Source organism: Sarcophilus harrisii, chromosome 3 (assembly GCF_902635505.1).
Source record: "Sarcophilus harrisii chromosome 3, mSarHar1.11, whole genome shotgun sequence".
NCBI lineage: Eukaryota > Metazoa > Chordata > Mammalia > Dasyuromorphia > Dasyuridae > Sarcophilus > Sarcophilus harrisii.
Genome location: NC_045428.1, coordinates 409,042,818 through 409,331,175, shown reverse-complemented (window position 1 = coordinate 409,331,175; position 288,358 = coordinate 409,042,818). Strand labels below are relative to the sequence as shown.

General features: G+C 33.6%; 1 protein-coding gene and 1 pseudogene across 2 annotated transcripts; one reads left to right on the top strand and one right to left on the bottom strand.

Moving 5' to 3' along the window:
- Positions 1-65,468: 65,468 nt before the first annotated feature.
- LOC100917062 lies at positions 65,469-65,798 on the top strand (annotated as a pseudogene).
- Positions 65,799-137,901: 72,103 nt separating this feature from the next.
- Positions 137,902-272,110, bottom strand: SCN3A (sodium voltage-gated channel alpha subunit 3). Of its 2 annotated transcripts, XM_031960554.1 has the most exons (27): positions 271,874-272,110; positions 231,319-231,635; positions 228,002-228,120; positions 223,902-223,991; positions 215,356-215,484; positions 214,763-214,854; positions 213,491-213,763; positions 213,168-213,231; positions 211,257-211,398; positions 209,001-209,207; positions 204,611-204,895; positions 199,385-199,735; positions 198,079-198,211; positions 194,079-194,317; positions 186,516-186,689; positions 185,075-185,431; positions 182,579-183,055; positions 170,279-170,399; positions 167,940-168,094; positions 166,959-167,132; positions 154,194-154,316; positions 150,982-151,254; positions 147,898-147,951; positions 147,279-147,416; positions 145,669-145,773; positions 144,165-144,435; positions 137,902-141,154 (listed from the first exon to the last, which is right to left on the bottom strand). In XM_031960554.1, the coding sequence occupies exons 2-27, from the start codon at positions 231,583-231,585 to the stop codon at positions 139,959-139,961; spliced, it is 6,009 nt and encodes a 2,002-aa protein (XP_031816414.1). In that variant the 5' UTR covers positions 231,586-231,635; positions 271,874-272,110; the 3' UTR covers positions 137,902-139,958. The 2 variants fall into 2 exon arrangements, with proteins under 2 accessions (XP_031816414.1, XP_031816415.1); XM_031960555.1 differs by lacking the exons at positions 204,611-204,895; positions 209,001-209,207; positions 211,257-211,398; ... (6 more) ...; positions 231,319-231,635; positions 271,874-272,110 and having other exon boundaries at positions 199,522-199,635.
- Positions 272,111-288,358: the final 16,248 nt, after the last annotated feature.

Genomic DNA, 288,358 nt, shown 5'->3' with positions numbered 1-288,358 from the left:
CTCATCACTAGTTCCTTCCCTTTAAAAGTGCCTTTCCACTGCTTATAACTTATCTTAGTTATTTGTATTTGTGTCCCTCATTAGAATGTGAGCTCATAGAGGGTAGAAAATATGTTTCTGACATTTTTGTGTGTGTTCCTGGGGTGTAGTGCAGTGCCTCATATACAATAAATACTTAATAAATATTTTCTTAACTAAGAAAAGAAAGTAAAATTTATTACAATATATTGTTGATACATTTAAGTTGCATATAAGTAGTGAATTGGTGAGAATGGGTTCATCTTAAGACTAATATTTTAGAAATCATTCAAGATCAAACAGCTATTCAAAAGCAAATGAGAGCTTCCAATTTTTACCATGGAAGCCCAGGTCATAAGATGCCTGAAGCAAGACCTTATTGATTTAAGGAAATACAAAAGGAGAACATTATCATGTGGTTCTCTGTGTCTAGAACAGCAAATTTCTGGATGCATAATTGATTTGACAGTTTTGATATAAATGCCTTATGAAAAAACCAAGAAGTGAGATTCTCTGTAACATAAAAGCAACCTCATTTAGGCCTTTTGGCACATTTTAATCATCATCTATTTCTAACACAGAGTCTGCATGACACTGACAACACATGTTAATATGATATGGTTTTCCTTTTCTAAAGAATCTGTTTTGTGTATGCTATTTTCCTCTGGCTTGTCCAACAAACATTTATTATAGGTTTATAATTATAATTTACAATGTGGAATAGCCTCTCAAAATCACCAGATAGAATATCTGATAATCAGCTTAATTTGTAGCCAATGTTCTTAATTTCCCTCAGATTATTTATTTTGGTACTTTAATCACAGCTTTTAACAACTCCCTGCAAATTCAGTGATAAAAACAAGTGTCTAATTTTGGCATCATAAGTCAAAGAATACTGTATTAGATGGAGTTGTATGTAGTCTAGGAGTAAAGACTAAGCTAATTTTCCCATGGATCTTTTACCATAAGAAAATTAATATGGCATCATCTGCTTCTATTGTATTTCTATGTTCACTTATCAACTTGGGAAATCCTTATAGATTAATAATTTTTCATGCATGCCTTACAAAAAGCCACAGATACCACAAATTTTGGTTAAAATGTTATATTAAAATGTTTCATTTCTTTATGCTTGCTGAATTTAATACAATCTACCAAACAATTAAGTAGACAGTACATTGCATACTATGTCTGGGGAATAAAAATATTTTTAAAAATTGTCCTTGCCCTCAAGCCTCTTCTTACATTTAATATTTATCTAGTTTTGAATTTTACTATTTTTCTTTAATTTAAAATGTTTCATTCATGCAGCAAGGCAAAATTTTGCTAATTCTGAGACCACTTATTTCTTCACAGAACTAAGAGGCAATTGTTAAATTATGTATTCATAATATATAAAGTAACTTTAAAATATATAACTTCTAATCATAATAATTTGTTTTCCTGTGCCTTAAATATTTAATTTAGAATGATTTGAAGTTTACAGTGTTGCACCCAAAATATTGAAACACAACTTATTACAAGAGAATGAGAGTGATTTTATGAGGATACTAATGATTAATTAACTCTTCTTCAGAAATATATAATGTATGTGTGTGTGTACTATTTCTATTTCTTACAAGGACTTATAAAGGGAAATCACTTAGTTTAATTCTGTCCTTTAAGTCAATACTTTCTGTAAGGTGCATAAGAAATTGTCTAAGGAAGATTAATAAAGCAACCTATAAACTATCAGCAAACATATTTAAGTTTTTCTCACTAACAGATTTAAGAGCTACATGGCATCTTGCACTTTCTTCTGAAGTGCCAAATGGGGTTTGCAGAAACTTTTTAATCCTCTGTATGGGTGATAGACCTGAACAGTTTTCTTATCTCAGTTTTACAAGTAAAAAAATTCAAAGAATTTGAATGGTTTGTCCCAAATTGGTCATTTCATAATGACTAGGTTTGGAACAAAGCCTAGATTGTTTCTGCTTTATTCACATGTCATCCACTCCATTAATAACTATCAAATTCATTTGGGCTAAGGCTATGTGACTGTTTATCTTCATTTGAAGGAGAATTGGAACGGACATCTTTCAAAATCCTTCTCCAGTTCCCTCCCCAAAGCTAACATACTGCTTTTCCTTTCCCAAATGCTTATAGCTAATGACACAGAACAATAGGACAACTTTTTTGTCCTTTTACTGAAAAAAATGCAGAAATAATAGACAACGTTTATACAAAATAAGCTAATTATTTACATTCTAAAAAGATTCATGACAAATTTACTTCAAACTTAATGTATTTCAACCTTTCCTTTTAATGTGTAAGATACTGTACCTTAATGTATTTCAACCTTTCATTTTAATGTGTAAGATACTGTACCTTTTATATGTGAACCGTGTTGCTGAGACAGAAGAATAATTTTTATGAAAACAAAATGATTTAAAAAAATAACTTGTGAAGAAACACATATCTCTCAAATAAAATTTCACAGAGAGTCAGAATGTTTTGAGACATTCACCTGACTCTCATATGAATGTATGGGAAAGACTTATTTAAACAATGACTAAGATAACAATGGCTACAAGATATTGTGGTCCATTAGTTCATTTAGATGTAACCTTTTTTTAGAGTTTTGAAAATTTTTAAAGATACTAAAGATACTTTTTAATTTTAAAGATGTTTTTAAACAAATGAAATTGTTTTGCGGACTATAGGGAGATTATTTGAGGACTGCTGGGTTCACAAGATACAGGAATATTTCTTTAATTTTGCACTTTGAGGTAAAGATTAGTTGTTGATCATCAGGAGGTTATGGTTTAAGACATCAGAAGAGCTTGGAGATCTTTGAGAAGCTGTAGGATAAATAAGAAGAAACAGGAGAATTTACAAAAGGAACAGAGAATTTACAAAAAGTTGGGAACCAAAGAACTAAATGGCTCAGAGCTGAGTCAACTAACTCTTCAGAGAAAGAGTTTGTTGAGTTTCCTGAGAACTTGTTAACTTAAAAGAAACATTACTTTTCTGACTGAAGAAAGACTGGAGCAGCTAATGGGTCATTGGAAGAGAACTGAAATGAGAAATTATCTACTTACTGCTCTCTAGTGCCATCTGCCAGCTGATAGAAGGGAAACCTTTAAAAGAGTAATCTGATTTGAGAGAAGAAAGGTAAGATTTGCCATTTGCTTTGCTGTTAGAAGAGACTTAGTACTGACTTGACAAAGCCCTTTGCATATCTGAAGAGCTTGGCAGTTCTCTGACTTAAGGGAACTTTTTGTAATTATAGTATACTATTTTCTCAGTATTCTGTTAAAGGTTATAGTGAGTTAAAAGTGAATGTCACTGTTTCATTGGCTCAAAAGCAGAAGAGCAGCTTTGATCAGCAAGACAGAGGTGAGGACCAGAAAGAGGAACAGCCAACAGAGGAAAGTATGGCCGAGGACAACGAGTCCTGCAACCCAGAGGTGTGAGTTGCCCAGACATAAGAGTTTTTCCTACCCATATGCTCTCCACTACGTTTCTATGAGTCTCCACTCTCCCCCATGGAGACATTGTTCATTGGTAGAAAAGAGTGACCTTGATTTACAAATAGATTATTATAATATGATTATTCCTGGTCTTACTTTCTATTGGGTAAATGCTATAATTGTCATTGCTTTTATCTTAGGTTTCCTCAATGTTTTATGTTTAAGAGTCAAAGGAACTTTGGCAACTGGTTTTGTGTAAATGTGAAGCACAAGAGTGATAGCTCAGGAGCCACAGGGTCGGTAGTAGAATGCCTCCACTCCCCACCCTGACAAACTCCACTCCTACCTCTCCCAAATGCATATACTAAAGTTACCCATAAGACCTTGAGAGAGTTTTCATTGTGGCAGCATTGTGTATTCTGGGAATAAAAGACCTGCCAGTGAGAGCAGAGATTGGTTGAGTAAGGTAACCAAGAGAATGAAAGCTGGAGCATAAATCCTCTCCCAGCAAGTGGACCTTGCCTGGGTTATATAAATAAAGTTGGGAAGTAGTGAGGTATAGTGGAATAACAAGGAACTTGGAATAATAACCCCTGGATTTAAGTCACATATCTGACATTAGCTTTGAGACTAGAGCAAATCATTAAATTTCTCTTAATTTCAGTTCATATATATGTGTGTGCATAGGCATGTATGTATCTATATGTATGCACATATATACATGTTTATATATTATATGTGTATATATCTAAATGTATATATATATATATATGTATACAAATATACATACTAATTTTCTTAATATAGAGAATTCCCAATGAGGACATTCCTTCTACCAATGTAGACTAGTACCTGCTTTGTACGATAATAGCTTAGGGTATTAAAGAGGGGAAAGAAAGGCTAAGTATATTGTTCAAAGTTACAAAGGCAAGCATTTAGCAAAATATGGGATTTTCTGTTTTGCTTTTCTGATTCTGAAGCCAATTAATTTTCCTTATACCACAAAAGAACTTCTGGAATAATAAAACCAACAAAAAGATAGGGCCAAACAATCTTTTAGCCCAAGAAACTTGGAAGGTAAGCAGGAAAATAAAAGGGGAGCATAGTGTAGAACAGAAATAATCCTAGTAACCAGCAGAAAGCCCCACTTCAGCAAATTAGTGGGAGATCCTGAGCCCCAATGTGGTAGAACAAGCAAACCAATACCAGAACTCCCTACGTGTCTTAGCACAGCCAAGGTAATGAGTAGACTCCCACACTGAGAAGGGAAGGCTCCAGTGCTTAAATTGATAAATGTCTCAGTGTAGCCCCTGGAAAACATATGGCTTCCAGTGGCAGACCCAGGGAAATGCAGAAACACATCACTGTCTTCAACACACCAGCCAGCTAGGACCCCAGTTCAGCACCTAGTAAGTTGCCAGCCCCCTATGGCCAGTGACAGTACTAGTCACTCTGACTCCCACCAGACTCCTTCAGTGCAGCAGCACACATAAGAAATGATGAGCAGGTTGATTTCAGAAAAGGCTGGAAAGATTAACATGAACTGTTGCTAAGTGAAGTGAGCAGAACCAGAACCAAGAGAATATTGTACACAGTAAGAATAAGATTATATGATGATCAACTGTGATGAACTTGGCTCTTTTCAACAATGAGGTGATTCAAGCCAGTTCCAATAGACTTATGATGGAAAGAGCCATCCACTTCCAGAGGGAGAACTTTGGAGACTGAATGTGGATCAAAGCATAATATTTTCACCTTTTGTTGATGCTTTTTTGCTTGTTTTTTTCCTTTCCCCTGGTTTTTCCCTTTTAATCTGATTGTTCTTGCACAACATGACAAAAATGAAAATATGTTTCAAAGAATTGCACACATTTAACCTATATCATATTGCTTGCTGTCTTGGGGAGAGGGGAAGGAAGAAGAGAGGGAGAAAAATTTGGAGCACAAGGTTTTAAAAAGATGAATGTTGAAAAATATCTTTGTATGTATTTGGAAAAATAAATACTATAATTAAAAATATTTTACACAAAAAAACTATAATTGGGCAAATGGAAGCTAATGCACTATCAAGAATCAAACAAATTCAAAAGAATGAAAAAAGTAGAAGACAATATAAAATACCTCAATGGAAAATAGATCCAGGAAAAACAAGTCAGAATCACTGGAATATTTGAAAAGCATAATCAAAAGGAGAACTTGGACAGTATATTTCAAGAAAGTATCCTGGAAAACTACCTTGATATCCTGGAACCAGATGACAAAGTAGACATTGGCAGAATCCATCAGTCCCCTCAGGAAGAGATCCCAAAATAAAAATTCCAAGGAATATGATAGCCAAATTACAGAACTATTAGGTTAAGGAAAAAATACTGCACAAAAGAAACATCAAATATTGGGGAGCCACAAGCTGGATTACACAAAATTTAGTTGCTGCAACATTAAAAGACCAGAAGTAATGGGACATGTTATTCTAGAAGGCAAAGGAGTTACTACTATAACTAAGAATTACCTACAGAGTGAAATTAAGCATATTATTTCAAGGGGAAAAATGGTCACTCAACACAATAGAAGGATTTCTAGATTTTCATAAGAAAACCAGAATTGAATGAAAAATTTGATGTCCAATATCAAGACCCAAGAAATTTCTAAAAAGAGAAAAAAGGGAAAAGAAAACAAGGGAGTCAATGGAGCTGAATGGTTTACAACCCCAAATGGGAAAATGATACTTATAATTCTTAAAATATGTACCACTAATAGAACAGCTAAAATGACTATATATAGAGGTTGTGAATATAAGGTGAATTTGAAGAAATGATAAAAAATAAGAGATGAGAAAAAGGAGTACACTGGGTGAAGACAGAAGGGAGAGATAGACTAGGGTAAATTATTTTATATGACAAGACATGGAAAACCTATTACAATTGAGGAAAAGGGAAGGATGGGTGATGGGCATCACTTGATACTTACTCTCATCAGTATTGGTTCAAAGAAGGAATAATATATACAGTCACTTAAATATAGAATATGTCTTACCTGACAGGAAAGTTGGAGAGCAGGAGATTGGGTGAAGCATGGGGGAGGGGGAGGAGGAGAGAACTGAAAGAAGAGAGGGCAGACTGGGGATAGTGGTAGTCAGAAGTAAAATACTGTCAAGGAAGCAGGTGAAAGGAGAGAGAGGAAAAAACAGAAAGGAGAAGAAAAATACATATTTATTATCTCAACTGTATTGAACTTTCCCATAAAATGGAAGCAGATTGCAGAGTAGATCAAAATCCCAAATCTTACAATACATTGTCTACAAGAAGCACACGTGAAGCAGAGAAACACACAGAATAAAGGTAAGGGGCTGAAGCAGAATCTATTATGCTTCAGCTGAAGTAAAATAAAAAGTAGGGGTAGCAATCCTGATCTCAGACAAAGCAAAAACAGATCTAATTAAAAGAGAGAAGGAAGGAAATTACATTATGCTATAAGATATTATAGACAATGAAGTGACATCAATACTAAATATGTGCAATACTAAAAATTGCATCAAGTGTCATAGCATAGAGTTACAGGTTTATGACCAAACAAGAGATAGAGAACATTACCAAATGTTAAATAGATAATTTTGATTATATTAAATTGAGGCGTTTGCAAAAACAAAATAAATGCAACTAAGATTAGAAGGAAAGCAGAAAGATGGAAAGCAGAAATGTGGAAAGTGTCTTTCATAAAAGCTTTATCAAATACATAAGAGAATTGAGTGAAGTTTATAAGAATTCAAGCCATTTCTCAATTGACAAATGATCAAAGGATATAAGGCAGTTTTCAGATGAAGCAATCAAAACTATCTAAAGGCATATAAAAAAGTATTCTAAATCACTTTTGATTAGATGAATTAAAATTATCATATTGGCCAATATGACAGAAAAGGAAAATGATAAATGTTGGAGAGGTTACAGGAAAATGGTGACACTAATATATTGTAATGTGGTGTTGTGAACTGATTGCACTGCAGAGCAATCTGAAACTAATCCCAAAGGGCAATCAAATTCTGCATACTCTTTGATACAGGAATACCATTACTTGATATGTATACCAAAGATGTCATAAAGGGGAAAAGACCTATCTGTGGAAAAACATTTTTCTGTTAATGACAAAATATTGGGAACTAAGGATTGCTCAACAACCTGTGTGAATGTAATGGAATACTATTGTTCAGTAAGAAATGATGAACAGTTTTCAGAAAAACCTGGAAGACTTATACAAATTGATGCAAAGTGAAATAAGCAAAACCAGGAAAACACTATACACAGTATCAACAACATTGTATATTGATCAACTATGAATGACTCAACTCTTCTCAGCAATACAATTATCTAAGACAAGTACAAAGGACACATGAAAGAAAATCTTGTCCACATCCAGATAAAGAAATGATGGCTTCTGAATGCAGATAGAAATAAACTATATCAAATTGACTAACAGTTTTGGAAGAGGGGAGGGGAAAAGGGGAAAAATTAGGAACTCAAAATCTTGTAAAAATGAATGTTAAAAATTGTCAACATGTAATAGGAAAAATATTAAAAACAAAAAAGATAATGAATAAAAAAGAATAGGTAAAAAACACTAACTGAATTTTAAAATGCACATAATTATGTATATCTAATTGCTTACCTTCTCAAGGAGGGGGGGTAGAATAAAAGTAGAACAAGGGCAAAGGAGAAACAAAATTATTGGTGGCTAATTGTGGTTTAAGCTGGGACATTTCAATACAGGAAGATGATGCAGAACTTTATCATTATTAGGGAAGTTAGAAGAAATGTATATATATAGAAAATATGAATATGAGTTGATTATGTTTCAATGATCTAAAAAATGGAGGAATGAGAAAAGGGGATGTAGAGGAAGGAGGAGGAAGGGAAAGGAAGAATGGGGAAAATTATCTCACATAAAAAAAAAAAGAGACATAAGAAAGAGTTTTATGAAGGGGAAAATTGGGCAACACTTGAAGATCACTGTCATCTGAACTGGTTCAAAGAGGAAAGAGTATATATTCACAGTCAATTGGTTATAGAAATTAATCTTATCCAACAGGGAAATGGGAGGAAAAGGGGACAAGAAAAGGGTAAGTATAAAAGAAGGAAAGCAGATTAAAAGAGGTAGAGGGATGGACAGACAGACAGAGAGAGAGAATATACAGAAGAAAATAGGATGAGAGAAAATACCTTGATAGTAATTATAGCTGTGAATATGAATGGGATGAACTCATTAACAAAACAGAAATGATTAGTAAAATAGTTTAGAAACCAAAATTCAACAATAAGAAACACTTCTGAAAAATACACACACAGAGAGTTAAAATAAGGAACTGGAGCAAAATTTATATTTCAGCTGAAAAAGGCAGGGGCAAGATATTAGGCAAAACAAAAGCAAAAATGGACCTAATTAAAAGATATATTCAAGGAAATTATATTTTTCTAAAAGATATAAAAACTTGAAGTAATATAAATATGAAACATATATGCACCAAAAGGAATAGCCCCTAAATTTTTAAAAGAGGAATTAAATGAGTTACAAGAAAAAATGGACAAAACTGTGCTAGTGGAGGACTTCAACTTTCTCCCCTCAGAACTCGATAAATCTAATCATAAAATAAATAAGAAAGTAGTTAAGGAGATGAATAAAATCTTAGAAAAGTTAGATATTCAACTTCTGGAGAAAACTGATTGGGAATGGAAAGGAGTATACCTCAAAAAAATTGACCCTGTATTAAGGCATGAAAAATTACAAACTAATGAAGAAAAGCAGAAACATCAACTCACTCCTTTAAAACCATAACTCAATTAAAATTATAACAAAGGACTTTGGAAGCATAGCTAAAAAAATAATTAGAAACTAAATAATCTAATCCTAAAAGATGAGTGGGTTAAAGAAGCCATAAATGAGCCCATTAAGAAAAGATTTCCAGGATCGTATTCTATCAAACATTAAAAGAACAATTAATTGCAATATTAGATACATTATTGGAAAAAATAAAGGTGTTTTACTAAGTTTCTTCTATTATAGAAGTATGACTTTGATACCTAAACCAGGGGAATAAAAAAACAGAGAAATAAAGTTAGAGACCGGTTTCCCCAGAACATTAATGTAAAACAATGTAAAATGTAAAAATTTTAAATAAAATTCTAGTATGAAGATTACAGCAATATATTATAAACATCATTTACTATTACTAGGTGGAATCTATATAAGAATGGTTCAATATTAGGAAAACTATAGGCATAATTGACTATTTCAGTGACAAAACAAAAAAAATCACAGGATTATATTCAAAAATAGAGAAAAACCTTTTGACAAAATACACTCATTCTTAAAAACATTAGAAAGCATTGGAGCTTTTCTCAAAATAAATAAATAGAACCTATCAAAAATTATGAGCAAGCATTATCTGAAATGAGGATAAACTAAAAATCTTTCCAATGAAATCACAGATGAAACAAAGCTGTTCATTATCACCACTATTATTTAATATTATACTAGAAATCCTAGCTTTAGCAATAAAACAAGAAAAAAGAAGCTAAAAGAATAAGAATAGGCAGTAAGAAAACAAAATTAATACTCTTTGCAGATGAAATGATGAAATATTTAGAGAACCTTAGAGAATCAACTGAAAAACTAGCTGAAACAATTAACTTCAGCAGTTTTAGGATGTAAAATAAACCCACAGAAATCATCAGTATTTCTGCATATTAATAATAAAATCCAGTAGGACAATTTAGAAAGAGAAATTACACTTAAAAAACAATCAACAATATAAAATATTTTGGAGTCTACTTGCCAAGACAAACCAAAAAACTATATGAACACAATAACAAAACCCTTTTCACACAAATAAATACAGATCTAAATAAATGGAGGAATATTAATTACTCAACTAGTACAAATCAATATAATAAAAATTACAATTCAATCTGTTAATTTACTTATCCAGTATCATACAATCAAAAACTGACAAATAATAACAAAATTCACCTGGAAAAACACAAAATCAAGAATATTAAGGGAATAGATGGGAAAAAAAAGTGAATATGGCCTGACAATACTGGATTCCAGACAATGCAGTAATCATCAAAATAATCTGGTACTGATGAAGAAATAGAATGGTGCATCAGAGGAATAGTTTAGGTATATAGTACAAAGTAGTAAATGATCATAATAATCTTGTATTGAATAAATACAAAGATCCAAGTTTGAGGTTCATGAAATTACCATTTGACAAAAATTGCTGAGGAAACTGGAGAGCAATTTGATAAGAATTAGGCATAAATCAACATTTCAAAGTGTATAGAAAAATAAGGTCAAAATTAGTACATAATTTAGACATAAAGGGTAACTTTTTTAATTAAAGCTTTTTATTTTCAAAACATAAGCATCAATAACTTTTCAACATTAATCCTTGCAAAATCTTGTGTTTCAAATTCCTCCCCTTCTCCCACTCCCTCCTCTAGATGGCAAGTAATATATATTAAACATGTTAAAATCTATGTTAAATCCAATATATGTATACATGTTTATGCAATTATTATGCTGTACAAGAAAAAGCATATCAAAAAGGGAAAAAAATGAGAAAACAAAATGCAGGCAAACAACAAAAAGAGTGAAAATGCTATGTTGTGATCCACATTCAGTTCCCATAGTTCTCTTTCTGGGTGTAGATGGCTCTTTTCTTCACAAGATCCCTGGAACTGGCCTCAATCATCTCATTGTTGAAGAGCCAAGTCCATCAGAATTGATCTTTGTATAATCTTGTTTCATGTACAATGACCTCCTGGCTCTACTCACTTCACTTAGCATCAGTTCATGTAAGTCTCTCCAGGCCTCTTTGAAATCATCCTGCTGATAGTTTCTTATAAAACAATAATATTCCATAACAATCATATGCCATAATTTATTCAAAAGGATAAGAAATTAGAGAAGTATAGAAAATTTTGCCTGCAAGATCCATAAATAAGGGAAGACTTTATTACTAAACAGGAGATGGATAAGATCATAGGAAGTAAAAATGAATAATTTTTCATTATAGGAAATTTAAAAAGTTTTAGCCACATAATACCAGTGAAACCAAAATTAGAAGGAAAGCAAAAAAATGGTGTTGGGAGCAAGGGAGAAGGAAAGGGGAAATATGAATAGTCACATGACTAAATGTTCTAAATCACTATTGATTAGAGAATATTTAAAGAAGCCTGAGGTAATATTTTAAACCTATCAAAATGGCTAACATGACAGAATAGAAAAATGATAAATGCTGGAGGATATGTGGAAACATAGGTATATTAATGGACCATTGGTGGAGTTGTGAACTGGCCCAACCATTCTGGAGAACAATTCAGAACCTTGCCCAAGAGGATATAAAACTGTGGATACCCCTTGACTCAGCAGCAATATTGCTAATAGATTTGTATCCCAAAAAGATCAAAGGAAAAGGAACTATATGTACAAATTATTTATAGAAACTCCTTTTTGGTGGCAAAGAATTGGAAACTGAAGCAGTGCCTATCAATTGGGAAATAGTTGAACAAGTTGTGGTATAGTATATATGCTATATACTATATGATGAAATATTATCGTGCTGCAAGAAATGATGAACCTAATAGTTTCTTTTCTTTTTTTTTTTTATTTAATAGCCTTTTATTTACATGATATATACATGGGTAACTTTACAGCATTAACAATTGCCAAACCTCTTGTTCCAATTTTTCACCTCTTACCCCCCCCCCCACCCCCTCCCCTAGATGGCAGGATGACCAGTAGATGTTAAATATATTAAAATATAAATTAGATACACAATAAGTATACCTGACCAAAACGTTATTTTGCTGTAGAAAAAGATTCAGACTCTGAAATATTGTACAATTAGCTTGTGAAGGAAATCAAAAATGCAGGTGTGCATAAATATAGGGATTGGGAATTCAATGTAATGGTTTTTAGTCATCTCCCAGAGTTCTTTTTCTGGGTATAGCTAGTTCAGTTCATTACTGCTCCATTAGAAATGATTTGGTTGATCTCGTTGCTGAGGATGGCCTGATCCATCAGAACTGGTCATCATATAGTATTGTTGTTGAAGTATATAATGATCTCCTGGTCCTGCTCATTTCACTCAGCATCAGTTCATGTAAGTCTCTCCAGGCCTTTCTGAAATTATCCTGTTGTGAACCTAATAGTTTCATGAAAACCTGGAAGACATATGAATCAATGCAAAGTAAACTGAGAAGAACCAAAAAAACATATAGCAATATTGTAATGATGGTCAACTATTCCTAGTGGATTAGCTACTCTGATCAAGACAGTGATGCAAGGCAATTTTAAAGGAGCCATGATGAAAATACTATCTACCTCCAAAGAACTGAATTATTTGAGTACAGATGGAAGTATATTTTTAAGTTTTCTTTATTTATGTTGCCTTTTAAAGTAACTGGATAATTTAGAAATGTCCACTGTACCACCTCGCTTCTCTGCTTGAGGACTTCTCTTTAGCATAAATTCTCTTTTCTTTCTCTTCTTTCCCATAACATTTCTTAGACCCATGTCTCTCCCTCTCCCCTAAACCCCTGGATTTGTTTTCCCTAAAAAACTACAAAGCTATCCCTTGTCTTAATTGGTTCTTGCCTCCTTGGTGATCTCTGGCTGTATTGACAAGGCCTCCTGGTAACTTAACCTCTTAACAATTCCTACCCATATAGAGTCAGGGCCCTCTGACATGATAACAGCATCTCCTTTACAAGATTGTTGTAAGGAACAAATGAGATTATATTAATAAAGAATGTCTCATTTTATTCCAACTTTAGCCTTAAATTTAGAAATATTGAGCCTTCTCCTAACAGAGAATCTACCCAAAGTACTTCAATTTTTCTTCCATTTCTAAAATTATTTATTCATCCATATTATGTTTATTGTCCTGCCAAAGATCTCTCAACAGAAATATATTAGTATTACAAACAGAATCTCAAGGCATTTACATGCTTAATATTTCCTTAGCTCCCAGGCAGGAAAGTTGAAGGAAAGGACTATAATCCCAGAATCTACAGAAATCAACTTTTCCCTTGGACTCCATATATAAATTTTCAATATATCACTATATCTATCCCTCAGCATATTTTTCCAGAACATTTTAAATCTTATCTCAGAACTTTATTACAAGTGTTTGGCCTACATCTTTCTTGAAAAATTAAAAAAGTCATTTATCCTCATTCATCCTCATAGTGCAGGACAATAAATATTGCCTAATTCTGGAATGCTTGCATTCCAAGAAGTCTCTAGACAAAGATCTCTCTGGTTATTCCTGAGTTCAAGTAAATAACTTCAAAAAGGTGTATCTTTTTCTGGTCCTAGGAATGCTTTTTTGTTCTGTTTTTATTACTCTTAATTGAAATGTTAATTCTTTTCCTTTTGAAATCCAAAGCAGAAGCTTTTCTACAATAGTGCAGAATTTAGTTTTATCAATCTTTCAATCAACAAATATTAAGCAAAGTTTTATTGATTTTTATATTATCCAAATCTTCCTCTATATACCTACCCTTGACCCTTCCTAGAGAACCATTCCTTATATATTCTTTATTTTTATTTTATTCTGATTTGCTTCTTCTATTATCTCTTTTCCACTGAGCAAATTTTTAAAAAGGAAAAAGAAAGTTTTCAGGACAAAGATCTAGAAGGACGGGAAGGAAAAATACAAGCATTTATTGTGTCTACTATTAAGCCAACTATTGTACTAAAGCTTTTCCCCCCCACCCCTTAATGCTTTTTCTTTAATATCATCACATCAAAGTCCATTCACAACTATACCTTTCATCCATGTTATGCCCTCCTCTGTTTTCCCCAGTGACAGATGTAGTTCTCAAGAGTTACAGATATCGATTTCCCATCTAGAGATATAAGCAGTTTAACTGTTAAATCATATATATATATATTTCCCTGTTTAGCTTTCTATGCTTCTCTTGAAGTTTATTTGTAGATTAATCTGTGTTTGTAGATAAAATTTTTTGTTTAGTTCTAGGGTTTTTTTCTTTTTTTGGTACAAATGATTGAAAGTCTTTTACTTCATTGAAGATCCATTGTCTCCCCTGAAAAATGATGCTGACTTTTGCTGGGTAATTAATTCTTGATTCTAACCCTAGATCCTTTACCTTCTGGAATTCCAAGCCCTCTGATCTTTTATTGTAGAAGCTGTCAGTATCAGCTCCTTGATAATTGTTTTTGTCTGGCAGTTTGTAGTATTTTTTTAACTTGAGACTAGTTCTGGAGTTTTGAAACAATGTTCTTGGAATTTTCCTTGAGGTCTCTTTCTGAAGGTGATTGACAGATTCTTTTAATGAGTATTTCCCCCTCTGTTTATAGAATATCAGGGCAGTTTTCCTTAATGATCTCTTGAAGAATGCTATCCAGGGTTTTTTTTTTTTTTTTTTTTTTTTTTTTTTTTTTTTTTTTTTTTTTTGGCCATGGCCTTCAGGTAGGTCCCTAATTTTTAAATTGTCTCTTCTAGATTTATTTTCCAGGTCAGCTGTTTTTCCAAGGAGGTATTTCACATTTTCTTCCATTTTTTCATTCTTTTTAGTTTGTTTGACTGATTCTTGCTTTTTTCACAAAATCATTAGATTCCATTTGTCCTGTTTTAGCTCTTAATGTGTGATTTTCTTCAGTTAGCTTTTGTATCTCTTTACCCATTTGGTTAAATCTACTTTTGAAGGTGTTGTTTTCTTCCATGGATTTTTTTTTGCATTTGACCAATTGTATTTTTTAAGGAGTTGTTTTCTTCAGTAAATTTTTTCCTTCCTTTTCCAAGCTGTTGACTCTATTTTGCATTCCCTTATTTCTTTTCTCATTTTTTCTCCTACTTCTCTTATTTGCCTTTTAAAGTCTTTTATGAGCACTTCCAAGAAATCTCTTTGGGCTTGAGACCAACTCAAATACTCTTTGAGATTTCTTTGTGGACATTTTGTCCTAGTCTGAGTTGGTATGTTTTTCTTCCCTATCACCATAGTAGCTTTCTATGGTCAATGTTCTTTTCTATTTCTTGCTCATTTTCTTTCCTTTTCTTTTGGTATTTCCTCTTTTATTTTCTTTTTACTTTTTTGGTTGAGCTCTGCTCCTATGGTAAAAGGGGGCACTGCCCAAGCCTCCTTTGGAGCTCTGAGCCTTGACTTTGAGCACATGGGCCCCTTGTGTTTGCCGGGGGTAATTTTGCCTGTTTTTTTTTTTTTTTCAGCAAACAGCCTGGTTTCCCAGGGTTTGACTTCTGAGCTGGGACTGAAGGTTTCCCTCCTTACTTGCTCCTCTACTGAGCCAGGACAAAGGGTTTTAGCTGCTGATTTGCTGTGATTAAGACACCAGCTTTGACAGAGTCTAACTGAGCTGAGCTGAACACAAGACTTTTCACCCCCACGAGACTGACCTTCCTTGAAGTTTTCCAATCTTGAGATGGAGAGGGTTTCATTCTGTCAGACTCTGTTCAGAGACTTGGTTTCATGTGGTTTTCCAGGAAAACAGAGAACTCAAGCAGCATACTGGCTTTACTCTGCCATCTTGGCTTCAGCCCCTGTACTAAAGTTTTATAAATATTTCATTTATTCTTCACAACTACCTTGTGAGATACATGCTATCATTATCTACATTTTACAGTTGAAGAAGGTGAGGCAAACAGGTTAAATGACTTGCCCCAATCACCCAGCAAGTGTCTGAAGCCAAATTTGAACTCAGATTTTCCTGAGTCCAGGATCAGAATTTTATTAACTGATTGTCTAGCTTTTGCCCACGTTCCAGAAACTCTAGAAAATCTTTGAAATAAAGTTTAGGTCTAGCTTTTATAAGTAAAAAAAATCTGCATTTCTACCTAAATAATTAATATTAGGACAACTTTTATGAATACAGCCTTAGTATACCACAGGTCTCATGGACACAGTATGGAACATGAAGAAACATTTATTCTTCAAAATGATGAAGGGAAGCTTCACTTGTCCTAATTAGATGGAATGCCATGAAATAAGTGAATTTAGGTACAGACTGATGTTTGGCAAAAGGTAGGGGCTGCATGGAACAAGGGTATTTACTTGTAGCCTTTCTGATGTCTGACCTGATTTTTTCTGATTTTTCTTTAGCAAACAGCAGTTGCATGTAGAGACTGAAGATTTCAAACTGATTTTTCTACGGGGCTCCTAAAGCACTACAGACAGCATTACTCATTCCTCCCTCCCTCCTTCTCTCTCCCCCCCCAGCTGCCCAGCTGCCCACCATACTATTTAAAAGCTTCTTTCTCAATATATTTTTTGCAACAGTTCTTTTCTGGCTCCATCATCAAGGCTTTGTGGGAAACACTCCAGGCAACGCCTCCCACACACCAACCACATAAATATTTATTAGCTTTTTTTGTTTGTATCCATTCTCTTCGGTTCAATCTGTGCTATTTTTCATCCAGGACACTCTGACTTTTTGATTGTTTTATTTAAATGGAAGGAGATAAGGTTAGAGTCATATACTATTTTTCCTCTTCTCTCCACCCCCCCAAATGGGAGGTCAAAAACCACAGCCCTGGAAAGATCTTTTAGAGTTATTCTTATCCTTGAGTAAGCCTTCAGTGCAGTAGAGAGAGTACTGGACTTGGAATCCCCATGACCGTGGCCAAATTCTGTCTGAGACACATACCTTATATAACTCTGGAAAAGTAGATGATCCTTTCTGAGCCTTGGTTTCCTTATCTGTATAATTTTGTTGTTAGTTACGTTTGACTCTTCATGACCCTATTTGGTGTTTTCTGGGAAGCAATCCTAGAGTGGTTTGCATTTTCTTTTCCAGCTTATTTTATAGATGAGCAAATTGAGACAACAGGCTTAAATGAGTTGCCCATGTCACATAGCTGCAGGATTGGAACTCAGATCTTCCTAATTCCAGACCCAGCACTCTATGCATTGTGTCACTTAGCTGTGTTGGTAAAATGTTGCACAATCATCGCACCTACTCACAGGACTACTGTGAAGATCAAATGAGAAAATATAAAGAATGTTGTAAAGGTAAAAGTCCTTTATAAAGCCCCAGGGAGAAGGTATGAATCAATAGGGAGCTCTCTGCCTGGAATTAGGAAGACCTGAGTTCAAACTCCATCTCAGATACTTATTAGCTGTGTGATCCTGACTGAGTAAGTCAACCTCTTTTTGTCTCAGAATCCTCATCTGTTAAATGAGGATAAAAATAACACCTACTTCTTAGGGTGATTGTAAAGATTAAAGACATGAAAATTGTAAAGTACTTGTTACAGTGCTTTGTGCAGAGATGGTGAAGGATACTATATAAATGTTAGCCAGTAGTAGTACTATGAAAAGTGGGGACTATGGGATCCTTAGGCAGTCAGGCAAAGTCTATGGTCCACTCATACTAACGTTTTTAAATGCATAAAATGAGATATGTAGAATTACAAAGAAAACTAATTATAATATTAAACAAATTATTTTAAAAAACAAATTCATGTGCACAGGCTAAGAACTCTCTGTAATAGACTATTACAGATAAATGAGCATCTGAAAGCATCTATCTTGCCCCTTCCATGAAGAAAGAATGAGCAACAAATAGTCCAAAACTCTTAGCATTATAGAAGTGACACTGGGAAGGACTAAAAAAGGTTATATAGTCTGGCCCCCATCATTTTATCGATGAGGTAATGGAAGTACAGAGAGACAGAGGCAGTAGGTAGCAAAACTGGGATACAAATTTAGGTTCTCTGCCTCTTGATTCAGTGTTCATTCGATTATATCATTTTTTTAAACCTGGCTTTGATAATATCTTCAGCAACTGTCAGTAAATTTTGTGCAACTTATATCCTTTCTCATATGGAATGTCTCTTCATTCTTTTTTTTTTTAATCCTCCAGGAAGACTGAAAACAGCTTTATAAAAAAAGGAATGGATGATGAGACTTGTGTATTTTATTGGAAAAAGCCCCAGAAAGAAAGACTGGTTCTAGTGATGCCTGTTATTCACCAACCCTGTATCCTTTGGGCAAGTCACTTAAAACTATTTGGGTCTCAGCTTCCTCATCCATAAAATGAGAGCACTGGACTAGATAAGCTGGAAGGTCCCTTCCAGTTCAATGACTCTGAGTTTCTAACATAGAGTTAATCTTTCATGCGTAATAATACAATAGGAACAGGAAGGCTCCCTAGCCCAAATAACTGAGGAATAGTAAACTACATAGCCTGATGTTAATGGATATTCCTCCTCAGTTTGACTTGTATTTGATTTGTGGATATGCTGTAGCTTTCTCCCAGTTCTCCAATAAAATGAAAGTTCTTTGAAGGCAGGGACTATTTTTCTTTCTATCTTTTTTTAAAATAGCTTTTTATTTTTCAAAATACATATAAGTATACAAAAACACATGCAAAGATAGTTTTCAACATTCACCCTTGCAAGACTTTGTGTTCCAAATTCTCCCTCCCTCCCTCCTACCCTCTTCCCTAAATAGCAAGTAATCCAACATAGGTTAAACATGTGCAATTCTTCTAAACATATATCCACATTTATCATGCTGCACAAGAAAAATCAGATCAAAAGGGAAAAAATGAGAAAGAAAATAAACAAGCAAGAAAACAACAGCAACAACAAAAAAGGTGAAATATGTTGTGAAACACATTCAGTCACCATAGTCCTTTGTCTGGATGGTAATAGCTCTCACCATCACAAGACTAACAGAATTACCCTGAATCACCTCATTGTTGAAAAGAGCCAAGTTCATCACAGTTGATCATCACATAATCTTGTTGTTGCTGTGTTTTTTCTATCACAACTCAGCATAATACTTTGAAAATACTATGTATTTAATATTTTTTTGTCAAAATTGAAGCTTAAGGGTAAAACTAAAAAAAAATCAACTTTACTTGTATAAGCTGAGGACAGTAGTTTGTCTAAAAAAGATGTGTGGATTTTAGTAAATTGTAAGTTGAATATAATTTTAAAATGAGATATGGCAGTAAATCAAAAAAGTTAATTTTACATTGGGCTACATTAAAAAAAGATCACAGGACCATTGGTAGAAAACCAAAAGGAATCCCACCTGGGGTCTAGGACTAATACAATTAGTACTAGTACAATACCCTGACTTTACAGATAAGTCCAGAGAGTGACTTTCTCAAGATCCCACAGGTAGTAAGTATCAGAGACAGGATTCGAAAGCATGACCTCTGATTTCATAGTTGGCATTTATTTCACTGTATCATCCTGCCTTAGTGTGCAGGAATCTGGAGGTTAAAATTTGTCAGACCATATCTGGAGTATTTTGTTCTGTTCTGGATGACACTGTTTAAAAAAGATATTGAGAAACTAGAAAGCATCTAGAGAAGAGTGATCAAGATGATAAAGGGCCTTGAAGTCATGCCATATAAGAAAATTTAGCTTACAAAAGATTCAGAGAACGCATAATCTTAGCTGACTTCAAACAGTGGAATAGGGGGAGAATTATTGTTTGGCCCTGGAGGACAGAACCAGAATCAATGGGTGGTCAAAATTATTCTTGATGTAAGGAAAAACCTCTTAACAATTAGATCTATCTCAAATGGATTGGGCTTCTTCAGGAAGTGATTAGTTCTCTTTTGTTAAAGGTATTCAAGAGAATGGAAGACCATAGTCCTGTTACAATGAGGGAAAAAAAAACCCTTTATTTTTTTAAAACAGATCAGTAATTTCTTCGGCATAAGAAAATCCCAGGTAGGTTCTTTCTCCATCAGTGTAGATTAACACCATCTCTACAATTTACAATTCTAGAGAACTTTTTGGAGACACTGACTTTCCTAGGGTCATAGCCAGCAAGATTTAGATCTTGGACTTGAATCTAGGTTGATCTGACAAGATTGACTTTTTCTTTATTACACCATTTTGTAACTTACATTTAAATAATGCTTCATAGGATATAAAGTGTATTCCTCACAACATGTTTTGAAATAGGCAGTGTAATAGTTTCATTTTACAGATGAGAAAATTGAGACAAATAATCATTAAGTGATTTGCCCATAGTCAGCCATAAAGTGGCGGAACCAGGGGCTAATTTTAAGTATAGTGTGTTTTTGGCCCTACTACACTATCATGATTTCAGATTATACTTGCTTTAAAACCTTAAAAAGTCATGTGCTCAAAAGTCATGTGCCCTATCAAAAGTTTCTTGATGTTCCTGGGGAAGGAAGTCACCTGATGCTTTCTGTATCTACAGGCCATCTGGCAGCACTAATAACTGGTTAGTAAATGATTAGTGACAGCAATAGCTTTTTAAGGTTCATGTTCAAATTTATTTAATCTCTATCTGCCTCAGTTCCTTCAACTGCAAAACTGGTATCATATTAGCAATCTATTCTCCATGATGAAAATCAAATGGGATATTTGTAAGGCCCTTAACACAATGTCTGGCACATGGTAGATGCTGTATAAATACTACTTGTTATTACTGCCTTCATCATTTACCACGGGGCAGTTACTTATCTCTTCTATAGGTCAGTTTGCTTATCTATTAAATGAGATGTCCTTATTTAAACATGGAAATTCTATGCATTTGGTTTTAGATGTGGTGAACATGATATGATAATAGCATATCAAAGCATCATCTAGCAAATAGATGTAAATAATGGCATGGAATTCAGAAGACAACTCACATGAGGGCTAGAAAGAATCATTAAAATCCTCTAGTCTAACTCTTTCATTTTATATTTGAAAAAGCATTAGAGTTGTTGATTTGAGAGATACTTAAATTAAATATCACCTAATAGACATGATAGTTGAAATTGTGAGAGTGGATGAGGTTTCAGAAAGAAAGAGTATAGCAGGCAAAGAGCAGTGATTTGATGGATTCTTCTTTTGTTTATATTAAAGGAGAGGGGAAAAGAGAAGTCAAGAGGAATAAAGGCATAATTAGGTAAGAGGAGATAAAGAGGAAATCAATAGAAGTCAAGGGATTCTACTTTTCAAAAGACAGTATGATCAACCTTGTTAAATGCTAAAGAAAAGTCAAATGGAAAAAAGAATATTAGACTTGGCCATTAGTTAGGTGGCTCTTAGGTGCCCTTTTAGGGTAGTTTTAATTAAGTGATGGGGGTGAAAAACAAGTTGCAAGGAGTTGATGAAAAAATAGTTGGTTCTAAAACAGAAGAGTAGGAATAGGCCAACTGGAGAATCAGAGGATCTCATAGCGGGAAGGGGTGTCATGGTCATTTAGTCCAATCTCTATCACTTACAGGAATTTCACTAAAAAATAAGTTTTACAGGTGGTTAGCCATCTTTTATACCAATACAATTGACAGAGAGCTTATTTGTGAGGCAACCTATTCCAATTCTTGATAGTTCTACTTATTAGAAACATTTTTTCCCCTTGAGCTAAAAGTTGATTTCCATGCATTCACACAGATGTTGCCTTCAGGGGCTCTACAAAATATGTTTTAATCTCTCTTTCACAAGACAGCCCTTTAAACATTTAAAAACAACTATTTTATCTTCCTTAATTTTTTTCCTTTCTGGCTAAACATTACTCTTTCCTTTAGCAATTCCTCATGTAACATGTTTTCAGTGTCCCAAACCATTCTAGTTGCCATTGTCTGAGTGAGTTTTGGATGATCAGTTTTCCATTTAAATTGTGAAAGATTATACGCCAGATGTGATCTAACCAGACCACATTAGTTTTGCTTTTGTTTATTGTTTCTGGACACAGTACTTCTATTAATTATCCAGAAGATTATATGACTTGTGAGGGCAAGCACTTTGCTTTATCTAAACTTTATGTCTCCTTTAGCATCTATCTCAGTGCTTTGTACCACTATGTGTTTAATGAATATTTTCTTAATTAAATTAAATTAAAATAAAGTCTGTAGTTCCTTTTTTTGGAGGGAGCATCAAGATTCCAGAGTTGACTCATATAGTCCAATTCTTCTCATTTTACAGATAACTGAAGCCCAGAGAGATTAAATTATTTTCAATCAACCAAAAATCCATAATTTTTTTGTATGATTACCATTTAGAAATGTTTCTTCCATCCTTTACTTATGAAGTTAATATTATTAAAATTGGCTTGGTTATTAAATCCCTATTAATTTCCCAGTGTTGCATTTGGCCCACTGTTTCTGGCTCAAATCTTTTGTAAACCTTAGTTCTGTCATCTAAATATATTAGTTGTTGGTTAGTTAATGTGTCACTGAGTTTTTTATCAACCTATCTGGGATTTTTAAAATCACAAATAATACATAACCCTCCAGGCAACAACCATCCTCTGAGCAGCAGATATCTCTGTTTTCCTGGAAATTTTTTTAAGTGACAAAAAGATATAAAAGGGTTAGGTCTATCCTCAAGGATACCTATTAGAGGCTAAGTTGTTTAGTTCTGGCTGGATTTCAAAAAAGACACATGTAACACTCTTCTGGTGATTCTGTGGTTCTGTATTAAAGAGTTTTCTCTCTCTCACTGACTCTCAGGACTCTCTGGTGACAATGAAAGAAGAAAACATCTGATTAAGTGAGAAGCCTAGAGAGATCACACACCTGCTAGAATACTAAATAATCTCTACTTGGGACACTGAGTTTGATAGCTGGTTAGGATTTTTTTTCTATTTCAATAGTATTTTATTTTTCCAATTCTATGTAAAGATAGTTTTCAATATTCATTTTTGTAGATTTTGAATTTCAAAATTTTACTTTCCTCCTCAAAACAGCAAGTATTCTGATATAGTTTATACATGTATAAGCATTTTAAACATATTTCCATATCGGTAATGTTGTGAAAAAAAATCAGAACAAAGAATTGTACAGGATTTATCAACAGGCACAATAAAAGACTGCAGGTCCTGGAATCATACTGATAATCAAAAGAACTGGGCCTATGGCCAAAGATAACATTTCCAACAAATTTTGCCATAATATTGAATGAAAAAAATGGCATTCAATGTAACTTGCAGATTTTTCAGAACTTTTTTTCAACCAAACCCAAACTCAATAGAAAAATTAACATATAAGACCCAATACCAAAGATCAATTTAAGGAACTTAACCTGAACAAATTCTTTATTTTTTCTCATAGAAATGTATAGCATATGTTTAAGATTGATATCAGTAGTTGCTTAGGTTGAAAGATTTGGACAGAGTTAAAGTAAAAATAGTAATGATGTTATACAAATGAAGTACAGAGAAGAATAGACACAGAGGTATTAGAGGAGGGAAGAGGGGCTCATTTTTTACTCACATTTACTCACATTGGGAATGGGTTAAATAAGCAACATAATATATATACCATGAAGGGTATAGCAGCCTCCAAAATCTATAAAGAAATAAGGGGAGAGGGATAGTAGAGAGGAAAACAAAGAATGGTGGAAGAAGACAAGAGAGGGATCTATGTATGGGAAGAAGTTAAGTCAGCAAGACAAGTTAAAAAGCAGAATTAAAGAAAAGAGTTAGCAGGGATAGGAAAGATATGGGGGAGGACAGATGTATGTATGTATGTGTATATGTATATATCTACATATGTATACATAAATATATCCTTACTTAACTATAGCCTTCTAGAGGGGACATGAGGGGTGAAAGAGAGAAAAAAGAATAAAATAAAAAAAGTGCACACCAGAGAACAAAAGGACAACCTAGGAAGAAGTGAAGAAAAGATGGTTACTCATGAATATAATTTCTTCTACTCATACAGATCCTTTCTTGAATTGATAATTATATATTTTGAATCCCCCCTGATGTTCTTCTGAGCACATGATAAAGTTCTGTTTTGTCTTGTTTTATTTTGTTTTCCTTTTCTGTTTTTCTTTTTTTGTTATTTTATTAAAATAAATTTTTAAAAAGCAGAGCAAAAAGGAAAAACCATGAAAAACAAAGAAAAGGATGCTTTGATCTGCATTCACTCTCAATTATTCTCTCTGTGGATGTGGATGGCATTTTCTATCCCAACTCTATTGGAATTGTCTTGGAACATTGCTAATCGTCACATAATCTTGCTGTTACTGTGTACAATGTTCTCCTGGTTCTGTTCAGTTTACTTAGTATCAGTTCATATACGTCTTTCCAGGTTTTTCTAAAATCAGCCTGCTCATTATTTTTTATAGAACAATAATATTCCATTCCATTCACATACCATGACTTTTTCAGTCATTCCCCAAATTGATGGGCACCCACTCAAATTTTAATTCCTTGCCACCACAAAAAGAGCTGCTATAAATATTTTTGCACATGTGGATCCTTTCCCCTCTTTTATAATCTCTGGTATGCAAAGCCAATAGTAAAGGGGGATGAACAGTTTTATACTAGCTAGGAATTGAATGTAGTTTCTTGGAGAGCTAACTGGAGCAGGGAAGACAACTTTAATGATAACTAGTGTTTTTAATATGATAGATACTTAAAATTTCTTCCTTGCAATGAAAGTGATATTTATGCACTAGTCAAAAGTCTTTGAGAATGTCTATGAGAGTGAATAGGAACTACTAGAAAATCTGGAAGTGAATTAACATTGATATTTTTCAGGAACAAGTATGCTCATTTAGTTTGGAGTTTACTAATACTTTTCAATTTCATTTCTATTGTACTGTATCATGTAGCTTATGTGCTATCATTCAGAATTCATTGGATCCAGAACAAACTAAAAAATTCTGAGTTTTTAATAGAATATTCATTTCCCTCAGGCTATTTTTCCATTTTATTTTGTTCTTTAATTCTGATTTTACAAACACCAAATAAAATAAACATATCCAAATACATTATGGAACAGTAGAAAGAAGTACACATGAAACTTCTAATCTTTCTTATCCAAAGTTCCATTTTATTTTATTTATTTTTTGCTGAGGCAATTGGTTAAGTGACTTGCCTGAAGTCACACAGCTAGGAAGAGTTAAGTGTCTGAGGCCAGATTTGAAATCAGGTCTTCCTGACTTCTGGGCTGGTTCTTTATCCATTGCACCATCTAGCTACCCCTACATTTTATTTTTAAATGTATTTAAATCTGTAATTTTCAAAGCTATCCTGCTTGTCTATAAACAGACCCTATGAGCTAGTGCTTTGGACTCAGGGTAGGGTATGTATAATTGCCACTCTAACAATACTGAAGTGATTCTTTTTCTAAATGGTGAAGAGGAAAGAGAATCAGCTACCTATATATCAAATAAGGTTTTTGAAATATATCTGAATTTCTCAGAGGGGAAAGTCTGTAAAAAAAGCAATAAAGGGATAATAAGTATAGAACTATACTTATATGTATGTATGTATGTATGAACATTTGCTGGAAAAAAAACACAGAGAACTTCAATTTGTTTTAAATTAGGATTACCAAAAAGGTTGCAGATAAAGGTATCCTGGATTTTTTACATAGAAATCTCATTTACAAACAATTGCAGCTACCTTTGCCAAGGTAGCTAGTTTTTGAGCAAGATAGGTTTTATTAATCTTCAGTTCTTTTATGTGTCACTAGAGGGCAATATTTCACTTCTTTTAATGTTTAATGGAATGATTTTTAAAAGACTGAAAATAGGAAACTGGGAATTAACATTCTGTGAGAGACAGAAAGGGAACGGCTTGTGAAATCTACCCATCTTTAACTGGGTTTTCCCGAACCAATTGAAGGATTCCGAATTTCTTTTGCCAGTTAATATTTGACAGCAATACGGCAAGATCCTAAACAGCAATTGTCAACATAGCTTTCATTGGTTGGGTCATCCTCTCACCAGAGATAGAATTGTCTTGGTTGTCTATGGGCTCAGGTGCAAAATCTTTGTGTTTTGTGTTTTATCCAAGGTGAAATAAAGGTTATCCTACATTTATGTTGTTAGCTCAAGTACTTCCTTTTATATTTTTTTGGTAAAGACCTAGACATGAGCTGTATTCATGAGCTGTACTCTAAAGGAGAACTGAGTAGGGACAAAAGGAGGCAAGAGAGGGATTTGAAAGATGATGCAAGATTGAATCTAGTCTGTATAAACTCAGATCTGAGGAGTCTAGGAATTCTTCACTTGGAAAGGAAGCATACAAAAATATACATTCTAAGTTTATTATAAAAGTTCCCAAAACACGAGTTAATGTTGTTTGTTTTAGATTTAAAATGTGGTAGATGGGGGCCATATTTGATTGCTGTTGAGAAGCATTCTCTATAAAATGCTCATGAAGCCTTGTCTATCTATTCCAATTGATACCACTCCTTGATTTGTAAAATGTAATGCAAATCTTAAGATGATAATATAAATGCCCATCATCAGCATCATTAGCATTGTCATTGAGAATATGTCATCTCTTTGCACCTGCAGTAAAAATTCAGGCTTTGTAAATCTTTTATTTACCTGTTGCTCTAAAGTACAGTTGGAAGGGATTTATTAGAGACTATATGATCCAACTTTTCAATACTCCTTGTACAAGAAGTTGAGTATTTGTCGTTAAATAATTTTGTACAAGATCTACTTAGTAAGTAGCAGTGCTGGGATTTGAATTCAGATCTTTTAACTCCTGAGACAATGCTTTTTCTCTATATACACCATGCTGCCACCTTAACCCATTATTTATCTTAAGCATCTTAGCAGGTTTTCTCCTATTTAAACATGTTCTTTCTGAATCTCACTCCTCCAAGTCTCATAATATAAACCAATTACTGTGATGAACTAATCTGTCACTAATATGCTAATAAGGACACATGGGTATTTTGCTCTTGTCATCTGGAAAGAAAATTTATTCTCTAAGTCCCTCTTTGCTGTCTTATTATGAAAGATTCTTATGTTGGAAATTACAGGCCAAATCAAGGTATTATAGGCTAAATATAAGAGGATCTGTATTATTAGTAAGCATATATATCAGGAAAATGATGGTGGGAGGGGTTGTCTAGCTAGGGGGCTTCCCCTAGTATTTCACTCTCTCTACCATTCATTTCAGCTGTAAATTATAATTGAAGTACAAATACTCTCATTTTATCATCATTCTTCCACCATTCAATTTGTATGGTATTTGAGCAGTTCATATTTAAATTCAAGATCTAGGAACATGAAACCATTAAAATAGAGTAGTACATTGAAAGAATCACTGTTTAAACATTGTTTCATTTATAAATATTATTTCTCCAAAATATATAATTTCTCCAAAAAAAGACTAAGCTCCCTGAGGTTAGGATTATATCTTTTTTTTATCTTGTGTTTCCCACAATGTCTAGCATAGAGCTGAGCTCATTGTACTCCCCTGCTCAAAAAAACATGTATAATTCCCTGTTGCTTATTGAATAAAGTGAAAATTTTATAGCGAGGCATGGAAGTTCTACTAATATGACACCAATAAGCCTTTTCTGCTTTGTTGCTGTAATTCCTGTCTTTTATGCATATCAAATTACTCAGTGGTCCCCAAAATGATCTAAACTTTTCTAATCTCTGTGCCTTTGCTCATACCATCCATCTCTGCTTACTAAAATTCTTTCCAAAGGATTTATATGTACAAGAATATCTGTAGCAGCTCTCTTCTCAGAGCAAAGTATTGGAAATTGAGGGGACACCCATCAATTGGGGAATGGCTAAATAAATTGTGTGTATGGTTGTCTGGAATATTGTTGTTTTATGGGATGCTCTTGGGAAAAAATCTGGAAAGTTCTCCATTAACTCAAGCAAAGGGAGATGTACTGTATACAATGTAATAGTAATGTTTTGGGATGGCCAGCTGTAAATAACTTTGCTATTCTTGGCAGTACAATGATTCCATGACTACTCTGAAGAACTTCTTAGGATGAAAAATCCTATCCATACTCAGAGAAGAAACTAAAGATGTTTGAATAGAGATTGAATCATACTCTCAAAAATAAAATAAAATCCTTTCCATCCTTCATGATCTTGCTGTGTTGTTACCTTCCTATTAGAAATAATTTCTTTCTTCTCATACCATTTTCCCTTATACACACTTAATTATGTGTTTTTCTCCCAGTCTACCAGTCTGTAAACCCCTTATAGATAGGATTTTAGCCTTATTCATTTTTCTAGCTTCTATAGTGCAAAGTACATATATTTTAACAGGAATTGTTTCATTAGTTTAGTGAATTTCCCATGGAAAAATTACCTCTTCCAATGCACATGTGGAGATATTTTGCAATCTGTGGTCTCATAGAACTGTCTGGATCAGGAAGAGTTTAAATTATTTGCCCAAGATCACATAGCCAGTTTTATGTCAGAGACAGAACTTCAAGTATCCCTGATCCTGAAATTAGTTCTCTATTCCCTACTCCTTCACATGATTGCATACCTGGCATGTATACAGCAAGCACCTTATTAATGTTCACTGAACTTGAATTTGAAATCCAGATATTCAAATATCATGAAAATTTAAAATAAGTGACCACAAAGACAATGATGAGAACAACATCTACTTCTGCTGGGATCTGTAATCTCATCATTGTGGATGCTTTGTCAAGACAGTGGATTCCCATCCATTCCAAGCAATTCTAGCCACATCTTTCTTGAAATGCTCCATAGGGAGTCCTTCCAACTCATGGAATAACCCAATATATCATAAGATCATAGGATCTTACATCTAAAGGTGAATCTAGAGATGGCCTCAAGACTATCTAATCCAACTCCTTTATTTGACACATGAAAATGCTGAGGTTCAGAGAAGTCATGTGATTTGGCCAGATCATACAGGCAGTATCTTGGGAACTGAACCCAATTTAGGTCCTCTTATTCCAGAGATAGTATTTTGTATCATCTCTCTTCTGTCTCTGTACAAGTATTTAATTTTCTATTATTAAAAACTTTTAGAAAATTTATTCAAATTCAATGATTCAAAAATCAATATCGCAAATATTTATTTTAGCATGTGGCAAGTGTATAAATTCACTTTTAAAAATAACATTATTGCTTAGCTTGTTTTTTTTCAATAAAAGATATAGTCTTATATACACTTCTTTTTTAAAAAAAGATCATAACAGCTTGTAGTATCCAAAGATAGTTATCACCTTGTAGATTCAGAAAAAAGTACATTTCTGTGTTTGATTTATTCCTCTTAGGAAGCTTAAAAACAGTCAGCTCTATCCTTTCCTTTTTTCCTCAGTCAACTATGAAAGAAAATGAGTATCCTTTTGTACCACCTCTGCTAGCATTCTTTGATTTAACCTGGAATTAGGTTGGGTGATCTTCCTACTCTTTTTTTCATTTTTTATAATAGTCCATCCTCCATTTTATTTCCCACTTCTACATCCATTCCCCCAGCGGTTCTAAAGTTCTGTCTTATGTTAACAGTTATAAATTCCTTTTCACTTTTACCTCATGTAAGGGTCAGAGGAAGAGTCATGTACTGTGCAAACAGGAAGTAAAAGGGGCTTTGAAGTTTGGGACCCCCACAAGTAGTTTTCTGGGAATAAACAGGGACCGCCTCATGGGTGGGAACTCTGGTCACACTGAGATCCATATCGTTAATGGGAGGCATCTCCTTCTCTGATTGGCTGTACGTGTGACCTCATAGACCCTATTTAAGCTGTGGGGTCGAGGAAGTAGCTTTCTTTGACCAGAAGTTCATCAGGAGTGTGACTAGGAGTCAGCAGGAGGTCCGCTAGGGGCAGGATGTGAACATGTGAATAAAAAATCTTCAGCTTGCACATGGCTGTTCTCAGGTGCTCTATTGTGCATTTAAACCATCATTCTATGAAATGATGACCAGAAAAATGAGTGGATGCCCATCAGTTGGAGAATGGCTGAATAAATTGTGGTATATGAATATTATGGAATATTATTGTTCTGTAAGAAATGACCAACAGGATGATTTCAGAAAGGCCTGGAGAGACTTACACAAACTGATGCTGAGTGAAATGAGCAGGACCAGGAGATCATTATATACTTCAACAACAATACTATATGATGACCAATTCTGATGGACCTGGCCATCCTCAGCAATGAGATCAACCAAATCATTTCCAATGGAGCAGTAATGAACTGAACCAGCTACGCCCAGAGAAAGAACTCTGGGAGATGACTAAAAACCATTACATTGAATTCCCAATCCCTATATTTATGCCCACCTGCATTTTTGATTTCCTTCACAAGCTAATTGTACAATATTTCAGAGTCTGATTCTTTTTGTACAGCAAAATAACGGTTTGGTCATGTATACTTATTGTGTATCTAATTTATATTTTAATATATTTAACATCTACTGGTCATCTTGCCATCTGGGGGAGGGGGTGGGGGAAAGAGGGGAAAAACTAGAACAAGAGGTTTGGCAATTGTCAATGCTGTAAAGTTACCCATACATATAACCTGTAAATAAAAGGCTATTAAATAAAAAAAAATAAATAAAATAAATAAAATTAAAAAAAAAAAAAAAGAAATGATGACCAGAGATCTCTGAGGACCTCAGACAGAGGCAAGCTTGGTAAAACTGACTTAAACACTGCAAAAGACAGTGACCAGAGATTTCTCCGAGGGCCTGGGAATTAGGAGAGACTGGCAATAATGAATGCAGAGTGGGTGTTAACAAGGGCATTCACAAGAGGAGTGAATTCCATAGTGGGCATTCACAACTCATACCATTTTTAGTTTCTCTCTAGAATAAGCTCAAAAATTAAATCTTTTATAAAGGTTTCTCTCAATCCTTCTTCCCCCTTCAGCTTCTAGTGCTTCCCTCTTTCAACCAAATATTTTTGTCTCTAATTTGTATAAATTTATATTTATGGTTGGACTTGGGAGGGAGATTATAAGCTCCTCATGGTCAGGAATTGTTTCACTCTTGTTTTAGTATCACCACCTCCTAGCAGAGTATCTGGCATATATGGATAGGAATTTTCAAATGCTTAATGATTAATTAGTCTAGATATGAAAGCACACATGATAGATTATGGTGAATTAATTATATGAAACAATAGCTCACATTTTTATAGTACTTTAATGTTTGCGAAGTGCTTTCTTAATAATACCTTATGAACTAGGAAGACCAAATATCATCATCTCCATTTTATGGATGAAGAAACTGAGCCTTGGGTTTAAATTAAGTTTAAGGGGTTAAGTGGCTTGTCCAGAGTCCCATAATTTACTAAGCATCAGAGCCAAGACTTGATTTGCAATATCACAGAGGTTACCATTATAATGTAAATTTTTAAAAATTAAATGAAATTATAATGAAAAAGGGAAGCCACTTTATCCATCTGAAGGAAAAAATGTCAGTTATTGTGTAGTGGATATGATTTCAGTAGCTGGGAAAACAATTATTTATGTCAGGGCTTCTTAAACTTTTCCCACTTATGATTGCTTTTTGCTTGAGAAATTTTTAAGTGACCCTGTATATATAAGTATATAAAATAGGTAAACAAATCAAATATTTACTGATAATAAATCATAATTTCATAACTTCCTCATTCAGTTATGAGACCCCATACAAGGTCATGAAACTCAGTTTAAGAAGCTGAGATTTAGATAAGAACAATTGACATTGGGGCTATATAATTGTAATTTTTCTCATCTTTCTAGCAGACTTTCAGGAAAGTGTTATTAATTTTTATCCTTAGTTTTGAATACCACAGTTTGCATGTATTTACTTTAAGAAGTGATAAAAAAAACTCAAGGCATAATTTATATGAATGTGCTCTTTAAATAAAACAACAGATGCACTGTATACCTTTTAACCCTTTGAAAGGAAAGGGAAGTTGGGCAATTTGTTAGGATGGTACTATTTTTTTTTTATGGGGAATTATTAGTATAAATCATTAAGCACATGTTTACTCAAGATTTAGGGCCAGATATATTTTTAAAATTTTTGTTTCATGGTATTTGGAAAGATCACTGTACTTAGATTCCTGTTACTATTCACATGAGGGTCATTTAATTTCTCTATTCCTTACTTTCCTCATCTAATAAAAGGATGTTTAGATGAAATGATTATTAAGATTTCTCCTCATTTTTGACATTCTATGATTCTATTTTTTTCTGCCACATTCAAATATCACTGCTATGATGCCCAGATTTTGATGGCAGTGATAATAATAATAATAATAATAACTGCTGACATTTATATAGTTCTTTGTATACATTATCACAATCTCAGAATGCAGAAATATATCACGTTAGCTAGAACTGATGCTCCATCAAATGGCTTTTTTTCCAGTCTGACAGAACACATGATACATTCAAATAGGGGCATGTTTATGTCCCCAGTGTAAAACCGCTGAGTCTCTAAGCAACCAAAACAACTGCTGCAGAGCCCTGGTACAGAAATAATCATTAAGGGTCAAGTTAAGAGCCAAGATGAACAGTCCACTACCCTGATTTTTCCACTACAAGATCTTTAAAGAGCAAAAACAAGGAAATTGAAGGAGGTTAGGATTTTTGTTTGGTTTTGCTTTTTGCTTGCTACTGGGGGAGATTTGAGGAGAAGAATATATATTCAACATAAATATAGGGGAATAAAAGAGTAATGCTCATTTGGAAAAATTTATAAAAAATAGCAGGGGAAAGTGATTCCTATTCAGAAGTATTCCATAGAGAAGAAAAGCATTTGCCTTTTATCCATCTATATCATGACTCATAATTATCCACTCAAAAATGAGTCTATAACTAAAAAGTATAAAACACAGATACTAAAAACAATATCTATACCTATATTCAATAATTTACTTCCCTCAGAATTTTTAATGAAAAATCATCTTCAGTTTTTTGTTTAATTGAAAATTGATGACTCTTCAGGTAAATCCCATGATTATTTTCTAGGAAACTGAAACTCATTCTTTTTTTGCTTTTCTCTTGCCTTGACCAATTAAAACTCCCCAAATCCACTGAGATTTCCTTTTGATGAAATTAATTATTCTAGACAGTCTGGAAACGAGGTGTATTCCAGTAACAACTGTTTAACTGCAATCTCAAAAACATTTTAGGAACAGCTCTTTTTCTGTAGGAGGACTGCTGTTCTGATGACAAGAACTAGAATAAATACAATCCACCTCTTGAACACTGTACAGCAAAGAGAGAATTATGACTCAGAGGGTATTGGCAAGGGCCAGGAAAACAATTTGCAGCCTATATATCACAAGTTAAGAGGAAATGAGATACCATATAAGGATAAATGGAAAGATTTGAGCATTTTGAAATGTATTTATATGTTCTTTGTGTTTAAGATGCCATTAGCAGAATCACTTCCTGAAGAACATATGTATGTATACATGTTATGTTCCTTTGAGACCACTGTATAGTCAAGAGGATGAGGAAATGCTTTGCATGCATCAGACTCACCAAGAAAGAAAAGGCTGTGTGTCCCAATAGGATTGGAATATGGTAAAGGAAAAAAAAATCTGGAAATTTTAAGAAAGTAATAATGTCTAGCATAGTGTCTTATTTATCACACACATATGTATGTGTATTAAGTATGAAAAACTTGAGACCATTTGTCACAAGTTCTCTCTTCTTCCCATCTTGATGCCTCAAATCACTTGTATGTTATCATAAAAAATTTAATACCTAATATGAGCCAGGCACTTTTCTAGTTTGTGGCAATAAAACTATATAATCAGGAGAAGGTCAAATTGTTTGTCTACAGCATATCCCATGGAACATATAACCTTTACCTTGGCTACTTCCTTGAAAATTTGTGGCTTAATGATGTAAGGCCCAGGTACTTTGTTAAACCAAATTAAACTCTAGGTCTCTTAGTATCTCCTTGTGCCACAACAGAAGCAGAGGAATGGGATGATATATCAGTTGAAAGGGGAATGAGTGACAGCTTCTAACTTCTTCTCTTCTTTAGCCCCTCTTATGTAGCAAATAGGTCTCCTTCTCTCTGTACTTCCCATGAGAGATTGGGAAATGGGATGCACTTTCCTCCATCTCAAAAAAAAACCCTAAATATGGGCCTCTGTGAACACATAGCAGCTAAAGAAAGGGCTTGACTAGGTACACTGAGTTCCAGTAGATCCCTCAGTCAGAAGTGATTGGAGGCAAAATAAGTCTCTGAAGCAGAAATGATCACCAGTAGTAGGACAAGCCCAACTTCTGGTTCAGTATGTTAGAAGACACAGATCTGGAGCAGAGGTGCACTGGAGCCAACTTGTATCATTTCATGAGAGCCTATTGTTCAATATTCAGTGTAAATATTTATATCTCAGAAACTGGCAAATGCTACAAATTGGAGCTTCATTTATTGTCTAGCTTAAAGAAAGTAATAGAGAAAATGCTAAGAATTCAGATTAAACTTAAAATTGTGAGTCTTCAGAGAGAATATTGAAAAACATATTTTTGACCAGAAGAAATTGTTTAGACATTGTAGGGACATGATAAATTGTAAAAAGTCACTTCAGTATTCCTATAAACTACTTCATATTCTGCAGTTTCCACCTCCCAGGACACCGTAATAATATTCATGTTACTACTCTGCTTAAGTCTTGTGTGTCTTGTGTGTGTTTATCATTTTCTTTATTTAGAAGAAGTAATAATTGTTTTATATTTGATCTATAATGTGCCTTTCTACTTATTCTTTCTGGGAGATCTAAACAGGAGACAAAACTAAATTTAAGTAATTTTTTTCTGGAGTTCTGGGGTGAAGCATAAAGAGAGAATTTAAAAAAGACCCGAACTTCTCTCTTTAAGGGACAGATTTTCTTAGAAGTGAATCTGGTTTACTTGTGTGCATAGGTCCATATATGAGACTTGATCCTTCATAGAGATAGAAAGGAAGAGTATCCCAATTCCGTAGAGCTCAGCAGCAGTCTCTATTGTTATCTCATATTCAAAATTCCCTTATTCTATTCTCAGAGAAGAAGAGATCCTTCTTATAAATTTCAACCCTTCTATCTGTGTACTTTTCTCCTTTATATCTATTTTGCATTCCTTTTGTATCCTTTGGAAACATGCACTTAGATCAATCCCTCTTCCCAATTTTCAATCTCTTATTATCTATTGTTTCTTTCCCTACTACTTGTACACATGCCCAGGTATCTCTAATCCTTAAAAACAAAATCAAAAACAAACTAACAATGACAACAACAAAACAAACAAATAAATATCCCCCCGAAGGACACCCTCCCAAATTACCTTCTCTTGATTGAGACATATCTCTCAAAAATATTGCTGCCCTAGGGTACCACCCATCAACTCCTTTCCATATCTTCTTTTCAGTTTTCCTTTAGGAATGTGTCTTCTGCCATTAGAATATAAGCTCTTTGAGGGTAGGAATTCTCTTTTGGTTTTTATTGATAGCCCTTCTACTTAATCCTTAGTTTCTAGCACTTAAAAGTGTTAATAAATGCTTTATTTATTTGTCTACTATTCTCTCAAGCATTCATCCTATATTTTAGTCCTTTCATGGCTAAACTCTTAGGAAAAAATTCTTGCCTCCACTTTATTACTTCCCATTTATGCTTCAGTTTCTTATAATTGGGTTTTCAATCTTATGGTTCAACAAAACCTCCTGTCTCAAAGACTATTACTAATGTGTTATCAATAACTCATCCTCATACTTCTTGATCACTTTACAGAATTTGATATTGTTGACAACCTTCTTCACCCTGATTTTTTTGTGGCATGGATCTCTATTTTCCTTCAACCTGATGAACAACTCTTTCTGTTAACCTTTCAATCATCGTCTATATTTAGTCCCTGTATTCTAGCTCCCCTTCTTTCTCAACACTTTCTCAGTGACCTCATCAGTTTCCATAGACTTAACTAATATTTCTCTGCAGACAACTTCCTAAGCTATATATCCAGCTCCAAGAGAAAATCTCTTGGACTCCAATCTCATATCACTAACTGCTTATTGCAGTCTGCATTTGCATGTACTATAAGGATTTTCAACTCAACATGTCCACAACTTATGCTATTCCTCCATCAAACCCTTTCCTCTTTCTAAATTTCCCATTTCTATTGAGGCTTCCACCATTCTTCTCATACATAGATTTGCAACTTTGGAATAATCCTGTACTTTTTATTCACCATATTATCCAACAGTTGTTGAGTCTTATCAATTTTAATGTTAAAGTTTTAAGAGGTCATGAGGGCCAAAGAAAATGTCTAGTCCTCCATCTTATTGCCTAAACTCAAAAAGATTTTTTGTTGATCAGGAAAGATTGATTTATTTATAAATCTGGTTTTTTTTTTTATGAATTGTGAATTAGGATTTGTAGATTGGAAAGGTTAAATTTAGTTATAAATTTGTTTTTGTTTTTTCAGAAGATATGACAACATATATTATTAAACAACAAAATTTATATATAATACATAGTGTGTATATGTGTCTATATGTATATGTATACATTTACATCTATGTACACATACATACATATACGTACACACAAATTAGCAAACATTTGTTAACTATCCACCATGTGTCTGGCGTGAGCTTGACATTGAGGGGAAAAAAGCTAAAAATGACAGTTCCTGCCCTTAAGAAATTTACTTTCTATTTAGGAAATATAACATTTTCACAGATAAATAAATGCAGGATATTATAAACCTATTGTTCTAAAATTCAAGTATTAAAGGTATAGGGTTAGGACATTCAAATGGTATTTTTCACATTTTTTTTTGGTTCAGACTGAATATTTATAAAACCAAAGATCTGTTTGGTAAGAGATTATATGTGCCATCTTTTTTTCATTGTTAAGCAATGAGTCTAGTTTCTTTTTGAATACTGTTTTGATAAGGCTGAGGAGGTGATTCTGTAAGGAAAAAAGACTATAAATCCAAGAAAGGTTAAGGCTTGTTAACATAGAGCACAGCTCTTGTTGCTAAAAAAAGAAAACTGTAGGAAGAGCCTATAATTTTCACTACTATCTTTGGACTTGGAGAAATGCCCAGGTTAGTGACAAATCAACGTCAAGGGGAAGACTGTGAATCCACTGCTTTGGCTGTAAGGGACAGCTACATCAAATGAGAGGGATAACTGCATAAAAACAAAAGCCATGAGGAATCTTTAATAGCCAAAAAGTAACTACAGGATTTCTTTCTATTTTCAAGTTGAGATATAATTATAGTAGAATATTTTAAGATACCAAAAATAGATAACAAAAACAACTACAAGCTACTAACTAGAGTAATACATTTCTACCAGGGTGTCTTGTGTTTGCTACAGTGGGAAGAACACTGGCTCTGGAATCAAAAAACTGGGTTCATATCTTACTACTGAAACCTAATTGTTTTTGTGACTTTGGGCACATCATTTAATCTTCCCAAGTTGAACTTATTTTCTTTCTAAGTAAAAGGGGACAGTTGGACTAAATGATCTCTGAGGCGTCTTTAAGCTCCATATCTGTGATTCTATGCCAAAAAACCATCTAGCTTCTCCTTTTGAAGTCCCTGTTTCTGTTATTGACAGCAGTTTCCTTCCATATCATAGATTTTAAATCTTGGAGAACTCTTTGACTTCTCTCTTTCACCCAATCCACAAAAGAGTTCTATTATTCAAGGACTCCTTGATATTCTTTTCTTTCCATTTCTTGTGCTGTAACTCTGCTTCAAGTCTTAATTAAATTCACATTGGGACTTAATGCTACTTGTTTGTCCATATTTTGCCCCTTCCAAGCTATGAATCTTTTTAAACACTGAATTTTAAAAATCATCATTCATTATTTCAAAATCCTTCAGTGAGTCCCTATTGCCTATCCAAAAAAGTTGACCCTCTTTATCCTTCAGTGAATCTACCTTTCTAAATTTATCTTCCATCACACCTTTATACCAACAGTCTTATATCTACCTTACATTCCCAGCCAAACTGGTTTACTCATTATTCTCCAGCTTCCCTTAGGCAGTTGATGAAGGAATGAATGGAACATGGGACCTGGAGTCAGGAAGACCTGAGTACCTATTCAATCTCAAATCCTTACTAGTTGTGTGATTCTAAGCAAGTTAATTAATTTCTGTCTGCCTCAATTTCCTTATCTGTAAAACAGCTAATAACAGCACCTTTCTCTACAGGAAGAGAGATAAAAAGAGAGATTGCTAAATTTTCAGGTATTTCTACCTCAGAAACTAAAAAAGAATATAGATCAATCAGTTAATGGACATTTATTAACCACCTATTAAGTGTTGGGCTTGATTTATTATTTTGTTGATTATTTAAATTTAAGGAAATGATGAAGAAAATATTACTAATATAAATTAAAAATTTTAAATGTCATGCATATATTGTTTTTTAAGAGGAGGGCAAAGCTGGTTGTTAAACATTTTCCAGTACAACCTTGTGGTGATTTGAGGATCAAATGAAATAAAATTTGTAAAGTGCTTTTCAAACCTTAAAATACTCTATAAATGCCAGCACTTAATATTAGTATTTTATTCAAATTATTTCCTTCTCCTGAAGTGCCAACATTTTCTTCTGGAAGTGCTATGCATTTTTTAAACCATCACATAGATTTATAAAGTCATAGAGTTAAAGCAGAAAAGTGATAAGGCAATCAGGAGGCCCTGCAGGAACAAAGTAAAGGGCCTGCAATGGGGATCTATCAGAGAACAGGATGTTGCCAATAAAACCACAGAAAAGGCTTTCCCCAAAATGATATATGCCGCTTAGGAAATTGTACACACATTGGATACTTCGTTATTTTCCCCAATTGTGAGTTGATGCTTTTTTTTTTTAATTTAATCAGACAATCCTAGGTATTCTTCTTCTATAAAAGAACCACTCTATCCTGGTTGTGCTGCTCCCTCTAAGGAGAGTCTGCTGAGTGAGTAAACCTCATTAAATTCTTTTACTTTACTTTGAAGTATTCTGAGCCTAAATTCATTCAGAAGCAACTTTGAAACCTTCATCCACCTCCAACAAAAGGACCTTACAAAAGGACTAAAATGATGAGTTAGTCTAATCTCCTCTTTGCACAAATGATGAAACTGAGGCTCAGAGAAATGGAAGGATTTATCCAAGGCCCTTAAAACTCCTTCTGATCACACTAGTGTGAGGTAATGGATCTTTGCTCTTATGTCTAACAGAATTTTATTTTAACCATTTGTGGCACTTAAATTAGACTACTTTAATAGTGCAGTTATTCATATATATGCTTTATTCCTTCCAAATAATCACTTGTGGAACTTAAGTGAGACTACCTTAACAATATAAATATATATATTTTCCTCCTGGAAAGCTAGGTAGGTAAGTGGATAGACTGCTATGCCTTGAATTAGATAAGAGTCTTCCCGAGTTCAAATCTGGCCTCAGACATTTGTTGTGTGACCATGGACAAGGTACTAAACCCTGTTTGCTTCAGTTCCCTCATTTGTAAAATGAGTTAAAGAAGGAAATGACAAACCATTCCATTATCTTTGCCAAGAAAACCCCCAAAGGGTTCACCAACAGTGACACTACTGACATACAACCAAACAACAATGTATTTTCCTCACTAGATCATAAATTCTTTGAAGACAAAAACAAAAAAACTTTAAGAAAGAAGAGGATGTCTTTCTTAAATAACCCTGGTTATTAATATCCAGTTGTGTTGCCAATCTATCAGTGATATGGAAAACAAAATAGGAGGCCATTCTCTTTGCCAAAGGGTAGATTTATTTCAAAGAAGTTACAGATGAAATAAGAAGTAAAATAGACACATGGAGTGGCAAATATGAAATAGGGTTACCAAACAAAAGAGTTTGGGAAAATCCATTAAAGGAATATGCGCCATTCACTGATAGATTAATTCCATATAAAAGTTAAGCCGATAAGCAGAGTTAAGCTATATAGTAAGGCAAAAGATACTTTTACTATATAAGGGGGAGAGAGAGAGAGAGAGAGAGAGAGAGAGAGAGAGAAAGAAAGAGAGAGAGAGAGAGAGAGAGAGAGAGAGAGAGAACCTCATAGTGGCCTTATTCTTTTTTTTTTTTTTATTAAGTAACTTTTTATTAAGACCCTATGGGTAATTTTTACAAATTATCCTTGCACTCACTTCTGTTCCATTTTTCCTCCTCCCTCCGCCTTTCCCCAAAAGGAAGCAGTCCTAATGTTAAATATTAAGTAAACTTTGAAAATTATGGAGAACCGAAAGTTCTCTTGTTAAGGGAGAATTGGATTTAGAAGGTATAAAAAACCAAGAAGAACAAAATGCCAAAGTTTACATTCATTTCCTATGTTCTTTTTTGGGTGTAGCTTTTCCACTAAATCAATTGAAACTAAGTTAGATCTTCTCTTTGTTGAAGAAATAGTGGCCTTATTCTTGAAAAAAAATCTAGCAAAGATCTTCATCATGAGCAAATATTTTGTTGGAGAAATACAGGCTTGGGAATTTTTCAGGACCAGGAAAGAATTTCGTGGCTCAGACAGAGGGGGTCAAGGAGGAGCCATATGGAATTCCTGGCAGATCAGGTCCCAGACCATCTAAAATATAATTAAAGGTTTTTTGATGTCCAGAGGTTATAGAAAGTTAGAATTTAAAATTTTAAATATTGAATTGATAAAAAAATTATCTAATTTATTTGGTCGTATGATTGATTGATTAAAGGAGATTTTGGGCTAGAAATTGAAAAAGGTTGGGAATTGATAGAAAAATGTTTGTGTTCCACTTTGAGAGTTTATATAAAGAAGTTTTAGGCTAAAGGGTATTTTTGGGAAGCATAGAGGTACTTGGGATAGAAAGATACTTGGGATAGACAGAGACTTGGGACAGAATAGAGATTTTGACAGACATAGGGATTTTAGAAGATAGATATTTAGGGAAGACAAGATTACTAGGGACAGACAAGAGGTACTTGGGGAAAGAGATTTGGGAAGAAAGGAATTTGGGAAACAGAGGTTTGGTAGAAACTTTGGGATAGACATAGAGACTTGGGAAGAAAATTAGATAGACAAGGTTTTAGGAAGAAAGAGGTACTTTGGGATAACAAGAGTGTTTGGGACAGACAAGAGGATTGTAGAGAGACAAGAGTATTGGGACAACAAGAGGTACTTGGGAAGAAAGAGTTTTGGGAAGACAAGAGGTCTTTTGGGACAAGAGGTATTAGAGCATAGAGATTTGGGAGCAGATAATTTTGGGAAGAAAGTTTTGGGAAAATAGAGTCTTGGGATAGAAAGAGTCTTTGGGCAGAACAGAGGTATTTGGGAAAGAGACCTTTTAAGAAAGGATTTAAATAAACTTGGGAAGAAAGAGGTACTTTGGGAAGACAAGAGGTTTTGGGAAAAATACAGAGGGGGTACTTTGGGATACAGAGACTTTGGGAAGAGTAGAGGTTTGGGATAGAAGAGATTGGGACAGACATAGAGGATTTGGTGATAAGAGTTTTGGACAGACAAGGTACTTTGGGATAATAGATACTTTGGGAAGAAAGAGGTTTAAATTAAGAGGTTTGGGAAAAGAGTCTTGGGACAGACAAGAGGTCTTGGGAATAGACAGGGATTGTAAGAGAGGACAGGAGACTTGGGAAGAATAGAGGTTTTGAAGACATAGAGTTTTAGACAAAAAGAGGATTTGGGAAGGGAAAGAGGTTTTGGGACAGACAAGAGTATTTGGGAAGACAGAGTACTTGGGATAGAACAAGAGGTACTTTTAGGAGTAGATATAGAGGTACTTGGGAAGACAAGAGGTATTTTAGAGTAGAAAGAGTCTTTGGGAAGACAAGAGGTACTTGAGATAGATAATATTTTGGGATAGATAAGAGGTATTTAGAGTTGGGTAGACAGAGGTACTTGGATAGACATAGAGGTACTTTAGAGCAGATACAGAGTTTAGGGAATAACATAAGAGGTACTTTGGGATAAATAGAGGTTGGGAACAGAAAGAGGCTTTGGGAAGACATGAGGTTTGGGAGAACAGAGGTACTTAGGAGAGACATAGAGCAACTTGATAGAACAGAGTATTTAGAGAGACATAGAGTACTTTAGATAGACATAGAGGGTACTTTGGGATAGACATAGAGTGTTTGGGAAGACACAGAGGTACTTTAGAGTAGACATAGAGTACTTTGGGACAGACATACAGAGACTTGGGATAGATATAGAGTATTTGGAGAGACATAGAGGTACTTGGAAGACACAGAGTACTTGGGATAGACATAGAGTACTTGGGACAGATAGAGGCATTTGAGAGCATAGAGTGTTTAGGGACAGAATACAGAGGTGCTTTGGATAGACATGAGTGTTTGGGACAGACATAGAGGGTACTTTAGAGTAGACATAGAGTATTCTTGGGACAGACACAGAGTACTTTGGGAAGACATAGAGGTACTTGGGAGAGACATAGAGTGACAGTTTGGGACAGACATAGAGGTACTTAGAGTAGACATAGAGATTTGGAAGATATAGAGTACTTTGGGATAGACATATAGAGGTATCTTGAGATAGACAAGAGTACTTTGGGAAGACATAGAGGTACTTGGGATAGAACAGAGTGCTTTGGGACAGACAAGAGGTATTTAGAGTAGACACAGAGTACTTGGAAGACATAGAGACTTGGATAGAAGAGTACTTTGGGATAGAACTAGAGTACTTTGAGGAAGCTGGACATAGAGTACTTTGGGACAGACATAGAGTACTTTGGAATAGACACAGAGTACTTTGGGACAAGCTGGTAGACATAGAGTACTTTGGGATAGACATAGAGGTATTTAGGTAGACATAGAGTATTTGGGATAGACATAGAGCTTTGGGACAGAAAGAGTACTTTGGGACAGACATAGAGGTACTTTAGAGAGACATAGAGTCTTCTAGAAAATACATAGAGTACTTGGGATAGACATAGAGTACTTTGGGATAGAACTAGAGTACTTGGGAAGACATAGAGGTATCTTTGATAGATATAGAGTCTTTGGACAGACATAGAGGTACTTGAGTAGACATAGAGTGCTTGGACAGACATAGAGGTACTTGGGATAGACAGAGTGCTTGGGACAGACAAGAGGTATTGGAGAGAGAACAGAGTACTTTGGGACAGACATAGAGGTACTTTAGAGGCAGACACAGATGTTTAGGGAAAATACAGAGGTACTTTGGACAGACACAGAGTATAGAGTACAGAGCTTTGGGACAGACACAGAGGTACTTAGAGACAGACAGAGTGCTTCTAGGAGCAGACATAGAGGTACTTGGGATAGACACAGAGTGCTTGGGAACATAGAGGTACTTAGAGTAGACACAGAGGCATTGGGACAGACTAGAGGTACTTTGGATGGCATAGAGTACTTTGGGAAGACAGAGCACTTGGGATCAGACACAGTAGTATTTGGGAAGACATAGAGTCTTGGACAGACACAGAGGCACTCTAGAGCAGACACAGAGCGCTCTGGGACAGACACAGAGCACTCTGGGACAGACACAGAGGCACTCTAGAGCAGACACAGAGCACTCTGGGACAGACACAGAGGCACTCTAGAGCAGACACAGAGCACTCTGGGACAGACACAGAGGCACTCTAGAGCAGACACAGAGCACTCTGGGACAGACACAGAGGCACTCTAGAGCAGACACAGAGCACTCTGGGAGATTGAGAGCCAGAAGCCCTCTCTCAGAGGCATGTCAGATTCATTCCAACTTTCCCCTTGGTGCTGGCTGGAGACATTCAGAGTTGAGCTAGAGACAAAAGACTAGGCATGAGAGCTCTTGGAACCAAGGAAAGCTGAGGCCTCTAAGAAAGGTACCTGGGCCCAAGGAAGGAGAAAATAAACATTTTAACTTTTATCAGCTGGCTGCATTTAGAGTGATTATTACTCTGAACTGAAACTAAGGCTGCCTCCAGGAAACCTCCTCAAGAAACCTGCTCCCACAGAGAGAATCATCACATTATATTTTAAAGAAGAGAACACCACATTTTGGCATCCAAACGTGGGGCAAAATCCTGATTCCAGTGGAAAAGTCTCCTCAACCCAGAAATTAGGGTGAGTACAACAAAGAAATATTCTTAAAAGAGTTAAAGTAGAATTTCAGCTAAGATGGGACAGATGTTTAGAAAACAGCCTTCTGTTTCTGTTCAAGGAAAATGTTTAGAGAGCATTGTCAAAGTTATAAAAAGCCAAGGTTTGATTATAATTTTGCAGCAGATCACTGAACTTTTAGAAACAGTAAAGCACATATGTCCTTGTTTCTCTATGGAAAAATAATTGGATCCAGACGAGTGGAAATTAGTAGGAGAGGATCTTTGTCAATTCGCGCTGTTATTTCAGTGAACCTAAACTACCTTCTGCTGCAGTGGGACCAGTATTTCTAGTTATGTGTTTCTCCTAATTTCGGGTGCTACAATGAAATATCTATACATATTCATATTTATTTTAGGGCTGCACTTGATTTAGGCTAAATGCACTGTAAATTTCATTAAAGTTATTTCTATGGAAAAGTATTTTGAACTAGTATGTGTGTATGCACACCACACACACACACACATGCACACACACTTAATATAGAGAAGGAATTCTTAAACTGGGATCCAAGAACTTAAAAAAAATAACATGTTTGATAACAATATTTCAACATAATTAGTTTTCTTTGTACTCCTCTATATTTTATTTTAGGCATTTTAAAACATTGTTCTGAAAAGGGTTACATAGACTTATTGTCTATGTAGATTGTCAGAGGTCTATGACACAAAAATAGTTAAGAATTCCTCCTTTAGATAATTCTTAATACAATCCACTCTAATGCTCCAGTTAAAAACTGTGTGGGACAGGTGCTAGACCCCCTTTCCAAAATTAACTAATCAGAGACATCTGCAGGTACAATGAGAAAGCATTTATTTAGTCCCATCAAGAAGAGGCCCAGACACACTTGGGAAGCGTTGTAGCTCCCAACATGTGCTCATCGACCTGATAAGCCAGAAGGAGAACACTGGTTAAATAGCAAAAGACCTAAGCCTTTTCATTGGTTAGTCTAACTTTAGAAACCTCTAGTCCTTGAGATCATGTAACTTCCTGCAACCTGGAGCCCAAAGCCTCATCTTCTGGCTCTGCAGACCTCTGGGAATTGGGATTATGTGATTTAGGCCTAGTCTCAGACTCTTTGAGAAAACTTCACCCAATATGTCCCATTTAAATCTATAAAGGGATTTGCTATTAAGCTCTTATGTTTTTTTCAAAAGTTGCTTATTTTTGGAAAGCTGGGTTATTGAGATTCTACCTGAGTAACATTCTGACGTTCCTTGGAGGCAGCTGTAACACCTGCTCTTTGACTGACCCAGTACACACTCGCTGAGGTGCAGGCTAAGTTAGTGCAGGGTGGCTATGCTTCCCCTGCTGCTCTATATCCTTGATTACAACTCCTAAACTAACCCTGGAGTTCTCAAAGCTGAGAGGATATGTATCTGAAGAAATAGGAAGGCTTTTAGTAAGTTGCCAGTGTTTGGAGTTTCCTCTAGATGGGTTTGAAATAGATGGAAACAGGAGAGATACTGTGTCTGTTTCTGCCTTAAAATACATTCTCGTTAGGCCACCCTGACAACAGATCTGTTTGGGAATAGGTGATACATATATCTTAGTTAAATAGAATGCGGAATATTCTGTTGCTAAGGATCCAAGCACATTCGTCATACTTCATTTTAGGAGTGCACAAGAATGAATAATAAACCTATGACTAATTATTAATGATAGAGAAATAACACAATTGGGTGACAGAAGGTAGACAATTTTAATAGCAGCAGTATTGTTAATTTTTCAAGCAGAGGGAAAGATTCTTTGAAACTATATTATATATATTTACACACATAAAATTTAACATTGCTTGCCATCTAGGGGAGGGAGTGGAGAAAAGAGGAGAAAATCTGAAACACAAGGCTATGCAAGGGTCAATGCTGAAAAATTATCCATGCATGTGTTTTGAAAATAAAAAGCTTTTTTTTTTTTTAAAAAGAAACTATATTGTAGATGTAGACGTATGTCCTGTTTTGAAACAGTTATGAATTAAATTATCTACTAAAGTCTTACTCCATTTTCTTATCACATCATGGCAGAGGGATAAGCCAGAGGTTCTGAAAACTTATGAGAGTGGAACCTAGCCACTATTAGAACTCCGAAATTTGAAATACTTTAAGTATGGTCTGGGCGATACTCTGCCTGGTTGTCATCTTAAGACCAGTCCAATAAAGTTCAGAGAAGTACATCACCAGAGGATTAGCCATAGCAATTCATAAAGAATCCAATAAGTCACTGAGTTACAATCTGCTTTGGTAGAGATAATATTTTTATTGATGAAGACAATTCCTTGAAATAGTGTAGTAAGGAAGGAAAGTTCATAGTGCATCTTTTTTTTTTTTTTTAACTAAATAGATCTTGGCAAAGGAAGCTTTAAAATGTATTTTATTTGCTTTTTCTTGTTTATTATGCATTTACTTGAATATTTGTCTAGAACTTTAAAGGCTTTTTAAACCACTGAATTTGGGGAGAACTTTTCCAATGTGGTCCTTGGTTTCTAATAAACAGATGAACACAGAAGTCCTTTGTTGTTGTCTTTCCTGTCTCACTTTGAGGCCCAACTTAAGTAATTATCAAGCAAGAGGAAAGATAAAATATACTTTGCAGAGCTTTGAGTTTCCTTTGTCTCATTATCAAGAAAAATATCAAAGAAAGACAATACATTTTGTTGTTGATGATATTCTAGTTTCTATTAACAATGTTAATATTTATGTGGAAATTTTATTTTCAAAGTTTTGCATTTTTTCATTTTTAGCTGATTAATTATATTGTAGAAAGGGATAGATAGTTTCACCCCCATTTTCTAGAAAGGGAAACAGGAGTATAAGAGGTCAAATAATTGTCCAAAGTCACAAACCATGAGATAATCAAGAACTGAAATCTTGTTAATTCCCTCTCACTAAGACTAGTTTATGTAGAGAGGACAAAGGTCCCACATTTTCAAGTACTAAGTTATATGGATGTTGCAGTATCTAAAATTTAACGCCTCTTAGTTTTAGTGGTTTTAGGCAAGAGAGTTAAAAAATGTTCTAAGAAGACAGGGAGAGGGGAGGACTCCTTTTTTGCTAGAGTATCATGTTTCAATATATATTTAAGCCATGAGATGCTAATGAATATGTCTTTAAAAAACTTCTTTTAAACATTTGATATTGGTCTTAATAGCCAAAATATTTATTCAAAATATATGGTTTTTTCACAGTCCTAATTGATTGAAATGATTATGAAAACATTATATATGTCTTTATGCTTCTTTATTTTTTCCCTTGTAAATCACAGACTCAAAGGAACTGATAGCTGCTAGGGATCTTATAGAGTTTAGTATAACTAAAGGAATCCTGATTCTAACATAAATGAAAAATTGTACCTAAGATGATATCTGTCTGAATATCTCCAAGGAGAAAAGACTTAACAGTATTAAAGGTAACCTGTTCCACTTTGTGAAGGATCTAATTGTTAAGAAGTTTTTTTCCAGATATCAAGACAAAATTTGTCTCTGCAACTTCTAACAAAAAACAAAACAAAACAAAACAAAAAAAACAAAAAGGAAAAAAAAAAGTTTCCAGGTAACTAGATGGCACAGTGGATAGAATTCTGGGCTTGAACTCAGGAAGATCAGAGTTCAAATCTTGTTTAGGATTAGAACTTGCTTAATTCTGTGACCCTTATCACTTAATTTATCTCTTTCCTCATCTGTAAAATAATAGGACCTACCTTACAGGAATGTTATGAAGATTAAAAGGTAGCAAATATAACAAACTATGTACACCTTCAATTGCTACATAAATGCTAGTTCTTGTTATTATTTAATTATTCTACCTCTTGCTTCTAGTTTTGCCTTCTTGCTGAACTAAACAAAATTAATCCTTATGAAAACTTTCAAATATTTGAAGATAACTGTAATGTATCCCTTGAGTCTTCTATTTCTTTAGGATAAACATCCTCAATTACTCCAACCAGTCCTAATATATCATAGACTTAAAACCCTTCACCACCCTGATTACCTTCCATTTTATTACTATCTGTCATAAACCATAGAGCCCAGAAATGAGAACAATATTTTAGTTGAGATCAGAAAAGCTTTGGGAAGTTCTATGACTTCTTTATTCCTGGAAGCTATGCTTGTCTTAATACTGCCCAACATATCATTCATTGATTTTTTGTTTTGTTTTTTTGCCTGTACATCATACTGCCAACATATTGTAAGCTTAAAGTCCACTCTCCCCCAGATGTTTGCTGATGAATTTTTCCAGATGAATTGATGAGTATAGAGCACTTATTATAGAAACAGGAAGACAAGTTCAAATATTTTCTAGAAAACTCTGTATGTGAACAAACAGTTGTATGAGCTGGGTAAATTACTTAACTTTTTTCTCTTTTTTTATTATTATTTAATAGCCTTTTATTTACAGGATATATGCATGGGTAACTTTACAGCATTAACAATTGCCAAACCTCTTGTTCCAATTTTTCACCTCTTACCCCCCCACCCCTCCCCTAGATGGCAGGATGACCAGTAGATGTTAAATACATTAAAATATAAATTAGATACACAATAAGTATACATGACCAAAATGTTATTTTGCTGTACAAAAAGAATCAGACTCTGAAATATTGTACAATTAGCTTGTGAAGGAAATCAAAAATGCAGGTGGGCATAAATATAGGGATTGGGAATTCAATGTAATGGTTTTTAGTCATCTCCCAGAGTTCTTTTTCTGGGCATAGCTGGTTCAGTTCATTACTGCTCCATTGGAAATGATTTGACTTAACTTTTTCTTAACGTAAGTTTCCTCATATTTGAAATGAAATAAACATCTGTAAAAAAGGATTTAATAATTTCTAAGGTTCCTTTTAGTTCTTAATCTATAATCCTATGATCTCCAATGCTATAAAACCATGCTTTCCCTGTTCTATATTTTTGAAAACTGTTTTATGAAGTTGATTTTTTAAACTTAAAGATACTCTTAAGGTTTATCCCTGCTGAATTTTATTTTGTGATTAGCCTAATACTCTATCTTATCAATATCCTTTTGGAGAAGAGGAAAGGAATAAATATTCATATTGTACCCACTATGTTCCTCCAGACACAGTGCTGAATGTTTTGCATATTTTATCTCATTTGATTTTGACAACTCTTAGAGATAGGTGCAACATTTTATAGTTGAGGAAACAGAATGACTTATTTAGTTAGGGGCACACAGTGTCTGAGGCCACCTTTGAACTCGTCTTCCTGACTCTAGGCTTGGTGCTGTATTCACTATGTAATATGTGTCCCTGAATGTGTCCTTCTTCCATGAAAGCATAAAGAATTAAACTTTTAACTGAAGCTATTTTAAGTAGATTTTTGATTTATTGTAAAGGCTTATTTTAGTAGATTGTGTATAGTGGCTATTTACTCTTCCATACTCATGAATCCACAAAACTACCATTGCTATAGCTTGATTACGATATAGAAGGCATGACACAGAGATAGAATGAGAACATCTCTCATAACCAGCTTCTTTTTCCAAATAGTTCCAAGGAAAGGGTTCTGAATTTATAAGCTCAGTGCCTTATGACAGAAATTTCCAAGCAATCAAATGCTAAGACAACTCTCATTATTCTAGGGATTATTTTGGGCACCGTTCACTGACCAGCCTCTATATGATGAAATGCTGGAGGATGATTTGAAATTTCAATTTCTAGAAAGTGTTATAGAATCTTAATTCTTTTTTTCTCCTATGGGTTTCATGTCTTTATTCATCAATTTTTACTAAAGAATTAACTCTAATGCCTTATAGTTTTGATGACTTGCACAAATTAGATTAATTCCTTGCTGTTTTCTAACTTTCTAATAAGCCAATCTACTTATTTACTGTGTATCTATGTGATGTGTTCTATGAAGACCTGACCATTGGGGAGACCTCTATGGGATAGGGGCAGCCACAGGGCTCCTTTGTCTGCTCTTCCTTTCTATCAGTGGATTCATGGTGCCAAACTTGCCTAAGGTAGGTGTGGCTGATAACAAATTAAGTCCAGCTTAAGTGCCCTGTTTATGACTAAGAAAAAGAACCATTCGGGGGTTCGTTATTGGTCCAGGATGAAAAAAAGCTTGATTCTTTGGATACCCACAAGGAAAGATCACAGCATCAAGTGAGGAGTAATGCATCAGTCACAGAGATTGGCACAGAGAGTGGCAACTAGCACCGGGTCAGGAAGAAAGACAGCTCAGCAAAGAAATTGGGAAGACAAAAGGACATATAGAATTATTTCCAGAATGTAGGATAGGAATTGGGAACATCTGAGCAGAATGGACTCATAGCATAGGTAGAGAAGGGCTCAAGCGAAGAATTTTGGGTTCCACTCATAAGGCTCTGAAAAGAAGCCCTACCTCTTATCCATATACCAATTGGGTTTAGGCTATCAGTAAATCAATATTGTTTCAAAATTATCTATTGTTATCTGATATTGACTACTAATATACTTACTATACTAACTGGTGGATTGAAGAGGGGACAATAATAACATATAATTCAACAAACTGTACTGAGTGTTTTGAGAAATATAAATATATCTTCACTGCCACTATGAAGTTAGTCTAGTTTGGGAAATGATTTACACTCTCAAAAAATTGAATAACAATATAAGACAGTGTGTGATAAGTGCCAAGTAAGTGTTACATATAATAAGGTCATAAAAGGTTTTAAGATTGTAGATTTAGAGCTGCAAGGAAACTTAGTGACCATATAGTCTAAACCCCTCATTTTTTAAATATAGAAATTTAGTCCAAGAGAGGCTAACTTATTTGTTCTACACCACAAAGGTCATAAGGAGTGAAAATAGGATTTGGATGCAGAATCTAACTTGAAATTCGGTGGGTTTTTTTCCCCCACATTGTCTCCCTCAGAGACTGGAAAGATTATTGTGATTTAAAATAGCCAAGGGAAGCTTCACAGAAGAAGAAGGCTTTGATCTTGATGGTTGGTGTCATACTGAAACTTTGGTGGAGATAAACTATGATGACAAGCAAGAGGAGAGCAATGTCTGAACAGTTCATTTAGATAGTTGGGGTTCTGGAAGAGTTGCAGAAAAGGATGACTATCAATTAAGTACTTAATAAGCACCTATTAGGTGTTTTGCATTTTATTAAGTGCCTGCTGGGGAAAAAAGGATAAAGAATGAAACAATCCCAACTCACAAAAAGCTTATGTTCTAGAGAGGGAGAAAATAAAAATATATAAAAATAGATATTGCAGAAATATAAAGGACAGCAATCGCAAGGTAGATGGCACCTTGGAAAAAATGCTAGCTAGACCTAGATCAGGAAGACTTGAATTCAAATCCTGTCTCAGGCACTAATTAGCTGTTTGATCCTGGGCAAGTCACTTATCTATTTCTGCTTCTTCATTTGTAATATGAGGATAATAATATCTCTTAAGATTTCGTAAGGATAATATATTGATTTGTAAAACACTTGGCAAAATGAAAAATGCTATGTAAATGCTATTATAATGAATACAGAAATAGTTAAATACAAGATAGTTGTGGGCAAGGCACTAGAAATTGGAGCTAATCAAGAAAGCTTTTGTGCATGAAATGTGTCTTAAAGGAAGGAAAGGACTCTATGAGGTGGAGGTAAGTTTCTTCAACTGTAAAATAAAGATAATAATAGCCCTGATCTTACAGAGTTGTTGTGAGGATCAAATGAGATATTTGTAAAAATAAATAAATAAATAAATAAATAATTGTTTAGGCAAAGCCTGACACATAGTAAGGGCTATATCTAGATGCTTATCCCTTTTCCCTTCCTTAGAAATGTGGATATAGTTAGTTTTCTCCCAGCAGAATTTATAAAGGGAAGGGATAAAAATGACAACTCATAGACCTCAATTTAAAGAGATGAGACCATTTAAATCTAGAAACCTAAGAAGAAGAAAAAATTGTGCCATAGAAGTATATAGAGAAATAGCTATATCTACAATGAATTTCAAAATCAGAAGGAAAAAATCAATAAGAATTTTAAAAGACCATAACACTGAAAAAATAGTATGTTTAAGGGACATAAACCAAAATTCTATATTGAAAAGTGATCAAAAGACAAATTCTACAAAAGGCTCTTAGAGTGTGAAGCAACAAGAATTCCAGGGCATTAAAAAACACTTTTAAAATTGGATATTATAAATAGAAGCTACATTGTAAATTAAAGTTTTCAAAGAATAAATAAAATAAATGATGAGTAGGCAAGTTATAGGTCATGATAGAAATTTCATCCATGCAATAGTGACTTTAAAAGAGAATGGATAGATTTGGAATCCAAAAATATTGAAATAGAAGAAAATTTGTCAGAGGAAAAGCAAAAGACAACTGTGGAAGACCTTGAAATCTATATATGCCAAGGTAACTGACTCTGAAAAGATGAATTACAAAGATTATTTGAAATCATAAATCTCCCTGAAAATATGATAAATTAGAAATTGATTAATTTATTTTAAGAAATAACACTAAAGAAATTTAAACTTTATGCTTTTTTTTTTATCTTCTCCCACCCCTCCCAATCTCCCTATCCCATTAACCCAAAATACTACTGGATCCAGTGACACTGGTCTTCCTACTCCCTACCTTTCTCAAACAGTAATAAAGAAAAGTAAAATCTAGCCATCTAGAATGACTCCATAGCAAAGAGAAATTAAAGAATAATTTGGATTATGACATTTCAAAAAACAAAGGTTCTCATGATATAGCCCCAAATAATCTATTTTCTAAAAATCAAAACATAAGAGCTTTCAACAAAAGCAAAGCATTTGAATCAATCCTTTAAAATTAATCAAAGGTGAGAATATTCAAAGTAGAGAGCCAGAACTCTGGACAAATATACTTGAAATAAGGTGTTAACTCAGTGGAATTGATGACATGATTGTTCTCTAGTTCACATATGTACTTAATACTTAGCATGGTGATGTAATGGTTCTTTAGTTCACACATACTCAGTATACTGTAATGATGTAATTATAACAGGGGACAAAGTTATATGGGGGAGGGGGCTTGAAGGGGGAAAGAGACTGGTTGAGACTATCAAACTGTCAGACTACTGGATGAAACTGGGTCATACTATGAAAGAAAGCTAGCCCAAACATTACAATTCAACTTGCAAACATGTCAAAGAAGTGAAACATAAGGCTATAATTACAAATATCAAGAAAAAACTAAGCAACAAAATCAATTTGCCTATGTCTCTAGGGCAAGAAACAAATCCAATTAAGGGTTAAATTACTCATCAAGATCCAAAAAGATATGAAGGGCTAACAGTTTTGAGGAAAGTATAGCTAAATTAATCTTATATATATTAAACATTTGCTCAACTACATATAAATAATTTTTTGTGACACTGTGGAAAGTAACTCAATTGGGGAAAGGAAAGGTAAGATAAATAGGGAAACTGGAGGTACACGTGAAGAGAAAAGAACAAGGTGAAAGGCTGATCTCTGTAGAAGTGGGGAAAAAATACAATGGAAACATTCTCATGGAAGTAGAAAAGACTGGAATCAAAATGGTTTTCACAAGGAGAGAATGGTCACTTTGAGAAACCACTTTCTCTCAACATGTTTGAATTTTACAAGACAGCATTCCACCCTAGGAAGAGTATATGGTTCTCCTGAGGTGTCAAGAATCCAGATAGAGAAGAGGTCATAGTTCCAGAAGTTGTGTAAAATGACCTTAGGAGTTACAAGATGCTCGTAGTATGGGAGAGAGGCATTGAATCATGCACAATGATTTGGAATTACAGGATGACTTCTCCCTCACTGTCTCCTTCACTAAATTGATATTTCTAAGAAGGGGGCACAACAAAAGACCCTCATGAAAACAAATAAACACTGAAAACAAATAGACAGAGACAATGAAGGGAAAGGAAGATGAGGGTAAAATCTATAAACACATAGGTAGAGGAATAGAAAAGAGAAAAGGGACCAACTTTTATATTTGTGAAGTCCTATCTTTCATAAAGGATAGAAAATAAAAAAGAGACTTTAAGCTAAGTAGCCCATGAATGAAAGAGTAGAAATTAGAATAGTCTAGATGAGAATAGGGCAACAAAAGGACAAACTAAAAGAGGCATGAAATAAATAAAAAGATAAATTGACAATTTTAATATATTCAAAGAATTTTGAGGTATGAAAGTGGGGCAGGGGGAAAATGTGGGAACAAATTAAGATCAAATAAAGTTTAAACAAAATTAATCATAGGGATAAAAGTACTGACTTGAAAGAGGAAGGAGGTCAAAAAAATTTTTTTCATAAAAAAAGAAAGAAAAAGAAAACAAATCAAAACTTACCAAAAGGCAAAATCTATCTTCTCAGAGACCCACACTTGGACAAATTGCTGGGAATCCCAATTCTCAAATTACTTGGGGATACATACCCCCAAATCCACCAAATATATACCCTCTCCCTGTGCTAATATGTCAGCATGCTAATAATCACTTAGTATCATCAACTCAGACTTTCAAATTATAACTCCTAACTATATATACAACATTTAGAGTTATAGTTCTCCTTACCAATCTGTATTCTGCATTCTCTCCACTCACCCAATTTCTGCTTCAGACTCTTGTCACAGACTTCCAAGGAGTAGTTTGCTAAACACATCTATGTTAGAGATTACCAGCACCAAGAGAATGTCCTAAATTTTTTTTATTGCCTGGAGTGTCATCAAACTCTTTTTTATTTGCATGCACAGCTGTTGATTCTCTATTGTTTATTACCTAAACTCAAAGGCTCTAAGGACTTTAGAGTGCTTTGTAAAGCTTGTTAGAAACTGAACCTAAACCTTGTATCTACTCAACGGCAAAGAAAACTACAGGGGAGATTCAAAACCAGAGCAAACTCAGTAGAGATCCTGGAATTAGGGATGGACCTGGGCTGCACATATACATATATGGGCAGATTCCATTCACTCTCCATTTGGGGTACTAAAGTTGATAGAAATAGATTTTGCCTGGGTATACATTTATGTGGGCAGCCAGGTGGCACAATGGATAAAGTTCTAGGCTCAGAGAAAGGAACATTCATTGTCCTGAATTCAAATCTGACTTCAGATACTTATAAGCTATGTGACCAGTGGTCTCAGTTCCTCATTTGTAAAATGGGCTGGAGAGGAGAATGGCAGGCAACTTTAGTATTTTTACCAAGAAAATCTGCAAAGGGGTCAAGAGGTCAATGAAGAATTGGACAGGACTGTAGGATAACAACAACAAATCCTCTGTGTGTGTGTGTGTCCTAATGTGACAACAAACTGGTCTTAAGAATATAAGTAGTTAACAAGTTGATTAGTGGCTGGGAAATAAGTTTGTAATGAATTTGATGACATTTTTTCCAGTATTTTCCTGGTTATTAAAGTAAAGTTATTAAAGGCAAATGTTTCAAAGAACATTGGGATAGGTTGAGGAAATTATTTGTCTTCTGGTGTCTATCTGATTTTAATGAATAGACTCAGCTTCCTGATTTTTTGCATCTTTTTTAAGTAATACACTCTTGCGGTGGAATATCATCTTCTTTCTTAAAGAACTAGAAGAGATTCTCATGAAAAGGAATGTGATTTTTGTAAATTGGACAATATGCAAACAGAACTTTGGGCTCAAATCTTTAGGCAGATAGATTCTTGACTTATCCCTTATGTAGTTAGCAATCAGATACTAGCTTCTTTTCTGAAAAGTACTTTCAAAAGTATTTTGAGAAATGGAAGCATCATTGGAGTTAAGTGAATAAGTGATTCACTTTTCTTTTCATCTTACTGATTTATTTTTATCTTCCCACCCATATGCCTTTCTGAATTGGTTTAAATGGAATGCAGCAGTGCATTGTTTTTGTAATAGTATTTCCCTAGACTATTAAATTAATTTCCATTTTAAAAATTAGTTTGGTTCTGCTGTCTCTAAAAAAGCTATCATCTAGCCCATTGTGGGTGCTTAGTACATATTACATAACAAAAAGTTATAGGAGGTAAATACATATTTTTAAAGGACAAGTTCCAAAGATATTAGTAATTATAATTTTAAACTGAAATGTACCTGGGTCATTATTGTTTATAGCATGTCTGAAAAAACCTAGAGATGGCTTAGTATATTTAATTTAAAAACTATTGCAGAGTAATATTAAACCATTTACAATTTGCATAATTATATAAATAACAAACTCCACAAGTCTTTTTTTTTGTTTCATTTCCTTTTTAATATTCTATTATCAACTTCTTTCTGAATTGAAACAGAAATCTCTCAACTCAAATGGGGTCAGGGATTAATGTCAGAATACACCATTATCTTCTGGAGCCTGATAAACTAGTTTTTGGAATGTCTTGCCTATGCCATCCATAACCAGGTCATCTTGAATAGTATGATTTTAACTCTACTATCTTTTATCTGATAAAACATGTATATCTGACTTGGGAGACTGAGGGTTAGTTACAGTATAGTATACTGTAACTATAGTCAAGCTACAAAAAGACCTGTGACTACACTGAGGAAAGCCTTTGCAGTTAGGTGGAATTCAGCACCAACTAATTCCTAAAAAAAAGAGGGAAATGGTTGCAACGAAGACACTATTTATCCTGTCCAATCCTCTTTCTTCTGTCATTGTTACACACAGGGCCTAGTCTCCAACTCTTGCTTCCTATGAGTCATAACAAATTTACTTCCCCACAATGTATATCTAATGACAGATGATGAACATTCCTAAGGTCAGTTTGGTGTCACATTGGGACTACCTCTCGCCCACCCCCCAAGAATAAGATTGTTAGGCAAAATCTATTTCTGTCTATCATCTTTGGCACCCAGAGAGGGAAAGATGAATAGGAAAGGCCTGTCTCTATGAGACATTGTATCCAAAGTCCATAATGCCAGAAAGATAAAGAGATATGTGAGATCGGTTCCCAGTTTAAAAAATTCAAGCCTTTTATGATGTTTCCTCTAATATAATTCAGTTGTATTTGATCTTCTTCATAGCAAAAGTGCGTTAAGTATTGTTTTAGATTGTCCCACAAGACACTTAGATAAATCCACAACTCTTCTTGATTAACACAAATATGATGACCAAATAACTTGAATTATATCCTAAGAATTAAGTTAAGGGAGATTCATGACCATTGAGGTGGACATTTGGGAATGAAAGGGCATGGTAATCTATTAAAAAATGCAAAATGGTGCTCAATAATATATAGCCTTCTTTTGCAATGATGGTGGCAATCTGACAGGAAAGGGGACAGATCAGTTCTAAATATTAACAACTATTAGTTAAGAGATTCTAAGATCCTTGGCTATAGACCAAATATATATATGCTACTGAAGAAATTGAATTCTACCAATTTTAACAGTCTTGCTAGGAATGATAGTTGAAATGAAATCAAAAGAAAAAAGGAAACTGCAATTAGATGACAGTTAATAAACATATAGTTTCTTTTCAGAAAGAAGAGTTGCTTTTTTCATACCTCCAAAGGCAATAGGAAATAACATTTCCTAAGATGCTTGGTCATTTCTTCCTGCATTGTCCAAAATAATTACTTGCAGAAAAGATCACCATAAAAGTAAAAGTAGCCTATTTGCCAGTTAGGTTATCTGATAATGTTTTTGTAGAGGATGAAGAGACAGAGATATTCTTCCAAATTAAATTAGGATCTTCCAAATTAAATATATACTTAATATATACTTAAATACTTGGTGACTTAAATGCAAAAGGAAGAAATAAAGAAGAGTGAAAAAAGAGTTGGAAAACATGATTCAAGAGTAGTAAATGAGAATGACCAAAGAATTATAGATTATTCAAAAACCTCCTATGTGCATGTTACAAAGATTATGAGCAGTAGCATTTTAAGCAAAACAGGGAGAAATAGCATAAGGAAAAACAAGTATATATAAAGTTTGTAAGAGACTAAACAAATCTGAGATTATCTAACTATGGTGCTGATAAAAGCACAACGGATGAGAAATGGGGAAGATATTTAAAGATGTCTATAACAAACAGATTTATCCATCAGTGACAATGGAATTACCACATTTGGAATCAACATCAAAGCGTCTAATATATGATATGAAAAAGTAGAAATGGTACTCAAAGAAAACAAAACTGGAAAGAACACCTTGACCAAACTACGCATGCACAAAAGAACTTAGTGCTAAATGTGACAAATTTAAGGGCACTGAGTAAGTTATTCTTACTATGCTATATTTTAAAAGAGAAAGATATTAAATCCTTAAAAATCACAGGAATATTATTCTTAAAGTGATTGAAAAAATAACAGTAGCAACTGATCTATAGAAACTTTCTCATCTCTAAAATATAATAATGAGTATAATTAATACTCACAGGGCATCTTTGGATTCACTGAAGACATTCTAAGAGAAATGCTATAAAAATCAATCTAAAAATGATCATAGACTTCTTGATCAAGACAAATATTTTTAACATTGTGTAGATTCTTCTTAATTTCTTCCAATGCCATCTTTGAAGAAGGTAGCATGGGAGAATAGAGAAACCACTAGTTTTTGAGCAAGAAAAGCCAGTTTTGAGGGCTGTGCTCATTATTGCCTATATGTATCTTCAGGTAAATTACTTCTTCCTTATAGCTTTTCATTTCTCCACCTGTAAAATGAGGATGCTGAATTAGTGAAGGGTTCTTAATCTGAATTGTGTAAAGTTAAAAAAATATTGAGAACCGCATTTTAGTATAATCAGATTGTTGTTTTGTTTTGTTTTCCTTGTAAGCCACTGGTTCAGCAGTGTACTAGAATAGCAAGGGGACCTGAAGCCAGTCAGGAAGGTGCAGGGTTGTGCTGAAAGATGAATGGTACAGTAACAGCAAGACTATGTAATGATCAACTGTAATGTACTTGGCTCTCCTCAGCATTGTGGTGATTCACAGCAATTCCAATAGACTTAGGATGGAAAATATCATCTATATCCAGAGAGAGAACTATGGAGACTGATTGTGGATCACAGCATAGTATTTTCACCTTTTTTGTTTGTTTGCTTTTTCTTTCTCACATTTTTTTCCCCTTTTGGTCTGATTTTTCTTTCATTACTTAACAAATATGGAAATGTGTTTGATAGGATTGCCTTTGTTTAACCTATATTAAATTGCTTGATGTCTTTTGGAGAGGAGAGGCAAGGAAGAGAGGGGAAAAAATGTAACACAAATTCTTACAAAAATGAATGTTGAAACTATTTTCACATGTATTTGGAAAATAAAAATAAAATATTATTGAGGAAAAAAAAGCTGACAGTGGTATCAAACAGACCTAGATAGAAAGAAACCATCATAAAGGCAGTGGACACAGGACCAAGGCTATTTCCAAAGAAAATTAGTAGCAGGTGGTAATATGTTACCTATAGTAGCAATATACAGAGGAGGTATTTGATTGATTGCTGCCACAAGTTTTGTGAGGCCTACATTACTGAACCCTTGGATAAGAGGAAAGAGGCATTCACTGGAAAGTGGTCTTTAACTATGATCTTGCTATCTAAGATAGGATACTAGTTCCTTGTCTCAGCTAGTTAATTAGCCTTTATTAAGCATCTGAGATGTGCCATACTAAACATCTATACAAAGATAGTCCCTGTTCTCAAGGAACTCACAATCAACATACAAATCATTGTCCTGTGAATTATTTTTTATTAATCTGCAAACTGTTAAGAGCTATTAAGAGATCCCCTGATCTAGTCTTTTTGAGTAGCCATATTTTCCAAAACCACTAGACCCAGAGTATGCAGGAGGCCCTAAGTATATCAAGCATGAAGCTCTTCCTGAGCTGACAAAATTTGTTGTTGCCCCCCAAGCTGGATTGCCAGTGTGTCCTTAGGAGGCAAGACAGGAGCCAATCACTCTGTTAGGCTGGGATATTTCTTGTGTAGCTGGGATCCTTTGCAGATAAATAGACCCTTCTATCTTTATACTCTAGCAATACTGAAAGGAAAGGAATAAGATTTTTGTCATCACCTTGCTCCTCCCTATGAAGCAAGTCTTTTTCACCAACTTTGCTGCACCATCCCTCTCCTTCCTTCTGAGGCTATCTTCCTGGTATCCCCTCCTTCCTTTGTCCTGCTATTATAAAAAATGTAAACTTCTGTAAAGACCCTTTGGGTTCCACATGATTTTTCATTTTTCTTGTAATAAATTTGATTTTTATATGTCTCATGATGTTGTAATTGCTTGTAGAAGTATCACAAATTCCAGGAACATGGAATTTAGAGCTTGATGGGACCTTATAGAACATCTAGTTCTATATGAAACCAAATATTTTCAAATAATTACTAAAAAATTTTTTAAAAAAGACAAATTTATAGAATGCAGTTTAAGACCTTCTGAATTCTAGTCCAATTGTATAGTTTTACAGTTGAAGAAAGAGAGACCCAGAATTAGGGAGAGTGACTTTCTCAGAATCAAAAAGGTAGGTAGTTAGCAGTAGAACTAGAAACCTCTCATGCCAAATCCATTATTCTCTCTACCACACTATGCTATCTTTATTAATTTGATGTTGACAGAAGAACTGAATTCTCTTAGGGGAGAAATAAAAATGAATCAAATTCAGATGTTCCCAAGCAGACTCCTGAGTAGGGACCAAAGATAGATAGTTATAAATGAGAAATTTTCAAATTGAACATGGTTTCTATGAGCTCATCATGACTTCAGTTCTGTATTTGGGTTATATTAAAAATGATTCCTGAAAGATTCTAGAATTTTTAAATTTCATTTTCAAGTGGTACTTTATGCCTTCCATACCCAATGTGAATTTTTAAAATTATTAAAAATTAAATGTAGCAATATACTGTAATAGCAATATACAGAGTAATACATTTTCCTCATGGTTTTAACTTTCGAAGGCTTGTTTTTCAATGGCTGCTTCCTTCTGTAAGATTTCATAAAGTTTATGATTTTTTTTCTGTGATTATTCTGTGACTCTATGGACACAATGAGCTAGAATTCACAGATCACCATCTGCAGCCTTAAACACTAAATGAAACACTTTTGAGAGTCCTACATGAAATTTGTCCCTGAACAAGCAGGAGTTTTTGAGTATTAAAGCCTTAGGTGAGTCATGTAAACACTGAATTAGGAATAAGAGGGAATTCTACTAATGAAACAGGGCAGCTCTGTGGCAAAATGGATAGAGTACCTGGCTTGTAATTAGAAAGGTTCATCTTCATGAGTTAAATCTGGCCTCTGACATAATACTATTACTTACAAGTTGTGTGACCTTGGGAAAATTACTTAACTCCATTTACCTCAATTTCCTCATCTGAAAATGAGAAGAAAATGGCAAATTGATCCAGTATCTTTGCCAAGAAAATCCTAAATGTGGTAAGGAAACAGTGACTCAAAAAAAAAAAAAACTAACAAAAAAAGAAAACCCTGGTTGTCGAGTCAAAAGATCTGCACTTTAATTAATTCTTACTTCTTCTTTTTCCCTTTCAGATCTAGGATAAGTCATTTGAGCCCAACTTCTTAGGGTTCAGGATTCCTAGCTATAGAATGAGGAGTTTTTACTGGACGATCACTCAAGTTTTTTTTAGATTTATTATCCTATGATATTTTGGAAAAAATCTACTGGTACTTCTAATAATATTGATATTGACCAGAGTAAGTATAGAAACTATTGGAAAGTAATTTTACCAACATTAGTAAATTTGATACCAAATATCAAAAATACCAAACCAGGATGACCAAAGTAAAATTTTTGAATCTGTTCTACTGGATGTGATATGACATTTCCATCCATTCAGAATGAATGCAACATTTGCATTAACAGCACTCTTAATGATGTATTAAAAGAAAATTCAATTTGCAGGACAATTATAACATGAAGAGTTTAATGATTAATTATATAATTTCTCCACTATTGTTTCTAATCCATTTCAAATCTTCCACCATAATCACGTCTCCTTTAGCTATAACCAAATCACTAAAAATATTGAAAATCATCATGTGATTATGAGGAAGGTAGCTAAATTTCAAGTGTGTGTGTATGTGTGTGTGTGTGTGTGTGTGTATGAGAGACAGAGTAACAGAGACAGAGACAAAAATAGAGACAGAAACAGAGAGAGACAGAGAAGGATAAAGACAGAGACAGAGACAAACAGACAAGACAGAGATAAAGAAAGACAAAGATAGATACTCATCATGCAACAAAGTAAGATTAAAAAAACCCTACAACAACATTGGCTTAGTAGTATTCAAGTAATCTCATTCCAGTTCTAGCTCTGTCACTCACAAACAATAGTACCTTCATTTCTCTTGGCCACAATTCGCTAACCTGAAAGACAAAAGGTTGGGATTAAATGGCCTTTTAGATCCTTTCCAGCTTTATACAGGATATGATGAAATTGTAGTATTAAAACTGCAAGTTTCCTGAGAAATAATTAACTGATAAGCTCAAAATATATAAACATTGACCCAAACATATGAATATTTAAAAATTACCTGCTGGCAGTAGCTTTACCAGTAGCATTATATAACCGGTACAAAAATTTTATATTTACTATTAAAGAGAACTGACATGTTTCCTATGATTTCTTAAAGAAATAACAGATCCACAGATGGAATAAATACATTTTAATCAATGTAGTCAATGCAAATGCCCAAGTTTCAGTTCAAAGACATATTCCATTAGGGCATTCCTTTGACTGTATCTCTATTTGATATATGGTATGTCTATTTGTCAATGTTATATAATCTAGAAATCTGAAAAAAATATTAAAAAAAATTAAAAGTAGAACTGAAACCACCACAGGTAGTCAATTAAGGCACAAGATGCAATTAAGAAATACAGAAAAAAAAAGCTTATGCAGAAGACTGTATAACAACATTTCTCATACCTTTTTATCATAATGATGGTTACAAAAATAGATTCATAGAACCATGGCTTGGGAAGAAATTTGAGGCTACAGAGTCCAATCTCCTCATTTTGTAGGTTAGGAAATTTAGGAAGAGAGAGACTGAATAACTTGTCCTGGGTCATACAGCTAGTAAATCCTAAGACAGAGGTTGAAATCATATCTTAATTGAAATTAACTACTCTACCCATTTTTCCATCCTGTCTCTTTTATCTGGGTGGTAGATCTGAAATTTGATTAAATGTGCTATTTTAATATTCTTTAGTCAACTACTGTTTTTCTGTACATGAATTCTGTGCTTCAAGATCATACTAAATCCAGTGTTTATAATAGGCTTCCTTCAACTGCATCCAGTATGTGTTTTCATTACCTATCTAACTGTCCAGACAGTGGGTACTTAAGCAATGAAAATTAATTCTGATACTTGCCTAGGCAAAATGCCATTAGGAAAATAGATAATAGTCAAAAATTGTTAACCTGAGATTCATGGACCTCAGAAAATCCATGAACTTGGGAATTTTAATGTTTTATTATCTACATTTCAGGGGTTTTGGGGGCTTAGAACTTTTAATATTTTGATAATTATTTCAATGTAATTGACTTCCTTTATGAACTTATATATTTTATTTTGTGCATTTAAAAACATTATTCTCAGAAGACACAAAAAGTATCAAGAGCCTCTATGACAGATTTAAAGCTAGAAATGATCCTAGGAAGCAACTAATGTAATTTTTTCATTAAATGTAGAGAGATTAAATGACTTTCCTAAAGTAACAAAAGTTTCAAAAAAAGGAACCTAAAGTAAAATTCAGTTTCAAAGGATAATAGTTAACTGAAAAAACCACAGAGGATATCTCATCTATACCTCGCTCTCCAAAGTGAAGGAACTGCAAACTAAGGAGATTCATGACCTGTAGTCATATAACTAATACATAACACAAGTTAGAATCTGAATGCAAATACTCTAGACTCTAGAACTAAAAATCTTCCATAGTACCAACATGTCTTCCATGGGATAACTGTTACCAAAAATTTTAGAAGTGATACTTAGGTCAAATATAAAATATTTTTAAAAAATGTTATTTGTTGTAGTCATATGAAACCCACCTTCTCATACTCTTGCCCCATTCCCCAACTGAGAACAAAACAACAATAAAAAAAACTCATTACAAATATATATAATGAAAGCAAATTTCCACATTGGCCATGTCCAAAAAAATTTTGTTTCATTCTATACTCTGAATTCTTAACCTCTTTATCACTACCGTTATGAGAGGGTGGATAACATGATTCATTATTAATATTCTAAAATCCTGGTTGGCATTTATATTAATATGAGTCAGTACAATTATATACATTTATATATCATCACTTTTTCATCCATTCCCAAATTTATGGGCATCTTCTGAGATTCCTATTCTTTGTCAGTTTAAAAAAAGCTATAAATATTTTTGTACATTCTTAGAGTTTGCATTGCTTAGGATTAGTCTCTCCTTTAATGTCTTTTTTCTAATTCTTCCTGTTTGTCTCCTTTTCCTGCTATTTCCTTGTTGAGTGAAGTATATTTCTGTACCTAATTCTATGTATATATATTATTTCTTTTTTTGACCACTTCTGGAGTGAGGTCCAAATGTCAGCTCCACCCACTGTCTTCCCAATCCAATCCTCCTTTTTTGTGTAGATGTTTACTTTTGTACCTTCATTTTGTGAGATAATTTCCCTCAATTCTTTTCCTTCTCTTTCTCTTACTCTACACTATATCCTTCTTCCCCTTTCTTTCCCTTCTTTTCTTAAGATCAGCAAGACATAACAAAACCACAGCTAGACTTTGTCTAATTGGATTCCTTTTAAACGCCTTGATGATAATAGAATTCATAGCTAATATGTATTGTTTCCCTACATTTGAAGGTGTTTGCAATTACTATCAAAAGTCATGAACATAGAAGACATGGGTATATAAGACATTTATTACAAGAGAAAGGCAAGTATATGTGGGAACTCCATATACCAAAAAGCATGCCATGTAAAAAATGGCTTGGATATTAATAAGGTACAGGAAAAAGGGGAATTATGAAGCAATTTCCTCCCAATGGGAGTGACATGGAAAGAGCGCAATAGGGGAGGGGAGTAAGAAAGAGCAGGAGACAGCAGAAGAGGGGGACCCTGACAGTAGAGAGTCATCCCCCTGTTCCTTTCTTTTTTTCCTCTGCCTCTTGGTCTTCTCCCTTTGCTTCTTCTCCCCTCTCCTTTCCCCCTCCTCCTTCCTTCCCCTCTGTCCTTCCTTGTCTCTCTCCCTCTCCTCTTCCATATCCATCCTTCCCTCCATCCTCTTTCATTCCTCCCTTTGCTGGCCTAGATGATGCAGTGGTGGAGATGGCAGGCCATGGAGCCCAAGTGGACATCAGGGGTTGCACCAGGATGTGTTCTCCAAGATGGGTCACATACCTAACTAGTGGGGCTGTTAGCCCTACTAGTGAAGATTATAAATTCCTGGAAAATATGAACAAACTGAGTAGATTGAAGTATTTAGAAATGAATGATATTGCAGTAAACATAAGTAGAAACCTAAAGGACTTAAACCAGAAATATGCAGCACTCGAGTCTTATCTGAATCAGATCACTTTAAGTGAGAAGCAAGCAGAAGTTCTTGAGCAGATAGCCTTCAAGTTGAATACATGTTCAAAGAAATTAGAAGCAAAGTAAAAAGTTACAGAGGCAATGAAAGACTTCTTTAGCACAAAGAAAATGTTTTATAAGATCTGAAATGAGGAAAATGGAACTTAATTCCTAAGCTTCAGTTCCATAACAGGCAGTGATATTGCTGAATTGCAGTCCTACCTTTAGTTGGATGTGTAACTTTGAGCATCACTTAATGTCTTCCTAAAACTATATCCCCTGGATTGTTTGCTTATCATGTGCTTCATTTTGGATCAAGACTCAGAAATCAGGACCAATCCCCTCTAGAGCAGACACAGATGATTATTTTGGAGGGAAAATCTGAACTAGTCTTGTTGCTGCTTTCTTAGGAGATTGCATATTATATTATCCCAGGGTCTAAGGGATAGCCTCAGGATTTTCAAAGCTCCCAAAAGAGACTGAACTAGGGCAAAATCTGATTGCTGCCCCATTGTCTGAGTTCCCCAAGTTCCAGCCTTTGGATCTTTTCAATAATAGGCTATTGCTAGACTCCATTTGAATTAACCAGCTGGAAAGCTCTATTTATTAAAACTGGCAGAATTGTAAGCCCCCTTTTGATCTGGATTTCCTGGCTTGGTTATTCCTCTATAAATTGGGATAGATACTGTAAATGAGATCTGATCTGAGCTTGGAGGCTGAGCCATACACTACTGCTGCCTTCTCAACTTCCTATTTTCTGTGTACATTACTCAAGTCTTTCTGCTTTGGGAAAGGCAACTCTGCTGTCAGAGCCAGTTGACACTTGTCCCAATTGCTATGTCTTTGTATGCGTTTAGGAGTCTCCAGGATGGGTTTGAAGAGCTCTTTTTTATTGACGCACAATGTTTCTTTGGGCTCTGACACTATTTGCTCCTGTCTCAATCCTATCCTAGTGTTTGCAGACTTCCCTATGTCCCTAGTCTATCTGACCCAGACAAAAGATTCATTGTGACTTTGGCCAGATTTCTCTGTCAGGATTTGGTCTGGTGCATTTTTTACATTTGTTTGGAGGAATTATAGATAGAAATGACTGTCTCCACATATGAGATATTTTTAGAAATTGTCTTCTACTTGGAATTATTTATACTTTCTATCCCTCAATATAGGTTTAGTTTTATTATATCATAATAGATCATCCCATAATATAGGGCCACCTCTTCTTTTTGTGCTCCTTTTCCTTCTCCTTTTTCTTCTTTTTCCCTCATCTTTAACTTCTTTGCCTTCTACCTTCTTCTGCCTAATTAATTTTTAAGCCTGGGTATTTTTATAAAAATATACTATCACATATTTCGTTCTTAATACAAACATGTTGAGTTTTTTAACTGAATCAACATTCATTAAATATATATATATATATAACAAAAAACTAATAAGTGCATTTTTTGACGTTGTTTCTGAACTTATTATTACTTTTATATTGATACCATACATGTAATTCCTTTTCTCCAGAATGTAAAATTGAAAACTTTCCTATTTCAGATTCATGGAGAATCAAGTATAAATAAGATTTTAAAAAGTGAATTTCTTTCTTTTCAAAAAAGAAGTAGTGTTGTGTGGGAATCCTTAAAGGATTTAGGACAAAACAAAGTCTCATATTCTGGTCTAATTTTCAGATTCTATATCTCTCAAGAAGATTTTAGTTCTTAAGAAGAGAAAGAAGATTCTACTCCTAGAACTCACTGATCACTTCATGTTTTTAGGCTCCTGTTGAGTGCTAGATACTGGTCTTCAGGAAAACTCTTTGGTGAGGAAAAGTACAGTGTGCATGGCCTAAACCATATGATGACCTCACTTCAATGTAAACTATAATATATTTGAAAGGGAAGAAAAATGTGAAATTTGTCAAGGAGTATATTTCTAAATTTCAACTGCTTCTCAACTTGGAAATTTTACATATGCAAATATTTAAGACCAAAAGAACTCTGAAAGTTACTTAGTTAATGACACTTGGCCTTATCAAATGGAAAGATAAGACTGCCCAGAGTTCATTTCCCCTTGAAAAGAATGATAAAAAAAAAAAAAAAAAATTGTGATCAGTATAATCTCTCAAAGTAGCAAAAATCATTGAAAGGAAAACCTATTTACAGAAAGTTTGATATGAACTCAACAAAGTCAGATGATTTCAAGTGCATTTACAGATGAAACAAAGAAAGATAACAGAAAAATGATCAAGTCTGTCAGCATTTCTAAAACATTTTTCATTATTGATGAGGATAGAGCCACTTTCTCCTATCTTTAAAACCTCATCTTCTGATGTCCTACATTAAGAAGTGAAAATGGCTCTAAAGATGACAAAGAGGGAAAAACAGCAATTGGACCAAAGTACATATAGAAGAAATCAATGCCAGTAAGACAGAATTCTGAAAGTCTTGAGGGATTTTGTGTTCAAAGGATGTTGGAATCTTTACAAACTGTTAAGTCATTGTCATTAGAGTTAATAGAGACAATAATTATCTAATTTAGCATGGTTCAGTATGACCAATCAGATCCTAGGAGGAGATGTTATGGGCCAGAACTTGAAACAAGGTACTAAGTACAACTGATTGACAATAATGCTTGTGTTCACACCTTTAGAGAGCTCTTATAAGCAAGAAATATTTAAGTATTCATTGGACTTCACACGTTTGGGAGATTTCAGGGTTTAGTATGAGATATCTGAATTCACACCTCCCTTGAAGCTCTTAGGGCCAGAGAGCACACTGGGAGATATCCCACAATCCCACTCTTGGAGAAGCAGCATAAAGACAGCTCCTGTGAGCCACTCGAGAGTTTTTACTTGGGAACATTCCCAGGGGTCAGAGAGAAGCACTCTGGGAGGAAGCCCACAAGCCCTCTCTCGGAGGCAAGAGAGATTCATTGCATCTTCTATCTTGGTGTTGGCTGGAGGCTGAAGAAAGCAGAGGCAGAAGCCAAGGACAAAGCTGCAAGAGCTCTTAGAACCAAGGAGAGAGAGACCTCTAAGAAAACTAACGGGGCTATATTGGAGACAATAAAAGATCTGAACTTTTAACACCTGGTTGTGTTTGGGCAATTATTACTTTCAACTGAAACTAAGGCTGCCTCCAGAAAACCTCCCTGAGAAACCCTCTCCCCCAGAGAGAACTTATATTTTAAAGAAGAAAAACACCAACAAAAGTATATGAGTGAAAGATATTAAATTTTTTTGGGAGGAAATCACAGATTAATTTGTTATTTTAAAAATCTAGCAATTAAAAGAGTAACTGATAGACTAATTTCTTTCTCTACAAAACCTTTATGAAAATTGATTGGGGGGATAGTTAAATTTTTAATAAAAGAATGGAATGGAATTTTTTTTACACTGTAACAAATGACAATACAAAAATTCAGAAAAACAATGATCAGATCTCTATGCATGGATGCAGAATGAAGTAAACAGAATTAAGAAAACAATATACATAAGTACTATAACAGTATAATTAAAAAGAAAACTAAAAAAAAAAAAGAAACTGAATTATGTAGATTTAATGACTAATTTTGACCTTGAAAAAGACATGAGGAAATATACTTCTTTCCTTATGTTGGACATGTAGAGGACTACAGGTATGGAAAATTTTATATGCTGTCAAATATAGTTGATATAATAACAATAAGAACTTCCATTTATATATTAAGATTTATAAAATTCTTTATAAGCAGTATTTCATTTTATCTTTACAACAATTCTGCAAGATAGGTGCAATTATTATCCTCATTTTACATTTCAGAAAATCAAGGTAGAAATTAAGCTACTTGCCCAGAATAACACAGCTAGTAAGGTTTGACGCTATTCAGTATCATCACTGAATTATCTCTTCTTTTTTTTTTCTTCCTCTTCATTTTTCTATTTTTGCTTTTCTTCTTCCTCTTCCCTTCCCCTCCCCTTATTGCTTTTTCTCTTCCTCCTCCTTTTGATCCTTCTCCTTGTGGTGGAAAGGAAGGGAAACATTCAGAGATGGCTATGTTGTCAAAACTTAAGGCATCAATAAAACTTAAAACATAAACTGAGCAACAGAGGATGATGCTAGTCCACATCTTCTGAGAAATTAAAATCATAGGATCATAATCTCCAAGTTGGAAGGGATCTTAGAGGTTGTCTAGTCTGGTCCCTTTAATGAGGAAACTGAGGCTTAATGTCTTTCCTAAATTCTTCTATTTCTATAGAGAGAATAAATTGTAGATTCATTTAGATCGAAGTCCTCTGACTTTAAATCCAATGTTCTGTCTACTGTACCATACTGTCTTTCAAAAGTAATAATTTCCCCAAAGAAGCAGCATAATTTCAGATAGAGTGACATGGGGATATGGAGTAGGTGCTTCAACAGAAGGCATGAAATAAGGAACTATATGGGGAAAGCTTCTGGAAGCTTTGTCTATTGTATGTTGTACATGGCTAGGTGATATCAGTCACCAAAGAAAAGTTTATTGACCAGCCTACATTAACTCTGTGTGTTATTAGATGAATTTTGTTTATTTCCAATGATCTGCAAATAAATGTGTTTACTTTTTGAGCCTTGTGAGCCAAGGGAGTTGATGACACTTTTTGTAGTTGTGTTAGATGAAATAGTACCAGATAATCTATGGGGGACAATGAGCAGAGAAGTATGAAGTTCCTCATTATGTAGGTGAGTCCTTCAAAAAGTGTTACATGAGAATTCTACACCTAAGATCTTCCCATTCAACCAAATCTGTGGTTCATCAGTGTTCTGGGTATATTTTGGGTTCTTCTCAAGAATCAAAGTCAAGTGGTCAAAGAAATTCTACCTTTTCTCAGAAAGCCAATTCTTTAGTTCATTCACATTCTTAAATAATACCCTTTTGAGATTTCTTTTTTGGCCTGCTCCCCCTTCCCCTTTCTTAGCCTCAAGGTTTGAGTGGTGTCCTGAACCACTAGAACAAAACAAAAGGTTAACTGGTTCACTTCAGTGTCACCATATCGATTCAAAAAGCAAGGAAATTGACTTAATTAGCAAGGTTTGTTTCTATTTTTCAACATACTTTATCTTGTGACACTTTAAAACACAGTTTCTTGATAACTCAGTTAGAACATTAATCATCATTTTATGTGAAGGTTAATAAATCCTATTGGTTGACTTAAAATAAATTTGTTTTTGAAGATATGGCATTTTATGCAAAAAAGGATAATTAGTCGTTCTGACTTGAAACACATTTTTAATATATTACCTCCATGATTAAAAAAAATAATTTTGTGGTATTTTTCAAATGATTAAAATAAATCAGTCATGCCTTGTCTAAATTCTGAATTATTTAAATCACATGAGAGTAATAAAGGTTGGGTCCAATGATTTTTTTCTTTTAAAGTAAATTTTCAAAAGTACACATAAAAATGATGGTTTTCCAAATATAGCTATTTTGTTAAAAGGAAAAATGTGAATCAAATATAATAGTTAGCTATTATACTTCTCAGATACACAATTTTGTCCATTTGGGTACTTTCTCTGCTAGTACATATTATAATTGTTACACATTTTATAGATTGTTTAATGAGTATGAACAATAGTACAATAGTTTAATGATGTGTCATTCTGGACTTACTAAGCTGGTTCTCAAGTGACAGATATGTGTGTGTGTGTATGTATGTATCTCAAGTGACAGACATTATATATATATATATATCCCATAACCACAATTATGTTCAATGCCTCTCTAAAGTTTTCTCTATAATGTTACTGACAAATAATTTCTACTCATTGTTTGTTCTCCACCTCTTGCTATTCATTTTTTCTCCTTCCCACTCAGATCATTCTTCTAATAGAAGCAAAACAGTTGATTCTACCTTTTCTTCTTCCAATATCTTCATATGTTCCTTCTCAATTATAGTGAGACTGGATCCTTTCTTTGTTCTTCCTCTTGTCCCAGCAAATGACTAAAAAAAACAAACTATCTCTTTATAGTTTCTCAAATTCTTCAGTAACCTTGAGTCATTCTGAGCTTCATTATTCTTAGATCATGTTACTTTTTTATATTGATTCTCCATTACCTTCCTTTGCCATCTTCCAAAGATATCTTTCATTTTTCTTAGTTTTTTCCTTTATCTCTTTTAAAAATCTTAATTGCTGAGTTCCTTATGTATCTAGATATCCTTTTCTTCCCCATGCTATTTATCTTAAGAATTTTGTTCCCAAGAGTTTCATAATCTCCTTGGGGCAGTTATCTCTATAGAATATTAGATCATTTAATCTTGTCCTATCTTATCTCTGAATCTTTGAAATCCACTTACCTAAAAAGTCATAATGAATATTAGAAAGTATTTGGCTTTCTTCTCTATCATGAACTCCAAGATTGAATGAGCATTTCTCATGTCTTCTATTATTTTCACCTAGCAACCTCTTTATAGTATAGCCAAGTCCAGAATAGCAAGTTTTCTTGGTTGTTCCCTCTCCTTTTTTTTCCTTCTCCTTTTTTAAAGAAAGAAATTATCATAGTAAATGAAAAAAAAATCACTTGTTGCTCTTATTCTGACAGAGCTCTAACAATGTTAGTCAATCAGTTAATCAGCATTTATTAAATGTCTACTGTACTAGGCACTGTGCTAAGAATACAATTGTCTTTGAATTTCCTCATTACTGTTATGTCCCCTCAAATGGTTTCTCCTTTTGTCCAGATGTCTTCTATTAGAGATAGGGACTGGACCTGTGATTTCACTGCTATAGGAAACTGCCAAATGAGACAGTTTTTCTATTAATGCAGGTTGGCAACCTCTCTGCATTTTATGATCTTTGACAACTGTTCATAGCATTGAGATATTGCATTTTGCTCAAATTGAGTGAGGGGTAGGACCTGAAACCAGCTCTTCCTGGTTTCTAAGATGGCACTTAGCCTAAGGTAGCAGCTAAGTAGCATAGTGGATAGAATACTGGTATTGAAGTCAGGAAAATCTGAGTTCAAATAGAGCCTTAGACACTTAATACTTATTAGCTGTGTGACCCTGAAGAAGTTACTTAACCCCAATTGCCTTGCAAAAATATATATAAAAAGCAAAACAACAAAAAACAACAACTTGAGTTCAAATCTGGTCCCAGATACTTCCTTGCTGTATGTGTTTGGGCAAGTCTACCTTCTGTTTATTTCAGTTTCTTCAACTGTAAAATGGGTATGATAATAGCACCTAGCTCACAGGATTGTTGTGAGCATCAAATGAGAATATATTTGTCAAGTGCTTACACAGAGTGCCTAGTACATAATAGATATTATATAAATGCTTAATCCCTCTCAATTTGTAGCAACAGTAGTACTAATAAAAAGTCTAGACTTAGTCATCAATGCAAGTATGCAAGGGAATAGTTGAAACTGTGAGATATATCTCTGCAGGTTGTAAAATTTTGGTATCTTTAGAATAGCTAGCAGAAAAGACAACCTGATGATAAACAACAATCTCACACAAACCTTGAGAATTCAGTAGATAAACTATCATATTAAATTATATATTACATCCCCTCTTGGGATGTGTGTATGAAGATATTTCCATTCCATTGATTGTTGAGTACCCGTTCTTAATACAGAATGTCATTCCATCTTCCATTTTGAATTAGATATACCTTTCCAAAAACCACATTCAAACCATGAATATACTATCATACCAAGTCTCAATGACCCATCTGAAGTCTAATTTGGTTGTAAGGATTATAGTTCACTTTCATTATTATCCACATTTTGTGCACTTGTATATGGAAATCTAGAGGCCACTGAATTCTGTAGTTCAGAGATTCTACAGTGAGAAGGGTTCCTCCATCATCACCCCAAAGGGTGACATATCCTTTCTCCTTTTCTCACTGATGTATCATATATACTATAATTTGCTCTTCCTTTTCAGTATTCTTTCCTATGTTGCACCATCTACAAGTTCCTAGGGAGAAACAGTTCCTGAGTAGAGGGTGGTTTATATAACTATAAAAAAGCTCTATTGGGGGGGGGGGGCGGGAAATCTGCATGTGCCAAAAAATGTTTGTAGTAGTTTTTTCTTGTGGTGACAAAGAATTGGAAAATGAGTAGATGTCCATCAATTGGAGAATGGCTGGATAAGTTATAGTACATGAAAGTAATGGAATATCATTCTTTTATTTAAAAAATGATGAGCAAGCTGATTTTAGAAAGGCCACGAACTGATGCTGGGTGAAACAAGCAGAACTAGAAATACATTGTATACAGTAATAGAAAGATTGTGGTATGAATAACTATGAAAGATTTGGTTCTTCTCAGCAATTCAGGGCAATCCCAATAAACTTTTTTCCCCTTTGAAACAATTGGGATTATGTGACTATCCCAGGGTCACATAGCCAGGAAATGTTAAGTGGCTGAGGCCAAATTTGAACTCAGGTCCTCCTGACTTCATGGATAGTGCTCTGTCCACTACACCCACTAGCTGCCCTCCCAATAAACTTTGAATAGAAATTCCATTCATGTAAATTCACACATGCTATGTTCACATTTCTTTCTTTTTGTTTTTTTTTCCCTTTTGTTCTGATTTTTCTCTCTCCACATGATCTCAATTTATTTAAAAAAATTAATCTACATGTATAACCAGTAAAAATTGTTTTACATGTAACTAGGAAGCAATAAATATTAAATAAAAAATTTCCTTTAGAGAAACTCTAAGAATAGCTTTTTTGGAGAGAACCCTAAAATGGCTCCTTTAGAACTACCCCTAAAATGACATCTTTATGGGGAACCACAGAATAATTCCTTGGAGGCGGAGCCACTTCATTGGGCTTTCTCAAAAATTTGGGCAGGTTAGGACTGAGCTCTGATGGTTGTAGGAAGTCGGAACACTGGAAGATGAGGGTGGCCAGGAGACAGCATGGCTGGCCACGGATGTGGAGTCTAAGAAACAGGACTGAAACTATTGAATGGAGTGGAAAACAACTAGGATCCCCCTAAGGCCTACCATCATGTTCACTTATAGGAGGAGTATAAGAGTCAAGGGATCTGGCATCATGCTCGGAATATTCTTGTCCGGTCCCCACCTAGTCCCCTTCCCCTTCATTCAGAAACCGCTAGTTTAGGCCTCAACCCCTCTGGGCATGTGTCATCATCCTTCAGTCTTTTCCAATTCAGCTCTCTAGTTGGAAACAGCCCCATCCCCACCTCAGCCCCTTGAAGCCCGGCCCATTGAGCAGGCACAGTAATATTTTCAAATTTGGGAGGAGGGCAAGGGAGGGCAGGGGAGGGAAGGGGAGGGCAAGGGGAGGGCAGAGGAAGAGCCTTCCCTGAAACTCTTGGTTTGAAAGCACTGTGGAGAACAGCTAGGCACTATTAGAGGTAAGCACTATCTGAACTTTCACTATTACCTTAGTAATAATAATTAATGTATAAATATATATATACATATATATAAAGTTACATTGTATATATGCACCTTTAAGATTTCCTTTATATATATTTCCAAATATATGTGTGTGTTATATGCACCTTTAAGGTGCATATATAAAATGTAACTATCTACCTTGAAGCTATATTTTATATAAATGTATATTATATATAATGTGAAACTTTTGATATATATTTTATTTTGTGATTTGTAAATAATGCATTTCATATTTTATATATGTAATGTTGTTTTACTATATATTCCATAGATGGAAAGATGTAGCTTTATGGTTTCCTTTATGTATATTTTCACCTATATGGAGTATATGCATATATATAAACATATACATATGCATACAGCAGCTTTAAAGTTTCCTTTATATATGTTATTTCACTTGATCCTCAAAACAACCCTGTGAGGTAGGTACTAATAGTATCTCTGTTATTCCCATTTTGCATATGAGGAAATTGAGGTTAAATGTTTCTTGAACTAGTGGCCTAATAAGGTATCTCAGGTTGTATTTAAACTCAGATCCTAAGTTCAGCAGTCTTTCCAATATGCTACCTAGCTGGCTCGATAGATTTTCAGATGTAGAACTCAAATGGTGGAGTTGTCTAATTTAAGACCATCAACAGATATCTTGTGGAAAAAAATTATTTACTTTGGGATATAGGAATATTTTCAAATGAAATTGAGATCTTGACATGAACAATATTTAACTCTGTTAAAAGTCAGTTCTTTGTGATTATAGTTATGATTTCAGTTATGAAATTAACACATCACTTATACCCAGTATTGAGAATATCTTGGATTAGTAAATCCCCACCCCATCCTCAAAGGAAATTCTGAAGAATATACCCAAGGGAAAAAAAATACAAATCTGATCAAAGAAGATGCTTCTGGCTTCTGGATCATTCAGTACAAATCCTGTAAACTTTTAAAATTTAGTTCTTCCAAGAAAAGCAGTTGTTTGTAGAAACAGAGATCTGAGAACCTGGCAATGATCACCAAACCAAACATCCCCCAAAATTCTACAGGTTGGATGATACTGAGATATGTCACTGACTTTGGGTTGCTTTCTTGTGGAACTAGATCAGCATGTTTTGGAGGAGAATTCTGTGTTCATGAAAGTTGATCTGGTAATCGCCCCTTTCACTGTATAGTGCGGAAGGTTGTAAAATTGTGAGCAGTAATTTTGATAACCATTTTAATTTTATTGGAAGATGGAGCATACTTTCTGATATGCCTACTAGAATTATATGTAGAGCTGAGAGGCCGAATTTTTTATATGTACAGAGCTCAAGAGCAAAAAGAGGGTGGTATAATAGAGTACTGAATTTGAAATTAGAGGACCTGGGTTAACATGTTTCTATATCAACAAAAATACAATGTAAAGAACTTCTTGAGACAGCTAGATAGTTGCCAGCTAGACACCAAGTAAATGCTTATTTCCTTCTTTTCTGCAACTGCTTAGAGTAATGTAACAGATTTAGGGATCTACTTTTATTTTATTTTATTTTTTTACTAGGGATGTGGAGAAGCTAGAATGGTTTTAGAGAATAACAGAAGTATTCAAAAGTTAAGAAAACTGAATCTGTGTGAAAAGTCTTCAGAAAAGAAGCCAAAGGAAGGACTAATTTGTCTTTAGGTATAACGATAAGCAAAGCACTGTACTCCCTAGCCTGTCATTAAATATTACTAATCTTCAAGCTTCTATGATCTAGGTATACTGACCCATTTATCATTATTCCCAAATTACACCCTCTCATCTTTGCACTGCTCACTTTCTTCAGGAGATATTTCCTGGTCTACACTATCTTTTTTCATCACTGTGAGTTCCCCCTTCCCCCTCCCATCATCTTCTGTTTATACAATATATACCTTTTATATTGTATATGAATACTGTATCTTGTTTCTCCTATCAGAATATAAGTCCTTAAGGGCAAGGCATGATTTTGCCATTCTTTGTATTCTTAGCACTTGGCATAGCTCCTGACACATAAGATGTATTTAATAAATGTTTGTTGATTGAAAATTTTAGTCAACCACTCTTGCAACTTAATTGATCATTTATTTGGCTATCATTATGACAGGAAAAATGGAGTTAATAAGTAGGACTTAGTAAACAAGTGCCTACCATTTAGACTTGTAGCTAGAAGAGACACAAGAACAAGGAAAGGAAAATAGTATCTCCACTACAAAAGGACACTATCTCCATTTGACTTTCTGTATAAGAGGAAATCAATGAAAAGGAGATACAAACACTAATTGAAGAAAATAATTTCTTAAAAATTAGAACTGGGCATGTAGAAGCTAATCACTATGAGACATCTAGAATTAGTCAAAAGAATGAAAAAATTGAAGAAAATGTAAAATGCCTTAGTGTAAAGAAAATTAAACTGGAAAATAGATTCAGGAGGGATAATTTAAGAATTACTGGACTATCTGATCAAAAACTGCTATAAAAAATGAGGTTGTACAGCATCTTTCAAGAAATTTTCAAGGAAAATTGCTCTGAATATTCTAGATCCAGTGGGTAAAATAGTCATTGAAAGAATTCACTGATTGCCTCCTGAAAGAGATAGCAAAATGAAAAGTCTAAGGAATGTTGTAGCTAAATTCCAGAATTGTCAGGTCAAGGAAAAAATACTGAAAGCAGCCAGAAAGAAACAATTCAAATATCAAGGAGCCACAGTCAGGATTACACAAGATTTAGCAGTTGGGATATAATATTTTGGAAAACAAAGAAGTTTGTATTAATCCAAGAATCAATTAGCCAGCAGCAAAACTGAAAAATAATCTTTTAGGGAAGAAGTTGGATATTCACTGGAATATGTGCCTTTCAGTAAAGGTAAAGAAGGCAGATGGAGAGCATTGTTTGAACCTTACTTTCATCAGATTTGGCTTGAAGTGAGAATAACACATAATTTGGTGAAGAAATTTATCTTACTATATAGGGAAGTAGGAAGGGAAAGGGGGAAAAAGGGAAGGGTGATAGATTGAAGGATGCAGTGATCAGAAGCAAAACACTGGTAAGAAGGGGGAAAGTGAAAGGAGAGAGAATAAAGTGTAGATGGGAAAAGTACCATGGGGGTGAAATATACAGTTAGTAATCATAATTGGGAATGGGAATGGGGTGAACTCTACCATAAAACAGAAGGTACATCACTATGTATTAAAAATGGGAATCCTGTAATCTGTTGTTTACAAGAAACACATGTGAAGCAAAGACACACAGAGTAAAATAAAAGATGGAAGAAGAATCTATTATTGCTTCAGCTGAAGTAACAAAAAGGAGGATCTTAGACATAGCAAAAGAAAAAATCTGACAATCTTTGTAAAAAGGATGAATATTTACAAATGTTTGTGTGTATGTGTATGCAGTTATACCCAGATTAACAAAAGAGGAAATAAAATACTTAACTTCATTTTAGAAAAAGAAATTGAACAAGCCATCAATGGACTCCCCAAAAGAAAACTGGGACAGATAGATTTACAAGTGAATTCTACCAAATATTTAAAGAAATACTTATGTAAATATTTGGAAAATAGGTGAAGTCCTCCCAAATTTCTTTTATGACACAAATATAGTGCTCATACCTAAATCAGGAAGAGCCAAAACAGAGAAAGAAAATTATAGACCAATTTCCCCAATGAATACCAATACAATTTAAAAAAATAAAATATTGTCAAAGTGATTACAGCAATTTATCACCAGGGTACTACACTATGACCTAGTTGACCATAAAAATAACAAAGTCAATAAAAATCATATGATTATTGCAATAGATGAAGAAAAAAACTTTTTTTTTTTTTTTGCTGAGGCGGTTGGGGTTAAGTGACTTGCCTAGGGTCACACATTTAGGAAGTGTTAAGTGTCTGAGGCCAGTTTGAACTCAGGTCCTCCTGACTTCAGGGCTGGTGCTCTATCCACTGTGCCCTACCTGCCCAGAAAAAAAAAAAAAAAACTTTTGACAAAATACAGCACCCATTTCTGTTAAAAACTAGAGATCCTAGAAATAAATGGAGCATCTTTAAAAATGATAAATAATATCTATTTAAAACTTTCAGCAACCATTATATATAATGGGGGTAGTCATCCGAGTAAGATTGGGGTTGAAACAAGGAAACCCATTAACACCACTATTATTCAAAATTGGGCTAAAAATGTTAACTTTAGTAATAAGAAGTAGGGAAAGAAATTGAAAGAATTACAATAGGCAGTGAGGGGGAAAAAACTATCACTTTTTGCAGATGATAAAGTGGTATACTTAAATAATCCTAGAGAATCAACTAAAAAAACTACTTGAAGTGATTAACAACTTTAGCAAAGTAATAGGATATAAAATAAAACCACATAAATTATCAGCATTTCTGTATATTACTAACAAAGCCAGAAATTGAGAAATCAATTTTTAAAAATATAGATAACATAAAATATTTGAGAATTACCAAAATTTGGTACTAAATTACCAAAACATTATTTTATATAACAAGAAAAAAATTCATCTGGAAGAATAAAAGGTCAAGAATATCAAAAGAATTAATGGCTTGCTTATTCGAGATCTAAAAGTGTGTTTTAAAGGAGCAATCATCAAAACTAATACTATCTAAAAAATAGTGTGGTGGATCAGTGGAATAGATTAGGTACACAAAGACACAGTAGGAAATGATTATAGCAATCTACCATTTTGATGCAGGTTCTATTCGTAGAGAATTGGGGTGTGAGAATCCCCTCTGTTTGACACAGGTCCAATGTGAAAGAATTCATAAATCTGAAATCTGAATGTGGCAAGAAAAGGAATTTTTATTGGCACTGAGAAACCAGCTTTGCTAAGGAAATAGACTTCTCAGTGGCAAGAGATCCTTTTAGGGAAATAAAGGTTATCACTGCAAAGAGGGTATGTTCACAGTGGGCAAGAGTCCTCAGACAACTGTGCCAAGAAGAGAGGTCCCTTGGCAAAGCATAATTTTACTTTGGACTTCTGCCGAGATTTGGAGTTCAAAATTGTCTTTTTATTGGAGGTCTTAGGCTTGGTTCCAGTTGAAAAGAGTCAGTACCCCCAGGCCTGGATATTTATCTTAGAGTTTCAAGTCACTCAATAGGAATAATAGGCCCAGATCTCCAACTGAATAAAATAATTTGAAGACTTTTTCCCAGAGCCTGGAATTTCCTGAAGAGCATCAGCACCTCCAGAGATCACTGGAGGGTGATTTGACCAAGATCTCCAATTGAATGACACTGCTTAACTTGGAAAAGGCTTGTCTGGGGAAGTATGCTTTTTCCCAGACTTTTTAGAGTCTGAGACCCTTCTTTTTACAGATCTCCCTTCTTTTACAGCGTAAAAGGGACACAGTTTCAGAGTTAATCCCCATCAATTTGATAAATCAAAGACTTTTTTTTTGGCGTAAGATCTCATTATTTGACAAAAACTGTTACGTAAACTAAAAAATAGTATGGCAGAAGTTAGGCATAGATCAACATCTCACACCATATATACCATTATAAGGTCAAAATGGGCACATGATTTGGACATAAAGAGTGACACCATAAGCAAATTAGGGCAAATAATAGTTTACCTGTCAGATCTATGGATAAGGGAAGAATTTACAACCAAACAAGAGATAGAGAATATTGTGAAATTCAAAATGGGTAATTTTGATTACATTAAATTAAAAGGGTTTTGCAGAAACAAACCCTGTGCAACCAATACTAGAAAGAAAGCAGAAAAATAGAAAATAATCTTTAAAACAAATGTCTCTGATAAAGGCCTCATTTCTAAAATAGAGAACTGAGTCAAAATTTTAAGAATACAAATTGTTCTCCATTTGATAAATGGTGAAAGGAATGGCTAAAAAAGTTATGGCATATTCAGTGTAATGGAAAACTATTATAATATAAGAAATGATGATCAAAATGGTCAGAAAAATTTAGAAAAACTTACATGAACTGATGCTGAGTGAAGTGGGCAGAACCAAGGGAAAATTATACAGGGTAGCAGCAATGTTGTGCAAAAATCAACTATGAAAGACTGTTGTGCCACAGTTCTCTTTTATCATGCTGACTCAGTTTCCCTAATTATCCTGCCTTAGTTTCCCTGAATTATTCTACCTCAATTGTTCTGCTCAATCCTGCAAAACCATCCATTCCTTATAATCATCAGAATATTTGATAAGGATAAAAGACCTTATATTTTAGAATATCAGAATGCCTTTCTCCATCCCAGTCTGTCAGAATATCAGATACCGTCTTATCAAGATGCCTCCCCCATCCTGTCAGAACCAGATTGATAGTCCCTTCCCACTCTTAGTGCTCTGACTCCGCTCCTGCCTCAGTCTACCCCCTGTATCTGAGCCACGTGTGTATATGTTATTGAGAACTCACATTGTTTGCTGAATTCTTAGAGATGATAGCTTCATTCTTCCCTGGGACCAAACCATGGCAGTAAATCTCTCCCTTTCAAATAAAATATTAAATACTTTCTAATCTCTCTCTTGTTTCATTTTCTCTGGCATTACAAGACTTGGCTCTTCTCAGCAATACAATGATCCAAGACAGTTCCAAAAGATTCATGATGGAAAATTTTACTCATATCCAGAGCTGGATCCTATGGAATCTAAATGCATATCAAAATATACTCTTTCTACTTTTTGGAAGTTGTTTTTCATAGTTTTCCCCTTTTTTTCTATTTCTTCTTTTTACAAGATTGCTAATGTGTAAATATGTTTATATGATTTCTCATGCATAACCTATGTCATATTCTTGACATCTTGTGGATGGTGCATGGGAGAATGGAGGAAAAATTTAGAGCTTAAAATTTTATAAAAGATGAATGTTGAAAACTGTCTTAATGTGTAATTGGGAAAAATACTATTAAAAAGAATAGGGTAGAAAAATAATCATCCTTGTATCAAGTCTTACAAGCATATTATTTAAACAGTGATCTGGCTCATATTATAATCAGCTTCTTTTCTAATCCTAATTATCTTTATTATGTAATATTCCAGAAGAAAGATGACCTAGCACCATAGCATAGACATAGTGGTATAGGCTACTAGAAACAAATATGCCCAAGGCACATATTTCTATGGCTAATTTATCAATTAAGCATTTTCCCTAAGCTCTTGTTCCTGGGATTTTCATTCATTATTTTTGCATCTGGAAATACAATTGCTGTGATGGCCCTAGGTGTTCTATAGAGTAGCTGGGGTCAGTCCCAGAGAATCTGAAAAGATAGTGGAACACTGGTTGTCAGCAGCCTCCCAAATGCTAAAGAATCAGATCCTGCAGTTTTATGTTAAACAGTATTTATATTCAGTTCTGCACATGTCTCTTTAGTGTTTTGAAATTTCCTATTGCTTCCCTTGATACATAATATCTGACTTGACTATTGATAAAAGTAAAAAACAGAATTATAGAATTCTACTTCATAAATTATAGAATAATTTAACATTTGGTTATTTTAAACAGCAATAACTGGTAAATATAAGAAAAAATACATATTGTTCTTTTGGAAAAAAATGGAGAAAAAGTAAAAGGAAATTTCAATACTCTTTGAATTTTTAATCAGTTTTTGGAGGGGGAAGCAAGTTTGAAGCTAAGATTTATAGAGCTAGTAAGTAGATCATCTTCTTTATGCATAAAATCTATTTCTTGGACTAAAGAATGTTATAATATAGAAAATTGTTAGGATTGTGTTCCTACATTTTTGTAAATTAGCCACAAAAATTCTCAGAATTGTTATTTTTGTAGATTATTGCTTATTTCTGTGCTTATTTTGTTTCAAATAACAACATCCTTTTCCAAATATCCAATTGCATAGGTTCATTAAGGAAAAAAAAATATAGCCCCTGGAGTCATAAGGTTCAAAAATGAACATATTTGTGTTAGATGAAATATTCTATTACCTTCCATTTATTATCTTGCTGAGGGCTGCACATTTTATCAACCAGAAGGAACTTGATTCAATATTATTTTTTCCCCCAAATACATGTTGGACATAAGGAAAACAATGGGGAAAATATCCTTTAATTAATTCTTTGTTTTTTTTAATTCATGAGACAGTGACTGGACATAGTCTATCATGTACTATTCACATAACTTTGCATTTTTAAACATTTCTTGGCTGTGGAGGATTTCAGTAGGCAGCAGAATAAGAAATAGTGGACTAAAGATATCTGCGATTCTTTAAAAAAAAATTCCAAAAACCTATTATTGGAGAAGAAAGAACTAATCCACTTACTTTTTTCAGCAACTGAACTTTGTCATGTCATTAAAATTTAAACAAAACTGGTTTGAAGGTTTGGATTCATAACCTTATCTCAACCCTATTATATCTGATCTTCATTTAAGTTGCTTTACTTTTCAAATTCTAGAAATTAATCTAAAATTATACAAGGAAAGATTTTTTTAAATTATTTTTTGTAATTTCTTGATTTGGCCTAATCAAAAATCACAAGGACAGTTTTTTTTTTAATTTTTTAATTTTTTTTTTTGCAGTTCTTGAACTTGGTGGCTAATTCAGTTAGATTTAAGGAGGAAAGAGGCGATTAGAATCCCTTTTTGTGCTAGGCTAGAATTGAGATGCCTTTAGCAGTTTATGTTTAAAATGATACATATCTTGGCATTTGTTTGAGAGAGCTTGTTTTGTTGCTAGACAACTAGAGAAATAGGTCAAGAGGAAGGATACAGTGACTGGTTTTTCACATAAGAACAAAAAGCATTTGTTATGATGGTAGCAGAACCAACACAAGGAATTCTATTCCTTATTTAATTTTCCTTACCTGAGAAGAACTGGTTGTTGCTATGGAACCTTGAAGGTAAGTTGAAATAGTACCTTGAAGAAAAGTGATCAATCCTTTCTGGAGTTTGTAACAGAAGCAATCTTTCCATAATCTTATATGAACCCTAGATTTTGGCAAAATTCATTTCAAAAAGTTCAGAGAAAAGATAGGCCATATCTGTTGACTAGGATTCTAAAGTAGTTAGCCCAAGGTTTTTAAGAAGACAAAAGGAAACCAATTCAAATTCAGGGGAGAATTAGTACTTAAAGAACAAAATTGAATCCCTTGGGAATTCACCAACTAAACAGATTTTTTTTTTAAAAGATATATTAAAACATAAGGAAAACAACTTAATTGATCATATTGAAAACAAAATATCTCTAACACACATAATTATAGCAACTGATGCAGAAAACCACTGACAAAAACATTCATTTATGCTAAAAATCCCTACAAATAATAAGCATGTGACCATTCCTTTTTTTTTTTTTTTTTTTGATAAGGCAATTGGGGTTAAGTGATTTGCCCAATGTCACACTGCTAGTAAGTGTCAAGCATCTGAGGTCAGATTTGAATTCAGATACTCCTGATTTCAGGGCCAATGCTCTAGTCACTATGCTATTTAGCAGCCTTCAAAATATATGGAGTTTTAATGTTCTTGAAAATTTAATATGAATTAGCAATGTTTAATAACTGCCAAAATAATGTGATCTTGTGCTTCTTTAAAAAGAGTTATAACTATTTTTTGCATAACTTCACATGTGACCTCTTAAAGGGGAGAGGGAGTATAGAGGATGTAATGCCAAAAGAAACTGAGCAAGACAGAGATTAGAGACCAATTCAATAGTTTATTAAATGGAGAGAAATACTGGGACCAATGGATCCCAGGGCTAGACGAGACTATCATCTCAAAGAGTCTAGCCCTGAGTATTGGGACAGCAAGCCTTTTATGGAATAACAAGAACAATGACATAATGCAGAGACCTAGGTGGGGATAGAGGGAGGTTACTGATATTCTAATGACATTAAGGAATGTCACCTTTATCTCAACCATTAAGAGGGGACGGTCATAACCTTAAGGCAGAATTACAAAATAGGACAAATGGAGGAACTGGTTACCCCATTAAAAGTGACTTTTGGCATTACATTCCCTCCTTTTTCTCTTGGAACTATTCAAATCATTGAATTGCCTTCCTCTAGAAGGCCTTAGCACTATAATTTGAACAACCCTATGTGAAGTAAATCAAAATAAAGCTAGACCAATGCAAGGGCAAGTCTCTCGCTGATAACCCCAGAATTAATCAGCAATACACAAAGTTCCTTATTTCAGTTATTTCTGACAATCAATTGTCATATCCTCTGCAGTTGGGGAGCATATGGACAGCTGGGGTCATTTGTGCATGACTCAGCCTCTGCTTATGGAGAGCAGCAGGCTCAAGGCAGTTGTGTTACCCTTTCAGAGGGCCGGCTCCAGGAGAGAAGGGCGAGGCTTGGAGTAGCCCCACCTGTCCCACCCAGAGGAACAAACAGGGCTGCCACTAGAATACAGATTTCTGAGCAGATTATGCAGTTAGACCAAGGCAGGCAACCCCAAACTTTTTAGAGACCTCAATATCAACAAGATCCTTTTAAGTATGCTGAAATACTAATTAAGGACCTGGAGTAACAGGAGTGGAGAAACAGCTCAGAGAAACTGCCATTTCCAAGACAGGTATCCAATTTCTGGTTGTTTCTAAAAAATAATCCCCCAAAACTGAGTCTGCCAGGGCAATTCAACAGAATAAGGGATTTCCAAGTTAAAGCACAACCAGCAAATCGTAGTCTAGTAAATTTAAGCAAGGAGTAAAGGACTTCCAATTAAATCTAAACTAGTAAGATACCAGTTTTCCCAATTTCTTATTTCTTCTCCTCCCTTTTTTTCTTTTAGAAAGGAATTATCAAATGACCATCCCACATATAAATCATACACGTATGCATATACATAACAGACTAAAAGTCCCTCAAACATAACAGCAATAGTTACACAAGTTTAACAAATTCCATTCCAAGTCTTAAACACAGCACAGTAATACAGTGAAAATTCTAACAAGTCGACCACTTTCCTACTCTCCCCCATCAGTCCAAATTACATCAGGAAAAGTGGGCGATGGCTGTCATTTGCTTCTTCAAGCTGAACAGGGATGATGCTAGGGATGATGCTCAGTCCATGAGGGGGATGGGTCTGTAGTGTGGCTAGCTGACAAACAAAGGTTTGATCTAGGTCCCAGAAGCAAGTCAATATATCTGCAATTTGACCAAATCTAGAAATAAAAATAAATCTAACAAAGAAAAGTTAGAATAGTCTGAGATAGAAAGTCCACAAGACTTTGGCCTCTCATTAGTTAAAAACATTAAAAAAAAAACTTGAATATCCAGAAACAATATCTGGTAACTAATAGATGACCAGACTGAATACTTATTTGCTCAAGTATTTAGGATATAATGATTACCGATGACCAAACTGGAAGGGTCCCCTTTCCAGACCCTCACTGGAAGGGTGGGGAGCAAGTCGAACTAAATTTCACTCCAGGCTAACTAAATGGCTCCTATAGCTGAAGCAGCAGCAGTGGCGGGGAGTGAGGAGAGGGCAAGTTTAAATCTTTACAAAGATCCCTACCCACCCAACATTTAAAATAGCAGAAATCAGTGGGTGGGTGGGGCAATCCTGTAAAACCTACATGTCCAACAGAGCTGGATTTAAAGCATACAATCCATTTCTATCTCATTTCAAATAATAAAACCTCTCTTAGAAATGCAAAGAATGGGCCTTTGTCTCTGGAAAAGAGTTGGACGGAAAGAGTTCAAGCAAAGCATCTGCTCCAGGAAAAGAGTTTTTAGGTGGCAGAGTGTCTAGATCACACTCCAGTAGTGACCTCCCATGTCCAGTAGGCCACTCATCAACCAAGCAAATGGCACCCCCTAAAAGGGCACCCCAAGTGACCCTGCGTCCAGTTATTCACTAATCAACCAAATCAACTGGTACCCCAAAGGCATCCCAAAAGTGACAACCGTACAACCGTGCAACCCCGGTGAATCCAGTTATTCATCAACCAAACCAAACAAACAAAACAAGTCTTAAGACATAACCACATGGTATCCCAAAAGGTACCCAGACACACTTACTCTCCTGTGGCCGAAATGGGGTTGTCTACCATCAGGATATTGTGGTTAGGAAACTGCTCTCTTTCCCAGAGGCTCTGGAAAGAAATCCAGGAGGGCCCTACCTCTCCAAGCCAAGAATTCAGATTCGCAGCCACCCCGCCCAAGGCAGAGACCCGAAAGTCTCATCTCTAATCCTGCTCATTTTCTAATCATCTCTCTGGGGGGCCTCCAAATGTAATGCTAAAAGAAACTGAGCAAGACTGAGATTAGAGACCAATTCAATAGTTTATTAAATGGAGAGAAATACTGGGACCAATGGATCCCAGGGCTAGACGAGACTATCATCTCAAAGAGTCTAGCCCTGAATATGGGGACAGCAAGCCTTTTATGGAATAACAAGAACAATGACATAATGCAGAGACCTAGGTGGGGATAGAGGGAGGTTACTGATATTCTAATGACATTAAGGAATGTCTATAACACCTTTATCTCAACCATTAAGAGGGGATGGTCATAACCTTAAGGCAGAATTACAAAATAGGACAAATGGAGGAACTGTCACCCCATTAAAAGTGACCTTTGGCATTACAAAGAAGAGAAACTGGAGCTCAAAGTTTTAAAAATAAATGTAAAAATTGTTTTACATATTACTAGGAAAAATAAAAATATTAAATATGAAAAATAAAAAAAAAGAATTATAGCTTTTAAAATAGCCCTTCTATATTCTACCCTCATTGGACTAAATTTGGAGTTTTATTTTCAGTTCTGGGAAACTCAGTTTGATGTGGGAAAGATTCCTATCTTTGATTCCCAACCCCTTCCACCTCACCCCCCAGTTAATGTAATTACCCTTTAACTCACAAATGCTGGTCTCTTTGAATTCCATAGAAGATCTGTACCTGTCCCGCCCCACCCGGATCTGAGCCAATTTTGGGGCTACACCCAAAAGCCCCTTGAGCTAAATCTCCCATTATAAAAGGGCATTGCTGGGACCCTCTCTTTGCAGAGATCCCAAACATGCTAGCCATGTGAGGACCCTCTGTCCACTGGACCCTCTGTCCAGTGCCCTCCTAATCTCTACCTTCACCTATCTCCTTACTTCCAAACTCAATAATAAACCTCTTTTATCAATCTAGCTCTTAGGCTAATAAATGCCTTTATTGGGTATCACACCACTACTAGACCTCATTTACTACAGTATCCTTGCGCTGAATCCAGGGGGATTGCAGGGGAGCTCCATTTGACTCCCTGTACCCCATACCTGCCACTAGACCTCAACTAAACCCTAATTTCATTTAGGTACCCCAAATCTAGACCTCAACAAGTTTACATAAAGAAGGACACTAATATATTTGAAACAATCCAAAAGAAGGAAACCAGGATAGATAAGAGTTGAGTTTATGTCACAAGGGAATTGATGAAAAGAATTGGAGATATGTTTTACCTGGAAAAGAGAAGACTTAATGGGAGCTTGATTAGTGTGTTCACTTATTAGAAGGGATATCATGTGGAAGAAGGATTAGACTTTTTCTATTTGGCCCTAATAGTAGTATCTGGGGAAAATGAGTGGAAGTTTCAAATAAGCAGATTTAAGTTTGAAAGGAAAACTTTCTAATATTTAAAGATATACAAAAATAGAAGGGATTGCTTTAGATCGTAATGGGTTTTCTGTCATTGAAAGATAAGAAGGAAACAAGCATTTTTTATGTGCCTAGTATGTGTCAGACACTTTACTAAATGCTTTACAAATATTATTTGGTATTCATTTGAGTGCCAAACAGCTTGCTTTATGAAGTAGATACTATTATTTCTATTTTACAGATGAGGAAACCAAGACAAATAAAGGTCAAGTGACTTGCTCTGGCTCACATAGCTAAATGTCTGAGGTCAGATTTGAAGTCAGGTCTTCCTAATGCCAACATCTACACTCTAGTATGTAACTTCTAGCTTGTGGCACAAAAAGATATTGCTTTTAACATGATTATCCATGTATGTTCTTATTTTTTTTTCCTAAGGGATAGAGCCAAGATGGCAGAGAAAGAACAGGGACTCACCTTAGCTCTCCCAAATTTCCCTTCAAATAACTTTAAATAACATTTCAAAACAAATTCTAGAATAACAACCCACAAAAAGGATGGGAAGAAAGAATTTTCCAGCCAAAATTATTTAAAAGGGGAAAAGAAACTCCCAATGGGGTAAAAGTAGAATGCACCCTAATTTAGGCTACACCAATTCCGGACTCATCCCAGCAAACCAGGAACAGGTGGTGAGGGGAACTGAATCAGAGGAGAAAGCAGCTATTGGAACTCTCAGCCCAAAGGCAGGAAGGGATCTGACAGTGATCAGGAGGAGATTAGAGGGATCCCTTTGCTAGCCTTGATTGCATTGCCTATACTCAGGTCCAGGTTGAAGTCCTGGTTTGCAGTTGCAGATGAAGAAGAGCACTAACACATCAAAGCATATGGTTATAGGAAAGCAGTAATGCTGGTCACATTTCCAAGGCTGGAAATAGACTAGAGCATGGGCCAAGAGAGTAGTAAAGGCACTTTTTTAGATCATAACAGCTTGAAATAACTCAAAACATATTACCTCCAGTAAAAGCTCTGAAAACAGTTGCACAAAAAACATGTAGCTTAGCACTGTGCCCCTTCCACTTTGGGAGCAGAGTCCAACTTTTAACATAAATCTAAAAGTCAAGAAATATATAGCAGAAATGAGCAAATAACAAAAAAGATCCCGACCATAGAAAGGTGCTTTGGTAACAAGGAAGGTCAAAACCAAAACTCTAAAGAATCAAAACCCAAACTCAAAAGACAATAAAATCAAAATAGATCCATAGCCATAGAGAAAAATGTACATTGGTTTCCTGTCTAAAAGGATTCCTGGAAGAGCTCAGAAAAGTTTTTAAAAATCAAATAGGAGAGGCAGAGGAAAAATTGGAGGGAAAATAAAAACAATGAAAGAAAATAATGAAAAAAGTTAATTGCTTGGTGAAGTAGGCACAAAAAAATACTAAAGAAAATAACACTTTAAAAATAGAATAGGCTATATGGTAAAAAAAAAAAAAGGTGGGGGGAGAGGGGGACAAAAATCTTTTTTTTTAATTATGGCTTTTTATTGACAAAACATGCATGGGTAATTTTTCAACATTGACACTTGCCAAAAGATCTGTTCCAACTTTCCCCCTTCTTCCCTCCACCCTCTCCCCTAGATGACAGGTAGTCCCATACATGTTAAATATGTTAAAGTATATGTTAAATACAATATACACATACATATTTACACAGTTATCTTGCTGCACGAGAAAGAGAAAAATCGGATTTAGAAAGAAGGTAAAAATACTTTAAGGTTATTTTTACCTGGGAAGAAAAAAAAATGCAAGCAAACAATAACAGAAAGAGTGTAAATGCTATGTTGTATTTCTCATTTCCCAGTGTAGTAAAGGGATCTTTTGCTGGGTGTAGCTGGTTCTGTTCAGTACTGATCAATTGGAACTGATTTTGGGTCCTCTTTTTGTTGAAGAGAGTCACTTCCATCAGAATTGATCTTCGTATAGTATTGTTGTTGAAGTGTATAAATGATCTCCTGGTTCTGTTTATTTTACTTAACATCAGTTCATGTAAGTCTCTCCAATCCTCTCTGTATTCATCCTGCTGATCATTTCTTACAAACAATAATATTCCATAACATTCATATACCACAATTTATTCAGCCATTCTCCAATTGATGGTCATTCATTCAATTTCCAGTTTCTAACTACTATGAAAAGGGCTGCCACAAACATTTTTGCACATACAAGGACAAAAATCTAATGAAGAGAAGAATGCCTTAGTAATGCAAAATTGGCCAAATGAAGGCAATTCAGCTTAAGTGACTTGCCTAGGGTTACACAGCTAATAAAAGGCTGAGGCAGGTTTTGAATTTCAGGTCCTCCTGGCTCCAGGGCTGGTGATCTATACACTATACTCTCTCATTGCTTTTAAACATCATTTTTCAAAATATTGTCAAAGAAAACTTCCCTGGTATTTTAGAACCAGAGAACAAAGCAGAAATTGAAAGAATCTGATAATTACCTCTTGAAAGAGATTCCCACAATGAAAACTCCCAGAAATATTATAGCCAAATTCCAAAGCTCCTACCTAGGTCAAAGAGAAAATATTGTAAACAGCCAGAAATAATTCATTGTGAGAATAACACAAGATTTAGCTTGACATATGATATTCTTGAAGGCAAAGGAGCTGGGATCACAACAAAAATGGATATTTAATGGAATAGAATGTTGTGGAATACTTTCAAGTATTTCTGATTACAAGCATTCTGAAGACCAGAGCTTTTAAAAAATGTGATTTTTCAGGTACAAGACTCAAGAGGCATAAAAAGATAAACATGACAAAGAAATAATAAAGAATTTAATAAGGTCAAACTGTTTCCATTCCTATATTGCAAGATACTTGTAACTCTTAAGGACTTTCTCATTATATTCTTGCAGTTAGAAGGGTTATACATAGACAGTGGAACTGGATGTTGAATTGAACATGATGGGATGATCTCAAAAAAACAAAATTAAGGGGTAAGAAAGAGGAATTCACTGGAAGAAAAGAGAAAGCAGAAATAGACTGGGAAATTTATCTCACATAAAAGAGGCATGAAAGAAGTTTTACAGTGGAGGGAGAGATGGGGAAGGTGGTCAGGAACCCTTGAACCTTACTCTTATCTGAATTGCCTTAAAAAAGCAATAACTTACACACTCATATGGGTATAGAAATTTGTTTTATCCTGGACTAAAGTAGAAGAAAAAGATAAGAATAGGGTGGGGAGCTGATAAAATGGAGGGCAGATTGGAGGGAAATAATAGAATAGTGACAAGGGACAGGGTGAAAGGAAAGAGAGTAGTATAAACAGGGAGAAGATAGGATGGAGGAAAATAACATTAATATTCATAACTGTGAAAAAATTTAAAGCAAATATATCTCTGATGGAGCTTCATTTCTCAGATATGTAGATAGTTGAGTCAAATTTATAAAAATAAGAGCTATTCCTTAATTGATAAGTGGTCAAAAAATATAAACCAACAGTTTTCAGAAAAAGTAATTAAGGCAATCTATAGTCATATGGAAAAATTGCTCTAAATCACTATTGACTAGAGAAATGTAAATTAAGTATCTAATTAGGCATCTGGGGTACCTAATCTTCATCTATCAAAATGACTAATATGACAGAAAAAGAAAATGACAAATGTTGATGGGAAGTTGTGAATGGATTCAACCATTTTGGAACAAGATCCAAAGGACTATAAAATCATGCATTCCCTTTAATCCAACAATACTACTACTTGGCCTCTATCCACAAAAAATAAAAAACTAAAAAGGAAAATGATTTATATGTACAAAAATATTTATAGCAGTTCCCTTGGTGGTGGCAAAGAATTGGAAATTGAGGGAAAGTCCATCAACTGGAGAATGAATGACCAAATTGTAGTTAGTCTATGCTTGTGACAGAATACTATTGTGCTGTTATAAGAAACGATGAGCAGGATGCTTTCAGAAAGACCTGGAAAGACTTGGATGAACAGATGTAAAGAGAAGTGAGCAGAACCTGGAGAACATGTGAACAATAATAGCAATATTGTACAATTATCAGCTGTGAATGACTTGGCTGGTCTGCAATATAATTTTGAAGGATTTACGGTGAAAAAAGTTATCCATTTCCAGAGAAAGAATTGATGAAGTCTGAATGCATTGAAGCATACTTTTTTCTTTTTTTTTTTACTTTCTTCTTCTTCTTTTGTTGTTTTGGTCTGTGTTTTCTTTCACAACATGACTAACATAGAAATATGTTTTGCTTGATTGCACATATATAATATCAAACTGCTTGCCTTCTTAATGAGGGGGAAGGAGAAGAAAGGAAAAGGAAATGAAGGAGAAATTTTTAAAAAGATTGTTAAATAATTGAGGGAAATGGAATATTGAATTTTTAAAAAATCAACAAATTCTATTTTTTAAAAAGTTAAGAGATAAGCATGTAGCATCACCCCAACATCATTGACTCACTTCTTGTTATGAACTGAAGTTCTTTCATTATCTATTTGTTTTCTCCCATGCAGGATAATGTTTTTTAAATCCCTGAGCAAATTAACTTCTATTTGCACTAAACTAATTCTTTAGTAGATATGAGAGAAATCTACCCTTTTTGTTTCTATTGGTCCTGGTGCTAGGTTTCATAGTGAGTTGCTACTTCCTTGGTTCATCTGAGGCCCACACTTGTTTGTTTTTAAAATTCCCAATTGCCTACATGTAATTTCCAGAGTGGGTGCATGGGACTCTCTAGATCTATTTATACTTCACCTCTTTAGAACACTACATATGAATTTCCTAATTGTGTTTTGTATCAGTTATATAATGTGGCTAATTTATTCACAAGGATAGCATGAAACCATAAGGTTGAGTTCCTCTTGAATTTCACAAGCTTACAATTACTTTGTATGAACCAAATTCTTTTTTACTTTTTCCCCTGATACATTTCTATCTCCCTCAGATCAATCAATATGTTTTTAGAAAATCTTTCTCTAGTAATTATATTCACCCTTCCCCAAACCTATAACTCTGGGTCCAATTATACTTACTTACTTCTTAAACTGGCCCTCTAAAATGAACTCAGAGAGACTGACTAAGATTGATCAGGAGATCCTAGCATCTAAAGTTTACAAGTTATGTAGTCCAACTCCTCAATTTCTAATGAAATTTCTAATGAAATTGAGAGGTTAAGTGGATTGCCCACAGTCACACAGCTTATAGTTGTCAATCAGGATGCAAAATACTTTGGATTCCATTAACAACTACTTCACCAACTAGCATATATTTCTGTTTTATTTTATTTTAAAGTCTAGGCAGCACTTTTTCACAATGAAAACATTAAGGATTTTTTTTTTTTTTAAGATAAAAGATAATGGAGGTAATCTAGACATTGGCCTAACTCTTTGGGTTTCCTTAAGATTAAGTATCCAGAGTGGAAATGACATCTATAGTAGTTTAAACTCATAAGATTTCAAACTGAATGGTACCCTTAAAGATGATCAAGACTATGCCCAAAGGGCTGTATATCTCCCAAAGAGATCATAAAAAGGGGGAAATAACCCTCTTGTGCAAAAATGTTTGTAGCAACCCTTTTTGTAGCGGCAAAAAACTGAAATCTGAGTGGATGCCCATCAGTTGGGGAATGGCTGAATAAGTTATGGTATACCAATGTAATGGAATATTATTATTCTATAAGAAATGATCAGCAGGCTGATTTCAGAAAGACCTGCAGGGACTTATATGAACTGATGCTAAATGAAATGAGAAGAACCAAGAGAATATTATACACAGCAATTGCAAGATCATGTGATGATCAACTGTGATGGACTTGGTTCTTTTCAACAATGAGGTGATTCAGGGTAATTCCAATAAACTTGTGATGGAGAGAGCCATCCACATCCAGAGAGAGGACTGTGAGGACTGAATGTGGATCACAACATGGTATTTTCACTCTTCTTGTTGGAAAGAACAGCTATGTGCCAGTTTGCTTGTTTTTTTTTCTTCTAAATTTTTTTCCTTTTTGATCTGATTTTTCTTATGCAGAATGATAAATGTGGAAATAAGTTTAGAAAAATCGCACGTGTTTAATCTATATTGAATTATTTGCTATTTAGAGGAGGGGGTCAGGGAAAGGGAGGGAGAAAAATTTGGAACACAAAGTTTTCCAATGATAAATGTTAAAAACTATCTTTGTATGTATTTTAAAAAATAAAAACTTGCTTTTATTTTTTAAAAAAGATGAGCCAATCAGTGTGGAAGGCACCAGACCCTTTTATCTTAACATGAAAACCAGCATAACCAAGACAAGACATTGGGGGGAAACAGTATCATTCCCTTTGCAAATAAGGTTGTGAGGATTCTTTTTATTTAAAATTTTTGTTTAAACTAGTTTCATAGGATTCCTAGATTTAGAGTTAGAGAGGGCTTTTAACTCCCTTATTTTACAACTAAAACTCAGTTGATTTGCCCAAAATCTTATAGATAATAACATTTACAGGCATAATTTGAACCTATATCCTTTTATTTCAGTTGCTACAATATAGGTACACACACACACACACACACATGCACACACACAGAAAATGATCATCCCTAAGCAGCTTTTTAATGAATTCCTGCATTGTAACTCCAGAATTCTGGAGAAATGTATTTGAAACGAAGATTCTTACAACAAGGTGTTAACTCAGTGGAATTGATAAGACAATGGTTAACTAGATTAGCATGTGAGTTCTCTAGTTCAGTATGATTGATTTAATCTTACATCAACTAATGGTTCCCTAGTGATATAATGATTGATTACAATATACTCAGTATATTGTAATGGTGTAATTGTAATAGAGTATATAAAATGGGGCAAACTCAGCCAGTGACAGACTTCAAGATAGAAACCATCCTGATGGCTCTTCTGCCTCCTGCTCTGAAACCAGACCCATTCCTGAGAGTCTCCAGAAAGCTAGCCTGGGCACCAGGTGAAGGAGACAGACTGTGAAGGAGATAATAAAGACTTTGGACTTTATCCTTGACTATTCTGGTGGTGATTATTCTGCTGAAAGAAAGGCTGGTCCCAAGACCTCCAGAAAGCTAACCAGGACATTATACTGCATGAGTATATATACATACATACACATACTTTAAATGTTAATTCCCATCCTTTGATTCACACAGAAATAGATACTGAACCTTTGATTCAGCAGTGCCACTACTTGGTATATATTCCAAGGAAATCGTAAAAGAGGGAAAAGGACCCATGTGCAAAAATGTCTGTAGCAGCTCTTTTGGTGATAGCAAAGAATTGGAAAATGAGTAGATGCCTATCAATTGGCGAATGGCTGAAAAAGCTGTGGTACATGAACGTAATAGAATATTATTGTTCTATAAAAATGAACAAGATGATTTTTAAAAGGACTGGAAAGATTTACAAATGATGCTGAGTGAAACAGATAGAACTAGGAATACAGCAAGAATGTGTGATGATCAACTATGAAAGACTTGATTCTCCTCAGGGGTTCAGTGATCCAAGGAAAGCCTGATAGACTTTGGATAGAAAATACTATCTGCATCCAGAAAAAGAACTATGGAGACTTAATGTAAATCAACACATGTTATGTTCACTTCTTTTTTCTGTTTTTTTCCCCTCTCCCATGATTTTTCCCCTTTTGTTCTGATTTTTCTCTCCCAGCATGATTCATAAAGCAGTGTGTATTAAAAATAAATACATACATAATGAAAGAAAGAAGGAAAGAAACATAAAAAGAACTAGATACTGTACCTTTCTGCCATGGCAACTATATCTTGGTGAAATGCAAGCTTTCTTATCCAAATGAGTCATGCATTTGGCAGTGACAGTATGACTGAACCAAACACTGCAGCAACTATATTCTTGTGTAAAGAAAGGAGGGACCTGCTACAAGATTGTGTGGGTTGTAAACAGAACAAAGGGGTTATCTGTAATTCAGGCTAAAAATAAGTTGCCAAGTTGGCAACAACATTTTGACCATGGCCACTCTCTAGGAAAGCTTCCAGGGAAAAATAGTGTTTCTGTTTTTCTTTAAAAAGTAATAAAATTAAAAAAAGCTTTAAAAAAATCGGATCCTGAACATTTTACTATCTTATTTCCTCTATTTCTACACCTTATTTTAAGGATCCTATTTCTTGTGATCAAAGTATGCTCAATCATGTAATGATAAGTTTGCCTGGGTCTCAAAAATACTGTTGGGAGGCGGGGGAGGAGGGCTAATCATTTTGGAACACAGGCAACAAAAAATCACCTGGCAAACTGTTAATTCTGAAAAAACATCTCTGACTGTCATATTTCCTGCTCTCTTTTCTCAAGGATACAATATAAAATCTTTAGTCTTGCACTGAAGTGTCATTTCATATTACTACTTTTCACACTCTCTGATCTAGTAAGACTGGATTCTACTTACTGTTTCTTCCTCATGACATTCTATCCTATATCTGTCCCTTCACTCAGGCTGTTCTTCAGGCCTGGCATTTATTTCTCCTTCCTCATTTTTTTCTCCCGGAACCCTTCTCTTTCCTCAAGCCATAACACCTAAATGTAGGAAGCCTTTTCTGATTCTTCCTTTGCCTTACCCTATATCTAATTGTTAGCACTTGTTCCCTCTTTAAAAAAATTATTTTTGGCATTTTGCATTTTACTTCTCCATGTATATGTTTTCCTGTTAAATGTAAATTCCTCAAGAATAAGGAATACTTGATTTTCATCTTTGTATTCTAAGTACCCAGCACTGTGTCTGGCACATAGCTGGCATTTAATTAATGTTGGTTGAATTTTGTCAAATTCATCATCCAACTCAGAGACTAACTATGATGCCTGACAGCAGGTGTAATGGGCTGAGGTTTGAGCTGATGCACTGAGGTCCCAAGTACGTGAGGCTAAATAGTAATTGGGCTATACTCTATTAATATACATGATTGGATAAAGAATGGTTCCTGCCCACTCTCTGTGCAAGTCCTGATGTGTTGTATAGGAAATGACGATTTTGGTGGGTGGAGGCAGAGAGAGAGAGAGGAAGAGAAGCTGAGATAGATTGGGCCTGGGTTCGAGACTCCGAGCTGCTGGTTGTGTGGCTGCTGGTCGAGCTAGCTTCTTGACTCAGCTGCACATATTGCTATCGCCAATTCTCTTCCACCTCTGATCCTTCTTCACTAAGAATAAAGACTGACGATTTTCCCCTAACCTGAATTCCTGTCTCCTGTCGATTTAAAAATACACAATCTTCACATCTGGCGCCCAACGGTGGGAACCAAGGACTGAAGAAGTCTCCGGTGACCAGGAACTTGGGTGAGTATTGTTAATAGACAAATAAGGAACTTATTTTCTTAAAAACTAAACCAGTAATTTTTTTTGGCTAAAATGGGACAAATGCTAGCTAAAGACTCTCCATCCCCGCCCCAACCCCACCCAAGAGTGGTGCTATGAAAGCATGATTAAGCTGATAGAAATACATGGAGTTACATAACTTGGGAACAGATAGCGAGATTTGTGGGTATATTAAACTGCATCTCCCTTGGTTCTAGAGGAGGACAGATCTCTCGAGATAACTGGTCCCAGGTTGGACAAGAGATGTCCATGCATTTCAGAGAATGTGGTCCTCATTCAATTTCCATCGAGGCATTTTATTTATACAATGTATTTCAGTTAGCACTAAGAAACCCTATCCCTAGAAGAAAGAAAAAACCCGTGGCTCCAGCTCCCAGTAGCCAAGTAAGGAGGCCTGAGATAAAGGAGGAAGACAATGAAGAGATTAATGACCATATCCCCACAGGGCATGGAGACTTAAGTGAGCAAGGGTGTGGTGACCTTCCCCCTCAGGAGGCAGCTTCAGCCCCACCCCAGGAGCAAGTGATTGACTCTCCTCCACCAACTCCACCCTCCCGGATGGAGGGAGGAGGGGCAGTGGGGGGGGGGCAGTGACAGGACCAATCTTGAGTAGGCTTCAAGAGGGCTTAATGAAGGCCAAAGAAAAGGGTGTGGACATCCAGGAGCTCCAGCCACTTATGTTTCCTGTAATTTCCCAGTCTAATGCCTCAGGTCAACAAAGTCGAAGATATGCCCCTTTTAACGTAGAAATCATTAAAGATCTTAAAAAGGCCTGCACTATTTATGGGGCTACATCAGCTTAGGTTAAGATGCTGTTACAGAATTTGGCTTTTGAAATCTTGACTCCTGATGACTGGAAATCTATAGCAAGGGTATGCCTAGAACCTGGACAAAATTATATGTGGCTTTCTGAATATAGTGAGTTCTGTAGGATACAAGCCCAACAAAATAGTCAAAATGCTGTTCATGCTGCGATCACCTATGACCTACTACAAGGTATAGGTCCCTATGCAGACGTCACAGCACAGATTAATTATTCAGTAGCAGCATATGACAAGTTGTGCTAATGCTATCAAAGCGTGGCTTCGATTCACAATAAAAATGACAAAGGTGAGAGCCTTCACAAAAAATAATGCAAGGCCAGATGAGCCCTTGCTGACTTTGTGGGACGTTTGCAGGGAAAATCCAACAAATGTTTTAATAAGGCAACTTGCTAAGGAAAATGCTAATGAGGTGTGCAGAAGGATTATACTAGGACTACCCAAGAATGCTCCTTTAGAGGAGTTCATAAGACGTTGTGCCACAGTGGGCACAAATGCCTTTTATAGCCACACTATGATGCAGACTTCCCAAGATCCCAACATGGGTAGACAGGGTCCCTTCCAGCAAGGGACTTCTAGAGAGACACGTCAATGCTTTCAGTGTGGTAAAGTAGGGCATCTGAAAGCTCAATGCTTGTATAGAGGCAGAGTGAGAAAACAGGGTGGGAGAACAAGACCCAGTATCCCATGTCCAAAATGCAACAGAGGCTTCCATTGGGCCTCAGAATGTAGACAGTTCAGGAAATGGGATGAGGCCCAGGCAAAAACACTTGGGCTGATGCAGCACAATGGTGCACCAGAGAGTGCCTAGACAGCCAATACCCCAATATGACCAATCAGCCAGGAAGCCATATGATGGCAGAAAGGATTACACAATCAATCAGCCAGAAGCAACCTGATGGAAGAAAGGATTACAATTAGGGAGAATGAGATTGTATGCAGCTGAGACAACTGAGGATACCCCCTGGAGAGTGAAATCTGTTTCCTCTCCAGCCTATGGATCCCTGCCTCCAGTCACAGTAGAGCTTGACCATTTTACCTCCTGAGAGTACATACAAAACAGTGTCCATCCACATCCTGATGTGAGGAAACTGGGGATTGTAGATAATATCCCAGTCACCAATACAGGCAGAACAATGTGTACTTATCACCCAGGAGAAATAGTAGCATCAGGTTTACTCATACAGAATCCTAATAAGCAGCCTGGTGATAGTCACCCAGATTCTGATTCCAGATCACAAAATCCAGCAATTTACTGGACAGCAGCTGTAACAACTGACCGACCTATGCTCACAATCTATATAAATGGCCTTCCATTGGAAGGATTGTAGACACTGGTGCAGATCGGACAGTCATTAGAAGGTGCCAGCTAGCCCAGTCACTGGCCAAAGATTAAAGCAGACACCTACATGTCTGGTGTAGGAGGATCAATAGCAGCTGAAGTTAGTGCTGCCCCTATGAGATGGACTTTTGAAGGCAAAACAGGAGTTTTACTCCTTTTATAGTTGAAAAAATCCCCATCAATCTGTGGGGAAGAGAGCATTTACAGCAATTAGAGTTAAAATAGTACCTGGTTTTTAAGCAGGCTGCTGTTGAAAGGCCTGCCAACACTTTCACCTGTTCCTATCCAATGGAAAACTGATACACCAGTATGGATAGAAGCAGTGGCCCTTAAGTAAAGATAAAATTCAGGCCTTACTAGATATAGTACAGGAACAGCTTGACCAAGGACACTTAAAACCTTCTCTAAGTCCTTGAATTCCCAGTGTTTGTTGTGAAAAAGAAATCTGGAAAATGGAGGATGTTACGGATTTAAGAAAAGTGAATGAACAGATGGAAACTATAGGAACTCTTCAGCCTGGACTTCCATCTCCTACTCAGTTGCCTAGAGAATGAGCCTCTTGGGTCATAGATATTAAGGATTGTTTCTATTCTATCCCTCTGGATAAGAAGGATATGAAAAGATTTGCCTTTTCAGTGCCCAGCATTAACTTAGCTAAGCCTTATAAAAGATATGAATGGACAGTTTTGCCACAGGGAATGAAAAACAGCCCTACTATGTGTCAAATGTATGTTGCTGCTCTAGCTCCAGTAAGAAAAGCATTCCCAAAAAGTTATGCTATTACATTACATGGATGACATTTTGGGATGTCACCTGAGGAACAAATGTTAGAGGCATGTCTACAAAAGACCATAGAAACACTAAGGAATTACAAATTATACATAGCACCAGAAAAAATTCAAAGACATGCTCCCTTTTCAATATTTAGGATATGAAGTATACCCTAAGGTGCTTACAATTCAAAAACTCTCCTTAAGAACAGAAAAGCTAAACACATTGAATGATTTTCAGAAATTGATAGGAGATATCCAATGGATGCTGACCAGTGTTAGGTTTGACTACCTATCAGTTACAACCGTTATCATGACATTTTAAGGAGACAGTGCTTTAAATTCACCACGCCAGCTTACAAAAGAAGCTCAAGAGGCTTTGAGAGAAGATTGAACTGGCTTTATCCAACATGGTTGAAAAGTCACTCAAAAACCCTTGAGATATCAGTTTTTGCCACACAGAAGGCACCACAGCAGTCCTTCATCAAGGACACAGTGTGATAGATGGTGAACCTCCGGCACAACCAGAACAAAAGCCTTACACCTACCCAGTGCTTGTGGCTAGAATTTTATTAAAGAGCCACTAAGCAGCATACAATTATCTGGGACAAGACCTGAAAAGATATACACCTTTTATACCAATACACAATAATGTGTGTTGTTAGACCATCCAGAGTGACAAATTTTATTAGCCATGGCTCCAAATTTTTACATGGTCTCCATTAAAGATAACTAACTATTACATAATTGGTGATGGACTCTTGAAGAAAAAGTTTCTAAAGTTCCTCTTAAAGGACCAACTATCTTCACGGATGCATCCAAACATAATATTTGTGCTGTGTACTCTCATGATCTAACTATAAAGAGTAGTCAGAACACCTTTTCAGTCCACTCAAGAATGTTGTACACATCATTCTAGCTCTTACTTAATATCCAGGAGACATAAATATAATATCTGATTCGGCCTATTCAGTAGGTGTAGTACAAAAATTGCCACAGCCCAAATAAAATTTGCAGCCTCTATATATATCAGCTCTTTAAGAAACTTCAAGAGCAAGTGAGAAAGCATCCAGGTAAGATCTATATATTACATGTCCATTCTCATAGTGACTTTCAGGTCCCATATTTGATAGCAATTCAAAGGCAGATAACCTTCTAACTATGTTGGTCAATACCCCTTTTTCAAGAAGCTCAGGCATCTCATTCTAAATATCATCAGGCTGCTCGAGCTTTACGTTTACAATTTGAATAACAAGAGGAAGCTTAAGAGCATAGTAAAAGCCTGACAGGCTTGCCTTCCTTTCCACGCTCCTACACTGCCTCCAGGAAGAACCCTCGTGGTTTGAGACCCAATGAAATCTGGCAAATAGATGTGACCCATTATAAATCTTTAGTTGTCTAGTCTTTCATCCATGTTGTAGTAGACACCTTTTCAGGATTCACTTTTGCAATGCCAGCAGCAAAAGAGACAGCCTGAGTGGTCACTAATTCCTCATACAAGCATTTGCCATTATGGTGTACCACAAGCAATAAAACAGACAATGGTCCTGCTTATACTTAAAACATTTTGCACACTTTTGTGCACAGTATAAGATTTTACACACACCTGGGCATACCTTTTAATCCTCAAGACAGGCAATAGTGGAGAGGAGAAACAGAGATATTAAGACGCTCCTCAAAAACAAAAGAAAGGGGAGCCACAGGTAACCCTAGAGAACTTCTAAATCTAGCTCTTTATACTATTAACTTCTTGATTTTTGACAAAGATGCACTGGCCGCAGATCAGAGTTTTATAACCCACCGAATAGTCAGTGTCCAGTGTGAGCAGCTCCACTATCTTTAGATAATCGCCAGGTGATGTGGAAGACCCAGAAAGTGGTGAAATGGAAAGGACCAGATAGAAGCTAACTGCTTTGGGAGAGGGTTTGCTTGTACCTCTACAGGTGGAGAAGGAATCAGATGGGTGCCAACGAGCCATATTAGCCTTGTCCTATCGCGAGAGAAGGAGCAGACCTTTGAAACAAGGAGAAGACCAAGAAATATCGAGGTGGTGCTGTTACTGATTGTGCTCACCATTGAAAGAGCGTGGCAGTTATGGCGTTTGACTCATGGACATCAAAGATTGTTGGACTTCAAAACCCTCAGGAATCATTGGATTCTCTGAGCCATAGGACTCGAAAACCCTCAGGAATCATTGGATTCTCTGAGACATAAGACTTCAAAACCCTCAGGAATCATTGGATTCTCTGAGCCATAGGACTCGAAAACTCTCAGCAATCATTGGATTCTCTGAGAAATGATAAGACTGTTACAACACTTCAAATCTGCTGGAATCATTGGATTCCCTAACACATAAAAAGACTTTTGCAGGACTTCAAAAACTCAGGGGGATCATTGGATTCCCTGACATGTGAAACAATGGACAATAGATTGGTTTTGGACTATCTCTTGGCTGCTGAAGAAGGTGTATGTGTGACTGTTGTTTATATACCCACCTTCTAGGACTTCTGGTGATCTTTTCCAACACCATGTTGATTTATATTGTTTGCTATTCCGCTACTTAGTGCAAAATTCATGTTTGTTACACCACATCGAGCCTGCACTGACTGGGGAGGGTCATCCCTAATAGCCTCTGCGTTATTGCTATGTGCTTGTGTAATACCTCCCATGCTGATGGATTTGTGCATAATAAGACCCTTCAGCCCAGAAACCCGCTAGCAACCCCCATTTCCCTTTGGTGCTTTTCATCTCCCTTCCTGAGATGTCAGGTAGGGCGTGATCATCTCCTTTTTAGTGCTTTCACCACCTTTTCTGAGAAGTCAGGGAGGCTGTGATCACCTCCTTTTCAGTGCTTTCACCTCCTTCCCTGAGAAGTTAGGGAGGCTGTGATCACCTCCCCTTGGGGGCTTTGACCTCCCTGAGGAGTCAGGGATGGCATGACCACCTGTGTTCTAAAATAAAAGAAAGCGGGAGATGTAATGGGCTGAGGTTTGAGCTGATGCACTGAGGTCCCAAGTACGTGAGGCTAGATAGTAATTGGGCTATACTCTATTAATATACATGATTGGATAAAGAATGGTCCCTGCCACTCTCTGTGCAAGTCCTGATGTGTTGTATAGGAAATGACGATTTTGGTGGGTGGAGGCAGAGAGAGAGAGAGGAAGAGAAGCTGAGATAGATTGGGCCTGGGTTCGAGACTCCGAGCTGCTGGTTGTGTGGCTGCTGGTCGAGCTAGCTTCTTGACTCAGCTGCACATATTGCTATCGCCAATTCTCTTCCACCTCCGATCCTTCTTCACTAAGAATAAAGACTGACGATTTTCCCCTAACCTGAATTCCTGTCTCCTGTTGATTTAAAAATACACGATCTTCACAAGCAGGTAGGTTGTCAGTCTTAGAAAGAGGTTATTATAAAGTTCAAAATAGGTTTCTAATCATATAGCTAACATGTTCTTCTTTCTTTATCTCTTGTTTATAAAATAAGAATTCAATCTTGCCCAGTCCCATGGCATTTTTATTCCCACACATCAAATAAGAACCTAATGGGGTAGGTGAAAATATTTTGTGAAAAATTTAAAGGCTTTTTTTCATTTTGCATAATAAGACTCACTATTAAATATATTAATTTTCTTCAAATCCAAAGGTGTTCCTGCTGACAGTGAACTGGCAGTGTTTTTATATACTGTGTATGTGTATGTATTTGTACTTTGGATGATTTCTGATTGCTTTTTTTAATAGGCCTATTGCTATTTTTGCTGTTGTTTGTTTGTCCCTAGATTGCAAGATCTATTGCTCTAGTTTCCTCGACTATTCTTGAGATAGGTTGGTTTATACACAGGAGGCTAGCTGTTGTTTCTCAAGAACCTAGAACTACACAGTATTCCTAAAAGTTATTGGTACTTGTATTCTTTTTTTCCCCACTTAGGGTTCTTGTAATCACCTAATTTCCATGGCAGTGGCAATATGAATAGAGCATTTGACTTAAGAATAAAGAAGACATGGATTTGATTCAAGCCTTGGAGATTCACTAGCTATTTCACCAGTGGCAAATCGCTAAATTTCTCTGATCCTCAGTTTACTCACGTGTAAAATGTTGGCAATAATATCTGTAATTTTAATATCTGATCTAAAAAGATCATCTATTCCTTTATTTTGCAGGTGTGAAAACTGTGGCCTAGAGAAATTGGATAGTGAGTAGGCAAAAGACATCTCTTCTGAACTTGAACCCTCTATCTTTAGATTTAGTATGTAGCATCAAGGTGCTTTTAAATTTATAAGAAATCAAGCCATTCTCTAATTGATAAATGGTCAAAGGATACGAACAGACAATTTTCAGATGATGAAATTGAAACTATTACCACTCATATGAAAGTGTTCCAAATCACTATTAATCAGAGAAATGCAAATTAAGACAACTCTGAGATACCACTACACATCTGTCAGATTGGCTAAGATGACAGGAAAAAAATGATGATTGTTGGAGAGGATGCGGGAAAACTGAGACACTGATGCATTGTTGGGGGAGTTGTGAACGAATCCAAACATTCTGGAGAGCAATCTGGAATTATGTCCAAAAAGTTATCAAACTGTGCGTACCCTTTAACCCAGCAGTGATACTACTGGGCTTATACCCCAAAGAGATACTAAAGAAGGGAAAGGGACCTGTATGTGCCAAAATGTTTATGGCCTGTTTGTAGTGGCTAGAAATGGGAAAATGAATGGATGCCCATCAATTGGAGAATGGTTGGGTAAATTGTGGTATATGAATGTTAGGGAATATTATTGTTCTGTAAGAAATGACCAGCAGGATGAATACAGAGAGGCTTGGAGAGACTTACATGAACTGATCCTAAGTGAAATGAGCAGAACCAGGAGATCATTATATACTTCAACAATGATACTGTATGAAGATATATTCTGATGGAAGTGGATTTCTTTGACAAAGAGAAGGTCTAACTCAGTTTCAATTGATCAATGATGGACAGAAGCAGCTATTCCCAAAGAAAGAACACTGGGAAATGAATGTAAACTGTTTGCATTTTTGTTTTTCTTCCCGGGTTATTTTTACCTTCTGAATCCAATTCTCCCTGTGCAACAAGAGAAGTGTTTGGTTCTGCACACATATACTGTATCTAGGATATATTGCAACATATTTAACATATATAGGACTGCTTGCCATATAGGGGAGGGGGTGAAGGGAGAGAGGGGAAAAATTGGAACAGAAGTGAGTGCAAGGGATAATGTTGTAAAAAATTACCCTGGCATGGGTTCTGTCAATAAAAAGTTATTTTAAAAAATGACATAAGATATGCAAGGTGCTTTGTACTGTACAAAAGTGTTGTATAAATGTCAGGTATTAGCATTGTCCATCCACACAGCCTTAGCTATCATGTGCTCATTTGTCCTCTGAAGTTCAGTTCCATGGAGTTGCTAATGAACTGAACTACATATATCTGCATTAGGTAATTGGGTACGTTTATATCTCCTTTTTAGCAGTTGTAATTTAACATTTAATAGCAGGCATAATAATGAAACTGCTGAAAAAAAACTGAATTTGGTATTTGTGCCAGAGTGTACAAGCATGACTGATTATTTTTTGGTAGGCCCCTAGGTTGATAGGGAGTTTCTGTGTACTGCTGCCTAGAGGGTCAAGCCATCTTGATCTGGCAGGCTCTTTAGAATCTTTTCTACTTTGTCTATTTGTGTGCTGTCAACAGGGTATTGGAAAATGTGGTATAATTCAGTGACAGCTTTCTTCTCTGGCACTTTTAGTAGTGAATCTCAGAGAGGAAAAAAAACACATCAGTTCTTTATCTGATTCATGAGTGGTGAGTCAGAAATGAGAAAGGCATCCTCAGAATATTATAAGGTTTAAGAAAATGTCATAATATAAATTTTATTGGCTGAGATTTGTCTCCAAATTTTGTTTTATAGGTTTTAACTAAATTGAATTTTAGAATTAATTAATTTACAATGAACCCCTTATCTTACAGATGAAGAAAGTGAAGGCCAAAGAGATAAAGTGATTTATTGAAGACTATACTAATAATAAGCATCAGAACTAGAAAGTGAAGCCATCTCCTGATTCCAAATGAAGTATTTTTTCCATGGTAATGTTTTATTTGTTAAAATTTGCCTTATTTTCTACTCTGATGCACTATCCCAGTAATAATTGCCAAACAAATGTTAAAAGGCAAAATTTCTGTGAAATTAAAAATACCTATGAGCATCCCCAAAGCAGCAACTTTTTGCCATCCCTTTGGGGATTCCATCCTCACTTGCCTTGGACTGAAAGGTGAGAGATAAACCTTGACCGCCATCTGTCTTTCTTTCCCTGTAGGCCTGATTTAGCACTTTAAGGACTCAAAGTAGTCTGGCTGCCTGCCATCTGGTGAGGCAACAGCAAGACTGCAATGAAATTCCTTTTTAAGGGAATACCATTTTAGTGAACATGCTGCTTAAATGAAATGAAAGTGACCCTAGTAACTTCTCTTATTGAATCTGCCTCAGCTTAAAGTGATGGACGAAAATCCTCCAAACAAACAAACCCTTAGCAATTTCCACCAATTAAAGGATTCTTCGAGTATAAGCCTCCGTGTTATACTCGTTTAGTTTTCTTTCACAGCCTCACCAATTTAATGTCTCGAATGATCTGTTCTGCTATGTGGTAGGGAGCTGAGAAATTGGCTCAAATGTCCCTCTTCGATTGTTTTTCTCCCGTGCCATGTCTTCTCTCATTTCACAACAGGCTGGTAATACTTACTCCGGTTGCTGCTCTCTTTGGGAGTATCTGTCTCTTACTAGTCATGAGCTGACTCCTGGGGATTAAACTGCTTCCCCTCCCCCAGTCTACTCACAAGTCAAGGGATAATAAAAGGAACTAGCAGGGGTAAGAGGAGTTCTGGTGGAAGACATTTCCCTTGACTGGTATAGGAGAAGGTTGGAATTAAGAACTATGAAAAAGAATAAATTAATTTCTTTTTTTATTCAGTAAACATGTTTATTTTACTTTTTTAGTTCTAATTTTATTTATTTAATACTTTCCCCAGTTACATTCGAAAACAAATTTTTCATTTGTTTTTTAAGATTTTTGAGTTCTTCCCACCCATAATTAAGAAACCACATGTGAAATTATATAAAACATTTCCATTAAAGTCAAATTGTGAAAGAAAACAAATCTCCCATCCTACTGAAAATAAAAACCCCAAGAAACATTAAGTTAAAAATAAAGAGAGAGATGGAGAGAGAAATATAGAATGCTTTGATCTGTACGATCAGTTCCTTCTCTGGGTATGGATAGGATTGTACTACTAAGAATAACAAAGTAATTTACAAGTGGTCATCTCAGAAGATTGTTATTATTCTGTATACATTGTATTTCACTTTATTCATGGAGGACGTTTTTTCCTGAGAGCCCAGGGAACAATGATATTTCATCAGAAAATTTGCTTTGAAAAAATTTTTTTGCAATTATTATTATTAATTGTATCCCCACCCTCCTTTGTCCCCCTCTCTCTCTCCTTTAACTCTGTACCTCCTCAAAAGTGTTTTGCTACTGACCACTTCCTCTCCCAACATGCCTTCTCTTTTATTATTACCCCCTTCCCTTCCTATTTTCCCATAAGGTAAAATAGATTTCTATAACTCTGTTGAGTATATATATTACTTCCTATTTGACCCATTCTGATGAGAGTAAGGTCCACTCATTCCCTCTCTTCTCCCCATCTTCCCTTCCATTGTAAAAGCTTTTTCTTGGCTCTTTTTTTTAATGGCAAATAATTTGCACCATTTCACTTTCACTCAATACATTCCTCTCTCACCCCTTAATTTCATAATAAAAAAATATATCCCTTCATAGAATGAATTAATTTCTAAGTAATATATTCCTTTAACTTATTTTATACGCTTCTGAAATTGAGAACTGTTGAGGATATTGCTTAAAGGATAAAAAGAAATCTTTGATTTGGTTGAGATCTCAGGCATACATTTGAGTATTAATTCAAAAAAATAGATTTCAATCAACTCAATTTAGTTCAATATTTTTTAAGCAATGTATTATGCTAGGCAATGGGGTTAGGAAAATGAAAGTAAGACAGTCTTTTCCTTCAAAGAGTTTATAATCTATATTAGGAAACTCAAGTGAATCAATTTTTCTTCAACAAATAGCTATCTACCTGTCTATATTCAAAGTGGTAAAAATTATCTCTATATAATTGATAGATTATATCTTTTACTATATTTACAATCAACTATTATATCATCTATATAATCTTTACCACTGTTTATAAAGATCATATCAACTATATTTAGATCTAGGGATATTTATATCTGGTTTGTACAATCCTTACTCTTGAAATATATAATAAAATGTATGCACCAAGGCAGTCTTTTTTTCTTTGAGAGTTCCAATGGAATGTGAATGACCTTTGTTTCTTGTTTTGATTTTTTGATATTTACTTATATTTGTTAAATTTCTATTTAGTCTCTTCCTTTCCCTATTCTCCCTGCCTTGTCCTTTTCCCAGTCTTCTTTTGCCTTTCCCTGCCCAGCAAGTATGTGGTTCAGAATCCTTCATTCTTTCTTTTCTCCAACCTCTTAGCTTAAGTAATATGTGTTGCTGGTTCTCTTCTCTAAGAAGTTTGATTTTCATTTATTCTTCCTTATTCTTATTTCTTCCTCCTTCCATTCTATACTCATGTTTTCCCATTTATTGCCTATTATTTACATGTTTTTTCTTTACTTTTATTTTAAAAAATTTGTTTTATTATCAAATGAGGATCCATCTTCTCTCTTTCCTTCCTCCCATTTCCTCTCTATTGATAAAGCAAGAAAAACCTAACCCTTAGTAGAAATGAGCATAGTCGAACAAAACAAAAAGACGCATGCAAGAAAGAACTTTTATAATGGAGAGGGAAAATAGGGGTGGGGAGAATGGTGGGCAACACTTTAATCTCATTCTTATCTGAATTGGTTCGAAGAAGGAAGAAACACACACACACACACACACACACACACACACACACACACACAATCTATCTTACCCAATAGGGAAATAGGAGGAGAAGAGGACAAAAAAGGGGAAGGTGATAAAGAGGTCAGATTAAGGAAGGCGGTGATCAGAAGCAAATCAAACTCTTGAAAAGGGACAGAGTTAAAAGAGAGAGAGAGAGAGAGAGAGAGAGAGAGAGAGAGAGAGAGAGAGAGAGAGAAACAGAAGAAAATAGGATGAAGGGAAACACACAGGAATCGTAACTACATGTGAATGGGATGAAATGGAATCAGATCATAGAATGGATTAGAAACTAGAATCCCAAAATATGTTTATGATAAATATACTTGAAATGAACAAGCCACAAAGTTAAAATAAGGGACTGGAAAAGAATATATTATGCTCTGCTGAAGTAAAAAATACAGAAGTAGCAATAAGAATCTTAGACAAAACAAAAGTAAAAATATATCTAAGTAGAAGAAATATCAGAACTACATTTAGCAGTAAGGTGCCATAGAAAATGCAATAATCTCAGAAAATTTTACAAGTTTTTCTGCAAAAGGTTTCATTTTTTCAAATGTGTAGGGAACTGAGTCAAATTTATACGGATAAGAACCATTCCCCAATTGATAAATGGTCAAAAAATAGGAATAGCTTTCAGCTGGTCAGGATATGAACTGGTCAGGATAAGAGCAGCTTTCAGAAGAACAAATCAAAATTATTTATGGTCATGAAAAAATCACTATTGATTAGAGAAATACAAATTAAAACAATTGAGATACCATCTCACACCTGTCAGAAATAAAAGGGAATATGGGAACAGGAATGCTAATGAACTGTTAATGTAATTGTAAACTGATCCAATCACACTGGAGAAGAATTTCAAATGATGTTAAAAGGGTCTTGAAACTATGTATATTCTTTGACCCAGCTATAATATTATTATATCTGTATCCCAATGTTGAGTGAACTTGCTGTATGAAGTTGAGGAGAAGAAAGAGCTCATGGTACATGGGTATAATTTTCTGATAAAGAATCATTTGATTTCTCTACAGAGAGATGGGAAAGGGAGGTGTTATGTGGGTAGCTTGAGAAACTTTTGAAACAACTGGATTGGATAGTTGGGGGAAGTGATAAAAAGTTAAACAAGGAAAAATAATAGGCTCAGCAATAAGGACCAATTGAGATATGATAACACATTTTTTAATGTATCTTTGGATCTAATAATGATGGGTCTAAGACTTTCTCCATGAGGGTTCAGTAGTTCATGGGTAGCAGCCACCAAAACATGAAGGATAGCCAGTGTAAATGCCTGGAATCTGCATGGAATGTGTGTGGTAGCAGCTAAGAGGCCAGTTACTGGCAAAGTGAGTTCAAGGAGGTTAATAACATGTGAGAAGACTGGTAAAGGAATTGTTCAGTCATTTCAGTTGTGCCTGACTCTTCTTCACCCCATTTGAGATTTTTTTTTGACATTTCCTTCTCCTTATTTTGCAGATGAGAAACTGAGGGAAACATAAAATGATGGCTAATAAATGTCTAAGACCAGATTTGAATTAAGGAAGATGAGACTTCCCTACTCCAATCCAGCAGTAAACGCTGCACCACCTACTTGCCCTAGCTAGAAAAGATAGGGAGATTTGTAGTAAGGAAGGACTTGGAATACCAAATAGAGGATTTTATATTTGATCCAAGAGATGATAGTGAGCCACCAGAGTTTAATTAGAGGGGGTCAGGGAGGAAGAAGTTGTGACATGTTGAGATCTACATTTTAGAAATATTACTTTGACAGCAGAACAGAAGATGGAGTGGGGAAAAGCTTGTGGCAAGGAAACAAAACAGTTGTAGTAGTCATTATATTATTATTGTAGTAATAATAGATTTTGTAGTAATTATTCTAGTTATTATGAGTAGTCTGAGAATAAAATGATGAATACTTGAACCAATGTTTTATTCACTATTCCTCAGGCTAGTATCTCTGAATCTGTGTTCAAATTGTTATTCTTAAAACTCCATTATTAGAAGATGGCAGAGAAAATGCAGAGACTTACCTGAGCTCTCCCCAGAACACTTCTGAACACCTTTAAATAATTCTCTAAAACAAATTCTGGAGCAGTAGAGCTCACAAAAGTATGGGGTGAAAATTTTTCTACTCCAGTCTACTTAAAAAGTTGGCAAGAAAGGTTGGGGGAAGGGAAATGAAATACAGTCTATTATAGATTGCACCAGCACAGAATGAGCTCCAGCAAACCAGGAACAAGCCTTGGGAACCACTGAATCAGTGGCAGCAGCATCAGTAGCAGTGGAGCTACTTCTAGAGCCCTCAATCTCTAAGGGCGTCAAGTAGTTAATCAGAAAAAGAATACAAGGGGTACTAAGGGCATGACTCTGTTGCTTTGCCCATATTTGGATCCAGGTCGCAGTCCTGGGTGCCAGTCCCAGATTGAGGGAGGATTATTAACATTTCAGAATTGTAGCTTGAGTGGAGAAAGGGATCCTCATTAAAGTTGTAGGACAGAAAAAAGTGCATGTCATCACTCACAGACCAGAGCACAGGCTATAATGCAACTCTCCTCAGAATAACTGAAAACCTATGGGTTTCTACAAGTGTCACTGAAAACAACTGTATAGAACTCCAATAGCTTGAAACAGTATAACCTCCACCCGCAAAACAGACCCCACTTTAGCAAAGAGTTAACAGTCAAGAAATAGGCTGGTGAAATGAGCAAACAAAAGAAAAAAGTTCAGACTCCAGAAGGTTACTTTAGTGGCAAGAAAGATCAAAACACACACTCAGAAGACAACAAAGTCAAAACTCTTATATCCAGAGCCTCTGAGAAAAATAAGTTTGGTCTCAGGACATGGAAGAGCTCAAAACAGATTTTAAAAATCAAGTAAGAGAGACAGAAAAATTGGGGTGAGAAATGGGAGTAATGCAAGAAAATGATGAAAAAGAGTGAACAACTTAGTAAAGGAGGCACAAAAATACTGAAGAAAATAGCATCTTAAAAAACTGAAGAGGTTAAATAATAAAAGTGGCAAAACATTGAAGAGAAGAACACCTTAAAAAGTAGATTTGGCCAAAGGGGAAAAGAAGCACAAAAATTCATTGAAGAAGAGAATGCCTTAAAAATAAATTTGGCCAAATGGAAAAGTTGGTACAAAAATTAGCTTAAGAAAATAATTCCTTAAAAATTAGAATTGAACTAATGGAAGTGAATGACTCTATTAGACATCAAAAAATGAAAAAGACTAAAATAAACAAACAAAACCAAAAGAATTCAAAAAAGAAGACAATATGTAATATCTGAGAAAAACAACTGACTCTGAAAATAGATATAGGAGAAATAATTTTAAAATTATTGAACTTCTGAAAGCCATGGTCAAAAGAAGAGTTTAGACATCATCTTCCAAGAAACTATTGGGGAAAATTGCTCTGATATTCTAGAACCAGAAGGTAAAATAGATATTGAAAGAATCTACCAATCACCTTCTGAAAGAGATCCCCAAATGAAAACTCCCAGGATTATTATAGTCAAATTCCATAGAGAAGGTGACAGAGGATGCTTGAAATTTACTCTCATCAGAATTGACTCAAACAATGAATAACATACACACTCATTTGGGTATAGAGATCTATTTTACCTTACAGGTAAGTGGAGGGAGGGGACAGGGATAAGGTAAGGGGGGTGATAATCATAGAAGGTAAAATGGATTGGAGGAAGTATTAGTCAGAATCAAAACACTTTTGAAGTAGGACAGCTTGAAAGAAAGGAGAGAATAGAATAATCATTAGTTAGTAATCATAACTGAGAAAAATTTTGAAGCAAGTTTCTCTGATAAAGGCCTCATTGTAAAAATGATGAATGATAAAATATATAAAGTCATTTTTCTTTTTTATTATAGCTTTTTATTTATAAAACATATGCATGGAAAATGTAGCAGTCCTTTTTGTAGTGGCTAGAAACTGGAAATTGCATGGATGCCCATCAATTGGAGAATGGCTGAATAAGTTGTAGTATATGAATGTTATGGAATACTATTGTTCTGTAAGAAATGACCAACAGGATGATTTCAGAGAGGACTGGAGAGACTTTTTAAAAAATTTTACTTTATTATTATAGCTTTTTATTTTCAAAACATATGCATGTTTTTTTTTCATGTCAATTTTTCAACACTGACCCTTGTAAAACCTTCTGTTCCAAATTTTCCCCTCCTTCCCCCTACCCCCTCCCCTAGATGGCAGGCATTCCAATACATGCTAAAATATATGGTAAATCCAATATATGTGTACATATCCATACAGTTATCTTGCTGTACAAGAAAAGTCAGATCTAAAAAGAAAAAAAAAACCTGAGAAGGAAAACAAAAATGCAAGCAAACAACATCAAAAAGAGTGAAAATGCTATGTTGTGGTCCATTCTCAGTTCCCACAGTCTTCTCCCTGGGTGTAGATGGCTTTCTTCAATTCTGAACAATTGAAACTGTCTGAATCAGTTAATTGTGTAAGAGAGTCATGACCATCAGAATTTATCATTGTATAGTCTTCGTGTTGCCATGTACAATGATTTCCTGGTTCTGTTCTTTTCACTCAGCATCAGTTCATGTAAGTCTCCCTAGGCCTCTCTGAAATCATCCTTTGGTCATTTCTTACAGAACAATAATATTCCATAACATTCATATATCATACTTTATTCAGCCATTCTCCAATTGATGGACATCCATTCAGTTTCCAGTTTCTAGGAAAAGGGCTATCACAAACATTTTTGCACATGTGAGTCCCTTTTCCTCCTTTGAGATCTCTTTGGGATATAATCCCAGTAGTAATACTTCTGGGTCAAAGGGTATGCACAGTTTGTTAACTTTTTGAGCCTAGTTCCAAACTGCTCTCCAGAATGACTGGATTCGTTTACAATTCCACCAACATTGTATAGTGTCCCAGTTTTCCCACATTCCCTCCAATATTCGTCATCTTTTCCTGTCATCTTACCCAACCTGAGAGGTATGTAGTGTTATCTCAGAGTTGTCTTAATTTGCATTTACCTTTTCATTGGACTAGAAATAGTTTCAATTTCTTCATCTGAAAATTGTCTGTTCATATCCTTTGACCATTTATCAATTGGAGAATGGCTTGATTTCTTATTAATTTGAGAAAATTATCTATTTACTTTGGAAATAAGGCCTAAGAACCTTTGAATGTAAAAATGTTTTCCCAGTTTATTGCTTCCTTCTAATCTTGTCTGCATTAGTTTTGTATGTACAAAACCTTTTTAATTTAATATCATCAATATTATCTTTTTTTGTGACCAATAATGATCTCTATTTCTTCTTTGGTCACAAATCCCTTCCTCCTCCACAGGTCTAAGAGGTAGAATAGTTATTTTTCTGTTGATGTAACCAAAACTATTTATAGATATAAGAAAAAATGCTCTAAATCTAGGAAATGCAACTGAGGTACTACCTCACATCTATTAGATTGGCTAATAGAATAGAAAAGAAAAATGACAAATGTTGAAGGTGATGTGGGAAAATTGACACATTAAGGCACTGTTGGTGGAGTTGTGAACTGATTCAACTATTACATAGAGCAACTGGTAACTATGCCCAAAGGCCTATAAAAACATGCATATCTTTGACCTAGCTATACTGCTACTAGGTCTGCATCCTAAAAGAGGTTTTAAAAAAACATAAAGGAAGGATCTATATGTACAAAAATATTAATAGTAGCTCTATTCAAAGAATGGCAAATTGAGAGGATACCCAATCAGTTGGGTAATGACTGAACAAGTTATGCTATATGATTGTGATAAAATATTATTGTGTTGAAAGAAAAGATGAGCTAGATGCTCTCAGAAAAACCTGAAAGATGCAAAGTGAAATTAGTAGAACCAGAAGAAAATTGTACAGAAACAGTAATATTATAAGATGATCAATTATGAATGACTTATCTATTTTCACCAATACAGTGATTCAAAACAGTTTTGAAGAACTTCTAATGAAAAATGCTATTGATATCCAAAGAAAAAACTGATGGAGTCTAAATACAGGTCAAAACTTTCTTTGTTTTTTCCTTGTTTTATTTTTACTTGTGTTTTGTTTCATAACATGACTAATGTGAAAATGTTTTGCATGAGTACACGTGTGACCTGTATTAATTAAATTGTTTACCTTCCCAATGAGGGAGATGGGGATGGAAGGAGAGAATTTGGAACTCAGAATTTTTTTTTAAATTAAATAACTTTTTATTGACAGAACCGATGCCAGGGTAATTTTTTACAACATCTCTTGCACTCACTTCTTTTCCGATTTTTCCCCTCCCTCCCTCCACCCTCTCCCCAAAGATGGCAAGCAGTCCTATACATGTTAAATAGATTACAGTAGATCTTGGATACAATATATGTGTGCAGAACCGAACAGTTTTCTTGTTGCTCAGGAAGAATTGGATTTAGAAGGTATAAATAACCCGGGAAGAAGAACAAAAATGCAAGCAGTTTACATTCATTTCCTAATGTTCTTTCTTTGGGTGTAGCTGCTTCTGTCCATACTTGATCAATTGAAACTAAGTTAGATCTTGTCTTTGTTGAAGAAATCCACTTCCATCAGAATACATCCTCATACAGAATCGTTGTTGAGGTATATAATGATTTTCTGGTTCTGCTCATTTCGCTCAGCATCAGTTCATGTAAGTCTCGCCAATCCTCTCTGTATTCGTCCTGCTGGTCATTTCTTACTGAACAATAATATTCCATAACATTCATATACCACAATTTACTCAACCATTCTCCAATTGATGGGCATCCATTCATTTTCCAGCTTCTGGCCACTACAAACAGGGCTGCCACAAACATTTTGGCACATACAGGTCCCTTTCCCTTTTTTAGTATCTCTTTGGGATATAATCCCAGTAGAGACACTGCTGGATCAAAGGGTATGCACAGTTTGATAACTTTTTGGGCATAGGAACTCAGAATTTTAAAAACAGATGTTGAAAATTGTTTTTACATGTAATTGGGGAAAATAAAATAATAAAAAACTTTAAAAATAAAAAGGATTAGTGAAAAGAAAAAAATAATCAATGTAACTGGGTTTATTCCCCAAGGAATGCATTAATAATAATAATAATAAAAAAGTCCCCATATGTAAGGGTCCTTTAAATGGGTAGCCACAGTGCAACAGGAGATTTGAGTAGTCCGGAAATAATCTCTGTGGATATAAGACTGCCCCTTGGGTGGGATCCTGTCCAAATCGAGATAGCTTCTTAATGGGAGAAAGTGCTCTCTCACAGATTGGCTGTGTGTGTGACCTCACAGACCCTCTATAAGCCCACTGCAGGCAGCAAATCGCTCGCTTTATTCTGGAATAGCCCAGCAGAATGGATGGATAGCCAAGAGAGGTAATGAGGTTGATAGTGAACACGTGGGTCTTCGGACCAGGTGTTCACTAGGGAGTTAACAAGTCAGGGCATTAGGTGAGTAGGTATAATAAAGACTTTTAAGTTTGAAAGTGGTTGCATGTTCTTGAGCACGATATCGGTTATTAAACTATGATTCAAGAAATCGTGGCCAGAGGCCTCTGAAGGCCTCAGAGGAAGCGAGTTGATAGAATTAGTTGACACTGCAAAGGTCAGTGGCCAGAGGTACTCTGAGCGCCTAGGAATCAGGAGAGACTGGTAATGGTAACTGCTATGAGAGCATGTTACAACCATATGCATCAAAATATTTATAATAGCACTTTTTGTGTTAGCAAGAAAATGGCTAAACAAATTATGGCGCATGAGCATAATGGAATATTACTTTGCTATAAAAAGTGACAAATATGATGACTACAGAGTCAGAAAGACCTGAGTTTAATCTGGCTTCAGATAAGTGATCTTGGACAAGCCTTTCAACCTCTTTTCAGTTTCCTTATCTATACAGACAATTATACAAATAATGTCTATATAGACATTATTCAATATTAATAATAGCACCTATATCTCAGGGTTGTGAGGATCAAATGAGATAATATTTATAAAGTACTTAGTATAGTGTCTGGGATGTAACATTAGTTTTATTACTAGATGTAGAATGAAGTAAGCAAAGCCAAGAAAACAATGTATACATTGACTGCAACATTGCAAATGGAAAGAACATTCAACCAAAAAAATCAAAATTGAAAATTTTAAAAAATAGAACAAGAAATGGTATAAAAGAAGAACTCTGACAAGACAGCTTCACCACATTCCTTTGCAGGGATAGCAGATCCACAAATGTTGTACATTGCAAATATTTTCAGATTTCTTTGATATATTGATCAGTTGTGCTGTTTTTTTCTTATTAATTTCTTTCTCTTTTACTATTTGTTATATGGGATGGTTCTCTGGAAAAGATGTCAAAAATAATCTCAGTAAAAAAGTGTATTTAAAAAAGTGAACCTCATAAGTTCAAAACTCTTATCTGATATTCTTAATACTGAAAACAGAAAAAACAACAACAACCAGAGAAGCAAAGAACATAGGCCTTTATCTTGATAATTAATTTACCTTGTTTTGCACATGACTCTCAGTTTGATCCTGATCTGAAACTTGTCTGTGTCATGTCATTTTTCAGAATTTATTCAGAGGAATACCTTGTGGAGCAAATAACATTTCAAAACCTTGTTTAAATAATTATAGGAGTCCTGATTAAATACAGCTGTTGTAGTTTCTGACCGATTCCTAAGAAATCCTTGATCATTGACCCTTAGAATCTAGGTAATCTATTGGCAACTGGAATATCAAACAGTATCCTTTTGCTCTGGACTGTTGATATTTTGTGAGGGAGAGCTAGAAAAAAATGAAAATGAGGGGAAATAATATTAATGTCCAGGATGTTGAAATACAATACGAGAGGGTCAGATGGGCTATTTTGCTGAAACACAAACTATTTGCTTCTTTTGGTTCTTCTTTTTTTTCTTCAGTGAATGCTTTTATTGTTATTTTTATTGCTGTGTGAACACCATCTATCATCTGAAAAATCTGAAACTTTGAAAATGTTAATGTAAGACATTGCCTTTGATAAATAATCCATGGGTGGGTATTCTCTAAAAAGGTGTGTTTTTGTTTTTGTTATAACTTTGTATGCAAATGAACATACAGTTTCATCCCATGTTTTCTCCATCTGAATGTCTGTAGTGTTACAGCATCTCCAGGAGTAAGCATTTCAGTGAATTTTTTTACTTGTTCTTTTTTTTTTTTTTGTCATAATGAACTCACAACATTTGTCAAGATTATTTAGCATCTCTGTTTCCTTTTGGAATATGTAAAAATCTTGATTCATTCTTCTTGATAATAGACATTTAGGGGCTTTCATCATTTCAAGGCAAGAAAATAAGTGTGACTACTTTCTAAGATAATCAGTAGTACAAAGACTCATGTGTTGACTTGTTAAGATGTATGAATTGATAAAATAAGATCAGTAGATGTAAATTTATGGATTGTTTTATGGTTTATTTTGCTAATTTACATAGTTCCTTTCCTGTCTATAACCCCTGTTATAGGATACAGGACTTCAATACAGAATGTCAACACAGATTTTCTATCCAAAGTAGGGGTGTGTTGCTGGTTACTTGTTTCTAATGAAATTACCATATTATATATAAAGCTGCAAAGCATACATCAAAAAATCCATAAAGTTATTAAAAATACCAGTCTGGCTGAAATAATGTTATTGTTTTTTTTTTCTTTTTTTTTGCCAGTTAGATTATTTTCTCAGCTTTTTTTTAAGCTCAAGAATTAAATTTTTGTAAGAATTAATGTATTATTCCATCAGTTTTTGTCCAGTTTGATATATAGATGTGTACATGTATACTTGATCATCTCACTTTCTACTATCACTGTTTCTTTTTTGAGACCCTTTTGAAATATTTCATTAACTTCAATGGCCCAGATTGAGAAACATATATAAGTCTCTTGTAACAAAGATATTTTTCTATTCATATTGACAGTTTATTTAGTTTTTTTTTTTAAATAAAATGCAGAACTATAGCATTTTGTTAGAACAGAATTACATTTAGTGAACTCTAGGGGACATTGTTCTACTTATAAATAACCATTTTGTTGCTCCACTTTAATTTACAATTAAAAAGGTAATAAAATGGACTTATTTTCCAAAATATAATATTGATGATGTGTTTTATTTCCTATCAAAGTATTTGATCATATCTTTGAGAATTTAAGGCAGACAGCAAGAGAGAAAACACTATTATGTTGGCAAGCATACTTCCTTAGCAAACCCTGCAGTCTCTGGTACCAGGGAAGGCAGAGGCATGAGGCCATGTCCTGTCACCATGACTACCATATGTCCTCAGGGAGGCAGCTCCTAGCTGAGCTTCTGGAAGCTGGGGGAAGGGACAAGTTTCAGAAGCTGGTTTCACATCATTCTCTTTTCTGTGTGATTTGATGAATTGTGTCTGTCCTTCTAGGGGCTTTTTCTTCACAGACCTTTATCCAGCAGGCACCCAGACAATGCTTTGTGTCAGAAACTGATACTCCTACCCTGGGATTTTCCCACGTTTGGTCACCTGCTGATAATTTCATCCCTCCTTTTGTTTTAGCAGCCTTTAAACTTGCCAGAGCTTTGCCAGGATTTAAACAGTCATGATCATTTTAAATTAAGACACTCTTCTGATTCCTGGAAGCTGCATCCTGGGAGAATTACTCAAATGAATCATTGAATATTTTGAGGTCTCTTTTTGTTTCTAAGGGTTTGTTCTTTTTTTATTTCAATCATCACATCAACAATAAAAGTTATATGTTTAAAAACATTTTGTTCTTTGGAAAGAAGGAAAATGCTGCTATGTAAAAATATATTTTGCCTGATCTATGAAAATCTCAGTTAGAAAATTGACAAATTTTGGAGATTTTTATTTGAATTTTCTCTTCAGAAGGAATCATTGCTTATTGATTGAATTATTTTATTAGAATTCTCAATTAGTAAATTAACTAACCTACAAAATTTGATTTAAACTTAATTTTCCAGGAGCCTTTTTTTTTTTTTTTTGCTTCAAATGAGATAGGTCCCCCTTGTAATTTATCAAAAAATCTGAAAGTGGTGTTTTTCTCATAAAAAAAATACTTTATATGATGTGTATAATAGTAATCATTTCGTTATTTTGACATTATAGGAAGACTGCTTGCAAATAATTCTGATAATATAAAAAGATTCTTTAATGCCAAGTATAATACTTTAGATAGTTTATTCCTTATTATGAAGCAATGCCAAGTAACTGAAAGACCATTGTACTGAAAGTCAAAGAAACCAGATTTTAATTCCATTCTTGGATTTAACACTCCTGTTACTTTGTATGTTTTTTAATCTCTTAAGAGTCCTATAAGATCATACATGTAGAGCTGAAGGAAACCCAGATAACAAAATAACGGTTAAAATTTTTAAAAAAATTGAGTGGCACAGTCAATTTTTCTCTGATTTTGATTTTTAAAATTTTCTCTGATTCTGATGTCAGTGTTGTACCAATTGTACTAATCTGCAAATTTCTCATCTGTAAATTGGGATAAGGCTACCAATTCTGTTTGTATATAAAATAATTTCTATGAAACTTTTGTAGTTCAAATAAGTTAATAAGTTCAAAAGATAATCTCTGTGAAACTTTTGAAAATGAATGAGAGGCTTTACTAGCCTTATTTTTAAATATAATGAAATGATGTACACATGCAACAATTCTTAACCTGAGGTCAATAGACTTGTTTTCTTTAATATATTTTTAAATATATTTCAGTATATCTGATTTTCTTGGTAATATTTTGTATTTTATTTTATACATTTAAAAACATCATTCTGAAGAGTTTTCAAATGGACTGAGAAGGCAAGGAGTTCATGACATGAAACTATTAAAAATTTTAATGGTTAAGAATCTCTGATTTAAAATATTAGGGACCTTTCAATTAACAAAAGGCAGACGTGAAAATTATTCCCAGCCTTTGATTTATTTACTCAGTTAAGGGCTATAGGAACATTACTAAATGAATTCAGTACCTACTTTTGAAGCCTTCACAAGTGCCAATTCTAAATTAGACTACTTGATAGTAGGGGACTGGAAACAAATGCTTGGTTTCTTTGGAATGCCTAAGAACTGGCTTTAATGACTGCTTCTCCTAGAATTTGTAAACTACTTTATTACTGTTGTCACTATTAATTTACAACAAGTAGTTGTAAATCTAGTTGATTCATTAAATTCCCATAAATTACACTTTTTGATTATCTATAAAATTTTCCCTTAGTCTCAAGAGAAGTGTGAAAGGAAAATTATTCTTCAGTTAGAAAAAGCTCTGAAGAAGACCACAGCATATGATAAATAAAATTCAGGCATATATACTTGTATGAAGAGCACATTCTAAAAATTAAAGTTTTAAGATTAGAATTACTTTTGAGCCATCTCTAGGAAGAATTGGACAATACCAATTTTAATTATCTGCAAAATGGCCACCATTAGTTTATAAATACTAGTTGCATTTCTTTACTAAAGTAATGAAAGTAAAATAAATTTGTTTAATTGTTTGAGAGTATTGAATTGTACTTCATAATTAATTTTTTGATAGTTTATCTTATATTGAAAAGAGGAAGAAATGAGAAAGCATATAAAGTGGGTATAAAGTGGAGTTAATGCAATTGGAAGAGAAATATCTATCCAATACCTTCTCAGTTTTTTCTTCTTTAATAATATAATTTCATATTGATTTTAATCTTGTGTTCTGTCGTCCTGGTGTAGTATTGACTATGGATTTGTACTAGGCTAATGGGAAATTAGCTTGTTAGTTAATATAGAACTCACCTCTGATGTCCTAGAGCTGATTAATGAGATAGAATTGCTTGGGGACACAGAACAAAGGTAAAGTTTTATAGTAGGTTATATTAAGACAACATTTGTAGTAACAGAATCTTAATTTAGCTCAGTAATGAAAGTCACTACAATGAAGAGAAAATTAAGACAAATTAATTTCAGGAACAGAATTACAGATTTTTAATTCAAATGCTTACAGGTTTCAGAAAGTTAAAATGATGAATAGTGGTGTCATGTTTATCCGAACATTATATACAAAACAATAAAAGGAATATGAAAGGATCAAACATAAAGAAATTAAAAAAGAAATGCATTTTTGAACAATGACTAGTTATCTGTATTTTTCAACAGCCTGACAACATATTTCATTTATTTAATCTATAGTGGTAAACAACTCATTTTTTCCTTCTGGGTATATAAAATGACACTAAAAAAGTGAATTTTTTTTTTTGTTTCAGCATTATTGTTTTGGTTAGGTGTATTTTCATTCCATAAAAGCTTTAGATTATATGTGTAGCTATTGAGGCATATTAAGAGAGAAGTATATTATGTGTATACACACAATATAGTAATTAATATTTTATTTGCATTTGATATTCACATTTCATTTTATTGAGTTTCTTTGACTTTCAGTATATTTTTTGTAGAAGGAAGTTTTCTTTTCAAGGTTCGATCCATTCTTTTCATAGGTTAGTTTTTCATTCTTTCACAGTCTTATATTATGGTATTTCCTAAGCTCTTCTCAGTGTTGTTGGGGAATAAAAACTTCATTAAAATACCAAGTAGAAAATCCCAAAGTACATGGTCATCTCAATAGATGCAGAAAAAGTCTTTGACAAAGTACCACACTTTTATGCTAAATTCCTACAATGTATATTGATAAAAAGACATTTTTTAATATAATAAAAACCATCTATCTAAAACCAAAAGAAAGCATCATATGCAACGAGGATTCACTAGAACTTTTTCCAGTGAATATGGGCATGAATAAAATTCTCATTCTTCCCCCTATTATTTGCTTTAGTTCTAGAAATGCTAATAGTAGTAATAATATAAAATCTTCCAACTGAAGGATCAATCAATTAAGGAGCATTTTGTCAAGAATTCTGCTTACAGTGATTAAGAGAGAGATCCCTCTGATTGTCACAGTACACCTTGTCTTCTTTTTCTTTATACAGACGAATAATGTAGACATCCTTGGTCTCATGGAAATAACTTTCTTTTGCCATTTAACCCAGAAGATTTCATATAGCTTCTATATAATCAATCAGTAGACACTCTGCCTTGTAGATCTCTGCTGGGATGTGTGTGGGACGGGTTGGGTGCAAGACCCCCTTCCCAATCCAATTAACTAATCGGACACTTCATCAGGTACAAAGAGAAAACATTTATTTAATCCCTGCAGAGAGAGGCCCAGACACACACCCGGGAGCCATCTCAATCCCTGCCATGTGCTCTTGGAAGCTGATCTGATTTTGGCTTGTCCACAGGGTTTAAAAGCAAAAGATTCAACCCTTCTCATTGGACAGACTAACAGGATGCAACCATCCTTGACCAATGATCAGTAATGCTGGCTGCCTCCCACAGCTCATGTCACTTCCTGCAACTTCCTGCATCTCAGGTTCAAAACAAATGACCTTCCCAAGATCTCAAAGTTCTGGGCCTAAGAAATACTTCATCCAATCAGTCCCATTCAGATGGAATCAGCACCAGGTCTTTTGCCACATAAGAGGGGGCTCGTGGCATTCAATAACTCTTCTTTATGTGGAAGTGAATCTACAAAGGGATTTATTTAATCTGAAGTATATGGTGAATGACTTTAGGATTGGTTAATGATGGCCTATTGAATATTCTATGGAAGTGTTTAGCTTATCTCCAGGATCATATCTTATTCACTGGAGTAGTGTAATTCCATCTTCACTAAGTAAATGAGATGCACAAGAGATCTTTGACATAGTCTTCAGGGCATTGTTGAAACACTTTGGATTGTTGATCTTAGTGTAAAACTGAGTCCCTTCTGCCTTCTTTCTGAGCCAAGAATCCATCCTTTCTTTAGTCTTCACTTGTATTTACTTTTATTTGAGTTAAATATTATCTTCTTAGAAATCAATGGGTTGTCCTGCTAGTAAATCCTTTGGAGTTCTAGTTTTTCATTTATCAGCTTCAGAATTTCCTCATCATTTTCATCAAACCAGTTCTGATGTATGTGAGTGTTCTGGCATTCACAAATGGTGCCGTACACTTAAGTTTCCCTAACGTGTCTACCTACTTGGAAAATCCTCAAAGAAACAATAAAAATACTATTTGAAACAATAGCTTCAGCAGAGTTTCAAGGTGTAAGTTAGACCCTTAAAAAATCAATAGTATTTCTACATATTAATAACAAAACACAAAATTCAGTAATAGAAAGGGAAATCCCATTCCAGATTACTACAAGATGAATAAAATATCTGGGAATTAATTTCTAAAAGCACACAAAAGACATAGATTAAAGTATAAAGTACTCTTCAAAGAAATGAACAACCTAAAAAATTGAAGGAATATTCATGGCTAGGCTATGTTAACATAATACAAATGACAGTATTTCCAAATTTATTTGCTCTTTTAATTTAGTAACAATCAAATAATGAATGGATTACTTGATAAAAGAAAATTCATTTTAAAAAACAAAAATCTAGACTATCAAGGGAAATGATGAAAAGAAGTAAGGACAAAAGAAAATAGTTCCTCCAGACCTCAAATTATAAAGCACCTGTCATCAAAACTATCTGCTTTGGTTAAAGACTAGAGAGATAGATCTTTAGAACAACCTAGACAAGAGAGATTCAGAAACAATAGAACTGAGTAACCCAGTGTTTTGATAAAGTAGGAAAGGAAAAACTTCCTACTTGATATATGCTGCTGAGAAAATTAGAAAGCAATCTAGCAGAAATTAGGATTTTACAATAGCACCTTACACCACAATATATTCTAAATACATATCCTTAATGTTAAACATCATACTACAAAAAGATTTAGAAAATAAACAAATCATATGCTTCTCGCAGCTATGGGTAAGATATTTTTAACCAAACAAGAGGCATTTACAAAATAGAAAGTAGAAAACTTTGATTACTTGAAACTGATAACTCAGTTAACTCAGATAACATTAAGGCATCTGGGATAAGGAAGGAAGTGGTTGAATGGGGGAAAAAAATCTTTGCGTCAATTTCTAATAAGTGTTTGGTATCCAAGATATCCAAGAGATACAGAATATATGCATATGTATATGTGTGTATGTGTATGTATACATATACATGACATTCTTCAATAGACAAATAGTCAAAGGATTTAAACAAACAGTTCTCAAAAGAACTGCAAAGTATTCATTACCATGTGAAAACAAAATATTCCAAATCACCAACAAGAGAAATCCGAATCAAAACAACTCTGAAGTGTCAACTCAAATTTTGCAAATTGTCAGAAATGAAAAATAGTTAATGTTGGAGGGATAGTTTGAAGATAGGCACTCTAATACATTTTGGAATTGTAAAATGATATAATCATTTTGGAAAGTAGTTTGGAATTATGCAAATAAAGTGACAAATATGTTCATAATCTTTGAACTGGAGATTCCATTTTGGGGCTTATATTCAAAGGAAGCCAACAATAAAAAAAAAAAGCTTCCTATATACTCTAAAATATTTGCAATGTCACCTTTTGTGATAGTCAAGAATTAGAAACGAAGTAGATGCTTATCAATTGGGAAATGGCTAAAGAAATTGTGCTGCACGAATTAATGAAGTATTACTATGCCATAAGAAATGATGTGTATGATGAATACAGAGTAGTTTGTTAAGATCTATATAGATTGTTGCAGAGTGAAATAAGCAGAGCCAAGAAAACAGTGTATATGAATGATGTGTATGATGAATACAGAGTAGTTTGTTAAGATCTATATAGATTGTTGCAGAGTGAAATAAGCAGAGCCAAGAAAACAGTGTATATGGGAAGAAAATAACAATGTACGTGGAAAGAAAAATCAACAGCAAATATAACAAAATTATAAAGATCAAATAGAACTTGAATAAAAACATATGAAAATATACCCCAACTAAATACTTTGTTATAGAAGAGGGAGATTTGTAGGTCTTACATATTGCATATGTATTCAGAGTTTTTCAATGTATTGATCAGTTGTGCTGACTTTTTTTTCCCTCAACTCTAAAAAAATATTATTTGTCAAATGGGGGTAGTTCTTAAGGAGGGCGTGGGTAGAGGGATACCTGAGATACTTTAGTGAAGTAAGAAACAGAAAATATTAATAAAACTTATTTAAAGTAAAATGCGGATGGCATAAAATACATGCCTATACCTGCCAAAACGCAAAGGCAGATTGAGATAATAGGAAAAATATTAATTGTTCATGGATAGGCTGAGCCAAAATAATAAAAATAACAATATTACCTAAATTAATGTATTCAGTTCTATTTCAATTTAACTACTAAAGAATTACTTTTTTAGATCTACAAAATACAATCTGGAGGAATAAAAGTTAAAAATATCAAGAGAATGAAAAAATTAAGGCAAGGAGTCTGGCAGTAAGTTTTTAGACTATACTACAAAGTGTAATATACTATATGCTATATATACTATATTATGTACTATGCTATAAATCAAAACAATTTGGTCCTGGATAAGAAATAGTTTTTAGTCAATGAAATTGATTAGGTACACAATATATTGAAACAAATGAGCACAGTAACCTAGTGTTTGATACCCAAAGATTCCATCTACTAGAACAAAAACTCTTTTTTTTTTAAACTGGGAAAATTGAAAAGTAGTCCAGCCTTTAAAAGTAGGCATACATGTTTTTTTAGCTTTTTCTCATTATATATATCAAGATAAGCTAAAAATTGATATATGATTTAGAAATAGTGATATTGTAAATTAGGGGAACATAGAAAAAATTACTTCTCAGATCTATGGAGAGGAGAAGAGTTCATGATCGTGTTAAATAGAGAGGATCACAGCTGGTAAGCTGGATAATTATATTAAGTAAAAAAAAGCTTTTGCAGAAATAAAACCACTGCTACAAAATTACATAAAAGCAGGAACCTGGGGAAAATCTTATAGCATGTTTTTTGGATAAAGGTCTTATTTCTCAAATGTATATGAAACTGAGCTGCTTTTTTTTTTTTTAAGTAAGAACTATTCCTCAATTTATAAATGGTCAAGGTATATGAACAGATAATTTTTAAAGAAATCAAAACAGCCAATATTCACATGGAAATATTCTCTAAATAATAAGAGAAATGAAGATTAAAATGTTATAAAATTGCATACATTTTGACTTAGCAATATCTCTAGCATCTCTGTGTTTCAAAGAGGTTTTTAAAAAGAACCTATATGTAGGGAAGATTTATGGGAACTGATTCTAAACAAAATGGGCAGAACCGGAACAATTTACTTAGTAAGAGCAATATTGTAAAGATAATCAACTGTGAAAGACTTAATGATTCTGATGAATAGTAATCTACACAACAATTCCAAAGGATTCATAATGAAAAAATGGTATCCCCCTCCCACCAGAAAACTAATAGACAAAATGTAGATTAGAGCATATTTTTTCATGTTCTTTTTTTTTCAGAACATGGCTAATACAGAAATATGTTTTTGATGACTTTGCATGTATAATGAGTATTATTATTATTTTTTTCTTGCCTTTTCAATCAGTGGGGGAGGAAGTACAGGAAGAACAAATTTTCAACTGAAAATTAAAATTAAATAAAACACAAGGACACTTGCTCTATCTGCAATTGTCTTAGTTACTTGGGGCCCTCAAAAGCTAAGAAATTTGATCAGGTTCACACAGTATTTGTTAGAGGTTACATTTTAAACTCAAGTTCTAAGTCCTGACTCTAAAAGCTTTCAATTCTCTATACTATGTCATCAAAAAAAGTAATAGTGCCTTAGAAAATCTACAAAGTGTTTTGTACTTTGAGATGGGGATCCAGTTTCCCCCCCTAAATATAGTCTCCAGCTTGCATAGTTTCATTCATAATTTGTGCTAGCCAAGGAAATTGCAGCATATTCCTATTTAAACTAGCATTTTCCCAAGTTGGCAAAGCAGTTTTTCTGACATTGTTGTTGAAAATTAAGTTAATAAATATCTCATTTTATCCTCACAATTCTCACAATGAGAGGTTGGTGGTGGTGTTATTGATATTCCCATTTTATTGATGAGAAAACTGAGGCAGATGGATTAAGTGACTAAGGTAGGATTTGAACTCAAGTTTTCATGACTTTCAGAATTGTGTTCTATCTACTAGCTGCTTTTAGTTAATTATGAAAGACTCTCATTTCCCTACTAATTTCTTTTTAAAAGACAGAAGTATGACCCCTGTGGGCAATGAGAATATTCTGTTGTAGTAATTATTGAATCATTTTACTTTCATGTGCACCCAAAATATATCTGCTTACCCAGAATGAAGGAGTCAGTTATCTATAAAGTTTCATTGATATTTTTTGCTTTTATGTTATGAAATTTCTCACTTTATCCCTAATCTCTCAGAATGTCATTCTTTATAACAATAATTATTAACATGAGGGTCTATAGATTCCCATTGATAGATTTATGGGAATACATAGAATTAGCAATTAATCTCTAACTGAAATTTAACACTTAGGCAATTATAAATTTAGATAATAAACCATTATACTAAGAAAGAACTCATAAGTTTCACCAAAATTTCAAAGGTGTTTATAACTTTCCAAAAAAAAAAGATTAAAAACTTTAGTTTTTAACAAAGACTTCCACCTTACACCCATCAGATTGGCAAAGATGACCAAAAAATAAAAATATGAATTATAAAACCCTGTGGGAAAACAGAAACATTTATGTACTTGTTGATGGACATACATCAGTACAGTTCTGGAAAGCAATTCAGAATTAGACAAGAAAAAGTATTAAACAATGAAGATCCTTTGACTTAACTATGCCATTGTCAGGCCTATACCCAAAAGAGATAAAAGAAGAAAAGGACTTATATATACAAAAAATATAGCATTTTTTCAAGGTGGCAAAAAACAGGAAACTAAAGGGATGCCATCTGTTGAGGAATGAGTAAATAAATTATGGTATCTGAATGTAATGCAAAACTATTGTGATATAAAAATGAGGAAATAGATCATTTCAAAGAGACAGGAATGAAATATGAAAGTAATACAGACTCCACTGAGTAGAAAAGGACCATTTATTCTGTAACAACAATATTATTTAAAAAGAACAATTTGAAGACGTTTTTATAAACTAATAAAGAATAAAATTAGCAGAAACGAGAGAAAAAATATATAACAGCATTGTAAAGATAAACAACTTTGAAGAGTATAGTAGGAACTATATTGTGACCAATACAATGACCATCCATAATAACAAAAAGCCAATGGAGAAACATGATAACTTAACTCCTCACAATGAGTTGATGGGTTTAGGGTACAGAAATAAAAAGACATAGAGAAAGACAGACAGACAGACAGAGACAAAAAGACAAAGAAACATAAAGGAAAGGCAAGAGAGAGAAAGTACAAGCACAAGAACAATCACTCAAGGTATCTGTAAATTTTATGAAGCCAGCGATGGAATTTGTTTTGCTTAACTATCAATATTTGTTACAGAGAATTTCTTTTTCTTACTTTTAATGGCGTTGGGGAGAGAAAGAAATAGATATCTATTCATTAAAAAAAACACTTTAAAATAGATTGAGGATGCTACAAATTTGGTTGATTGTATGCCCTTTCAGATGAGTTCACTATATTATTAATTTTGCTTAATTGCTTTACTTTGGTACAGAAGAGCTCTCATGGGTATAATCTGGAATTGTAATGTAAAAACAAAATACATTATTAAGTAAAATGTTAAAATGCTTTGAAAAATTACAAAGAATAATAAGAAAAAGCATTTCAGTAAGACTAATCAACATATTTTAAAAGCATTATGTTATATGCACTGTTTCATATTTATGGTCCCTTATGTTTGCAAAGAATCAAAGGATTCAAGGGAAATGGGGTAGTTAGCCTGGTCTGTTTGCAGTTTTTTTCTTTAGAAACAGAGTGAGATAATACCTCCCAAACCTCAGTAGTTTTAAGCAATGTCTAGGCAATGTTAAGTCTAACACATAAATCCAGGTCCTGTGCTTTACTAAGCACTTTATAAGTGCTTTACAAATATTATCTCATTTGATCCGCACAACAATATTGGGAAGTAATGCTTTTATTGTCTCCATTTTACAGTTGAGGAAACTGAGGAAAAAGAGATTAAGTGACTTGCCTGGGGTAACACAGTAATTGAGGTTGAATTTGAATTCAGGATCTCTGCTCCAAGTCTAGCTTTTTATACAGTGTGCCACCTAGTAATGATGAGTAGTGCTTTCTTAACCAAACTTGGAAGAAGTAGAACCTCTTAATCTCAGGAACCATCCATTTGTGCACTTTCTGTGCTTCATAAGATTGAATAGGCATTTGCTTCTTCTGATCCAGACACAAGACTAGATGATTCCTTAAAGTTCTTCAATCTAGGTTAACCAGTGGCTTAAGAGTTTTAGTTTATGAATCAGGAACAAGTCAGCAGTGGCCTGTTATATACTGAGAATCAGGACTGGGTTTTCTAGACTGAATAAGTGAGGTGAAAACTGAGATATCAATACTAGTGTTGGTGGTGGTACTTAGAAAAACCAAGTATGTCTGGAATAGTCCTGAGTGTGAGAAGGGTAGAGTAGAATCAGTCTGAATATATTGCTAGGTCAGGCAAAGTATTTATTTCTGCTTATTCTAGTTTGTCCTAGAAAAATCAAACAAACTGAGGCATAAGTACTTAAAAAGAGTGCAAAATCCTTCTAAAGGTAGAGAAGGATCTGGTGACTATCCATATGTGTCTTTGAGGTGGTATATGTAGCATAAAGTTTCTGCAAGAATATCTTTGATTAGTCATGTATGACACTATGCAGTAGGCAGCTAACTGTGTCAGTCATCAAATCATAAAAGCTTCCTTTCACTTGGTTGTCCTAGAATTCTTATGAATTCTAGGATAATAAATTCCCTGGGTCCGTTAAATTGGATTTGTCTATTGCCTGACTAATAGCTTTGGAGCTATAATTCAGCTGCTGGAACATAGAAGTGCTTGAAGCTGTTCTCTTTTTCTTTTCAAAGTGTTTCAAACTATGGAGCACAAGATCCATTGAGATCAGCCTAGTTGTGATGAATGCCTAGTCTTTGACAATTCAGATAGATACATCAGGGGAGTAGGACTTATTTCTGAATTGTCAATGGTCTGAGGACAAGTAGTGGAATCTTCATGAGTTTTCAAAATCATGAATGTTTTGTTCCACCTAGGGAAGCCTATTGGGTAGGAAAGCAGATGCCCTCCATGTTAGTGTTCACTGCAGTCTTTGAAGAATGAGTTACTTGATAACAGCTTGAGCAGGATTAAAGCACAAGAATTGTCCATACAAGCAGATGATCAGTTAAAACAGAAGCTTGAAAAGAAGTTTGACAATGGTTGTGGAGAGTGTCATAGAGAATTATTTAGAGGAGGAATAAAATGACTGCTTGCTTCAGTGAGGAATCTTTTGAGATTAAATAAAAGAAATTTATATTGGACCTATTAAGAACAGTTTCATGACTTTATCCAAAAGAATTCAGCAAAATGTAAGTACAAATGGAGAAGGCTAATGATTCACATAAGCAAGGATAAGAAAGAGCATGTATCGATAGAGGACAGTGTACTATATTATCTAAATATAAGGCCAAGATTGGGAAGGAAGGAAAGTGAAGCTGGAATAGAGGCAATAATTAGGGATTAAGGAGAGTATTGAAGAATGCAAGACCTGAAGCTTTAGTTGAGGGTGATGAAAACCTTTAAGAGGAGTGGGACTTATGAACAACAGATGTAATGATAAAGAAATTTCAAAAATTTTGATCATAGAAGTGTAACTCTTGAGAAGAATAGAGTTCTGTAAGGTACCAAAAGAAAGGCCATATTTATGGAATCTACTTTGTACCAGGCACTGTACTAATCACTTTACCAATATTATGTTATTAGATTCACACAACTCTGGGAGGTAGTTCAGTTACTATCCACATTTTACAGATGAGAAAACTAAGGCAGACAAAGGTTAAGTGACTTGCCTAGTATCACATAATTTGTAGGAACCTGAGGCAGAATTTGACCTCAGGTCTTCCTATGTTCTATATACTTTACCACACAGCTGTGGTCACATAGTTTGTATGTGGCAGAGACAGGACATGATTCAAGTCCTTGGTTTTAAGGCTATATTATTTGTTACATACTCGGTACTGCCTCTTAACATAATTTATACATATTTATATTATTTATGTTTAGAATAAATTATTAAGTCACAGTTTGAATGAACATTTTTCCTACTTAAGCAATTCACATGCTTTTGTTTGGAAAATTTGATAAATTGAGCTATATGGGATAAATGGATTTTTAAAAAAGGTTAATAGCATGCTTTTCTTTCTTAGCAAGTTCTCCCTTCACAGTTCATTCATTTTTTGCTAAGGATTTCAGCAGCAGGATGTCTCTGATGTACAACAGTGGCTAAATTAATAAGTAGTAGGTCTACGAAAAAAATTCCCTTTAGACAGTTCTAAAAATGAAATAACATTTTAAATAATACTATCACCTTGTATTCTTATAATTTAATGCAAGCAATAAATACATGTTAATTTAAAAGCTTTTTAATATGTTCTCAAAGTCTAATGATTATATCCAAATGAAGTAAAATATAAAAGGAAAATCTGTCTTGCTTGTTAGCAATGGTTATATCAATAGAATGCAAAAGTAAGCCCTGACTGTTTTTGATGCTTCCAGCTTATTTTCAACTTTACATAACTAAATGAAATGAGCTCTTGTTGACACAATTGGTACACTGAATTTTTAAAAATAAGGAAACAGACATTAATTGCTAATCACAGCCCATATGACATTTGCTTTTTTCACATTTCACATTATTCTTCATTGATTCTACTTTTGTCTCAGCAGCAGCTGATACAAATCTAGAAGTGATAAATTAGTAATGTATCATCAGGAAAGAGGGAGAGATGGAAGAGTCTTCTGACCTGTTTTTTCTTTTTGAAAACGATTTAAGTTCCACAGATTTAATTTTAATTTTCAATTATATCAGGTTGGTGATAATAAAGAGTGTGATGCTTAAGTTTAGTTGTTTCCTAAATTTACTCTAAAATTACTCCAAATTTAGCTGTTACTGCTCTTTTCTTCAGGAAGAAAGGAATTTTAGACAGTTTCATAAGGTTCACAAATGTCTGGGGTTTTTTTTTTTGTTCTTTTGTAATTATTGCTGCAGTGAATAACAAACAGTAAGATAAACTTCTTTAATAATAACGGAATAGAATTGTGTGAGAGCACACTAGATGGCTCAATAAACAGAGCAGCAACCCTGAAGTTAGGAGGACTTGAGTTCAAATCTAGATTCAGGTACTTAATACATCCTAGCTGTGTGGCCCTGGGTAAATCATTTAAATTTAGGGAGACAAAGAGTCAGTAGATTTGTATGATAAATCATGAAATGTTAGCACATGAAAGAAGTTGGATATTATCTAACTCATTTATTTTATAAATGATAAAATAAGCCAAGCCTGAAAAAATAGAATGATTTGCTTCAGTTCCTATTACCCATTAGAGACAGGCCTATTTTTCTGCTCTCCTAATTCCCAGTCCACTGTTTTCAAATACATCATAAATTTTCTGCACTTGCAATGCTGGGAATGTTGGAAGTTGTGAAGTTCTTGTTAATTCTGTATCCAAGATGAAAACTTCCAAGGATGAATAATTGCAAAATGTCTTTAAAATGCTTATGTCAGAATAGCATGAACCCTGGTGTGATAAACTAAGCAATGGAATATCATAAGTTTGTGGATTTAAATGGAATTTAGAAATCATTTCATCCATTAATTTTTTTTTTTTTTTTTTTTTTTTTTTACAGAAGACACAACTGAAATCTAGAAAAGTTCAGTGGTATTGTCCAAGGTTCCAGAGGTAGTGAGTAGCTAAGCCAGAATTTGAACTCAAAATACTTTGATTCCAGTCACTACTTCTTTCAATACCTCTCTCAGATAGAGGAGATAAAATTATGTTTTGGAGGAAGTATTTGATTGAAAATATGGTTAAATTTGTATAATTACAAGTCACATGAAACTAGTTGACTATAATTTATATTTAACTCTATAGCACCAACTACTTTAGCTATCAAATACATGGATTTAATTTTTTCCTAAATTTTCATGTTGCTCTCTCTATAATAATATTTATATTTACATAGCAACTTTAAAGTTTACAAAACAGTTTTTTCCTAACAACCCTGTGAGTCAGCTAAGTGTCAGAACATGGGCTAGTTTTCTAACTGCAAATCCAATGAATTTCCTCTCGTTATACTCACTGCTTTTTACCTATCCAGAATCCCTAATACTGTGGAAAAATTCAGTTTTCTCATTGTAATCTGTGTCTTCTGTCTTCAAATATGATAGCTTTGAAATATAAACTCTATTTGTTAAGTAGAGCTCTATCTTGAAAAGTATTCAGTATTCAAAATTCTGAACCAAGAATACTGCAAGTTCTCAAAATATTTTCTTAGTAATCAAAGGGAGACTGAACATATTCAGAATAATTTTAAATATACTTTAATATATTTTAACTTTAGGGATTTTTTTGGTGGTGGGAAGGGAAACCAGGGTTAAATGATTTACTTAGGTCATATAGCTAATAAGTTTTCTCCTGACACCAGGGCTGCTGCTCTCTTCACTGTACCACCTAGCTACCTGACTTTTTAAGAAATCTTAAAACTCACTTAGCCATAATATTGAACAATTAAATTTTCTATTTCCTGGCCCTACTAGATAGTAAAATATATTTATTTTTAACCAAATTAAAGATTAGGACTTTGGCTCCATACTTGAAATTATTTTATAAATGTGGATTCCTTTTATTGGATTTCCATGTTTTTATTCTTAAGACTAATTCATCTAAATAATCTGAAATTCCTTTGAGAAACACACACATCCACACACATCCACACACATATTATATATATATATAGATATATAGATATGTAGACTCTAATAAGAGAAATTATTTTCTTTGGGGGCAGTGATTTTAAAAGACCGATAAAATGCTGTTTGGTTTCCATATCATGTTCAAGTCCATATTTGGGGAAGAGATATATAGAGAAGGGAAAAGCTAACCAGACCAGGAAAGCTAGCCTAGGTTCATATTCCATATGGGACTATGGGTGAGAGACAGCTGGTTGGACCCAGAGTCAGGAAGACCTGAATGTCAAATCCAGCATCAACCATTTACAAACTATATAACCCTGGGCATATCACCTAATCTCTGTTTACCTCAATCTATAGGAGAAGGAAACCACTCCTATATTTTTGCCAAGAAAACCCTATGATATTATTGTCTTTAAGATATGACTTTCCAGTTTCCAGTTGTTGATATCACAAGACCATAGGTCAAATAATATGTAACCTCTCAGAGTTTCAAATTCATCTGTAGTGTGTTAATAATCATACTTATTCCATTTGACTCACAATCATTGCGATGCTTGAATTTTGTACAACTTGAAGTGATTATACCCTTTGATTGCAAAGAAATTTGAACATTTTTTCCACTAAAAGTTACTCCAAATCACTTCACATTCCTGGTGGGAAGCAGTGCAGTTATTCCCCATTAGCATCCTACTTTAATTCTCTAATGTGTCAAATAAATTAACTGCATTCTCAGAAGTGATGTCAGTGAAGCATCTAGGGCCTATCAATTTGGGAGGGTTTTTGATCTGAATCTCAAGGATTAGCTTGATAAAGTAGAAGAGTTTCATCACCAGGCTGGCTATAAAATAGTGTGATTTTTGGTCACAACTCTTGAAAATTATTTAGTTCAATTTCAGGGGTCCTCAAACTTTTTAAAAAGGGGGCAAGTTCACTATCCCTCAGACTGTTGGAGGAGGGCCGGTCTATAGTAAAAACAAAAACTTTGTTTTGTGGGCCTTTAAATAAAGAAACTTCATAGCCCTGGGTGAGGGTGATAATTATCCTCAGCTGCTGCACCTGGCCCCCGGGCCGTAGTTTGAGGACCCCTGAATTAGATCATTGATGGAAATACACTAATGAAATTGCAGAAACTTTAAGTATTTGAAATAAATCATTCAGTTAAAATACAAATGATTAATACATTAATTGATTAATGATATTATATATAATGAGCAAGCTCACCAGGAAGCTGCAAAGTATTGTGTAGCTTCTCCATGATGTTTGCTCATCTGCTCTGATGAACAAAAAGCCTGAAGCAGATGAAGCCAATAGAGTTTCATCAGTCATCACATATGACTTAACCACAAATGTTGGGGGTAATTTTAGTATACTTTCTATTTTAAATTATGCTACACTTGGCAACTGGAGATTTTTCCAATGATCCTCACAAGGATGGATTTAAATTAGAGAGTAGCTAGTAGAAAAATCTCTAGTCTACAAGGCAGAATGTCTAGGTTCTAGTCCTGGCTTATCATCTAATTATCTGATATTATTATCTAACTAATTAGCTATGATTTTGGGAAGAATACTGACTCTATCTCTGGTTTCCAGTTGTTGTTTCATTTGTAAAATTAAAAAAGAGAGTAAATCTTATAAAGTCTAGCTCTAAAATATTAAATTATGTGATTGGCTAAAGGAAATACAATTTATCCCTTAGTAAATCATTAGTACATAGTACATCATATGTGAAAATTCATGGAAGTCATCAACAAAACGATTACATGTTAATAAAAAGTCAGAGAAAAAGCTCAATTACTTTGAAAAGAATTGGGATCAGAATTCTGGGTGCCAGGATAATAATCATTAGGATATGATAAGCATAACCTGAAAGTACTGTTATTAAATATTATATAGGTAAATAGCAATTTGGGGATTTATGATTTGAGGACTTCATATTTGGGGATTTCATAAATAGGAACAGGGAGCCTACTGTGTACAACCTCTTACCCAAACAAAAAACCCATTGAGTTTTTCTCTTCCTCTTGAAATCATGTACCATGTATTATTGTAAAAATTAACATCAATTTTTACATTTTAGCTGTGAGAAAAAGTACAAAATTCCCTTATTAACACCAACCCAACTTTTAAACTTGCAACAATAAAAGAGGCCAAGAAATTAAATATAATAAAAATTGAAATATTTATTCTTTTGGCTCAATAATAATGCTCACCATTCTTAAAGGGAATAGCAATTTCTTGCATGCAAGTCACCAATACACTTACTACAAGTCAATAGCTTTATAAAAAGATTCTACATTAAAATTTTGCTTGTGTAAGAAAAGCAAATTGTTTTACGTTGGGTAACTATACAATTTTGCTACTTTGCTTTTGTGAATCAAGAGCGTGATCCCAAATAATTTCTGCAACAAGTCTAGAGCAGCATGAATTAAAGAAAATAAGAATTATCTATGTAAATAAATACTGAAAAAGATAAGATGATTATGAAAATGGATAGTGAGTATAGTTAGAAACAAATGAACTGGTCTTTTTTCTCCTAATAATGCACTTTGCATTGTAAAATGATTAGAAATATTGTATCAAAACAAAGGAACCCACAAATACCCTTTCTTTTACTTTTATTTTTGAGAAGTTCTTCACTGAAAAGTATTATGGATTCAAAAATCTATAGCTGCTAATTGCTTTTTTTTTTTTAAGTAAAAGCATAAAGTAAAATAAACTTGCCATGACACCAACCTGAAAATAATCTTCTTATGTACAGAATGCTGACAAATGAAACAATATTTTACAATATTTATATTTAAACATATTTTAAAACAAAAAACGAAGTAAAGTTTTTTAAGCATAATAGGCAATCTGCAAGGTGTTTTCTTAAAATTTTGATAGACACCATATGATAGTCACTTAAATTTGAAAAACAAAACTAAAGAAGCTGTTAAAGGATTGTAAACTATTACTCATGACAGTAGACAGAGGTCTGGTTGAGTATTTGTTTTGATTTTACCACCAACATATGGCTTTCTAGAATAGACATGAAGAATGGAAGAAGTAAGAAGCTATAGCAGCAGCACAGGCAATATTAACATGCGTTAGTGAGAGCCTCCCAACTATGTATAATGAATGATACAGGATACATCATATTTGTTGCTGCACGCTTGCAAAAAAAAATTACACATACTGTGGTACATATTTGATTCATAAGTTATTTATCTGGCCATATATAATTGTTCAAACATGCACCACAGGATAAAATAACTATTTACATAACAGAGGCTGTTTCATTGACAAAAATTCTCAGCTTTGTTGAGAGTAGAAGATGGCTAATAAGCAATACTGCAGGAGAATGTGGAACAACTATTTTCATGTGATATGTTTTGTCCGTTATTTTGCCGAAACAGGTTCCTTCATCTGCTTTCTAGAAAATAACATTCAACCAAAACAATATATAGGACTTTGATTCTTGGAAGGAAATTTGCACTTGCTGAAACAGAATTATTTTCGTTAAAATAATTCATTAAAAAAATTAGAGGAGACTTTACAGGCACATAAAAGTGTTTAGAATGAGATACACACAACAAGCTGAAACACTCCCAGATTTAGGGCTATCTAAGAAATGGAAGCATTGTAAATATTGTCAACATTATGTATCTTTTCCCTCTCTGGGTGTAAGCTAGAATTGTAACGATCACAATAGCAAATAACTTCTACCTATGTAATTGAGGGAATTGTAGAGCATTTTTCTAAAATTTTAATCTTAAAACTTTAAAATGTGAGACACAAAGGGTAGTGAATAACTTGTGAATTAAGAAAATGACAAAACAACTAGGTCAAATCTTGTTTTTAAAAATGGCAAATGTTGCATGTGAAATACAATGAATACAATTACTTGACTAAAACTGTTTGGTGTTTATGTAATCACATTGATCACTTTGCAGAACTTAACTGGTCCCTACAGACTAAGTAGCCATTTCTTTCTTCTCTTCAGCAGTGTCAGTTGGTAGTGAGAACAGAAAACCCCTGTCAGTGTTGTTACCCTGTTTTACAGAGTTACAGTGATAGAGAGGGTCACTTGTCTTGTGAGAGGCACTGACCTTAGGTATGTGTGAAAAAATAAACAGTCAGTTTGGCATAGATCTCCTAAAGGAGTCCAGTTGACACAAACACATCACCTTCACAGGCTGTAAACAATGATCACAAAGAGAGTTCTTTGTTTCTTTACTTTTTATTTTCCCTGACATCTTTCCCTTTACTTCCATTTTCTAGTCTGTCCATTTCAAACTTTTCTTTATCTGGTTTTGTTACACTATCATATGAAGGTGGAGAGGTTGTAGAGGAACTTTCATCTGTCTTTTCTGGAGTAGTGTTACCATTTAGTTTATCAATAATTAAATGTTCTTTACTAGGTAGGTCTACTCTACCTTTACCATTATCATTATTATAGTCATTTGGTACCTTTTTAAGCCTTTGTCTAAAAAGATAGCATTTGAAATTACGCTGAATGATAGCAGCAGAAACCTCTTCTTGTTTCCTTTTCAAAGTAGTTGTAATTGGCTCATAAGAGACTTTGGAAGGATTAGATGCCATAAACCGATCTTCCATCTGTATTCGGAGAGCATCCATCTCCCCACTTTCACCCAAAACACGTTTTGTGAAAGCAAATAAGATGTCAAGGCAGTGAATTCGGTCCCCACTTACCATGGGCAGATCCATGGCTATGAGTTGGACTTTGTTTGGTTTTGCTATAAGAAGAGGAGGATCCAGGGCAGCTGCAAAATCAGAGAGTTTACTATATTCTATGAACTGGGTAGCATCAGGATCAAACTTCTCCCAAACCTCATAGAACATCTCAAAGTCATCCTCACTCAGTGGCTCCGCACTCTCTTCAGTTGCAACACTGAAATTCTCCAGGATAACAGCAATGTACATGTTCACAACCACCAGGAATGAGATAATAATATAACTAACAAAAAAGAAAATCCCAACTGAGGGGTTACCACAATCTCCTTTGACTGAGCTTCCAGGGTGAATTGTGTCTGGGTCACAGTCTGGTGGTCCGCTGTTAAGAATGGGTGCAAGCAAACCATCCCAACCAGCTGATGTGGTAATTTGGAAGAGGCAGATCATGCTGTTGCCAAAAGTTTCAAAATTAAACATATCATCGATTCCATATTCTTTCTTAACATAGGCAAAATTGGACATTCCAAAGATAGCATAGATAAACATGACCAAGAAGAGCAGGAGCCCGATGTTAAATAGAGCAGGGAGGGACATCATCAAAGCAAAGAGCAGGGTGCGAATCCCCTTCGCTCCTTTAATAAGACGAAGGATTCGTCCAATCCTGGCGAGACGGATCACTCGAAACAGGGTAGGGGACACGAAATATTTTTCTATCATTTCGGCTAGAAACATACCTATGGGACAAAGAACAAACTTTTTAATAAGGAAAATTCATCTTTCATAACAGTTCTTTAATCTTTACTAAGATAACATTGAGCTAGAAAATTCTGCAAATTACAGACTTCTACAAAGTGTCATTAACTCAAGCAAATTAATAAAATACTGTTTTAATAAATAGTTTAAAAGTTTCACAGAACAAAATTACATGTTACCCCCCTCCAGTTATAAATCTATAAATATTAAATGTTGCACAAATTATCTAATCTCCCTGACAATATAACCTTATTAAATTTAAGAGATTTATGCACCTATTATATGGAAGTCCCTTAGATGCTAAAGATATTTAGATGAAATGTGACATAATACCTGACCACAAGGAACTTATATTCTAACACTAAGGAGAAAGATATGAATAAATAAAAATAAAAGAAAGTACATAGTGAGAAAAACAGAAATATCCAGGCAAAATTCTTTAAGAAAATTTGATGTGTAATCCTTATAGCTAGGATATTAAAAGAAAACTTTACAAAGGATGTAGCCTTAATAGTCATTGAAAAAGAATTTCAGCAGGTGTAGAGGTAGACAGATTATGGTCTCAGAAGGGCATATACAGATACAAGAAGGTTGGATGGAGTGAAACAAGAGAACAGTCAATTGCCCTGTCTAACTGAAGCATAGAATCCTTATGGAGGAATGACTTGAAAGAAGCTTGATAAAATAAGTTGGAATTATATTGGGAGGATCTTAAAATTCTAGCAAAGGAATAACAGGGAATATGACATAGTAGTTAGAAGTCTTTAGCTCTTACCCACAGCTTCTTAAACACTAATGAAACAACAAGTTGGGCAAAATAGGAAACTACTGAAAGCTTTTGAGGAGAATGGCATGGACAAACTCATGTTTTATTCTAGTTGATGTGAGAAGAATGAATTAGAGAGGGAAAGGGGTCAGGTAAGGAAGGGAGAATAGGAGACTGTGAGAGGTAAAAATAACTCTGCCATCACCAGCAAGAGGGAAGGGAGGAAGACCAGCAGGTTTTAACAAATATAAATTTACATTTGAAATTATTGAGTGTGAGGTGCTGATAGATTGCCCATTCAGAGGAAGATGTATAGTAGACAGTTGGAATAAAAATATAGAACAAACATGGAAGAGTGGATAAAGAGATAATGAGGTTTATTAAGACTTGGGTTCAAATATTTCTTCTGAAACAGATCTATTTTTTGAACTTGGGTAAGTCATAACTTTTTAGTATCCCAGACTAGTAGCATCAAACTCATGTAGAAATGGATCCCTGTTGTTGACATAGAAAACCACAAATTAACAATATCTATCTTGCATTATATTTTTATGTATTTTTTACATATTTCTCAATTATGTTTTAATCTGGTTCAGGTTCATTTGAAAGTTTTGCTAGTATAAGTTTTGATGCCTCTAATTCAGAGAAGTCTCCAGGACTAATTATAGAATAGCGGTCAAGTAGCTTTGGTGTAAGGAGTTTTCTTAACAGGAGATCCCCATATCTACAAAATCACACACAAAATCACAAACATAATTTGACATGAACAGATTATTATATTTATTATTATGCTATTATTTCTACTGTCACAAAACCTCTGTATTTTCTCTTTGTAGTTTTACTCCACACACTACTGCAATATCAGTGGGTATCTGGTCTTTCATTTTTTTTTTTAATATTTAGCCATGTAACCTACTTTCTTTCTTAAGTATACATATCTTTGATGGTGTCCTTCTTTGTAAGGGGATTAACATTTTATTTATTAATGCGAAGCAAACAAAAACTTTTATTTTCTCTCTCTGTGTGTGTGTGTGTGTGTGTGTGTGTGTGTGTGTGTATAAGAGAGAGAAGAGGGAGGGAAGGATGGAGGGAGAGAGAGAACAAGAATGTCTCTATTACTCAACCATTTTGTTATTATCTTTAAATGCATTTGAGTAACAATTAAAGAGCACCACAAGAGATATGTGGCCAAGAGATATGTTGCCAAGTAAAACAAGATATATATTGTTTTACTAGGCAACACACAATTCCTGTGGAGTTTTATTCGCTTCAATTTTTGAAATGTTTCAGGTATACAGACTTTCAGGAATTTAGCTGGAGTTAAAATTAATTTTATTGCTCTGAGTCAGATGAGTGTGTGCAGTCTGGGATTATGAGTTGGTATTTGTATAAAAGAGGTCAAAATGGACAATCTTGGAGAGTTTTTCTAGTTTCCTGGCTTGGTAATGGTGATAACAGTTATTATTGCACTAAAAAAGTTTTAGCCCTCTTGAGCTAGGAAGAGAGGGACCAGCTGTTGAGAGTCACAGAGATTATTTTAGTATTCATAAGGTGAGAGGGCCTAGTATCACAAAAGTAAAAAACTTCACACCCTAAAGATATAACAAAAGTGTAATGGAGAATTATGAAGGTTTGCACTGACCATGTGTATATAGCCTACATATGTTTGCTCTAGTCATATGTGTTTCTGATTTTTCTATTCCTTCTCAGATGTTCCTTGGTCAAACATGTATGTGTATTCCATGAATGTTTCTTGCTCATGTGTGTTCTTTCCATGTGTGCTTTCACTCAGTGGAGATGTGGTAACTTGTGGAAAAATATACCCCAATTGTATGCATGGAGATAACTTTTCTATTAATCTCTTCATTTTCTAAGTTATTTGATTAAATGTATTTTGTATCCTCTGGTTGATTAATAAAAATAAATCCAATTAGTGCTCATGAATTATAGATTTGAATGAGTGCTATCCAGGACAATTCTGACAACATGCCATTGCATCTGGGAAACTTCTTATATGAGAAGTTCCTATGTGCCACATGAAATTAAATATCTATATTCTTAAGATGTTTTGTGTTATATATTTTTGATACATACTGCACATTCTACAACAAAAGATATACACATATACATACACATATATAATTAGATAAATCAAATTTAGCATCTTATTAGGCTTCATTTTCACCTCTATTATTAGGTCTCTCCTAAAACAAAGCATATCTTACCCACAATGGAAAGGATGACCACCACAAAATCAAAAATGTTCCAGCCTATGGTAAAGTAGTAATGGCGGAGGGAAATCATCTTCAGCACACATTCTCCAGTGAAGAGGACAATGAACACCAGGTTAATCCGGGACAGAATGCTAGTCATATCATCACTCTGGTCATCGGTCTCCACCATCATGGTGACCATATTGAGGCAGATTAGAATCATGATGCTGATATCAAAGACTTGTCTGGTTACAAAATCAAAGACCATGCCCTGGAATTTATTCTGCAAAATATAGAATGTTACCTTTCTAGTAAAAGGAAGGAAATTAAAAGGAAAATTAAAGAATTTTAAATACAATATAATGACAAAAAATGTGCCCTCTGCATTTGAGTAGCAGGACCAGCACACAAAAGTGGCTTTTCCTAAATCATAATTATTCCTTTTATACATACACATTCTTGAGTTCCTTCCAATTTTTTTTCTCCATTTCTTTCTCTTTTTCTGGGCTGGTTGTGTTACTGGAGAAACAAAGTAATCCAGTAACAAAGCATCCACTAAAAGCACAATAATGATAAAAACCAAAGCTTCTTTAAACTTTCATGAACTTTCTTTAGTTTCATGAGAAACAATGAATTGATCAGAAACTGAGCAATTAACTGAGTCTGTTTTCTGTCTTAGTATCTCTAGCACCTAGCATAGTGCTATCCACATAATGGTTCTGCATATTTGTCTGCTGAACTGGAATAAATTGTTATTTGTCAAATATGAGATGTAAATGGAAACATCTAGTGGATGTCTGCACTAGATGTGAAGAGTGGGGAAGGCAGAAGTCACTCTTTTATGGACTTCCTTATGATTTTGATGTAGGTGCCATCTCTACTTCTCTCTATTTCCATAGGACCTTGGAATCAAACATGTTAACAATATTGATGGATTCTTTTCTGAAACAATGAATGAATTAAAGTTTGAATTTTAATTAGAGAAAGGATATTTCCTATCCAAACTGGTAAACAGAGAAAGACAAAATAAATCAATAGAAGAGAATTATATATAGACGCTGAAAAGGGACAAACTCCAGACAGATGGTAATGTGGAAGTAAGTCAGGAGGTCAAAAACTGACCATATGATGGTAGAATCAGGTAAAGTTTTTGTGGTGTGGCATGGGCTAGTTAGGATGGGGGAAAGGAAGTTTAAAAAATGAAGCAGAGTTAACACTTAGGTTACAGTCATATATCTTTTCCCCAAATTCTTTCAACTCTTGAGTTTACATGAAGACATGCTTTTTTTGGTCTAGGGATGTGTAAATTTTGGGCATCACTAGCCCCAGATTACAAATGGGCAGTTTCAGTTTTTGGAAGCTGATAATTCGTAGTCATATTCAGCATAAGAGCAATTCTTCACTCTTTAATATACCTTACAAAAAAGAGCTATATATAGATTATACCCCCAAATTTGCTTCATTTATATTAAATTCTCCATGTCGATATGTCCATAGTACAAAGAATTATTCTTACTGCTGGTCTAGGGATAGGTTTCTGGGGTTTCTTCGATCCTAGTTTCTTCATTGCATTATAATATTTTTTCTGTTCCTCTGTCATAAAGATGTCTTGACCTCCAAAGTAAAGAAATATTATGAAAACTGGTTACAATCATTGAAATGTTTAATGCTACTAAAATTATTTTGCTATAATACATCTGAAATGCTAGTCAACTTGAATAGGTTTTTAAGTTTTCATGTTTGCATTCTGAGATACTCATCTAAGTGTAATGCTTTCCAAATATAAAAGGTGTGAAACTTCAAGCATATGGGACATTTATAGAATAAATAATACAGTGATTGCTTGCCTTCAAGCCAAGAAATCTAATTGTAAAACCTGACTTTGCCACTAATTGTATGACTATGGATCATTGACTTCTTAATTTTTCTTTTCTGTAAAGTGAGAGTGACAATATGGTCTATTTCATAGGATTGTTGTGAAATAATTGATTTGTAAAACTTAAAGTGACACATAAATGCTAGTTATTATCTTATAAATAGGAAATAATAATAATTCACATTCTTTTGCAGCACATTTGCATTAGATAAACTTATAGCATATGAGAGAACTTACTTGTTTGTTTAAAACATTTGGAGAACCCTTGGAAATATAAGCTTCTTTAGCTTTTCAAGACCTTTACTACCTGACTTCACCCTACCTTTCTAGCTATATACTCTCTCCTTACCTCATCCATGTAGAATTATTTTCTTCTTTATATCACTCAGCTCAAGTACTACCTTTTAAATAAAAGTCCTCCTGATTCTTCTAACTATTGTAGCTTTCCTTCTATAAAATTACTGAATTTAATTTTATATCAATTGTGTATGTGCTTTTATCTGTACATGATATCTCCTCTCATAAAATGTCAGCTCCTTAAGAGCAGGGACTGTTTCATTTTTGTTTTTGTATACATAGTGCCCATCACACTACCTGTATGTTCTAGTAGGTAGTTAATAAAAATTTATTGATTGACTGATTAACTGTAATAAATTATGATTTAAATTCTTTTTTAGGCAGACTTTAAGAGTAAATTCATAATGATTTTTTTGCTCTGACATAAGCATATACTCCATCCAATAGCACAATTTGTTATATTTTATTCTGTAGTTTTTTTTGACATTTATCTTTAAATAATCTCATAAGCAATTTGTAAATTTTTGAATATAATCCTAAAACAAAGCCACTAGGTTCCCCTTCTGCAATAGTGTGAGCTTTCACTGTTTTTCAAGCACCTATTTGACATCAGTTCTTTCAAACCCAGGATTTTGACTTGATTGTGCAATAGGGGAAGTAATGGGAAATTCTTAAGTGGGAAATAGAATCTAGAAAGCATTTTTCTTTGTCACTTAACCAATTTCTATATTTCATACAATTGGGATGGAATATGGAAGAGGCAGTCTGTCAGTTAATTTTTTGTGGTGGACAATGTAGGTGTTAGTTGTATTACACTAAGTGGAGAATACCTTCATCTAGTTGAAGTCCTAAAACCAAAACCATTTGATTATAATCAGAGCTGGTCTAGTAGGTATAGGAGTCTTATAGAGTTACAACCCAACCTATAGATTGGTAAAACGTGAAATACTTATCTTTTTTTTTTGCTGATTGAAGTTATCTATGATGACACCAATAAATAGGTTCAGGGTGAAAAATGACCCAAAAATGATAAAGATGACAAAGTATAAATACATATATAAATTGACTTCATATTCAGGTTGTTGCTTTACCTAAACAAAAAGCAAGCATACAATAAGCATTCAGTTGATAGTCATATGAAGCAAGTATCTTTTGAGTCTGGAGCAAGTTAATTAACATAAAAACAACTTCTGTCTTACAAAATCTTTATCTGAACTATGTTTCAAATTTCTACCCTCTACCTTATTAAGAGTTCAGATATGAATTTTTCTGACTGACTCAAAGTGCACAATACCCACCTTATTTCCCAACTTGGCTTACATGTAGCAAACTCATCCCAAATTCTCTTCCTATTATGAGCAACTTTTCTAGATTGGACATTCAGCATCTTTCCCATTTAGTCAGAAAATTTTTCTTACAACAAGTGTATGTACATTTCAAAATGTAATGCTTAAAACAACTGTGATATTATAATTTATAATATTCTGAGTACTCAATTTAGGAACTGTTATTTTTGTGCATTTTTTTAAAGAAAAATACAGCAGATATAAATAGTATATAAATGATACTTACTTCTCGTGAATCAACAGCTGCATACATAATATCCATCCATCCTTTAAATGTGGCCTATAAACAAGACATATTTAAATTCTACAAGAAAACCTTTTCAAAAAAATAAATGGCACTTTCCCACACAATTACTTGATAGTCTATTTTAAATAACTATTTTCATCCATTATTTTAAGAGGTTGTTATAAAACAAGCTATGCAGTTGTAGTCAGAATTTTGCCTTCTTTTATTTATTCTTGGAAACATTTTCCATTTCTGTTCTAAAAACTGCAAATCCAATGATGGTACATATATTATGTTTTATGCATACAACCATTCAAAGGATTAAAATTATTAATACCAAATTGAATTAAATGCTGATATTTTCTATGTCTACACACCACTGATTCTAGTTCACAGTTACTAGTTAATTTTTACAGCAAATAATAAACAGTATTCAATATCAAACAACATCAAATTCAACATCAAATCAACAATAAAAGTAATTATTAAGTGCTTTCCTGTATGCAAGACAGTGTACTCAGTGCAAAATATACAAATAAATAAACAATTCCTGCCCTCAAAGAATTATATTCTGCTGGGAGACAGGAGGTAAATATAGGATGTGGACATAAAGTACCATTATATACAAGCTAATACACAGTAGCTTTAAGAGGGAAAGAAGAGGAAGAATTGTGAGGATGAGGGATGGCCATGTTTACATATCAACCGATGAATTAACTTTTGATCCTGGAAGCATAAGGATTCACTGAAGCTGGTTGAGCAGAACAATAACATGATTAAACCTTTGTTTTAGGAATTTCAACCTGTCATCTGTATACTAGAGAGGACAGATCATAGTGGAGAGAGACTAATTGTAGAGAGACCAACAGGAAATTAATAAATTGGAGGAAATTCTGTTAAGGGACTGAATGAACTAGGATGATTGTAGTATGATGAGAGAAGGAAGCAGATCTGAGAGATATTGTGGAGATAGAATCAGCAAGACTTGGACAACTATTGCATATGGATTGTGAGGAGAAGTTTAGAGTCAAGGTTAACTTTAAGGTTGTGAAGATAACTGGAAGAATGATGTTAATCTATGTAGAAATAGGGATATTTGAATGAGGAATGTGTTTGGGAGGAAAGAAAATGCATTCACTTTGGGACCCATTGAATTTGAGATGATTAACAAGCAGTTGATGTAAGAATGGAAAGGTAAAGGATTTATATATACACATATACATTGTATATATGTATATATATATGTACTTATATAATATATAAAGATCCATTTAAACACACACACACACACACATATGAAGAGAGTTAATTAAATTTAGAGGAATAAATGAGATTCCTGGAGGTCCTAGGAAAGAGCTCTAAAGCATGACCATGGTGAGAGGCTATGCTTTGGATGATATAGAAATGAGACTGGGGAGTAGTAATACAAGAAGGAAGAGGACCAGAAGAGAATAGTGTCATGAAAAGCCACAGAGAAGAAAATAAAAGGGGAGGGTCTACATTGTCAAAAAGATGAGGACCGAGAAAAGGTTATACATTAGGAATTATCGAGACACTAAAAGTTTGGAGAAAGCAGTTGAGATTGGTAACCATATTTAAGGTTTAAAAAGTAAGTGTAGTTCAGAAAATGGAAGCAAAAAGTGTAGATGGCTTTTTCTAAAAGTTGGAACTGTAAAAGAGAAGAGAAAAATATACAGTAAAAGTTTTGAGAGAATGGCAGACGATTTAATATTGTTTAAAAATGAGGACTCCCTCATGGGCATATCTGTAAACATCAGAGAAGAAGCTTGTGGGACAAGAGACAGCGAAGATTAAAGAGACAAAAAATGATTGAAGGAACAATTTATGGAAGTTGAGAAAAGGGGAAAGAATCAAGAATATAAATAGAAGGTTTGGCTAAAAAAAAAAAAGGTTGTCAGAAACTAAAATGAAGACAATGGTGGGGAATAATGTTTAGGAGATTTAGGTATAGATAGGAAAAAAAGAACATCATTAGAGGTAGCCTTTTGGTAAAATCTAAGGAAAGATCCTCTCCCAAGGGGTAAAGAAAAGGGGTGGTATTTGAGAAGAGAGTTCTGTTTTGAACAGAAGCTATGGAGAATGTAATTGTGATTAAACTAGGAAAAAGAATTAGCTTACAGATGTCAGTTAGACTAGAGTTAGATAACAAATATTTGTTATCTAATATCTAATATCTAATGAGCCTGGTCATGTGTTTTCCTACAGTGGTACTCACCAACACACAAATGTCAGTGGAGAATTAAGAAGTAGAGGTTTGGCAAGATGAAGAATGATACAATATTTGGGCAAAGTATTCAATGGTAGATGATAGTGTAAAGTAAAATTGCTAAAACATAAGATGAAAACTATAAAAAGAAGTAAATGTGGCTAACACAGAAGTAATGAATGACTAGGAAAATAGCAAAAGAAGTATGAAGTGAATGGAAATCATGATGAAGACAAAGAAGAGCCTTAAGAAGAGTTTAAAAAAAGAGATGAAAGAAGTTGTAGTCTAAATGATGAATTTCAATAAAGAATCACTGTAGTCAAGATGTCTAAACTATTTGTAAACATAGGCAAAACCTGTGAGCTCATACTAGGTTTTTTACCTTATATCATAATCAAATAAATATGTTTATTCTTGTCTAAGAATGATAAGCAGAACCTAGATGATGCAGTAAAGCTTAAAATAAAGACTGTTCTCATCATCAAAAATGAATTGGAGACCATAGAACATTTAAAAGTAATTAATGAGCCATTTTCTTCTCAAAGCTCAGTTTTCTTTTTTTTTTCAAATTTAAACCAAAAACAGTAGACATTTATTCCTCAGATTTTTGTGCAAGAATATAGAGATGCATCAGAAAATGGACAGGACAGAATCTCAGGTTCTAAAAGTGTTGCAAAGCTCAGTTTTCAAGTGTGAAGAATTCAAACTGAATTAACATCACATATTTCTCCATCACAAATTTTTAACAGTCATAAAGCCCATTGCCATAGAGGAAAGTTTATACTTAAAAATAAGAATCCATCATTCACTTTAGTACTGCTGATCACAACCATATAAGCAGATTAATAGGTACTTACCACTTGAAGCAGGGCAAGGTATCCAGCTCCAACATTATCAAAGTTTACTTTCACATTTTTCCACCTTGCCTGATCTCCAAGAGCTTGACAATCAGTAAAATTGTTGACTTCCTTAACTTCAAACATCGCATCAGTTGTGACATTAACACAGTGGTAGAATTTGCCAGCAAATAAATTTACTCCCATGATGCTGAAGATGAGCCAGAATATGAGACAAACCAACAGGACATTCATGATGGAGGGGATAGCTCCAACCAAAGCATTCACAACCACCTACCTCAGAAAAAGGAAACAATGCATTAAAAAAAATAAAACACCTTTTTTTTTTTTAACTTGACTTCTATTTTATTTCCTTCTAAAATAGCATTGTGCAAATTTTTAATAAAAACATATATAAAAGAATTGAATCTTCCATCATCAGTGTTTAAAATAAAATAAGTATTTGGTAAATATAAAAAAGTGACAGAACTTAAGATCGATAGTATATTTAGAAAGCAATAATATGCCAAAGTATGAAAAAGAAATAAAGAAAAACCTGGTAGTAAGATGGAGTCATAAAATGTTTGTATGCTGGAGAAAAAAAAAGAAAGAGACATTAAATATCAACAAAAGAAATTAAAATTAGCAAGCAAAACAAATTAATTTGCAAAAAAACTTAATACATGAAGTTAATGAATCCATGAGGGGATGGTTATACAAAGGACTTTCATAAATAAGCTAGGTGTTTTATATACCTTCAATTTATATTTTCAGATGTTAAAATGTTCAGAATCTGAGAAACATTGATGAGAATTTGTTTTCTTTATACTTGGTTGTTCATAGTTTCTATAAAGTATATTGCAATAAAAGTGAGTTTTCTTCTGAAGACATAACACTATTGCTCCTAAGTGTAAGGGTAGAATTTAAGGTATTGTTCAAACATTTTGAATAAGGAACATTTTACTTCAAGTAAGTCTTATTTAAGTAAGACTGATATAATGAGTAAGGAAAATAATTTAATTTTATCTAATAAAAGCAGGGTCAAGAGTAAGTTATTGGAATTTAAAAGATTTATGTTGAGCACATAATAAATCAGACTACTTCCTCAGTGATTATAATAAACTCTTTAATTGAAGAGGCTAGGGAATATAGCAGATAGACCCTAAGTTGTGATGTCAGACTGGATATCATAATCAGAGTTAAATGTTTACTAGCTGTGAGACCCTGGAAAGTTATTCAATCTGTCTGTAAAATAGGGATAATAATAATAATAATAATAATAATCCTACCTCCTAGGAGGGCAGTTAAGTAGTGTAGTAGATAGAATTGTTGGGTCTGGAGTCAGGTAGACTCACCATCCTAAGTTCAAATATAGCCTCATATATGTAGTAGCTGTGTGACCCTGTGTAAGCCACATTAGTCATCTCTGCCAAGAAAATCCCAAGTGTGGTTATGAAGAGTTGTACATAACTGAAATGACTGAACAACAACAACCTTCCTAGGATTGTTGTAAGGATAAATTGAAAAAAAAAATGTGAAAATCACTTTACAAGCCTTAAAAAGTATATAAATATTATGTAAATGGGCAGGTAGGTAAAGCACCAGGCCTGGAGTCAGGAAGACCTGAGTGCAAATGTGTTCTCAGAAACTTACTAGCTGTGTGACCCTCGCAAATGACTTCACTCCATTTGCCTCAGTTTCCTCATCTGTAAAATGAGCTTGAGAAGGAAATGGCAAACCTCTCAGTATGTTTGTCAAGAAAACTCCACAAGGGGTCACAGAGAGTCAGACATGACTGAAAAATGACTCATCAACAATCATTAAATTCATGGGTCAGTAAACTAAGGCCCAAGAATGAAATTTGACCTCTTTCCTGTTTTTTTTTTTTTGAACAGTTAGCAGCTTGTGAGCCATATAAAAATAAACAGCAAACTAGATTTAGCCCCCAGTATGTAGTTTGCCAATCTTTGCTAGAATATATATGTAAAACAAACAATGGATTCAAGAACTTCAAAACCCTCAATTTAGGAAATATAATTTTGAATCTATTCTCCTAGCACTTACTATGTGACCATGGGCAAATCACTTAACCTGAATCTCCTATGTAAAATTGGAATTAATAACAATTCACAAGATAGTTGTGAAGGCCAAATGAGAAACTACAATATAATTCGCAAAAAAGTAAAATGTAATTATGATCTATTTTTATTTTGAATCAATTAGATAAAATATGCAAACTAAAAGTATTTTTCATTTATCATTTTACTTATGTAGAAATTGAAAACTATAACACAAGGAGATCATTTATTCTTATGCAGAAATTTTGTGCTGAAATTACTTTCATAGTAATGCATATTTATTTTATACAATTTCAAATATTGTCCAGAGTTGTTCTATTTACAGTGTCAGTTAAAAGGGTGCATATATACTCTTCAGATTAGAATAAAAGTAACAAGAAGAAAGTAAAATTAGATTCATTGTTTATTCAGAGGTCAAGAATATAACTTAGAACCAATTGTACAGATAGTTAATGCAAATTATCTCCAAAGTCGGTTTTATCTTTAGTTTCTGAACAACTTCCTTTGTTGCTTTGATCTTAAAACTATTATCAAGACGCAAATGTTAGGCTTTTTTCTTTTACATTTTAAGAAATATATGTATAAGTACTTAGAAATTATTTATCTTTATTACTAACTTTTTGAGAAATCAGAATATCATCTGTGGAGAAGAAAAAAGCAATTTTCTAAGGTTTTTACTATGAATTTACTAGCTGTGTGATCATGGAAAAATTGTTTCCCCTTTCTGTGCCTTACTTTCCTACTTTGTAAAGTGACTGGGGTTGAATTAGATGATTTCTTCCCACTAAATCCTAAATTCTTCTCATTAACTTAAGTAGGAAATATGTATCAAAATGAGTTAGTGCAATATGTATGGTTGCATGTAGCCTTTTATGGGCTAAGCGCTGTGATTTTGATGTAGTGGAAAGGCTAGTGATCTGGGAGTCAAAAACCTGATGTTTAGTCTTAGTTCTTCCAGTAAGTGAGTGTAAGATTTTGTCTTATTCGTATAATCTATTTGTGATTTAGGTGGCCCATGATGAATTTGAGTTATGTTCTGTGATTTTCTGATTCTTTGCAATAATAAGAGGGATAAATTAATTACACTTGTTACAATGCTCATTTTAATACTTATTTGTTAAAATATCATTTGAGGAATTTTGATTAATTTCTTACCCTCATTCCTTCAAATCGGGACAATGCTCTCAAAGGTCTTAAAGCTCTTAGAGTTCGAAGGGATTTGATGGCACCAAGTTCCGAGTAGCCTAGAGCATTAGCTACCAAGCTAACCAATGATACCTATGCATATCAAAAGACAAAGATAGGAACTTTAATTAAGCAATTCTACCATAGAATAATAGCAAAGGGTATAAATAGCCATATATCAAAAAAGGGAAATATATCTACTTTTAAAAATCTAACATTTTTTCAGAATGTAATCATGTAATGTTTTTTAACTGACTGATTAAAACCATGCACAACTAATTGGTTTAACCTTTTTAAACTTTGGTTTCTTCATTTGTAAAATGATGATAACATTTTTAATACCTCCCTCCCTTAGAGGGTTTTTGTGTGAATCAGATGCACATATTTAAGTAAATTGTTTTGTAAATGACAGCTATTATTATCAGTCTTATATAAAATTAAATTACTTAATTAGTTGGATTAACTATAGACCCCACTAAATGTAGCTCTATATCTCTATATAATTCCATAAAGATTTTTAATTGATTACTTAAATATTTAATTTAATCTGTTTTGTTGATGAGTGTACTCTTTCCAATGTGTAGAACACATATTGTCTCACCTTGGCTTATTTTTTTCCTATGTCCTTTCATAAACCCTCCATAGAGGATCTGCCCAATGTGTGAGGTTTTTTAATACACACACACACACACACACACACACAAACATGTGTGTATTACTTTTTGTTACCACTTAATATGGAATTTCATTTTTCTGATCACACATCTCTTTAATGTTGTCAATTGTGCCATTTCTTTCATGAAATTTATTTCTGCTATTAGCAGAAAACACTACACTGAAGCCTACTTACACCTACCATGTATTTCTCTATTGTCTTAATGGTGACCTGCAATTTTACTTTTTCAGGACAATGTATTCCACTATTCGCATTCTCTTTCATTTTTAATATGGTAAAATCTGATAACTATATCCCCTTTTAAAAATATTTTTCCTTCAGTAATTTCAAGATGGTTTACCGAATTACAAATCACAAATACCTGAAATACCTTATGGTAATCTATCGAATTTAGCCAAAATCAGCCTAGAATTTATAAAAGTTAATGTGAGGTAAATAGCAATCACAAAGGTCTCAGTGATTGAGTTAAAGCAGATCTTATATCACTCAAAAGTTCTTGTTAAGATATCTTGAATTAATTACCTTTGTAAATTTTATGGTGAATTTTCCCCAACCATTTTAAACTGAGTACTGTAAATCCAAAATAAATTTATAGCCTGAGAATTATAACCTAAAACCAGAAACAATTCCAGAAACTCTCCAAGAACAGGCAAGTCCCCATAGGATTTTAGCCTGAGGAACTTTAAATATTCAAGCCTAAAGGTTTTCTATGGTTAACCCAGGACAGATCTGTGTTCAAGCATTGGTAGTTGGAAAAAATACATATAGTGATAAGAAAGCATTCAAGCATGAAAAATAAAGAAGCAAGATTTCCCAAAGAGAGGGAGGGGAATAGTAATCTTGAAAAACATATCATATTCAAATCTCATAAATGTGTATTGTGCACTAGTTACAGACAGGATAATGGTGCTAGCTGGAGTGTTGCATGTCTTTAGATTGAAGAAGACCTAGTTTCAAATGCTGCTTCCAGTGTTTACTAGTTGTGTGACTAGGAAAGTCACTTAATCTCTTTGAGTTTGCACAACTAAGACTATAAATTATTTTTTTTTGCAACATGCCTTAGTGGAGATATTTCACATACCAACAAAATCCCAGGTCCTTAGCATATTGAATTATGTGCAAAACACTATTGGGTACAAAGAGAGATTTCCCCCTCCTTCTGATTACACCTGGGATATCTTTGATATCAGGAATTCTCCATGAGGTTCAGCACTGACCCTGCAACTTACAGGCTGCAAGAGAGAGTCAACTGGGATACTGAGAAGTAAGTGCAGGTTTGTGAAATCTGTATGTGTTAGAGGTAGGGACTGAAGCCAGGTCTTCCTGAAGGAAAGCTTGAGTCTTTAGCTGCTCTGTCATGCCACCTTTCACCAGCAAAAATTCAAAGGTTAAATAACACATAGTCCCTTTTCTCATGGAGTTTATGACTTTGTTATAAAAATATGATTATAAACCTCAGAACCATTTCAGGGGCACATTCCCACCATAATTGCTACCACTGTTAGTGGGGTGAGAGTTGGCAAATGTTGCAACAGGAGAAAGTTCATAGTAACTGTTTTCCAGTTAGGTATTTGGATGCCACAGAGTTCAGGGACTCTGGGAATCAAGAAATTTATAAGGTGTAAAGCATACTCTTATTTCTCCATTGCTCAGATGCTTAGCTGATCAATATCTTATAAAGATGCACAAAAAATATAAAGGCTTAAATCAGGCCTCATTATTTAATTGAAAATTATTATGTATAGAAATCTATAAATTAAATGACTACCATCATTTATAGGTTGGTAATTAGGAACAGACTGTGAAATAGAAGGCAATGTGAAAAGATTACTTTTTCCATTCAAATTACTGTACAAGAAATTTTATAATTTATTTAATTACAATGCCTTTATTTTGTTATTACTTGTAAAAAAAAGGTATTTTTACATAAGGCAGAAACTCCGCCCTAGATGTTTTCCTGAACCCCAAACCCATATTACCAATTGCTTTTTGGACATTTTGATATATACCATGGTCATTTGAAACCAAATATGTCCTGAAAAGAACTCATATTTACCTCTAATCTCACACCTCTTCTGAACTTCCCTATTATTTCCAAGGACACAATTATCCTTTAAGACATCCAAGTTCACAACCTTGATGTCATCTTCAACTATTATTTTCACACATCTGACATATTCAATCAGTTTTCTGATCTTGTTTTCTATCTCTATGACACCTCTAGCATATATTTCTTTCTCTCAAATAAAATAAGCACTGGCATAATTGAGGCCCTTATCTTGTCTCAGAAGGATTATTTTAAAAGTTCCTAATTGGTTTCCCTGCTTCAAGCCTCTTCTTGGAACTCCAGCAGCCAAAGTGATTTTCCTAAAGCTCAGATCTGACCATGTCATTTTCTCCTGCTCAAAAAGCTCCAGTAGTTCTATGTTGCCTCTAAGATAAAAATATAAATTTTCTTGATAAATTTTTTAGACTTAATAGTATTTTTCCAATATAGTTTTCAACATTCTTTGTAAGATTCAACAAAATCTTTGTAAGATTTTGAGCTCCAGATTTTTCTCCCTTCTTTCCCTCTCCCTTTCCAAAGGCAGCAAACAATCTGATATAGATTATACATGTCAAATCATGTTAAACATATTTCCGCATTAGTCATAGGGTGAAAAAAGACTCAAGAAAAGTAAAGAACCACAAGAAAGATAAAAACAACAAAAAAGGGAAAATAGTATGCTTCGATCTGGATTCAGACTCTATAGTTCTTTCTTTTGATGTAGTCAGCATTTTCCATCACAAGTCCCTTGGAACTGTCTTGGATCACTGCATTGCTGAGAAGAGCTAAGTTTGTCATAGTTCCCTGATCAATATTTAAAGCTCTACATAACCTAGGCATTTCGTTTTTTTCCCTTCAATCAATTCCAATTATATGCAAAGATAGTTTTCAATATTCATTTTTTAAGATTATCAATTCCAAATTTTTTCTCCCACCCTCCCTTATCCTTCCCCTTTTCGAAAGAGCAAGCAGTCTGATATAGATTATACATGTACAATCATGTTAAATATTCCCACATTAGTCATATTGTGAAAGAACTTAGGACAAAAGAGGAAAACCACAAGAAAGATTTTTAAAAAGGGGAAATAGTATGCTTCAATCTGCATTCAGACTCCATAGTTCTTTCTCTTGATATGGTCAGCATTTTCCATTACAAGTCCCTGGGAATTATCTGGGATCATTACATTGCTGAGAAGAGCTAAGTCTATCACAGTTGCTTGATTGGTATTTAATGCTCTGCATAACCTAGGTATTTCTTACCTCCTTGGCCTTCTTACACATAATTCCTACCTACATTGTGTTCCAGTCCTATTTGTCTCACAGTTATTTCTCAACAGGGCACTTTACCTCACATCTTCATGATTTTACACTGACTGTCATTCCTGAAATGCTCTTGCTCCATACTCCTATTTTATAGTCTTTTGTCAGCTCCTAGAGACTTTCTTTCCAATACTATTTTGTGTCTGGTGTCTTTCTGTGTTTCCTGACTATAATAGATATACACAATATATTATATAACACATATAACACATACCATGCTTGATATGTTACAATGCATGTGTCATCTTGCATCTTTTGTCTTTGTTTCCTGTGTGCCATTACATATGTATATGTTGTTTTCCTGGGTAGAATGTGAAGTCCTTGAGGGCAGAAACTATTTCATTTTTGCCTTTTTGTCCCTGGCACCCAGTACAGGTTTCTGCCCCATAGTAGGCATTTAATAATGTGTGTTACCCTACTTCATCTGTCCTTTTTCATATTATACTATTATTTTAAACAGAATGACAAAAAAGGAAAAAAGAAACATCATGGCATTATACATTTACACATACTTGTCTATTATAATTTCTCCTGAGATCTCTGAATTAGAGCTATAAATGATTACTATATATAATATATATATATATATAGCTACAATTTTCAATAAATAGTGATAATCAATTTACTGCACATGATTTATATAGATAAATTCCCCATAGACTGAAATATATTAGAAATTTAACTATAATTATTCTTTGCAAAATGAAATGAAATGAATTTCATTTAAAAATGAAAAACTATAGCACTTTCAGTGAATTTATAGTCTGTTGCTAACATGTCAATGGAATTTTTATCCTACAATTTTCAGCTTTCTACCAGTTAGCAGAATTGCTCCATAGCAATTATAATTTGTATATTTTTCAAGGGAAAACATTTATTAAGCACCTACTAAGTGCTTCACATTGGATATATAAGAAAGGCAACAATAGTCTCTACACTCAAGGAGCTCACAATCTACTGTCTACAAACAATGTAAACAAATAAATTGGAGATAATCTCAGTGGGAAGGCACTAACATTGAAAGAGCAGGTAAGGCTTCTTGCAGAAGATGGGATTTCAGCTGAGACTTAAGGAAGACCAGATGGCAGAGATAAGGGATAACATTCAAGGCATAGTGCACAACCAATCAGAAAACATGAGTAAGGATTTGGAGTGCTGTGTTCCAAGAACAAAAAGACACCAGTGTCACTGGATGATAGAGAACATGGAAGAAAATAATGTATACGATATGAAGAGCTTTAAAAACCAGAGGATTTTGTATTTGATTCCACAGGTGCTGGAGGTTAGTGAATGGTGATCACTTGTATCATCTTTTCTAACATCATATGTTGAAGTGATAGAAAGGCTTCTGAGATTTTTTCAAACCTAAAGAACACTCTCTATTTTGGGTGATTAATAGATACTGCCAAAGGTACTTGAAAAGAATCTTTAGGAACAGAAACAAGTGTTATTTTTTTTTAAATCACTGCTACTGTTTGAAAAAAAGGATATTTTTAAAAAATGAAGATAAGGGAAATGAATTGCTAATTTAAAAAGATGTTAGAAAAAATTTATTTGGATTTCTGGACACAGGGATATATCTGATGAATGCCAAAAAGAATGAATATATTTTCTAAGTACACACTAAGCCATAAATATACCCTTAATAAAATGCCTTTAAGGATTTGTCTATGCCTTTGTTTTATTCAATATTTATTATCAGTGACTGATTATTAAAAGTAAGCATAATATTGAAACTTGTTCAGCTATAGTTTTAGGAATACAGATCTATGGAGTGCTTTAAACTTTGGGTAGTTATTTCCAAGGTGCAAGGGCAGACTGGGGGTAATCTACAGTGGAAGTTCCATTTCTGATATCCCCTGCAGAAATACTTTCCTGAAGTGATTTCCAGATCTTGCTGTGGAAATATGAGGTGACTTTCTTGTATAAAGATAACTTTTACTTAGAAATTTTGGAACAATTCATATTGTTGGCAATGACTATTTAAAAAATTGAAATCAATTGTCAATCAAATTTAATGTTTTTTTCCCTTAAAATTTCACTACCTCTATTCTAACATCACAGACATATAATTGTAATGCCAGAGGCAGCTTATATAATTTTCTCTCTTGGGACCTGAGTTCCTTAGGGTTTACTGTAAGTATGGCACTGGTGCAAATATATAACTCATTTTACTCAAATTCCAACCACCCTTAGACTTGATTGAGAGGAAGAAATATATAGAAAAAGATGAAATAAAAATGACAATATTACCAAATTAATTCTTTTAAAGTAATGCCAAACAATCAAAAGATTTTATAGGACTAGAAAAAATAATAAACAGTAACAACTAGTAATTATAAAGTACTTTAATCTATGGAGTATTTTTCAAATATTATCTCATTATATCTTAAACATCCAAGGAGGTAGGTGCTGTTATTTTCCCCATGTTTAGAGACAAGAAAATTGAAGCAATATAGATTAGTGAATTGCCCTGGATCACAAAGCTGTGACTTAAGTATTTAAAGTAGGATTTGAACTCAGGTCTTCCTGACTCCAAGACTAGTGTTTTATTCACTGTACCACCTAGTTGCTTCCTTAAATAATCAAGGAAGGAGCAATTCAAAGCATATCTTTTAAACATTTGGTATGTTCATCTTGTTTTGTTATTTTTTAGGTTATTTATTAGAAATCACTAGCTTGTTTCAGTGTAAAATACTATCAGTCAGACACAAATGTTAGCATTATTAAGAAATAATTAAAATTCCACATATCACTGGTATTGTATCATTTCCTAGAATTTTTGATTATATGTATTACTCCTAAATAGGTTATGGTAAATTAACATATAGAGGCTCATAATCCAAAAGATAATAAATTTCAGCTTATCCTTTTATATTTGATTTAGAATTTTGTACCAGCTGGATGCTCAAAACTATTTATTACTAATGGGTAGGATGAATTAGGGTAATAAAAATTACATTACTGGCTAATTTATTTATTCAATGCAATGCCTTTCAAATCATCAAAATATTATCTTATAAAACCAGAAAAGTAATAAAATTCATATGGAAAGAATTAATACAGAGTGAAATTAGTAGAACCAGAAGGACAATCTATACTATAATATCAATATAATAAAATGAAAATACAAATTATGAAGATTAAGGAATGAAATGAAAAGAACCTAGAAAACAATTCATACAATAATAACACTGTGAAATGAAACAGTTTTGAAAGTTGCAAGAATTAATGTTTCTATCAGTTGTTTCTACTCCTTGAAGTCCACAATGATTTATCTTCCATGCTTATTGATTGCTGGTGGGCCAGAGCTGGCTGGGCCCCTAGGACTCTCCTTAGGTCTCTGCAGAGCTACCTCAGTATTGACCTGGGAACCAGCTTTGGGCCAGTCAAATCTTCCTGCCCTTCTATTCCCTCCCCGACCTCACCCCCACCTAACTCCCAACACTTCCTCCAGGCTCTAGGAAAGGTATACCCAGGACTGTGCTGCTCTAGGAAGCATGAGGGTAGAGAGCCAACAAGTAGCTGAATTGGATTGAAGCTAGGCTGGGGCTTGTGTAAGAGTTTGCTAGGCTGCTTGCAATTGAAGACAGATAATTGTATTATTGATTGGTATCATTTTTTCAAAATTAGAAAACATTTATTGATCTTATTATCAAGCATATTTATGTTCTATAAAATATTCACTAAAAGAAAAAAAAAAACAAAACTCTTGGCCAATCCCCCCTCCTGCCTTCCCGATTCCAGTTCTACCTTCTGTGGTCAAGTAGTCCAAGTTTAATTTCTCTTCTATGAGTGATATTCAAATACTTGAATACAACTATCATGTTCTCTCTCAATCTTCTTTTCTCTGGGATCAACAACCCTAATTTCTTTAAACAATGTCTACATAGGAACATCTTGGGAAACCCTCACTATCATGACTCTTCTTTAGATGTTTTTTAATAGGAAAATGCTACTAAACACACTCCTAATAGGCATGTGCAAAGTGCATAATATATGATAATATATTGATAACAGTTTCCCTGGGGAAGAGGTATTTAGACATCATGGTGTTTAATGGAAATGTCTTGGAGAAATTTGGAAAAGGCACAGATAGTCTGTAACTGAGTCTAATCTGTTAATTGGGGGAGGGGAGGTTTAACAGGAGCTTCTTTGATCAATTGAAGTTGGGGATCCTGAAATGGAAAAGTGTTCAAAAGGCTCTCTTCACTCTCCTCTCCTTTTTTGGTTTGATTTTTCTTCTTTGACTGACTTCTTCCTATTGTCATTATTCAGGTGAGAGATGAAAGATGCCATTCATTGATAGATTAAATTTAGAGGAACTACTCTCAAAAGTAGGCTATGATGTTAATAGATTCCCTTGACTTCTCAGGAGCTCCTCTAGAACCTCAAGATCCTTCGTCAGGTCATATGCATTCCATTTTCAAATATTTTGGTGTTCTTTCTATAAAGTGCCATTCTGAACAGAACATCATTCATATTGTAGGTATAGTCAGATCCGGGTACAATGCATACTAATCTTTCCTTAATGTTGTAATGGGCTGAAGCTTGAGTTGATGCACTGAGGTCCCAAGCACCTAAGGCTAAATAGCAATTGGACGATACTCTATTAATATATGCTTGGAGAAAGAATGGCCCTGCCCACTCTTTGTGCAAGTTTTGATGTGTTGTATAGGAAATGACATAGAGAGGAAGGATTTTGGTGGGTGGAGAGAGAGAGAGCCGGGGAGAGAGGCAGAGAGGCTGCTGGCCGGGTTTGTGTAGTGGCTGCTCACACTTCCTATTGCCATCCCCCTTCACCTCCGCAAAGAATTAAAGATCGAGAGTTTTCCCTTAACCTGAATTCCTGACTCTGGCTGATTTTAAAATACGTGATCATCACATAATGCAAACATCAAATTTCCTTGATAGAAGACTAGAAAATCTGATCATGGGATAAGACCAACAAAAATTCATGACCACAAAAAGCAGTGTGATTCAGTATCATTATATCTATTTACTGAATTATCAGCTGCAACATGTCCGATTTTTAAAATTATAGAGGCACCTCTCATCTGATTTTTTTCTGATCTGTTACATCTGAAACGATCTGTTACATTTCTGAAATATTACATCTGTAACATTTTCTCATATGTAAAATGAAGGGTTTGACTTAAATGGCTTCAGAGATGTCTTCCAACTTATTTTATGATTAGAATTTACTGAGCTCAAAATAAGAAGAAAAGACTGTCATACTGAATCAAAGGTATAGTCCATAAAGTTTTATTTTCTGTCTAGAAGCTGGCTACATAGAATGTTGAAATGATATAGCTATTTTCTATTATTTTAGTTACAAAGTGTTAGTTTTAATCTTCAGATATCTTGGTTTCCCTTAATAACCCATTGTTGCTGTCTTTTCCATGCATTTGTTTATTTTTTTATTGTAGTAAGTTTATTTTTAACATACATTGTTTTATGAATGATGTTGGGAAAGAAAAATCAGAACAAAAGGGAAAAACCATGAGAGAGAGAAAAAAACAGAAAAAAGAAGTGAACATAGCATGTGTGATTTACATTGTTTCCTTATATCTTTTTCTGATGGCATTTTAAGATGGCATTTTCTGTCCAAAGTCTATTACAATTGCTTTGGATAACTGAAGCACTGAAAAGAACTAAACTTTTCATAGTTGATCATTGCACATTCTTGCCATTATTGTATACAATATATTTCAGGTCCTGCTTGTTTCTCTCAATATCAATTCATGTAAATCTTTCCAGGCATTTCTATAATCAGAATTGTTCATCATTTTTTAATAGAAGAATAATATTCCATTACCTTCATGTACCCCAGCTTGTTCAGCCACTCCCCAATTGATGGGCATTCATTCCTTTTCAAATTCTTTGCTACCACAAAAAGAGCCTCTACAAATATTTTTGCACATGGGGGGTCCTTTTCCCTCCTTTGATTTCTTTGGGATACAAACCCAATAATGGCACTGCTGGGTCAAGCCATTCATTTGTTTAAATCTCCTTTGAACTCTTTTTGTTTGTGGCTGATAAAACTATTTGAAATTAATTAAATAAATTTTCTTCTACTATATAAGAACAGTAGTTCCTTATGCTCAAAAAGTTATCAAACTGTGCATACCCTTTGATCCAGCAGTGTTACTACTGGGATTATATCCCAAAGAGATTATAAAGAAGGGAAAGGGACCTGTATGTGCACTAATGTTTGTGGCAGCCCTTTTTGTAGTAGCTAGAAACTGGAAACTGAATGGATGTCCATCAGTTGGAGAATGGCTGAATAAATTGTGGTATATGAATATTATGGAATATTACTGTTCTGTAAGAAATGACCAACAGGATGATTTCAGAAAGGCCTGGAGAGACTTACACGAACTGATGCTGAGTGAAATGAGCAGGACCAGGAGATCATTATATACTTGAACAACAATACTATATGATGACCAGTTCTGATGGACCTGGCCATCCTCAGCAACGAGATCAACCAAATCATTTTCAATGGAGCAGTAATGAACTGAACCAGCTATGCCCAGAGAAAGAACTCTGGGAGATGACTAAAAACCATTACATTGAATTCCCAATCCCTATATTTATGCCCACCTGCATTTTTGATTTCCTTCACAAGCTAATTGTACAATATTTCAGAGTCTGATTCTTTTTGTACAGCAAAATTACGTTTTGGTCATGTATACTTATTGTGTATCTAATTTATATTTTAATGTACTTAACATCTATTGGTCATCCTGCCATCTGGGGGAGGGGGTGGGGGGGTAAGAGGTGAAAAATTGGAACAAGAGGTTTGGCAATTGTTAATGTTGTAAAGTTACCCATGCATATATCCTGTAAATAAAAGGCTATTAAATAAAAAAAAAAAGAACAGTAGTTCCTTTTAAATTTTCTAAATTTACTTTTTTTTCTAACTTAAAGAGGTTGCCAGTAGTCTTAGTTTATTTTAGGATTTGATTAACAAGGTGATTTTGTAAACTTTAATTTTATTCCTTTTATAGGTTTTGTTTTCTAATTCTAAACAGCCCTACCATTCATAATCTATTTTCAAATAAGAGGCAGTAAGTTATAGTAGATAAAATGTTAGCTTTGGATCCAAGAAAACCTGGCCTAGTTAGTCCCATATGTGATGCATCTTGAATGTGTGATCTTGGACTTTCAGTCCTCTAGCAAACTCTTTAACATGGTAAGGTACAGAAAAGGTACTGGTCAATTCTTCCTCATTTTGAAGTTCCCTCTATGAATGAAATTACAGGTTCAAAGCCTATCCCAATGGAGAGTACTCATATCCACCCCATAATTTTATTTGTGCTCCTTCTCTGTGAAGTGGATCTTTACCAGCACTGATATGCTTTCTTTTGACATATTGCAACTGTATGAACATGGTATTTTAGGAGCAGATTTAGATCTGGTTATTTTAGAACCAGCTTTTATGGGTAAGTCATTTGACTTCATTAATTTCAGTTAATTCATCTGTAAAATGTTGACAATAAAGCACACATCTAATATAGATATTACAAACTTTGATTTATGTTGGTGTATGTTAAGTCAAAGATAAAATGACCGTGAGTAAATAATAGTTAACCCTTGAAGACAATGTTAGATATGTCAGGTTTAAATAGGACATTTTAAAATGTTACATAATGAAACATGGAAGATTGCAGAACTAAATGCCCATGTTAGTAATTGACAGTATGTCTTCCTCAAAGAAAGCAGAAGACTCTGTTAGCCCTGAAACTTATATCTTGGCAATATATCAATAACCTCGCTGTGGAGTAACCAGAGGCATCTGTAAAAAACAGCCCTGTATCTGGCTTTTCACAAAATGTATCTTTTCTTAGCAAGGTATAATGATATAAGAACAGAAATAAATAGCATACATTTTCTAAAGGCATGTGTGTGAATGAATGTATTTGTATAAATGAGATAAAAGTTTTATTCTATTGTTTTTATGCTTTAGTTAGACTAATAAAATTTTTAAACGAAATTTCTATCATTGCTGAGCTGCAATTATTTCTGATTTTACAATTTTAAAATCTTCCTCAGTAGTTAGACACCTCTCTTTGGCATTTAAAGACCTTCAGAATATGACTCCAACCTATATTTCTATCCTGATTATATATTATTCTCTTTCAGCAATCTTTGGTCTAGACAGTCTGACCTTGCTCTTCCTTAAAAATAGATCATTTGCCATTGCAGTCCCCCATACCTAGAATGTTCTACCTTTTTTTCCCCAAACTCCATCTCTTAGAATGCATCATTTCCTTCAAAATTAATGTTAAATACAATCATGGAGAAGATGATTGATAACTGCTTAGTGACTAGTTGGTTGACTGAACCATTTATGAAATAAAAATGTGGATCTGGTAGTATTCAATATTTTTACTTATTCAGCCTATGACATCAAAACTATATGGTTGTCCCCTCATAATAGATGAACAGTAGTTGTTTCACTGTAGAATTATCTGTTTTGTCCACTCTGCAATTCTTCCCATGTCCCCAGCACTTCTTTTCTCATTGTTGCAATTTACTTTTTAAAATAATTGCATAAATGTATTGACTCAAATGGCCCTTGACACTGGTACCACATTTTTACTTGAATAGTACAGCAGAAATTGATTTACTATCAACCATTACTTTTTCTATAAACAGAATTTTTTTAAAAATTCATACTACTTACATCCACAATCAAGAAATCCAGCCAGCACCAGGCATTAGTGAAATATGTTTGAAAACCATAAGCCACCCACTTTAGAAGCATTTCCAGAATAAAGATATATGTGAAGACCTTGTCAGCATATTCCAACATTGTCTTAATGGTCTTTCGTTGTTCAATATAAATATCTTCAAAAGCCTGCAAATCATAAGTTTTTTGTATTATTTATATTCTCTAAGTATTATGTAAGACTATTTGATATACAGCTATCCCCAAAATGAAGCCTCATAGATATTGGATATTTGTCTTATAATTCAGAAGGACATAATAAAGAACCAGAAAAAATAAGCAGAGGAATTTCATTCTCTCCACCAATTGCTCTCCCTTTTGTTTATTTAGTTCTAATACAGCTTTTACTATATTTCATATTATCCTTACAAAATATGACTGAAGTAAAGAGAATTGGAAATTTTAGAATAGGAATAGGAATAGAATAGTTAGAATAGGAAATTTGCTTATTAAGATTGAAGCTATTATAGGCAGTCTCTCAGATCATTCTAACCCTACCAGTCTATGATTATCTGAATGACCAGCAAAGTTTTTTTTTGGGGGGTAGGGGGGTCTGCAAAGAATAAATTGATCAAGCATTAAAAAACGGAACAGAATTTAAGATACTATAAGCATGATTATTTGGAGAAGTTGGAATGATAGTTTATATTGAATGTAACCTTCTCCTGGGCTATCTCTTATAAAAAAAATGAAAAAAAGTAGTCTGTCTAAACATCTGTTAGATAAACACAATATGAGAAATTCCATCTGGCCATCTGATTTGTTTGATTTGTTCTGTGCTAAATTCTCCATTATTCATCCCTTAAATGACAATCTCTTTAGGGTATGGTTGTTTCCTCTACTTTGATTTTGAAATGCATCATACATTGGTAGCATTTTAGCAGAAAAATAAATTTAATCAAAATCTATTTATTCACAGTGACATGTTTCTCTTACCAGAGCACCACTACTGAGTAAGATCATGAAGACAATAAATGTCTCGAACCAGTTGTGTTCAACAATGCTGTAGCAAGTTTTCCTAAGATTCCACCAGATTTTTCCTTTTCCTTCTTCTGTACTTACTTGACAAAATGGGAACTTCTTGATACAGCCTGAAAGCATATTATTTGAGAATGACAAATTAGAAAAGAACAATTTCTTGTTCTTATTAGGTTTTATTTTTAAGAAGTTAATAACACATCTGTATATGAGCATATCAGTGTATACACAGAAATGAATGCTTAGAATAGTATTAACTTGAGTTACTGGAGAAACCTGCTAGTGTCACCAGAATACTTATTTGGGATTGTTGTTACCAAAAGCATTTATATAAAAAGCCGACAGCTTAACAATGACAGATTACCATTTAACTAGCAGGATTTCAAACCATGTTAGACTACATATCTCAACAGAAGAAAAATCAGGGATAACCTTAAAATATAGAAAGCTTATATTTAATGTGGAACTTTCCCACTGCTCCCATTTAAATAAGAGGGCATTTTGGGCACATAGTAGGTACTTAATAGATGTTTGTTGTCTTTTCAATATATTTTGGCCTCTATTATCATTACATCTTATACTTAGTTTGCCATTTTAGAACTATAGTATGAAGAATCCAAGGCTATAAACTATATTTTGGACCAGATGTATGATTTCCTTGTATTGCAAACATTCAGTAAGGACAATCTCTCTACCAATGAAGGTTGGCTTTTTCTGTGCCACTTATTCCTTGAGAACTGCATAGAGTGACTTATCGATAATCAGCTAACTAGTATGTGTCAGAGGAGAAGTTTGAACCTGCATTTTCAGCCAGGTATCTTTAGAGCACCATGCCGTTTTCTGTAATATGTGTATATAATATTAATATATGCTATATTACTGTTCACAGAAGCAGTGGAAGTACACCATGTAGTTACAAGGTCCAACTTTGCCCATGTATAAACATGTTACCTCTATGGCCAATTAAGTAAACTCTTTGTCTTAGGTGCCAAGCCTTTGATATATTAGACTATAAGTTCCTTTGGACAAAGGACTGCCTTTTACATTTCTTTGTATCCTCTGCACATATCACAGTGCCTGGACATTAGTAAGTGCTTAATATGTGCTTTATGTATCCTGACTGATGCATAAAGGTGTTCTTTCTGGTTGAAACCTTGGATAACTTAAATGTTCATGTCAAAGATGCTCCTCCAAGTTATTTATTCCCTTTTTTTCTTATATCTGTGCACAGAAATCTTTCTTTATTGGTTCTTCTTACAAAGTGTATAGCCCATTAACTTCCCTAAGCATCTTCCTTTTCAGAATTTTTTGGCTTTGATTACACTGATGTATAATTGTGACTGTCAGCTTCCCTGTTCATTCATTGTTCTTTTTCTACAAGTATTTATCATATACATTCCTGTGTTGCTATCTAACACAGATAGATAGCGACACAGGAATGTGTATGTATATACTAGGTATTTAAAATCTATTTATTAATTTGATTACTTGTTTAAACAAATTAATAAATAGATTTTAAATATCTACTAAGTGCACTGTGAAAAGTATTACTATTAACATGATAATTTTTGTTCCTGTCGGTTAGACTTCTGGTCCATTATAAATTTTGTTATAAATTATTTGCAGGGAATAGTAGATGTAGAGTTGAACTTGAAGCCAAGAAGATCTGGGTTCAAACTTCATCATTGACCCATATTGACTGTGTGAATCTAGGCAAGTCACTTAACCTCTTTTTTACTTCTCACAAAGTTAAGAAAAATCTGTAAAGTGAAAGGAAGAAGACAAGGACCCTTCTAGTTTTAAATTCAGTGTTTCCTACTGGATTATTTTATTGTACATTTTAATTATTCTATATTCACTGTTCCTAATATTGCACCTATTAGTTCATGTACTGATTTCACTCTGCTGACATGTATGTGTATGTGTATGCATATACACATATATTTAAACATCCATGAAGGGAGAAAAAGAAGATGTCATTATTTTTGTAACCCACCCCCCTTAAAACCTAGCCCACTGTTATGCATAGAAAATACTTCATAAATGAATCAATTCTGAATAACTAAATGCTTTCATTTATGACCACTACTAGGCTTCTGGGGTACTCTTTCATACTATTCAAGTAGCATATCCAGACAGATTTCTTGGAAAAGAACATATGAATTCTTCTAATTAAAAAACACTTTCAATAAAAGTGCCTTCTTCATCTCCTTTAAATATTTCCTGTAAATGTGACTCTCTCTAGTACTGTTTCTGAAAAAAATGTATAATTGACTATATTAAATAAAATGCCTCACCTTCAGTAAAACAGGCTTCTGGCTCAAGGTCTTCTTCTGGTTCGATTTCTGCTTGTTCACCTTCTCTGGGAGGGGCAACATCAACTGTGCTGCCTTCAGATGAACTGGATGCATTTAATTTCTGAAAACAAAGTCCCATAAGCAAAGGTTTTTCTCTTTGTTTAGTGTATCTGGAAAATTCTTGTCATATTCTTAGACAAATTATAATGTTGGTCTACAAATCTTTATCAGGATAACCAATAAATATGTACTATGAACTTTAAATTAACTAAATTCCTAATAATGTGGCTACTGACCTGATCCATATATGACATGAAAAATTAAAGATGATTTCTTTGAAACTGGGCAATATGAAAAAGAAGTACCAATTATTTTCTAAAACCTTACTTGTATTAGACTCCATTGTGAATTTACATAAAAATGTTGTTAGAAAGACCAAATCAAGTGCAGTTTTACAAGAATTTGGCATGCTACTACCATTACTGATTCCATTTATTAAATATGTATCATATCAAGCCAATTTCTACCTTTGAAATTGCAAAGAATTAGTGAAATAGAATATGACCAGTTGCTACTGAGCACTTTTCATGTCCCTACAATTTAAAAAGGAAAATAGCCTGTTCATATTAGTCATCATTATATTTCAATTTTGAGCTATTTCTTTCACAGGCTCGCTTTTTTCCTTTTATTTTTTTTCCTTTTATTTTAAGATAGCTCATGAATTTTATTTTGAAGAGCTGAATAATTACCAAAGAATTTTGAATGAAATTGACATTTCATCACATGAGGAAGTTTCAAAAAATTATGCCGAATCTAATCAGGATAACATTCTGAGTTCATCATGTAATCAGATTTAAATTACTGCAATGTGCTATGTGACTAGAAAAACAAATAAACAGACATTTAATGTTACCAGAGTTTGTTAGGTGCTTTGAGATCACCCTCTTGAACATATTACTAAGGGTAACATATATAAATTGATGCAAACACATGAAGCAGAACGGATATTTGGGAATGTAAAGTTTTTAATCAATGAAGATATATTCTAGAAGTATTAATCATCCTAAATTCTCCCATAGTAGGATTAAAAAGGCCTAAAAGGATTAATATAGTTTACAAAAGTTCCAGAATTAATTCCCAGATGTAGCCTAAGTAATGGGAACAATGTTTGCCATATGCATAGCTTATTGAAATTATAATAAAGATACACTTTCATACTTCAGAGTATATACAAATTAAATGTAGCAAACAGGTTGGCGGTAGGGTAACATGGGGAATCTTTAGCTTGGCTTTCAGTCATGAAGACCTGCTTCCTACACTTATTAAATGGGAGATCATTGGCAGGTTAGTTATAAAACCTTTTAATGTCTGAGCCAACACTTCTGTGACTTTAAGTTACAGATGAGATTCTTATTATTATTGATGGAGGGAATAACCACACTGAGAATTTCCCTCTGCTAGAAACAATCACAAATTTAGACCAGATATGTAGACTATTCTTTCAGAAAATACTTCTGGCTAGGTAACAGCAGCCATAACCAAAGAAATATATTCTAATTATTAACCTAGGATAGAACATAATTAAAAAACCTTGGGTACCTTGGATCATTATTATGAAATGCTTACTAATCAAAGTACCATGAAATGAGAAGATGAGATTCATTACTGTTGATGGGCATGGAAACAAGCTTCAATAGATGACACAGTAAAGGAATTTCAACAATGGTGTTGGTTCTGGTCTACTAACCAATGTATATTTGCCCAGCCTGGATGGGAGAAGCAGAAGTTTCCTATAATCTCTTTTTAAGAGATAAGGAAAGTGCTTGATAGAAAGAAAGTATGGCAGCAGTTACAGTGCAATTGGGGAAAATGTTTTTGAGAATAATTAATGATGTTTTTCCCCATAGGCCTTGTCCAATCATGTTTTGATACTTGAGAATTAGGGCTGTTAAACTTTTGGAATTTATGGAAACTATTCCTTCCTACCCTTACTTTCCTTCTAGGATCCTTTTTGCATTTGTTGCTATTATAATAAATTCATGCTATTTTATCTCATTCCATAGTTTTTAATTATCCAATGTAATTAATCTTTTTAAAGGTAAAGACCATATTTCCTACTTCTTTTGCATCTCCTAGAATGTTTAAAACATCTTGGAGAACAGAATAGACTACTAATTGCTTATTGACTATATAATATTGCACAATGGCTTTAACTCTTTTGTAAGTGATTAGCAAATTCTTAATATAAAACTCCATGTAAATATACAGTTTTATTATACAGTGTAGTAGAAATTAATTAATGGATGTTTTATATATAGTAGTACTTAGAAAGTTTTGCTAAGATTAAAATTTTTAGTGTTATTAAATATTGACAGATTTCAGATTTTAAAATGGGGAAATATTAATGTGGTCATATATATTTAAAGACCTTTAGAAAAGCATTGTGATATAATGGGAAAAGATTTAAGCATAGAGCCATGGGACCAAATTGTAAACCTGGATTGCTATTACTTGTGTGATTTTGGTCAAATCACTTAATTTCTCTCAGCTTGTCTATTAAATAAGAGCTGTACAACTTCTGAAATTTATCTTTTATTCTCCCCATATTATCACTTACTGCAATGAAGTTGCATGGTGATCTACTTTTTATTCTACAGTTGCCTGTCATATAACTCATGGATAAATTAGCATGAAGTACAAGCATTAGATTTTCTGAATTTGAAAAGGGATTAATTAAAAATTTATAAAGGGATGGTATTTATTTTGTTCAATTCTGTCTTACTGTTTCCAAAGTGGCATACCTTTTTTTCTTTTAATGAATGAAAGAGGAAAAAAACTTCTCCATTTTTACCCCACTCCAATAACTCTCTGCTCCAAATGAGTATAAATCCATTTATAAGTAAGGACTTGTTATTATCCTGTAGCCTATGAGATATACAACTTATGCATTTTTTTAAGCTCTGTAAAGCAGCTTAAGGAATGGAACGGGCAAAGAGGTGTTGCTATTGAATTAGAGGATAAAAGTATTTATGACTCTGGAGCACCAAACTAAGGCTACATGTTGGGACTTACTTTTCTTTATTTTTCTGGGTTATTTCTATCTATTTCTTTTCCATGAATTTGTAACAGAGATCATTTATATGTTATAATCATCAGCCTTTAACATATATATTAGAAACTTAGATGGATTTATATTTTAATATTATCCAGAAATATCATTGTAATATTAAATTTTTTAGTCCCTATATTCTATAACCATGCCTTCAGGCATATAGGTGGGGTAGAATAATTACTCCTAATATAATAATAATACACCAAAGCATTGATTTATATGATTTTTCATGTTATAAAATTGTGTTTTTATTATGAAGATAAATCAGTTTTTTAAACTCTACTAAAGTATTCCACAAATATCTTCCAGTCACTGTGGATCCTTACTGCTATTTTTCAAAGTAAAAGCAGAAATTAAAGTCTAAAAGATCTTTAAAATAAGTTAAATTTGGTAGAAACATATTCATTTAACCATAATCAAATTCTCACTCTCACAGAGGATAGGCCCTCTTTATGGCACATGTTGTAACATTTTTATCAAAATAATTGCTTATCTAATTTAAAAGCAAAATACAGTACAAAGATTGATCAACATGATAACTCATTCCTGAATGATGAAACTGAAATAAGGCCATGCACTGAAAACACAGATTCCTCTGATGAAATGACTTTACCAAGTAACTGAAATAAATATAATTTCTGAAGTACTTGGAAAAGAGAAACGGGTAATAGTCATGTTGTAATAGGAAAACTGAAAATAACATAATAAAGTACAAAGTCAAACTTGTTTCCTTAACTCTTTTTTAAAACTCTTGTGGACGAATTTAGTTTTTTATCTCTTGTAAATTTAGTCTGGTCCTATAAAGAGATAATAACTTATACTCTACATGTATATATTAGAAAGCATGTTATTTTAATTTTTGATTTTATTTTAGGATGCAACATTCTCAAGGCCTAATTCAGCCATGGAAAACATGCTCAGCTCGAGCAGAAGCCCAATGCAATGCTGTGGAAGCTGCATACTGAACAAAGAACCATGTTCTCAACATCAAGATTCTAATACGTGGAATAATCTAGAAAGTTAAATGTAAGTACTACCTGAAAGAATAAACATTCAAGATATACAGTAACATAATTGTCACTAAAATGGACCACAATCAAAATTAATTCTACTAATATATTGTCATATGTAGGAATTTCCTTTTATGATGAAATAGCTATTGCTTTTTAACTAATTAAATGATGAAATTTAATAATACAGAGCTTCCCCATTGAAATGTATCCACAGTTCCTTTATTTTCAATTAGCTACTAAATGTTTGAGTTTCATGAACTATCTTATGGTTTAGGAGACAAAATTAAAAAAAAAAAAAAAGAAAGATTCAGCCTTTACAGATTGTCTTTAGATTAAATAATGACGTTGCTCTTAAACCTTATGTGCTTTGTCTTGCCAAGAAAGAAAGAAAGAAAGAAAGAAAGAAAGGAAGGAAGGAAGGAAGAAAGAAAGAAAGAAAAAACAACAACAATTTTTACACATACACTTCCAGTAGGGCCTTAGTCTGATCTTTTGGATTTGTTTATGCATATCTTGACTTTAAATACTGTCACATGCGGTACAGCCAGTGGTTGGTGGAGAGCTGCTTCCCTTTTGGCCCCAGGCAGTTAGACCAGAGACAAGCAAAATAGCTTTCTGTACCACCTGTGGTCATTCTGACCCTAAATACAGGAAGAAAGCTACTGAAGCCAAGTCTCACCATCACAGTTTTCAAATATGCCTTTCCCCAGTGATCTTCTTTGAACTTATTTTCAGGTTAGGAAGCAATGGAGGTGATAGGCAAATAAAGCTTTTAAGATTTTTTAGCTGCCATTGCTAAAACCTGAAAACTGTGCAAAGCACACTCCCTCAGCGTTTTGGAGAGCAGAAGATATGAGCACAAAAAAAGCCAAGAGACGAAACATATGCTTATGATATTCATCTTGTACACAGATACACACACTTTAATCCACACTAGCCTTTTTTTAGGCACAATAAATTGAAGATACTTGACAATTCCCTAGAGAGTTAGGCCATAAACATTTGTCATTCCAACTGTCATCTTTGCCCGTTGATAAGTTGTCTTCATATGAATTTCTAGAGATGTAGAAATCAGTGTCATATAAGGAGAAGGCGAAAACTGGAACTGAATGGGATTTTCATAAATGACAAAACAAATGACTAGACAATTCACATGAAAAAGAACAAAGGGTTTTAGTGTTGTAAGGGGGAGTAAACAGCTCAGTCTGAATCAATAGTATGACATGGCAACCAAAAAAAGCTAATATTTTAGGCTGCATTAACACAGGCCCAGGGCAGCTAAGGGGCTTCATAGTGCATAGCATGCCAAGCCTGAAGTTAATTTGACCTGAGTTCAGATACAGCCTTTGTAGCTGTGTGACTCTGAGCATGTCACTTAACACCTTTTTACCTCAGCTTTCTCATCTGTAAAATGGAAGTAATAGTACCTAACTTACAGGGTTGTTGGGGATCAAATGAGATAATAATTGTAAAGTGCTTATCATAGGTTTGGTACATAGTAAGCACTATATAAATAATGTCATCATCATCATCATCATCATCTCAAATTGAGAAGATTTTATTCCCACTTTAATTGGCCAGACCTTACCTGGATCATGATATTAAGTTCTAAGTACATTTTAGGAAAGATATTTATAAGCCAGAGTTAAACTAGAATCATGTGATATGGATATCTATTGAAGGAAAACACTGTTGATGTAGAAAAGAAAGCCTAAAGGAGACTCATTGGAGCTGTATGTAAGAATAGGTTATGTTTTGTTTCCCAAGGGGAAAAACTAAGATCAATAAAATGGAAGTTACAGAGAAGCACATTTCAGCTTGAGCCAAGGAACAACTTCCTAATTATTAGCTTTGTCTACAAGTAGAATAGACGACCTTTGAAAGCAGTGGGTTTCCTGTCACTAGAGTTCTCTTTGGTTTGATGCCAGATGATTATATTCAGGGATGATGTAGAAAGAATTCATATTTGTATTTTGGTTAGAGGCTAAGCAAGATGACCTCTGATATTCTTTCTAACTGAAGTTTTGTTCTGTTGTTCCTTACACTTTAAAAAGGACTATAGGCATTTCCAAACTCTTCACCACACAAGCATAAATATTCTGATTTAGGGAGGCATTTCAGTGCTTCTCTAGAAAATTTTTATTCTGAAATTCAGAAGACAAGGCCTTTTTGTTATAAGCATGTAATTTACATTCTGCAAATGTCAGATTATTATCACTTCTGCTATTGAAAGAAATTATCAGATCTTCTGTAGTGTGATTTTTTTTAAAATTCATCTCAAAAAAAGTCAGCACTTAGTGAAAAAACATTAAATAAACAATAGGCATTTTGTCCTTTGTCCCACACTACACCATTATTTTTGGATTTGTATCACTTCATAGCAGACTCAATTATTACTGATTATAAGGAGAGGAGAAATAAATTAATTCCACAACAACAACCCCAATCTTTATTTTAACAATTAACTTATATTTCCTTCCCTGAAAGGATTTTGCAATAGTCAGGAAAGCATTCCAGTGACATATCATTCAGAATTTCTCTCCCACTGCCTTCCTCTAGTAGAGATTTAAAAAAAAAAGTATTTAAACGAATGAAAGGTGAGCAACAGGGCAGAAGAAAATTAGTCAAGAAAATAATCCAAGCATCTGAAAAAAATCCACAAATATATAACCGACTTGGGAGTTGACTTTATTTATCAAATAATTAAAAATAACAAAAAGACCATAAAGTCCCCAAGTTTCATTTTGCCTCCTCAATTCTAAAATACAGAATTCAGGAAGAAAATGTAGTGAAATTAATGTGAATCATGGAGGGTCTAAAAGAAAAGGTGAGTGTAAAGCGCCAATTACACAAAGGCTGATGATACTCTCCCAAACTCTTAATTATTCTAGGATGATCACCATTTCCTGTATATTCAAAACATGATATTTAATCACTTTTCTAATATAACCATGTAACATGCCATTTTCTACATAAAATTTCATGAAAGCCCAAGATATGTGGTGCCCAAATGAATACAGACTATGGCCCTTCAAATCTCGAAAATCTCAAAAATCTCAGACTACCTCTCATATTATAAAGTCTTTCCCAAGATAAATGAAAACTAACTTGTTAATATTTGTAATATATAGTAGGAGGGGACTGTAATTTACATGACTAAGGCATACCAAATATTTCTGCTTAATAACTCTTGCTAGTTTGTTACTGGTTCTGTTTTTAAACGTATTCCACTTATAAGGGCTGAATCAAAAAAGAATAGTGGTTTCATTTTTGTAAAATAAAAGCAAATAAATAGGAAGTACATGCTTCATTTATCTCCTTACCTGTATTATACTTAGCACTCCTGTCTAGCTTAAATGTATACTAGAGAGCCTCCTGAGCATGCAATCATTAATCTTAAGGATGACATAGAATGTAGCTTTACCACCTCAGTAGCAAAATCGTGTATTATGTTGGGACTGCCCATCTTGCCTGACCATGCTGTGATGTGAGTTACATGATTCAGCAGAGAGCAGCTGTGCATGTATCTACTGTTTTGCGATGGAAAGGGGAGGGACATAGCTGAGAAGCATGCAGGCCAATCAATATCCATTTTAAAAGTTATTATATATGTAGAACTTGCTTAGGTAACCTGGGTGAATGTGGTGGCACGTGCCTCTGTCTGGTTAATAAGCACCAGAGCTGCAATCTTGATTGCTCCAGCTTGATTTTACCCCTGTGAGAAGTAAGAATGGTAAGTAGTGAAGTTCATGGTAGGATATTGCTAGATTTTCCTCTGGAAACTCTATTTTAAATATGATTTTAAAGAAAAGAAACATTTCACCCTCTTTTAACCCCCTTTTACAGTCAGGGAAATAAATAAAATAATAAATTTAAAGAACTAATGAGAAAATTCGGATCGGAACTTTTATACTTTGATCAATAAATATATAACTAGCAAAATTTTCATAAAATGCCTAGCCATAAGACTTATACTAGCCTAAAGAAGAAAACTAAAATTCATTATTTTTACTTTTAAGTTTTGAGATTTTTTTCCATTACATTCTTACAAAACTTTGCTTATTTGTATACCAACCAATTTAAATTCAACAAATTATAACAAAGGTTTGTATTTTTCCTCCAAGGCTTCATGACTCATCTTTGCCTAGGTGCATTATTAATCAGTTCATTTTTATTATTAATAAGAAAAAGAATAAGTGAATATTAAACTTTTCAAATGCCTTCTTAACTTGCCATTATTTACTGCCTAATCCAAAGCAGAAATATGTTCCAAAGTTTTATTAGATTTCTCAGTGTTAGTATATGGATTGTTTACTTAACACACAAGTCAAAAAAAAGAATGATTTACTTTTTAAATCAGATCCAGGCATTCTTTGACTGTCTAAAAATCTTTAAAAAAAAAAAGAATAGAATGTTTTTTCTTTACATACACACAATAAATATGAATTTTGAAAAAAAAGTAAGCTCTTTCTCTCTGAATAGAACTGACTCATAAATGAGCAATTTCTGAGTATTTTAGGTCATATGTGCATTTCATAGGGTAAACAATACATCTCAGCAATCTAAGAATACCATGCTTTTTTACTTTTGTGAATGTAGACACTGGCCTTCCTTGAGCTTATTATCCTTACCACAAAAAAGCTCTTTTTCAAAATATGTCATTTCCATCAATGGTATCTACAATCCTTTAGTTTCCCAACTATAAGTCTTGAAGTTATATTTGAACCTTCTTTCTCCTTCATTTCCTAGCTATTACCACATCTTGTAATTTCTTTTTTTCAAGATTTTTTACAGTTTTAAACTTTCTTAAATCTTACTGATAACTTGATTAAGAATGCCAACTATAAGAACTTTTCCTCCTCAACTTCAGATAATTACATACAGTAATTAATATCTTAATTGTTGTTTCAAAGTACTAATGATCCACACTAAAATCACTTTAAAATTTATTTAATGGCATTACTAATATCATTTATTATTATATAATATCTCCTATTTCTAAATTTGGATGTCCCCTTCTTTTAATCCTCTTTTTTCACCAACTAGTTACTCCTTTGATATGCTGATTATTCATACATTTCATAGTTTCTGTTAACAATTTTATTTTTATTATTATTAAATCAGTTAATTTCTCCAAATACATTAATCATTTACACTCTATTCTACAGCTACACTGAACTTATTCAATGTCATCTTGAAAAAGTATAGAGTAGCATAAGAAAATCACCAAGTATATGACATTTTATAAATGGGAATGAAAAGTGGGCAAGTTTGATGATAAGAGAATTATTGAATCCTACTATTTAACTGATATTCTACATAAGCTGTGAAAAAATTCTCTCTAAAATGGTATAGAATTTTCTTGAGTAGACATATAAAATATCTGTATATTAAGCAGGTCCAGATATACTCTGAAGATTACACACACCTTCCCCCCGCCTTGAAAACTATTATATATACACCCCACTTTTCAAGACATATAGCAAAAACTATGACTAAAAATGGTTGCCGTCTGTTTTTATTTGCTTATTTGCTTTTAAAGATTCCTTTTCCTCCTCCTATTTCTAAATTTGGATGTTCTCTAATACTGTCTTTAATCTTCTTCTTTTCACCAACTATAGTTACTCCCTTGATGTACTGATTAGTCATACATTTCAGAGTTTCTGTTATCAATTTTATGTTGATGATGTATCAACATACATTTGCTGCTTTGATCTCTTATCTAAATAATCCCACAATTCTATTTTTGCTATAAATGTCACTTTAAACTCAACATATCTAAAATTGAAATTCATTTTTATCTCAGATTTTGAGTCCTTTACCTAAAAACATAATTTCCAGTGATACTACCAAATTTTCAGCTAGATATCTTGGAATCATCATTCTTCTCCTTCATCTTCTTTCTGTGAAATTTCAAAATACTTCCTTTCAATTCCTACTACTACCACTCTAGGTTAGGCGCTCATTATGTCATTACTGAATTATTATAATAATTTCTTAGCTGGTTTCTATGTCCCCAGTATTTTTTTTTTAATTCAGCTTGACTCTTAAATACTGCTGTCAAGTTAATTTCCTGGAGTACCATTTTATCATATTCCTATGTTAAAGAACATAGGAACATTCTTTTGTTGTTTGCAATATCAGGATCAAAGTCTTCTGTATAGATTTCAAGGTCATCCCTGATCTGACTTCATCATTCTTATAATGAACACTTTCTACTTGAGTGAGATGAGTTTCATCACTACCTTCCATATGTACTATATTTTTTTCACTCTGTTTTTGCTTTTGTTGCTCTTTTCTCTTGAAATACATTCCTTTTACCTCTCATGCTATCTATAGCTTTCTTATCCATCCTTCAAGACCTACCTTGCCAATGAAGGCTTTTCATACTAGTACAGCTTGTATTGATCTTTTCTTTTTCTGAATTTTTCTTGCCCTTAGAGTCAATTTCTGTATATTTATCACATTTTTCTCTAATTATTTCAAATGAATGAGTTTTCCTTCCCTAGGAAAACGGTAAGTTTCTTGCAAGCAGAGTAAAGCTCATATTCCTCTGCATCAGGTAAGCCTATGGCTGGACTTGTTCATGCTAAATAAATAATTTTGGATTGATGGATTCTTTCTTTCTTTCCTTGTTCCTTCCTTCCTTCCATTTTTACTTCTTTCTTTCCTGCCTTCATTCTTTCCTTCATTTGTTCCTTTCTTTCTTTTAAATCTAAGCCTGGAATAAAGGAACAAATTATTTTTTAAGTGTGAATAACTTCAATTATATTTAATTTCATGAAGTAGACTCTTAAAGAATGATAAGAAAGGAAAAAAATAATCAAATATTTTTATGTAATGCTTTAAAGTTTACAAAATGCTTTCTCATAACTTATGATGTGTTGACAACTGTGATATTTCTATAAAATGGCTAGGGTAATATGAGTTGTTACTTGGTTACTCTGTAGTAGGAATTTAGATGTTAGATAATTTGGAATAAAAATACTACATTCATACTAAAAAAAAAATCTGGTCCCAAAACAGAATTAGACAGCATTATGGATCTGATTACTATGCTGGCAATACTAAGCCTACATAGCAAATCTTCGAGTGTTCTGATGTTTTCTATTGGCAAGCTAGTATATCTTGAAGAAGGAATTGAAGAATTTACAATAACCTTTAATCCTTATCTATATAACAAACATTGAGGTACAGCATTGACAGCATTAATTTTACTATCATTTAGTTCTAGTGGATATTTTGAATATCCATGTTTGAAATTTGCAGTAAAAAAGGCAAGAACATATATATATATATATGAAATAAAGAATTTAAAATTGCTTTAAGCCATCAGGTCTCAGACTAAAGAACTGATTTCTTGTTCTAATTGGCAAAAAGATAAGTAACTGTCACAATTTCTATTTTTCTTAAAAATTAAAGCATATATATATATATACATATATACACACACATATAAATACACACACTTCTCTATATAAATATATCAAAAGACAAAACACTAAAGCTGTGTCCCATGAATGCCTGAGAAGAGTTTTTTTGGAACTATTGTAAGAAGGCAAGAAGACATTCATTGCACTATTCTTTTCCAGTTGATTAAAAATATCAGCTTATTTACCCCTAAACATGCAACACTTACTCAATATCCCACCCACTTTTCAAATATGTTCAGACAGTGAAATTTTAGGTACTTATATAATTATCATTAATTATATTTATAGTTTATGTAGGTTCAGATATGTATGAATATCAATATTAAAATAATCTATTTTGCCAAAAGTATACCATAAATACATATTGTACTTCAAGTGCATACTTGAAGTAACTAAAATATAATACATAGAATTTCCCAAAGAAAAATGATGTAATGCCATGGCTGTATGGGGAACAACCATGTTTAAAAGGCCCAAATAGAATTATTGGAAAGACCTTTTTTTTTAAAAACAAAATTTAGAAAAAAAAATTTTTGAGAAAATTAATTTGTAGGTCTTTCAGCGACATCAGTTTGCTATGGAAAATTGTGTAGGCTCCCTAAAAATAGATTCAATGCTATGTGGTTCATATACTTATCATAATTATTATATCTATTATCCTATTGATATGTAACTAAAGAACATTAAACAAGTACATCAATATCAGAGGTTGTACAAATGCAACTTAAAAAAAAATTCATACCTCTTTGCTTTCTTCCAGTTCTGACTCACTGCTGAAATCTTCAGTATTTAAGTTTTCAAAATCAGATTCCCCAACTGCAATTGGTACTGTTACAGTAAGACTGGGGTTGTTTATGAATGACATGTAATCATTTTCATCAATTATATATTTTTCCACGCTGCTTCCTGTACCTACACCACTGGTAGTTCCATTACCATCTTTCAGATAATTAAGGTCTTTGCTTATTTCAACTGGAGTATTATTGGAAATGCAGCTTTCTATCTTATTGCCTTCAAGGACTTTGATTTCTATAGCTTTTGGCTTTCCAACAAAGGCTTTTTGGACACATTCCCGTATTTCTTTTTTCACATAATCTATCCCCTTCTGCATTCTCCCCACAGCAATCTGGAGATTGTTCATTTCATTATCATCATCAGTAGCGGCAAGATTGTCTGAACTAAATGAGCTCAGCAGCAAGGCCAGAAACAGATTCAGTACCTAAAGGAAAATAGGAGATAAATGTAACTTCTTTCATTTTTACAAATGTTTGAAATCTTCAAACTCTAAAGTCTCCAAATAATTAAAATTCAGTATCAAGTATTATGAAGAGGTGTGGGGTGGTTATGAATAGGCTGCAATATATAACAAATTAGGAATTATGAAGCTCTGGAGTAAAGGATATTATTAAATAAATATATGACTGAAAGAAAAGGTGGGCTAAGCATATGGTGAAAGCAAGATAGCACTAGTAAAATAATCTGTTAAAAATAGTTGAGCCCTTTTACACCTAATACCAAAACAAATATTAATCTTCTTTTTGTCATCAAAAGGATAATGAAACATCACAAACTTCCCATCCATCCTTGTCTCCTGCCTTCCCACCCACAAAACCAATGAAAGTATCTAGTTATATAAATCAAATATTAGATAGCAATCATGGTAAGTCAGAATGACCAACAGAACAGTATCTTCAAACTGTTACATGTTGGCATTAGCTAGTACTGCCATGACACATTTATAAAAGCCACTCTTTTGTCCCTCACTCCCCCAAGCCAGAAGAAGGACTTTATTGGTTTTGGCTTCTCCTTTATTATTGATTTTCACAAGTTTATTCCTGGCTTAATTGTAAAACAATTTGTAACAATCAGTGTTTGGCCACTGTTAGTGACTTCGGATGTAGGCTGCCTCAAATAAAAACTGCTTCTGACAAAGGGTTCTTAGAATAGGGCAGTTTATCTTAAGTAAAATTTCTAAAGAACAGATTGCAGGTTTTAATTGCTCTCATCATAAATATACTTTGCAATTTGTGTGTGTGTATAATTTAAAAGAGAAGCATGTGCAGATACTTTGAAACATAATCGTGTATACAAATTGCTTTTGTCTCTTATCTTTTTCACCAATAGAATATGAAATGAGTGGAGAAGCTAGCTGAAATTCCAGCAATAGCAGCAGGAAATGTGGAAGCAATTAAATGTTAAAGTAACAAGCTATGATTGATCCACTTGTAGTCTACTGTTGCTGACATAAAGGGAAATTTATTTAGAAATATTTCTGTGGTGTAAAGTGTCTCGTCAAATTCATTATCGATGTGGTAAGCAGACATACATGGTACATTAAAGTCCTGGTTTGTTTTCTATCTCTCCTCTAGATTCTTTTAACGTAAAAGCCTCTCAGTTTTGCAATCCAAAAAGAATAATATTATACATGCTATATAATATACATAATTTTACATATATGATAATATATAATGTATATATAATTATATACATATACACGTGTGTGCATATATATGTATACATACATACATACATATATATATATATATATAAAGAGATAGCTATATCATGTTACTGCTAGAGTTTTTCAAGAATGGAAGCTTCCATTTCTTCTAAGAGGACAGTCTAATAATACTAGCTAGAACTGCTATTGATCATTTAAAGACAAGTGAGACATTTTAACATTAAGCAATATAAAATCACAGTTCTTATATTTATATTCAATTATGTCTCCAGTAAGGACGCTGCTCAAAATAAGTAATAGCTTAGAAATTGCCCACAAATTTGAGAAATCTAAAGAGTTTCTATAACTAAGATTCAAGTCTCTAGTTTCTTTTTTCCTCTTTCTAGGTAATTCAAACTGATAACAGGAAGGAAAACTCTATACCTTATTTCTCTTTATGTCTTTGCACTCAAGCCCTAACACAATATTTTGTGCTTAATAGGAATTCAATAAATATTTGTTTAAGGAATGAATTATCAGTAAAAGAATTCTAATTCTTTTTGGATTTCTGTTGTCAATAATTATACATAGTTAAATACAGTAAAATAAATAGAATCGGAGTTCCAATTCCCTCAAAAGTTTGATGGTCATCTGACATACCTCCTCATTTTTGAAGAACATTATTAGGGAATAAAGACACTTCTGTCAGAACCACAATGTTCCTGTATCCATATATATGTGGACATGTATATAATTTATGACAAATATATCTTTGAATCATTTGGAATGAAAACATACCACTAGGTTCCCAATCACCATGACCAACATGAAAACAATAAGGCACATGGTTTGGCCTGCCACCTCCATACAGTCCCACATGGTCTCTATCCATTCTCCACACAGCACCCGGAACACAATCAGGAAGGAATGGAAGAAGTCATGCATGTGCCAGCGTGGCAGTGTGCAATCACTGTTGATCTTGCAGACACATTCTTTGTAGCTCTTGCCAAAGAGCTGCATGCCGACCACAGCAAAAATGAAGACAATGATGGCTAGTACCAAGGTCAGGTTTCCCAGAGCCCCGACTGAGTTGCCAATGATCTTTATCAGCATATTCAGTGTTGGCCAAGATTTTGCCAATTTGAAAACCCGGAGCTGGAAACAAGGGGAAAGATGCTTTCAGTATTAATCATGATGAAGATTTGGAGGATTTTTATTTTGCCTGAAATGTTGTCGGTATATCTTTAAATGATGATGAAAGTCAATTTACACTAGGCCAATTCTGTTTGATACTTAAATAGAAAATTGAGTAATATTGGTGCCCCAAACTAAGAAATTGTATTATTATGGAAGTGTTTATGTTACATGAAATTACTGTAAAATAATGAAGGAATAATGAATACTTAGTGATAATAAATAGAACCAAAATTGTTGAAGCAAATAGAAAGCTAGCCTAAAGGCCAAGAACAATTTATGTCCCATCTCTGACATGTGTGACCCTTGCTAAGTAACTTAACTCTTCCATGCTCTAGGCAATTTTCTAATTATGGAAAAGGTACTAACTTTCATGATTAGAGGGTGTTCCCTCACATGAGTGTTATCTGTACCAATGAAAATCCAGATCCAGTCTTTATTCTAATCTTGTAGATTGACAAAAACCTTCTTAAGGGATAGTTAACTCAAACTCCTTATAGTATAGGTAAGAAAATGAAATTAATTTTTACAAAGTTGATTTTCAAATTATTTTTAAATTAAATAAGGAAAAAGTTTGATATTTTAAAAAATAAAATATCTTTTTCCTCAAATTTTAACCATTGTATATAGATTGTGCTAAATACTTATTGAAAAGGCTTATATTAAAAATGTCATAAAATTTAAATTTGAGGTAGTTAACTGCTCAGATTAGTGAATTCAATATATAATATTAATAATAATATAAATTTAATTATATTAGACATAAAACAATAACAAAAAGTTTCAAGCTTCAAAAGCTCATTTTCTGATCCTTTATTATTATTATATATAATATATTATTATATACATAATAATAATTATTATTTACAATAATAATCCTCTTAGTTTTTGGATCATAGGCATTCATATGGATGCATTTAATGGAAATTTCATCCTCACATATTAATATTTTTTGAAAATTCCTGATAATAAAACGTATGATTATATTCAAAATAAACTTGATAATAATAAAAGCAGAATATAAAGATAGTGATTCTCCAGCTACCAGTCTAAATGATCGGAGAACTGACAATCCTTCCACGTTGGCCAGTCCGAGCTCCATTAAACTAAGGCTGACAATAATGCCATCAAAGATATTCCATCCCTCTTGGAAATAATAATATGGATCCATGGCAATTATCTTGAGAACCATTTCGGCTGTGAAGATTCCAGTAAATACCTAATGTAAAATATAAATGGTTACTCTCATAACATTAAAAAATTCTAATAGAATTATTTATAATCCAAAGATTCAAAAAAGGGAACACTATGGTAGCTCTTAAAATTACTCTAAATTAGAAAGTAATTTGATGGTGGAACATGTCTGTGAAAGTTTAGGAAATTTTTCAATGTATTTTAAGACATTGAACATTTTCTTCAATTAGAAAACAATTTATATTTTAAATTACCAAATGCCAGCATTGTTTCTAATCTGTGACTGAATGATTTCTAAAATAACTGCAATGATGAAGTCCCTTCATCATTACCTTTTTTCATTGCCAAATTAAATTTTTTTTAAATTTTCACTTTTTTGAAAGGAATAGTCATATATCTTTTATTTGGAAAAAAAGCAATCACTTATAAATATTTACAATTCAAGTAAAATTATCATCAAATAACAGAATAATGGTATTCTTTATGACTTTTTAAAAATTTAAGGCACATAGTGTTCTAATTGTAATATTATAAACATCCCCTAAACAATAAGAACATGTTTTCACAACTGTTGTAAATTAGTGATCTTTGGATGCATGCATGCCTCTAGATTAAGGTTAATGAATTCATAGAGCAAGGAACCAAAGATTTAATTAAAACCTTTGGAATATATCTTTAGTATTCAAATATCCTTAATTAAGATTAATGGGTTATCTTAGCAAATAGCTAAAATATTAATTGAAACAAGAAAAGAAAACGATAAAAATATTCAAAGTTTGTGTTAGCTAAAAAAGAGAGGTTAAAATGACCAAGAAGATGGAAAGGGACCTATCAAATTATATTTCCAGGAAAATATTAAATAAATCACATTAACTTGGAGTAGTTGAAGACTGTATTTTAAAGAGGTACAGTCAAGCTTACCATCTGTTTAGTTGTCTATTGTGCTTTAAAGGAACATTGTAAAAGTGAATAAGCTCCAAAACATGTCGTCTCCTAAAGTACAACTTTAATACAAAGAAAATGATCAGCCTTTCTAAGTGTGTCAATGTTGATAAAACCCCAAATTTCCCAAACTACAGAAAGTGCTATATAGGTGAATTCAGTGACTGGCTCATGAAATGATATTACCTACTCACTGAAGCAGAGGAATATTTTACATTCCAAAAATTTATACATAAATATATATTTATATACATGCATAAACACACATACATATATATATATATATATATACACAGACATAATTTGTTAATGTATATAGTAGGAAAGCGACAGTCTTCATTTTCAATGGAATTCTTTACTTTGGAAGAAAAACTCAATCACAGAATCTCTTAAATATATGATTGCCTCTATACTTGTACAATATTGTTTACTTAAATTTCTTACATTATAATAATAATAGTATTTTCTATAGTGCTCATATGTACAAAGCTAAGTACTAATGTGGTAAGCATTTTATAAATTTCATCTCATTTGATCCTCACAACAATCCACAAATGTTCTATGTAAATAGTATTTGAACTACCTAAAAATGCTGTTCATGAAGAAGGCGATTTGCAAATCTTAATGCTGTTCAATTTGATGATCATCACCCATCCCATCAACTTGATAGGCTTGCAAAACCTTTGTTAGAAGAGGGTACCTCCTAGAGAACAAACCAAGTACACTAGCATTTTGCTGGGAAAGATATGCCCTAGACCTTGCTAAAAGGACACAAGGAACTCCCCTAATTGGTCCCCAGTCATTTATTTATTTAAAGATGCATGAAATTGTCAGTCAGGGGAAACTTGACTTTTGTCAGTTTCCTTTCCTCTCCCAATAATGAGTTGTAAAAAGGTTTGCTCTTCTAAAACCCCTTTGTCCCTTTTAGTCTAAGTGCCACAAGGGAAAAGAAAGGATTTTTCTTGTGTCCTTTCTTCCTTCCTTCCACACTGTAGCAATGGCAACTTTTTTTTTTTTTGTAAACATTCATTTTTAATTATCAAAAGTGTCTTCCAAAGGATAGCAGAAAATATGCATTTGCCCAGACAAACTTTAGATTGAGTTTTAGGACCTTCCAATTCCTGGCTGTCCTTTTCTAACTGTTTCTTTTTTCCTTTGAACAAGTCAGTTTCTAGTGATACTGAAAAATGGAAGTTTCCAAACTCAAAGATTAACTGATAGTTAATCCTGAGTTTCTGAGTTTGGGATTTGTATACCAGCAGTCCAGAGGTTAAAAGTTTTCATAACAGAATGATTTTTAGTAGATAAAAGAACCATTGATAAGAAAATCCTGACGATGAAGGACTAAAAAACCTACCGGAGATCTGGGCCATACCAACCCTCCATGGTAATAACTGTGAATAACTAAGCAACATTCTCACAAAGGATATTTACCTTCTAGGACATTGTAATAAATGTAATGGATTAAGTGACTATTATTTTTTTTCTTTTCACATTTTAAATGTACTTATTCAAGAATGCCTGTAAATCTATTATGTTCTATATTTTTTTGTGATGGAGGAAATAAAAAGCTCTCCAATATCAGATGACTATATTCTGTATAGAGTACTTTATAGAGTAGTAGAACCTGTTACCTACTTTGGAAGAAATACTAAATGGGAGCCATACTTAACTTTATTTTAAAGATTTCCTTGGACTTTTATGAAATTGGTGTATATGGGGCGAGAGTCCCTTATGGTGGAGTCCCTGGGCCACAAGGTACATACACTGGTTTATATATTTATATCCATAATTCCAATGTTTGATCCCCCAGAAATATTTGAAACCATTTCAAAACATGTACTTTAGAGAAATATCTTTCTACATTATTTAATCTATCAATTAATTAATCATTAAACACTTATTAAGCACTTATGTGCCAGACAATGTGCTAAGTGCTGAGAATACAAGAAACAAATGAGTGTCTGCCTTCAAAGACCTCATGTTCTTTAATGTAAATAATCTGAAAGTATTTATAATTTTATTTACATGTTGTTTAAAACCCTGATTGAATCTGCATGGGATAAAACATATGGAAACTTGTGTAACTAAATTCTTTTTATGGCAAAGAAACAAAAAATGTTGGCAGAAACATTAGCATTTCATTATAGGTAGAAGTCAACTTAAAGGTCTTGGAAGCTATGTGACAGTAGCCAGTATGAACTTCATTTTCATCTTACAGTAGAAAAGAAATTAGAACTCTAATGGAAACTTTTCATTAAATGTTACCTGCTTTTTGAAATGAAACTTTACTTCTGTAAAATGTGGTCCTGACAAAATGATGCTTTTTAAAATCCAAACAAGACTGCTTAGCAAGTAGCATCCACTTGGAAGGACCAGAATTATACTTATTCCATTTATATAGAGGTGTTAGAGAAGTTTAAGCATTAACATATGGAATATTTATAATGATTCCACATAATTTTTCATTGGCCTGAGAATTAAAGAATATGACTAGCTAGCTCTGTAACTTTGGGCAAGTCATTTAATTTCCTTGATTCCCCAATTCCTTAATTTATAAAAAGGAGTTGAATAAAATAATCTCTGAGTTTTCTTTCAGGTCTACAATTCTGTGGTTTATAAGAGAGATATCTTTGAAGCTTTAAGGGATACATTGAAGAATAGAATCCAGATAGCAACAGTATGGAAGCTGGTCTGAATCTAACAGAATACTGATAATAATCAAGGTTCCAAAAATCAATTTCCCATATATAAGTGAGGTGTCTCTATGCCATAATTCATGTGAAAAAGACTTTAGAGTTTTAGTTAACTATAAACTCAATATCAGTCAATATAATATGACTGAAAAAAGTTGATATGCTTTTGGACTACATTAGAAGTCTAAGGTTTGAATAAGAGAAGAAATGATCCTACTATATTATATTTTACTCAAACCATATTGGGAAAATTGTTTTCAGTTATAAGTACAACATTTTAGGAAGGGCATTGACAATCTTTTAAATATGGAGATTAACCTTATCTATTCAGGGACTCTGAACTTTAGAGACCAGCAAAATATAGGAGTAGAAAGACAAACTGGGACCAGATTGTGAGTAGTACTAAAAACCAGTCAGAAGAGTCTGAACTTATTAAAATAGGGAATAATTTTTGTTTTTTAACAGAGAAGTGAGAGGGTAGAAGTGAATAAGGTAAGAATATTGCTGTAACAGTAGTATGTAAAATTAAATGGATGGGAGAAATTTTAGAAAAAAAAAGAAAAAGAAAATGACAAAATAAGTGCCCAATTAGATATGAGGAATGAAATAAAGAGTCAAAGGTGAATTCTAGGCTTTTATCTTGGTGACTGGGTGAATGGTGGTACCTTTGGGGAAAATGGATTTATTAAGAAGGAGAGTTTGTTTGAGGGAGAGAATAATGAATTCGATTTTTGACCTGTTAGATTTGCTATTATGGTAAGCAATTGACTAGATTGAAACTAGAAATCCATGAGTATAGATAAGCTTAGAGATAAAGAAAATCATTTAATCAAGGGTAGAGCTTTAGAGGAGCTCTGTATTTTAAGATTGGAGGAAGAGAAAGCAGCAAAAGAAATCAAAGAGTAGAGGGTCATAAAAGAAGGAAGAGATTCAGCAAATTTGACTGTCATAGAATCCTAAGTTAATTAACTCTGTTATTATTCAGAGCAGCTGGTATCAAGTTTTGTGGTTTAAAATTCCACAACTTTTGTATATGTCTCTTTTACTACTTAGAACATCACCATCCTAGAGTAGACCCCCATAAGTTCATGCCTGTACTGTTGTTCTGCTTGGTTTTTCTATCTCTCCCCACTCTATTCCATCTTGTATTCAGCTAAACTCTAAGTGTTCCCTATTATTTCCAGTATTAAATATAGCATCCTTAGTTTGGTTTTTTTTTTTAAAGCTCATCAAAATCTGTCCCCTTCCAACCTTTTCAATCTTCTTAAACTTTATTCTCCTCTATTTACCCTACAATGTAGTAACATTGACTTTCTTGCTGTTCCTGGCAAATGACACATACTCCAATGTTCCATCTATAGCTTTCCTGACTTCTTTCAAGACTCAGGTCAAATCCTAACTTTTTCAGGAACCTTATTGCTAGTATATTCCTTCCAATGTGTGTGTGTGTGTGTGTGTGTGTGTGTGTGTGTGTCTGTATGTGTGTGTGTGTGTGTGTATTTGTATATGTGTGCATAAAGGTACATATGTATACACATATATATATAAGCAAGAAAGAAAACAGTTTATACACAGCCAATTTACTCCTCTAACATTATATAGTTAGTTAACAAATATGTATTAAATGCTAAGCATTAGAGAGACAAAGAAAGGACAAAAATGTGGTTCTTTCCCCCAGGGGGGTTAAAATTCTGATTGGAAAGACAGCTATTATGTAACAATAAATATAGACAGACATATTTGGGTATATGTGTATGTGTGTGTGTGTGTGTGTGTGTATATATATATATATATATCCACATCCACATATATTCTATCTATACATACATGAATATTTCAATGTCCATATACATATTTATATGTATACACACAAATGTATATATGTATATATATATACAGATATGTATGTATACATGCTCATATAGCTCTATCTTATATTTACATAGTTGTTGTCTTTCCAATTAGAATATGAATACCTTTAGGGCAGGAACCACATTTTTTTCCTTTGGGTATATCCCTAGTGCTTCATATAGTCATTGCCACATAGTAAGTATTTAATAAATAATTGTTGTCTGACTGACAGCAAATTATTAAAAGAATAAGTCACCAATGTAAATTATCTTCTTTCTTAGTCAGCCATCAAATTTATCTTGGGAGGATTACAGTGAAAACCTTGTGTTGCCTCTGAACAGAAATGAATCCCTGAATCCACCCCTGAAGGAACCTGGACAATTCCTTGTGACTTTCCCCACTTTTAATTATGGTACATCAGCATGCTTCCAGTCTCTAACTTCAAAATGTCAGATAAATCTGACTTTTTTTCTCTCTGGCATTCAATAAGTAGCTCATCCCTTGCACCGGATCCTTCCCTAGAGGAGTTTCCACTCACATTTCTACCACCTACTGTAGGCCCTCATCACAAAATTATTATCATAGCCTCCTTGACTTTGGTCTTTTCCCACCCCAAACCAGATTTTTTGAAGCTGTCAAACAAATTATTTTCTCTATTGTATAAGTCAAATCTGTGCTAAAAAAAAACACCACAAAACCAAACAAACTTTAGTGAAGCTGTATTGAGAATAGAATGAAATATAAACTCTTTAGCATTTTAAACTCTCCCTAATCTGGCTCCAAACTAACTTTCTGACTTAATTTCTATAAACTGTGATCTAAAACACCATACTTGCAGGGCTACTTAGTCCAATCCTGGAAGCTACCCATCAATCCCCATTCTTTTTGAATTGTTATGCCTCCAGCAAGAATTTACTCTAAGTTTTCACAAAATGCATATAATAGGTTAAAGACTGTTTTTATTCTATGCCTTAGAAAATACAAAGGATTTGTAAGGTCTCTTAAACAATGCACAAAACACATAACAGATTTCATTATGGTTCATAAACAGTAAATACAATTCTCCTTCCATTCATGACTTCTACTTTCCAAAGCAACATGTTCAGTCTTCCAGACTTATAAATTCATCCTGTGATTTGTTCTTCCCTTGTCAGGGAAACAGACTTGAAACAGATAGAAAGGCAACTCCCTTCCCAGTGAGCTTGCACTATTCAAATAACCCTTACAAATAAGCTGGGAATACACCTCATCTTTTACTCTCAGGCCCTCTTCCAGAAATCACATTCTTAGGGTTTTTAGGGAGGCAATTCTAAAACTGATATCACACAGGAGTTTCACTCTTTTTAAAAGAAAGGTGAAAATCAGAATTCCTGCCACTCAGACCAAGTGATTTCCTTCTCCTTAGCTACTCTGTGTTTGGGAGATTACACCAGTGCCTCTACTAGAAGGACTTGGAGGGACACAAAGTTTAGATTGCATGATGGACTTTTGTACAATCATTACATCTGGGAGTTTGTCAGGAAAGTTCTTCACTCTCTTAGAGGCATTACAGCTTCATTTAGGTCCAGTTCACTGTGCCTTTGCACAAATAATTCCCATTGTCTTGGTCCTTCCTTACTTCTTCACTCACTGAATCCCTATCTTCCTTCAGAATCTATCTCAAGTGCCCCTGGAGTCTGTCCAAATATTGTTATTAACATTGTTTCCCTATTGTAAGTACAGTATAGTTTTTATATAAGTATATGTTGCATTTTCCCAATAGAATTAAACTGAAGCAGAGTGCTGATTTCATTTATTAAGAGTGTCTAGTTTGGTATAGTAGGCACTTATTTAAATGTTGAATTGAATTATATTCTGACTAATATACATGAATTTTCCTAATGAAATATATTTGCATATCACTTTGTTTATTCAGATGGACTTACCAGGTTTCCTACAGACAGAACACTGTTGAATTGCTGAGTCATAGGATAGTGTTCCATGGCCATAAATAGAGTATTTAAGACAATGCAGATGGTGATGGCAAGATCAACAAATGGATCCATCACAATCAGATTAACAATGTGTTTCACTTTTAACCATGGATCCCAGCAGTCCCAGATGAGGAAAGTATTAGCAAATCTATACCAACATGGTGGACATTTCTGTCTGGATTCTTCAAGTTCTAGGAGGAAAGAGGAGGAATTAAAAAGGACATAGTTCCTCATTATTGCTAATAGGTCAAAATTATTTTTTTTTGCTAAGATTGAACCTGAAATTTAAAGAACAAATATTCATGACACTAAACTTAACTCACTTTAGAAAACAAATCCATTAGCTATTTTCATGGATGTTTATTGATAGGAGTTTCCTTTATATATTCTATCACTGGCTTTAATCCAATTTAAGAATGCTTCTACTAATATAATAATTTAATTCTGATTTAAGTGACTGAGCTTATTTGGGCTAAAAAGCTATATGTATTGCTTATTGAGGCAGAGCTTTTTGTCTAATTTATTAAGTCTATTTTTTCTAAAGTTACAGACACATTCCAATTTCACTTTATAATATCTTACTTTCAATATTTTCTAATACAGAGTTATTCATACAAGACAAATTCTCTTGTCTCTAAAGATTTATATACATTAAGAAAACATGTACATAAAAAGTTTGGTTTTAGATCTAGAAACAATTAGTTTCTACTTCATCCAACCTATTTCTGAGAATTGTTTTAAATTATAAGAAATTAGTGTTCTCAAAATCTATGAAAAATTGATTTAAAAAGAAAATTTTTCTAATTTATGTTTCTAAATGAAATGTAACAAAGACCAAAAGGTTATAAATTACTTTCAAATTTCACACCTGTATAACATGAATATTTTATTCAAAAACAGAAACCAAAATTGATGAATATGAGAAATAGTACCAAAAAAAAAATTAAAACCAGACTAGAATCAACAAGATCTTGATAAAGAAATTATTTCAGAACAGTTTTCTCTATTTAACCAAATCACTAATTAGTTAACCTGCCAGTTAAAATTAACACCAAATTAGAAGGATAATGAAGAGAAGATATTTCATGATTATGAGTTCTGACCTTACCTACTTGAGTTTTACTCTTTAAAAAAAATGAGAAATAGATAAAACTAAAGATATTGAGTTCAGTGAAAATCAACTTTATATAACAGTTTAACCATTTAGAACAATGACTCCTGGGGCAAAAAAAAAAAAAAAAAACTTAGCACCATTGGCAACAAATACGATTCCTTTACCTTAGCAAAGGGCAATGTTATTTTTTTTAATACAAAATTATGCTAAAACATTACGTAGGAGAATGATAAAACATTAGGATTAGTATTTCCTCACATCACTAAGAAATCCAGTAGAGGAAGAAAGGAACTATAAAAAGCTTCATAGGAGATCCAACTAAGATAGATCATTCCAAGAATACAAAAAATAAAAGCAAAATGGAACAGACTTGTTAGCATTTTGACAGAGATCTGTTTTTATTACCATTCATAGTGGAACTACCACAAATCAAGTCTAATATTATATTATTTAATATACTTTAAGAGGAAACATTTAACCTAAGAAAAATAAATAGATGAGTGTGGCTGGGCTTCACAAGATAAAAAAATCGTTATTAGGGTTGATTTCAATTTTCAAGGCACTTATATATTGATTTTCAAAATACTGTTTAGGGGCAAGTTTTGAAGAATAGAAATAATGGCATTACTATCAGAAAAAGTGACTCAGAAGGCTTTAATAAGTTTTCAATCCATATGTGTCTAATATCTCATCTGTATTGAAGGTATTTTTGATGAAAATATAAGAAAGGAATAGGCAGGTTTTCATAGATGATTTTCCACATCATAATGCTTTCATAATTGACTGAAGAATTAAGAATACAAGATCTCATATGTTCATGCTTTATTGATTATAAAATATTTTTAAATAGAGCAAAATGCAACTTTCAAGGCTTTCCTCCAATATGTTTTTGATGTGTTTTAAAATCACATAAGATTTCCTGATAACTTTTTTCAGTAATCCTTTGATTATAAATATTAATTGAGGTTTAAAACAGGGAGACATGCTCACCAAAGGAGTTCATCAGCATCACAGAAATTGTTCCAGGTTGAAGTCTATATTGAAAAGAGATGTTCGGTTTGTGGCTGATAATGTACACATTGCAGCAAGCCCTAGAATACTAGAGGGCTTACTAAATATGGCCAGTGGTTATGCTAAACAGATTTGCCTGGCAATCCACATGTCAAAATCAAGTAGATAATACCTCCTATTGGATCAATCATCAGTATTTTTAGCTTTCACATACACATACACACACTACAGATGAACAGTGAGCTAAGTCCAGAATTGGAATAAGAGGAGAGCATATGCGTTGGATTATATTTGGAAATTTATACAGTATTTTCAAACACCCCATGTGACTACCTGATCACAAATGCCCATCTATGCAATAATAGTATTTTCCCAGAGATACTAAATGATGACAATTCATAGAACACAGTGATATCCAAAGAATTAAAATTTCAATTGTTACAAAAGACTAATTTGTATCCTAAGAATAAATAGACTAAAGCATATTACCTATAGTGAGTTCAGTGCAAAGAATGCTGTAAAGGATATCATCAAAGAAATGTATAGCCAGAAAAAGAAGTAAACTGATTGAGTAATCAGAGAAAGGAATAATAAATGGATAATGAAGTATTGGATTAGCATCTACAAAACCTTTTTTAAAACCTAAAAAATGATATTCAAAATGTTGGGTATATCTTTTATGGACGATATATGGAAAAATATTGACAAGAATTACATGTGATAAGAAATCAATATGTACCAATGGAGGCAATGGTTATGCCACTTAAGTCATAGATCCATTGAAATATCTATGAGAGTGCAGAATATTCAAGTGTAACTTGAGTGTAACTATAAAAATAATGTACCTCAATGGCTATGCAAAAGTATGAATTACATTTTGTTATATTTATTCTTAGATCATAGGTTTAAGAAACTAGAGTCCTTAGAAATCTATAATAGGAAAGTATATTATTAAACCATATTACACACATACACACACACACAAATATACTCTCAAAAGGTCGATAATTAATAGTATTTTCTAGAGACTGTGGTATATTAGAATTAGTCAACATATAGCATGACACCAATCACACAACACTTACTTTCCTTGGGGGCATAGAGAAAATAAACTATGATGATGCAGTATGTATATAGTCTTTCTGACAAATTCATTTGGGGGGGAGGAGAAATGGTTCCATAGCTTATGCTTCCTTGACCTACTTGAAAGACATGAATAGATTTTTCTCTGGTCACATGAGAGTGACCAGTATGAATACTAATTTTTTAATGTGTCTGCTGCATGAAGGAAAGGAACCTTTCATCAATCACCATGACTAAGTGTGATAGAATTCCTGAAATGTCAAATTAATTTACCACTTTCCTTTCTATTACTGTAGAATATTGGTTTCTTGAGGTGGAGAAGAAAATCAAATTGATTTTTTTCTTGAAGTCCATATTACATGTTTTTAATCTACAACAGGATTACAAAGAGTTGTTTAAGCCAATGATTATGATTTGCTAAATTTTTGAATTCATAAGAAAACATGACAAGAAATTTATAATAATGCAGTAACTTGGTATGAGGTACAGTACTGTAGATCAGAGACAAAGCAAGACACAGAGAGGAAAAGTTTTAGAACTGCCTTTTTTTTTTAATCAAAAAGACAGTGCAGTATTCATTAGGAACTATATGAGGTCCCATCAGTCAGATTGCTATGATCTCATGTGTAATAAAATGAAATCTCAATATTCTAACTTTTCTACAAAATCAGATTAATTTCAGCAACTAATGAAGACCAGCATATTCCATAACAAACTCTGAGTTTTGCACAGCCCACTACATACCTTCCATGGTGTTAGTTAATATGCTGGCTATACTCATAGCTCTCTGTCTCCCAGAGGAATCTTCTAGCATCTCCATAGAAATTTGGTAAGAACTTAATCGCCTTTTTCTCACTTCAGTCTCTGTAGTGGTGCCCTGCAAATAAAAATACTGATGGCTCAAACCAGTATCTTAAATTGTATGCTAAAGCATAACAAAGCAACTAAGAGGACTTTTAGAAAGTCATGCTTCATGCAGATTTGTGTATAATGTAGTATAGATTATGAAATTTGTCGTTTGTTTGTAAATGAGCTTTCTTTATCTAAATTTGATAACTTTTACAAAGAATTTACCTGTTTGGTGAGTAATCAATATTAGAAATCCTAATAATATCACCATATCATTATTCATCTTCAAATTTTCAGGTGATAAAGATATCACTCTGATTTTCAATGATAACTTTTTTCTTTAAATGAACTAAAAGCCATTTATTTCCAGTCCTATATAAAATGTTTCTATTTTTAATTTGCTTGTTTATTTTGCTTATTTGAAGTAATAATGTTCAGTTTTATATGAACATTATTTTCCTCACAAAATAAAAATAAATATTTGAATTAAATATTCTTTAGATTGATTCATTTTCTTAAATGCTACATTACAACACTGACATTCATGGGTCAAATTTTTTTCTTCATGCACGAACACAAATGTGCACTGAAATGTGTGTGCTTTCCTATGCCATTGGTAATTACTTTGCATTTAAATTTCTACCCTGGAATCACATTAGAGGTCTCTAAGTCAAGACAAAAAAAAATAATGATTTTCATCTAGATTCTAGCCCTTTGAACATAGCACTGTTAGCAATGATTGATTTTCAGATTAAAGGTAGTGCTACCAAAAAAATTATCAAGTTAATATCTAAATTAATAACCAAAATTCAGAGTTGATATTTAATAGGATATTTATATATTGTTTTAATAATTATTTGAAATATTATAGAACATAGCAGTATATGACTATATACCTTTAGAATGAATGGATATATTGTAAAGATTCAGCATCAAAATTATTAATGCTAAGTATATGTACAAAATGCATTTCCTATTTAGCCTAATATTTTAGAAAATGAAAAGAACTCTTAAGGAATTCCTTAGATTCTTTGGTTCACCATTTGATTAGCCAGGCAGTGTTTTTGTGTTTCTTGTTGTATAGAAACACAAATTGATATAGAAAAGGAAGAGAGAGAGAGAGAGGAAAAAATACTACCCGAACTTGACCTATGTCAGATTTGCATATCATGTGAATAGTAGTGGGTTTATCTATTATCACCTCTGGTGGAAGATGTCCAGTAGGTGACGTAAGTGTTGAAGGTCCACCCACCAAGGAAACCACACCATTGCAATCCACAGTGCTGTGCATCTTCCCATTGGCTGGAAGCACTGGCACCACCATCCTGGATGACATACTGGCCTGACTAACGTTACTGTGGCGTCGTTCTCCATGTCTGTGCGGCACAAAGAGTGAATCTCTCCTGCTCTCATTGTCTTCAAATGTGCTATGCTCGTCATCAGCAAAATCATTTTCAGAGCCGACATCCTTTGCTCGACCTCTGAAGCTGAAAATGCTTGTTTTGCTATTACGCCTTGGGGAAAACAGGGAGCCACGGATGCTCAGCAGAGACTGAACACAGCAAAAAAGAAAAGGAAAGCAAAAATAAATTGAATGCATAAACCCTCAGTGTAGAGGGTGCCTTAGAAATAATTTCATCCATGCCCTTCATTTTGCATACAAGAAAACTGAGGCTTAATAAGGTTATGGCATGTTCACATTCACACTGATAATCACAGCAGCTAGGTTATTTTTGTTTTATAGCTATATTAAATTCTTAAGATTATTCAATTATGTTTCTTTTGGGTTGAGGGCAAAGTTAGTTGCAAAAAGTTCTTTTTGAATAGGAAGGCATTGTGACTGGAAATGAATACAATTTAGAAAATAATTCTTTCTGTTCCCTAACCTCCAAAAAACATGAATAATTTGTTTTGAATAAGAAATTATCAAAGGTTTCCCTCTCCCCTTCAAAGATCCTGGGAAAGAAGTATTCTCTCTTTTCTCCTTTTATGAATATAGAAGGAAATTAATTTTACTCTCATGTACCTGGGAAAACACAGAAAGCAAGTACAGATTAGTCATATCTGAGTGACCATCCATGAATTTAGAACAACATTAGTGCTTTTTTCCCCCATAGAGTTGCCTACAGCTTTTTTGATAGCTCCTAATGGTTAACTCCATTTAGTATTAACTCCATGACAAAAGTTAGGTGTTGGAATCAGAAAGATAAGTTCAAATTCTGTCTTAGATGCTTACTATGTGACCCTGGGCAAGTCACATAAAATCACTTCACCTAAATGAGAATAATAATAGTACCTACCTTATAGTTGTTGTGAGGATCAAGTGAAATAACATATGCAAAATTATTTCCAAACCATAAAATGCTATGTAAATTCTATCATCACTATCACCGCCATTTATTATTTTTTCATCATTTGATTAACCAGATAGTATTTCTTTATTGCTTATTCTGTAGAAATTTTGATTGGCAGAGCAGGAAAAAAAAAAGACTACCCAGGATTTACCTTTGTCAAATATATTTAAAATTTTAACACTGACAAGATAACGTAAAGCAGATAGATATGTAGCCAACAAAGGCTACAAAGATAGATTCTAGCAAAGAGAGGAAAAAAAAGGTCACCATGTTCTTCTGTTATCTTTTTAATGATAGTATAAGAAATTGTGATCCAAGGAGTGTCATCTACCACCTATGTTCACAAATAAATAACAGATATTAGTGTTGGAAATAGGGGTTGCAATCTAGCATCTAATCTGTTCTACTTTTTATGAACATCCTTTTAAAATCAACCATTTTATAGCTCATGAGAAACGCTCATTAGCGACACCAAATAATATGGTGTTTAGTGTAACATTTCAAAAATGATTCATGGAAAAATTACTCTATTTGCCACAATATTTCTCCCCAATTATCTGATGATTTATAATATGAATAATATATAAATATTATTCCATAGGTAGTAACAAATGTTTGCCCCTCTTATCCTTGTCCCTACTAGAACTCCCCACTGCTGTAAAGAATTTCCTCTCCTTTATTATGTCTTTCTTTCTTCCTCCTGTCCCCACCTTTAAGACCTCTCTGCCATTTCACCTCCTTTCCAACATGCATTTTTCATCTTTGCCTCAGTGCTCCTTATTCTCCCATCCTTATCCTTTTCTCTTCTCTTCAATATTTCCATAGCATTGGACCTTAAAATTAAGGGGAATGTAGGGAGAACAATTCTATTTCATTGCTGTTTTCCCATTCATTCCTCTTCTTTCATTGAACCAAGAACTGAATAACTATTACAATACACACTGAAAATCAGCAGTGTAAGTAATCATCTAGAAAGAGAAAGGAAAAAAAGACAAAGAAAGAAAGAGAAAAAAGAAAGAAAAAGAAAGAAGGAGAGAAAGAAAAAAGAAAGAGAAGGAGGAAGGGAGGGAAGAAGAAAGGTGATAGATGGTACTGCTGTACTCTCCCTTGGTCAGAACACTGTCTGGAATACTGTGTTCAGTTCTGAGACTGACGGAGGTGATCACGACGTGATAAAACTATCATGCAGCTTTTCCTTATTTAATTTCATTAGTAATTCTTTTTGTTGCTAAGAACTAGCATGTTGTTTTTAAATCTTAATCACTGAGACAAAGAATAAAATAAATGTGATTTATATAAAACTCTTAACTTGCAATTGATTTTAGTCATAAAAACAATAATTAGATAGAAAAAATATTTTAAAATTACACTGAGAAATATAGATCTTTATAATTCTCTGCCTTAGCTCAGCTCTTACATTGGCAGGAAAAATATTCATGAGACTGTTTAAATATCTAATAATAACTGCCATTATATAGTGTTTTAAGGTTTGCAAAGTGCTTTACACATATTTTCTACAACAACTTTGCTAAGCAAATACTACAAGCATTATCATTTTTATTTTACAAATGAGGAAATTGGGGCTCAGAGAGGTTAAAGTAATTTATCATATAACTAGTCAATGTCAGAGCCAGAATTGGAATCCATTTGTCTTTCCAATACTCTGTATTGCTTCATGACCCAGCTTTAGTACCAGAGATCATAGAACAGTATTATGTAGAAAGAAGACTTATCTTATAATCAGATGCCCTGAGTTAATGTACTCACTTGGATATTTATTAACAGTGTGTCTTTGGAAAAATCATTTCATGTTTGAATTATTAATTTACTTACTTGTAAAATAAAAGAGGTGACCAGATTTTTTCTAAGATTCCATATAGCCCAAGTATTTTGCATACTTATGACTAGTTATGAGTTAAAAGTGGTTTAAAAAACCTAGTGGTTTTTTCAAATGGGTAAAAATATGCTAGGAAATTAAACTCAAGGGAGCAAAACAGCATAGACCATTTAGTCTTACACCCTCATTGGATAGATGTGGAAATGAAGACTAAAGAAACTAAATACCATACAAGTAGCTTGTAGTAGGACCAATATCTTTATTAAAATTATGATTATTAAATAATAGAAATCATTTACTGTAAAAATGCTAGATTGTTTTGACATAGCAGAACATGTTAGAAAGAAAATCATTGCATGATTTCAAGATAATATAGAAATTTAAGAATTTTAAGAAGGGGGGAAAAGTAAACATAGGACAATGCTATGACCAATAATTTCTCAGGGATAATAAAACATAGAAATCCAATCTTTAAATAAAATTCCCATTATAGAAATAGAAATGAATGATAACAATTGATGGGAAAGTTTAAATAAAAATTTTAGTACTATTTCCTGACTAAATTACCGTTTTCAAATCATATGAACAACCAGTCCTTTCTTTTTATTCCATTCTCATCTCTCTACTACTCTTTTGGACATAGGTATTACTTTTGACTATTCAGGGTTTTTAATTCACTGATTTAAAACTTGCTGCAGGCATGTTCCTGCTAATGAATTCTGCTATATGAGGTACATTCACAGACTTTTTTGAGTCCCATTTCTTCTGAGGCATGTAAATAACTACAAGGGCAGACCATTGGAAATTGATACAATGTCTTTCAACAATAAATGTCAAAAGATAACTGATATGCCTGGATGAAAAGAGTTTCTACTCTTGGATTTCTCTATCTTAACTAAATCATAGGTGCACACTGGGGAAAAAAATCAAATAATTATCTACCTGCTTAATAATGGAGCAATTGTGGAAATAATTGTTTCCTTAAATATGAGTTGTATGTGCAAATAACATAGATATTCATATGTGTAAATATTCTATATATGGGCATATGTGAACATGTATATGGAAATATATAAAAGCTTTTTAACTCTAACCTCTATTTACTCATCTCTTTCAATTATTAATATGAGACTTTACAAATACTTTAATTCCACATACTGTCAAACCAATTTAATCTATAGAAATTCTGACCAAGAAAACTTAGTCTATAAATATGAAGGGGAAAAAAGACAACTTTAGTTCAATTGCTCTGAAATATTTGATTTTCTTTCACTCTATATTATAATTCTCCTTGCATTGAATAATTTTTTGCATTATGTTTGTGTAGAAAGAGCAGGATGGTGTGTTGTTGCTTTAATTTAGCCCTATAATTGGGACTTTTATGTTGCAGATGAATGTAATTCAAGATTCATAACAATGTGTTGTATAGTCCCACTGAAGCATTACAAAGAGTTCAAAGCTCAAATAGTACTTATTATTCTAGTTTCAGAAACATACATTTGCTCTGTTTTATTTTGCCAAAGAGTTCAAAGCTCAAATAGTACTTATTATTCTAGTTTCAGAAACATACATTTGCTCTGTTTTATTTTGCCTTTAAGACTATTCTTATATCCTACAGCACTGGTTGCATTGGTAGATAGCAATTAAATCAGAGGGAAAAATGAAAGCATCTTTCATTTTAATTTTCTCCTATAAGGCTTCCTAAACATAGGTACACTGCAGATGTGATAATGACATAATGGAAATCTACACTAGTATACCTTTCATTTATCCTGTCTAAAGATATAGGGTAGATTCATAGTAACATTTTTCTTCTAACTCTGTACCCAATTCAAAATTATAACTTTTGACAAATGTAGAATTTTTAAGGCAACTTGGGCATCTCGATTACAATTTCATTACTTTTTAAAACATGAAAATGGTAGAAAAATCCAAAGATACCAAATTGTCTTACCAAATAGATATTCCTAATTAACTGTTTCAGACCTATTAACTGAATTTCCTCAACATATGTAAATAATCATATCTGAACAAATGGGAAAAAATTAAATGGCTGTTTGTGAATTAGTGATTACTGTGAATTAGTGATTTAGTGAATTAGTGAATTAGAATTACTGATGAGTAAATAAATACATTAAAATGTAAGTCCATTCATTCTTTCACTTTTCCACACAGTGAAATCACAATTAAGTATTGCCAAAGCTTCCCATAGAGGGGAATTTATAAGAGTAAATACCTGGTGAGGAGAAGAGAATCTCTTTTCATAATTCAGTCTGCTTCCATCAACTGATATGTGGAAACTTCTTTGCACACTGTCTTCAGATTCAGATTTGGGAAACTTATCACTCTCTCCTTGAACTCCTCCAGGTTGCTCCTTCTGTTTTCTTTTCTTCCTTCTATTTCTTCTTTCTTTAGCACTTTTTGAGCTCAATTTTGATGCTTCTGAAGAACTTTCCAAGAGCTCCCCTAGCCCACCTATTCCACTGAAATCTCTTGATGCAGCTGATGCTGCTGCTACTGCCTATTGTGCCACAAAATCATACACTTTAGCATGCAGAACTTTAAAACATCACAAAATTAGCTTACAAATTATAACATATCAAAACATACTTCTAGTTTATGAGTTATAGTTGAAAAATATTTCTATATATTTAATTTTTTTACATATAAATTTATCTTATCCAATAGTGAACCTTGTTCTTCCATTTTGAGTTAGGTGAGATATAAATTAATAAGATTTGGGAGTCTCATGTGGGATGAATTTCTATGTTTCCTGGATCAGTCATTTAGTTTTTACTGATTAGCTCATGGAAAAAATGTTCCCTTATTACATCCATTGCCACTGATAGTATAAATTTCCTATGATATTTCGCAAGTGTTTCTGAGAATTTTGGTCGATTCATAATGACAGCCTAGACATTATGGGAGATTTCCACTGTCATAAGTACTGTTTATAACTGTCTCTTTGTATGTGTGGTGAATAGCCAAATGGTCACTTTAAGTATAGGAAAAGATACATTTTTCTCTTCAGAGGCATGCCTCCCTGTACTAACTACAGACTACAGTCCTTCCCAAAGAGAGGAAAACATATCCTCAGCTCTTTGTTTGGATTAAATTATGCCTTGAAGTTCATAATCTTAAATGAAATTCAAATTTAGATCATGTTTATTTATTGTATTTCAAATGTTTCCAATTAGTACTCAAGTTATTTACAAAATAAAGGATAAAATAGAACAAAATCTCATGATAAATTCCTATTGTTATGAGAATTCATAATATATCTCTCTTAAGTTTTCAGTTTTTAGCAGATTCTTTTAACTAAGACTACCTCATCCACTTCTGAAAGTTAGCCAAGTCTTAGGGGGGAAATGGCAACCATTCTATAATTTTATTTCAAGGATAAATATTTTCAACATTGAAATTCAAATGTGATTTATTTAACCATGACTACAGGAGAGAGTAGAAAAAATTGGTAAAGCATCCATCTCAGAAGAGCAAAAAAAGTACTATTAGATTATATCATATTACTAATGGAAACTCCTAGGACATAGCTTCTTTGTAGCCTGGCATTAGGACTATATTTTGAATGAATAAAAATGTTTTATCACTAAACTCATAAAAAAGAAAACAATCTTATTTCACCCCTCATGAAAGGCAGAGAATGTTTAAGAGACTAAAGTTAGATGCAGCAAGCAAGCAATTTGAGAAGTAGTTGTTGCTTACAGATATGGAAGCTAATTGAAATTTATAAAACATATTGGCCATAATTTTCTCAAACTTATATTTCTGCATTAGTGACTCAAATGTATTGCCTCCCTAACAGCACTAATACTGAGCTGCCTTCCAGTATAATATCCCCCCCCCCATTTCTCTGTCTTGCTCATAAATTCCATTGTTCTAGTGATTTGTCATTTACACTGAATCAAAAATTTTTAGCTCTTTATTTATCTGTTCATAGCTAACATTGCAACACTGTCAATGTGTTATCTTGCTTAGAATGTTATTGCTTTTATAACTGACTTGGTCAATTTTAAATCTTACAACATATAACAGCTATTTATATGATAAAAACATTATTTTATTTTCACAATTTCCTCTGTTAGAATTCTAACATCATTATATAACTCTTCTTCAATTACAGTAAAATCCAGCTATTAAAATTCCCCACATATATTTTTAAGATACGACATCTGATCTTTTTTTACATGAAGGATTACATTTATATCTTACAAAATATCTTTTTTCCATTTTTAAAAACTGTCCTCTTAAGAGATGTTTTTCCTCTAAGATCAATATAAGCTTCTGAACATGTGGAATAATGAGTTACATGATGCTAGGCAATCAAAGATTATGTATTGAATAGCTAAATATAATTGTCCAGTACATAACTATCTATTATCCTTTTGTGGTTTTGTATTTCCTTATCTATTTAAGTTGCATTTCATATATGAATCCACTGGGCTGATATAAAGTCTTTTTTCATGTCAAAAATGAAAGTCTATCCACTTTTTATTAATTAAGCATTAATATCCAATGGCATTCTTTTGGTAAATATGAAGATAAAAACTTTAATATTGTAAGCCAGATTACCATTTTACTGTTAACATTCTACTTAGCTAAATTCCATTTTACCTTAAGCTAGATGTAGCAAGTTCCTATTTCTAAAGATTGTATACATTTTAATGGTGCCACAATTTACCCTCAAAATGACTGCATTTCAGAAGCAAAATGTTAACTCATAAAGTTTGTCAGCATAGTAAATCTCATCATATTTTATTGCATATTTTGTAAGTGTCAAATACTCAATAATTTAAGACTATAGATCATGTGCAAAATGTTGATTTTTTTTTTTTTTTTGGCTGAGGCAATTGGTGTTAAGTGATTTGCCCAGGGTCACACAGCCAGGAAGTGTTAGAGGTCAGATTTGAACTTGGGTTCTTCCTGACTTCAGGATTGGTGTTCTATCCACTATACCAACTAGATGCCCCAAAATGTTGATATTTTCTTACACAGTATTAGGTGAATATATAAATACCATAAAGCAACCATAAAGAGTTTGAATAAAGCAACCTCTATCCTGTGTCAGAATCAATTTGTTTGAGTGTTTATTATTTATTCTCATTTAATGAGCTAAAGTAAAATTAAAAATAATTAAAATATCTTCAATAATCCCCACCCCTATCACTCCTAGAGGTTAAATGATTTGCCAAAGACACAGATTATAAAAAGGAGTGCCAAAGACACAGATTATTAAAAAGGAGATCCAATATTTGAATCTTGGTCTTCTAGATCCAAATGCAAGAAAATTAGCATTTTCCACTCCACTATGCTATTTCCAAGTAATATTTCTTATTACACAGTATATTTTTATCTAAAAATCTCAAAGAAGCAACAGAAAAGGAGAGCAGAATTTTCCATATTTATTGATGAAGATTTAAAGAAAAGGAAGATGAAGTGGTTCATTCAAAGACCTGATTCAATTTCTTCTATACAAGATCAGCATTATTAACGAAATAGAGAATTGTATATAGTCCTGAGCAGTATTTTGGAAACATAATAATTGAATTTCCTTAAAACATCTTTTTAGAAAAAAATTTGAGTTAGAATATTCATTCACTAGGAGGTGAGCAGTATAAATAATTTGTTTAAATACTGTTAAGCAGGAAATAAAAGAACAATTAGATTGTGAGCCTCTTTACATCAGAACGGTCTTTTGTCTTTCTTTGTATCACCATCACAACATGCGTAGTAGGTGGTTAATAAATGCTTATTGACTAAAAATAGTTCATTGATCTGTATTATATTTTCAGCATGTATCTTAACTTTTTTCCTAGCATCATACTCTCCTCACTATTTACCTCTTAATCCAGCCTACTTTATTTTCATTTTATTGAATTACCCTAAGGCTGGAAATTGGTTATACAGCTGTATGAGATGTAGTTCAAAATCTTTTCACAAACTGTATGTTTTACCATCTACTTCACTTAATCTAGGCCCTAGGTAAGTGTTTTAACATTTTTTATTTCATAGATCTCTTTGAACTGTGATGAAGACCCCTTCTGACATGAATGTTTATAAGTTGTTAAAGGAAATGATAACTTTCAGTTAAAAGTTAATAAAAAGAAAAGTATAATTTTCATTCAACTTTATAATCCATCCCATCCCTGTCCTTTTGAAATCTATCTATAGACTCAGGTGTGTCCTAGGGTTAACTTGCATGGACTTGTTAAGAACCAGAATAAATTTATCTACTAGGATACTTCTTGATGAGAAAGGGGTTGTCTATGGATCCCTGCCTAGAATCAGTGTGGTGCGGGAAATAATAGCATGATTATCTTTATGATACTGATTTCATAAAAGAACATTTAGCAACATATAGTAAACCTTATTTGAATTTACCTATTATTAGTACTTTCTATAAGTTTCTGTACATATGTAATTATTTTCATTGAAATTAATCCAATTTAATTCAAAAGCTATTTTAAGTTTTAAAGAAGATTCTGTTGCTATCTAATGAATTGGACATTAGTGAATATCATGTTCTAATTTTACCTCTCTAATATAGCATAAATATATACTTAGGAATATAAGAACTAGAATAATGCATTTCAAAAGTATAACTATACCTGAGCTTCTTCTTGTTGCTTCTTAAGTTGTTCCAGCATTTGCTGAAACTCGGCCTCCTTCTGCTCTGCTTCTTCCAAAGTGGCCTGATTCTGTTCCTCATAGGCCATGGCAACTACAGCAAGGATCAAGTTCACCAAATAGAATGATCCCAAGAAAATCACCAAAACAAAAAATATCATGTATGTTTTTCCTGCAGCACGTAGTGTCTAGAGGAAGAAAAAAAAGTGTAGATAACATGTCATGAAACAAGGTAGAAGACTGCTTTCACAAGTTAGGTCAGCAGCTAATTTATTCGTAAGACTTTTTTCTAGAACAGATGAAGCTATTGGGTTCAGTCTATTAAGAAATGTGATGGTGATAATTTGTAATTTTTTCTTTAACTGAAGTTCCACTTCCGTATAAAGAAGTGATGAACTTAAAAAGGCAGAATGAGACATATATTTTTGGACATAGATAACATAGAAATTAGTTTTGCATGATTTGTATGTTTGTTGTATGCATTTTGTTTTATTTATAATCTGGGAGAAGGAAAGAGGGAAAACAATTACAGGTTAATTAAAAAATAAAATTGGGGGAAAGTGGGTTCAAAAGATCAACTTACCAGTTTGAGTTAGGGAAAGTATAGTTGAATAGCAATTAATATTTAGAAAACAAAAAAAAAAAACAGTATTAATAGTCCCATGGTGCTCTGATCTGGCCAAACTATATCTGAAATATTATGTTCAGTTCTTGCCATGACATTTTAGGAAGAGTATTGATAAACTGCTCCTTGGAGAGATTCCAAAGGAGGACAGCCAGGAAGGTGAAGGGCAAAAATAGGAACAGCAGGTAGAACTTTGAAAGAGACAAATTTAGGTTTGATGTTGGAAAAAACTTGGTAATAGCCAGAGTTGCCCCAAAGTCAAATGAACTACTTGAGACAATAGGAGGTTTCTCCTTCTTGGAGGTCTTCCTACAGTGTCTTGTCAATGCATCATAAAGGAAATTTATGTTTCTGTAAGTAGAAATAGTTTGTCCCAGAGGGACTTTTCAACTAACTCTGAGATTCTGTGATTCTATATATAACATTACAACATTTTGACTAAAACTTGTTTGTAGCATGAAAGATACTTTATTCTAAAAATTCTCTATCAAAGTTCACTCTTAAAAAATTCTAAATATGCAGGAATTTTATGTCTAAAGATATTTACTGCCATTGGGATAGTATTATCTCACCTTCCTGTAATGAGTTTCTTTTGGAAACGATAGTACTTCCTCTCCCTTTTCTGAATACTGCACTTACTTACTATACCATTAATGTGAAATAGGGAAGCTGCACCACAGGGATTTATTAGCATGGAAACACTCTCCAGTGATAAATATTGACAACTCTGCAACTGATTTTTTTTTATTTTTAATAATTTTTTATTTTTCAAAATATATGCAAAGATAGTTTTCAACATTCATCCTGGCAAAACCTTGTGTTTCAAATTTTTCTCTCTCCCTCCAACTCCATACCCTAGACAGAAAATAAATCAATATAGGTTAAATATGTATAGTTCTTCTAAACATATTTCCCATACTGCAAAAGAAAAATCAGGTCAAAAAGAGGGGGAAATGAGAAAGAAAGGAAAAAAGCAAGCAAACAACAGTGACAAAAAGTGAAAATACTATGGTGTGATCCACATTCAGTCTGAATTGATTGTTTTAGGAATTGTATGAGGCAAGTAAGTGAGGGGTTAAGTGACTTGCCAGCAATAACATGGCCAGTATATGTCAGAAGCAAGACTATTCCAGACCTTACTGACACAGGCCAACTCTATCCATTGTGCTATGCCAATTTATATTTTTTAGTTATCTTATCATGTAATTATGATTTTTTCACCTAACTCTAATGTAAAGCAGCTGCTTGAGGTGAAGAAATTATGTCATTTTGTATGTGTCAGCATCTTCATAATATTTAGTATTTAATAGCATTTTAAAGTTTACAAAGAACTTTGCTCATTTAACAATTTTAATCTCATTGAATAATAAGATAATAAAGGTCTTAAAGGCCCTTCGTATTTCCTATGTTGTCTAGCAAAATCTCATGAATAGTAGTTGCTGAGTCTGTATTTGTTAATCAATAAATTGTTAATTGATAAAGAAATGAAACTTTATCCCAAAATTTACTCACCTTATCCCAAAATTTACAAATAATGTTACATTAAAATTTCAGTTACATACCATCTTTTATCTGATGATAAATTTTAAATAATTTATTATTCAACCCTCACCAGCTGGTAAAGATTTTCCCAGTAATCTTGTGTCATTAGTCGAAACAAAGATAAGAAGGCCCAACTGAAGGTGTCAAAGCTAGTGTAGCCATAATTGGGATTAATACCAGCTTTCACACATATATATCCTTCTGGACAGTGACTGCAAATGGTAAAAAGAAATAAAGATATAGTTAGTATCATAGCCTCAGTTGATTTGGGATTATGTAAGCATTCAATAATCTGAGTATCCTTTTGTAATGGATTTGTTCCCCTTTACTCTCATAAAGCATTTTCAATCGTTGTTACAGAGAAATTTCTTTCATGTGAATTTTCCTAAGCAAAATAGTTATTATAACACTTAGCTTCCGAACAAAGATGGAAGCATGGAGAAACTAATCTACATTTTTTTCCTTTTACAGTCTGCTGACTACTGTTGACCTATTGACCTCATCTCTCATACAAATATACCCTGATGCTACTTTTAAATAAATCAGAGTCCATGATAAATAATCACTCTTGCTGTCTTTGATTGGCCAACAATATGTCCGACCAAGCCCCATTTGGACATTAAAGTCTTCTCTTTCCAGAATACACGTGTGTGTGTGTGTGTGTGTGTACACACATATCTATATGTATATATATGTATGTGTATATGTGTATGTATATACATATATGTATGCATACATGTGTGTATATAAATCTGTTTATGCATATGCGCATGCACGGCGTGCGCGCGCGCGCATGTGTGTGTGTGTGTGTTTGTTTATAACCTAGGCAAAAGAGGGAACATTCGTGTCTCATTTCTTACCTGCCCTTAATCACTGATTGGGCATTGCCTCAGTCAAACTGAGACTTGTTAAAGACTTTAACTTAAAAAGACCAAGGCTTAAAAAGGTCTCTGATGGTCCTGATCTATATCTGGCCACTGAACTCAGAGGGCTCTGGAGGGAAAAGTGAGGCAGGTAACCTTGCCCAGCCCTCCCTCACTTATGTCCAATCCACTTGTGTGTTATGGCATCACCTTCCAAAAGGCAAGATCCTCTTGGAGGACTAAGGATTAGTAGTAACATTAGGTACCTAAAGATGTGATAAAGCACAGTGCTCTTAAAACATGCAAATCAATCCATGCCTTAAAGAACTTTATATTTTAATGGGGGGGGGGATAGATATACATATAAATATATACAATAAATGTATAGAAATATACAAATAAATATATACAAAAATTCCTATATACAGGATAAATGTTGTTGTTTGTTCTCCTGAGAAATAATTAAAAGATACAAAGCATGGGAATTAAGAGGGATTTTGGAAGGCTTCTTATAGAAGGTGGAATTTTAGTTGAGACTTAAAATAATTCAGGAAGATTCCAATTGGAGTAGAGAGGAGAGGGTTCCAGGTATGGGGGATAGCCAGAGAGAAGGCTTGGAGATGGAGTGTCTTGTTCTTGAAACAGCCAAGAAGCCAAAGTCATTGGATCAAAGAATAGGTGTTGGGGGAGTAAAGAGTAAGATTTGAAAGATAAGATCTGGCTAAGTGATGAAAGGCTTTGATAACAGCGAGCTTCTCTTATTTATCTCACCTCGATCACATGTAAATATATATGTCTTTTTTTTAATCTTACTATACTATATCCTGTACTCATTCAAGGCATTATTATCTGCTTTTTGAGTTATAAATCCAAAGATTTGTTAATACGTTATAAGGTTTTCACGAGAGAACAAATTCATTCCACTGTAAAATGCAATTTATTATAATCTTCTAGAAACACTGGATTAACCCAAAGGAATGACTTTCTGTAATTAATTTTAGAGTCTGACAAAAAAGTAAAGAAAATATTTTAAATCTCATTGGCAATCCTATTCTTTCTATATGTAGTTAAACTTCTTTTTTACTTTCTGCAATAAAATGTTTCTTAATGTTCCTTACCCTGCATCTGAACTATTTCCACAAAGTAAAGCATCATTTTGTCCATCCAAAAAATAAAAATGACCTGTTAATGAAAAGAATAAAATATTTTATAGATTAATGTGATTAATAAGTCAATTTTATACAATCCAATAATGATGACATGCATTTACACTTATTTCATAGTTCTAAAATACCCCTTATTTTTCCTTTAGAATAGTCACTGAATTTCACAACAGTTATTGGAATCAAAATTTCTTTTAAATTAACCCTCATTTCTTCATCTATTGACATTTGTAAAAATTTTTGCAATAAACAGGTTAATATATAGTAGCACTTCTTACTTTTATCTTCAATGTATTCCTTCCAGTTAAATGTGCTCATTGTTGTATTAACAGATGTCCCATTTATATCTATTGTATTATTATAGTAGGAAGTAATGTTTGTTTCAAAAGTAGAATTGCCTGGGGGCCATTGCAAACATTTATTCCTCAGGTTGCCCATGAACAGCTGCAGCCCAATGAGAGCAAATACACTCAAACAAAACACAGTCAGGATCATGACATCAGAAAGCTTCTTCACTGATTGGATTAGGGCCCCCACAATAGTTTTTAAACCTGCAAGGAGTTAGATAGAAAAACGTATTAATACTGCCACAAATCACAACTTTTTATTAATCTTGCATGAACATCCCTTTCTTTTCATTCCCCAAATGATTGTTTGGCTTTTGAGATAATAAAACCTAGCAAACAACCAGGGGTTTGGGAAATGAGTGAAGAACAAATTTCTTTCTATAAGCAGTGAGTTTTCTGGCTCCCCACTATAACTTTTTATTTAAAAATCAGGAAATTTTTTTTATTATGGGTTACTATGCCCATAGGACAATGTAAAGAAAATCTCCCTGTTCTTTCTTTTTATTTCAGCTCTATTTTAAAAAATTATGTTTAATTTCCTTTAAACATTGTCATATACTATTATTTACCTGCATTGGTTTAGAGGAAATAAAAATAAATTAACATTTTAAATATCCCATGTTATGTTGAAGCAATTTTTTAAAAATTATCCTTTCTACTTTTAAGATAACTTTTTAAAAATAGATTTCTATTTTCATTTCTAAACATTTATAATAATGAAGTTGTACAGCATTGAAGCTTTTTTCTAAATATTTTAGGAAAAAGCTTCATGCCATAAATGAAAACTGAGACTAATTTCTTAAAAATAGCTGTCTCATGCAATATTTTGTTAAACTCAGGGGCTGACTTTATAAATACAAATATAAAAAAAATGTAAAGATTCATTATAATTAAAACTCTTCCTTGCATTCACTGCATTTTGTTCATGTAAATTGTTTTAAAAGGCTTATTGCTTTATAAAGTTGTGCTTTCAACTTGGATATATTTAAAATCAGCCTCGGTCTTTAACCTGGCTTTCACCTGGAATAACCGAAATAGTTTTCAAAGCTCGGAGAACCCTGAATGTTCTCAACGCTGAGACATTGCCCAGATCCACAAACTCTGTCACATATCTGTATAAGGGAGTTCACACAAACACAATAACACGCAAGAAATAATTGGATATATAGGGGACCTAATCCCTTACACCAGTTAACTTCTTACCTGGGATTACAGAAATAGTTTTCAGAGCTCTCAATACTCTGAAAGTGCGAAGAGCTGAAACATTGCCTAGGTTTACAAATTCTGTTACATACCTGTAGAATTAAATCAGAGTTATTGAAGATTTTTGCATAGTTTTCATTAAGTAATTAATGCTGCATTTGGCTCACAGACCACTTTGATAAAAAGGAATCAATGAAATTGCTAGTCGAAATTACCTTTCTTTTCAATCTGCACTTTAAAAGGTTACTAATTCAGCTTAAATGGCAACAAAGTGAACTGAGCTAGTGTATAAAACTCATTTCTCTTACTTTATCTGGTGGCACTAGGAGACTGAAGTCAACAAATAACTTTAACATGTTTGAGTGAGAAGTAGTGTATCATACCTTCCCTACAATTTTAGAATTGTTACCTAATTTCAACTTCTATATCAGATTTTGTTTTGCAATATAGAATATGTTCCAACAATGCATGCAATAGATACATAGACACATCAACTAAATAGAAATCACTATGATGATAAAGGTATGATGAGTATGTTTTATACAGAAGTTAATTTCATACCTTTGTTTTATTTGAGCAATTCAAACACTTACGCCATCAAAATGACACTGAAATCCAGCCAATTCCATGGATCACGGAGGAAAGTAAAGCCTTCTAAACAGAAACCTCTTGCCAAAATTTTTATAAGTGATTCAAAGGTATAAATTCCTGTGAAAGTGTACCTAGAAGAAGCACCAAAGCAAAATTTAATACTGTATATTGGTTTTTCAATATAAAATTTAAAAAACAAAATTATGCTAATATTTTTCATTACAGAACAAAAATACAGGTCTGGTTTTGGCTCCATTCAGAGGAATTTAGTTACCGACACTATAAACATTGTATTATAAGCCAGTTTTCCTAAGCACTAGAAGACACTTAAATTAATCATTAGGTAAGCAAATTGTTGTGTTAATTTAATTTCCCAAAGAATTTTATAAGGGCTTGATAACATTAATTCTGTACATTTATTATTAGATAGATTTTTAAACTAGGAGACATAATTTTAAATCCTAAATTGAATACTTTTATTCTGTACCAGTCCAAATAGTCAACATGTTTCTCTTCAATCAACTGATGTGTGAACAGATTAATTGACCTTTTGACATGCCATCTTTCTCTTATGAAAGATCTTATGAACCTACAATTTAAACTCTGAGAGGGAGGAACAAATATAGCCCTGAATATAAGAACCTCCCCCCCAAAAAAAAACAATTACGGGGCTCTACTCTTTCCTTTGGATCCTTTATGTTACAGTCAGGAGATTAACAATTATTCTCCCCCAAATCCCTAAAGAGTTTTCATGCCTGAGCTGAAAGAAAGCCTAGGCAGTCACAGCAACCTATGACCTTTAATTACACAGTAGCTATGAAGTGTGAATAGTCATAAAAAAGTGAGAAATAAGCATAATTCTTGCCTAGGTGAGAGCAACCCATGGTGTACTCTTTGAGGAAAGGGTTACATGCCATAGCTGTTTTGCTGATTTCTTCAATCTGTTCCCAAGTTACCATAGACAATACTTCTTTTCCAAGAAAATTCTAGAAATGATTATTAAAGATGATTTGGAAGCATTTAGAAAAGAATGTGAAAATCCATAGATATCAACAAGGGGTCACTAAGAACATATCATGACAAAGTGACGATTTCCTTTTTTAAATATACTTATTAAACTAGGAGATCACAGAAATGCCATACACATGCATATCCTGATTTCAATGGAATCATCTGACAAAGTCTCTAATGATATTCTTGTGGATAAAATAATGAAATGTGGGCCAGGTGATAGTGGTGCTGACCTTTGCAGAGAGTGAACACCCTTATTCAATGAAAAGTTGACTGATAGGTTGACATCCACTTAAAGGAATGTCTCTTAGTGAAGTACCCCAGGGTTCTCTCTGATCATTAGCCCTATCTTGTACAGTATTTTTGGATTAAGACATAAAAGACAAGTTTTTCACAGCTATAGGTAATATAAACCTTGGATGGGAAATTCCTGACAAAACACCTGGTAGAAGACTTTGCATGGTAGGAATTCGACAAATATTTAGTAAATGAATAAAATCTTTATGGATGACAATTCTCAAAACTACCTTAATAGGTTAAAACAATAGACAAAAATCAATAACAAATATCAAATCTGACTCTGACTGAAATATTTTGTTGCATCAGTACAGAATGGAAGATCATGAAGTTCATTGAAAAAAAAGATCTACAAGTTTTACTTGATCACAGGTTCATACGAACATATAGTACTAAAAAGCTAATTAAATTAAATTAAAGCTTGCATTAATAGAATTCACTCTTGATGGTTCCATTTGGGGTTTTATTTACAAAGATCCTAGAGTGGTTTGCTATTTCTTTCTCTAGACCATTTTACAGATGAGGAAATTGAGGCAAATAGGTTAAGTGAGTTACCGAGGGAGGCACATATAGAATGTGTCTGAGACCAAATTGAAACTCAGGATGATGAGTCTTCTTAACTCCATGCAAGGCAGTCTATCCACTATGCCAACTAGTTGCCCTAATATATTATGGTGTTTCAGTAATAGAGAATAGTAACTTCACTTTATTCTGTAATACTCACACTACATTAGGAATACTATCTTCCATTTTGGAGCTCATATTTCAGGAGGAACAATTACAACCTAGATTGTAAGGGAGTTTGCAATCCATGTCACATAGTGATTGCTGGTAGAAGAACTAAAGGAGTTTAGTAAATAGCACATTGCACCTAGAATCAAGAATACTTGAGTTCAAATGTAGTTTCACATATTTACCTGGTCTATAACCCTGGGCAAGTGACTTAACCAAACCACTCAGCCTCAATTTCTTTATCTGTGCAATAATAATATCAACTACTTTCCTGAGTTGTTGTTAAGGATAAAATGGGATACTATTTGTAAAACTTTGCAAATCTTAAAGTGCTATATAAATGCTAGCTATGATGATGATGATGTTAAGACTTGAAGAGAGAAGACTAAGAATAACTGTGATCTCTTTTTTCTAATATTTTAAATGTTTTCATGTGGAAGCGATAGTAGGATTGTTTCTAAGGGCAGAACCAAGATTAATCAGCATTAACATATTTTTTAAATGGATTTAGCAGAATATATATATATATATATATATATATATATATATATGTATGTACACACACACACACACACACACACACACATAGAGAAGCTTTCTAATAATTAAAGCTGTTCAACAGAACCATGAGTTACCTAATAAAGTCTGTGAGTTCACTGTCACTGGATTAATTCAAGTAGAGGTTAGATGGTAAAGTGTCAGATTATAGATAGGAGAACTACAAAATTCATTGTTGCATTATATTAAAGACTGAGTTAGATGAACTCCTTGGTTCTATCCAATTCTCAAAATTCTATGATTCATTCTTCTTAAATACTATATTATTTACAATTATATAGTTACAAAAGTCAATGAAAAGCATCTCTTATATAGTGAAGATGTTATCTTTAATATATATATACATATATCTCCTAATCCCTCCAAAAATTCTGCATAAGAGAATTTAGTAAAGGTGATTAATTTTTAGATATCTTCAAAACTGGATAGTCCCCATAGAAAGTGATTCTCATTGAATTTAATTAAAAGGGTTTTTTTTTAAGACATTTTAATTTAATATATAGTTTAAAAGATTGGTTCTCTAATACTAATTTTTCTTATGACCACTTATACAGAGAAGAAAAGAAATTCCCTAAGAATTTCTTGATTTTTTTTATGTCTTTGCATGTTTAGAGGGGGAAAATTCACTTTCTATGATCATTAAAAGAGTCAGGACATTAATTATGACTCTACAGCTGCTTCTTAATTAAGTGAAAGAAAGATGATGTTTTGGAACTTACAAATATAGTAAAACACTTGTTTTTCACAGTGTACATAATATATTGCCTAAAATTGTGCTGGGTTTTTGATTACTGCTTTTAGAAATGTTAGGAACAATTAAGGAAAATGCTAATTTCCCATAGCACAAATATTAGTCTAAAAAATGACTTCAATTTCTCCTTTCTCCTCACTTTTAGCTTTTCAAGATTTTTTTTTGTTTTGGTTTGTTTGTTTTATATCTCAAATCTTTTCAAATACTCTCCTTCAATTTCATTATCCTTTAAACTCAATGTATGTAAGCAATACTTTAAGTACAGTCATTGATATCAATTAATTATAATTAAGTGCTTGTGATCGTCTGAAATTGCACTTTCTGAAGACTTCTTTGTCATTTTGAGAAAGGCTAATGATGGAATCTAACTATTTGAAGTCAGTTGTTTGCCTTTGTTATTTTCTATACGATTAGAAAAACTTGCTTAACTTTTTTGTGATTCATTTTCTTTGCCTATAAAGTGGCTTGATATTTTCCCACTGTTGCTTCATATTAACATCTAATTTTCCTTTATGTACTGTTTATATTTTCTTTTGCTTTTCTTCTCATGAGGATATTTGAGAAAGCCAGTTAGTGAATCAACAAATATTTAAACGCTATTTGGCAAGCACTGTGTTAACCTCTGAGAGTATAGAGAAAAACAAAAACAATCTCTTCCTTTACAAAGACCACTTTCTAATGGAAGAGACAATATGTAAATAAGATATGAAAAGACTAGATCAAAGGTTATTTGAATCAACGTAGTAACTGCTGGGACTTGGGGATGGGATAAGCCTCTTTTAGAAGATACTTATGAGCTGAATTTTCTAGGAAGCCAAGGAAACTTAGAGCTAGAGATGAAAAGTCAATCCATTCATTGATTGTCTAGATGATAACCAGTGCAAAAGCACAAAGTAGAGAGAAAAGGACATAGAGTGTCATGTTAGAAATACACACAAGTATGATAAATTTCCTGTTTTTAAGTATAATACGCTTTAAACGAAACAAATAGTAGAAAACAACTAAACTTCACTTCCCCAGTGTTTCCATGTCCTCAAACCACAGTGGTTTGATTTCCTAAAAACCGAAATTTTTTTCAGGGGTATGATGAACTCTTAGGAACATATAATCCCCTATTGATAGTTTGATTTGCTATTTTAAAATATATACCACCTTTGCTTACATTTCTACTTAATATGTAGAGAAATTATGGTAGTTAAGATAGTATTCTCAAACATATTTCCTGTCTACGTTTCTTTATCTTACAAGAATTCAGAAAAAAATGTGGGAAGAAATTGAGAAATCTTTCCAACTGTTTAAACTGTTCTATTTTTTCCCTGCAAATAGGAGTGATATACATGAATATATTTCTTCTACTCAATAGACTGTCATTTTCATAAAGAATATTTCTAACAGCTGTAATTTTATGCAATTCAAGAGAAAGGATCTAGATAGGCTAAGATTTATCTTTTATTTTGTAAATTGTAATTCCTTTCTGACTTTGCTGAGTGAGTCATTATTTCTATGATCTGCTATTAAAGATGTTTATAGCTGCCATGACATTCTAGAAGGAAGTGGTCTTAGTCTTTAAAACCTTCCCTGAATCCTTCCCTCCCTCCCCCCAAACCTTTTCAATTTCTAGTGTTTTCTCTGACCTCAATTTATTTTAGGTTCTGATTGGTGTGACTAAGAATTCCCTCCTTGAAGTGGTAGCATTATTTAAATTTGCACTACATATTTCATTTGGGCTGGAATAAATTACCATATTTTACATAATTATAACTTTGAATATTGCAAATTTAAATAAATGCTACAACTGCAGGGGATTTATTATTTTACCCTTATTGTATTACCTTTACTTGTAATGTAAGTTAGATATAGACTTGTCCCCATCAGAATGCATATAAATTGAGGAAAGAATCAGTTTTGCTTTTGCATCCATTGTTGGTACAGTACTTTATACATAACAAATGTTTAACAATTGTTCACTGAATGGAATTGAATAAACTGAGACTAAACCTTTAAGCTATGCTTACCACATCACTAGTCTTTTGCCCTAGTGGTAAAGATCAATACTGTATTAAGATTCCTGCATCATTCCTACATGATTGAATCTATAAATGAAGATGCCAAGTTTTTCCTGTTACTTGGTAAATAAATGATTAAGAACATCTCTAGGATAGTCCCTGAGGTATATTGTGAGTTTCTTGCAAACAAACCCAATAGCAAAAACTACCTGAAATGACTTGATACATACATAGCAAGTGCTTAAAACTGCTTATTCAAGTAATAGAATTAAATACTTGGGTAGACAGCAAAACATTCAGACTTCTTTCTCCTGGTGCAGTCCCTAACTATATAACCTAAAGCACATCACTTAGACTTCCTGTGCTATATTTTCTCAAGAACTGAAATGTTTTTATATCAGTGATATGTTTGGAAAGCAACATCCCTTGTTTTCCTCTAATCTATTTTTAAAAAGAAATGAATTATTTTATAATTCACTTTCATGATTATTTCAGATGTCATTTATCTTCTTTACTAATTAAACTTCAGCTAGAAGATGCCATTAACCCTTGACTTTGACATTATTTCTTTCCCCAAACCTTTTATTAAGAAGTTGGAGTGATCTGTAAGCAACCACTTACTCTTTCTGCAAGTAAACCTGAAGGATTTCAATGACTTTGATTCAACATCAAATTAAGTTATACACTATAAAATAATTGAATCATAGATTTAGACTTAGAAGGGACCTAGAAGCTCATCTAATTCAACTTCCTCATTTTACAGACAATAAAAGTTAGGAAAGTTAAATGAATTGTCCAAGGTCACACAGAAAGTAAATAGCAAAGGTAAAATTTGAATTCCATCAGATTATCTATAATTTAAATTCATCTACAATCTAGTTCTAGTTTATTTTTTAGCATTATCTTGTACATTCTTATTCACATAGTCTACACTATTAACCAAATTTGATTTTTACTTTTCACCATGACAGTCAACATAGTATTTCTAATGCAGTCTTCTATATCTGGAGGGATTTTTCTCCTATACTGTCTTTTATTTCCATTTCTTTAGATCCTTCTCTTTTAATGCCTGACTTGGGCCCCATCTCCTTCATGAATACATTACTGATTTCCCTAATTGAAGTTATTTTATTGCTCTTTGTTTTAATGTTGCCTTTGCACTCTCCTTTATCATATAGTTTGAAGACAAGATTTCTCGTTTATTTAATTTTCCCTATTACTATGACTGAAAGTTGTATCATTTTTTGAGAAACTAAATTTCTTTCAAAATAGGAAAAATAATCATAACTCATACTTTTTCTATTTTTATGATTTTCTATTGTATTTTTTAAAAACATGAGTCACTTCTAAACAACTTCCCATGCCTATTTTATGGATTATATGACAATGGATGAGAAAGTGCTTTAAATTTTTCAATAGAAAGAAAGCATATGCAGGATACACAATCTTTTCCCCATTATAACCTAAATGGAAGGAGTAGGGCATTGACCCAGTTAAAGTGGGGAATCATTAAAAAGAATTGTTTATTCTGTCCATTGCCATCCAGACTAATCAACAGAAGTTATAATTAGAAGCCCTGTAATTCCTGATGTTTAAGACACCACAAAAGAATGAGCTATTGGGCACTTTTGAGTATTGGTGAATTGACAACACAATTTCTTAAACTGATCTTGACTTTTACATTTAAATAAACTTGCCTTACCTTAGTGGAAAAAAGGTTAAGTATCTTATAATGTCAAATTCTTAGCCTATCAAAAGAGTCAGACATCATTTTAAAAGCCTAGTACTACTTCAGGAATACTTACCACCATTATCTCAATTTCTTCCTCTTAGTGGCTCTAGGGGTGGTTTCTTCCATGTCACATCAAGTCATTAATTCTATATCATGGCCCTCCACATTCTATATTCTAGCCTACATACTACTGCGTATGTCTCTCTACTTTATAGATATATTCTGTATAAAGCTTTATCATCTCTTGAAATGGACACATTCTCTTTCTGACACTACTCTCAGAATAGGTATTGGGCTTAACTGCTAAATGAATTTAAAGAAATACATTTGTTATGAATGGGAAATCCTAGTTTAGGATTGTTTTGTTGCAGATTAAAATAGCTTGCCTTTGATTGTCTGTTAAGACCAACCAATAAGATTTCTGACTTGACAACATATACATATACACAAATCAACAGTTCAAATAACTTTAGATTCTCCATCTAATGGCATGAAGATCTGTGAACAAATACCAAGAATACTTTTCTTTAAAATAGGTAGGTAACAAGAAGATTGCTTGCTATCTGAGGGAGGGGGGAGAAGAAATAAGGAGGAATAGAATTTGGAACTCAAAATTAAAAAAAAAACTACAAATGTTAAAAATTGTTTTTATGTGTAATTGGGGGAAAATAAAATAATATATTTTTTAAAAATAGCTAGGTAAGCACAGTAGATAAAGCACTGGACTTGGAATCAAGAAAACCTGAGTTCAAGTTCAGTCTTAGACACTTAGTGTGTGACCTTGACTGATTAAATTTTTTAACCCCCTGTATATCTCAATTTCCTTATCTGGAAAATGGAGATAATAACCCTTTGTCTCCCAGGGATGCTGTGGGGAGAAAAATATGTAATATTTAAAAAACCACTTTGCAAACCTTAAAACATTTTATAAATTTGAGCTATAATGATCTAGTTAACGGCTAATAAAACTCAGGAAAAACATCTTGGAAAAAAAAGACATTGCATTACTTGGAAAGGCTTTTTTTTTTAAGTTGCTTTTACTCTCCTTTAAAAACCATAATGATGGTATAGGAATCTTCATTAGGAAAAATACTTTTCATCATTAAGATGCATAAAGCTTTAGGTCTTGCTTTATTTAAATTGATAAAAATATATTCTTGGGCTAAAGTGCATACTCATTTCATTTTCATTAGTTTTTTTTTTTGTTTGTTTATTTGTTTGTTTGTTGGTTTTTTAGAATACCAAATGTTGATATGGCACCAAAATTCAGTGAATCCTTCTGGGGAAAAACACCCACCTCAAATAAATGAATATTTCCCTACTTTCTTATATACTTGACCCCCTATTCTCTTACATATCAAAGAAACAGCAGATAAGGAATTATGAGGATGGATATACAACCTAGGTTCAGAAAATAAGGCCAAAGTCAAAGAAATATATCTAAGAATAATTTCCACTTACTCTACATTCTTTGTCCAGTCCGGAGGGTTACTCATAGTCATAAATACACAATTGGTCAGAATAGTGCACATAATGAGCATGCTGAATAAAGTAGATTATAGTTAAAGAATAAATATGAATAGCTGTAGTAAAATAAGGACAATGATAACTGTGTGGATACTGACAAATGGCCTATGTATAGGATTAAAAAAATTTTAACTGCTCAAATAATTATATGCATTTTCTATTTTAATGTTAATCTTAAAAAACAATAATGCCCAGAACAAATTCTTGGAAGGTAATTTCATTTTGTTCCATAAATTATAGAGATTATGAATTATCTATACCCCTTTTAAAATTCATTGGGAATTTTTCATTCAAGTGAACTGTGCCAGATGACTCTGTCAGAAGACCCTTTTAGTATGTATAAAATACTGTTTAAATATGTAACTTGAGTGGTAGGCATAATTTAATTTTCTATTTCCATACAAAGACTAATGATTGCAATATAGAAAGTTGAGAGTGTTTAGATAATAAATACATTGATTTATTCTGTATAACTAAGAATTAAATAAGGGATGTCATAAATTTTCTGTATGCAAATAGTCACTTTCTAGTTTAAAAAAAATTATGTATCAGAAGCCAGAATCAATCACGTATTACTTTTTATAGTATCTTATATATGCAAAGGATTATTGTGTCATTTTTAGTCCCCTGTGCCCCACCTCAATCTCCATTTGTGGAAGAATAGAAAAGTAGTCATTTGTTCTGGACAGGAAAATGTATCTGATTGTGTATCTGATTGTATCTGAATTGTGTATCTGATAACACAAAAAATTGAATTCTGTATAACTAAGAATTAAATAAGGGATGTCATAAATTTTCTGTATGCAAATAGTCACTTTCTAGTTTAAAAAAAATTGTGTATCAGAAGCCAGAATCAATCACGTATTACTTTTTATAGTATCTTATATATGCAAAGGATTATTGTGTCATTTTTAGTCCCCTGTGCCCCACCTCAATCTCCATTTGTGGAAGAATAGAAAAGTAGTCATTTGTTCTGGACAGAAAAATGTAATTTTGTACAAATTAGTTAAGTTAGACTTCGATTATTGACACTTGATAGCAACTTATATGTTTGCATAAATTGTTCTTACTTTAGGACACTACACTAGCCAAAGCATTTCTTATTCTCTTATTGCATCTTATTTTAGAAGAAGTTCTCTGGAAAAGATGTGTAGCACTCCTCAAAACACCCAAGTATGGTGCCAAATCCATGGTGAAAACTGTTGAATTTTGAATGTTTTGATGATAGTCACAATAACACTATAATCTACATTCATGACATCTCTTGAATCCATCAGTTCCCATATAAATGATATATAGAGCTACATATGCATCCATAATTCTATCCTGAACTATAGTCCCACATCAATAACTGGATGTACCATAGGCATTTCAACTGAAATATGTCTAAGATAGAATTTATTTTATTCCCTGCCTCCCAAACCATCTTGGTTTTTCTTTCATGACATCTTTCTTACATATCCACATTTTTCCAGTTCTGGAACTGCTAGCCTTGTTCATGCTCCTATCACCTCTTTTCTGGACCATTTCAAAATTGGCTTTCTGATTGAGCTCTCTATACCTCAAATCTCTCCTTACTCCAGTGCATCTTCCACTTAGCTGCCAAAGTTGATTTTTCTAAAACATATGTCTATAATTCAATGAGCTCCAGTTCGTCCCCATTTCCCCTAAGAGGAAATATAAAATTCTCTCTTTGATTCTTCATAACTTGGCCCTTTTACCTTTCCAGGACACTTCTATTTTATTCCCCTCTGCTCAGTGATGTTGCTACGTTGATCCATTTGTTGTTTCTCTTTTATAATATCCCATCTCTCATTTCCTTGCCCTGGCTCTTCCCTATGTCTCGAGTGTTCTGGTTCCTTTCCTCCATCTTTTAGTTTCTCTTATTTCCTTCAGCTCATTTTCACCTTCTTCAGGAGATTCTCCTACTTGCCATCTCTGAGTTTACCTTCCCTCTACTCTGTGTATATCTAGTAAGTCCTCATTCTTTTCATGTTGTCTCCCCCATTAGAATTCATAACAAAGGCAGTAGTTGTTTCTGCCTTTCTTTGAATCCATAGTGTTTATCCCAGTGCCTGGCACATGCCAAGTATTTAATAAATACTTGTTGATTAATGGACTGATTGTTTTGTTAGTAATACTTCATTAAAGATTTTATTGCAGGTAATAAAAAGGTATAAACAAACTAGTATTGTTCTTATATGATTTATTTCACTCATATAACCTAGTATCAACTAACTCTTGTTTTTGAACCTGTAGCTTTAGAGATGTCCTGATGTAAAAGAGAAACAACAAGCAGGTTGGTGTAGCAATATCACTGAATAAATTGAGGATAGTAAATACATTCTAATTATTTAAAAAACTATTTATTAATTATTTACATGCTAGGTACTGGGATTGATGCTGGAAATATAAATAAAAAAGATCTTGCCTTTAAGGAGCTTGCATTCAATAAGGGGGGACAATATATAAACATACGAGTGTAAATTTGGCTTCAGACCTATGCATAAGACTCTCCTTACTGGTGGCAAGAATGATGATTTGATGCTGTATACTTGTGTAAGAGGCAAAGTTGTTGTAAAAGATTAAGAGAGGAGAAAATTCTCCTTCCTTCCTACTTTTAGAGGGATCACAGGTAGTTTCATTCTCTACAAAGAAAGAAACTCATAAACAGAGAAGGAAAAACTATATCTCCAACATGTCCCTGACATTCAGATTGCTTCTTTAGAGACTTCTGAGAATTTTTCTATATGATCAGGGCTTTTCTTTCTTGACTGATCTGAGACAGTTTGCTTCCAAAGAAAGAATTTATTTGTATCATACATTCTAATCTGTATAACTTCTCTGCTTTCTGTTTGCTGTCTGCTTAAATAAATGGTTTTACTCTTTAGTCAATCTTTGTGATAGTCCTTATATATACAGCATTTAATGCTAACGGGTCAGGCTTTTAGATAAAAGCTTATTGTATCCCTTTTTCTCCACGGAATAGTGACTAGGAAAGCAGCTTGAATCTGCAAACAATATTTAAAAGAGGTAGATAAGATTTGGTTCTAGTCCTTGGGAGAGCCGAGTATTCAGCCTTATAATCCCTTTTACTACTCCTTTCCTGACAGGGAGAAAAGTTTCCCTTGGAAAGAGCGCAGAAAAATTACAAGGATATCTATAAAGCCTCTCCATGAACCACATTTAGATAAACTCATTGGGCTATCACATAAACTATATGGGATATATACTGCCTAAATATGCATATATATACCTAGGGATAGAGATATATACATGTACATGTGCATATACATACATATGTGTATACATGTACATATGTGCATCTCTCTTTTACCATCTCCTTTTCTCTGTGTCTCTCTCTCCTTGCTGCGCAAAGGTACAGAGTCAAAACTTGAAGGTTAAGTAGAGGAATTCTAAGGAGGCCAATTTGGTTGATCCAAAGCGTAAGTTAAGGGAAGCAATATATAATAGGCATGGAAAGTTAGGGTGGATTTAGTTTGTGAAGGACTTTAAATGTTAGTTTGTATTTGACCCTACAGATAACAAGGGGCCACTGGCTTTTATTGAACATTAGGCTCACATGGTTATATAGTGCTTAAAAAACAAAATAATTTTAGCAGTTGTGTAGAAGATGAATTGGAGAGGGAATAGCCATAAAGTAGGGAGACCAAGTAGGACGTAATTGTGGGTGATCATACATAATTGGAATTATAATCAAATTGACAGAGAGAATGGGAAAGATGCTAGACATGTGGAGGTAGATAAGACTTGGAAACTTACTGGATTGGTGGAATGAGGGAAAAGGAAGAATAACACTATTTATTTGGGTATATGAAAAGGTAGTTCAATAATAATCTCAGCAGTCAACATTTCTATGCATCAACAGAAGAACAAAGAATTGAAGTACAAATTAAACCAACAAACTGCTATTGATTTCAAGGGCACTCTCTACATATATAATGTAGAAATGCATTTTTCTTTTTAAAAAAACAGATTTTTAGAAATAGAAAACAACCATTCTGAAAGGATATGAATGTACCAAAATCTTAATAGCAATTTTTCTAACAGGGTTGAGAGGAGTTAAAATATACAAGGCAGATGTGGCACTGAATCGAAAGATTGCCTTTCCTTTATTCAATACTATAAAAGTCTGAAAAAGAAAAAAAAAGAAAATGTAAGAATTATAATAATAAACAACTGAAGATAGGCATGCATAAGAAAAATGTATATAGCCAATGTACAATTTTATAGAAGTATGAAGCTTTATTTACAAAAAAATAAGGTTTAACAATCTAATAGATTAGATCTTAGATTATCCATATCAATACCTCTCCTTCAGTCTCAACTCATGACCACTTTTTCTATCATATACTTACTTCTCTGATGGCTTCTTTTGCTGTTATTCTTTTTAGAAGTTCCTCATTTGTTATGTAATATTCTGCTCATACTCTCTAGTTTCTCTGTTAAATGTCCTTTTGTGTTTAAAGACCATACTTTTTGGCAAAGTGCCTAATAAATTGTTTTGTATAAATTCCACTTCATATGTTTGAACAATTATGTAACAAGGGTGATATTAGTGAATATTCTTCAGTAGTGAAGAGATTATCCAACAGGCATTTATCAACTTTATTAAGGTAGCAGAGGACTCTAAAAAATACTATAATTGAGAATCTGTTAAATGATTTCCCAAAATTCATAATATTAGCAATTTAGTATTTTTTTGAGTATTTTTTTAATTTTAATTTTTATTATTTTATTTATTTATTTATTTAATAGCCTTTTATTTACAGATTATATGCATGGGTAACTTTACAGCATTAACAATTGCCAAACCTCTTGTTCCAATTTTTCACCTCTTACCCCCCACCCCCTCCCCCAGATGGCAAGATGACCAGTAGATGTTAAATATATTAAAATATAAATTAGATACACAATAAGTATACATGACCAAACCGTTATTAGCAATTTAGTATTAATAGTTAAACATCTAAATCAGTTTTTCCAGGTTTTAAGTAGAACATTTGAATATAAAATTCACTGTTAATCAAATTGAGTTTAGAGTGAGAATATAAATCGCTATAAAGAAATAATTTAATCTACTAATTTGCCACATTAAGAAAGGATTTAAATAGTGATCCCTAATACAATTCCTATCTACTTCCTCTTCCCCCCCAAAAAGGAAATAGAATGCAACTCCCTCCTCTCCCTTTTATGGTTACTATTCTTTTTATTTTTTAGTTTAAAAAAAAATTTCAATATCTACTGAACCACCCAAGGAATCAAATTTGATGTGCCAATGACACTTTGTGGAATTTTATAAGCTATTTCTGTTGATCATATCTTATGAATCCAAGGCTTTAAATTAACAAATCAAACAGCTCTTGAGTCTATGAAAGGGAAAAATTTGTTACATGTTTAAAAAGAATTCCAGACTATTTCTGGATAAATTTTTGGGCTTTATCCTAAATCATAACTAGGCATTTTCAGACGACAAGAAAAGGAAAAGGTAGAGAATCACTTTTCAACTGCTAATGAAAGCTAGAGGACATCTCTTACTACTGGAAGAAAGTGGAGAAAGTGAGGGATTGATGTGGTAAATAAGAGTGCTAATCTAAAATCTAGGTTGTTTTTCTTCTGATACATGCTGGCTTTATGAGCTTCTCAGTGCTCTCAACAAGCTTTTCTGCACTGTCTCTTAGGAGCAAATTATGAAGATAAATTCAAATTATGAAGAAATAAAATGAAAATGTTTGAAAAACTATACTACAAGCAGCTGTTGCCTTTCTCTCTCCTCCCCCCGCCAAAAAAAAATTAAGCTAAATTGAAAGTTCCTAGGTAGAATAGCAATTTAATGTTTAGGGGAAAGTCAGGTATAACTGCTGTCTGTTTTCTGATAAACTGGGGGAGGGGGACAGTGGAATTAAGTAAAAGGAGTGATATCCCGAGTTCTTTTTAAATATTGGCTTTAGATCGATTTTTTTTTTTCACACTCAGCACTCTAATCAGATGATTAAAGTACACTGAAGTACTGATGAGTTGTATCAGTGATTGGAGTGCTCTGGACTTAAGTGGTTTGAAATCATGTGAACCAATTTAAAATGGTTTTAGAACAGATAGAACCAGTTCAAACCAGCTTCTTAGCTATGCACTCCAGCATTCCAGGATGTCAGCTCTCCAATCATAGGTTTGAAGCATAAGGAATGTGCTGATGAGGTGTCAACATCAACACTGGTATATATTATAATGTATATTTACTCACTTACTTATTTGTATGTTTAGTGAATTCCTCTCTTATATGTGTTGTAAACAGAATGGGTACCATTATTTTGCAGGTACTTAATGGTTAGACCTCTAATAGTAAACTGTAATTATTCTTTTATCTTCATTTTATGACTAGATTTGTTTTATATGTGTGAAAACACATGTGAAATATAAATTTCATTTGAATAATGTCAGAACATTTCAAAGTGAAAAATAACAAATTCATATGGTCATTTTTTTCTTGCAAAATGTCAAACTGTTACTTTAACCTTTTTTCTTCTTTTAATTGACTATTTTAATAAATTATGTGATTGCTTCAGCATTATATAGAGAAATAATTATTACATAACAAAGTTTAGATTCCTTAAAAATTCATTTTCTAATTTATTTCTCCTTCATATTTTCCTTTAAAGTGATATTAGAGACTGTCTAGTCATATGTTGCAGACCTTAATATATATTCTAGGTTGAAAAAAATACCTTTGAGAAAATGTTATTAAATTTTCATTTAGGGTGGCATAAATTGTATCTATAATGTTAAGTAGTTTTCTGCTGCAAAGCAGTTTTCTAATGCAAAGAAATCATTTAAAAAAATTCAAACTCTAAAATGAGAAGCATATATTTCTGGACAAATACCTAATACATATAGAAATATTTAGAGCTAGAAATATCTCTTTTTGCTCGTGAGATACTTAAATATTTTGAAGTTAACTTAGTAAGTACACTAATAAATGCATTTTACTATTTCCACTGATATGAACCTTAATTTAACACATTTAAATTGCTATGAATGCATATAGACAGAGCAGTATATTTTGGAGAAACTTTATTCTTGCCTATAGCTCTTGCTGAAACAAAGTCTGATTGTTATTTTATATAAATTATTTTTATTATACTTTGCTTCCAGAATCTTCTCATGAAAATTCCCTACAAGCTAAGTCTTTATCAAAAGAAAAATGCTTATGGTGCATTTGCAGAGCTGACTAATGCAGGCACATAATAAGTAGTCAATGCAAGTGAATGCTATAGGCAATATGCACTGCAAGGGTTAGTAAGGATTAGTAAGGATAACTTTCCCAAAGACTCACTTTTTTATTGATATAGTATGGGTCAAGGTCCTCCAAGGGCTCTGACACCATTCCAGGTGGAATGTCTCCATAAATAAATGGGAGAGATTTTCCTGCTTCCAAGTCACTATTTGGCTTTGGTTTGTTCTCATCATCGTCCTCTTTAAGTTCTCTTTTGGCCTTCTTAGCTTTCTCTTCTGCAGAGCGTTTTTCAATAGCAGCGAGAGATTCTCTAGTAAAATAGCGGAAGCTGTCAGGTCCTGGGGGTACCAGCAGTGCCTGTGCCATCTTTTCATCCTGCAAATTTAATTTCGTTTAGCCTCTCGCATAAGAATCTCCTATGGGGATAAAAACAGGGAAAATAGATACCAGTTAGGAGAAAAATAATGAAAAAGGGAGGGGGAAAATTCAACCAAGATAGTATTTAATGCTTCATCTGGTTTTGCCAGTAAATAAAAAAATAGTCACTATAAACATTAAGTAGATCATTTAGTGCTGTGCCACAATTTTAACTTGTAAACATTATTACTGTTCAATCTGATTCTCCATAAATCAACTTCACAAGACATCTGTTCTTGGCTTTTGAGCCAAGAAATACAGAAATATGGTTATTTACTTCTGGTAAAGGATATGTGCTCATAAGCCTTACAAATAGAGCCAATTCTTGATTTTTGACGACACCTCTATCTCTCCCCTTCTCCCCTATTTTTCATCTTCTGTTCACATTAGGTCATATGTATAGCATAGAGTTCAGAATCAGAATTGGTTTCCAATCCCAGCTCTGCTACTTATTCCCTATGTTTCTATTGGCAAATCTCTTCTACAGCTTCAATTTCTGCATCTGCAAAATAAGAAGACTGGATGCCTTGAGTTCTGAAATCACTTCAAGCTCCAAGTCCTATTATCTATTTCATAACCATAAAGTACTATTTAAATATGAACTATTATTATCACTACTATAATTATTATTCCCCCCATTGATCAATAATTCCCCACAAGAAGAAATTATACGGGTGGCTTTACTCACTGAATTGATTAAGCTGATGTTGAAATCAATATTTCTCTGAGAGGTCAAGGGTCATCAAGCTAGTTTCTTTTAAAGTTTATATTTATATTAAATCATTGTCTTTAGTTTATGGCCTAAGCATATGTTTAATAATATCATCTTTGCTAAAAACTAGATATAACCACATCAAAAATACTATTTTATATTACATTAATTCTAATAAGGAATTTTTGTTTTATGACTGAAAAAGAAGCTTTTATCTTAGCAAAATGATTGATGAAGTAGAAGAATTAGATGATCACTGGCCTATACCTTTTAAAAACAAATCAGAAATTTAGCAATTCTTTACTACATCTCTGCAATGTTCCTTGGACACATTCATTCATAGAATGAATTTTTTTTCAGTCAGCTTTAACATTCAAACCAAACTGATGCACAACAGACCCAAATTGGCAATTGGGTTATATATACATGACTTTCATATATTCAATTATGGGGCATTTTTTAGTATCAGAAGCTAAAATGAAAGTTTGGTATGATTTGCACATTTCAAGTATCCACGTATTTAATTGGAGGAACTAAAACCAGGTCATGATTAACTAGTTATATGACCTTGGCCAAGACCTGGAACAAATTTGAAACTTTGTTTTATTATATTTAAACATATGTATTATAATAGCTGTTCTTCTTGGCTCATAGGTTTTTGTAAGGATCTAATAAGAAAATGCATGCAAAAGTACTCTGGCAAGAGTACAGAACCATGATCTCCTAGAATATTCATTCATAATAATTCTTCACAATAAATATCATTCTTCACTGAACCAGGATCTCCTAGAATATTAATAAAATAAGAATCCAATTTAGAAAGCTCTCAATGATTAATAAAGAGTAGACTCATGCTTTATGTGCCACCCAAGCAATTTTATTAGAATGGAAATGTACCTTTACCCTCCTAGCCACATCTAAGTATTTAGGTCGTTGATGTTTCTTTTTATAAGTAGTCATGTGTGTCACTGCAACGTAGCTAGTTTTGCAGGGTTAGAGAATTTGATGGAAAATTTGTATATATATATATGTATATATATATATATATATATATATTTCTTTGAAGGCTCTTTCAATAGATTGACTCGGAAGTTTATAATTTTCAATTTAAAGAAATCCTTTGCATTGCAAAATTCACTTGGTAAATTCAACTCCTTACTCAATGTCATAATTCAAAGGAAAACAATAACAATATTAGCTTACTTTTAAGCACTTTCCAACTATTATCTCATTTGATCCTCACAATGATCCTATGAGTTAGTTGCTATTATTATCCTCATTTTATAGATGGGGAAACTTAGGCAAATAGAGAGTAAGTGACTTTTCCATGGTGACAAAGTAAGGAAGGTCACATTTAAACTCAGGCCCTCCTGATTTCAGGTTTAGCCTTCTGTCCACTGTACTATCTAATATAAAAAAGATAATCACAAACACATATTTTTGATGTATCACATGTGGTTAGTGTGTTTTGGGCACTGGGATGACCTAAATAACAGTTTGGCTCATCTATACTTTGAACTTCTCCTTGATGGATTACCCTTTCATACATTATTAACCCATACTGGACACACAATAACATTCAGCAGTCGCTCAGCCCAGTGGATTAAAACTTTGAACATCCAAAATCAGCAGGCAAAAGTGAATGGCCATATTCTCCAAAAGAAGAGGCAGAAGTGTTGTCAAAACACCTAAATATTGCTAAGAAATAGAAACTAAATGGGATCTACACAATGTGCAAGTCTGAGAAAATTCTTTTAAAATTAGTAAACACTAGTGAATAGGTGTTTGTTTAGATTTTTGTGTCTTCCTGATGTTCATTTTGAAGTAATCATAAAGCATTTTTGTTTTTAAATTCCAGTCTGCTTTTAGAGGTAGCAAATTCTATGACTTCAAAGCTTCAGTGCAGTAAATTTTACTCATGTCAGGTTCATTTATGTAGTATTAATAAATATGAGGATAGTTAAGTGGCAGAGTGGATAGAGAACAGGGCCTGGAATGAAGTCATCTTCCTAAGCTCAAATCTGGTGTCAGGTATTAGATATGTGACCCTGAGCAAGGTACTGTTTGCTTCAGTTTTCTCTTCTCTAAAATGAATTGGAGAAAGAAATGGCAAACCACTCCAGTATTTTTGCCAAAAATCTACAAATTGGGAAAGGGGGATATAAAGAGTTGGACTACTAAAACTACTAAAAAATCGAAATTTGAGAACTATGACTGGATATTTTGGGAAATCTCAATTTTCATTAACTTTTCTCCTTAGAGAAACATTAAGACTTGTAAAAGTTGTTTTGCTTGATGTCATGATATAGTAACTATACATACATATATATATGTACATACATATATATATTCCATTTAAAAGTGAACAAATATTCACTCTAACTTACTAAATGGAACAACTTTGATAAATTTCCTTTGTCTAATTTCAATTTCAAGGTATTGAGCACTTTTCTTAGCACTGGGTTAGATAAAAATATGAAATAAGACATGGTTCTTGCCTTAAAAGAGATCTTAATTGCTTAATCTAATTATACATTTCTTAGTAACCTCAATTTTCCAACAAAAGATGATGAAAATATATTCTTATCAGAGGAACAAATGGGGCATATATATATATATAATATACATATGTAATATAATTTTAAATAATCCCATTATAGAATATTTTGTGAACACTATTATATAACATTTATTAACTACACAACCAGTTTCATGGATGTAAATGAAATTTTTATTAAGATATTTAATATTTAAAAAACATTTAAAGCACCATTATATATTCCATCTTAGAGTTTACCAAGTATACTACTATTATTGGATAAACAGTATTATTCCCAGCTTTTAAAAATGTGATTTGTAACTTAAAAGAGGTCTCCTAACTGAATGTTGGGGGGGTGTCATGAAATTATAATTTATCATCAGTAAATGTTTGCCTGTTTCAATCACCTATATAACTGGGGTCCCTTGGAATCACAAGTTGAAAAAGTTTAAGAAACCCTGCTTTAGATAATCACTGTGCCTTCATGAGGTTGATTTTGTTAGCAAAAATTTGTGGTTCAATTGTTTCAGTCTTGCCCGACTCTTCAAGACCTTATTTGGGATTTCTGGGAAGAGATATTGGGGCGGTTTACCATTTCTTTCTCCAGCTTATTTTGCTGATAAGGGAACTGAGACAAACACGTGATTTGCTCAGGGTAATACACATCTAGTAAGTGTCTAAGATCAAATTTGAACTCAGATCTTCCTGAGTACAAGCCTGGAACTCTATCTAGTGCACCAGCTAGCTGCCCAGCAGAAGTTCAGTTTGAGTTTAATATTCTTGTTTAACATTTTATTTCAATTAAGTACCTTACATTCATTGGATATGAAGATTTCATCTGAGTATTTCAGGGTCTTTGATGTATCACTACAGACTGAAAACGAGACAGGTTTTGATGGAAGATACTCAGTACATTCTATTTTTGCCTGCCTTTCCTGGCTATAGTTGACATTTTGTACTGTACTGAGACTCTGATTTGTCATTAAAAAAGCATCTGTGCTGTATGCTGATAACCACTGATAGATGGATTTTATGTCTCCTTTCATTTTGCCATTCTTAGATGGCACTGTGATATCATATTGTAAGTCAAATAACACAACATTTTGCATCATTTTAATAAATATGGATGATTATGCTAATGTAAATTAATGTATTTGGTTAATGAATGTTAGACCAATTTTGAATCTGACAAAATGCAATCCTGGATATTTTGCTCATTGCTGAAGTGCAGGGTAGGAAACCCCTCCTCCCACTGACCACAGTACTTGAAAGAGCTCTTCCCAACATACAGAAATGCACAAATCTAGTGGATTCAATATGTCTATTATGTGTTAGAGTCAATATTCTCTTTCCATGTGGGTATTTTTATTATTATTTTTACAGACAAAATCGATTAGTTCTGGTCTGTTCCCATGGAAACAAAGCTATGTCAGGGGACTATAAATCTGCCATTTCGAAGAATGGAAGCTTGGCCAGGACTATGCATAAATAAGAGGGTAAACCTGGAAGAGGAACTCAAATTTAGTGTGTGATTAAGACACTAGATCTGGAATCTGAGGGCCTGGCTTCCAGTTCTATCCTTACTGCTTAATATCTGCTTGACTTTAGGCAAAATAATTAACTTCCTGAGTCTTTAATTTCCTCATTTATCAAATGAAAGATGGACAAAATGATCTCTGAATTCTATGTTCCTAAACATTTTCCCATGGTCATATATATTATATCCCAAGACAAATAGTGAGCCAAGGGCTAGTTCTAAATTGACTGTCTAAATGTAATTTTCCCATAGGACTTTATTCCCATATCCCATAGGACTGATTTATTTTAATATTTTAATTTTTATCATAATCATAAGCATACTTGCCTTTTCTCTTCTACTACATTTTAAATTCCTTGAGGAAAGGAATATATTTACTTTCTCAGGATCACTCTTCCCTGAGTGAGAGTGATCTCTCCACACTTTGTGCCTAACACAGAAACATGGTAAGTACCCAGTAAATGTTATGGAACAGAAACTGCCTAGAAAATACTGGGTTTATTATTGGAAGCCATACGAATTAAGAGCTGAGAGATATATCAGATATATTAGTTACATCTGAAATCATGTAATACATTTCAGGTGATGTAAATTGTTCAAAGTAACATGACTAGTGAGTGGCAAACCCATATGGGCCAGATGGCCCAAATCCCAGTCTAGCCTTTATTCTATTATTCTATATACTTGAGAGGAAGTTTGTTGTTGTTGTTTTTTAAATATCTAAATGGTTTTGAAATTACCATATATTTTATTAATGTATCAGTTAACAAAACTCTCTGAATCCTTTGTGTATAGAGACAAGGCTAAGAATTATTAAGATTTTAAAAGTAAGCATTTTTTTTTACATTTTTGTCAATGTAACTTTAACACTCTTTATGCATACTAAATTTTCCCATTGTAGGGAAGTTTCCCTAGATTGTAAGTTAAGGTGTTTCCTGAACTTTGTATTTCCATCTACACCTAGCAGAGTCTTCTGCACATACTAAGCATGAATTAAACACATGCAAATTTGAACTGAAAATACGACGATAGTGAATTCTAACTTTCATGGAGTTTACATCTTCATGAGATTTTTAAAACCTTAAAAAATGCAAAAATGAATAAAGCTAAACATATGTACAAATGATGCCTATACATTATTATCCATGTGACAGAGGATTATTAAAGGCAAATTTAAATTCTAGACTAAAATCCAGCATAAAATTATTTTCTTTGTGAACCTAATTAACTCACATTTATTCAAGAAAAGGCTAGTTGGATTATTCATGCTCCCTGCTTTTTTCCCATTTTTTTCTCCTGTTATTTGCCTTTTGGCTACTTCATATTTTATCATCACCTACCAGCAAGGAAGGGAGAGAGAAAGAATTCAAACTTCAAAGTTCTACTACAGGTCTAGGTAAATGGTATGGTGAGAAAAAAAGCTTCAGATTTTGATTAAATGCCAAAGAGTAGTAATGTTAGTTCATTCTGATCTCTGTCATAAAGAACATTGAAAACTGATTAAAACACGTCTCTCTAGGTTCTAATCTTATTTTGAGACAACCTTAATGGCACATTTTGAAGAGCCTTTTGACTCCATCTAAACATGTAAAAAGGACTAAGCCTTGGCTGTAGTTTATATTTTCTCTGCTATTATGAGTAGAAAAAAAAAAGGAAAATAATTTGGCAAACCTCGTCTTTCTCCATCCCCTGGAGCCTCTAAAGTACATCATCCAGAAGAGGGGAGAGCTTTGAGGTCTTTCCAAACAAGATCTGACAGGCCCTAAACTTAGTCAGGCCATGTCATAACCAACAACTCACTGAAGATTTAGAAATCTTTCTCTCTCTGCTGCCAGATGAACTGTGAACCAATTTGCCAAAAACAAACTTGTTTTGTTTAATTAGTACATACAATCAACATCTTTAAAAAAAATTATATAGGTGTCTCTCTTCCTGACATGAACATTCATTCCTCAACTCAAGGCTCTCCCTGCTTGTGTTTAAAAGTATAAGAGGTATAAGCAGACTACAGAAGAGAAAGAAGAACATTTACACATTTTTTAAAAAATCAGAATATAACTGAGTTTATAGATTAGTGAATCAATATTTGATCCAGTTTTCATAATTGTAAACTGTCTGACAATAGAGTGCCCTAGATTTATATAGTACCTTTTTTTCTGAAAAGTTGATTTTTTTTCTTTTTGATTAGCTCATATATTTTCACAACATGTCTAGAAGAAATGCTGTATTTTTTCCACTAGTATATTGTCCTGCAGTACTTGTAAGATACCTTGATTAACATGAATATGGTTTCTGATGTTTCCTGACCAATGATTTATGCCAGAAAAGAACATACAATAATGTTCATCTGAACACACAACCATGTTCATCAAAATTCTTTCCCTTTTCTGTTTTCCTTTCCTCCTCTTTTCCATTTTTTTCCTTCCTCATCTTCAAAATGTTCCATGTCCAAAGAAAAGCTACAAATACGTGGGTCAGAGTAGGAAACATATCCATCCTAATTCTCTTTCTCCAGCTCTTAATTTTTTTTTTAATTGAATGACCAGAATAATTCCAGCTTGCCTATCTAACAATTTCTAAAAGCAAAGCTATAGTAATTTGGCGAGAACATTGAACTCTGGCTCTTTGTAACCTAAGTTTACCAACCTTGTATACTCTGTCAAGGCAACCTTAAGTAATAATTGTGATTTATGCACCTTTATTGTTGATCAGTCATTTTCCAGTTGTATCTGACTCTTTGTTACCCCATTTGAGGTTTGCTTAGCAAAAATACTGGAATGGTTTGCCATTTCCTTCTCCAGCTTATTTCACAGATAAAGATAAGAAAGCAGGAGTAAGTGACTTGCCCAGGGTTACAAAGCTAGTAAGGTCTTAGGTCAGTTTTAAACTCAGGAAGATGAATCTTCCCTTCTTCAGGCCCAGTATTCTATTCACTGCTGCCCCTAGAACTGACATGCATGATGAATAATTTCACAGTAGGCATTTTATTGTTTATGCCTGAAAGACTTGAGAATAGTTCACAGACTATCCGGTGTGGCTATCATTGGCTTTATGACATAAAATTATTAAATCCTTTGGTGTTTTGTGCACCCAAAGTCTGAGCAATTCACAGATTGACTTTTCACAGAAAACTTCTTGGATTAGATACATGTAGAGAAACAATATTTACTATGGCTTTATGAGAGATAAAACACTCTCTCCCATTGCCTGCAGCATTCTCTCAAACAAGTAGATAGAGTCCAGGGAAAATGGGCTGTATTTTGGAGCATTTGGGGCAAAGAGGCAACTAATAGCTCCTGTAAATTCTTTTTCTGGAGTACTTAAAATGTTTCCCTCAAATATGGTATAGCTTTTCTTTTGGGTTCCTTGTAGAAGCTTGGGTCTTTCTTTTTTCTTCCTGTCTAATTCTTGATTCAGACACTATAGCCTGGTATTGATGTCCTAGGAACAATACTAGGACACTGATAAAAAAAAGTTTAAACCCTTCAGTCTTTCAAGGTTCATGATCTCCTCTGGCCAAAATGCCAGGAAGCAGAGGAAGAGAGAGGCAAAGGTTGGGAATCTGCTCTTCCTAGGGAAGTCTTCTTCTTAAGGACTTGGCTGGGTTTTTTTTCCTATGCTTGCAGTTGCTGAAATTCCCAGTTCCACCTAGCTTATTGGTATTTATTCAGGTTGTAGCCAAATCCCTTAATTAACCTACATACATATACCTACATATATTTCATTTCATCCAATGCGTGATTGTTTTCACTCAACAGTCAAGAGTCTCACATCTTTAAACTGGTTGGGATGAGTCTTTTTCATCAATAAATCTTTGCTTTTACACCAATAAACTTCTACCCTCCCCCTTGACATCACTTATTGATACTCCTCTTTTGGTTGTGCCCCTCTGGAGCCTTCATTGTATTTTTTAACAAAATTCCCTTCAACTCAGATCTCTTCCTGTCAGTTTTCTTTGAGTTCCTTGCAATAACAGAAGCTTAACTTTTGCTGGATAACACCAAATCCTGGGCCATCTTCTCTAGTACTGAGTGTACCTACCTTCAACCATCTTGAATCAGGCAGGAATAGCAAGCATATTGCTTGCTTATCACTTCCACTTTGAAACTTCTTGCTTGCTACTATAATTAAACAATTTACTTTCCTTCAACATTCACCCCATCCAAACATATTACCCTGTGTAGATCTTAGTGGAAATTATTTACTAGCCACCAGGTCATTCTCCATTCTTTCAAGGAATTTGATTACACTCTTGATTTGGCTTATGCTTTTCTTCTTTATTGCAATCCATGCCCTTATATTTGTGGATTTCAATATACATATTAATGTCCCATTAAAAACCTTTATCTTCTAGTTCATTAACTTCCTCAAATTCCATAGATGGTCTATACCTACACTTCTTCTCAGTGTCCAATAAAAATGATTACAACCTTCCTCTCATTATCACCACAACTGTCTCACTTTAATTATATCCATAATTCTTAAATTCCTCTATTTCACCATAACCATATATCTCTTCTTTTATCTGTCCCTCTGCCTTCCACCTTCTAAACATTGTCCTCATCACAATCTCCAGGCACTCCATCCCTCCCTGTTTTTCCACTGTTTATCACTCAAGTTCTGTCTTCAATTTTATTTGGAATCATAAATTTAGTTAATCTCTTCAATTCTTCATTATCCTCAACCCTCAAGTTCCTTGCTACTTCATCCCTTTCTAAATTCCAATCCTGATGCTGTTCCCACCATCCATCTTAACTTCTACTGGAGTGATGATGAACACTGCTATAGTAAGTCATACAACTTTTCATATTCACTACACTATAGATTTGTCCTGCCTAATATCAAAAGGGCTCTTCTTAACCCATACATATTGTGTTACTCTTTTTTGATTCTCTATTCCCTATTGTAGTGATAATTTAAAATATTTTCTCTTCTTAGATCACTCACATCAACCCCTCTCTTCTCCCTTGCAACAGAGAACTTTGCTTCATACTTAAATGATAAAATCGAAACTCTTCTTTATATGCTTCCATTTCTCCTCAACACTATGCCTCACTATCATTAACCATTCTATCCCTTGCTTTAGCCTCTGAGGAAGATGGCCTTTTTTCCTTGAGCAAGCTAACTTTTCTACTTAAACACTTGGTCCTTAAGGCCCTCTTTTCTCCTAGAGTTTGTCTATCCCTTGCCCGTCTCATTTAGTTATCCGTTCTCCCTGTTCAGGCTTTAGTCTTTCTTTATCCAGCAGTTTCTTCTTTTCTTTCAAAAAAGTTGTCTAGAGCAACCCATTATTTTAAAAAAAATCCTTCATTTGACTATATAAACCCATTAAGTTATTATCTCTTTACTCCTTCACAGTCAAACTCCTAAGGGAAAAAAACCAAGATTCATGTATTACAGGTAGAGAGAGAGTAGTTTTAAAAAACACACACAGAGAGAAAATGACCTACACTTTCTCATCTGGCATTTATTTCTTTTCCCCCTACTCACTTTTTATGTGTTCACAATCTAATCCCTGAGCCCCAATTGAAATTGCTTTCATAAGTGCAACAATGATTATTTAGTTGCAAAATCCAATGACTTTTTCTCAGTCCTCATCTGTCTTGACATTGTTGGCCAATGTTGACCCTCCTAGAAATTCTATTTTTCCTGTATGTTTTTTTTAAATCACTCTCTTCCTTCTTAGTCTCTTTGCTTGTAACCCGAACTTCTGTTTGTAACTGCATCATAGGGTTCTACTCTGGACCTTCCCTCTTTTCTATTCCAATATCTTAGAGGTCTTTTTGCTGTATTCCTTAAGATGTTTCCTTTAGGATATGAACAGACAATTTTCAGATAAATTAAAACCATTTCTAGTCATATGAAAAGGTGTTCTAAATCACTATTGATCAGAGAAATACAAATTAAGACAACTCTAAGATACCACTACAACCTGTCAGACTGGCTAAGATGACAGGAAAAGATAATGACAGATGCTGGAAGGGATGTGGGAAAACTGGGACACTAATTGATTGTTAATGGAATTGTGAATGGATCCAGCCATTCTGGAGAGCAATTTGGAACTATGCTCAAAAATTTATCAAACTGTGCATACCCTTTGATCCAGCAGTATTTCTACTGGGCTTATATCCCAAAGAGATCTTAAAGGAGGGAAAGGGATCTACATGTGCAAAAATGTTTGTGGCAGCTCTTTTTTGTAGTGGCAAAAAATTGGAAACTGAGTGGATGCCCATCAGTTGGAGAATGGCTGAATAAATTATGTTATATGAATGTTAGGGAATATTATTATTCCATAGAAATGATCAGGAGGATGATTTCAGAGAGGTTTGGAGAGACTTACATGAACTGATGCTAAGTGAAATGATCAGAACCAGGAGATCGTTGTACATGGCAACAGCAATATTATATGACAATTAATTTTGATGGACGTGCCTCTTTCCAGCAATGAAATGATTGAGTCCAGTTTCTATGATCTTGTGATGAAGAAAGCCATCTATACCCAGAGAGAACTGTGGGAACTGAGTGTGCATCACAACATAACTCTCACTTTTTTTGTTGTTTACTTGCATTTTACTTTTTAACTCATTTTCTTTCCTTTTTGATCTGATTTTTCATATGCAGTAAGATAATTGTATAAATATGTTTACATGTATTGGATTTAACATATATTTTAACATGTATATCATATATTGGTCATCTAGGGGAAAAGGTGGGAAGAAAGAGGGGAAAATTTGGAACAGGCTATGCAAGAGTCAATGTTGAAAAATTATCCATCCATATGTTTTGAAAAAAAAACTTTAATAAAAAACAACATTTTTTTTAGGTATGATGTATATTTTTTTCTGGGCTCTTTGAATCTGCCTTTTCTCATTAGATATAGTCTGTCCTTGGCCCCCAGTGCTGATCATTAACCATTTGGGGGACACTTGAGTTGTTGATGAAAATCCTTAGGTCCTTCAAAGTTCTGGAGGTTCCCCTGTGGCCAAGGGAGGAAAAGAACAAAACAAAGGGGTAAGGCAAAAGTTCTCCTCCAAGAGTTTCCTTCTCGTGACTTTGTTCTCTCTCCTCTCCATTGTTAGACAGACATTCAGATTCCCAGGTTTCAAACTGATCCACCTTTTCTTTAAGACTCACAGGCTATGTATTAAGGACCATGCCTAAGTGAAGGGGCAGATCAATTCTCCAAGAGCCTCCACAGCTGTGAATCACATCTGAAGGAGTTGCAAAGCAGCCTTTACTGACACAGGTGTTGCTTATGGACTGGAAATGAAATAAATTAGAGGCAGAGGTAAGAGGAGGGAGGTCAGATAACACAACTGCCTCTCAGTAGGAAGGTCAGAGAATGTAACTGCCTTTCAGTGTCCTTGTATCATCATCATCCTCTCACATGAAGAGATCCATTCTACAGGTCTGAGTTTGACCTCCAGCAGCCACTGACAGGTGGCTGTCATATCACAACAGCTATGACTAATTTTTTTAACCAATTTATCCAGGAGCTTTCCAAAGACATCTAGATTGATTAAGGACTTTATCACACATAGTCTAAAGTTTGTCATTTTTTGCACAGAAAAAGTTACATCTAATCAATTGGAAGAATATCAAGTGCTCATAGGTAGACCAAGCCAATATAATAAAAATGGCAGTTCTACTTAAATTAATCTACTTATCCAGTGCCAAATCAGTCAAACTGCCAAGAAATTACTTTAGAGAGCTTGAAAAAATAATACAAAATTCATCTGGAAGGACAAAAGGTCAAGAATTTCAAGGGAATTAATGAAAAAAATTCAAAGGAAGGTGACCTAGCTGTACCAGATATAAAACTATACTATAAACCAGTGGTCATTCAAACCATTTTGCAGTCTAAGAAATAGATTAGCAGATTAATGGAAGAGGTCACAAGACACAATAGTCAATGACTATAGTAATCTATTGTTTGATAAATCCAAAGACTCCAGCTTCTGGAATAAGAACTCAGTATTTGATAAAAATTTCTGGGAAAACTGAAAATAGTATGGAAGAAAGTAGGCATTGACTAATACCCAACACTTTGTACCAAAAAAATAGAAATGGGTTCATGATTTAGACATAAAGAATGATACTGTGAGCAAATTAAGACAAGGGATAGTCTGCCTATCAGATCTGTGATGAAGGAAGGAATTTATGGCCAAAGAAGAACTAGAGAACATTATAAGATGAAAAATAGATAATTGCAATTTTATTAAATTAAAAAGGGTTTATACAAACAAAATCAGTGCTACCAAGATTAGAAGAAAAGCAGAAAGTTCAAGGGGGGGAGGAAATTACATTCAGTGTTTCTGATAAAGGCCTCATTTCTAAAATAAATAGAAAATTGACTCAGATTTATAAGGATTCAAGTCATTCCCCAATTGACAAATGTTTATAACCAGACAATTTTCAGATGAAGAAATTAAAGCCATTTCTAGTCATGTGAAAAATTGCTCTAAATTACTATTTACTAGAGAAGTGCAAATTAAGATACCCCTCAGATTGGCTGAGATGACAAGAAAAGATAACAATAAATGTTGAAAGGGATGTAGGAAAACTGGGGCACCAATACATTGTTAGTGGACTTGTGAACTGATCCAACCATTCTGGAGAGAAATTTGAAATTATGCCCAAAGGGCTATCAAACTGTACATATCCTTTCATCCAGCAGTGTCTCTACTGGGTCCATATCCCAAAGAGATAATAAAAAAGTTTGCACGTGTAAAATGTTTGTAGCAGCCCTTTTTGTAGTGGTGAGGGATTGGAATTTAAGTGGATGCCCATCAGTTGGAGGATGGCTGAATAAGTTATGATATGAATATAGTGGAATATTATTGTTCTATAAGAAAAGATGAGTAGGCTGACTTCAGAAAGCCTGGAAAGACTTATATGATGCTAAGTGGAGTAAGTAGATCCAAAAAAAATATTATACACAGCAAAAAGAAGATTATGTAATGATCAACTGTGATGGACTTGATTCTTTTCGACAGTGAGGTGATTCAAGGCAATTCCAATAGACTTGTGATAGAAAAGACCCATCCACAAACATCCTTCTTTTTCTATATAATCTATATCTAGTTAGCTTACTATATACCTATATATATATATAATAAATATATATACATATATTTAAATAATTACCATCTCTATACCTACAATTCTCACATCTATCCTGTCCCAACTGCTTGCTGACCTCTGATCTTGGATCTGTAACTACTTTTCAGTTATCTCAAACTGTATGTCCAGTAGACATCTTCAACTAAACATGTCTGAAAGAGAATTTATTATCTTCCTCCCTAAACTTCAAGGCAACATCATCTTCCTAATCCCTCAAGCTCACAATTTAGGAGTAATTCTGGATTCATTATTTCTCACACTAGATACAGAATTTGTTGATTTGACTTTTGGTTTTCACCTCTTGAATATATGCCCCCTTCTCTCCTCTAACACTGCCACTTCTCTACTGCAGACTGTCATCACCTAATAAATGGAAAATTGCAATAGCCTGTTGGTGAGTCTTTCCCCATTTCAATCCATCCTCCATTTGGCCATCGAAGTGATTTTCCTAAATTGAAGTTCCTGCCATGTTAGCCCCTATGCAATAAACTCCAGTGGCTACCCAGGACAAAAGGCTCTGTTTGACAGTCATAGCCTTTCATAACCTACTTCCTTTTTACTTTTCTAGTCTTTTTATACTTTGCTCCCTAACTCTTACACTCTTACGTTAGTAATACTGGTCTCTTCATTGCTCTGAATCAAAATACCATATAGTAGCTCTAGGCATTTTCTCTGTCTTCCAAGACTGGAACAAGTCTTACTCCTTTTTTTCCAGCTATTTACCTCCTTGGCTTTTCTAAAGTTCTAGATAAACTCCTACTTTCTACAGGAAGCCTTCCCCAACTCCCCTTAATTCCAGTGCCTTCCCTCCATTAATTATTGCCCATATATAGCTTGCTTTGTGTATATTGGTTTGCATGTTGTCTCTCCCATTAGATTGTAAGGTTCTTGAGGACAGCAACTGTTTCTTTTTTGTGTTTCCAGCATATATATATATGTATTGTGGCTGGAGCTGTAACGACAGCACTAGCTCCCAGGACACCCCAGAATCAGCCGGAGTCAGGATAAGCAAAAGTTTTTAGTCTTTATTCTTGGTCTTAGACACAGGATTGAACAGGATGGAAGCAGAATCTCCGCAACTACCTTCTTCCTTCTACCATCAAGCATGTGACCCTGGCTAGCTTTACTCCACCCCCTGGTCCCTCCTACAATCCTCTATGCACCAATAATTGAGCCAGTACAGATCGTGGAAAGGGCCATTTTCCAAGATATACCCATAGAGTATTGTCCAATCAGTAGTTTAGCCTCAAGCGCTCAGCAGTCCCAACCTCAGTGCATCAACCCAATACATTCAGCCCTCTACACGGAGCCAACTGTCAGTGGCTGCTGGAGGTTTAACTCAGACCTGTAGAATGGATCTCTTCATATGAGAGGATAATGATGATACAAGAAGACTCAGAGGCAGTTGCATTTTCTGACCTCCCCACTGAGAGACAGTTTTATTGCCTGACCTCTCTCCTCTTCCCTCTTGCCTCCGATTTATTTCATTCCCAATCTACAAGGAGCATCTGTGAAAGCTGCTTTGCAACTCCTTCAAGTATTTGATTCACAGCTGGAGACCCTTGGAGAATTGACCTGCCTCTTCACCTAGACATGGTCCTTAATAATTCCCCATTTTTTGTTTTATGGGAGTATGATTATTCCCCCTCCCCCCCACAGCATGGTCAGTAAGTTTATGCATTAGCTATTACCTGAGTCCACATGCTAAAATATCTGAGTTCATATGCTAGGGAGTGCAAACAGCACTACAGCAGGTGTTGAATCCTGTGAGATATTATGGAGGAAAACTTTCAAATGGAGAAGAGGGTTATAATCAGAACAAGCATTTTTTTTTTTTTTAAAGTTATCAATGCATATAACCTGTAAATAAAAGGCTATTAAATAAAAAAAAAAAAAACCAAGCATTTTTAATAAATATCTCATCAGTCTCCTGGCTTGGCCCTTTGATGTGTTGGCCCATTTAATTACCCCAACTAAAAAAAGTCTTACCAGGTCTCTTCTAGCTTTCCTTCCCTGCAGGTTACTAAAGGAACTCTGGGAGGATCCTATTCATGAACAGCTCTTGGGTGCTGCTGCTTTTGTTTCTTGTATTTCTTATGCCCCATGTTTGGGCACCATATATGTATATGTATATGTATATAGGTGCTTAATAAATGTTAATTGATTGATTTAGATGATGGTGTAAATAATAGTGTACTGGCATGTTTTTCATGACTACATGTTTTTATTTAAAAAATTTCTTTCCCCCCCCTTTTTTTTTCAGTGGATGTGAGAGGCACAAAGACTAGATTTCTGTTCAGTTTTTAAATAGATAGGTGGAGTACTATAGATATGAAATGTAGCATGTATTTTCAAATGAAGTCACTGTATTATTAATTTTACTCTACTGCTTTAATTTCTTATAAGAGAACTATCAAGAAGTAGAAGTAAAGGGAGAGGATTCCAAGCTCTACAGATTCCCCCCATGTCCCCCATAAACAAGACAAAACCATGCCTTAGGGAAAACATAGAGCAGTTAAAAACAAAACAAATAGGAGTTAGGGCAGAACAGAGGTCCTCCTGGAATAAACAGAGAAGATCCCAAGAAAAATATGGGGATTAGAGGTTTTGGAGCTTGTAAAATGTAAATACCTCTTCACTAGTTCCACTGAAATAAAAAGGGGCTAACCCTGGGATTGTTTAGATTGGGGAACAGCTCCAGCCCTTGCCACTGGAACTTTCACTTTCCAGATAGTATCAGATAAGTGCTGTGTGAGAACAGAAAGACTGAGATAATCTCTGCTGATAAGCAAAGCCAGGCCCATTTGTGCTATAGACAGGGGCCAGGGAGAGAGGGAGTCAGCATACATCTGGTGAGTGAAGAAGCAACGGGGCAGAGTAGTTGATGAATGTGAGTATTTACAGAAGGGTAGACTTCTTATTTTCAGATTCTAGGCCAGAAGGAAGAACTGAAGTAGGATCTGAGGCCAGAGGCAACACTATCCCTTCCAACATAGGACTAGAGGTGATTATACTAACAAGTTCTTATTTAAAAAGGTGGGGGGGGGCATTCAACAAATTGTCAGACTTTCAGGATTTTGTTGCCAAAAACAACAACAAAAACAACAACAAAAAAAAACTCTGAATTTTTATCCCACAGAGATCATTAAAAAGAGGAAAAGACCCATATGTGCAAAAATGTTTGTAGCAGCCCTTTTTGTAGTGACAAGGAACTGGAAACTGAGTGGATGCCCATCAGTTGGGAATGGCGGAATAAGTTATGGCATATGAATGTTATGGGATATTATTGTTCTATAAGAAAGGATCAGCAGGATGATTTCAGAAAGACCTGGAAAGACTTATATGAACTGATGCTAAATGAAGTTAGTAGAACCAGGAGAACATTGTACACAGCAACAACATTATGTGTTGATCAAATCTGATGGACTTGATTTTTTTTCAGCCATGAGGTAATACAGGATAATTCCAATAGACTTGTGGTGGAGAGAGCCATCTGCATCCAGAAAGAGGGCTGTAAAGACTAAATGTGTATCACAACATGTAGTATTTTCACCTTTTTTGTTGTTTGCTTCTTTTTTTTTTTCTTTCTCACTTTTTCCTTTTTGATCTGATTTTTCTTGTGCAGCATGATAAATGTGGAAATATGTATACAAGATTTGCACAAGCTAACTATATATTGGATTATTATGTCTAGGGTAGGGATTGGGGGAAAGGCAAAGAGAAAAATTAGGAACACAAGATTTTGCAAGGGTGAATGCTGATAGCTTTGCATGTATTTTGAAAATAAAAAAGTATTTTAAAAAAAATCCTGAACTTTAATGGAAATTTTCACATAAGAGTTAAGAGAAATATAAGGTAAATAGCAAAGACTAATTTCAAGGGACTGAATAAGGACATACTGTTTATGTTTTATACATGGAAATAAATGTCTGAGATAGTCATTAGTACCTGGGTAGTTCAAAAAAAATGATTGTAGTGGAGTAGAATATAAGTGATTCTAAAAAACAAAACTATGTAGGAAAAGGTTAAAAACAATAATTAGGTTATACAAAGGAGATGCAAGGGCAAGAACTGACATAAAGGAATTAGATGGGGGAATAGAGCTGGTAGTTCTAAAATCCTACTCACATAAGGAACCACAATAAGAGGGGGAAAGAATAGGATAAGGCAGGTATAGAAAGATTTATAAATTAACAGGAATGGGATAAAATGTTTAAACTAAAGGAAATGGGAAAAAGAGGGAGGGAAAGATGGGAGAAATAGATAGGGATGGGTTCCTTAGGGGAGGAGGTGGCTAAGTAATAGCTAGGCAAGCCAGAAAGTAAATGTAGAAGAGCAGGCAAGAATAAGAAACAAGAGATCCACACAAATACAATAATAATAATCAGAAATAGACTTTATTAGGAAAAAAGAGTAGAGATAGTAATAACTGATCTCAAAGTTAAAATTGAAATAGATTCACTCAAAATAGAAAAATAAGGAAGCTACATTATATGTCAGTCATATTAATAATATTTTACACTATTCAAAATAGCTAGATAGTATAAGGTTAGAATATTGTTATGGCACAGGAAATGAGTGGATGAATTTAGAAAAATATGGAACGATGTGGACTTAAGAAGAATGATGTTATCTAACTTCAGAGAAATAGAGGATAAATAAGTGTAGTACAACCTTACCTAAGATGTATATGAATATATATGTGTATATATGGGTATGATAAGAGAAATCTATGTATATGTATGTGTATATGCACATGTAGATATGTAGATATGTGTATGTGTATGTATATGTGTGTATACACACACCCACATAAAGATATTTGTGCTTAACTGTACCTGGTTGGGAGTAGGGGGGTGGGAGGGAGGAAAGAGGGGAAAAAAGAACAAATTGAAAAATGCATAGAAAAGAACAAAAGAAAATCTAAAAGGAAACAAAGATGGATAGTTCTGGATACAATGTGTACTACTATTCTATATCCTTTTTTGGACATGGAAATTTATTGTTACTTATTATGTTACTCTCATGTTCAGCTGACAATTTTTTTCCTGTCTTTTTTTCCTATTTTGTATTTGTTCCAAATAAATAAATACATTAAAAAAAGAAGTGGAAGTAATCTATAAATATAATATAAAAAGAAAATATATGAATAAATTTTATTTCAAAAGAAAGGGAATGACATAAGTAAGAGACAGTACAAAGAAAAAAGACAGGATTTTTTGACTGATAGACTTTAAGGAATGACAGAAATAGATCTATAATAATATCTTTCAATATTTGTTGACCATTAATTATAGCTACTGACAGAAATAGGGAGGGTAGAAGGGACAACCATTCATAATGATCATGGGATTTAGATCTGGAATCAATCTTGGAAATCATCTTTTCCAATTGCCTCATTGAAGACAGGAAACAAAGGCCAGGATAAGCCTAAATTACAAACCCACAGTCATTCAGATCGTAAGTAGCAGAGTTGATATAGTGTTTCTGCTAGATGCTTGCCTTTCTGATTATAAAATCTATTCTGAACACATTAAATTGGAAGTAGTATTAAAGTTTCTGAGGGGAGTTGCCATGTAGGTTGCAGAAATAAAATATTGAAATTTTAATAAGAAATTAAATCCAGAGAAATTTAAGTAGTGATCATAACAATAGCAAGCTATCAAGTATCCATTAAGTAAGGTAAAGAGTACATAGATACATATGTATGTGTACGTATATATATATATATATATATATATGCACATATAGGACAAGACTAAATCTACATGGAAACTAAGAGAGAACAAGAGTTTCAAGAAGAATGGGGTAGGTTTCATTGACAAATATTGCTGGGCTCAAGGATCAAAAAGACTAAAAAGTTCAATAAATGCAACAAAAACCATTATTAGTAACCTGGAGAGCAGTTTCAGTAGATTGATGGAGATATGAAGGGATAATGATAGCAAAGTCTTAAGAAAGGGCTCTGTGCGGCTGAATTTAAGGTTGTTGGTATAGAATTTTCTTTCAATAAATTTGCCAAAGAAATGAAATAAGATAATTTGAAATATCAGTGCCATCTTAGCTCACACTTTTTCCCTTTCTTACTCTCTATACTTCTGTGACATCAGAATGCTCATATTTTAATGCATGCATTTGTTTCATACATCATGTTCTTTTCCCTTCTCTATGGAATTTCTGACTCTGCAAACTTTGATTAAAATGAATCTCTACTTATTAAAATCAAAGATATCAAAAAAAGAAAAGAAAAATGCAACACAAGATAAAATATTCCTTAATGGGATTTACAGCAGTTTGTACCTCTCCTATGCCCTCAACTTAATGTATTTTTGTATTCTAGCTTTTTATGTATCTACCACAAAAACTCTATTTCAATATCTTCTTGTAGGGTAGAAAAGACCTTGGGTCTTTTAAATCCATGCTAAAAATGCAAAATCTACCAAGGTGCAAAGACTCCAAAGTTGGAAAGCTTTCAGGTACAGTTCTAATAGTAGACAATATTTATTATCTCAGGACAACACAAATAAAATGTGAGATTCATCAACAGAAAATTAACCATTCTTTGGTGGTGGCTTCTTATGAAATCAGTATAAGGATATGCTTTACTCTTAAAATGCTTAAAGGGAGAGAGAGAGATGTAAGTTTCTTGTGAGTAAAGTTTAAATTACATATCACACAGAGATTTTGGGATCAGAAAAACATTCTCATTGGTGAGTGACCCTTTTGGGAGAGAAGAGATGCCAAAACAGAAATGAACCCTGGAAAGAAGGGAAATAAAGTGACAACAGCTTATATGGCTGGAGTTTCCATAAGCCATATTTATCCAACAACTTTTGGTGTAGATAATGAATAATTTATTTTTCCTTTCTGAGGAACACATAGCAACTAGATAGAATAGCAATAGCTTTCTGAATAACTGCTAGTCATAATCTCTACCCCTCCAGCTCTGAGATAAATTGTGTCTCCTCTAAAAGACGTAGATTCCTATGTCACATAGCAGCCACAGCTTTCAGACCCTGCAAACTGATATCTGTAGTGATGAACAGATTATCCTAATGATTATAGCTTCTCTAGAGTAATTTCATGGCTAGAAAAAGCAGAACTCAAAACATTCTGTTGCATAAAGAAGCAAGGCAACTTTCACAGGTATTAGAAGGGCTTGCTGCTACTAGGTGGCTCAGTGGATAGATCACTAGGCCTTGAGACAGGAAGATGAGTTCATATCTGGCCTCAGACACTAGATATATAATCTTGGACAAGTCACTTAATTTCTGGTTGCTTTATTTCCCTATAATAACAGTACTTACTTCCCAGAGTGGTTGTGAGGATAAAATGAAATAACATCTGTAATATACCTGCTTAATACATGCTTGTTTTCCCCCAATATATTTTCTTGATGATATTATGCTTTTATTACTGAAATTGTTCTGTTTTCACTATCTTAAAAGAGATTCAGATGATTTGTGAACAATATTTTGTGAGTGGTGCCTTAAAAAAAGATCCAAGAGTATCTTTAATTCAAGGCTCAAATAGAATTCTTAAGAAGTAATAGGAGAAATAGGTCCCTGCAGGAAGAACTGAACTCAGTTATATGATTTCCATCACAAAGGAAAAATATGAAATAATAAATAAATCTAAAGCTTCTGCTTTCAGAGTAATGAGAAATTAGAAAGTTACAGCAAGGGTATAGCTGGCACCAAACAAAAGCACCCAAAAACAAGACATGGACTAAATCTTGGTGGACAAGAAACAATTAATTACTAATGTAGAAGTGATTTCTGAACAATCAAGAGCAGGCAAATCATTAACCAGTGACATTAGTCAAAAATCAATAGAAAATTAGCAAAAGGATAAATATGAAAATAAAATTCCAAACTAACATTCAAAAAAGTCATTGCCTCCAAAATATAGGAAATCTATTAAAAGCAAATACATTGACAGTGAAAATGATTATCTTAAAGAAGTTTGACCAATAGAAAGCCATCATGACAATGAAAACCCAAGTACTACATTCCCAGTCCTTAAGTAGATTAGATTCATCCCCAAAATATTTATAAATGAAAGTGGATGGTGAATAATGATTGGGAAATGAAATTTTGTTATCCAAAATATTTCTAGTGATCCATTCTCAGGATTAGTGACGATTAAAAAAAACCTTAATATAGTATCCAATGTGATAACTGAAAAAGTGGAAATGACACAAAAAAGAAAAATCAGGAATACCAGAAGAATCCATGCTGGAAGTAACACAAATTTGAAGAGATTGAGGGATCAATGTTCAAAATATCTCAAAGAAAGAAAGATAAGCAATTTTAAGAATTATGACTATCAAACCATAAACATTTATTAAGCACCTACTATTACTTTCCACACACTGAAGAGACAAAATTACTACCCTCAAGTATAAAGTCCAGACTAACTGTCTAGAGGACCTCGGGATTAGCCTGAGTCCTTGGTCTTAATGGAGGAGTGAAGGAGGCAAGAGGGCCATGTGTCTGGTCAAAGATGGAGTCTGGAATCTGTTGTTTTCTCTTGTGACTGTAGCTGAGAGCTGTAGCCAAGACCTCTGTATCCCTCTCTCAGCCCTTAAATACTTCAGTACGATTTATGTCACTACACCATACTGAGCATGCACCAGCTGTAAAGCATTACATCATTACATCACATTAAATATCACACTAAATATGTACTTAGCTAGAGAATCATTATCTTATCAATCATACTGAGTCTTAAGTATCCCTTTTCAGAGTTACAGCCCTCTACAACTCCCACTTTCTTTTATTTTAGGACACAAGTGATCATGCCCTGCCTGATTTCTCAGGAAGGGAGGTGAAAACACCAAAAAGGGTGTGATCACACCCTCCCTGACTTCTCAGTAGTATTTAAGTATACCTTTTCAGAGTTCTGGCCCTCTACACTAAAGGAGCTTACAGTCTAATGAGGGAGACAATTTGTAAACAAACATTTACAAAGCAGACTAGAAAATAATTAACAGAGAGAAGATACTAGAATTAAGAGGGGTTAGGAAAGACTGCCTATAAAAGATGGAATCTGAGTTGAGACTTAAAGGTAACCGAGGAAATCAGTAGGTAGAATTAAGGTTGAAAATCTCAGGACAGTATTATTACTAAAAAGATAGCCAATAGACAAATAGTAACTACTATAGGTGGCCCTTTAGATAGAACAGAGCTTCTTAAACTTTTCCACTTCTGATTCCTTTTCACCTAAGAAGTTTTTATATGATCCTGAGTATATAACTATATAAAAAGGTACATAAATCAAACACTTACTGATAATAAATTGAAATTTCACAACCCCTGCATTCAGTTACAAGGCCCAATACAGGATCAAAAAAAAAAAAAAAAAAAAAAAGCATTTGAGAAACTGGAGGATAGAACACTGGGTCTGGAGTCAGAAAGGCTTGAGTTCATATCTGACCTCAGACATTGGACTGAGTGACCCTGGAAAAGTCATTAAACTACTGCCTGTCTCTCCCAGGATTATAATGATGATAAAATGAAATAACATTTGTACAGTGCTAGGTACAATGCCTAGCACATAGCAAGAACTTAATAAATTCTTGTTCCCTACTGACTCATATGCCAACTTCTTATTTCTATAGACTCTAAACATAATCTGTATACATATCAAGAATATCCTTGATGAAAATATGAGAAAGGAATAGGTTATCTTTGTTTGTTTTTACATGGTTTTCTCTAGTAGACCACATGTTCACAGACATGACAATGACTGGTAGGGGGAGAAAATAAAATATCCCACAATGACTATTGTTTGTTGAGACTAAAAATGTATTTAATTCAGTAAAACAGTGCATAGCTATACTTTCTTTCCTTGACACGTTACCCAAGTATAGGTTAAGATAATAAATATCACTTGACAGGTTCTGTAAATGCTCTTTTCTCAGTTTGGTTTTCTTGGAGTCTCTGGGAGCAGCTTTTGTTTCAGGTCAGTAATCACCACAAGGACAGCAGCCAGGTGTTAAAGTCCAAAAGTCTTATTGTCTCCTTGCCTGATGCTGGGCAGTTTTCTGGAGAGCCTTTCAGTCTGGCCTTGGTCTAAGTGGGGGGAGTGCAGGAGGCCAGGCCAGCCACCAGAAGACTGAAGATCGAATTGAATTTCTTGGTTCTGAGAGTTTAAGCTCCTGCCTCCAGTCTTTTGTCTTCTCTGCCTCTCTGAATCTCTCAATCAACCTAGCTGAGGCTCCTAGCTTATATGCTCTATACTGAGTATATCACTAGGAGATCATTATTTGTTATAGGATTAAAATCAATCATACTGAACCATGCTAAACTAGATAACCATTGTCTCATCAATTCTACTTAGTACCTTATAAGCATCCTTGTTTCAAGTTCAGAGTTCTGGCCCATAATATGTCCCATTTTCTTTTGTTTTAGAACATAGGGTAGTCATTCTCCCTGACTTCTCAAGGAGGTGAGAACTCCAGAAAAGGAGATGATCACGCCCTCCCTGTCATCTCAGGAAGGGAGATGAAAACACCAAAGTAAATAGGGAACCAAATCAGATTAGCAGGCTTCTGAAGGGTCTCACTTGAAACAGGTATACGTAATAAATCCATCAACATGGGAGATATTACACATAATTATGCAAATTACTTAAACACATAGTAACACAGGCTAGTAGTGATGTGACAAATAACATGAATCAACATGAGGAATTACACATGTCCATAAGTCCTAGAAATAATCCAGAAGGAATCTATTGTCCATTACTTCATGTGTGTAGGGAATCCAATGATTCCTGTAAGTTTTGAAATCCTGCAATAGTCTCATCAACAATTTTTCATCTCAGGGAATCCAATGATTCTTCCAGATTCTGAAATCCTGCATCAATCTTAAGAATTTTTTTATCTCAGGTAATCTGGCCCATAACAAGATTCCATTAGAGAAATTCTTCCAACAATTTTCTAATAATTGAGATCTAATAATCATTATCAAACAAAAAGAGGGACAATATGCTCACTAAAAGTATTTGTCATTATTGTGGAGAATGTACTATGTAGAGGTCAAATGCAAGAGATTCGATTTTAGACAGTGAAGTCCCCCAAGTGCTCCTGTCTGTGGGAAATATTATATCACATATTAATTATATCAAACCCCACAATACAATGGGACTCTTTCACAACCACCCAAAAGAGACTGGACTGGTCACTCATACAGGAAAAATCAAAAGAATATAGAATTCCCAGATTATGAAAAGCATTTCAAAGGGCAAATATACTGAATTGGTCTGTTAATAATACATATTTCTTGGACAGTCACTGAAGAGGGAAAATTATCTAGGTCCCAGTGGAAAAGGAAGAAGAGAGTAGTCCGGGTTACATTTGACAAATTGCACAATGCTTTTAATAACACCAAACTGCTCCCTGACTCAACAACCCTTCCTTTTAACCCTAGCATTCTCCCAAGAATATTTTATGGATGTTATTTATGCAACATCACAATCTCTGAAGAAGCAATGTTTTAAGTGGCTCAAAGCAAAATTAAGAGGTACAGGGTGAGAGCTATAATGAATAGTTTCTACATATTACACATAATTTTTTAAGTTTAGAACATATATATTGGGAAAGGGGGACAGATTGATTGAATAGTAAATCTGAGAAAAAACAAATTGGGAGTTAGAATGTTTCATTAATATCTATGAAATGTTACAAGATCTGAATGAAAACTTCCAGTGTATTGGATAAATGCTTTGCAGAATGACATTGTCAAAGATCAAAAAGGATGAGAAGGCATTGATAGATCATTGTTTGTACCAACACTCGAGGAAATTACCAACCACTTGAGGGAATTACCAATTACCAATGAAGGGAATGCAATATAGTTGGAATGGTGGAGAGAGAGACACACACATACAAAGACACAGACAAAGGCAGAGACAGGGAGAAGGAGAAAATAGGTAGTACTCTGGATAGAATGGAGTCACAAAGACCTAAATTCAAATTCATCTTCAGATATTAAGTATCTATGTAACCCTAAGCAACTCATTTAAATACTTTCTCAGCTTCCTCACTTTTAAAATGTGGATAATAATAGTATCTACCTCCCAGAGTCGCTATGAGGATCAAATAAAATAATATTTTTAAAGTGCTTTCCAAACCTTAAAGCAGTATGTAAATGTTTAGCTATTATATTGTTGTTATGTAAATGCACCTATCTTATCTATACACCTAGAAAATAAGCTCCCTAAAATTACAGTGTTAACCTTATTTATCTTTATATACCCCCAGCTATTTACCAAGTACCTGGCACATAGTAAATACTTAATAAATATGAACTGAGCAGAATCAACTAAAGGTGATTTCAAAATGAGAGATTCCTTTGTGATTGAAGTTCAAGAAGGAAGCAATCAAGGACATTGGGATACCATAGTTTTTGGGAAAGAATAAAATCAGAGTTATAGTTATGATACTCTTGGGGTATCATAGACAAGATAATCTTTAATTAAAGATAGTGAACCATCTGCCTTGAATAGTTAAGCTGTAGTTATTCCTTCCAGCTCTAAATCCATAATGAAATAAATTCTGATATCAGCAATTTTCAAATTTGAGACAATCTCTAAATATGGGGGTAAATATGAATAATGCTTTTTCTTCAGAGACTAGAGAAGAATAGAAGGGAATGGGTTGTAGGAGCCAAAACAAGTTAAATTCAAGAGTGTGGTTTAAGTAAGGTACTTCATTGGACGGCTTCTATTTCCTTAAAGTAAAAAAGGAAAATTACCTTGTTGTGTGAGATTGATGCTTAGAAGAATTGGTTGGGAAGAAGAACAGGTAATAATGGAAAGAAATGGAATTGGGGCTCTCAAGCTTGGAGATAACTTTGGTGTTATAGAGGATGGATAAAGATATCCAAGCAGCATAAAGCACCCAGATAAAATCTGACAATGTGACCTTGTAGTAGATCAGAGAAAGAAGCAGATATATGAGATTGTGTTTGATCCTTTCTGTGACCCTTAATACATCAGTGATTATTGTTCACACAGGTGTGCCTGGAAAGGTTGATGTGAGATCAAAAATTCTCTACAATGCATACACATTTTGAGGCATAAAAATCTTGGATATATCACACTAACACAGACAAGAGATGATAAGAAAAGGCAATAAGGTGATAGGCCTGAGTGAATTGTTTATACCTGTGATTTCATTGATGTAAAAAGGTCGTCAGGAAGGAATTTCTCCCTGCAAATATAAGTTCACAAGTTTTCTGGAACTTGTAGACTTATTACTTTAGGGCACTGAGAGTTTAAGTGATTAACCTAGTCACACAGCAAATACATCTCAGAACTGAAACTTGTACCTGGGTCTTACTAACTATAAAGCTAGCTCTCTATTTACTATACTAAACTGTAATTCAAATTTATATGGTCACATACTATAGCATATTTGCAAGCCAATAATTAATATGTCTACACATTAGACACATATTTTGTAAAAATATAACATGTATACTGATTAATGATATAACATATATATGTATATATGTGATCCCTAATATTCTTTTTATTGGTGATATAGCACAAAAATACTACTGTCTAATTCAAAAAAAGACAGCTATATTTCAATCTGATATTTGCTAATTAAGGGTCTGGATATAATTACTTAAAATATTTCTATCAGAAATTGTGTTTCTTAGCTATCCTCTTGTTTTGCCTTTGAATATTGGGGTCTTAAGGAAAGAAACTATTGATCAAAATAGTACCTAACATGTATTCTATATATATGTGTATGTGTCTAGGAAAGAGCATTGCTACAGAGCTAACAGAGCTCTGTTAGCTACTTAATATGTATACTTAGCTGAGTTTTTAGACAACATTCACCTAAAAATGAAAACTAATATACTGTTTCTTGAGGGAAGCAGGATTGTGTTTCATAAATATATATATGTACATACTATATATATATATATATACATATATATATATGAGCTTTTGATTTATAGTCAATGGGAAAACATACATCCTCTTCAGTAACCAGCTTTGGGGCACTATTTTACTATAGTTTCAGCATTGTTAGCTGAATTTAAGAGTCCTCTTAAGCATTTCTCACAAAATACACTTAAACACTGATTCTTGTTAGTTCCCTCAGATAGACATGGCCTGTTTACTAACTGTAATCAAATGACAGTTTCTAATTTTATAATCATAGTGTTAAATGTTTATCATTCTTTCAATTTGAGATTTTTAAAGAATTTTGTTATTTATCATAATAAAATCACCTTGAAAATTTCAAAGCTAATATAATTTACAAAGATGAATTCTGGTGTCAATTTCATTTTCTTAAGGAAGCAAAGGTTTAGCTTTTATTTATTAAGAAATGACTTTAAGGTCATTTTTTGAACTGTCTCCAAGCAATGATATGACCCTACCAGTTCTTAATAGACCACATCACTAAGATATAGGCTGATCTGTGTGGATCTAGAGATCCTCTTTAAGTGAATGTTGCACATTGCCACAAACTTTCCAAACTAAAGCATTCTTATCCTCTGAACATATATCCCCTAGTAACGTTCTTCTAGAAGGCTTAGAAGGAATTAGATCTGCCTGAGGTTATCTGTCACTGTTCAGACTGGATGACTTCTGATGACCTCTAACTTTTTCATCTCTGGGTCTTTAATACTACTATAAAGACAAAGCAGAGTAAACTTTCATTAAACATTAGATATAGGAGATAGGAGATAACTTAACTAGGCTACTAAAGTCTTTTTCCACTAGAGTCCCACTTTGATGCATGAGGATGCAGTGGAAGTCCTCCATTCCTTTTTGCATATCTTTTATTAGGTACAAGAGTCCCAGGTTAAACCATTGTCCCAAGTGTACAAAAAGTTATTGTATGTATATATAAATATAACAGCCAGTCAGCTTAGAACAAGAGGAAATGCCCTATATTATAGTAAAAGGTTTAAAAGAGGCATAAATAAGAACTCTCTGACAGCCAAGGTAATTAAATAATTATACTACCAAGGTAAACTGTGGTTTGTTCCCTGAGAATCTTTAATTAAAGATAGTGAACCATCTGCCTTGAATAGTTAAGCTGTAGTTATTCCTTCCAGCTCTAAATCCATAATGAAATAAATTCTGATATCAGCAATTTTCAAATTTGAGACAATCTCTACCAACAACAATAGAATATTTTTGATGATTTACTTAAATAAAAACTTAATCTATCTGAATTTCAGTCACACTTCCTCAAACAAAACAAGACAAAAAACACCAAAAAATAGAATATATGTTTAAGATAATATGGGAAAATACCTCTCTCAGGACTAAGTCAAGGACCTAAGGGGGTCTGTGTTTTTCCAGCAACAGCTAAGAACATCATTAACCCCAAAATAGAGCAAGGAGCTGTATTCACTGTCCTGATTTAGGTGTTAGTGATGCCATCAACTGCAGCAGGGAAAACACTGAAGCTTAAGATCTCAGCAAATAAAGGAAGAAATGCCTTTCAACTCCCTTTTATTCTGGAACTAAAGAAAGAGTGAGCAGACTACCACGGGTAAGTGAAAAATATAAGTAATTTAGACTTTTTCTCTAGACAAGAATTTCAAACCCACTCCTCCTTCTTCCCCCCCACCTCTGAACCTCTGAAATGATCATTTTGGTTAGGGTGATTGATAGTCACTTTCTCTGTTCTATATTGCTGAGTAAAGCCAGCAGAAAACTGGTCCCAAAAAAGACAGTAGTAGAGAGAAAAAACTAAAAAAAAAAAATGTCGATTCAGAATTCAGAAAATCTCTCTCTCTCTCTCTCTCTCTCTCTCTCTCTCTCTCTCTCTCTCTCTCACACACACACACACACACACACACACACACACACACACACACACTTTAGCTCTTGACTACATTAAGGCTTGAAGAATGTCAATTTGTTTTTCTGCACAGAAATTCTGACAAGAACTAGGAAAGTAAGTTGAAGTGGCTTGACTTTACATGAAGATTGCCTATAGCTAGCTTTCATGAAGGGTAAAGTACATTGAAAAATCATGTATTGCTCTTAAGATCAAACTGGCTATTGATAAAATGATCTGTATCATTATGGAATACTAGATGGGGATTTTCCAGGATTTGGTTGGCTGAATCCTTAGCACAAAAGAACAGGGGAAAAGAGTGTGATTAAGATAAGGATGGTAGGATCTATCACTGTCCCTTTAATCCTTTTATGTTAATTTTGACTGATCTACCTTTTAAATAAGATGGCTTGTCATTTCAGGTCCTTGTTATGGCACTTCCAAACATCTCACTAGGAAAGCATTATTCTAAATTTATCAAACTCTATAGATCACTTAAACAATAAATTGATGTCCACTTGCTCAAAAAAATCAAAATTATTCTGCCAAAGTAGATTTTCAGGACAACAACAACAAAAAGATATGATAAAAATAAATAATTCATTTTTCCATCATATTTGATGGAGAGGTCAATCAAGAGGTGTTTTTACTTATACAATATCTCATCTAGCTTGGGAGACCTCAGATCTTATAGCATGGATAGCCAACAAACATCTGGTCTTAACATTGTATTAAGTTGCTCTCCTCCTATTCCTTAGTGGTACATCCAATGACATAGTCTGTGAGTCTCAGCAGGATTGCCTTTAAAACTGTACTGAATAGTTAACTTCCTTGGTCCTCAGATTCCTTATGTATAAAATAAAGGTTTTGGACTGGATGACTTCTGATGACCTTTTCATCTCTGGGTCTTTAATACTACTATAAAGACAAAGCAGAGTAAACTTTCATTAAACATTAGATATAGGAGATAGGAGATAAATTAACTAGGCTACTAAAGTCTTTTTCCACTAGAGTCCTACTCTGATGCATAAGGAAGCAGTGGAAGTAATCTAAAGTTCTCAAAGGCTTTTGCTAATAGAGCACAAGTTCTGGTATGGTCCTTTAGATTCTTGTCACTTATGGCTGATCTTCAGGACATTCAGAAGTGCGGATTGCCAGAAAGTTGGCCAACAAGAATGAATTTTTTCTAGCCATAACTATTTAAGAAAAACATCTCTTTATGCATAAAGAAGTTATGGAGGTATTATGATTAGATTTTAAAAGGGATTTAAGAAACCATTTATTCTTACCATCTTGATTTAAAATTAAGAAAATTGAGGACAATAGAAGGCAAGTAATGTGCTCAAGATTACAGAGATTGTGCCATAGCACAACATAGCAGACAAAAGTCCTCTGATTCCAAATAAAATATTATACCATGCTTCTGTGAAATAATGGATGCTTGAAATGTGAAAGTTAAAACATTTATAAAAATACCCAGAGACATAAGACTTTCAAAAATAAATTTATAATAGAAAGCAAATAGACCATTATGAACAATCTAATACTGAGACTACTTATATATTTGGATTTTTCCATATGATGGTGATCCTAATAATCAAGAGTAATGCTAGTTGTACTAAAGGAAATATCCAAAAGAAAGGTCCTCTTCCAATGTTAGGATGCATTGAGTCATAATATAATCTGCAAAGGAAAATGTGCAGCAGTATTTTATTGAAGACCAGCACTGTTCACTGTACCACCAACTTGCCTCTTTCTTAGCATTAAACTGTCAGCTTTAGCATTAAACAATCAAGAAAATCTTAGTTCAAATGTTGCCACAGACTTGCTGGGTAACCCTTCTCAAGCCACTTATCCTCTGTTTCCTCCATCATAAAATGGAGATAATAATAATATCTACCTATCCCAGGGTGGTTGTGAGGATTAAATTAGATAATATTTGCAAAAGTACTTAGCACAGTGCCTGGCACATTGTAGACTTAATAAATGCTTGTTCCCTTACATCTTTCCTAATATAATGAGAGTGCTTCCTACCTTTGCCTAGAAATACATGATTCACCTTGCAATGAAATGACTCTTAAGAAATGTAATGAATTATTAATTCTTCTTAGCTATTGTATTAAGCCATTTGTTCTTCAGAAATGCCACTAATAGGAAAATTTTAAATGAATCTTAGCTTTTTAAAAAGTCTTTGATTTACAAAAATATATTAAATCTCTAACTTCCTAGAGCTGCTACAATATAGTTTAAAAAAACAAAACTGAATCTATTAATTTGATTTCTAAAGCTTAAATAAATATTTTATTTCCTACCCCTTGAGTTGTAGGGCTAACCAGATCATAGTTTACCTGTGACATTCAGGCAAACCTCTCACATGATCATTTGAAACTTCAGATCCCAAGAGAGCAATTTATGAGAGTAGGCAAGTATAGGAGCCTCTGGTGTATCTTACAAATTAAAGTCAATGATTGTTGCTAAGAATGGAAAATTATGATGTCTTTTTTTGTTAGATATGAATTGAGGTCAAGGATCAAGTCTGTAATATTAAAAATGAAAGAAAGGAATAGTCTGAAAAAATTGCTTGGGTATGGATTATTAAAAGAAAATTATAATGAGGAACTATGTTAGTCAATAAAGAGAGAAAACAGCACAGTTGCTATCGATATTTTCTTCATTATATTTGTGTTACTTTAATACATTTCCATGCCTTTAGTAAATTTTATTCCTTATCTTCTTGAAAATTTTTCTGTGTTCTAATGTGTGGATGTTGGTATTTTATTTTATTTTTTTCCTTCTTTGGTCTCTCCTTTTTTCTTTAGTTGTAGTTAGAAATTTTTACATCTGGGCCAAGTACCTCACATAGAACTCAAGGCGAGTAGCACAAAGCAATCCTTTTTGGAAAAAAAGGTTGGAACATTACTACACAACTATAAAGTGTCAGGGACCCTGGAAAAATGAAGCCAGAGTCTGCTTCAGGAGCCAAGGAAGATTAGGTCAAACTAGAGGAAGAGTTCAACTGACCTGCAACATTCCTGTTTTAATTAATTATTCTTACTATCTCGATATGAAGGTATCTTATTTATAGGCTGCTAAAATATCTGCAAGTACAATAATCAACCCTTAAATTTGAGGTCCTGTAGCAATGCTTTATTATTTCTATTTTAGTTCTAAAACTGTATGATTGAAGGCATGATAGTGACCTTCACAGAAATAAGGAAGTTCAGAAGAAAGGGTCAGATTACAGAAAACATAATGAGGTCACTTGGAGACATGATGAGTTTAAAACAGCTGAGGGTCTCTCACACTGAAATATCTAAGGCAATTTCTGATGAGAGGATAGATATTGTCATTGAGTATATACAAGAATAAATGAAAGGAAACTTTAGAAAAGGCAACAATGATTTTTAAACCACCTAGATACACCCATGACAATGTTGCATGCTAAGAGGAAAATATTTTCCTAGATTTTAAAAATTAAGGGCAGCTTTCATAATGCCAGGAAATGTGATGTAAAATACTAACAAGTGAATAACAGTTTTGATTTATGAGAGAGAAATCAGCAACATTCAAAAATAGGGAAAAAAATGTGAAATCATAAAACTTTCATAGAATCCATAGATATGAAGGGATCATTTGACCCAATACACTCATTTTAAATGACATAATGGCCAAAGAGAAACAATGCACATATCAAAAGAAAATACAGATGAATGTGAAACAATACATATGATACACAAACATTCACAAATGAAACATAAAAAATAATTCTTTAATACCTTGAAATATACTGTTATGAATTTCTAAATAGAAGAAAAAATATTAATGGATAGAAACCAAAAGGATATGGAATAATTTGGAATATTAAACCATGGATTCAAACTCCATCTCTCCTACTTAAATGCTTGTATGATCTTAGGTAACTCATTTCATTTATCTTCTATAAAAATAAGGACACTGGATTAGATTATCTCTAAAGCTCCCCTAATCAAGCAGGTTCCACCCTTTGAGTATTAGCCTAAAGAGACCCAAACTCACAAAATGAATCAGAACAGAATGGGTCAGGAGATATCTCCTTTAAGTCCAGGAAGTGTCATAAGATTGTTAGGATTCTTACAAGGTGTTAAGTCACTGGAATTGATAGGCACTCTGGGAGATTCCCAAGTCAGGATTCAGTCAGGAGATTCACAAATCCAGGAGATTCACAAGTTCAGTGGAGGAGATTCACAAGTCACAGCTCTCACAATCTCACTCTCGGAGGAGGAGTCGACCTTTGAGTTCACACCTTTAAGAGATCACATATAAGAAGCTCCCACAAGCCAAGAGACTTTTAGGACATTGAGAAGCCAGGATTCAGTTGGGCAGAATAAAGGATTCAGAGAGAGCTGGAGGCTGAAGCTGGCAGAGGCAAAAGGACTAGCAACGGGAGCTCTTGGAACCAAGGAGAGAGATAGGCCTGTAAGAAAACTAATCGGGCAATTTTGAAAGAGACAATAAAGGATCTGAACTTTTAACAGCTGGCTGCATTTGAGGTGATTATTACTTTAAATTGAAACTACGGCTGCCTCCAGAAGCCCTGCAAGAAGTCTGCTCCCAGGGCACATTATATTTTAGAGAACAGAACATGACAATAGGTCATATTCATCTGGTCAGTTTCGGACTCACCATGAAGCAATAACTCGTAAAATGTGATATTACTTTAGTGAGAAATAAGTATTGAAAATTAAGGGATGGGTTTAGTGAACAGAAACCTAAAGAGGAAAAAGACAATATGTATATCACTGGATATCGTAAAAAGAATAAAGAATATGAATATTGGAAGATTAAAATTCTTAACATTTGACAGAAATCCTTCACAGATCAATTTGTCTGGAATTTAGAGAGCTGCTTAGGAACTGAAAACTTAAGTGGCTAGCCTTTAATCACATAGTATGTATTAGAGAATGGGTCTTAACTCAAATCTTTATGATGCCAAAACTATGCTTCTGTTAATGATATTAGGCTGCCTAAATATTAAGAAATGAGCATTTCTACTATAGATATATTTTATTTTGTCTCATATTTTTAGAGTATAAATTTGTAACTATGGTACATTGCATCATGGTACCTATGAAAGAGGTAAGAAAAAAAACAATTTTGTTTCCTAGAGAAGAAGGATTTTTTTTTTGTTTACTATTAACTGTTCATCTTTCTGTATCAATATGTTTTGAAACTGGCAGATGGATCAGTTATTTAAACTTCAACACATTACTACTTCAAGGATCTGTGATTTCATGAATATGGGTATTTCCATCACTGAAACATATCACAACTCTTCTACAATTTGATAAACAGTTTTTGTGTGCTTCTGGAGTCCAAAATTCACCAATCCATGTCTAATATATTGATGATAAGCCTCTTTGTAATTATTTATATTGGGTCTTTAAACTATAGAAATAGATGGTCCATTTTCTTAAATGGTCCATATCTTAAATCTTTACATGTTGGCAAAACCAGTAAGAGTTGTTTTTCACTGGCATAATCTTCATGTACCTAGAGTTATATACTTGTTTTGGTTTGTTTGTTTTGTTTTTGAGACAAGGCCTCCCCATGTCACGCAGGCTGGAAAAATAGTAGCCACATACATGTCGGATCCAAATACTGATTGGCATGGAAGATTTAATATGCTTCAATTTTCAAGCCTGGGCTAGTTCCACTCCTCCTTAAGCAACCCAGTGGCCTTCCATTCCTAAGGCTCACCATACTGGTTCCAAAAATATAGACATCCAATTAGCTTTGACCCCACTGCAGCTTCATCTTCCCGGGCTGTAAGGATTACAGCTGTATTCTACCATATCTGGCTCTCCATCCCATTTTGAGGCATTTAAATAGGATTTTTAATTAGATAACACTTCAGTGTGTGAGAGAGAACAGCAAAATGATGAGTTTATCAGAGAATGAGAAACAATACAAAGCAAAGGTTCTTACCCTCTTTTGTGTCATAGACTGCTTTGGTAGTCTGTTGAAACCTATGGATCCCTTTTCACAAAACTCTTTTTAAATGCACAAAATAAAATGCACAGGTCTACAAAGGAAATCAATTATTTTGAAATGCAGTTATCAAAATATTTTTCAAAATAGTTTTTTAACTCCAATGTAAGAACCTGAGGTGTCAAAGAGCATTAAGATGTAGATGTGGATCTTTAATCAAGGGGAAATATTGTGAAACCGCAACAGAGTGAAAAACTTTTTGGCATATCTTTTTCTAAGTTTCAAAATATGAAAAACTTTCTTTAAAGACCTGACAGCTAAATCTCTGTGCTGTAAATATACATGGACTTTCAAGTTGGTTGTGATAAAAGGTAAAAATCTAAGAGACTCTTTACTGAGCACAAATGTGAGTTGTAAGGGCCTAAGACAAAATAGCACATTGGCTTAGCAAGAGTGGATTATGGGTGGGTGTGTGCACCTGAGGGGAGGGTGTGCTTAATACAACTAGTTGAAATCAACTATTAAACCTATTCCAAACATTAAGTGAAATGAAATGTTCTATTTTCCTATGAGTTAAGAGCAAAATGGATTTTCATTTATGAATTGAGGATAGGGACACTTTTCCACTTTTCCTTTGTATTTTTAAGTGGGAAGCCCAGTACCATCAACCTAGTAAATATTCAATAAATACTTGTTAAATGGAACAGCATGGTTGATCAGTAGAGGGAAAACATTAGAACTGTAATCATTATGGTGAAAACATAAAATGTTGCTTGAAATTAATATGTATTTACATACATGACCGTGTATATTCACAAGAAAATTTCCTTCTGTATATATTTAACTTTGAAAAGATTGATTTCAGTTAAATTAAATCCTAAAATCCATTATTACAGGCCTAGAAGGCTTCTAAAAGTTAGGGAATACACTAATTGTTCCATAGAAATGACTATCTTATTTGTTAAGCCCTCCAAGGTAATATAGGTTTCCCTCAAATTTTCCAGTCTTCCAATTTCCCAGTTACCTAAGATTTGTCAAGAATTCATGAAAATAAAGCAAGCAGCTGATTGACACTAGTCTAAGGATTGCTGAAAAGGAAAGTGTTAGAAAGCCAGACTTACCCAAAGGTCATTAAATTTTAATTCTCAAAGCAGTTAAATGCCAGCAGCTGATAAGATAGCCATCCCATTAGTAACTGAACTCTGACCTCAAGAAGAAAATGGTATAGGATCAGAGATTAGAGCTGAAAAAAGACCTTGAAATCATCTAGTCTCTGATTTTCCAGATAAAGACAAGAGGGCCAAGAAATTAAATAATTTGCCATAAATTGAAAATGAGCCCAGAATCAAATCTAGGTTCTGTGGGTCTAAGTCTGGCCTTCCCCCCCCCCCCCCAAATATATCATACTGCCTCAAAAATGCTATTTCATTTTGCAAATAATTTCCTTCCCTGTTCTTTTTCTTTTTGGTTATTAGCTCTCCTTCTGATGATCCTGATTGTGGAGGGTTTAAAAGGAAAGAGGGTATCTAATTTTAAAATTGGCTTTTCAGTTTTGTGAATCATAAGGAATAGCTGGGTATCTAAGTCTGATCCCAATGAAAAATATGATTATTGTGTATATTTTAAAGATTTTCAAGTATATCTTTTTGATGGAAAAAGGAGCAACCTAGAGGTGCTCCACCCAGCTAGTTGATTTACATTGTTTGTGAGGATAGAATAGCAAGTTCCTAGCCAATATCTCAGATGCAAGGGACCTTGTTACCCCTATCTATGTTCAGGAAATCACTAGAGTTTCTGTCTTTATCCATAGATAACAGAATCTGGCTTAGAATCACAAGTTATGATGTCAAATGCAAACTCTGCTACTTGCTAGCCATGGCATCTTGGGCAAGTCATTTAGTTCTTCTGAACTTCAGGTCCCTTATATGTGAAATGAGAATAGTTATATCTGTACTATTTAGGCAGTTTGTTGGTACAGTAGAGGTACTATTGGGCCTGAAATCATGAAGATGAGTTCAAATCTGGCCGCAGATACTATTAGCTGTGTGATCCTGAACAAGTCCCTTAAACTTTATTTTCTACAGTTCCTCAGCTATGACATGGGGACATAATAGTATTTACCTCCCAGGCTGGTTGTATGAACACCAAATGAGGTAATAATTGTAAAGCCCTTAGCATGATGTCTGGCACATAAGATACTTATTCCTTATTCCCTACTTCTTTGGGTTTTTGTGAACACCAAATGAAACAACCTTATGTGATCATACTTCTTAATTATAACACAATGTAAATGTAAATCGTTTTTCGTACTTCAGCCAGAGTTCTATCTCAAATTGGGAGACAATTTTAGTGTTTATGGGTTGGGAAATACCCACTCCTTTACTTGGAGACTGTACCTGAAGTCCCTGAGATGAATATAGCAATGAATAATAGATAGAAAGAACCTTGGACTTGGAATCAAAACCTCAAGTTTCAAGTTGTTTCAAGAATTCAATAATGTATAGAAACTTCTTGATATCCTAAAGGTATTACATTAATGTAAACAACTAGAATGTGGGTGTGCCTTTTTTCCTCCCAACAAAATTCTCCTATGAAAAATCAAATTTCATAGGATCATAGGCTTTTGAAGGGGAAAAGAACCTTAAGAATCATCTAGAGCAACTCTCACATTTTAGAGATTTAAAAACTGAGTTAAACAGACGTTTAACTGGCTTGCCTCAAGTCATATAGAAAGTCATGGAATTCTCACTAGACCCCTGGCCTGTAGGTTCCTAGGCTCTTTCCATAAAACTGCAAATTAGGAAGTGAGTCATCACTTCACAAAAAAGATTAACTGTAGAACTCTTTTAAATAGAACAGCCCAATCATTCATTTAAAGTGTAATTTGATTGGTATCTATATGATTTACAGACAACTTTTCAAGAATTGTAAAGTACGCCAGTGGCACCTGCAGACCAAATACTAGCTGTTAACAAATATACCAGCTTGGGGAAAATTGTTGATGTTTAATGTCCAAACACAAGCATCCATTCATGAATGTAAACTAACTTGGCCAACATAAGAACTAGTATTTGCAAAGGACAAAGTTACTCATAGTCAATCACTTGTGGAGAAATATGCTTTTCACATAGTATATATAGGCCAATTAATACTACATTCTCAAATATACATGAAACCCTCTTTCAAAAAACCAGTTTTCTTCACATACTAAAGATTATTTAAGATGTTCAGTTTTCATCTAAAACAGTCATTTTCGGAAAACTAATTTTTTTAATGTATGGCTATTTAAAGACTATACTCAAAAACACTAACTTTTAGATATCAACATTTTTTTTTTTCCAATAACACTAAAAAAGAAAAAAAAAACAACAACCTTGCAATTAGGCAGACCCCAGAAGTCCTTTCTTTTACAACATTCTTTCTGCCAAACTGTACTGAAAGCCTATGCCAAAAATCACTTAAAGTGATACCCTAATTAAGGCAAATGTGTTTAAATGTTTCTATTCAAAATTTTACCCACACTTTCTTGTTTATATCCTTGTCCTTACAAGCTACATTACACCACCTGTTGTACAAACAATGGACAGTTTTGTAATTCTTAAACCTCTTCTTTCATTTTTATTAAGGTCCTTTAAAAATAATCTCTTTATATAAAATAAATATTGTTTCTAACAACATATTAAACAATTTCAGGTTTCTAATATTGATGTATGTTAAAGAAACTATTGATACCTATAGAGAAATGACATTGTTTTCTGGCTCAAGTAATGGCCTTTAGTGATCATTATAATTAATATTGATGAATATTATTTAATAATCTAGCATAAAAAACATGAAGAAATATACAACTGACTAGCTATATTTCAGTAAATAGATATTAAAAATGTTTTTGAGCAGCACCAAAATGGTATTTTGATTTTAGACTATATAATAATTATCATATTCTCAAAAAATCAGACCTCTCTTTGATCATCAGTTAACTTGTCTCATATTTTTTATAATCATATTATTTAATAAAAATTGAAGGTGAGTTTTTAAGTAGACAAATGTATCAGTATAATCTTGCTAATCAGATCAGTCTGTATAAGCATGGCCTATATTAGGCTGTAAAAGAGAAGCTAAGCCACGACAATGATATTTCCAGTCCCGTTAGTAAAAATAAAATATATCATTTTTAGGTTGCAGTTTAAAATTTTTTTAATTTAATAATAAATTTAATATAAACATGAGCTTTATCAGGAAACCTCAGAATTTCCAGAGAAATAGTCATTGAATGACATAGACCTCCAGCCCCTAAGTGCCTGAAAAAACAGACCACTAATACCACCTAGTCTCTATGATAATTCACAATTTATAGGCAGAGGCTAGCTTTCCTTTAGAAGATATAAAACAATAGAGCATTTCACTGAATACAACGACTCTACATTTAAATCAACATGAACTCGACAAAAACAAGCATGGAGATGATATTTAAATAATAAAATGACCATTCTGTTAGAGCCTATGATGCATATGATTAAATGTTATTCAGCTTACCTGATAAAAAGAGAATTACAAATCTCAGCACAAAGCCCCGCATCCAAAAAGATTAGAGGATGATACGCCTTCAAAGGCAGCTGTTGAGATGTTTAGCCACAGAGGTTTGCAAATTAATTACAATTTTCTGCATTCTCTGTGGACAAGAAAACAAAGAGACCTTTCCAGAATCCTCTGTGCTTCTGCCTCCGCTTCCTGTTCTGAGTCTCACTCTATGGTACCCAACATATATCAGAAAACGGCTTCGGGAAAAAAAAAAAAAAAAAAAAAAAAAGAAAGAAAGAAAGAATAGAAAGAGGCGAGCAGCTACCTAACAAGTAGCTCCATCTATTGGTCACAATCAGAATAAAAGGAACCGGGAACCATCTCTGTTCATTTTTTTTATCCCAACCTGAGAAGTGAGTTTACACTCACTTCATCCTCATCAGTAGTAGTTATGCATTGTGTAATGCAAAAATATTGGGCTTAGAGACAGAACACCTGGATTTGAATCTTAGCTTTGGGGGTTGTATCATTGTGGTTTCTAATTGCTCCTTGTGGAAAATTTAGCCTGACTTGTGACCACTTGGGGTCTCAGTTTCTTTATGTGTAACATGATGAAGATTGGGCTAGGATCAGTGGTGTCAGACTGGGACAGAAATGATCTCTGTGGGTCACATCCTGACTATGGAAACAAGTTAACATGATTTACTTTGTATTTTATTTACATTGTATTTTAATTTCCTTTATTAAACATTTCCCAATTACAATTTAATCCTGATTGGTCTGAACACAATCTATATATTTGACCACTGTGATGACTCTTAAGGTCCTTTCAACAGTTCTATCTCTAATATAAGCAATATTATGTCACTGAGTTATAGAGGGAAGAATTTCCCAAGATATACTAATTCTGTTGTAATCTGTTACTCATCACAAATATTATTCTAGATTTCAAAAACAATTTCATTCAAAAATTATCATTCAAATTCATGTGACACTTTGATATTTATAAATTGATATAGGATTCTGCCCACGTCAGGGAGATAGATAGGTAGTACAAGTATTTTACAATTTAATCAGAGCTACACAGCTAATAATAAAAGAAATGACATAGGATACTAATTCTTATGTCAAGTCTAAGACCAAGATTCTTCTTGCTATACTATACTACCACCCCCTAAATACCAGTAATAAAATAAATAACTTCATTTTAAAATCTGAGTTTCCAAGTATCCTTATGCAATCAGATTTTTTAAAAATTCATACTTGTTACTTTTTAATTTTGTTTTCAAAACTTACTTCAAAAAATCTAATTAATTTGAATTAAATGAGAACATGGGAAAGACACTCTGAATTTGCAGAGTTGAAACCACAAAAAATTTAAAAGCAAGTTTGTTCAAGGCAATTAAGAAACACAATACATAGTATACTAGAGTTGAAGTCAGGGAGACCCAAGTTATTAAATATAAGGTATTAAATATAACTCTGGAAACTCTTTGAAGTTATTGAGAGTAACTCAAGAGGAAAATCTCATGCATCTGATACATGCACATTTTGAACATATTTTTTCACTCACAATCTCTTGAAATCTTTTGTGAGTGCCATGTCTAAAAGAAGTAGAATTTGAATATGGAAAAATCATCTACAATAAGGTAACATCTCATTAACTTATATTGCACACATGTGAAACTTGTGATCATTTGACCTGAGCCTGATTTGAAGCGCATCTTTGCTTAACAAATCTCTTCTAAATTGCAGGGGATATATTAAAATACTTAAGAAAATAAACAAGTTATGATTACTTTAATTGTATGAAATGTATTGTAGTACATTGTTAGTAATTAATGGAATATAATACCTATTTAGTTTGAGTTTGATTGGTTTCCTATCTAATAATAATTTTTAATCATTGTCTCTTTGTTTTATGACCCCTAATCCTACCTGAGCTTCCCCTCTCAGAAACCTCCAGTCTTTCCACCTTTCTGTATTTTACTAGACCTTTACCCTTATGTTGATTATACTTTCCTTTCCTTTTTATCTCACATTCTTCTGACATAATCCCTCACTGTTTTTTCTTCTATTCTAATATTCTCTGTTAAAGGAGTAGTTTATGCTACAAATGCACCCTTGTCTCCTCTATGCTTAAAAAAGCTTCATTCAATCACCTAGCCCTACTAGCAATCATTGTACATTGTCACTTCCCTTCTAAACTAAACTTCTTGAAAAAAAAATCATTTCTACTTACTGCCATTAATTCCTCTCTCTTACTCTATTCTAAACTTTATTCAAGGGGCAGCTATGTAGTACAGTGGATAGTACACCAGTCCTGAACTTGGGACGACCTGATTTCCAAACCTGTCTCAGGTACTTAACACTTCCTAACTGTGTGACTCTGGGCATGTCACTTAACCCCATAACCTCTATTCAAATCAGTTCTACTACATCCTCTTTTGTCCTTTAAACATATCAACTCAATTTATCTCATTACTCCCTCAAAATGGCCACCCTTTCTAACTTGAGTTTTTGTTAATGGAAACATTATTCTTCTAGCCTCCCACATTTGTTGTGTTGTTATCTCTGTCTCTCTATCTCTGTTTCAGTTTCTGTCTCTGTCTCTGTCTTTCTTTCTTACACACACACACACACACACACACACTCATTGTCAAATCTTGTTTCTATTTCCACAATGTATCTGGTATACATCCTCTTCTCTCTATTTATATAGCCACTAACATAATTTCGACCCTCATCATCTTTTGCATAGATAAATATATAGATATAAAAGAATTACTAAACTTTATATATGTCATTAATTTGAACCTCATAATAATGATGGAAAGTACATGGTATTACTATGCCCGTTTTATAGATAAGGAGATTTAGACTGAGGGAACTTAAATAATTTTGGGGGATCGTATAGTTAAGTAAGTCTTTGAGGCAAGATTTGAATTCGGGTCTCCCTGACTTCGTCTAGTATTCTACATATTGTGCTTCTTAGTTGACTTGAACAAACTTGCTTTTAAATTTCTTGTGAGTTCAACTCGGCAATTCAGAATGTCTTTCCCATCTTCTCATTTAATTCAAATTAATTTTTTCTCTAAAGGGAGAAAAATTGGATAGAAAAGCTATAATGATGTTTATTAGGAAAAAAAGCTAGAAGCGTACATGATAGATTTTCTTTTGTCTACAAACTACCTCAACATCTAGACCCTATATTATTTCTCCTCACACAACTCTTATGTTCATATCCTCAGATCCCAATTATTTATACTAATTTTGTTCACCAATAAGAATCAGTATATCTAGATTCTACTTTTTACTATGTCAATCATCCCCAAGAGCTTCTGATAGTATCTTACAGTCAAGAGACACAACAGGTGACAACAACTGAAGAAAAAAATTATTTAAATAAAAAGAATTATACTTACACTCAAAGTGTAAGTATTATTTTTCTTACACCCAATGAATGGTCTTGTCTTTAAGTTTATGGATCTTGAAAACAAATAACTAATAGTATGTTCATTAATGAGCATAGTTAAGGATTTTCAAAAGTCTCTAAGGGCCATTTTGCCTTTTCTGTATTGCAAGGGGAAAATGGATCTCAAGGTCCTCTGAGATGCAAGAACAAATAGCACATATCCATAAACATTCAAAAGGAAGGCTTTGCTAGACAGAAGATTTGTCTACAGTAGGTATTTTTTGTTTATTCTTTATTTAATCAGGTTCTTAGAGATCTCTTGTAACATTCTAAAAGTACTTTTGTTGTACTTACCAGAATGTGATAATTTGAGTTATTTTCGTAGATTTATTCCATCTTTATATTTTGTAGTGCTTACGTGTCTATAGCTACATTTACCCATGGACTTATAGACTTCATTGGCAAATTCTTCTGTTTCAGATCATCTATTAATCCTATGTGACACTTCTATTTAAAGCCACTTCTGTAGTCTTGGTCCCGTTCATTTAATGTCCAGATTTTTACAATCTTTTCTCTAGGCTTTCTACTTCTAAAATGTCCATATTCAAATGAATTCCCAATCCCAGGTTCAGATCTGGCATTCTTATTAATAGCTCACGTTTATATAGCATTTAGAGTTTACAAAGTGTTTTCCTCACAATGACCCTGTGATAGTCATCACTTAAGAAATGAAGAAATTATAGTTCATGACAGTTAAATGCCTCACCTGAGATCACAGCATCAATAAGTGACAGACTGAGGACTGGAATCCAGATATTCTAAGGGTTTTATTTTATATCCTATTTCCTCTAGGGCTTTTGATAATGCTCTTATTATGCCTTACACATTAAAAAAAACCCTACATCTGCATCAGAAGTGACCAATGTGTAGACCATGGGCCACATATGGTGTGCCTGAAATTGCTTAATGTGCTATTGGAGTTTGTTGGATTAGAATTAGCAGTCCTGGCTTCAGAATCTGGTCCTAGCCCACTTACATGTCGTAAGGTAAGTGACTTTACCTCTCCATGTCTTGATTTATTCTATCTATTAAAATGGAAAAGGTTTAATAAAACTTGTCTTAAATATGGAAATATGTTTAAGAGAATTGTACATATTTTACCTATATCATACTATTTCCTGTTTTGGGAAGGGGGGTAAGAGAGGAAGGGAGAAAAATTTGGAACACAAAATCTTATAAAAAAGAATGTTGAAAACCATCTTTACATGTATTTAGAAAAATAAAATACTATTAAAAATTTTAAAACATAATAATATTTGTTCTAACCAACCTTATGGAGATGTTGTGAGGAAAATGCTAAGAGGGTTATAGATATGTGATCATTATTTAGCAATTTTGTAAAGTAGTGCATGTGTAGAAATAGATTAATAGGCTCCACCACCTGCCTTCTATTATTATGTTAATACTAGCTAATATTGTTGTACTGGTATCTAGCAGGCTTGGATCAATTGCCAATTGTAATTAAAGTTCAATGTAATTGATCATACAATTATATTTATGTGATCTAGAAACATTTGTTTCTGATCACATGATTTACTAATGAAAAATTTGGATAGTGATAACTTAGTGCAATGGATTTCTATCTCATCATAATCTGGCTTACAGTCACTCTACCCACTAGCCTGAACATATTCTCAACTTCTCCAGGTTGCATTTGTTCAATATACTCCTTAACTGTTTAATTTGTAGGTATAAAACTTTTTTTTCCCCAAGTCATATCTTAGACCTAATTTAGCAATGCCTCCCCCCCCGCACCAGCCTGAGTCTCCAAATTCCTATCTCCTTCAGAAATCTCCAATTAATTTGAAAAGTGACAGGGATTTCCCCCACTCTTTCACTCCTACACTTAAATCTTTATTTATCATTCCTACTGAAAGAAAAAGATCACCTTTTGCATTTGTAAATTTTGATTTTGGTCCAGATCCATGATTACATTAGCATCAGAATTTCCCAATGGGGAAAGTCCATTGATGGTGATTACAAACTTATTTGTAATTTTAGAATTAAGGAATTATCTAGTACACTGAGAGGTTAAATTATTTGACTATGTTCACACAATTATTATATATCAGAAATGGAATGTGAATCCAGATTTTCAACAGTCAGGACACTTTTGACTTAATGTCATACTTTTTGTATGGTTCACTTGCCTTATTTTAAGAATCCATAATTTTGCCAGCATAATTTCTCTTTCCAAATTTCCAAGTATCTCTAGTTTAGAAGAAAGCACCGAGTGGCAGTGGACAAACTAAACAAACCAAACACGAAACACCTCAAACTGGTGGCCAAATCTCTAATGGTTCACTATAAATGCCTTTGTAATGATTACTGAACTGAAATGAAGGCTGCTCCCAGAGAACCCCAAGAAAACCCCAACAAGAGAATATTACATTTTAGAGAGTATATTTCACCAAGACAAAAACAAAAACAAAAAACAAAAAATCCAAATGTAGTCACAGAGAGTTGGACACTACTGAAATGATTCAAGAATCATAGACTTTGCATATACTTTGTATTTATTTACCTGAATATGTTTTTAAGCTTTTTATAATTTCCTTGTTGTCTTTATATCCTTATTGACTATGTAATATAATGTCTTAAAAATAGAAGCTACTTAATAAATGATTTTTGAATTGAAGAATCATTTTCTTATTAAAAATGAGAATGTCACATAGATTTTTGTAACATGTTTAGAACATAATGTAATGAAAAGAGCATCAACTGTAGAGCCACAGGATATAAGTTCAAATCACACATCTGATATATTACCTGCATGACCTTATACAAGTAACTTAAACTCTATGAGTCTCAGTTTCTTCATTTGTACAATAAAGAGTTTGGACTAGATAGTCTAAGTCCTTTCTAGTTCCAAATATGAGCCTGTCACTCCAAATCTACTGTCTTAAGAATGGGATATCATTGGAAGATTTGTACATATACACACATATGTTACATGTGATTTATATAGAATGTAATCTGGATAGTGTCTAAAGAAAAAAATTAGTTCTAATATTATGGGGTCAATATTTTGCATTTATTTTACATCTTAGATAATGTTTCCAGAGGACACGTCAGTTGTTTGATTTATTTCTTCATAGGAATTTGCTCAGGGTTTACTCCTGGTTATGATTACAAATACATTTATTTTTCTGTCTTCCCACCAGAAGATCAGGAAATTCAGATGCTATTATTTTCAGTTTATAAGTAGAGAAGGTATCACCAAGAAGTCAAATAAGTTGCAAAAGGATACACATTGAATCAGTGGTAAAGAAGACATTAGAAATCCAAATTCCTAACTGCCAAATTAACATCCCTTTAGCAGACAGATTGTTGTATACATAGTATTTCAAAATTAGACTTCATGACAACCTTTAATCAGTAATCATTAATCAATTAAGTAATATATGCCAGAGACCATGCTGTATGCTAGATATCAAAGCACAAAGAAACTCTTCCTCTTAAGGAGTTTCAACCTAGTATTCTCACAAAGTACTTTGCAAATCACAATTCAATAAATATTAGCTTTTCTTCTTCCTCCTCCTTCTTTTCGTCCTCCTACCACCATCACCATCATCAACCCCACTACTACTACTATTAGTATCATTATCAATCAATCAATAAATCAATTAGTAAGCTTTTATAAAATTATGATATACTAAGGCCTGGAGATAGGAAAAAAAGCAAAAACAGTTTCTTTCATTATATTCTTATACCACATTATGTTTGCATACATAACACATAAATAACTTGATGTATAAAATACACGTAAAGTAGAATTGTGAAGGTTCAAGTAGTTGGGGAGGGGTTGGAAAGGTCTCATTCAGAAAATGGAGTTTGAGCTGCTCTTGAAAGAAATCAGAGAAAAAAAGAGGGACAGTGTTACAAGCATAGGAGAGAACCAATGCCAAGGCATGGAAAGAGAAGATAGAATATATATGAGAAGGATGGCAAACATGGTGGTTATTATGAATTTATAGATTACTTGGAGGGGAATAAAATGAGAGATTATTGGAACAGTAAAAAGGTAGTGTATTATTAAAGGCTTACAATGTCAAAAGATTTTAATTTTGATCCTGTGATGGGGGCCATTTAAATTCTTGAAATTGGAGTAAGGATAACATGGTCAAACATATGATTTAGGAAAATCACTGTGATAATTTATTATAACGTTCTGGTTAGCTTTCTGGAGGCTTGGGACCACCCTTCGTTCAGCAGACTAATCACCAGAGAATAGCCAGGGATAAAGTCCAAAAGTCTTTATTGTCTCCTTCATAATCTGTCTCCTTGCCTGGGGCTCAACTAGCTTTTTGGAGGCCCTCTGGAATGGGTTTTAGTTTCAGTGGAGAAATGCAGGAGAGCCACTATGATGGTCTCTATCTTGAAGTCTCTCTGAGTCCAAGAGCTTGAGCTCCAGCTCCTCTGTCTTCTCCGAGTCTGTCTCTGGCTGAGTCTGTCCCAGTTTATATGCTCTATTACAATTACATTATTACAGCATACTGAGCAAACCAATCATTATATCACTAGGGAACCATTATTTGTTATAAGATTAAATAAGTCATACTGAACTAGAGAACTCACAAGCTAAACTAGATAACCATTGTCTTATCAATTCCACTGAGTTAACATCTTGTTTAAATCAATCATACCGAGTCTTAAGTATATTTCTCCAAAGTTCCTGCCCTTTACAACTTACAGCACGTATATTAAAGAGGAGAGAGACTTGAGGCAAAGATGTAGTATTTTAAGCAAGAAGTGATGGGAGCCTGAATTAAGCTAGTGGCTACGTAAATAAAAATTAAGGGAAGAATGTAAGAGACATTTTGAAAGAAGACATTGCAAAACTTAGTAATAAACTGCATATGTGGGGCATGTGAAAGTGAGGAATATCAAGAAAACTTGGGCATTGATGGACAATAGAAAAGTTTTGAAATGAAGAGGGTTTAAAAGTAAAAGAAAATTACTTATATTTGGTCCAAATTGACTTTAAAATGCTTTTGGGACATCCAGTTTAAAATATCCAATAGGCAGATGGAGATTGACTCTTTGAAACAGAAAAGGTTTAGATAATATAGATCTGGCAATCATCAGTATAGCTGTTAAGTTTACCAAGAAAAACAGTAGAGAAAAAAAAGAGGACACAGGACAAAGTTTTTGGGGACATTCATAATTCATAGGCCATGACAAGGATGAACATGCTACAAAAGAAACTGAGGAGTTGTCAAACAAATAGAAGGAAAATCAAGAGAGAGCAATGTTACAAAAACCCAGAGGAAAAAGTCTCTAAGCAGAAAAAATAATCATTATTGTTACTGTCAAATCCTGCAGAGATGTTAAGAAAGACAAGAATTGACAATTAAGAGATCACTGGTAACTTTGGCCAAAACTACTTCAGTCAGATGATGACATTGAAAGTTAAATTGAAAAGTTTTTGAAAGACTCTGAAAAGTGGGGAAGTGAAAACTATAAGAATAGTCAACAAGTATCACAATTAACTACAAGCAACAATTAAGCACTTACTACATGCACTAAGTGTGCAAATAGAGGCAAAAAAATCTCTGCACTCAAGGAGCTCATGCTTTAAAGAAGCAGACAATATATAAACAAAGTATATTCCAGGTAGCTGGGGAGCAATCAGAGATAAAATACTAACATTAAGGGATACCAGAAAAGGCTTCATGAAGAAAAGGGGATTTTTAGCAAATTTGATGACTTTTAAAGGAGATTAGCAGAGAAGGGAAGAAAGATATATGATGATAGCCTGGAGAGATGGCAGAATAAAGAGAGTGTTTTTAGTGATAGAGGAGACATGGAGTGTTTGTAGACAACAGAGAAGAAGGTAATAAAAAGGAAGAGATTAAGATTAAGAGAGAATGAGAATAATTAAATTTTAAATTGTATATGTATATGTCATTACTATTTAGTATTTTAAAGTTTTGTTATAAAATTTTATTATAATGCAATAAAAATTTAAAATATGCAGCCTGTGAGCCACAACTGAATGCCTCCTGACTCAGATTAAAATGTAATTAGAAAATATTTGACAAAATAAATAAAAATGCAGTAGCACATAGATAATTGTTAATGAGTAATTTTCTCAGTCAATATGTTACTTACAAGGATCCGTACTGAATGGTTTAATGGTCCCATTTCTACTTAAATTTTACATCACTCTTATACAATAATAGCAATATACTGTTCTTTAAAAAAATCTGTGTGTAAATAAAAATATATAGAGATAAATATACATGTGCTTATTATACATACACATATATGCAGGATGTCCCAAAAAACCTTAGTGCAGTTTTATGCTTTTAAAATATGCATATATATTAACAGCTTAAAACTGAAGTAAGATTTTTGGGACACTAAATTTCCAGTATTTACACATGTTTATGATTCAGTTCTCCTGCCTGTTAAACTGTTATCCCATATGTACAACTTGGCATCATGAAAGAATATTTGTTTTGAAGTCAGAAGACCTGAAAACAAATGTTAACTCTACTGTAGTTTATTTGAGTGATCTTGGGTAAGTAATTGAATCTTTTTCAACCTTCGTTTCCTCACCTATAAAATGAAGTGGCTGGTTTGGATAAATTTGGAGATCCCTTCTAGTTCACAATCCATGTTATTATATGTAATCACTCTTATTCAGAAAATGCATAACAAAGAAACTACTATCATTTTATATCAGTTATAAAAGAATTCTTGAATTAAACTAGACAGAAATGGAAATAATCATCTGTGTCAACTCTTTTATTATACACTTGAAGAAACTGTGTTACCAAGATGTCTAGGCATGTAGCAAATACAGTTTATTGTATATAGAAGGTGCTTTATAAATATCTATTAAATATTTCCTAGTGTCATAGCCAGTGTGCTTTTACTAAATTGGGCTGTTTCCTTACAATAGTCTATCGTAATTATTAAATGACTTTTTACCAACAATAACCACTTGACTAAGTCTTGGATGTGATATTGGACATATAGTCAGGAAGACCTGTGTTTGAAGTCCATGTTAGATACTTACTATTTATTTAAGCCTGGGAGAGCCACATAACCTTTCTTAGAATCAGTTTCTTAATCTATAAAATAGAATCAGTGATATCTACTTATCTCATAAGATAATTATTGTGAGGATCAAATGGGATAATATATATGAAAATATTTTTTCAAGTCTACATAATGGTCAGTTATTATTGTTATAATAACAATTGTCACCGTTTCATTATATTATATTCACCTTTGAGAGTGGAAATATTTGTCCACTTTAGCAACATAATTGACTAAACCTTCTTAGACGCTTGCTAAATTCAGTATTTACCTTTGGATTTTACTAAGAAGAGAGACAGGTGGCAAAACAGATAAAGGCAGTTACTGACACATCCACCTCTCTGATTCTCTCAGACCATAGGTGAATAAACTGTTTATACATGTGTACACAAGCCTCTCTACTCTAGGGCTTTGTGACTAAGCAACAGGCTTTTTTTTTTTCCTACACAAACTTTATTAGTGTGGCATTGTCAGACCGTCAAATCAACAGTGCAAGAAGGTCAAGTGAGTTGTTATTTTCCCAAAATGCAAAGCTTCTATTGCTATTGGTAAACAAACACCTCAGCAACTCTCCAAAAAATCTTCTAATTTTATTTTGTAGAATGTAGAATATGTAAGTAGCTAATAATACCTACATATTAATTAATATTAATAATACCTAAATATTAAAACCTAAAATAAGGTGACCAGTTACATAAATAATTAGATAAATGTAGAAAAACAAACATGAATTTCAAAAAAGCAGTTTCTTCATCACTACTTCTTTCAGAGGCATATACACATATATGTTTCTAATATTTTACATTTCCAAATGTAATTTAATCAATCTAAAATAAATACCCTTTATTTACAGAGAATGATCAGATGGGGGTTTATATCACTTAAAATTTGGAAGGCATTTACCTATTCAGAAAGCAAAAAAGAGGTCATGTTCTATAATTCCAAAAATACTGAGTTATAAGGCTATGACTGCATATATAACTAACTCTTGACTGAATTGCCCTGCTACTTCTATATAATTGATTTTTTTTCAAATAGATTTAATTCAATTCATTAAGTACCCGCTATAGGTTAGCTTTGAGGACAAAAGATCCAAAAATGAGACAGTCTGTGATTTCTAGGTGCTTAATTCTTGGGAGGGAAGATGACAACAAATGTACATAAAGTTAAGATGAATAAAATGCAAGTTACTTTCAGAGGGAAGTGTTAACAACTATAATAATTATAAAAGATCTCAGAGAAGATATTTGAGCTAATTCTTGAAGAGAGCTTGAAACTCAGGGAAATAGAGGTGAAAAAAGAGAGCATTCCAGGCTTGGATAGCCCATGAAAAAATATGGAGACAGGAAATAGATTGTTTTTTAAGGGAAATAGCATGGGTGGACCTTAGGGTGTACAAGGGAGATTGATTATTGGAAAGAATTTAATGGCTATGATTTCAATCAAAATAAGAAAATAGTTTATGATTACAGAGCATGAGCATTAACAAATATATAACATCAGACTAACCAGAATGGAAATTATGTGAAATCAAGTTTAATAAATTGCTTGAGTTTTTTTTTTTGTCACAAAAAAAGATTAGAATATGCATAAGAGCTGTGATGTATACTTACCTAATGAAGATTCAGTTTTACTGAACTTCAAAGCTGTTTATTTAAGTTTCTTTCTTTGCTATCTAAGCATGCTTCCTAAGTTCATAACAAAGGAATTTTTTAAAATTGAATTATAATTTGAATTTTTAATTGAATTATAAAGTACTCAGACAATAAATATCTTACCATAAAAGTAAATGATGACCCTAAGAAAAGATTTGTTTGCTTGTTATGTTTCCAGTCAACCTCTCAACTCTTGCTTTCATCATTTCTGTTCTTCAGGCCTATAATCCTAGGTGGAAATTTGTTTGAAATATGAGAACTTTCTAAAGCAATTGAGTCTTCTGTGGGAATAATTATATCAACAGGATCCTGCCTCACCTGGAAAAATAAGACTTGTGTGTGTTAGCCTTTTTTTCATTCACATTAGGAAGACTGGAAAAAGCCAAGGAAAAAAGGTTGGTATCTCTCTCTTGATATCTTTATATCTATCCCACTTGTAAATCCCCTACCCTTTCTCAGTATGAAATTGTAAAATCTATTACTTTTCTGTTCTTCTATTCCATTTGAATACTAAATGCTGTTTACCCTCTGATTTCTCTCTTTTATCATTATCATTGTTGCAACCCAAACAAAAGTTCTGTCCTTTAATCTTCATTGTGTTTCCTTCATAGCCAGATTGAACTTCCTAAAGCATGACTCTGATATGAAGTCTCCCTCTGAATGTATATGTGGGTGTACATATACACACACACACACACAGAGAGAGAGAGAGAGAGAGAGAGAGAAAGAGAGAAAGAGAACATATTCTCACAAATTATCATGATTTCTGATTACCTACAAAATAAATTTCTAGTTTTCTAGGCCCTCCATTAATTTTTATCAACCTATTTTTTAAAATCTTCTCTATTATTCCCCTTTCACACCCTTCTGTATCTGGTCTAATCAAACTTTTCCACATTCCTTTAAGATGTCGAGACTTTCCTGGTACTTTCTCTTAGAATCTTCTTTCTCCTCTACCAGTGATTAATTCATGGTCAATCTCAAAAGTACAGTTCATATGACATTTTCCCTATGAAACCTGCTCTGTCTATTCTTATCCAGGAGATGGGAATCCCTCATTGCCTTAAACACCTTATGCTTCTATTGTGGACATGCTTTATCTTTCCTGGTGAATTGCAAGCTCCATGAAGGTCAGTCTTATTCTTATTTCTATCACTCAGGATGTTAGCCTTGTGCCTTGTGCCTAATAGCACCCCATTAATATTTGATGCATGAATGAAAGATGAAGGGACTAATCTAAGGAATCATTAAAAAATCATGGGAAATCCATTAAATTTCCTAGGCTAGAATCACTATGATAGAAACACTGGAAATTATTATTTTCTCGATGATGGACAAGGTAATATATTTCGCAAGTTTGCAAATCAACCTTTCTAACTAGAGATATGATTCAGCAAATGAGAAAATGGAATAATTTTGGGAGCATTCAGATAATTAAAGTTTTCATTACCATTAAAATGAAAAGAAAATAATACAAAGTAGGGTATACTGTTTATGGCAACAAATATCTTGACATTCCCCCAAAACGAAAAGAGAGCAACTGTCTTACTAAATTATATATAGCATGTGGCAAATATGAAAGTAGTCTCTTCAATGGTTTAGAAATTTTCAAGGGTGCACTTGAGTGTCTTAAAGTTGTAAAGTCCTTACTGAATTTTCAGGGATCTTGAAGAGTAGAGTTACAAAATAAGAAAACATAAGATTAATTGGGAAGAGATAAAGATACTGAGATTACTTAAATGTAAGGGAACATCAAGAAGTGACTTCAAATATTTTTTAAATGGAGTGTTACAGAAGAGGTTTATGCATTTTTTAAAAATAGGATTATGCTACTTCCTATCTATAATACTCTTTTCTAAAATTTAATCTTCTCTGGGAGCAGGTTTCTTGGGGGGGCTTTTAGAGGCAGCCTTAGTTTTAGTTCAATATAATCACCCCAAATGCAGGCAGGAGTTAAAGTCCAATTCCTTTATTTTCTTCTTCAAAGTCTTGTCTCTTTTCCTGGGGCCTTGTTAGCTTTAATAGAAGCCTATCTCTTTCCTTGGTTCCCAGAGCTTAAGCTGTCTTCTCTGGCGTGTGAATCTCCTTGACTGAATCCTGGCTGAGGTTCAGAGGTTCCAGTGGGCTTCTCTTCTGGTGAGCTTGTCCTTTAGTGGGCTTGTCCTTCCTGGCCTTGAGACCTCCCACACTTATATATCCCACACTGAGTATACACCAATCATTATATCACTAGGAAACCATTATTTGTTGTAGGATTAAATCAGTTCGAAACAAGATTTAACCATTGTCTCCTCAATTCCACTTAGTACCTTGTTTCAAGTTCTGGCCCATAGCATCTCCTTGTAGGATCAGATCAATCATACTGAACCATGATAAATTAGATAATTATTGTCTCTATCAATTCCAGTGACTTAAAACCTTGTAAGACTCCTAACACCTATCTGTGACCCAACAAAAAGAGTGACAATATAGCAAAAAAGTTGCAAGCCTGCTGTGCATGCATATTATTCTCATTCCTAAGAAGACTGAGATAGATGCATCTCAAGCTTGGGGCTGCTGAGATACACCTTAAATGGTGTCTGTACTAAGTGCCAATCAAAGTAGACCTAAGAGTAGCCTAGGTCTGATAGTGAGGTCTAGTCTTAAAGAAAAATGAAGTTGTTGATGGCAGATTTATTAGAATTAAATTATTTTTATAGTGCCTAGCAAACATGGACCTTTGACAATCATTTTCTTTTATTTGTGCATCATTGTTTTTGGGCATCCTATTCCTCTTTGGTTTTCTTCTAAGTTTCCAACCGAATTTTTCTAATTCATTCCTTCTAATCTTTCTTGCATAAAAATATTTTAAAGAAAAGAAAGGAGAAAATGTTAAAGAGTTTCCTGGACATTATGAATTTGAATAGATTCATATTTTAAGAGTGAAGGCTTAAAACTGAAAATGCCTCTAACTTGAAAAAATGCTTCTCAAATATGTTACTTTAAATCAGATGATATATAATGGAAATCGTTTTAATGGGACAATACTTTCACTGCCTTTTATGTGGAAACTATCACCCCAGTAGCAAAGATTTCTTGAGAATCCCCTTTTCAAAAATGTCTTTGAAATAACTTCTGTTTAACTTAGATGGTATGACTGGATGAACGAAGCATAATAAGTGAAAGTTGTTTATCTTATTCTTTTTCAAAGAAATGGAAATATCTCAGAAAAATCTTGTAACATTTCTTTGGAAATTGAAATTGTATCTTGAGGTATTGCAGAGCACCACCTCCTGTCTTCAGTTCAGAAAAATCAATATCACACAAAGGTCCATTGTTGTGAAACATTCTTTTAATGTGTTTCAATGACAACCATGAAACCATGGAGGAAATATATACACCACATATATATTTACAAATATATATTTATGATACATGTAATGTTAAATATATAAATATAGCTTATATAAATTTACACATACAAAAAAGACTTTTATAGCATAGGCATTTATGTGTTAATAATTATTATATTATATATATATATAGGTTTATGGATAGGTATAGATTTATAGTCACAAGAGAATATTTTCCTCCTAACTTTTTTTAACTGAAGACAACTCATTCAAACTTCAAATTTACATTTTATCATTGCTTTTAGATTATTTTTTTCTTTTCTTTGGTTCATGCCTCATATTTCTTTGGAGAAAAGAATTGTTGATAGGAATATTCTCATTTCCAGTGCAGACCAGAACCTCCTCTGTAATATAAAGCCTTAGAAAGTCTTCTGGAAGTATTAAGAGCTAAAAAGATTTGCCTTGAGCATACAGACCAGTATTTGTCAGAGGCAGAACTGGAATCCAGAGTTTATATGACTCCTGGCCTTGTTCTAGATATCTATCTGGGCTGCCTCTCTTAGAAAACTTTGCAAAATTACCCGGGGAATGTCAAATAAGGTAATCCAGTTTGATGTAGTGTAGTGAGAAGAACTTTGGATGTGGAGCTAGGAGAACAGATTTTAATTCTAGCTCCAGCCAACTTGAGGTTCCTTAGTTAGAAAGTAATGGGGATCAACTTCAAGATCTCCAAGGGCCTTTCCATTCTTTGTTCTAATGATCCTCATGAGAGCTTTCAAATGACTCTTTTTTGTTCAGAATCATTCAGTTTAAATAAAAGTTATCAGTATTAACTAAGTTTAAAACATTCTAGCCACTTCATACAAAGAAAAATAAGACAAAATTCCTTTTTGAGAATTTTGCCTTGTGCCTAAAGGGAAAATAAAGCAGGCACAAACATATCTATAATGTGAATAAGAATGTGATAAGTTCATCTAAGAAGTAGCAA

Excerpts from the sequence above, each read along its gene's own strand:
- SCN3A (XM_031960554.1), bottom strand. The coding sequence starts at position 231,585 with ATGGCACAGGCACTGCTGGTACCCCCAGGACCTGACAGCTTCCGCTAT. Across the intron at positions 213,232-213,490 it reads GGAATACATTGAAGATAAAA|GTCATTTTTATTTTTTGGAT; the intron begins GTAAGAAGTGCT and ends TTTCATTAACAG. Across the intron at positions 185,432-186,515 it reads TTCTCCGATCATTTAGACTG|CTCCGGGTTTTCAAATTGGC; the intron begins GTAGCTGGAGAA and ends CCTTGTTTCCAG.